General features: G+C 39.5%; 4 protein-coding genes across 4 annotated transcripts; 2 read left to right on the plus strand and 2 right to left on the minus strand.

Annotated features, from left to right (window-relative positions):
• Positions 1–93743: 93743 nt before the first annotated feature.
• On the plus strand, positions 93744–220323 carry LOC128373954 (retinoic acid receptor beta-like). Its single transcript, XM_053334157.1, has 8 exons — positions 93744–93933; positions 148950–149098; positions 170669–170810; positions 191964–192124; positions 206027–206203; positions 213619–213823; positions 218568–218726; positions 219980–220323. The coding sequence occupies exons 1-8, from the start codon at positions 93744–93746 to the stop codon at positions 220321–220323; spliced, it is 1527 nt and encodes a 508-aa protein (XP_053190132.1).
• Positions 220324–236306: 15983 nt separating this feature from the next.
• top2b (DNA topoisomerase II beta) lies at positions 236307–261108 on the minus strand. Its single transcript, XM_053333965.1, has 36 exons — positions 260609–261108; positions 258579–258734; positions 256370–256460; positions 254048–254111; positions 252131–252276; positions 251950–252047; positions 251344–251556; positions 250555–250728; positions 250372–250473; positions 250151–250288; positions 249903–250041; positions 248840–248997; positions 247830–247955; positions 247631–247741; positions 247369–247474; positions 246587–246696; positions 245747–245839; positions 245499–245613; positions 245192–245313; positions 244320–244468; positions 243967–244198; positions 243041–243175; positions 242701–242901; positions 242395–242590; positions 242205–242296; positions 241206–241361; positions 241010–241093; positions 240069–240263; positions 239850–239985; positions 239368–239526; positions 238331–238532; positions 238124–238206; positions 237712–237807; positions 237266–237397; positions 237094–237179; positions 236307–236793 (listed from the first exon to the last, which is right to left on the minus strand). The coding sequence occupies exons 1-36, from the start codon at positions 260648–260650 to the stop codon at positions 236626–236628; spliced, it is 4806 nt and encodes a 1601-aa protein (XP_053189940.1). The 5' UTR covers positions 260651–261108; the 3' UTR covers positions 236307–236625.
• Positions 261109–261327: 219 nt separating this feature from the next.
• ngly1 (N-glycanase 1) lies at positions 261328–271075 on the minus strand. Its single transcript, XM_053334273.1, has 12 exons — positions 270896–271075; positions 269728–269842; positions 269244–269480; positions 267998–268160; positions 267698–267917; positions 267444–267565; positions 266399–266544; positions 265135–265245; positions 264861–265040; positions 263491–263676; positions 262099–262276; positions 261328–262008 (listed from the first exon to the last, which is right to left on the minus strand). Exons 1-12 carry the CDS (start codon positions 270994–270996, stop codon positions 261833–261835), a joined length of 1935 nt encoding a protein of 644 aa, XP_053190248.1. The 5' UTR covers positions 270997–271075; the 3' UTR covers positions 261328–261832.
• Positions 271076–271333: 258 nt separating this feature from the next.
• On the plus strand, positions 271334–273574 carry oxsm (3-oxoacyl-ACP synthase, mitochondrial). The gene is made up of 2 exons (XM_053334494.1): positions 271334–272480; positions 273029–273574. The coding sequence occupies exons 1-2, from the start codon at positions 271486–271488 to the stop codon at positions 273429–273431; spliced, it is 1398 nt and encodes a 465-aa protein (XP_053190469.1). The 5' UTR covers positions 271334–271485; the 3' UTR covers positions 273432–273574.
• The last annotated feature ends 14784 nt before the right edge of the window (positions 273575–288358 follow it).

Below are 288358 nucleotides of genomic sequence, written 5' to 3' on the forward strand. Positions count from 1 at the left end.
ATAATGTTGTCCCGTGAAAAGATATAATAAAATATTAGCAAAAAAGTGAGGGGTGTACTCACTTTTGTGAGATACTGCATATACATATAGATTTATATATATTAGGCCTCTTCCACACATAGTTCTCATGTGTGGTAAATTACTGGGATAACCTTTCAGGCACTGCTAGTGATTTTCACTATTCACACATGGCAATGCTGGAATAGTTGGGGCAAGGGATAGTCCAGCAGATGGAGGAAATGCAACACTTGTGGATGCCAAAGGCCATAAAACTTAACAAATAGAAGAAGAAAATGTGGCAGGGCCAGATGTACATGTATGTGGCAAAAGAGCTGGCCTGGATCTACCATACGGGCAATCTGGGCAAGTGCCCAGGGGCCCTTGATCAGAAAGGGGCCCTCTGTGATGTGAGACTTTCTTTTCTTTCTTTTTTTTGGTCGGCTCCACAGAAATAGACACACTCTCTTGATGGAAATCAATTCACATGACTGACTGTTTCATTTCTCATTTTAAAGCCTAGGACAGTGACAAAGGTCAGCAGGTCACAATGTGCTGTGGTTAGTTTGTATCGAGTGTGCAGGAAAAATGATCACTTAGCAGAAAATGGACAGTGGCTGTAACCAAAAGCCAAGTGGGGAAACCAAAAGAAAAGGAAGAGAAAGAAGTGGCCTCAAAACTAAAAAAAACTAAAACAAAAAAGAAAAGTCCTGTGAAAAAAGTCATATTTGCAGTAAGGACGCTTTCGGTAGTCTCTTTGATGCCTCGAGTTTGAGTTTGTGAAGGAGCTGGACTTTTAGCACCTGATACCTAACTTTGCAAAGGAAAAGGTAAGAATGATGAACCTCTAATATTAAGAGCCATTATTCCGTGTGTACATCTATTTGTGTTATCTGTTGTGAATGATCAGATAATATTGTCTTAACGTGTTTTGTGTCACTGTGGTGTGATGCTGCTATAGGCCTGTGTGTGGTAGCTGATTTGACATGTGTATTACATGTTGGCTTTTGCAGTGTGTGAAATTACCTCACTCACTTAGTGACTCTTATTTTGAAACTAAACCAGTATTCAGCTGTGCTGTGTATATCACAGGATGGTATTGTTGTCACTCAGTCACATGTATCAGTAATAACTGTTGTGCTGTCTGCTTGGTTTTCAGAGAACACTGATATTACCATTTTCTTGAGCCATTCACTTCCTTGAGATGATTTAATCCTTTGTGTCCTTGTCTTGTGATTTGTGTAAAATTACTATTATTTCAGCAATTGGTTTATTGAAGTGTAGGCAGACCTGCTCCCAGCCCAGCTCAACTATGTATTCAGATTTTGAGCAACAGGTGTGTGAAGCTCAAAATAATTACATTTTAATGGCCAGGGTGGATAACATCAGGTGGATACGATTTGTGCGGCGAGGCGGTGTGGGGGGTCCATGAGTGTCAGTGCCCAGGGGCCCCTGGGGGTACTCATCCAGCCTTGGTGAAGAGATGTTTTTGTCTGGTGCTAAGGCAACTGTAAACCACCAATTCAATATGTCATCAGCAGAGCCTTATGATTGGTTTTTCTTGCTCCATATTGAAAGCATCTTTCGCCAGACGGATGTAAACCTTTACATCCTTTTTCCTGCAATGTTCTTGCTTCATTCACAACACAGCCACACTGGCATTTCCCTGCCCAACCCCTGTTCCCATTCACACATGACCCCACGCAGGAAATGTTCCTGAACATTGATATGAATGTGTGAAACTCAGGTTGGGCAGTTTGAAGAGTGAGAGAGGCGAGATTATGATGATCTGAATATGTGTGGAGGAGAGATGCTGATAGTACTGGGAGAGGGATGCTGAATATGGAGCTGCCAGCCAAGAGGAAAGCTAAAGATAGACTTATTTTGTTTTCTATTTTTATAAACAACTAGGAACATTCAAGCCAAAATACACATATATACTGACGACACTGTCGTCTTTATGCATGCTCGTGCCAGTGCAAGAGTTTCAGTCTGCATTTAATTCATTACAAATTGCTCTGCTGAGTTTAAAATTGGTTTTAAATGTCTAGAAAACAAAGTATAAAAGCTCTGTATTGTTAATATTTGTTGGTCAGATGTTTGTATTTAAAATGTTAATTACATTTGGCATTAAACATTACACTGTATGTGCAGAATCTTTAAGTTATAATGTTAACTGGTGATGTTATGGACAAGGAAAATGATGTGTGTTGCTTGCTAGGGTTAGGTAGGTAGCTGAAGAGGTTTGGTTGCTATAATAATGATAATAATGATAATGATAAATAAAGGGTGTCCATAGGAAACTTTTGGCACATATCATGTAAACTTGGTTTGCCAAAGACACCCAACAGCACCTCTCAGACTCTCAAACTGAGGTAAGACAGAATAAGAGTCAGGCTGATCATCATAGTTCTTGTCCTAGTATATTAATAACTTCATGAGGAGTTACTGTCATTTTGATGAATCTTGCCATGATTGACTGACTGACTTAAAAGATGTGTTGAAAGTTGAGATTTCAGAAAGTGAAATGACGTCTTGCATCATGCATGAATGTGAATGTTGGATCATTTATCAGTCCCAAACATCCAGACATCCAGCTGTACGTTAGCTGCTCTGACTGTATCTGTGAGAGTGTGCCTGTGTGTTTATGTTTAGTTCAGCCTGGGACTGAATGCAGAACTCACCAGAAACTCTGATTCTTTCTGTTATTTCTCTCTAGTCTCTCTCCTTTCCATATGTTTATGAAGTGGATTCATAAAACCGTGGATACACACATTTTTCACTCAAGCTGAAACATTTTCATTGCGCACGGACACGTCTTTATACACAGTTGCACTGCATCTAAAATTCACTTTGTGTTCTGTTTGAGCACACAGTAAGAAGATGAAGCAGCTGTGTGCAATATATATATATATTTATACATAACTTCAAAGTCCCCCTCCACTCAGAATGTTTTTCTTCTTGTTCCCACAGTTGGATGCTTGAGCTTCACTGTGCAGAATGATGTATGTGCAGAGTTTGACACTAGAGGCTGTTTTCAAATTCATCTGCTGAAAGTGGAAAGTTTCTGTGTTCACCTTAAATCTGAGTTGAAGGGGTGTACCTATGAGCATCATTCGTGACATCACAACCAATTTTGGAGCCAGTCATGGTCCAGTATACAACTTACACAAATGTGATGTAGAAACTTGAAGCACTGAGAATGTGATGTTGGAGATATCTGGTATCCAGCACTTCAACTTTTTAATATTTGTATAGTCAGTAGATGTAGTCACTTTAGTATATGTAATTTTAAGGATTTTTAAGGAAGTAACTGAGCTTTTCCTCGTTTATACAGTATACCTCCAAACATATCTGGAGGGGATTTTTAAATTAAGTTGCAACTGTGACTTTAAATTCCCTTCTGTGGCTGCAGTGATAATGTATGAGATCTAATGCATGTCTTTGGACACATAGATGATCATCATCCCTTCAGGTAAGTTTACAGCTGCTGATGATGAGTAACATTGTGAGTTTGTTGCCATGAGTGTACATTATGTATCGTTTTACGGTTTGTGTTGCATAAAAATGAATGAAAAATGATTAAATTGTGTATCCAGTTCTGTAATTAGTGACACTCTACTCACACAGAAATAAACTTGAAGTGGAAAAGTGTGATTTTCTCTAAATAAAACCATATTTCCAGCTAAGCTCATTGAACCACCAGAACATAAAACTCCTTTGGGTGTAAAAATTGCATCAAGCAGCTGAATCAGCAAATGATGCTATTAAAGTCTCTGATTCATTGCACATGGAACATCTCAACTTGTTGCATGTGACACATATATGAAATAACCATGGACATTGAATCAACTACCACAACAAGTGGTAACAGTGATTGACAATTAGAAAGCAAACTATGAGGTTAGAGTTCAATTCTCCTCTAACATTTTTTAAAATGTGCCATTTAAATGTATTTCTTCTCTTTGTTTGATCTTTAACCCCAACAATGAGTTTTATTTCCCGTAGCCATAGCAACATTCCTCCTCAAATGAAATGGCGTAGGTCAACCCACCCTCCAGTAGCTATGCTTGCTTCTGCTGGACACATGGGTCAGAGGTCAAACAGTCTCAGCTTGCCTCATCATCCTCCTGAGGCAAAGGCATACACTACCTTGATGATTAATGCTTTGAACATTTGTCTGTTACTATCAGAGATTCAGGTGCATCTATTTCATCTTTCAAGTGACATCGATTCAGAAATATTATACATTACTGTATTATAAATATGGAAAAATGATGAATAAATGATTTTATACAGTCACATATCACCACTGTAAACGGTCTTTTTAAGTAGTTTGGAATGTCTGTTTTTAGTTTGGAGTGGGAAAAGAAATGAATGCAAACTCCATTCTACGTTATGACAATTTAAAGTTTACTTGTACTTGTGTAACTAGACACCAAGCAGAACATATCACAAGAAGTTGCATAGATCAAACTATCCACTTTTCAATTCAGCATTCATCAAACATTTCATAAGCACTAAAATATAACCTTTTACCAGGGGCGCCTTAAGAGGGGGAAAGTTAGGATGATTCTAAGAGGTTCAAAAAACAATTCATCATCATTCATCATTAATAGACATTAAAAGAATGTTTTATTAACATTGCACTCATTGAACAAATGGTTTATTTTTCTTGTTTTTGGCAGGAATTAACCATCTAAAGCCTCTATTGCCCAAACACCCCCCTCTGTTTACATGAAATGGTTCAGTCATGCATTCAAACCAGGTGTGGTGCCTGCTAGCGGTGAATTGCGAGAGAACATTAACAAAAATGTTTCACGAGCAAGAAAAACACCACCAATGAGATACAAATTTATTAACGAGATTTGAATGAATCGTTTGTGCTCTTGATTTGGTGTGGGGAGGCCGTACGAAGGATCTGCTGCTGCACCCGGGCAGCGAGGACCCCCAAAAACCTCCATCAAGACTGAGCGGATCTTAAGAATGATGCGACAACGATACGTGGAGAAAGTGCTGGTGTGGCCGGGAATGAGGTGCTTGTCTGAATTCGGCGATGAAGAGAAGCTCTAACCGATGTCCCTGTCCAAGCGAAACACTGTGGTTGTAGAGAGGACACGGCAGGGGGTGTTTATGATGCAGATGATATAGAAGCAATTTCAGGTTAGTTGTATTTGTGATACGTTGTGTTAGTAGCTTGCGATCCAGTGCTTTTAACGCAGACGAAACGGAAAGATTTCTGTTAGTATTTGTGATAAGCTGTGTTAGTAACGTGTGACACGATGCGTGGCAGATGATGCCTAAAATTACGATTGACAAGATGTACTAGCAACGTGCAACCCAGTGTTTGTAATGTGCAAGTGTGTTTAACGGTGTGCAATAGCAAAGTGACGTTAGAGTAGCTGCACGAGAAGCTTGCAGCTGATGAATGGAAAAGACAATGTGGAAGTGACTTTAAATTACATATGAATTCTTTACTATAAAGTAGTGGAGATGGATAATGTATGATGCAGAACAAGTCTGAGTAGAATGAGTAGCACAATACTACCTAGCCCCCGCCAGAGGGGGCTGTGGCCGTGGAGCTACAGGGCTCTGTGACGTCATGCGTGCCAATCTGGATGGTGATTGGCTTTCGCGAAAACCCGGAAGCGCGGGAAACCCGGTGGCTGTTGCCGCTGAGTAAACAATGAAGTTTTAGTTTAATGTAACTGAGGTTGATTATAAGGAATGCATCCTATGCAGGAATCATTGGAGGCGGGCGGCAGTTCGGTCGCTGATGTCGGGTCCTTTTGTGGACCTGGACTGTTGAAGCAGCTGAGGAGGGGAGAGTTGAAGCTGCTGCTCCAGCGGCTATGCCCCTTGCTTCCCTGGTTTTTTGCTCACTGATGGAGGAGAGGAAGCCACAGATCTACCGGGAGTGTCCTATCAGGGGAACGTGAGTTGAAGAGCCCGTGAAGCCGGTATGTGCCCCGCTGAGCGCAGCGGTTTGGCTGCGGTCTGCTGCTGGGTGACGAGAGGAGAACCGGCTTCCCATGAAATCTTCAGTCAAGTTTATCTGCAGTTCGTGATCCGTGGTGAGTTAGCTCTTGGAGTAGTATTGTAGCGTTTGTTCATGTTATGTTAATGCAATTATGCGGGGGGTACGATCTGTTTCTGGGATGACCATGAAAGCTTGACTCAGACTGCCTGCACGTGAAACTCGAATAGAGCGAAAGAGGGGGAAGAAGGTTAGGTTTGTTTATATAGGAGCCGGAAGGGGTGTAATTGGGGTGTGTTCCCGCTCCTGAAACTGTGCTTCACAAGCTTCGATTCATTAGCTTCATAAAATATAAGCAGGGTTCCAAAAACAAAGAAAAGAAAGACAAGAAAGAGAACTGAGAGGACAATATGTCACACAATGTTTCATAATAAGATGAGTCTAATCCATTAGTGGTGGAAATCTTCGTCCACAGTGAAACAGGTTAAAGTAACTTTTCCCTTAACATTAGAGTATTTATTATCATACATTTATTTTTATTATTATTATTATGAAAAATAAAAGATGGTAGTACACTCAAACATGGGTTGCTGATTTTATTATTTTGTTTATCATCCTATAGCCTTGATGATAATGTTGCTTTATTTTAATGAAAGAAGTTACATTTATTTTATGCTTGTCATTAATGTTAAGAGAATTTCACATTTAAAATGTTACCATTAAGATTACATTTAGACTGTAAAACACACATTACTTCTAGAGAGGGCCAGCAGGGGCAGAGCTGTTGGCTCTTGGGCTACAGCCTTGAATGTTTTCTCAAAGCCCTGAATCTATTTTTATTTATTTTGTAATCTGATTAAAGTCACTTTTTATGAACAGTGACATCAACCAGCTGCTGACTGAATCTGAGTGAGTTTAACAGTTGTGACTAAGACTGAAACTTCTGAAGGCATTTTGGTTGAGACAGTGTTACAGAATGAAATGTAATTAAAAATGAATGTAATATATTATACTACAAATATTTGCAGTATTCAATGCAGTAAAATGAAATTCTGTGCATGTTAAGAGTTTCCAGCTTTGGCTGCTCTGGTCTAAATCTGCCTCTGAATGTCAGTCTGTGCATCAAATAGTGAATTCCACTGTATGCACAATGCTGTATGCATGTCTGTACAGTGTTCTCTTCACAGCTCAATGTAAATATGGTACAATTAGTTACAAAGAGAGTTGCAAGCCTGCTCAGGTAGAGTATTTTACAGCTTTGAATGGGTTGGTTGAGTTGTGGAGGTGTGGTGGTGCATGAATGGTGTGGCTACCTGATAATGTCATAATTTCCCGATAATAACTCCTACTAATGTAATAAAAACCCCTCATAACTCAATAAAAATGTAATACAACCTGATCATGTAACAACTTCCTGATCATGTAAAAAAGTGCATTTCCCTATAATGTAACAATCTCTGCAGCAATTATGTAATAAATGATTATATTAACAGGAGGTTATTACATTATTGGGTTAGAACCTAATAATGTAATAAGTCCCCAATATTGTAATAACATTATTACATTTTTTTATTGAATTATGAGGTTTTTTTTATTACATTATTAGGAGTTATTACATTATTGGGAATATATTACATTATCAGGTGGCTTGTGACAGGAGGTGGGGCCAAATGTGAGATCTTTTCATGGGGCCCAAAATCACCTGTCAACAATTGATATAGAGTAGGGAGGGGTAAAGTTAGAATATACTGAAGTAAAGTTTTGCTTGTTTAATGAACCCTTTAACAATTACATTTTTAGCAGCTCTCTCTTTATTCCCAGCCAGTATAAGGTTTCTATACATTTCCCAAATTCAGCTCCCAGCCCTCCATACAGGACTGTAGGGATTCTGTAGTGTTGTGTGGATGAGCGCCACCTAAAAAAAAAAAGCTGGTGTCATGTGGTTAACAGTGTCAGTTTAAAGGAGCGCTCCCATCACGCTGGGTTAGACCCCGTATTGCCATGTTGCGGTAGCGCGCCCGTTAGAAACCATAAAGCGCTCCGTCTGTGAGCAGCGGGTCTGGTACCCTGTGCCAAAAAAGGACTTCACCTCACCTCAAGAGGAAATACACCGGCTGCTCTCCACTCTGCTCGGCAAAAGGTTAAGCGTCTGAGGGCGAGGGCGAGGAGAAACACCCCCCTCCCCCCCCCAAAAAAAAACAACCAAAAGAGAGGATACACGTTAGAAATAAAGATGTCCAGAGCAGCTGCGGGATGCGGGTAAGTTCAAGTGTGAAGGAGCTGAATTCTGCGGTGAATGTGTGATGATGATGATGATGAGCTCGGGATCGGGAAAAGTTGTGTGAAACGAGCCGCTGTTGATCTGAGCTGAGCCGTGCTAGGTGAAGTGGGTCAGGGAGTGATGCGTGGGTGCTGCAGGTACTTGACGCAGGGTTTGTTTTGGCGCGTCTGGAAGAGGAACTGCTTTTGGACCATGGACCTAACAAACATGTTGTCAACTTGGAGTCCTGCAGCGTCATTGCCATCCTAGGTTTTTTTTTTTTTTTTGTGTGGCGGTGCTGATTCTGGCGCTGGATGATGCTTTTTGGCCGTTGTTGATTGAGCCAGTTTGGATGATGATGATGATGGTGATGATGAATGAATGTGTGGCACTTACCTGTTGCAGCCCATAGTGGACCACTGTAGTCCATCCAGCAAAGTGAAGGGATGCATTTGGGACATTAAAAAAAACCCCAAGCAAACATCATCAAACATTTAATATAAAATAATATTCTTTATATCATTCCTGTGTGCACATTCATACCTGTATTTATCATGAATGCTTTGCAAATGTAGGTTTTTATGTTGTGTTATTCAGATAAAAAGTGATTGATGTTTAAAAGAAGGAGCATTGGTTTTAATGTATGCAGTACAGTCAATGCATGTATTCATGCAGGAGCAAAGACACAGCTGACTTAATAGAAATACTTAATAGAAAAATGTGTCTTAGAATCAATAATGTAACTTGATCTATCAACAGACAGCATGAGTAAAAAGACAAGACATTATTGTTTGAGCTGCCCCCCTCTTCCTTCTCTTCCTCCTCCTCCTCCTGCAGCTGGTGGGGTATGAGCTTCTTCAGAATACCTGAGAGTCAGAGAGAGGCTCCTCTCCTCCTGCAGGCTTTGGCAGTGCTTCTCCTTTTTTTTTTTTTCCTTTTTTTTTTTTTTTTGAAAGCTCATTTCCCATGCCTTTCATGCCTGCAGTTTAAACCCTTTGATGTTTCCTCGCGCTGAACCCTGTGCATTGAAACCGCTTCTCGACTATGTTAATGTTCTCTGATTGACTTATGAATCTTTTAATTAACCCACTTGTATGCGCACCGCAGCATTGTCCTCCGTGAAATGCCATCAGGGGGAAACGGAGCCATGACAGAACGACATGCCGTCAATGGGAATTTCAAAGTCAATGGCAGTTTGTTCTTAAATGATAGCTGGTTTGATATTGTCTGCAACTTATTTCTGTGAGAAGCCCCCAGATGGGAAAAAAAGTAAAAAAAAAAAAAAAAAAAAAAGTAGTGCTTTATACACTGGTGGATCTGGTGATTAAGACTTCAGCTACACTATGCAATATTAATGACTTTGGAAGATATCAAAGGATGAACCTCAGAGATGCAATAGCCTGAAGTAAGCCTACATTAATAATATGCTTAATTCCATCAGCGATTCAAGTGTTTCTCCAGCGCTTTCATGTTGAGCCTTGTGCCCAAATCAAAGCTTTTTAATTATTCCATACATTTTCATTTTCTCATTACTCATTACTCAAATGTGGGCCTGCTTTTCTTCTGATTCCAAGTTTCACCTCCCCCCTCCCTCTCTCTCTTTTAAAGCTCACTATGCACTGGAGTTTTTTTTTTTTAACACAAAAACATATTGATTCCTTACATTTGTCACTGTGGATTTTTTTTAAGAATGTGACTTTAATCACGACTTACGCAATCACACACTGCACCCCGTGTGTTATGTGGATTGCTACATGTGGAATGTGATCCGTCATGTGATTACCACTAACAGTCAGTAGGTGGCAAAATGCTCTCAGGGATGAAAAGAGATCTATCACAGGCAGCTGGGTGACATTCTGAAGGGCAGCTCGCTTTAGCTTGGGATGCTCAGCTGAGTTTCAAAGACATCGCTGTTGCTTCTTTGTCTCATCCCATTTGAGTCTTCCCAGGTTGAAACTCAGGCCTCTTTTTTTTTTCTTTTTATAAAAAAACAGATTTCTTCAGCCTTATTACAGTGCTAGAAATGTCTCCACTGCACTGTCAAAGAGTATAGGCTTCAAATGACTCAACTGTGTTTGAGGGATAAGTGTTGAATTCTAATGTGAGCGCTGTGCTCTGTATGTTATCACAGTTTCAAGGCTGGATATCTAACTGGACAATAGCAAGCAGCTGCCCCAGGGTTCCGGACCCTCAAGGGCCCCCGAAAAACTTGAATTCAGCTGTGCATCAGCTGGTTTACAAATATGACAAAACAATCTCTGCTCAAGGTCCACTTACTGCTTAAAGAGAAGTTCTGACTTTTAAAAAATCCTAAAAACTGGCCTGTTTGATAAGATTGAGTGAACCTTGAGTGGAGAATGTTTTTTAGTTTCTGTTTCTTAGATGAAGAATTATACTTATTTAGGAATTTGCACCACTGAATTACAATGTTAACAAGCCCTGCATTGTTTCCTAATGTTGTCTCCCTTTCTTGTACGGAAGCCCTGCATGTCAAATCTAGCTCTATTTTCTCACATATTTCTACATAAAGATTGATTGATTCCCATGGGTGCAATTAAGACTTTAAAGCAGCACAAAAGCAAGCTGAGAGGATTACAAACACAAACTAAAAACTAACAGAGAATAAACAGAATACACTTTTTAAAAGTAATGAGAATGTAAATGTATGAATGTAAAGAAACGTACAGTATACATTATATACATGAAAATATCTTAGACTATATAAAACATTGTGTAAATGTATAATACAGTTTAGTAAATGGTGACTTTCTAGATTCTAGACAGATACAGTACAATACAGTATTTAATATGAAATATAATTAAGTAATATAAATAATGCAATATGATTTTACTGCTGCTTCTACTCCTAATAGTAGTAATAATAATACACTGTATAATCTAACACACCATGCTGTTGTTGTTGTTGTTGTTGTTAAGTGTTTCTATGGATGAAAATCAAGTTAACCAAATTACAAACACAAACCCCCGAGCCAGGTACAACTGCAGCATAGAGCACAGTGCATGATGGGAAGCTGGAGGAAACAACAAGGTACTAAACAAGGTGTTAATACAGACTCGTCAACAGTTTTTGCCCCAGGTCCGCCTAATTAAGTAGTGATATTTCAAATGATATGATCAAATAATGTAGTCCTATACATAATATTAATATAGTCATGAATCTGCTTTGATCAAATCAACTCACAAGTAGACTTTGAGTTTAACACTAGTGACTCAGTTTTTTTTACTTTGACTTTGGTTTTTTGGATCGTAATGAAAGTGTGTGTGTGTGTGTGTGTGTGTGTGTGTGTGTGTGTGTGTGTGTGTGTGTGTGTGTGTGTGTGTGTGTGTGTGTGTGTATAACACCAGTCAGTCATGTGGCAGGATGGCAGTGGTTACAAGCATACACATAACACATAATTACTTTTTTATTTTCTCAGCACATTCAGATGCAAAGACTCTGCTGTGGGCAATAAACAACTGACAGTAAAACTTGCAATAAAAAAAGACTGTATTGTGTCACACCTGACAATATTGTTTAATCTGTTTTTTATCACAACATTCTAAAAGAATCCATTATTTTTTGTAAATTCACTGTCTTACCTATTACTGTTTTAAATATATGATGGTGGGTGGAGCATAGTGATATGTGTAGGGCAGGAAACACACAGTTTAGCACTTAAAACTGGCTTAGGACTTTATATTATATATAATATAATTCTGGACTTTTATATTATATATATATTTACAGCCAAGACTTGAGATTTACTAGTCAGTTTGTGTAGCTTGCGTTCATTGTTTCCTTCAGGATCTTGCATACTTGTCATATAAAAGCCTCATTAAAACATGCATCTTTACATATACACACACACACACACACACACACACACACACACACACACACACACACACATATAGCAGCTCTATAGTATCTAGTATACATATGAACAGTCCATGTCATCTCTCTCACTATTCTCACAATTATTTCCTCCTCCTGTCACTTCTGTATTAGTATATTTGCTGAAGCAGCTCCCAGAATGTGCACTGAGGCTAACTGTCTGTGAGGGGTGGGGGTGGGGGTGGGGGTGTGTGTGACAGCTCCAGCCTGCCCCCACAGAGAAGCTCCACTCACTGCTTAATAAACACCACCGAGTACTTAACATGTTCCCCCCTCCACGCATCTGAAGATGAAGAGGAGGAGCAGAGGTGTCAGGAAGCCAAATATCATGTCAGAAGGAGATTGACTGCAATTGCTTCTAATGATGAATCCACGGTGCAGACTATTAACTGGGGTACAGAGGAATGATTTGGAGACAATCCCATTCTCCTGCATACCAGGATGGAAACCTTGGCGATGTTTGTGCCTTGCTTTGAGGAATGGAACCGCAAACTCTGGCAGTGAGAGCACACACATTTTAGTCACGGACAGCCTGTCCAACAGTAGTCTCACAAGTGTTTTTTCTTCTTAAGCAGACAGCTACACACAAGCACAAGAAAGAAACACAAGCTACAGTAAATGGCTAATTTGGCAAGTTGGATTTTGTTCAACATATGATGAGTTTAGTGCTCATAGTGCTAGATGCAAGGAAGAGGTCAGTGGTTTTGGATGGATGGATTGACACATAGGTAGGTAGGTAGCCTTTATTTAAGAAGTGGAAACCAATTGAGATCAAGGCTTTTATTTTTTAATGGTGGCCAGTGGTGCAAATACACAACCAAAACCACCAAATAATAAGTGTAAAATCAACAATCCAAGAAACACAAAGTTGGAACGTGTACCTCTGCATCCAAGTGTTGTTGTAACTGCTGGTTGTCATAGGCGCCAAAACGCTCAAGTAGAGCTGGTGAGGTTGTGGTTACGACATGGGAAGCCGTCTACATAATATGCTTAGCGTTCAAGCAGTTAAGTCATGAGGACACCGCTGCTAGGCAACATTGGCGCCAACAGATTCTATCAGGTAATATAATGCAGGAAATGTAAAGGCAGACACACACATATTATGAAATTACTAAGAAAAACGATGTACGACTAAAATCACAATATATGAAACTCACCATTCACCAGTAAATTAACTTCCATGGCCTTTACCTTTTGTGAAAAAGTCAACTTCTCCGAACTCAGAGCTTTCAGAAAATTCCCACTTTAGAAAGCCAACAGATGGACTCATTAAAACTATGTTCCATTCTGTATTCTCAATGCCACTAAACCTTTTATTTCTCCTCAATCTTTTACATTCACAAAGAACACTGTATATATTTAGGTAACTTTAGCAACCTTTAAATCTATTGCTTGCACGAAACATCAAAACTTGTTACCTGCTAACATATTTAGCAATAGTTGCTATGAAACAACAGATTGTGTCTTCTGTTGCTATTTATATGAACAAAGAAAGAACAACTTTAATGGTTGAAGATTTGACATCTTATTCTGATCATCCCATTTCCAGGCTTTAGCCACAGGTTGTGAATATAAATCACACTGCTACTGAAAACACAGCTAAGCTCCCTCTGTTTCTGCTGACAACAGAAGGTGATTACATCTTTTGAAGTACTATTTGAAGTACTAACACTACTCAAAGGAGACTTCATAGGATAATGTCGCTGGCAGTTTCAAATGCCTCAGAATTGCCACATTAATACAGAAATATAAAGAGAGACTCTTTAGCCAAGAACAAGGCTACACAGTATGCTAAAGTGCACTCTACCTTTTGTGAGGTCATGAAAAGATGAGCTAAACAGTACAATCCAACCATAGACAATCACTACCTTTTATATAGGAATGTAGCTCTTAATAAGGATATCACCAAACAGCAGTTGTTGCACTGTTCTTCCCACTATCGTATTATCTACTACAAGTGATAGCATAATTAAACACATATGGCGAGAGGGGGAAAAGCAGTAAATGAGTAAGATGGACCATGTAATGTGGAGAGTCAGGGAGTGGAGGGGTGAGAAAAAGAGAAGACAAGATTATAGAGAAGCCTTTGATGCTGAGTCTGGCTATGGGAATCCTAGTGTGCCTTCAGGGGAAAGCTCCTCTCACACAACATCAATAATGAATGAAAGATATCTTGTTCAGTGGAAGACTGAACTTAACTGGCATACTGATTTCTTACCGTGAACCTTATGTAAAAATTGCATCAGGATGTTTGCTATGCTTCATTAGCCAGATAAGGAGTCACGGAGGGAGAATTGGGTGGGGTCTCGAAACAATAACCCAGAGAAAGAAAAAAAAAAAAAAGAAAGAAGAGTTGTACATCTTCATTTATCAAATTCTATTGTTTTGGAATTGCTTCCTAACTGATGAGGTGTTCATTTAATTTGTCCTCCGTGTCAAAGATTACAGCAGTGTCTACAGAGTATCAGTGATCAGAAACAGTGATTTGAATGAAGTGAACCATATGCCTTCACAGCATGTGTGCACAGCGTTAGGAGGAATAAATGAAAGAGTAATTGATTTCAGGGTAAAATTACTTTTTCATAACAATAAATGCTTACAATAATTGATATGCACAAATGTTTATTGACTATTAAACAGTGTTGCCCTAGTATCTTGAGAAGGAAACATAACTGCTGCATTTACTGGTCATTTTTTGTTCTTTTTTTATTGTCTCAAGGCCACAGTATGAAACAAAGTCAAAATGACATTTAATTACTATATATCTTACTGGCTTTGTAATAAAAAATGTTCTTAAACACACAATAGATGACTGGTTCAAGTAGTTACTGAGCAAACATCTCTCCCTATTATTCATCATGCTTGTTTTTGTTACATTCAGTAAAATGATTGTGTGAGTCCTTTCTCTCTCATCATTATAAAAAGATGATTTCTATCCAGGCCTTTATAAATAACTACTAGTAACCATGTGGACTATAGAGATGGGAAGATTCACCAGTATGCATCAGTGCACCAGCATAAACATTCATGATGCAATTGCCTTGATTAAAAAAGTATTGGATACAATTTGGGAACATTTTGAATCTTTATATCTAATTACAGTATTAGTAGAGGCTCCACGCCTTTATTATTTAGAAATATGACTAATCACTTATGACCCATAAGTTGATATTTAGATTGATTCCTCCTCTCTAAACTGATTCTCAAGCACACTAGCAGGCAACAACTAACTCATGCACCTCAAAAACTTGAACTCTACAACTATTGTTGTGCATGTTGGAGCGTATGAATGGAAAGAACATGTGAAAGGGTTTTTAGAGGTAAAAAAAAAGAAAAGCAGAATAAATATGATGCTTACAGAGTTTTAGTGATGAAGTAGTATGTAAATCATTATTTTTCATTGCATCGAATCACATATTGTTGAATCCACTGGTGTGGAATAGCACTGTATCACACTAGGGGTGAAGTGTATGGTGTCACATTGGTAGCTGCTTCATATGTATCTTTAATGTATCGATCGTTGGCAGGGCTTTAAGATGCATATCACATGGACCTCAGTGATGGAGATGCGCATCACTAATGTAGAGTGATGCGTTCATGAACAACATAGAAGACATAGAGAGGTAATCACTACACATGACAGAGACTCAAGAGGAAACAAGCTTGCGTACCGTTTGTTGTTATGGTTTCAGCAACAAAAACTCTTTAGTTAACGTAAGGACAAAAATAATTCTAATTGTCCATTCTAATGTCCACACACTGTTAAATAACACATCAATGTGCCACACATGTTCACACCTTCATTACCAAGAACACATACTGTATTGTATTTTAACTCAACCAGTAAATACACACTAGACCACCGAATGTGGATTCATCTGCAGCTGAAAGTAGTCCCCAGTTTTTTTTTTGTAAACTAAACTTTATATTTATCAGCTGTTTTTAGATAGTTTCATCTTCCGTATGAACCAATGGGCTTGGAGTTCCACAGGCGTGATATAGGAGTCAGACCGTTATTTAAATGGTTGGTTTGGGTGTTTTCATGCAAGTTGTTGATACGATAATTAAAATATAGAACAACACTAATCTAATCCTTTAATATTTAACCAAGACCTTGATCTTTCCCAAACCCAAACCTGCTTTGAGATGCCTAAACATTACCATATTCACCACGAGTAGATAGTGCAGGCAAAGAAATTATAATGAATTAACGTTAAGCATGAACATTTTGCAACTTAGCAGATCTGTTCATTAAAAACATGTCCTTATTATGTTGGCAAAAACCATAATCTGGCATATTTGCATAGCAAGATGTTAGACTTCACTCATTTACATAACTTGAAGAAGATAGAAATTCAAGTTCACACTACAGCTGCACATTTTTGCCTCTTCTGGCCTACGCAGTGATTATTCCATGAGTGCATACACATATATTAGAAAGTGAGTGTACTGTGTGATAAGTGCTGTAACAGAAAAGTGAACACGCCAGTCCTTCGTATCAGAGATTGCTGACCCAATTCAAGCAGCACATGTGATCAAAGAGATGCAGAGATGTAAACTTTTTCTGACCCGCCTCTAATCATCCATCACATGTGAAAAGACGCATGTGTTATTTTAGTCGACAAGCACCTTTTTTTCCTTTTAATGCGATCTGTTTTTCTTTCTCCATCATCTTTGACAGAAACAATAGAAACCACTGTTACGACCGGCTCCAGGCCGCAACAAAAGAGGGAGATGTACACGGACTGAAAATCAAACAATTAACTTTTATTAAAGAAGGCTAACAAAAACTACTAAGATGAGGTGTGGAAGTCAGTATCAGTAGTGTCTGGAGGTGTAGGAAAGCAGTGAGAAATATGTGGTGCATGTTGTCAATGTTAAAACAAGATAAAGAAACACAACAAAAGCAGACTAAGGGTGGTGTTGGCTGAAGAGCCCAGCACACAGATCATCTGGGCAGGCGGCTTAAATAACTTGGGGAACACTGGCCAGGTGTTCCCAATGAGCTCGTCAGCTGGCACCCTGGCTCCGCCCAGCCAAGGACCTGCAACAGACAGACCATACACAGTACCAAGGCTCTGGGGCCGTCACACCCCCCCCCATAAAGTCAGGGTCCCATAGGGAACCCTGGCTCCTAAACAACCAACCCACTCTGTCAAATAAAGCTATATCTAAATCAGGTCAACCCAAAATTTTACATAAGCATAAACTACAAAATTAAATATGAATACATATATACACACATACACACATGCATATATATGCGAACATATATACACACATGAACATATAAAAAAAAAAAAACCTCACCGCTTCTGCTCCACAATAACCCTTAAACCCCCATCTATCCTCAGCAACTGGATCCTGGAAGCTGATTTTAAGAGAAGAGAGAGAGAGCCTACAGGAACATGGAACAGAACACAGCAAAAATACACAATAAATATCATCAGTCACATGGAGCACGAGACAATGCGTCTGCCACCACATTGTCTCGTCCCTTGATATGGCAAATGTTAAGACTATAGGACTGGAGCAGCAAAGCCCAGCGAATCAGCCTCTGGTTGGGACTCTGCAGAGAACTGAGGAAAGTCAGTGGGTTGTGATCAGTGAAGACGACCACAGGCCCAGAGCCTACATACACACTGAAATGTTGCAAAGCCAAGATTAAAGCAAGGGTTTCCTTTTCAATTACGGAATAATTCAACTGGTGTTTATTAAATTTCCTTGAAAAGAAACAAAGTGGCTTATCCACTCCTAGCTCATCAGGCTGTAACAACACTGCTCCTGCCCCCACATAGCTTGCATCTACCTCCAGTTTAAAAGGCTTCTCCCACTGTGGAGCAGCCAACACAGGAGCATCACAAATGAGTGATTTAACACTCTCAAAAGCCTTCTGGCACTCTGAGGACCAAACATACTTTTCATTCTTCTTCAACAGATGTGTAAGGGGCGCAACTACTGTGGAGAAGTTCCGACAAAAACACCGGTAATAGCCCACCAGGCCCAAAAAACGCATAAGTTCCTTCTTAGTCGTGGGCGGAGCATAACCATCAATAGCCCGCACTTTAGCACGCACCGGACATACGCTGCCTTGACCCACCACACGACCCAGATAGGAAACAGTGGCCTTCGCAAACTCGCATTTAGCGAGATTCACAGTTAAATGTGCGTGAGTCAAGCGGTCAAACAAACTCTCGATGCGGCCCAGATGAACATCCCAGTCATCGGAATAAATGACCACATCATCTAGATAAACCGCACAACCTTCCAGATCTCCAACAACCCTGTTCATCAAGCGCTGGAAAGTTGCTGGCGCATTACGCAGACCGAAGGGCATTACCTGATAGGAATATAAACCTGTGGGCGTAATAAAAGCAGAAATCTCTCTTGCTCTCTCTGACAAGGGGACCTGCCAGTAGCCTTTCAGCAAATCAAACTTACTGACAAATTTCGCAGACCCCACCTGGTCAATACAATCTTCCATGCGAGGAAGTGGAAAGGAATCTGACTTTGTAACATTATTGACCTTGCGGAAGTCTGAACAAAATCTGGGAGTGTTATCCGACTTTGGCACAAGCAGACACGGTGACGCCCAGCTGGAACAGGATGGCGCTGCAATACCATTCTCGAGCATGTACTTAACCTCTGCATCAAGAAACCTGCGCTTCTCAGGATGAACACGATAGAACCTCTGCTTAATAGGTTTACAATCCCCCACATCTATATCGTGCTCTATCAGATGTGTGCGAGTGGGCGTATCTCCAAACAGACATGGATAACTCCTAATCAAATCAGCTAACTGATTGCGCTTAACAACCTCCAAATGGCTAAGCAAGCCATCCAAATCCCGCAAAGACTCTGAATTTTTAAGCCGTCCATAAAGTACAGCTTCGTCGGGGCCTGACACGTCCTCCCCCCCTTGCTCTGCCACAGCAGGAGGGGACACTGACACTGACAAACAAGCAGGATGGACACACGACAACTGATCCTTCTGATTGGCTGGCTGATGCGCACGAGTGTAATATGGCTTCAACAAATTAACGTGACAGAGCTGTGTAGGAGACCTGCGATCTGGAGTAGCAATCACATAATTCTGATCTGACACTTTCCTCACAATCGAATGTGGACCAGAAAACTTCGCCTGAAAGGGAGAGGTCACAATAGGCAACAAAGCAAGCACCTGATCCCCTGGGAGAAAAACACGATTCTCAACCTGGCGATCATAAAGTTTTTTCATCTTGCCCTGTGCAGACGTCAACTTGCTCCTAGCCACCTCCTGGGCTTTATACAGCCTATACCGAAAGCCATTGACATACTCAACCAGATTTTGTGGTGGTTTTGCCTCATTCAATCCATCCTGCAATAGTGCTAAAGGACCCCGCACAGTATGGCCAAACACCAGGTCGTTGGGACTAAACCCCGTGCTCTCCTGGACAACCTCCCTTGCAGCCAGCAGCAGCCAGGGCAAACCCTCTTCCCAATCTCCATTCATTTGAACACAAAAAGCGCGCAACATTGACTTAAGCGTCTGATGGAAACGCTCTAAGGCGCCCTGGCTCTGCGCATGGTAAGCAGATGCCTGGTTGTGCTTAATGCGTAGCTGCTTCAAAATCTGCGCAAACAAATGGGATGAAAAGTTAGACCCCTGATCTGATTGAATGACCCTGGGAACACCAAAGATAGACACAAACTGGGACAAAGCACGCACCACAGACCTGGCCGTGATCGTGCGTAAAGGATACGCAGCTGGATACCTCGTGCTCTGGCACATCACTGTCAACAGGTAAGTAGCACCAGACTTAGACGGAGGCAACGGACCCACACAATCAATAATAAGATGCTCAAAAGGTTGACACAAAGCTGGTATTGGGCATAGTGGAGCGGATTTTAGGCTCTGGTTAGGTTTACTGGTCAGCTGGCATGTGTGGCATGACTTTATATAAGCCGAAACATCTCCTTTCAGCCTAGGCCAAAAAAAATACCTCAGGATCCGATCGTACGTTTTCCTGACGCCTAAATGGCCAGACTCATCGTGTGAAACCTGCAAAACCATGTCCCGGAACCTGGAAGGCACAACAACTTGGTAAACAGGATCACCAACAAAATGCTCCCACTGAGGCACCCACTTTCTCATCAACACATCATTGTCAACAAAATAACACTGAGCGTGATTTTTCACCTCACCAGCAGGATGAGCCACCTCCAGCAGACTCTTAAGGGAACAGTCAGCCCGCTGCGCTGCCACCAAATCACTGCGAGAAACAGACCAAGGAACATCAAGACATGTTACATTATGCTGCTGTGGAGAGTCATTACCTTCAGTGGAGTTCATTTCATCTGACTGTGCACGCTTCATTGCACGCGTCACGGCACACGCCGTAAACACATCAGGAAACTCTGCTTCACTTTTATCAGGCTTACTGCTAACCAGTGGCGCTGAAACCACAATAGCAGGAGGCGCAACATCAGCCCATACCCGACTTCCCGCTATATCATTACCCAAAATCATGGTAACACCATCCACAGGCAAAGCCGGTCGCACGCCGATGGCCACCTCACCCTGAAACAAATCACAAAACAGCATCATTTTATGCTGAGGTACACGCAGAACTTTCAATTCCATTCCAAGCACCGGAATGAAAGAACCCATGTAGGTGTCATCTGAAAATGGTAGGGCTGATGCTAAAATGAATGAATCAAAAGCACCTGTGTCACGCAAAATTTTCACGCGCACTTTCTCATCACTCCCTACCAGAGAGACAAAACCATCAGTGATGAAAGGCAAGTAAGACTCCAACTCTGGACTAGACACTTGTGGCTTCACCTCACAACTAGACAGCTCAGAAGCCTGCTCAACAACAGGTGCAACAAACATCGCTGGCTTGGGATTCCCACTAGCTCCAGCCTGCTTAGTCCTCGATTTCAAAGCATAACAGTCTCTTCTCCAGTGCCCTCGTTTATGACAATAATTACAAATTTTGTCAGAGTCATGCCTACCACGTTCACTTCTCTGCTCCAGCACAACAGGTCTTACTGGACGACCAGACCAAATACCCCCGGCCGAGGAATTTTCCCTGTGTCCGCTGCCACCCCGAACACCAGAACACTCCCCACCGTGTGTCAGACCATAGTCATCCGCCAAAGCAGCGGCTTTAGCTGCCGTCTTAACTGAGCGCTCATTAATGTAAGTAGCAATGCGCTCTGGTACAGAGTTTTTAAATTGCTCCAAAATAATCAAGTCACGCAGAGCCTCATAAGAATTAACCTCAGCTGCAGCACACCAACGATCAAAATGAGTGGACAAATCACGCGCAAACTCCAAATGAGACTTGTCACCTCTCCTCACACTCCTAAATCGCTGGCGATACGCTTCAGGAACCAGCTCATACGCTTTGAGAACAGCAGACTTCACCAAATCATACCGCACACAATCACTATTACTCAAAGCAGCATAAGCCTCCTGAGCCCTGCCGGTTAATACACATTGCAACATTAATGTACAAGTGGAATCAGGCCACCCCCGAGCCTCAGCTAGTCGCTCAAACATGGAAAAGAAAACATCCGGATCTCTCTCATTAAATTTGGGCACGAGCCTCAAATCACCCAAAACATCAGATTTTGCCAGAGTCCCACCTGAAACAGGGGGATTGTCAGCCAGCAAGACATCAGCCGCAACTTTCCCCTCACTAATCAAAGTGAGCCTCTGCCTTTGCAGTTCAAGTTCTGCAGTTCTGATTTCAGTTCTCATTTTCTCCAAAGACACCACCTTCTCCATCTCAATACCCTGCCGCATCTTTTCCACTGCAACTTCCTTCTCTCGCTCTAACTGCATGCGCAACACTAGCAACTCCTTCTGTTGTTCAAAAGTCAAACCAGCAGCACCAGGACCCACTATGACAGGCGGAGACAAGTCCTCCTTGCCCCCGGACGCAGCAACAGCCTCTACAGTGCCCAACACATTCATTTTCATCAAATTCACCTTCAAATTGGCCCTCACAGTCTCTTTAACTCTTTTGTCACCAACATCAACCTCGTAATACTCAGCTATCTTAACAAGCTGATCCCTCGTGCACTGATCCAAAAACTTCTCTGATGGCGACTCCACAAACGCCCGCACAATTTCCTCCATATCTACCAATATTCACCTGAGAACAAAAGAATGCAATGTGTTTGAAAACCACCAATGCGCACCAGAGGAATAGGCAGCCTCAAAACGGAGCTTCCCCGCTAGCTGACTACCTAACCAAAAATCTAACTATATAACTCCCCCCTAGTCTTCATGAGGCGTAGCGGCGGGTACTTACGCACTTAAAGCCCGCTGGACCGAGAGAGGCGACCAGAAAACCGGCAACCACCCCGGAGCCACGGAAGTGCTCCCGAGCAACTTTAGGGAAAAGGGGAAAGGAAGCTCTAACCGCCGTACCCCAACACTACAAACCCCCCCCGGCGAAACCCAAAGGGGAGACACCGCTTACTCCTACAAGGGGAACCACTCCTACGGAAAAGCACACACAGGTGGATCAACACTTACCTTCCTTTGTCTCAGCGAACAACAGTTGCAAGGCGAAAAAACACTTTACTTCAGCTACAAACACCAAAAAAAAATATACCTAAACTCAAGGCCTCAAAGTACATCTCCCAGAGCGCAAAACTTACCAAATAAGGCTACCTACGTCACAGCCAAAAAGGGAAATCCCTCTCACCTGACGTCATTTTCACATTAGGGCGCACAGGCTGTCTCCACACAGCCACTCAAACAAACTTACCATGTGCCCTCGTGCAAACAAAGCGCTCAAACAAACCAAATTACTTTAACCAAACTAACAGACTAAATCCATCAGCAAGACAGAAAAAATACAACAAAACCCGGCTTTCTAATCAAAATCGACGAGCCCCCATTATGTTACGACCGGCTCCAGGCCGCAACAAAAGAGGGAGATGTACACGGACTGAAAATCAAACAATTAACTTTTATTAAAGAAGGCTAACAAAAACTACTAAGATGAGGTGTGGAAGTCAGTATCAGTAGTGTCTGGAGGTGTAGGAAAGCAGTGAGAAATATGTGGTGCATGTTGTCAATGTTAAAACAAGATAAAGAAACACAACAAAAGCAGACTAAGGGTGGTGTTGGCTGAAGAGCCCAGCACACAGATCATCTGGGCAGGCGGCTTAAATAACTTGGGGAACACTGGCCAGGTGTTCCCAATGAGCTCGTCAGCTGGCACCCTGGCTCCGCCCAGCCAAGGACCTGCAACAGACAGACCATACACAGTACCAAGGCTCTGGGGCCGTCACACCACCAACGCACAAAACCCAACGCAGACAAACAGCAGCGTGTCACTGTGCCGTTCCTCTGTACACTCTCTGCTTGAGGATTTATTGATTCTTTAAGCTATTTAACCTGCGAGAGGAACACAGAGTGATTTTTAATGAATTAATCATGTGTTCAATTCCCATACAAAACTGTCCATGAAATGATGATGACACAGTCTGCTGTATCTAAGAGAGGAGGGCGAGCCAACGATAATTCAGTGTGATAGTGATGTTCAGCGTGGAAGTGCTGACTCTTTCATCCCGCCTTCTAACTATTTTAACAGGGAGGAGAAGTGGGATTTCTCTGCAGCAGAAGTTATTTGAAGGGCATGTTACTCTGCTTTAAATACTGTTTTAATTTGCAATGCAAATGACTGTGGTTCTCATCTGAATAATCCTCTTGGTTACCTAATACTCTGGCATCATCACAGCCTGTAATGTGTCTGTCGCATGCCTGCCGCTGTGGTAAACCCGCTCGCTCTCTTTGTCGGTTCCCCTCGCTCGCCCGGCGCAGCTCCAGCTAAAAGGTCAAACTGCATTTGTTCCTACACGTTGTTTGTTTTACGTCGTCTCACAGCTCAGTGTGACTTGGGATCCTTCGATTCAGAGAAGTTCTTATGATGTAAAACAAAGATGGGCTTCAGCTGATACTCACTGATTCAGGCTTTTTTATGTGATGAGTTGGTCTATAGTGGCTCTAATGATCATTTTTGCATTAATACTGTAATCAAGCAAACTATATCACATGTAATTGATGTTATAGGTGGTGGATTATAGTGCTGATAGTATGTGGAAGTACCTTAAAAAGAAGTAATGATGAGACTCAATTAATTAATTAAAAGTAAAAGTATGACCTAAGATCATTTATCTTTATTACAATGTGTGTCTTGTTTTTTTTCTTCTAGTTTTGAATCCTTGAGATTCGGCACTATATAAATAAAAATTAATTGATTGATTGACCATCACCTTTATCAAATGCTCAAATAGCTGAGATCAGGCAACATCTCACAGAGCAAGAAATAGCAGCAGCTTTGAAACCAGCAACATTTTCACCAGATAAACGACTTCATTAGGAGACCAAACTGAAACTGAAAGTATCCCCCAAATGTCACAAATAATTAATCTCTATTACACAAGACAGTGTGCAGAGCTACAGGAAGCACTGTAGATTAAAGATGCAATGAATAGTGATGACCAAGAATATGAAAATAAGATCCAAATTGTAATAATCCTGCAAAAGTACAGAAGATACTATATATTTATACACAGTGTATCTCATGTTACTGGTGATTTTAGCTAATGTTATCTAGCGCTATATGCTGAAGCTCTCAGATACATGTAGTAGATTGAAATGTATGGCAGCAGCAGTATCCTCCTCCTCCTCCTCCTCCTCCTAATGTAACAATATGGGTGAAGAAGTTGTGTGATGGTGAACAGTTCTCAGAATCTTCATCTGTGTATTAGACTGTATTCTCTAAATCCTGTGATCCAATCCCATCTGTAGGATTTGATTTAAATGACAGTTTACACTCAGAATATACTCACATGGCTGAAGATAAAGATGATTTAGTTTCAGTTTCAGCAAATACAAAATAGACACACACCTTTATATAGTGTGTGTGGTTTGAGACAGTATAATTGGCTCTTTTCATAGACATATATAGTTTGACTGTGTACTATAGAACAATCTCCTGCAAACTTGGTGTGTCTCTATAGTTTATCCACAACTCAGCAGTGAACTTTTTCCTGCTGTCGTTGCTTGTCTTCACATGGAGGAGGAGGAGGAGAGCAGGTGGAGGTTCTTCTACTGCGGTAAAGTCGCTGTCAGCCTCTCTGAGATGTGGATTTATATTTGACATAATGGTTGAGATGTGCATTGCAGTACTTCTAACGATGACTTTAACAAGTGCAGAAACAAAAGCCCGTCTTCTCCCTCCATTCCTCCTCACTCTCTCTTCTCTCTCCCCTCTCTACCATCCCTCACTTCTTAAATTAGTTCATTTTTTCTATTCTAGGGCTTTTCTCAAAGTAATTAAAGCAACCACATTGGAAAAATGGTGTTCAAATACACCCCCCACTAAGCAGAGAGACTTACTGTAGCTGCCTTTTCTGCACAAAGTAGGCGTCCTTAATGAACTAAACTTGAATAATTCTATAGTTAACAACAAATGAACTCACTTGTGCTGCTTACGCTGGCTTCTAATGTGCTTTTTTTTCTCCTCTGCTACGAGCTGACTCAAGTCACTAATTATGGTAAATCTAAATCAGAGCATCAGAGTTTGATCTTTTCTTTATTTCCAGCCTGCTTGGCAGTTACTTTCTGATGCTGAAGGAATGTATTCAACCCTGCGGCTCTCTGAATATCAAATCAAAGACACCTGACGAGCCAAGGATAAGGATAGGTTAGACTCTGAATAATATACGGTGAAAAAGTCTTCATTTCCCCCTAACAGATATATTGAGGAGCCAGGTTCTCTCTATAGATGTACAGTAGTGTAAATGCAGAGTACAGATATAGAAGCTTATCTGTGACATACAGTCTCACATATACACACTGTTTTGAAAGTACTGTGCTACGCAATGTACTGTATTGTGTGTGATGATGCATTCAAGGACACTCGAGCAATACAAATCAAATGTTTTAGACGAACAATAAGCAAACTATAGATATTGGGATTGAAAAACATGATGTGAATTTGGTATTTTATTGTGTTATCATGTTCTATTTGTGCCAATCTCTTCCTGAGGAACCACAAATGCGTTACTATGAAGTGGTTTCACCGCAATGAAAAGACTGGCTGCACACTGGCCTTGAACGATAAATGACTCTACAATGAAAAAGTAAGTATAGTAGAAGAAAAATAACACAGAGAATAAACAAAATTGCTGTTTTCCTGTGTACCTACATGTGATTGACACATAATTACACTCTCCTACACAGAGGTATATTGGTATTTCTGTGTGTTTTTACAGCAGATTCAAACACAATTACAGCTCACTGATGGTTGATGTGGCATACATCACACTTTCTTTGTCATTACTTTATATATGTGTTTCCTGAACAGTGTAGAATAGCACAGCTGGAAGAACAGCAACATTCCTTTAAAAGTTGTATTTATTATTTAGGGTTTAAATCTGGAAGACAAATTCTACCAGACTAAATATGTAATTGAATGTTAATTTCATGTTAATCATCAGTGAATATAGGCGTATATGTGCATTAGTAAAAAGGGAGGCTCTCTTTTCACTGGGTGTAAAAATCTCTATTTATATTTGCTTTACAACACATCTGTCATTTAATGTTTTAACCTGTTTTACTCGGACTATTATTATTTTTATTCTATTTTATTTCCTGATTGCTTTCCACCTTGTATGTCTGCTTTTACTTCATCACATTTCCTCTTTGTTGTTTTACTATTTTATTTTCTTCTTATCTTTGTTTTCCTTTTAATACCCCACCTCACATTTCTGTTTTTTTATTTGTTTTGATTGATATTTTATGACATTTTATTTTATTTTTGATACATTTTTACTCTATCTCTGATGTTTCCTCACTGCAGAGTCATGAGAGTTAGGATTGCGTTTCCTCACTTCCTGTTTTTATTGAGTCTTTGATCTGGCCGATATTAGGATTTGGGATGCACAGCATTGTACCTATTTAATTTGATTATTTGTGAAAGTTGGGGGCGGATGGGTGGGGGCAGACTGGTTTTAGGATGTGGGAATGACTGTGTCCATTGCTGCAACTTTGCACAAATGAGTGAATTACAGTGATTAGGTATATGGGATATGGGGATGATAATGTGTAAAATGTCATGACCTGTGTTTTGTACTCCAATTACATCAAAATGTGTCATTAATGTATTGTCTCACCTACCTGCTCAGGGACTAACAGCAGAAAAGAGCAATGTTGCTAAAACCTGATACAATGCATCTCCTTGTTTTAGACAAGCTTAATGTTTCATTGTGCAGTGTTCCTGCCTAAATAAAATAACATTACATGTGAAGCACTTTATGTTATATTACCATGTATGAAAAGTAATTGACTGATTTATTGATTGATTGAACTATATGATTTTGACAGTTTGTTGTCATTGAGATATAACATGAAAACTCCAGTGTATTATGAATATCTGACACTAATAGAATATACAACTGTCGTACAACTGCCGACATGAACTGAAAATGTCTCCCATTCACTTACTCGCTGCCACTCAGCTTCAGCAGCTTCACAAATACTACACAAATACTGTCATTAGTTAGTAGTACTGTGCTGTATAACCTCATTTCCAATATTTTGGTCTGTAATTTCCACATGATGATATTTGCAGCTGCAGCTTGCGGCAGTGTGTTTCTGTGTTTACTGCTGGTGAGTGATGATTCACCTCTCACTGAACCTTCCGAGTCGACAGTTGCCAGAGTGGCTGTTGGCAAATTCGTCGCCACCCTGTGCCAAGCGTTTGTACCCGTCCGCTGTGTCTGGCGAAGGATGGGGGGAAGGGGGGGAGGAGGGGAGGATGGGGGGTGTCCCTGGCATCTCGCCGCCCCTCCTCCTCCTCCCCGGGTCCTCAAAAGACGACAATGATAAGAGGAGGGTGGGTATATAGGGGGATGGGGATGGGTGGGGTTGTGGTGTGAAAATCCTCTTCAGATTCTCAGCTTTGCAGAGCCAGAGCCATTCAATATGTTCCTAAAAATCCTCCTCAATGAAGACCGAGCAGAGGGAAGCGATGCGCCGTATCAACAAGCGTCGTCTCCGGTATTTAACTGTCACTCAGGTTTATTTATGCCTCACATGCGCCGCATTCCAGACGTTATTTTTGGGGGGAAGTTTAACAGAAATGGGAGCCGGTTCAAAGCGAGGACATAAGTCTGTGCTCCACCCCTGTCCTCCTCCTCGAGCCTCTCCTTCCTGCTCGCCTTCCTGCTCTCTTCCTGTCGGGACGCAGCAGGCTGGGTCATGCCCCTGTCAGTTATTCAGACCTGTGTAGCCTCAGCATCCTCTGTGGCAGCTGACATCATGCAGTCGGTCTGCCTCAGAGCGAAAGAATGGATTCTCCTTGTTTGAATCGCAGCATGGTTGACACCAACTGTTTAACCCTGTTGTAACTTTTGAGATTAGCTTTGAAGGCATTTTATTAACAATTATTTTCAATTATGATTCATTACTCAATTCTTTTTCAGATAATAGACTGCGTGTAAAAGGTCAGAAAATAGAAAAATGTGCTGTAGTCCAAGTTGGTCACTTTCTTCTGTTCCACCAACCGTCCAAGACCCAAAGACTGCAAACTAAAAGAGAAACACATTTGAGAAGCTGGAACCATAAAATGTTTCGGTGGGATTTTTATCTGATGAAGAATTTATAGGAACAGTTCAACTTTCTTTTGGAAATACACTTTAGGGAGCAGTATACTCAGAGCTGCTTTCTGATAGCTTATCGGGAGAAGTTTGGCATCTATTTCTATAACTTTCTGAGGGTTTTGACTTCTCTCTCAATCCTGTTTTTTTTTTCATTCTTGACTTACGTATCTTCATGTGAGCTACCGAGAGCAACACTATGAATGTTTTCCAGGAGAGACTATCTGAAAATATGCTCTGTTATCCCAGTATTTAAAAATTCATCACATTTATGAGTTTCAACATGCTCAGACAACACATCATACAAACTATTCTGATCTACCTTAAGCTACCCCTTATTGGCTTTCTTTCCTAGACTGATATAGGAGGACCAATGAGAACTGTGTATGTAAGTTGTAAGTTTTCAGCCTAGCTTAGCATAAAGACTGGAAGCAGGGGGGAACAGCTAGCCTGGCTACGTTAAAAACATCCCTACCAGCAACCTCAAAGGACTAGTGTGTAATATTAAGTGCCATCTAGTGGCGAGGTTGCAGATTGCAGGAAACTAAATACTCCCCCCATATCTCCCCTTCCAAACATGTACAATGATTGCAAAATTCACAAAAGATGAGGAAGGTTAGCCAGTGTTCGATTTGTCTGTTCTGGGCTACTGTAGAAACATGGTGGGCTCTATGGAAGCCTGGATGGCTCATTCTAAGCTAACAAAAACACAATGATTCTTATGTTCAGGTGATTATACACTAATTAAAACATACTTATCAATATTACATTACAATTCTGCAAACTCTGATCTGCTAGATGCCACTAAATTCTACACACTGAACCTTTAAGTTGCATTTTGTTACTATCTATTGACAACAAGCAGCTTTTATGTACACAGTCTTGTATCCTTGACGTTTGTACAAAAAAACAGATAATTTCTATGTTCATCTTTTGTACTGATGAGAGTTCCAAGCTGATCCAAGCTATAAAAGTGCTCCAACTGCTGACATGCTGTTTCTATTTCCCCCAATCATTGAACATAGGATGAGTGCACATTCATTCATCAGTGGAGAATAGCTAAGGATTGGACAAAAAGTCACTAGATTTGATGCCAGGCTTTTAAAAAAAAGGAACAAACTCCAAAAAATGAATCGGTTCTTGGAAGTCATCAAATCCCTACGAGAAAAGTTGTCAATACTGACTCCATAGTTACAGACATACACACAGACACTAGATTATTGATCTGACTCAGAAAGAAATGAAATTAGCATGAACTTCCACTAAGTGATAGGGAGCAGTATGTTTGGGGATTTTTCAGCACTCACACACTGTAGGTGTTTGTGTTCTCTTCCACTTTGCATCTTCTGCTTATTACACCAGTTTAATAATGATCATGCACTTCACAATGTGATTACACCACCTATCCACATGAGCATCATTAGCCTTTTTCTTCAGTGCCAAAATCAAATTGAGTTAGATATATTAAGCTGAGGGAAAAGCGTGCTTACTAGCAGAGCTGGAACTGGAATGTTAAATATTCATTTCGCTCACTGTAAATACACATTTCTGTGCTGTGGGGAAGACATTCCTGACATTCCTGCTCATTTTTAGAATAAACCGGAAAAGGAGAGGATGTGTCTGTCTGTCTTTTGTCGTGTGTGAATGGATTGAACCGTCCCTGTAACTCTGTAAGATGTGTTATTCTTTTAGATCATGCAGACTTAGGCGCTGATGATGTGCATGTGACGTGTCTGAGAGAAAATAAGATTTCATTACAAGATTTGGATCTGATGCAATTACTGTAAAAACACAGAGATGACTGGTTTGATTATACAGGCTTGATTAGGAGACGTATACCAATGGTGTGTGGTTGGTATAGTTGTAGATTTATAGCATGGTGAACTTTTTTTTATATTCTATGTCATTTGTTTCATCCTTGTATGAAGTGTGAATGTATTCTAATATATGTATGACCATACAGTAGATGCATATAATGATCTAAAGGCGCTCAGTACACCACTGCCTTTTCAAAGGAAGTCACATATCCATGCTGTGCTGTCGTCTGTGTTCTGGTTCAGGTCTTATTCAGGTTAATCTGCCTACATGAACCTCTGACTGAGCCTCTCTCTGTTTTCATGAATAAACCAGTTAACACAATATTCCCTCTGCCCCCGACTGAGCAATTGTGTCTTCTCACTGATACAGCATGATGATGATGATGATGAGGGGTATGAAGCTGAAAATAGAAAGTGAAAGTAGCAAGATGTTCTGTGACCAGTACATGTAGTTGATGCCATGTTAGTACATCGTAGCTACATTATACAAACATAAGCCTGTTGTAGCAGCATGGTCATGTTATATATCACAGTCCTAGGTGGATAACAAATGGTAGCCAAACACTCAGACATTCATAAGCTTTGTTACACAAAGAATGAGAAAGAGAGCATCTTCAAGAACTTGCTCTTGTTCTCAGTACAGTTGTGCATTCACTTAGTGTTCTGTACTCATTAACTTATTTGTTTGTAACTCTTTTCCTCTATTGTTACAAGGCAGCTGTGGTTCAGGAGTTAGAGCAGGTCTTCCATTAATTGGGGGATCAGCTGTTCGATTCCTGGCTCCTCTAGTCCGCATGTTGATGGTTCCTTGGGCAAGATACTTAACCCAAAATTGCTACCGATCAGTGTACCAATGTGTGTGTGAATGGTAAATGTGACGCATACACATCAGAGAAGTATGGCTTGTATGGATCAACTAAGCCAGCCAACAGTCTGCAGCCAAGTAAAGCTAGCCATCATGTAATGACTGTTTCACCTGTAATCTTTATTCTTCAGTAAAATGCTTACTCTCCCAACCACGCTCACAGTCCTCATACCTCTGAACACTTCAGTAGTCAACACGCTTCCATTTCTCCACCTTTTATCTATCTCACCTCACCTTGCAACCGATGGAATCCTTCACTTCTTCGGAGCCCTGTGACCCAGTCTAGGCAGTCCAGTCACGTCTGCAGGGTCCTCAGAGCCCATCTTAAACACAGCACAGATCATCTGGCCTCAGCCTGCTTTGATCTCATGGAGACGGCGGAGGCAAAATCCATACAAAAGCTTTTGGACTTCACAATGCCGAACCAATCTAGCAAATGATGCCGGGATATGAGGAGCCTTTCAAATGGCGGTTTGATTTCCACCTCTTTAGTGAGATGGACTCTGCAGAATACAAATGGCTGCTTTCATATTTTGCCCTGGAGAAATCTGCTACTCATGTGCACCAAAGGCACAATGATCTGCTGTGTGCTGTAGAGGAGAGCTTTTGACAACAGAAACCAGCTTTCTATGTATTTTTCCCCCCCTGAAGCACTTAGTATGTGTCCTATAGTGAGGATGAGATATGATGTGATTAATGATTAGGTAAAAATGATATTGATTCCTGTGGGGAGCTTGTTGTAGTAGCAAATTGTGTTGTAATAGGATGCAACAAAGGGAAAACTGAAGATAAATAAGAAGACAAAAACACATATGTAACCACTTGTATCAAAGGAAAATGTGAGGATTACAGCATTATGATGTGTTGAAAATAACAATAATATAGAATAATAATGGTATAGCTATGTGAGGGAAACAGATGCATGTATTTACAAGATATCAAAAAGCCAATTCAGGCATGTAGAAATGCATTATGATATAATATATACTGTATATATTGATTCAGATAATGTCATAAATTGAATTTTAAACAGAGATGTAGAAATCATCTGCACAGCGGTGCAATTCATGAAAGAGTTTGTGTGAGACTGACGCATAGTTTCCTCTGTCAGTGCTTGCAAAATTTGGTGTGATGTAAGGAAAACAGTTTTTAATCGCACAAATTTTACATTACAAATACATTACAACATTAAAGATAGCAGCCTTGTTATTAACTTGGGCATGTCTTCTCTGAAAAGTCAGTATGCAGGCTAACATAACATGGTTTTGAGGTTTGATGTGCATTCCTAAAAGAAAAGACAGTTGTCAGAGCTATGAAACAAGTGGTTGGGTATTAGGCAACAAAGAAGCTTTTTGTTGTAATTTCTCCACATAGTTATCAATAGCAGCAGCGGATGGCAGCAGCACCACCCCTGTGTTTGAACCCATGAATACTGTGGTCTGATCCAAACCTTGCAGCATAATGTCGTCTGAAGGTTTTACTGTATCATGGACTGATGGTTCTGAAGGAGACTCACTCCTCAGAGAGCTTGAAGTTTTTGCAAGAGTTCACGTTTAAAGACGATGACGTCATGGCTTTCAAGTACCTGAAGGCAGGTAATATGGATGCAGGAGATCCTGTTGCTGGTTCTGAATAGAGGAGATCTAATAATGATCTAAAGCATCTCTAACTGGGACAGGGTGGCCTGGTTGGAGGAGAAAAGACTGTCAGGAGTTGTGGATTGGTTGGCATCTTCACGCGCAATGGTCATACATTTTCCCTACCCGCTCCTTCCACACTTTCAAAACCAAGGTGATCTATTACCCCTTTTCCACTGAGCTGGAGCCGGTGCTGGTTTGGAGCCAGAGCCTGACTAAGCACCAGTCCTTTGCTTTTCCACCGCCAAAGCTCCAGCCCCGAGCCTCAGAACGGGTACCAGAGCGAGCACCAAATCTTTGCTGGTCTAAAGCAAGAACCGATTACATGAGCGGGCTGGGGGCGGGGCTAACGTTTATTAGCCGGCTAGCGGGGTTAACGTTTATTAGCAGACTAGCGGGGTTAACGTTCATTAGCTGACTAGCATGGCTTACTGTCATTTACAGAGGGTTAAATATTTGTTGATTAAAAGTACTATTTTTTATCATATTTTGCCAGAGCTGTATTCTTCTTCTTCTTCTTCTTCATTTCCTGCCTCTCACTGGTGAATCATGGAAGTGCTTCAAAGGCGCGCGCTGGCTACGTTATACAGTGACGTAATCGCGTTGTTCCTTGCCGGTGGAAAAGCAACAGGTTCATAAGAGGTGCTCGGGTTAGCACCAACTGAGCACTAACTCTAGTACCAGCTCCAAACCAGTACCAGCTCCAGCTCGGTGGAAAAGGGGTATATGTGATGAGGAACTGGAAGGACATCATGTTGTCTTCATACTTCTTCCACAAATAAAGTTTATAAAGAAGTTCCCATAAAGTGACAATACTATTACTAACTAAAACACTAACTTCCAAACCATCCAACAAACCAAATGACTAAATAAAGGACCAAAACATTGAAACTCATTATGATATATTACGAACACATTCTACAATTATTGCGCTGAGCAGAACATGATTTGGGAGAGGTGCCTGACAAGTTGGAGTTGGTCTGTTCCAGTTGGGTCAGCAGATAAAAATATTGTGTCTGTGTTTTTAAAGATTGTAATGAGAAGTCTTTTGATCCAGTCACTGCGTGTCGTTCTCACGAAGATCAGCCACCTATGAGGACTGCAAGGTAGATGAACTGGTAAAATGCGGATTGTACTGTGTGAGAGGAATGAACAACTGAAATAGTGGAACACCTTATTGGGCTGTAAAGAGAATGAATGTATCTACAACATCAAACCAAAGAGCTGCACGGCTGACATTAACCTTGTTGTACAAAATTGACTCATCTCCACTTCCCTTTGTATGCTGTACAGTCTACATTACCCACACCTCTCCATCAAGGATATTATCCAATCTTGCTTTTTATTTTCTTTTTCACAGCAAATTGCCAAAGTCACAAAAGGATTGCGCTGCTTTTGCTTCTGCTTAACAGCTGCAAATGTGACAAAAAATAGTGTCTCATTAAAAAAGTACTCGCAAAGGATGAAATGCACTGCAAACTGTACTGCCAAACAAATAGTGTCATGGTGCCTGTTCCATATACATGTATGTAAATGAGGAAATATTCATGCATTTGGTGCAAATTTGGCCCCTTTCTATGCAAATAAGTCTTGTTGCAAAAAACAGCCTAATTCACAAAGATCAGTGCTAATTGCCATACTCCATTAGGGTGGAGTTATTAGCGTCTTCAGAGAGTTGGTGTTAACTGCTTGTACACTTGTTCCTCACTCACTATCTGTCTCTGTTTCTTCAAATCTTCAAGCTTGTGAGGCTTGAATGATATTGAATTGTTACAGAATGATATCAAGGGCGGAATCGTAAGTCCAACATTGGGGAGTGTCATATGGGTATGTGGGTTTAGGCCTAGCTCAGATTTACAGATATTTAAAAATAAAAATGTCCCAACAGTGCTGCTGGAGCTTAGGATATAAAATCCCACCATATAAACCTGAATCTGAGTGTAACAGCTGATCTGTAGATGTGTAGTAGAACACAGATAATGAAGCTACATAGTTGCGTAAATACGCACAGCCTCTTTCTTAGTTTGGAGACGCACTCATCATTTCAGCTGCTGTGATCTGGCTCATAGAATACAATCGGCTGGTTGCTGTCCGTGTCTCTTTCAGTACAAGAACACACAATAATTGTTGTGGGATTTGTGGGGTCATCAACCGTCAGAACAGCAGTCATTACTGACCAGTGGTTCAGTGTGTGTTCACTAGCAAAGGTTCATGCACCGTCCTGTCAAAGAATGAAACATTGGTGGCAGATGGTAGAAATAATGAACTGACTTTCAAATTGAGTGACTTGAACTAAATAATAGGGCTGGGCAATTAATCGAAAAATAATCGAAACCAACATTTTGAAACTCTAATCGACTTAATCTTGCTCATGTCAATTAATGGTGGTGTTCACTGTTGCCATGACAGTAAAGTTTGCATATCTTTAAGGAATTTGAAAACTTGTCTCCAGTGATCATTTGAACCCAAACCATGATCTTTACATAGTTCTAATCAAGTAAACTAGACATTAACCACAGCGTCACACCTTAAAACATCTTTATTTTCTTATATAATCCTTCATTAATCGTAATCAAGGTTAAAAGTTCAATTAATTGTGATTTAGATTTTTTCCATAATCCCCCAGCCCTACTAAATAACTGACAAACAGATTGACTAACAAACAAATGACTGACACTGACTGACTGAAAAAGTATCAGACAAACTGACTGTGTAGCTCATGGAATAACTAACTGGCTGACTGGCTATGTAATTAATTAACTGACTGATTGAGAAACTGACTGACTAATTATATGTAACTAACGGACTAATAAAGTCAGTATGAATGAATTGCATTCCTCATAGAACATTGTCTCCTAGTACAAAATGGTTAAGTGTCAGCACTATCAACAGCATTAGTAATAGTATTAGTGTTCACTTTGTAGTATTAGTACAGAAGACGTGTGTGTGTGTGTGTGTGTGTGTGTGTGTGTGTGTGTGTGTGTGTGTGTGTGTGTGTGTGTGTGTGTGTTTGGTATACAGTATACAGTCTTGTGTACTGTAGGCGAGTAAGCTCTTCTGACCTTGCTGCTGTTTCTTCGATTTTCACCACTCATACTGAGTCAGACATTTAATGTGATGCATTGATCAAGCGAGGATTGAAATAAAACTCCCTCTCCCACCCCCATCACTCCACAGCTTTCTCTCATACTCACACACACACACACACACACACACACACACACACACACACACACACACGTGCGTGCAAGCAAACAAAAATGCTGATTGATAGCATGTAGCAGGGGATGATAGATTGTGACCTCTGTTTCGCCTTTGCTCTTGTCATTGTCCTACAGCATGAAGGATGGACACCAGAACGCAAACCAATGATCTTTTTCCCATCCAGCCCAAAGCCTCTGAGTCTGAATAATTCAATTTGTATCCACCAAAGCTACATTTGTCATAGCTGGTATGTGCTCTCGGGCTCTTTTACCCAGAATGCCTTGCTCTATACACTTTGATTCACCACATTCAGTCCAGGTTTCAAGAGATCAGTCTGCACATGGGAGGAAGCCAAGGTGATGGTATTTCACAGTATTGGCTTAAAAATATAAAGTTGCTTCATTATGGATGAAGGCACTATTATATATATATATATATATATATATATATATATATATATATATATATATATATATATATATATATATATATTTGTACTAGTATACAGTGGGAAATGAATAATGATATGATTTGTAAAGCTCTGAGAAACTCCAAATAATTAGATCTCCATAATTGGCCATCATTTTCCATCAGTTCTAACAATACTGTAATAGATCTGGCAGTGGTGACATCACTACAACAAAGATAGACAAAGGTTAATAATGCTTCTGTAACAAATCTTGTTTTCATAGTTCCATCAGCCATCGGATGTGGAATGTATCATACTGTGAATGTAGAAGATTTACAGTGTTGAAAATGTGTATGTAGGCTCTGATAGTTAATAATGTGGATTAAAGCTGGAACCTATAAAGATTGAGTAAATAACACATATAGATAGTTACCACCAACTAGATCAGGCTGGAGCATAAACTTTATAACTGGACAAAGTACTGAATGCCTGATCAGTAGAAACTGGAGCTCTGCTGGTATATCCTACAAAAATACCAATTACGTGTTTTTCTTACCAAAATAGACATAGATGACAATCAGCTGTTAGACTGCTTTTATGCAATTTGCCCTAAAAAGGCAAAAAACAAAGAAAAGAGCAGAGAGTCTGTTTAAGATCCTGGATGGAAAGGTGTGGGACTACTGGTTATGGTCAGCTATACAGGTCCATCTTTTGTATGAGGGAACCCCAAATTGATATACATAAGGCTGCAGACCTGCATTTGATAAGATGTAGTTTCAGGGATCCTCACCTGATAAGATTGAATTATTCCATAACTGACAGATTAACAGTGAGGAGTATGAAACTGATGAACAGAATAGAATCATTGGGTTGACTTCTAGCCAATGAAATAACAGTGAAATTAAAATATTCCCAATTTTTCTGGGGATTTTTCTGCCCTTAGGAAACCCCAGGTTGAAAACAGCAGGTGTAGGTCTTCACTTTCAAGTTCTTTTCCTTCTCCAAAGCTCTCTTTTCTACCATTCAGTTCACTCTCCACTTCACTTTCACACCTAATGCCTTTTTTTGCTCCCAATTTCTCCCAGTCTCTTCTTAAATTACATGTATGTCTTCCTCAGGCGAAACCCATTTTCTTTAACGGCTGGCAGCGACTGGATGTGAAGACTTCAGATTAGAATCTTTACATATCACACACTATATGACTTCATCTGCTGAATATTAACTCCAACTGATCCAGACTACAAAAGATCCCCTCAAACTAAGTCTGATATCATATTCATATCATAGGCTCAACAATCATACCCTGTCCCCAAATTAAGAGACATACAGGAGGATAGCGAGGTGGGGCTTTTTTTTTTTTTGAACTCCAGCAGCAGTAGAAGTAAGTGACAGTATATGACAGCAGGGCTCTGATGTTTTAAGCACGTCGCCATAATCAAAGCGGTGTGTTGGATATGTGTTGCAGTGTGAGAGGTGTGCCATGTGGGCGTTGTATCACACTCAAATTGACTGCCTGATCTACAGTAGCTCAAAGGCTTTGCTTCATTTTTGGCATAGTTATTAGTTATAACTATGACCTGCTGATAATCTGGCTACAACTTGTCAAATGGTGTCACTGTCTGACTGTCAGATTGTTCTGTTGGTCTTGCAATAAACTGAACTGAACATTGGTGGTATTGTTATGTGCCAATAATGACTTATTGCTGTAAAACAATAAACAATGGTACATTTCTTTTTCTATTTGTAGAACATTGTAGTTGTTGGGGTTTTTTTTTCAGTTCTCCAGCTGCATACCCAGGCATCACATGGTCCCATTATTCCCCAGTGTCATGCTTTCCTCTCTGTTATTATTGAAGTTGGGGAAATGAAAGGATAGGTCTTAAACCTCTAAACATCAAGCTGGTGGTTCTGTCAAATAAAGAAGAATTGATGTGATGTGCCCTGAGCGTGACCCCGATGAGAAGGTCACAGCAGAGCACAGTGACAGTTGGCGTCCATTCACCAGATTCATTTAATAAGCATCAGTGTGTTTGTGTCAGTGGAAGGGAAACTAATGTTCAGGGAGGGGAGGAGAAGCCACATGGATAGAAAAATATGCAGATGGAGAGTCAAGAGTCTGAAACCAGAAGATCCCTACAGACCGGGCTGTGGTTATGACCACTTGAGTTGAGTCCACATCTGACAAGTGTAAAGTCTGAGTCAAAAGTCCTAAAGGGCCTGGCCTAAGTCAAGACTAACATTTAACTGTTACTGTGAAATATACATGGAGCTATTCAGCCTTTTTTCTTGTCTTATGCACATTATCATACCTTTACCTCTGCAGTTCCCTCACTCTCACCGTTTGCTTTTGGCACTACATTGATTTTGCACATACTGTACTGAAAAAAACAAACCTGGATGGGTATACAGTATATAAAAGTAATAATAATAAACTTTATTTATAGAGAACTTTCGAAATCCAAGTTACAAAGTGTTTCACAAGGCAGAAAAATACACAAAGCATAAAATAATTATGGTATGAATAAAATACGAACAATTTCAATGTTAAAAAAAAGAAGAGGCAAGAATAGACAAATCATATTTAAAGGAGATAAAAGCAATTCTAGAAAAAGGAAAACTCAAATAAAATCAGGAAATGCTCTCTGATAAAAGTATGTTTTATGAAGGGACATAAAAGAGATTACAGATTCAGCCGACCTAATTTCCTCATATAATGTAAATATAAATATTCTATATAAATGGACTGCATTTATATAGTGATTCTGATCACTCAAAGCACTTCATACTACGTGCCAACATCCACCCATTCACACGCTACCATGCAAGGTACCAACCTGTTCTTCAGGAGGAGTTTCTTATTATCCTCACATACGCACACACAGTGATGGCACAGCCTTCACTCACATAAGAAATACACTGCTGTGAAATAAAACCATAGCAGGCTCAGATTACAAAGAGAGCATCACACATAAGAAATGTAGCATATATGTGTGTGTACGTTTCTGGGTCGTAAAGCCAGAACAACTAGCACAAAGAGGATATAATGTCCTGTACTAGAGCTGTAGACAAGTAAAGAGTTGGGTGATCATTTTCCATGATATTGTCACTGGGTGGCCACGTTCACATTACACACAGTCATTTGACCCATTGTTAATATAAAAATATTTATTAGCTTTAGTGCTTTAAAAGCCTTTTATTAAGCTCTACTGCATGCATACTTTTTCCTTATGCACTTTTTTTGCCTGCAGGAAGTGAAAACCACACTCCCAACATGCCAAACCATGTAAATATTTTGTGGTTTTACAATCATCCAACTTTTCTTTATATATCCCGCCCTAGCACTTAGCTTCCAGGCTCCTCCTCGGGTCCCGGCCGCCTGCGGTTTTAAAATGAGATATTCATCCTGGCGTGTTTACACAGCTGCGTTTTTTACGATGAGAGCATGCCTAGGACAGGAGGCTGCCAGAGTGTTCAGGTCCCACCTGGCGGTCAAACCAATGAACCTGTCACTTGAAGACTTAAAGGAGGCTCGCCCCAGGACAGAGCCCACATCTGCTAACGTACCTTTTAGCATTCCCTTCACACAGATCATCAAAACTGTGAATAACAAGTGGAATGATTACCCCTCCACGCTTTCATAATGTCTGATGAAAGAGCAGTGCAATATCTAAAATCATCCAGAGCGTGCTGCATCAGATGAAAGCTCCATGTACAGTTAAAAGCAATGGCATAGGTTTGTGGTGATGTGTCCTAAGGGTAAGACTTTGTATGATGCTTGGTGCCTTCAAACCAATTTTAAGTCTTATCTAGTCTGAATTATTGACCCTCATGACATCTTAACTATGGATTATTTCTGTCACTCGTTCATTTTTATAGCGTTGACAATCAAAATGAAGCAGTCGTAAAGCGTGTTAAGAAGAACGGATCGTTCTGATCTGACTGGAGTAGTACATTCTACAGCTCTACAAGGAGTAGTTGTGTTTTATGGCCTCTAGAGTAGCTGTGTGTTAGCTCGGTTAATTGAGAAAACAGCTCAGTTGTGTAGCGTTGGAGTGATTTAGCACCTCAGTCAGAGCCTCTGCATTGCTTTGGCCTCAGTTTAAGATACAGCTGAATCATTTTTTAAGTTTTTAATATCAAGTTTATACAGTTTAAATTTTAAATATTTTCTGTGTGTTTAATTCAAAGCATCTATGAGAGGTCTACATAGTTTAAGGCATGATGTTTGAAGTTTGTTCCAAGCATATTCATAACTTTAACTTGTTTCTGTGAGAATTCAATATAATAACATAGTTCAAAGTCTGAGACTGTGAGACTCCCCTCAGACAAAGCTTGCTTAGTTTTCGCTCAATTCCTGCCTGCCTAGGGATCATGATTATGTTATTTGATCCCATAGACACTCAACAATTGAGCCAGGATAGTGTGATATTGCTGTTTGACATAACTTCAGACTACACTATATACATCAAAAAGTCTGTGTGAAGGCTTTTATTAGTTTCTGACTCTGGGAAAGTTAGAAAAACAGTCCAATTCCCCCAAAACTACTGTATCTGAACTATCTCTTTAACCAAATCACACATATTTAGGCTATTCTATGTGATCCTTCTTTCCATAATAACTAATGTCATGTTTTTTCATTTCCATTCATTGAGCTTCCCATGAAACTGTTTGGTGCCTCTTGGGAGACCCGCCTCCCACTTTGAAATCTGTGATCTAGTTCATCTCTGGTTTCAAGCCAGTCAGAGAAACATTAATACTGAGTTGGTCTATTTTGTTGAGCTTATATAATATATATATATGTGTGTGTGTGTACACAGTGTAAATATCACTGACATTTAGTTTTATATAAATGAATAAATCACCCAATCAAGCAAGTCGGAGCCTCTCTGCATATAGGTTTCCACACAGCTGCTTGATTTTTTAAATGCAAGTTTTCTGTGTGACGTCCCCGCTCCGGTTCCATGCTGCTGCAGACATTCTGGGGGTGCTGATGCTACACTATGTCTGAATAGGCCATTAGTCTTGGATGATGATTTGTGTCCCATTTAAATGAGCATTAAGGCGTGAGGTTTGCTCAGAGACTCAGGGTGGGAGATGGATGACACCCTGGAGGTGGCTGGAACACTGCTCCGCCTGCCTGGATTTGTCAATATGAACAAACCTGTCAAAGTGAATCAATAGAGGGAGGAGGGATTGCTCTCGCCAAGCAATTATAGCTCCGTAATTGATAAATTTCCTATTTTTCATTCCAAATGTCAGCCATAGATTTATTTTCACATCATGGTCAGTCTTTCATTTAGTATGTAAATGATTAACGAATTATAGCATCACATTATTATATAGAAAAATGGCCTCATTTGACTGAGTAAAAGTTTGCTTTTATTAGATTAGAAAGTGTTCTTAGTGAGATTTTTTGGCAGACAGAGTGCATAATGAGTAAAAATACTGTGTAGGAAAAAGACTCAAGTAGAGCAGTGAATTTTTAATTCAGTGTCTGCTTATGATGTTATAAGCAAATCTGTTCAACATTCAAAGTCCATTGTATCTGCTCTGTTTTATATAAGATGAAGAGATCCTAACATGAAGTGATTCTGGGAGGTTAGGCAGACATCTCACTAAAATATACCTCCAGTATAGAGCCAGTAGTTGTGCTAGCGTATCTATGCATGGTGTCATGGTCACCCAATGATTGACCCATTTTTCTTCAGTGTGGAAAATGCATTGGGTGAAAAACAAACTAGCATGTTAAAGTATGCATATGAACTGTTGACAAGCTGTGTCTTAAATGATATTGTGAAAATTGTATGCCAATATTTGTATGAGTTCATCTTTAACACACACATCATCAGACTGAGTACACAAAGTTATCACCGTCCATGACTGCATCAGTAGTTTTGTGTTAGAACTCCTCTGGCTTTGAATGTATATTAGTGGTATATTATTATTATTATTATTATTATTATTATTATTATTATTATTATTTTAAGTGTTTAAAAGCTTACTGTAAGACCACAAAAGCCACAAAAAAATCATTATATCCCGTTGCAGACAGGTGGCCACCGACTACTACCCTTATACACACTTTAACAATGAACTGAAAACTGAAAAAAATGTAGTTATTTCTATCTCCATTTTGTATATGATTATTTTAGACCAAAGCAGGGGACTTGATGAACGTTTATTAATGCCTAATGGAAGTAGAAAAGATGATGTTGGGCTACTACAGACCAACTGTTCACTAAACCCCTCCTTTACACAACAAGTGTCCAATCATAACATAGAAAGCACACAATGAGGCACGGTACTAATTAGCAAAAATCCACATGGTAACCTACTTCACTAAGATGTTGGTTTAAAGTATAGCCTCACATCAGAATGAAGCGTTAGCTGCTCTGTTCTGAGGCCACAGTGCTGTGTAAGGCTAGGACATTAAGGGTCAGGTTTAGATATGATATAGGATATGTAGTATTGATTTCACAATAATTGGTAATTCACAATGCAACTGGAATTACCCATAAATTCAATAGCCTACATTTACTGCTGTCAGGTGATCAGTAAACATTGTGGTTCCATAGTAATGGAATCAGAAGTGGAGTCGGTCTGATCAATGCAAAATGGTCATTATCCTGGTGACACTAATTTAAAGGTTAAATGCTTTGTAAGCCATGATGTCACTCGTGTGTTTCTGTTACAGGATTATGGGAATAATGTGATGTGTATCCTCTCCAAGATATCACTGACCCCTTCACAAGGTTCATAGAAGGTGCTTGAGGTAGACTTTGAATTTAGCACTCAGAAATAGAGTTGTTCCGATTCCGATACCAGTATTGGAAATGCCTCCGATACTGCCAAAAATCCTGGCATCGGTATCTGCGACTACTGGAGTCCAGGCACTGATCCGATATCACGTAATGTATTAGAAAAAGGATTCTATTTACTGGTTAGCTCCGCTAGCTCTGACACACTTCTTCTTCACCGCTCCTAAAACAGTCGTGCTGCCAATTGATCACCTGACGCCTGACACCTGTTACAAGGTGCTAACGTTAGCGCATCATGTTGGCCAGTGTTGACAGTGAGAGACTGTTCAGTGCAACGTCCAACATTGTTGATGCAAGAAGGAACAGGCTAGGAGGAGAGAGGGCATGAAGAGGAATCTGCCTTTGCTCTTGAAATTATGAGCAATACTAAATTGCTAAAATGCTACTGCAATGTGTAGCCTACTTGTTTTAAAGTATTTTTAGTTTACTGTGTAGCTGCTGCTCTTTTGATTTGTATTTTTTTTATATTTACTTTATAGGTTGGTGTTGCACTATTGTTAAATACTGCACTATTTAAAGATTTAAATGCCTTTATTTTTTAAAGGAATCATTAAAGTTGCTGTACTACTTTTTTATACTGTTCTATTTAAAAATAAATGGCTTCCATTTGCTGTATTCATTCATGTTTTACAAAGGCTTTAACCTGAGCCAGGCTTTACCCCAATGATAATCATATGACAGTCATGCAGGCGTAGTAGTTTTTTTTTTTTAATACACTGGTATCGGTATCGGCTGATACCCACAGCACAAGTGTCGGAATCGGTATCGGTATCGGGAGGGAAAAAATGGTATCGGAACATCTCTACTCAGAAATGTAATTACTGGAATACATCAGACATTTTTAACTTGGCCTTTGAAAAAGTACTTGAATAATTTTGAGAGGAAAATCTTGGTAAAATCTTCCTTTAACATGTTAAATCACACTGTAACCGGGGCTCTGCCAAAACTGTCAGTCGTGTCTGTCAGCTGAACCTTTCCACTGTGGAGCAGCTCCACCAAAACTGAACTTTTCCACTGCGGGGCAGAGCTGTGATCAGGTTCAGTGACAGCTCTGGTTACACCCCCATTTACATTTTAAAACAAGGTTTCACCAGCTGATCACTGCAGGAACAGGCAGCAGCAAAGTTAAAGACATACAAGGAGGATTTCTGTTGTCTTAGTGGCTGCCAGCTCATGACTTCTGGCTCGTTTGTAGTTACATTGTCTTACTCTTATTAATATTAATATATGTCACTGAGCAACTGCTGCCCCCCTCACACAGCCACACCAGACCCTAAAAAATGTAAACTGTGTGCAGTGCACGATATGTGTGGAAGACTTTGACACTGCCAGTATGAGCGAATCAGCCCTGAAGAGCCACATGAAGGCGGAGAAGCACAACTCTGCTGCTGCCTAGGCCGGCACCACTTTGAACTCAGTACATGCCTATGCTCCTCAACAACCCCCACTGCAGCAGCAACACAACCAGACTGACAGAGATGTCTCAATTCAAACACTAATTAGTTCTGTAGTATGTTTGAAAGACCAAAATAACTAGATAGCTAGCGTTGAGGTCTGTAAGCTTTCTTTTTCCACCCCAACTTCATGATTAATATCTTAATCCTAGGCTGTGGGTTTATGGTTGAAGATAACTCTAAGATATATTATATGAATATCAAATAAAGGGATAGATCATTACAAATACAACCTAACCCAGCTGCATTGTTTTTTTGTTTGCAGAAGGAATGAGACCAGTCTTATACTGACAAAAGTTGTTAATAGTTATTGTTTGTTTTCTTGCTTGCAGAATCCTCAGCATGAGTCCTCTACAAACGTCTCTTCATGGGTCCAAAATAACGATTTGCGGCATGCAGAGATTCTATGGACCATGAAGATTACTAACAGGTTCCTCAGTTTTTCCTAAAAAAGGTTTTGTGGCCATCACTGGGTTTATAGATGTAGTAAGCCTAAGAGGTTTTACAAAATATTATATATTTAAAACGTTTGGATAAGTTGAAAGTGACAAAACCAACTTGCATCACTAAAGACAAACTTCTGCCAGCAAAACTGCATTTTTTCATATTTATTTGCTGAACAGGAACAAGGGTTCCTACAGAAATACCAAACTGACCGCCCCGTGGTTCCATTCCTCACAGCTGATTGGCTAAACTTACTGACCGATGTCACTAGCACAGTCCTAAATAAAGAGGTGACAGACACTCACAGACTCAGTAAAACACTGTGGTCCCCTCTAAAGTCCACATTGGGGTTGCAACATGTAAGGTGCGTTGATGCTCAAATCCATAAGAGTTCCTGGTAAGACAGGCCTCATGTTTTGACTCACAAACAACAAAGAGTCCTGCAGCTTGTAAATGGAAATTCAGACACCTTCTCACTGGGGATGGGCATGAGTACTCGAGTATTCAAGTGCTCGATTTGGACATCAGTATGTGTTCAACATAACGAGTAATTGAGTAATTGCATTTTTTTCAGGACTCAGTGATGTAACTGCTACTGTATCAATGAATATCTGCACAGATCCATATAGCAGAAATGATACGACTTTTTAAGTAAAAAGAACATTCAACATTTTTCAAACAGATATCAACTCAATAAAGTTAGAGACAGAACAGTGACCAGGCAAGAGTACACATGGAAGTACAAAATAAACAAAATAACAAGCTTGCGCATCATAAAAAAACTAGTTCTATAATTAACCATTTTCACATTAAGCACAAGGAGAAAACAGCAGAGACAGATAACAACCTCATTTGCTAGTGTTAGCACACACTGTTTTGGTACCACCAGGGCAGAGAACATTAGCCAGCTCAGCATAACAATGGTGACTGTAGATATGCTCGTATTTAGCTTTGTGGAATGAAAAGGCTTCCGTGAGCTGATGTTTGAGTCGGAGTACAAGCTACCATCACAGTGAACAACAACGAGACTGAAGATGTGAGAGGAGAGTGCTGTGAAATTGAGGTCTGATCTGCAAAGTGCTAACAAGGTAGCTATTACTACAGATTCATGGACAGGTCTTACCATGGACTCATATGTAACTGTCACTCCTGCAATGATCCCCTTGTAAACCGGCAAGAGACAAATACCAAGACTACCTTGAAAAAACGAGGGCAGTGAAAAGAAAATGGGGACAATGAAGACCTGCAATTAAAAAAGAGACAACTAGAAAAAGACGTCAGTCTGTTGCAAAAAAAAGGAGAAGGCTGCTAAAGAGAATGTATAAGTGTGTTTTCAGACTGAACGTCTGGAAACATTCAGATTGTCTTCAGACCTTCAGTCTGAATGTTTTCAGAAAACCTTCAATTCAATGTAGCTCAATGAGCTCTAATTACATGGCCCTTAAAAAACCTAGATAAAACCTTTTCATCTCCATTCCAAAATACAAGGTTGTTTTTTTCCACTCAGTGCTATTATTGTCATTGAGATTTATCATCCAATCATTTAAAAAAAAAAAAATCCAGTTGTACATTTATTTCAGTTGAATAATATATTTTGCACTTTCCTGTCAGAGTTGTAAAAGTATATAAAAAGCATATAAAATGTCTTAAAACTAAAACACTTTTTGTTCATTCTATGGTATAAATAAATATACATATGAAATGAATATATGAAATTGCAAGCCAATGACATAATGAATTACTGAAATAAATATTACTTGATTAAAACTAAGTACATGTTGTGGAAGTTGTTGTATGATAAACCAAGCAGTGTGAACCGGGCATAAACCTTCTCATAACTCTCTAGATTTCACTGTTTAAATGTGGAGACACTTCACATCAGAGAGTTTCACTGGCTGCTTTTTTTTTAGGTTAGCTCAGTTTGGTTTGATACAATGAGAGAGAGGAATTCAGGTCATACATATCTAAAAAAAATATCAAGGATAGTGTGATAAAGCCAAGACTTATTTTCCATTGTGGTAAAGAAAGCATCTGATGAAAATGAGATCAAACACATCTGTGTGATCACTTATTTTATTAATATTGATGTAAGGCCACCACTTTAATATAATATACAATACATCCTGGCCTCTCCCTTGTCATGTTTATAATATACATCACATTGGTCTTTGTTACAGAGATCAGTGGGATCTCTACACTGGAGAAAAAAAATCCCTAGACAGAGTCACACTTTGAGTAATTTGATATAAAGCTCGGTTGCAACCAAAGGAACGCCGAGTTTAGTCTCTCGATTCATTTTGGGCAAGAAAGACCAAGTAGAAACTTTGATCTGCATTCAGCACACATGGTAACAATCTCCAACATTCCACCTAGACTAAAGCGTGTTTTTAGAAGTCGTTTTAAATAGCCTCATTTCTGGCCACGGTGAATAGATTTTCAAAGATGCCGTTGATTCAGTTACTGTTAATACGGGTCTTCCATAGGAGTGAAACACAGGTCAGTGGAGGAAGAGAATGAGGAAGAGATACACAAAGAGAGACAAGGAAGAGAGAGGAGAGTGGAGATTATTGGAAGCTGGGGGGGGGGGGGGGGGGGGGGATATTGTAGCGATGTTTGTGTGTGACAGAGATAAAGAGTTGTACTTTATATGGGTACATTAATGTCACCGTGGTAAAATGAAAAATACTGTAAATGCCTTACTTAACTGTAAAAACTGTAATTCCAGCCTTCCAGTTAGATGAATGGGCGCTTGTATTAGATATAAGATGCAGTGTAAAAAAAGTAAATAAATGCGATGAAGTTCAACACGAGGTAAACAGAAGTTCACAGAAATATCCCGCTGTTCCACAACTGGGATTTCTTTCCCCCCCAATCCCTCTGAGGTCTTTTTCAAAATGTATTCACTGTATTTATGAGCATCCTCGTCTGGGCACATATTGTCACTTGACACATCGAGGACACAATGGTTTAAAAAAAAGAAAAAAGGGGGGGGGGGGGGATTTGGAATAACAACAACACTGTAAACAAATGAGTTTATGAAAGAGTCTGACAAAGCTCTGTGTGAATATTCAGTCTAGACGTGCTGATGATCTCACAGACGTATTGCTTGAAATAAGAGTGACACATCAGCAAACATCCCAAAGCAGCATGACTGTAATGTCTTGATAATATGAACAATAGATTGATGCAGCCAGAAATATGAACACTCTTTTTGAGCCAACTCATTTTCAAACAAGTCATAAAAGTCAAAACTAAATTTATTTCTATCATTTTTTGGCAGAATCCTACATAACCAAAACTGACCAATCTGGTAAGACTGCTTATAAATGATATGCTTTAGAGCATAGAGCAGGGGAGTCAAACTCATTTTCATTCAAGGGCCACATACAGGGCCAATTTAATCTCATGTGGGCCGGATCAGTTAAAAGGAAAGAAGGAAGGAAAGATGGACAGGTGGAAGGAAAGAAGGAAGGAAGGGAAAGAAGACAGAAAAGAAGGAAGGAAGGAAGGAAGGACAGATGGAAGGAAAGAAGAAAGGAAGGACAGATGGAAGGAAGGAAGGAAGGACAGATGGAATGAAAGAAGGAAGGAAGGAAGGACAGATGGAAGGAAAGAAGGAAGGAAGGAAGAAAAAGAAGATATGAAAGAAGGAAGGAAGGAAGGAAGGACAGATGGAAGGAAAGAAGAAAGGAAGAAAAAGAAGACAGGAAAGAACCAAGGAAGGAAGGGAAAGAAGACAGGGAAGAAGGAACGGTGGAAGGAAAGAAGGAAGGAAGGAAGGACAGATGGAAGGAAAGAAGGAAGGAAGAAAAAGAAGACAGGAAAGAAGGAAGGAAGGACAGGTGGAAGGAAAGAAGGAAGGAAGGGAAAGAAGACAGGGAAGAAGGAACGGTGGAAGGAAAGAAGGAAGGAAGAAAAAGAAGACAGGAAAGAAGGAAGGAAGGAAGATGGAAGGAAGGGAGGAATAAGGAAAGTGGGCTGGATCGGACCCCTTAGCGGGCCGGATCTGGCCCACAGGCCACATGTTTGACATCCCTGCTTTAGAGTATAAAGGCAAATCCCGTTGACCAATACTGGCCCAAAGAGTTCCCTTCCTGGAAGTGATGCTCAGCTCAAACCAGCCCAAGACTGCAACCAAGAATCATCTAAATCTAAATCTAGACCTGGTTCTAAATCTGCCCTCCAGTCCTGACTCTCAGCTGACTTGGCTGGCATTTAGTATCCCACAATGTCTTAGGAAGTCATCACTAAGTCCTTCTGCTCTGAACTGTCTTGTTGCTTGTATTTCTTCCCCCCAGAGCTTTCAACAACATCTCATGATGACTAGAATTGCCAGAAAAAACTTGTCAGTAAAGCTAGATTAAAGATCATTTAGTCAGAGCAGCACAATAGTAAATGATCCCAATACTCTGTTCAAGTGGAGTCACTTGAACTGCAATTAAAGACAATTAAAGTCTGTGAAATTAGCACAACGGCAGCTGTGTTGAACTGGCATACACTGTACTTGCTCAACGGAAAACTATGGTTCATTACAACTTAAGTCATAATTTCGTAGCTAAGCAATTGCCGGAAAAAACAACAACTTAAAAAATAGCAAGATTAGCTATCAGGAACATTAGCATCTCTATAATATTACTTTTTTGCCTTTCAAAAGTAAATGGCATAGAGAGTGGCAGGAACAAGAGAGGGGGATGACCTGCAGTAAAGGCCAGAATCGAACCAGGGACGTTGCCTTTATGTGACATGCATGGTAACCACTTGACTACCAAGGTGTTCCATCTCCATTATATTACTAATAATCCTTCACTGCAGAGGAAAACCAACTGTGTATGACTCAGACAGTTTCATTTTACCAGTTTGAACTTGTCTGATTGTCCAAATGCTTCTGTTAGACCAATTTTTAGTTAGTTGCAGTTGAATGATGTTACTGGCTGCACTGCAAACAAAATTCCATTCACCTTCATTGTATTGGGTTAAAGACCAGATCTAACAACCTGGACAAATAAAGCCAAAGCTGTCTACATAGCTAGATACAACTAGAGTTGAAAATGTGTGTTTTTGTAATTTGGGTGGAAAGACTCTTTAAACTGCTGGTACTTATTTCTGAGTCCTCTACTTTTTGAACTAGCTGGAGCAGTGGATAGGTGTTTTGTATGAATAAATCGTATTAGCACGGTCATCAGAGAAGTGTAATTGAAGAATAAGACATCATTTAAATAGACTGGATAGCAGGTTGAGCGTCTTAACAGTAACTGAGGTGCACAACATGCAGCATTTCGGAGCTATTTCCCATTGTTGTTTTTTTTTTTTTATCATTAGCACCCACTCTCTCCCATGCTGCCACGCCCACTCACAACCCATCCCGTCCTATGAATGATCACATTCCTCCATCCACGCTCGCCCACATTACTCCACTAATGTGTTGACTCCATGACACCTTAAACCTGACACTAATGACTAACGCCGTCATCAGCGGCCCGGTTAATGACTCCAGTCATCAGAGCCATGGATTAGGCCGTGCTGTCATACCCCCAAATGAGTTGTACATTTTGTGTGTAAATATGCACTGTGAGGAATATTAGCCGTTCTCAGCGCTGTCGTTCTGATTTCATAAAAAGGTAATGAATTGTTAATGGCGTGATTATTCTGAAAATAGAATAACTGTTGGAAAATGGTCGTGGCATTATGGCTCCCGTTGCTTTGCCTCCCCTCGTGAAATGAAAGGTTATTCATTATGTGTCAATACTTCCACAGTTCATTTGTTTAGCTGTGATCGAGTGAAGAATCTCATTATAGAATATGAGACCCAATTATTCTGTCTTAGTGAGCCTCTCAGGTCAGTTATCATTGTTAACAAGTGTTTTTTCTTGCCTTTTGTCGCAGATGGTTCTTACTTTGAGCGTCTCAGCGCAATGTTTTTGCCCACAGGGTGAAACAGAATATTGACTTCAATTCACTGCTTTTTTTAATCAAGGCCCTACAGATGAAGGGTTGCTTGTTTGATGCGTCAGTACAAAGCTTTGCCTTGAAACAAAGCTGGCTAACTATGTCTGGCATTTACTGCTTTACTGGAGGCTGAGTGTATATTCTCTCTGAGGCTTCTCCATAACAACAGTAATATGAAGTAGGCACTAGAAAGGATGAGGCTGGCCATGATTCACCATTGTCCTATAGTACCCAAACCAGTGTGTCCATATCAGTACTTTCAGACTTGCTTACCTCTCCTAAGCATTCATTTATCCTGTCAGTCTTTAAAAATGGTTTCCAACTCAGTTATTTCCTGAGGCAGTTGTGCAATGTTGTATTCATCAACCGTTACTCAAGCAGGAGGAATTTGTTGATTTGTTGGGGACTATTTTCAGATTTGGATTAATACAACAATTGCTGGCCTACTGTGGTATGATGACAGCAGGGTGAGGTATGTGCAACTACAGTGTACTTCTTTATCATACTAAGGAAGCAAGGTTATGTTACATTCCTCAAACTCTAGTAAATGAGATTGGACAATTTCTGGAACCAAACAGATGTTTTCAGACAACAATGAACATCTGCTTCATCAGAGTTAGGATAAACAGACACTATATTTTAGTTGGTTTTGGTCTTTTTATGAGTTTTATTGACAAAAAAAAAGAAGTATTATAGACTATCGCCATATTCTAATGCTCATATGTTTAATATTTTACCTTTTTGGCATGAATATGGTCACATTTAATCATATCTCGGTGGCTACTCGTGCCAAAAATATCAGTATGGCTCTTTAAACCCTACACTGGTCAAACTCAGTCCAGTGCCCTCCAGCCTCTCCTCAACGCTAAGCCGTCTCAAGAGCTGTGATGGAAGTGAAGCTGAGAAGCTGACAGCAGAACGCTCACCTGAGCCTCCATTTGTCAGCGGCGTCTTAATATTTCAGAGGCTTCCTCAAACAGCCATCCCCAGCAGTTTCTGCGGGTTTCTCACTGCAGGCAGCTTCAGCATGGGCTTACTTGGCTTTAATTAGAGGAGGAGGGCCCTTATCACAGGAGCAGCCGTGGCAGCAGCAGCAGCAGTAGCAGCAGCAGCAGTGCTAGGTGCCAGAATCCTGCTCTGAATGTTTTATCAGACCCTGGGCTGCTGGGGAGCACTTGACTGGAGGTGTCAAACAATGTGGAAATGTCCCGCAAGCTTGTGTGTATCAGCATTGGAAGATGTTTGTATTGGGGGCTTTATATGTAAAGGGGGGTGGGGTGGTGGCAAGAAAGCCTGTTTTGGGTTGGCATGCTTCCAACTGCACAGATGCATTATGTGCAATGATACACATGTATATCCTCTTAGCATATGTGCACGTTTGGGTGTAAAGTGAAGTCTTTCTGAATTTGGAGCCCCATCCTTCTCAAAAAAAAAAATATATAAAATAAAATAAAATTGAAATTGAAACTTATTTAGCTGTGTGCTTTATCCAGTTCAAGATATGAGTGCTGCTTAAATATGACCAAAAAGTGGCCTTATGATGAAGAAATGTTTTTACAGAGAAATGAAATTGAGCTACATGTCTCATGAGTTTGCGATTGGATTGAGACAATAGCTATTACATATTTATCCATTTTAATTTATAATGGCCCAAGCTATGAGTATCACTGGCTGGTATTTTATGGGAAATATTAGAGGCAAAGGAGGGTTGAATCAATTATTTAGGCTAAAATGAAAAGTACAAAGGAGCCATATCGCTGCCTGCAGCAAGCTTGGGAAATTAGGTCAGTTTCATAATATTCTAGTGGGATCTAAGCTCTGCAGCTGCTGCACTGAAGGAGAGCTTGGAAACAGAGATGCCATGGTCGGAGCTGATGAAAATCCACCACTCGGCTTTGAAAACCATTTAGATTGATAAGATAAGCGCCCAGTCACAGGCATTTCATGTGGCTCGTTTGGTTTATTATTAGTTTTCTGCAGGCGTGGACAGTATCTTATGTAGGAATAGTAACGAGTAACAGAAACGTTCTCTGTAGCTGGTCATCCTAGCAGGGTTTAATTGTGATTGGACTCATTTTAATTTCAAGTGATCTTGCACATTTACAGCATAGTGAAGGAAACAGGAAGTTAAGTACTGTACAATCTACCAACTAATAGGACTGTCACTTTTTTAGTTTTAGAATTTTAACTATTGTTCAAATGTGGGAAAATTAAATTCATCTGTGTAGATGTGTGAATAAAATGTTAATCTGACCCATTACATGACCTGCTGCTCTCAGTAAACCAACCTATTGTTATTATCTTGTAATAAATACTCAATCCAAGATTAAGGAAACTAGCAAGCTGAGCAGAATGGATAATAACTGACACCAACACATTTAAAGGGGATATATCATACATGTTTCCAGGTCTATATGTTTAATCCATGGCTTTAATGGAATATCTTTGCATGATTTACACTTTAAAAAAACTCCTTATGTAACTCATACTGGTTCTTTATGCAGTCCCTCAGTTCAGCTTCTGCCTAAAACAGGCTGTTTTAGCTCCTGTCTCTTTAAGATGATGACCCTGCTCTGTTCTGATTGGCCAGCAGCAGTCTTTCTGCAGCTCAGGAACCTATGTCAACAAACTTTAGTAGCAGTATTTCACTACTTTTTCTCATTCTTTACATAAAATGTCAACTTCAGCTGAAATCCATCGTAAGCAACACCTGGGAAAACCTTGGTGACAAAAACCACAGAATATGGAGAAAATGTGACAAAGAAGCATTCAGAGCAGGTTGTGGCCTTAGCTGCATTTCTATATGCGTTAACATCATGTTTTGGAACATTTTGGATTCAACACCATAGGTGGATAAAATATGAAAAAGACAAGTCTGTATATTCTCTTTGAAAAATGGAGCTGCCTTGTCACTATGGAGGCACTACAAACCAAACTGTGAAGGTTCAAGGTGAACTATTTTGTCATTCTAAAAGCACAAACTTTAGAGGTGCACAGCAGAACAGAACAAAATGGCATTGCCTGGCTCACATTGTCACAATATCCATTCTCCAACATACACATGGATTTCACTGTGTGGGTTATAATTCAAACTAAATATATGTTAAGTTAAAAGCTTTTTTAAAAAAATCCTTATTTAACATGCAACTTTTAATTTTTAAAGCATCAAAAGAAATGCTGAGGGTTAATCATCACTAGAACACCAATCATCAAAGCACCACTAATGTCCACCACTAAGTTTTAAGGTCATTCAGCATCACAAAGCCGGGCTGAAAAGTCCTTATCTCTGCTAGTATCCCACAATGAGCCGCCTCTGTGTACTGTGGCAGGAATTTCAGAAGGACGTTGTGCTGGGGCCTGTCTGGACTCTCTGCTGGGGTTTTAATGAGTGCTCTCAGACTGGATCAAGGCCTCGGGGCTGCAGGGTTCTATCAAAGAGGAGAGGGATTGGAGGCTGATTATCCTGCCATCAAGAACTGGATCTTCTCTTGACTTCAGGTTACTACTTGGCAGTGTATACTAGCAAACGCTGCTGCTCACTATGTCTTAATATCTGATCACATTTGTGTATTTATTTGTAGTGTGTAAGCATTTATTTAATGGTTTAAACCAGGGAAATTTACAATGAGGATGTTGGTAGAAAAGGCTTTGATAGAAACCAAGAAAGGTAAACTATTCAACAAGCACAAACAACAGAGAGACTTTAAAATCACATAGGATACATACAAAAGCAATACAGCAATTGTTCCTTTGTGTCTCCACGTTGCATCAAACTCATGCTGAAAAAGAATACGTTCAGGTCAGGTATGTCAGCTGTTGAAAGATAGATAGAAGATGCAGCAACAACACTAGTCATCAGCTTTGGAATGTATTTTTCATCAAACACATGAATGGTTATGGGAGAAGCAGAATACAGCCTGTCAGCAAACAGCAGACATGTGGCTGACTGAATGAAAATGTGCAGAACCCTACACGTGTCTTTCATTTGAATTTAGAACCAGTGTTTTAGGATAGATATAGAATATAGAAATATCTCCCACTAGTTCACAATAGTTTTACTACAGCCTGAAGATAACTTAACAGAAATATGAAGCTGGCTTGATTTAGCTTACCTTCTCCACCACTTGGGCAGCCAAATCATAAAGTTGAATTATTGCAGCTTTAAGAGTGCAAAAGTTAGTGTCTTAATACAATATTGCACTGCTGTTGACCTCTGAAACAAAATCAAAAAGCATCATGTCATACACAAAGAATGATGTCACCTTATATCAGACACTTGGACACTGAATAGGAATAAGTGGTTACAAAACACAAGGGTGGGAAAAGTAGAATAAGAAAGGATTCACAAGGATGAGCCTTGCTGTCTGTTTTTATCTCCTCAGCACACTAACAGTATTAAACAGTATTAAAGTTTTTAGGGCCTGTCTGGACTTGACAATGCTGACCTGGAAACAGTGACTTAGTGTTCAAGGCCACAGGATCCCATGACTTAGTAGACTGCGGTTTTGGCGAAGGAAGTTCACATCTTTGTTTTGTGTTTTCCTTTCCATTTGGACTCCACAAATCAGTCATGTGCTCCCAACAGCGCTTTAAAAACATCAACGCTACATACACAATCGTCTCCCTCCCGCCCTGCAGGACAATGCCCGGCATTGTTTGGATGTTATTCCAGAAAGACCTTGGTAGACAAAGAAACATCCATTAACAGGAGGGGAAATCATTAACAGATTACTCTTGTTATTGCTTTTTAATGAAGGATTGCACAATAGAGCAGCATCAGTGTTTGTCCTTAGTTTTAAATAGCAAGCCTAAATTACACTGGGCAGCAAGAGCATGTCTGCTGCTGATTATGAATGGCACTGTTTGAATGGAGGCATCGACAATATTCCAATCCGCCCGTCCAGTATATTGTACAGTAGCTCTAACGTCTTATTTTTTTCTGGAGTTATGTTGGGCATTTTTCCTCTTCAACCAATTCATGTCTGTATTGATTTCTGCCTGAGCCTTGACACAGCACATAATGAGTATCAGTGCCCAGTCTGATCCACATTATGTTAAATGGTGCTGCTCTACTATACTATTGATGATGTCTCAACAAACTCGCTGGCCTCTCTGGAGTTGTCTTTCTTGGCATTTTATGGTTCAGTGAAAACAGTCAGCAGTTTTGAAATATAAGGAAGAAATGTGTCTTTGTAGCTGCATTGATATTCACTGCAGAGAGCCACCACCACATTTGTTTTTGAAGCTCTGTGTCTGCAGTCGCAATTTTAAAAATTAAATTTTTTCCCCAAATGCAGCCTTCATTTACTCAAAAGGGATCCCTTCCTGGCATGTTTTAAGCTGCATATATAAAAATACTCTACTTTATGGTCAGTTTCCAGCAAGCTTGGTTTCCAGCAAAAAAGTTCAATTATTGTATTAAAATCCTTAAAATTATATCTACTCCTAACAACTCATTAGCAAATATTTTTCATTTCTGAAGTTTAACGGTTGGATATAATGTCTCCTAATTCATTATTGTAGGTTCAGGTCTGCATTAGTACCCCAGCACAGTCCCACTTTTATTTTATTCTTATTGGATAAAGCTGCTGTTGAGTGTAAACCTTGTAACTTCATATTTTGTTTCTGATAGTGACTATAATTAGAGAATGGGTCAAGCTTTAACTGTATTCACATAGAGCCTCTTTCTGCTCAAGGGCCCTGGGTCTGTATGGTAGATCCAGCCATGAGTAGGTCTACTCTCAGTGTTTGTGCACTGGAGGCTTCAAGTTTCCACATCACACTTGTGTAAATTTCATATCCAACACTATTTGTTAGGTCACAAATCCTACTCGTAGGCCCGCCCCTTAAAATTGGATTTTCAGTAATCGCAGAGAAACTTTCCACTTTCAGCAGATAATACTGAAAACAGCTTCTAGTGTCAAACTCTGCACATGTATCATTCTGCACAGTGAAGCTCAAACATTCAGCTGTAGGAACAAAAAGAAAAACATACTTTTGAGTGGAAGGGGACTTTGATTATTGTTAAAAACAGTTTTATTTTGATCAAACATTGAAAGACAGACAACGATTTTGTCGCAGCAATAATTACAGTACAAAAATGCAATGTTTGGCGGTACATCAGTGTGTACTGCTGTTGCTAGGCAGCCAACTTTCCTTTACTTCTGCTGTCTTTATTTTAGTTCATTTTCTGTGTCTTTATAGCAGTGTTCTCTTATTACTTATTGTCAGAATGACTGAACAAAACAGGAAAATCATTTTGTGTAGAACAAAGTAGTTTTTTTTTAAACGGCTGAAAATGGTAACAAAACGCAGTTATTGACTTCTTGCTTCTTCACAAAATATTTAGTTTGTGTGCCCATTGGCATTTCGGAGAATACTGCAACATACAACATGTTGAGAATAAATGCCTCATTACATGCTCACAGCTCATGTGCCATCTGTGGAAGTATAAACAAAGCCTCCTGTAATACACTGTGGTTTCTGAAGTTGGTCACATCAGTGCAGATGAAATATTGATTTTTTTCCCACGGCCAAACAGTAGTTTGAATTTTGAAAAAAAGAAGTGTTATCCTAATCTGTGAATTTATCACACATAAAAGTCGACACACCAAATGTGCTTGAAAGTGAGACGATCTGCAGCAGTGGTCCATATGTGATATTAAAAATGTATATTTTAACATGTGGTGTGACGGCTTCACATGTAAAAATCATGTGTCTTTATCTTGTGAATTTATCATATGTCAAATTATGTTTCATGTGTTTTAACATGAATGTAAAGCCCAGTGCTCCTAGAATTATGTTCCCTGTTGTACAAAGCAGACCCAGTGCCACTGTCCAATGCCAGTATAGTAGTGGCTTTATTTGCCCTGATTTATATAAAATACAAGATGCTGAAGACTCATTTAATGAAATTTGCTTGCTGAGCACATAAGCTAAAAACGTTTTCTAGCTTCCCAGTTTGCTTCCACTGAACATGCCCATCCATGCCATATTATATTATATATATGTTATCATGATTATAGGTTTCTGACTTGTGACTACCACACCAACATCCACATTGTAACTCTAACAAGGATACTTGGAATTGTCTGAAAGCTCCAAAATATCTGACTTGCCTCAACATAATAGTGCCTGAAAGTCAAGCACATAGGGATACCTTATGTCAGCAAAAGTCTGTTGTTCAAGGTTTTACTTGATATGGTGTTGTATTGTCAAAGCACACAATTTTAACCCTCATTCAAACAGCTCTGTAATAATACAACCATTTTGAGTTGTTAGATGAACAAAAACCATTATAAACCTCATTGTGAATCAACACAGTCATGGTAAAAAAAACAAAACCCAGTCATTTAATATAATCCAGCGTTTTTATAGAATCATCCAATAATGATGTTAATGTCTGGAAGTGAATGTGCTTTTTATGTATGGCTGAATGTATAATATTGGGTCTAAAAACACAAGTCCACCAACAAAAAACCCTTCATATGACATAACCTCAGTATCTTCAATGGTAACTAGTACAATAGTAAACTAACAGGGTTAAATCTTTTTTATTGTTTGTTATATTTACCATCATTGAGTGCAGAACAGTAAATATTTTACCATTAGAATGTTCTGAAGCATTGTGTTGTCGGGGAGCTATCATCCTGCAGCTGTTCTGACATCCATCCTCCAGTAAATTTGCCATCCTTCCCCCTCTCACCTGACACAGCTGCGTTTTTTACATGTCAGGTTGATTTCTCATGTGTCTCCTTTACAGAACATAGCCACATCAAATCTACAGTGTGAAGTATGCCGCCTGCTAGAGGAAGAAAAAAAAAGAGGAGACAGAGCTTTCTTTATTTAATAATCCGTTTCTCATGTCCCTTCATTGCTTCCAACTTCCCGCTGCTTTCTGAGAAAATGGGCAAAATCAATTGTTTCCAGTCAAGTTGGTTAAACGGGGTGTGTCGTGGTAGAACAGAGTTTTGGCAGATGACACAAATTTAGCCTTGGCGCCCCTGCATCATTTCACCCCCCTACCCCCCCTTGTTCTGACACTGCAGCTGAATGACAATAGGACCGGAGGCGTCTCTGCGCTCATTTCTGCCATGCCTGAATAACGACAGAGAGGAAGATGGAACGCCTCTCCGGGCGTCTTGATGCATTTTCATCCCAGTGTCCCCCAAATACAATCAGCAAGGGCGCAGAGCAGCGAGGTGCCACGTGCCTCTTCTTCCCCTCTGGGTTTCAAATTTGCATGGAGATAATGTTGATCAAAGCCGGCATCCCCTCCCTTTTCTGAACGCATCAATCGCACAACAGTTGGAAAGACTAGCATGGATTTTAGCTGCAGAGGAATATTTGTGAAAGGCTAAGAGAGAGTGTGACAGACGATGGTGAGAGCTGGAAATGCTTCAGTGATAGCTGGCTGAGGTCACAAGATTAAAAATCACTGACGAAAGATTTCTCTGTGAGAAAGCATGAAGATGATGTCTCGCTGTAATAACTGCAAAACCGGATATTGTTACATTGTTAGCTTTCTTAGAAATACTGACCCATTATCTGACAATTGAAAGTGATACTATGTGACTTTTATAAGAAGACATAACATATTCCTCTTACAAATGAATGAAAAGTTAAATTCATAACTAATAAAACATGCCCTTGCTCGATTTAATATACTTCTACAACCTTACTTTGTCTGGTATGTCCATTGGTGGCTAATTTTAACTAACGTTCGCAAACTTAAGCTAAAGTAAATATTGCATTGCTTTGCAAGTGACATGACTGTTTTACTTTGCTTGTGCTACTGTCACACCGTGTCTTAGCATGACATAGTTAAATGTTTTAATGGTTTTATCACAGAAGTCAGCAAAGGAAAATATAACATAGTTCTTTGTTGTCAGACAATGGCTGACACACTCAGTGACTTAGCTTAGCTAGTTAGCTGGTGAGTGGAGCCAGATTTTATTTTTCTCAGAACTAAAAGAAGAGTTACTGGTCTTAAATTTTTTATGTGACCATAAACACAAGTCCAAATACTCTGCAATTCTTTCCACACACACCAACTTTACCATGGGATGATGTGCTAACGCTGTGTTTACAGCTTGTTCTGCTGTGGCAAAAAACAAAAAATTCAAAAGGTCTCCTTAAAGCACCTTACGGAAGATAATGAGGGGAATGAATAGACAGAACATGAACTGATATACTGTATTTATATACTTTTCTATATATACTTTGTTCTTTGTCATTGTTTTTTAAATTGTATTAAATGTTGTGTTTGTAACAAAGTGTCTTAGAAATATCTATATTCTAACAATTTTACCTTATAAAAACTGACATACTTAAGTAGATGGAACTTATGTTTATGTTCTGTCAAAACATGCCCTTTTCTTTGACACATCATTTAGGTGTCTGGAGCATGAAAGGCATAAACATCAATAAAAATATAAAAACTAGCAAGGCCAATATGACTCGGATCAATGCATATCATATTGAGTTAGCAGCAGCTATAGATCAGACACTGATTCATTAGTGGAAGTCAATACTGACTGCAAAGTGCCTTTAAACTTTATTACTGGTAATTACTTAAGCCTAGAGATTTACATAGTGATAGATCAGTGTTTATCACCGTTAACATGCTGCATCTGGCATGTAGATATGAGTTTTCTATTCATGCAGAAAGTTCAAATATGTTCAACAGCCTACCAGAATCTCTTTACAGCCTCTTAACACACTTTCACATTCTCCTTGGCATGAGATTATCAGCTGATAACTGCTTCCCCACCGCTGTCACTCTCCCTCTCTGTACTGTCCTAATAAATCAGTCATCCCTCGATGTGCATCTTTCCTCAGACCTCAGACCAGTCCAATCAGCTGACTGGAGCAAGCAGAAGAGAAGGGAAGAGCATTAGAGTCAGTCAGGTGGATACTGTGGAGCCTGTAGGGCTCGCAGGAATCTGTATGCCGCATGTCAGTATGAAATTTTAATGATGGCGGGTGGTTGGGCATGAGTGCTGAAACGTCTGTATTAGGAGCTGCAGCACTTGGCAGGCTGGGAGTCCTTGGAGAGACAGATGAGGAGCTCATCCAGGGGAGGAGAGCTTTGATCAGCTCCTCTTATTTCCATATCGCAATACGCCAACTGCTCTTCCCGCTAAATGAAAGACGACATGGATTATGAGTCACTGGGCTCAAGCGGCAGAGCTGCATGCGACCGTTTCTTGGACGAAAAATGAGAATGATGATCCATTATGCTGTTTAGTTCATCCTGTGCCAGTGCAGCATTATTTTCACCAACATTTGCACACTTCACCTGCAGTATCTTGTTAATCCATCGGACACTGTAGCGCCTGTTTCAGAATGTTGGCCTTGAGATAATCATTTTACAGTCTCTATGACTTTTTAGTTGATGAGTGCTAAAATAAGACAATAAGAATAAGATGGATAGACTGTATTGATCAAAAATGTGGAAATTCTTGTGTTACAGCAGCAGGATATCCAGGTACGGGAACAGTAAATACATAGTAAATATACAGTACATATCAACACTAGAAGAGGGAGAGAGAGACATATATATAGTATCCATAGAAAATTGCTCAATACAAGAATAGAAAAAAACATTATCTCACAGTATTTATTTACATAGGATAACATACTGTATAGACAAGTATGCAAAGTTGTTTAAGTTTTAAAAATGCAATGAGATAGAGTAGAAGTATAAAAAGTGCAAATTCACCAAAGTTACTGAAAGAGCAAAACAGATTGGAGTTTGGTTGAGACAGAAAGTGTAAAGCTGAGAGTTCTGAGTTAGATCGAGGTGAGGTGTTGTAGACAGTTATTGCTTTGGGCAGGACAGATTTCCTGTATCAGTACTTATGAAAGTCTGAACCAGTCTGTTGAAGAAAGCGCTTGGCTGTCTATCCAGTAGGTGGTGGAAAGGCTGGTTAGGATTATTCATAATGGATAACAGTTTGTTCAGTGTCCCCCTCTTTTACCACAACTTCAGTGGTGTCTGGTCTGCAGCTATTTATGGTGCCAGGGTTCTCAAGTTTTGTTGGTATTGTGGGCTTCCTCAGCAGACTACAGCGAACACCACAACACAACCACAAAAAACTGGTAGATGATTTCCAACATTGCAGCCTCCTCAGGACATAGAATCTACTCATCCCCTTCTCATATAAAGCCTCAATGTTGGTCTTTCAGTTCAGACAGTTATGTGGACGTCCAGATACTTGTAGTGTCAATCAATCAATCAATCAGTCAATCAATCTTTAATTATATAGTGCCAAGTCACAAAAATAACATTTTCTAAAGGCACTTACACAGAGGAGGAGACAGAGGAGACGTACAGTCATACAAGGAATACCATCCACAACCCCCAAATAACTCAAAATAGCTTAATAATCCACTTAGTCTCACGTGCAGAACAATAATTGTAGAGCACAAATTCCAGCCACAACATTCCAGCCACAACATCACACCACAAAGATGTAGCATGCTCATGGGTCTACACTGGCTGGTTTAGCCAAGATAGCCTGATTACCCTGGTTACCCTGTTGTACTAGTGCTAGCTAATTTCTACTACTTTACATTCAGTTGGACCATAAATCAGCATAAAACAGCTGTCATGGGTTGTCCTTACTCCTTGCAAGAGACAGAAAGGTTGTTTTCCTTCACTACTGCAGAACAACTAAACTCTGTCAGTAACAGTGTTGGCCAATGAGCCAATGTTGGATGTTCAGATTTTTCAAAATAAGAATATTCTTTTCTACACTTATTTCTGCTGTACTGAATTCGTACTGAACCATGACCCCAAATCTCAGGTACATTCCGAACCATGTGTACTGTTAGTCATCCTAACAGTACACTGTTAGTCATCCTCTTCCTTCTAAGTTGAACATTATCTCCGTGGTCTTGGCCACATTCAGAAGCAGATGATTTCTTCTGTCCTCCCACCCATCATTTATACGCCTAACCACTGCAGAGTTGTCAGAGAACTTCTGCAAGTGGTATGACCTGGAGCTGTACTGAAAGTCTGAGGTTTACAAGGTGAAAAAGGTAGGGAGACAGTCCCCTGTGGAGCTCCTATGCTACTCTCCATGTCAGACATAGCACTGCTTCGTCGGACAAACTTATGGTCTGCCTGTCAAGTAGTTGCTAATCCAGGAGATGGTAGATGTGTTGACCCTCATCGCTTGCGGTTTCTCTCTCAGAAGCAGTGGGTGAACGGTGTTGAATACACTGGAGAAATCAAACTGTGATTCTCACAGCGTAACTGGTTTCATCTAGATACAAGTGAGCTCACTTCAGCATTTAGGTGGTAGTATCGTCCACTCCCAGATGAAGTCGGTAGGCAAACTGCAGAGTAGAGGTGGGAGAAAAATAAATTGTACATCGATTCATAAATGTCAAAAATTTTCTAAATGAATTAACATGATGTTAATGGAACAAAACAGGCAGAACTCAGCTGTGAGGGCAGTACGACACCTAGACAGTCCACAGTCTGCAGACACTAGTTATCTTGGGGTTCATCTTCAAAAAGGCAGCCATTGCTATCGTTTTTTGATTTAATGACTAAATAATTACCTTTGTGAGACGAACGTGAAGTATATTGTGTACTTTATACACTGTCAGTCAAAGACCAATATATGAGCTCAAGCCGTAATAAACGAGACCTGCTGACTGCAGCATTAAACAACTTCAACTAAGTCTGAGGTGAAGAAAATAACTTGGTGCTCAGTCTCTTTCACCTCAAAAACCCTGCGCCTACTCAGCGTGTTAGACGGAAAATGTCTTTCCCCAGAGCTAACAGTGCTGCAGAGAGGCTGCTCTCTACTGCTGGAGACATGACGTTAATAACAACACAGCGGAGCATTCCGCCTCCCTCTCAGTTTGTTATTCTCAAACAGGCAGGAGACTGTAAGATGCTTTTAAATTAATTCATCCAAATGGAGTTTTCTTTTTTAAAATAAAAACGCTGTGGACCAGTTATCTTATCTGCCAGTTATTTTTCGTATTGTTTTTCAGTGGACTAAGGACACCAGTGAAAGGGCTGGCACACTGAATAGGCCACTTGAGCAAGAGACTGAAAATAGTGACCCATTTTCTATTCATTCAATTGAGAATCGATTCTGAAGTGAATCGGACACCAACAACCTGGAATTGAATTGAGCCAAGACCAGCCTCTCCAGCATCACGTGAAATGTGAGGGAAACTGGTCAGTAGTTGTTGAGGCAAGATGGTATTGTCTTCTTGGGAACAGGAAACAGATAGGACATCTTCCACAACACTGGTACTTTCTCTTGGTTTATGCTCAGGTTGAAGAGATGTCACAGAATAGTAGATAGCTGGTAGGCACAAGTCCTCAGAACCCTTGAGCTGATACCGTCAGGCAGCTTTGCCTTAGTGCAGTCTCTCCAGATGTCTCCTAACCTGGCCAGTAGAATTATCAGGTGGGGGAGGTTGCTCATTGTCTCAGTGGAAGAAAGGCACTTCAAAAGGTGTGGGTTTTGGGACCGAGGAGCTCAGCAGGGGGGACTGAGGAGGGGAAACATTGTGGATAGTCACGGTGTGTGGAGGTCTGTGTGTGTGGTGGAGGAGACAGCTGAGGGCTGTGAACTAAGCTTGATGAATAAGTAAACAGCAAGCCCTGTTCATTTTTTGCACTCTGGAAGACACAGTAACTGCTGATTTTGCTACAATATGTGCATTTATTTCAATAACAGATGCTTTCATGATTTCAAATGCTGAAAAATTGAAGCATGTTTGGATGTTGTTGCCTGTGGAAACATTCAATTGATATTTTGTTATAACAGTAGAAATGGTCTGTATTCACACTGCTGAAATGATTGATTAATCAGCTAATTAACTGCTATTTTGTTTGGTGGTTAAGCATTGTTGTTGTTGTTATGTTGTTTATGGAAATGAGAAACATTTGAAATTTAAGAAATGACAGCAGTAAATAAGAACCAACACAAGATGAAGCACTTTAAAGTAATTCTTCTGCATTTACAGAATTAAGCTGCTTCCTCCCTGCAGTATGCACAACTGTGTTCCCAGTGTATATAGGGTACTTTGGTGTTCATACTGTATGCAGCATGCACTCTTGCTTACAGTGTGCTTGTCTGCTTCTTTAGTACACCCCAAACAGAATATGTTTGATGAATGAAGCTCTTTTCTATCCGCTGTGTTATATGTTAATCTCCGTCCCGCTGCCTCGTTGTTGTTGTGTTTTTGTTTTTTTGCTTTGGCGCTGAGCTGATGCACTTTTCCTCAGGGCTCCAGCATGCATTGTGTGCTTCTGGCATAGGAGGATTGGGCGGGAAAAAATACATAAAAGAGGGGGAAGAGGCAGTGAGGAGAGAGAGCCATGACAGCTGTATGACCCTCAGCCTTTTGCAGGAGCCGCATTTAAGTGGGGACATTTCGACAAGCCCCATCTCCCCATCTTTGATCATGGTTATAACTCCTGTGTGTGTGTTAATCTGCATCACGTAACTCTGAGAGACTCACCATAGACCCACTATATCTTTGTCTTTTTTAGGTGGGGGCAGGGGATCTTTAGGGAGAGGTAGCAGGTGTATGCCTCATAGAAGTGGTATACATATTCTGAAAGCTAAGAACCTGCAGATTAATTTAAGATGCAGGACAGAACTGTATGACAAGTTTTTCTAGTTAATCTAAAAACTAATAAATCTATAATGCTTAAAACATTATGATGGAAGTATATGATGACGTTCCCATGCTTAATTACATCTCATAAGTTGTTGTAGCAACTTTTGGGTTGATACCATTTTTTACACAGATTTGCAAAATTTGAGAATTGATAAAAATGGTCAAAATCCCTCTAAATCACCACGTTAAGGCAACAAGACATTGAGGAACCCCTAAATCCATGCTGTGATTTGACATAAAAAACTTGGTGGCGAGCACTTCTTTTGTTGAAATTCGCTCGGAAACACCATTACTGTCAGTATACCTAGGAAAGCAAAACATCCTCTCAGTGCCCCAGGTTGGTGATTATCCTTGAAGTCACAATAGATAATTTTATACAGTGAGGTAAAGTTTTAAAAGATGTACTATGGGGACTATCATGACACATAAATACAATTGGGCTCATTGAACCCACAAGAATCTCAGCTTTCCAGCTGTACCCAATTCATTAAATTCCAAGACTGTTTAGGGACCCCAGTATGCAGAAAATATTCCAGATACACCATTTTTAGAATTTATGCAACATGCAAAAAATGTTTTGTAATGTCTGTAAAGTGGGGACTCATGGTTACCCACATGTAGAACACTGTAGAAAAAGAAAGAGAAAAAACTAAACTAAACTATGAGAACTGGACACTGGTAATACAATGTGCTTAAATGAGAAAATTAATATAAACCTCACAGTAAAGTATATGGTGTTTAAAATAATATGGCGTTTAACGTTACTGTTGCTTTGTTGAACAACCAATTGTTGATTTGATAAGGTTTCATATTAACCAATGAAATTGTTTATCCCGCCCTACTGTACCTCTGTGGTTACGTAGGTAAAGGTGAAAGGGCACAGTGCATAGTGAAGTTAATGACAGTGATACACACTGACTCAGTCATATGGACTCAGTCAGTGCTAAGCTTATTAACAATTTTATGAATTAAAAACTACTTCAAAGTACATTATTTTATGTTGGTAATTCATATGTAATGTAACAGAGTGGATAAAAAACTGGAAGCCGTCACTCCAGAAGAAGTTGAGAGACATGACGCAGTTTTCTCAGTTAACGCGGTGCTTTGCTCTGGTGAGTTAGCTTCAAGTGTATGACCTCGCTAGTCGCTATGCTACAGTTTATCACTGTTAACTCCTTATAACAGTTTTAGCATAAATGCTAAAACTTAGCATAAATGCTAAAACTGTTAGCGATCCAAAACGGTTAGCTTAAACGCTAATTAGGTCAATTTGAATCCCCATTCACTCGTGCTAAAACTGTTAGCTGTTTATAAAACGCTACTTGCTCTGAGTTTAAGAATACTAAATGATACACACCCGTGTTTTGTGTGCTGGTATTGTAATGTCAACTCTATGTGCTTTACATTTATGTTTTCTACATTAATATGAATCTTTATGCTGCTAGTTGGCAAATATCTCAGTCAAGTTTCTTGTTAGCACAGGTTGCTGTCAGATATTTTAAGGTGCACCATAGTAGAATTTGACTACCTTTTATATTTGTTAATTACTATGCACATTAACCATCATTGAGTTTACAGTATATAGCTCTCAGAAATGAATTTATTGGGTTTCCTAATGGTTATGGGTGATATTGTGTATAGTGAATTTATTAATTTAGATGGCAGTACAAACAGATTTTGAAATGTAACATGAAGCATTACATTTAAGCTTTAACCAGTGTTCAATCAACCTGTGTTTGATAATGATAACATCATCACATAATCACAAAGCGAAACTTAAAGCATAGGTGTAATTTAATTTTGACCTTATTCATAAATCAGGTTTTTGAGTTGGAGCCAGAAGGCCAGGGGATTATACTGCGTTCCATTTACCTCGGAAGTTGGAAGTCGGAGCTGGGAATGACGACAGATCAGAGTTTGAAGTGTTCCAGGTCAAGAAGTCAGAAGACCAATTACAGCCAGGTTAGCCACTGATAGCAATACTAGTTGATAAAAACACATTTTACTGTATTTTGCTCATACAAATATGTCCACAGATAGAAAGTGGACAGTGTTTTGTGTACACGTGATTTAATGAGACACAAATGAGACAGAAGGGCTCATGATCAGGATATTACTACCTCACCAGCTCTCACACTGTTAATGTGCGGAGCTGGTGAGGTTCTTCTGGCTTTCTGACGTCTTCAGTACAAATGGAATGCACCATTAGACATTGGAGTGTTCTTGAAGACCCTCTATAGACTCATATGAGACTCAAGAACTTTCCAAGTAGTGAATAGCGAGCCCCACTCTATTTGTAACTGAACCTTTACCTTACTTGGATGTGGTAGGATCAAACTTTACTCTACACACTGTTCATTGGACGCATTTCCCACATATTCCCACCTACTGTCACATCAAACAACTGGTTGGAACTTGAGAACGCTGATCTGATTTTTTAATGTTTTATTACAAAAGTGTGCATAGTTTATTTGTGTATTTGTTCATTGTTTTGGATTTGAACTGAATACATGATTGGGTCCCATTTGGTCATGCCAGTTTTTCCCTCACCAAAATTTTGGAGCATATTTAGCCCCCTTCCCAATTTACCAGGACAACATGGTTTGGTACCAATGGATGCCTTTGGTTGCTTAATTTCACATGCTCTACGAGTATCATCGCTGGCTTTAAAACTGAGCTCGCTACAGCCTCTGAAAGACACTAATTTTGGCCGAGATCGCTGCAGCCCCCACAGGTCTCTGAGGTTTAATGTTCATTTGCCTCCTAATGTGACACCTTCAAAAGATTTTTTTCCCCCCACCACAGTCATGCTACATCACATCATCTCAACCCCCCCCTCCCCCCACACACACACACACCGCCCTGCCTGAAGACAAACTCTACCCGTCCCACTTGGCCCAGTTTTCCTTGCATATCTAATCCATTACACTGTGGCGTTTGTTTGTTTGGCCTGTAATGATGGCCAAGATGATCATCACCAAATGAAGTGTGCTGTCGAGTCAGTGTGAGTCACTCGCCTGACAGAAAGAAGGGATTTACAGAGGCTTTGCTGTTTTTTGAAATCATAAATGAAGCATGAAAATGAGTCAACAAACTCCACTCGCACCATAAATAAACATACGGAGCGATCATAAAATGACAACAATATTTCAATGAGTTCTCCTGACACTGGATATCCTGCACACACTTCCTTTTAGAAATGCGTGAAATGGGTGTGAATTTGAGCGGGGCGTGTTCATGTTCTCATGCAGATGATTTGGAAGCTTTTCATTCGACTTGACTGTTGCGCTGAGCGGCACGTTTCTCTACATGATTAGTACGACGCAGCTAATGTCATTACTGTGTGACTTTGATAAGCAGTCATCTTAAAGTCTCTGACATAAATTCAACCGTTAACCTTTCACAAAACAGAAGCCTCTTTGGTTTTATTACATGAATAGTTTGATGGTAATTGAGTGTACAGTTGGTGTTGAAATTGAATTCTGAGGTATTTCAGCAGCTTCAGTTTTTTTTTTGGACAATTTCCACTGCTGATTGCACGTGTTACATCTATTGATTATTATACTTACCTTATAATAATCAAGCTTGCATTTTGTTTATCGTTCTGTAACCCAAATAGCAGCATTTTCTGCACTTTGTACTGGGGAATAAAAACATACACCCTGCTGTGACATCTATAAAAAAGCACATCTCTAATGCATGCCTATGTGCTGTTTTAGTCTCAGGATCAAGATCAGTCAACCAGCTCGAGGATGAATACATATTCTATCTTATTGAACTTTAAGTCACTGGTGTACAATTTAAAGTTTTTCGACTTGGACTGAAAGAAGCCAGTTTTCACCGTTTTGTCTCATTTTTCTGCAAACAAGAATGTATGCCTTTAGACTAATTTATAAGATCATTATCATTATTATTATTATTATTATTATAGCAATAAATTAACACGAGTAAAGAATAACATACTGGCTGATGAGTTGACCTGAATTGATACTGGTGAATAGAAGAGTGGTGTTTTTTGTGGGTGTGCACCCTACACAGGTTGATAAGCAGTATGATAAGCAGTATGTTGTGGAGTCAGTTTATGTTTCATTTTGTTCACAGGCTGGTTGTAAGTTGTCTGTTTATTAGTTAGCGCTTTCACTGCCATGCATTCATATTATTCTATGTGCTGTTTAAACTGCTGATATAAATTTGTTGCGTTGCTGCGTGTGGTCTGCACCGGCAAGTCACGTGACCATGCACTGCACTTTTGCTGCTTCACTGACTACACAGAGACTGAGAGCAATCTGAACAAACGTTTTCACACACACATTTAAATTGAATTAAACTTAAATGTCTCTTTTGCGGTTATATAATTGCACAGGCTGACATCGAGATTGGATTAATCGTGCAGTACTACGCAGCACTGTACATTTTACACATGGAGCAACTCATTTTACTGTTGTTGTGTGTGTTATTCATGGCAGAAATGGGACATCTGATGCAGTGCTTCTGGCCAGTCGTCCTGCATTCTGCACCGGTGCAAACGTTGGCTGAACACTGGCTGAACATTTCTATACATCACTGTAAATGTGTGCAGAAATGTCCCGCGTTATAGGTGCTAGATTTGCAGGAATTGATTAAACTATACACAGTACCCACAGTCCCACACTGAAATTCAGACCTTGATAACATAAATGTTGTACCAAGAGAGAACTTTGACCTGTGGGTGGCGCTATAGAAAACAGTCTGGTGATCACCAGTGTTATTAAGATTGATCCTCTTAAGGCCTTGAATTTTTCCAACAAATTTTTATGGCAATCCAATCAGTAGTTGATGAGATATTTCCCTCATTTCACCATAACATTGACCTCATGCTCAAGTTGAAAAGTCAGAAGATTATCAGAGTCATTAGGATTCATCTCTGGGAGACATTAGTGTGATCTGTAGAGCCTCTGCTGAAAATGACATATATTCCAGTCAGAATATTCTGAACTTTTTGTAGACAGCTCAATCAGCACTGTCTGTTGCATCAGCTGATCTTGAGTGCAACCATCACCATTCACACTGTCTATATTAGCTGTCTAACTAACTGCTCATTCTTTGCTGTGGCTGCCCTCCAGACACAAGACTTCCTTTTTACTTTGGAGTCCAAAAGAAGGCTGACATTCTCCCAGCAGCAAAAAGTGATGAGATGCAGTGCAACAGAAAAGGGCCGCTCATAATCCACTTCTGATAGGACTCTTTTCTCTGTGGATCTGTGAAACTACAGTATATGCTAGAAAATAAAAACTCCCAACAGGCATATTATAATGAAAAAGTAATCTTTTAAAGTCTGAGTGTGATTAAATGTGACCCTACATGCTCTGCTGGAGCAAAGAGAGCACTGTGAGGACTTCTTAAAGTATCATCACATGTACATAAAAACTTAACATCATTATTATTCCATAATGGATCATGTGTCTGCAGGTTTTTGTTCCAACCAATCAAGAGCATGCAATTCAACCAATCAACTGTCTGAAGAGTGAGATCAGTTGATGAAATGAGTCAAGCCTGGTGTGCTCCTGCTTGGTTGGAATGAAAACCTGCAGCAAAATGAACCTTTATGGAATAGTTTGGACATCTCAGATTTAGTGGAATAAAGATGTCCATATAATCTGAAGTAAAAACAGCCAGAATGTAACAGATTATTTTAAGACTTCCTAAAATGTATTCTTCTAAAACCGCAGTAGCTGATATCATTACCACTACAGGGCAAAAATGATGTAGCCAATTTCTATGATTTTGTAAGCATAAGGCTGATATCCTGCTGGCTTTGGATGATGTCAGTTGTGCTTCACTTTCAGCACTGGGCAGTAATGCATAACTTTGTAACATGTGACAGTAATGTTGCGTAAATAGTTTGAAATTCTGCAATAACATTACAGTTACTAATCCTAATGCTCCAGTATTTCAGCAGCTTGGGGGTCAGTTTGTTTGCCGTCTTACCAGCGGTTTGATGGCCAGTTTGGTCTCTGGTCCATTACATACCAGCTTGGTGTGGTGGCTGGAGGGGTCACCAAAAGAGAGGAGAGAGCGAGCTCTTCATGGTCAGTAAATGCATCCAGACTGTAGACTGGCTGCTTGTTAAACCAGCATCACCTTTCCTGTTTCTGCATGTGTTAAACACTGTAAATGGAACATATGGCTGTGGAGACTTTTAAGTAAGGTATCAAATCATGTAACTAATTACACTCACTGTTCATTAGTAAGTAATGCAATTGACTTTCTAATGAGTAACATGTAATGTGTATGTGGTTACATTTTTTAAGTAACAAGTTAGTTAAGATATATTTCAAGGAGATGTTATTGTTGGTATCAGTGGTCCTTTACATGTTGCTTGGTTGTATGGTGGCTGCTCCACTGTTACTGCACACATAATACAGTTGACACTTGACCCTGTGATTGATATGGTTTTAGAAGCCTGCAATTGCACTAGATCTTCCTTTTCACACATGATGAGGCCAGATTACAGTTCAAATACTCATGCCATAAATTGTTACTGTGAAAAGGAAATATCATTATGACGTGTTCCTCAATAATACATCATCAATATTACTCCATTTGAGAGTGCAGATGAGATGCTTATATAGAGCGTTTTTTACTGTGAGAGGTTGAGAAGTGAAGATTTTCGGTGGTCATCGTCCTGCTGTTATGAAGTCTAAATGGAGTTGGAGCCTCTGGGTTTTTCAGCTTCTTCCCCACTGAGCATCTTCTCTGCAGCTTCATGCCTCGTGCCTTGTGCCTGCCAGTAGCAGTGACTTTGGCTTTTTGGTCAAATTTGAACAAGCAAAAGAAGTTCCACTCACCGTTTTGAAAAAGAGAGCTTTTCCTTTTAAAAGTGCATACATCTTTCATTTGTAAAACATAAATATACTCATGTCAGTGATGAATTAGTATCTAACATAAATAGTATTTTTGTCCTTGTCAACAGCTAAGACCAAGCTCGGGTTAACTCCCCCCCCCCCCCCCCCCTTTACACACAAAATCACCCCTCCCACCTACTTCCCTTTTATCCAAATACTTATTGATGGAAGAAACTGTTCAGATGGAAAGAGCACTGCTCCCGAGCCAAAATATGACAGAGCACTATTATTATTCCATTAGACGTTTCCTCACAAGATGTTTTTGTTGGAACTCTGCTGCAACACAGCAACTCTTCTCCACTCCATCATCCTCCAAAGTGCTGTTGTCATGTTCAGGGTTTTCAGCTTGGGTCTGGATTCCTTTTTTTTTTTTGCTTTTTTTTGCTTTGGCTGAACATAAATGTAGGTTTATGTATTGTTTCTTAACCCGGTCATGCAGAAAGAGGAAAGATCAAATTCATTATTTTTTCTGAGAAAAAAAATACAAAAGAATAGGTTGCTCTTAAGAGAAAACTCTTAAAAAACATGAGTGTTATTAAATCATTCACCAGAGTTTTGAGAGGAACGGAGGGTAGAAAACAGGCTTTGCCAGAGGCTGCTAGCATGAGGGTGGTGTTCTGCTGATGCAGCCTGTATTAGTGGTGTTATAGTGTAGAGGTTAATGGAGTTCACAGATAACTTAATGCTAGTTATTTGAGGTTAATCCATGTTCTGACAGGCTTCTGCTGCACTTCCTGTGCTGTATGTGTCAGAGAAATGTCTCAGTGTAAGACATAGGTGTTGCAACATATAAGAGAGTAGATTCAGAAATGGGGTCCAGCTGGCATTATTGTGTCAGTCACATTAAAGTCACATTTGTTGAGAGGGTGCTGTAATGTGACTGTGGTCTATAACCATGCAGGGTTCAACCAGGCCTCGGCCTTTTAGGAGTCTGGTGAAGTAGGCCTGTCACAATCACTATGTTACAGACTGGAGACTGCAGAAGCAAGCAGTGCCGCTTATATGGAATTAAAGGTAAATAACTCTGTCCTGACCCATAATGGCACACTGTGTTTTTACACAAGTGTAGCACCCACTCTCCAATCCCACCCCCTGCCCCCATTGCATTATTATACTATTATATTATCATTATATCAGTGGTATAAAATGATCTTCTAATGACAATAGTATTGTTTATCAGCATTATTTCTGAGACAATATATCATCCAATAAAATGAGTTATTGTAACAGGCCTAATAGTGAGAGCCAACTCATAGCATTGGTGACCTAAACACCTTTAGGCTCTGTGGCCACCAACCAAGAGATTCAGAAGTGCATTGCTTTTTGTTTTTTTAATAAGTTAGTATTTAACCAAATGACCCTGTTTTAATATGTAGTTATCTTAAAAGTAAACACTGTTGGATCAGGAATGGCAATGTTGGATAGTTCCACTACTTTAGTCCAGAGGTAAACATCTGGACATGTATGGTGATCTCATGACATTTGTTTTGATTAGTTTAATATATTGGACAAATGAACTGCTAATTAATCAATGGGAGATAGTCAGCACTTGGATTGACTGTCCTTTTGTGATTTTAATTGAGTTGTTGTATTGTGTATGCTTCAGTAATACTTTAAATCATATAAGAGTCTAGTGACAGCAAAATACTGTGTTAAATGATAGCTTGCATGTTCAACTTAAAATAATTTGAGCTGTGATGAGGAGAAAGTCTCCCAATTAGTCTGCTGGTGGGACCCAAAAAGAGTTTGTTGTAGTACACATCACACGTGTAGCTGCAGGATCCAGCTGTGAAGACCCGTTTAGCCTGACTGCTGGATCATTTACACTTTAGTTCACTTAGTAAAGAACATATTTACAACAGTAGAAATCCCGGCTTCTAATCCTGGGTGAGGAAATGTATTACCAAACTGCATGCACAAATAGTTTAAAAACTAGAATCTAAAATATGTGCTTGCTTCACTGCCACTCTGTGACCATGAATTTGAGTGACTTTAAAGACAACATAGTTTAACTTGGCTTCTTTCCTTGTTTTCCTCCTGTCTGATGTCTGAGTGTCTATGCTCCGTAATGAGCATCATTATGTCACAATAAATGATGTGACTGAGTTGAAGAATCTAAAGTAGCTTCCTTACTGTCAAAAACACATTAATGTAAAGAACTGGTTTAGTGTTTTTACAGCCATTTACACACAGAAACAAAACAAAGACATTCACTTAAAATACAAACATTACAGGACGTTTCCTCAGCTGTGTCCAAAGCTGTCATAAACAGCACTTTAACTATTTGACAAATGCATCTCCATTACAATTTAACATTTAAAATGTTTTTAGCCTCAAGCAACTGTACAAAGTTAAGCCCTTTTTCAAAATAGTAATTTAAATATGCAGCGATTCTTAATCAATTCATAATAATTAGCATAAATATACTGATATAGAAACCTGGCCACTGTTAAGCACAGGGACCGAGTGTCTGAGTCAGGAGGAAACAATAGAGCCTCACACACAGATAGAAATCATTCACAAGAATAATCCATGAGGAAAGTCAACACATACATGCAATAAACAAGGATGTTTGTGTGTTTTATGTGGAGAATCTCATGTTTGGTTCATGTGTATGTGACAGGGATACATATAAAAAAATATTAAAGTACGGAACTGAACATACTCTCATACTTTAAAATAATCTGACAGATCTCACTGAATGACTAAATTCTATGTATACTCATTATGACCAAATATTGCTGTAATTTTTCCTCTGTCTATTTTTGCTGTCAGTTATTTACGACTACTTAAATAGATCGATAGTGTAGGTACATTAAAATACAGTATTTATAGTCAGATATGGGTTTTGGCCAGGGTTTTATTATGTGACTAACATTTCGTTTTTGTAACTTTGTTTTCATTGTTGTTTTTGCATTCATTTGTGCACTCTAACCCTTGTCATTGCTTTTTGTCAATGGCTGACTGGACATTTTCACATGAACAACCTGGGGGGAAAAAAGCAGACGGAGTTGACCTTTAAAGCCCGTCTTTGTTTGCTGTCATTCTATCGCTGTGTCTCAGTTTGCGTACTTCCATCCTGACATTTGCTATATTTTGAGAGCTTAAGTGCATTCACAAGTATGGCAAATTGCAGTGCACTATGAGTACCTGGATGGGGCACCGCTCCAAAACTGGACACTTCCTTCCTTTATTAAAAGTCATCTTGGCTATGCAGCAGAAAGGAAAGGACTGTCAGTATGTTACTTTAGGAAGTTTCAACCATTTACATTCCCAATATATGGTCAGTTTATCCAAATAACACTTTGACATTGTGCCTTTTTGGGAGATGGGAGCTCCTGCATCGTCATCCCAGGGAGAAAATGATCTGAATTGATCTGTGCAGCTCTTTGGTGATTTACCGCTGGCTCTAATGTCTCCACTGCATTTTGATATATGCTATCATTCCTTTTGGAAGATATATATTGGTCTCACAGATGAAACCTAACAGTTGTAGCTGCCACATTAGTTTGTTAAATGTGAAGTGAAGCTTCATGTTTTTACTGGACAGACCAAACAGCTCTGTGGCTCTGTATGTACAGATGTCGCCACATTTCAGTCATAGAAATGTTTTAAAATGAACAAGCTATTAATAACCTGTTGAGACTTTTATTATAGCTACATTACACACATCATTAATAGCATCTCTGTCAATGATGTTATTTTGTGTGTGGAAAAAAAGTTGTTTTTCAAAATCCATACTTTACTGTTTACTATTGGGAATATGATTGGAATAGTATTTAAATTTATGACTTCATTTTAATATTTTTAAATTGTGAATTTCATTTTGTTGCATAGTTTTTTCAATTTAAAGTGCAATTGACTGAAGACTGATGTTTTTAACCAGTCCTGTATGCTAGCATCACCTGCTGTGTCATCATCAAGGTCTCATCAATGCATGATTTTGGAATAGTTTAAAAATAACTCATGTCTTCGCTCACCTTGGTTTACAAAGTGAAAGTAGCATAAATAGAAACACTCAAGCAAAAGCAAAATGGTTCTCGGCTTCCCACAGTTGTTCCCTGAGACTGTGAAGACGTACCAAAAACTTAGTAACCTAGGTGACACAGCCTTGTCAATTGTGTATTATTGAAATTTACACACAGACATTGTGAGCATGTCAATAAGGAGCCAGAGAAAGGAAATGCATTTTTACTGACAGAGAACTTGCTGACCTTGTGAGTTTGCTGTCAGCAGGTGTATTAGCAGTTTACTAAAGTAAACTAGCTTAGAAGAATTATCCTACGTTCATGCCTCACGGGAAATAAGTTTTGTTAAAAGCAATTACTTGGCCTTCTTTACATACTGTATTCAAATTGAGCCTGTAAATGTGTGTTTTTGCTCTGTCAGTGAGTCACTGAGTCTTATTTAGTTTGGATAGCTATGAATCCTATAGGATGAATCCTAATGACTTTGATGATTTTGATGAGGTTTTTATAATGCTGCAGTATTCACAGGAAACTGTGAAATCTAATACATTGACTGCTAAAATGACAGAGTATGTTTATCCTTCCCAGAGAGTGAACCTTTTCTGTTTTGGACTTTCCACCTTGAACTCCTCTCATTTAAGTGTAACACTCCATTACATAATCTTTCATTCCATTATATGTTGTGTTTACCCATCAGACACATAAATGTAGCTCTTATCCAGTTTTAAGGCACATTTTTACAGTACACTTTTTAGATCTTAGTTGTCTTTAACTTTATCTATTGACGGTATAAAGGATGTCTGGATCAAGCAGTCAGAGAAACAAGCTGAACAGTCATTCTTACTGTGAATTTGAAACCCTTCTATTGTGGTTTATAAGCATATAAGGATGTCACCACTCACCTCTCCATCCAGCTGTGAGGACTGTGTAGGTTGTTGTCTTGAGATTACAGAGCTGCTGGATAGAATATCCTCTTAGTACAAGATCTGAGAGTAGAAGAAGCACTTGGACTCTATAGTGTCTGTTGGCCCAGCACCAGCTCCCTTAGTGGAGCGGTTTAATGCTACAGTCCTTCTTCTTTGTGTGGCACAAACACAGACTGACAGCCCTTGGTTTAGCCTAGGAGCCAGGCCTAAGGTCCTACTCAGCTCAACCCGACAACAGCTGGAGTCCTGGAGGATCGTTTGCATACCTGTTTGAGGCAACAGTGGAAGGAGTGCTCTGTGTCTACTGTCAACACGGCTCGTCAAGCTGTCAATAGGTTTAGCATTTGTGAGGAGGACCATGCTGTATGCCTAGATGAAGGATCAGATCTGAGGCTTGGCTTAACCAAGGCACAAAGTGCTTTACTGCCTTGCCTCACACTCTCCTAACAACCTCCATAGGGGGCCCCAATCCAGCAGTCCTTGGACTGATAATGTAAATGGGACACTGGAAAAATAACAGGATTACAGGACTTACAACCAGCCTGCACATAAGTAAGTGTCAACTTCCATTATTGCTTATTACAACCCAAATTTTGGGTTTGTAGATGGTCAGGGATGTTAGGAATCCTTCAGCAGTGATGTACTGTTACCCAAGTGCCTGAGTGTGAGATGGCACTGTTCAAATTCTGTTTATGGGCAAGTGCGACAAGCCAAGGTAGAAAGTCATCCCAAACGAAGCTTTGAGGTCAGGCTAAAGCCCTGGCTTTTGACTCGCAGGGCTCATTTCTGCATATGTTAACCTCAAGTTTTGGAACCATGTTAGGTATAGATATCCAACATATCCACCCATCATAATAGCATAAAATAACAGAATTCATATAAAGCATAATATGGCCCCTTTTAACCATGGAGGGAACCGTTTTGGAAGGCACAGCCACTTTCATCAAGGTGATGGAGGTCTTAGCGGTCGAGGCAATGACAGGCCACCTGTTTTGTTGTCTAGATTGGGGGACTTATTGGAAGAGTTACACAAAAAGTGAATGCAACATTTATATTCTTTAAGGGAATAACATCAAAAGAACATGCAGCAAAGCAGAAACCATAGAGAGCTCATAACGTCTTTCTTTTTTCTTTCATGAGCTCATTTGAGCTACCCCAAGTCATACTCACAAAGAATCATAAGCACTTTGAGCTATTTTGAGTACAGTATATTTTGCTATGTTTGAAGCTTATATTTTATCTGTGATTAAGCAGAATCTATAATCTACTTGTAAGGCATCACCATGCTCCTCAAATAAAGTGTAACCAAAACAGTTTCTCAGACTTGAGAAAGTTTCGCTGGAGCTCATGAGCAAGCAGAGCTAATTGGATGGATAGAGCTTAATCAGGACAACAGCGCTATTGAGGACAAGGCTATTCCTCGCAAAGCAGACAACAGGATGCTGAGGGGGGAACAGGAAACAAAAGACAGAGCCTGGCCACCGTTGCCAGCACTGCTCATACAAACAAGGTGATGAGCTGAGCTGGTCGACCGCCTCAGGGTTTGAACATGGCTCTCCTAACTTGAGCATATACTACATGTAGTCAGATCTGAAATAAGTTGTTTGCTTGCAAGTGCATGGAGCAGAGATAAAGAGCAGAGTTTGTACATCTGTGAGTGTGTGAGAGAGAGGGAGACAGGCAGGAGGAGAAAAAGGCCTCTTTTTCCTCCAGAGTCTTGGTGAGAAATGAAACAATATTATGCCTGGCTTGACTCCAGGCTCAGTGAGAGGATGGACGGATCGGGGTGGCTGTGAGTTTATGAAAACAGCAGAGGATGTAGCTGTGATGGCTTGTCTTTAAGTGTTTCTCTTGAAATCTAAAAGGGGGCTTATTTCCCTCAGTGCTGGTGTTAACATGCTGGGCCTCCACTCTTTATTGGCATCTTATCAGGCACTGAGCTTTGCTGAGCCTGTTTTTATACCAAACCCCACTAATTACACAATTATGTAATGACCCTGTCCTTTGGCCCTGATGAAATGAGAAATCTAATGCTCAGCATATTAGACGTCAGGGTCCTGATGGAAGCACTGTATGTCTGTCAGCTGCTTGTCGCTGTAGAAAAAAGAGCATGTTTTTCTAGCCATGTTGACGCTGATGATAAAATCAGACATTACGTTAAGCATGTTTTTCGTTTGAGCTAAAGCTGGAAAATATATGTCACGATTAGCAGTTAGTGCATCTTCTTGAATACCGCTTCCATTTTGTGTCGTAGCCAAGCAGTGATAAGGCTGACAGGCTGTATGGAAGGGGATTGCTAAAAGCTGTAATCCGTATTTGGAGCGCTGAGGCAGTTTGAGATTGGCCTGAGCTCTTATTTCTTCAGATTTCAACTTAATGTGGTGTATTTCATGTATGGCATGTCTGACAAAGTAGACCTGACTCATCTAACAGACCTAAATGATGTGTTACACTACCATAAGCAGTAACAGTAATGTTATTACTTTTTTCAATAATAATTAGTGTAAAGGATGATCATGTAAATTTCACTAATAAGGACATAAGGACATGAGGAAGCTCATTATCATTATAGTTCCACAACGAGTTTCTGTTTGGCACTCTCATAGCAGCAAGGCAGTAACACTCCATTACTTGTGCAGTTTAGGGTTTGACATGTTTGCTGTAGCTTGATGGAGGGTTGATCAGTTTGGTGATATCTGTGTGCTCAGTGAGCTGAGTTGTTGTGTTTGCATGTAGTGTTTTAGCTGGATTACTGATATTAACCTCTGGTAAGGCCACATTGAGGAATCAGGGTATGACATGTAAGTATTATAAGAGCATACTGGACCAAAAGTGGCGCCTGTTCGGTCCTATAAGAATTGCACGGCTGGCGCGGACACCAAAAGAAGTTTCTAACCCCGGGTTTCCACAAGTTCCTGCTCAGCACAGACTTTACATTGTGATGATGTCACTGATTTTTAAATAGCTTTTTCTTGGCTTGAAGAAAGTTTTACAAATATAAAATCTCCATGGATCAAATATTCACAATAGAAGAAGTCATAATAGAGCTTGTCTGCAGTTTGCGGTGTCCTGTCAACAGTTTAACAGACTATGGTGGTTTATGAGGAAAATGCTTTTTGGGCTGCAGGGCAATTTTTTGCTGCAATACTGCAAGTGACCAATGGTCAAATTCGGTTGCAAGAATGAGTTGCGAAGCTCCAACCAACTTTTATTCACATTAAGCTAGCTGTTGATCAGTAAATATCTCCAAATTGTAGGCTGACTGCTTGATAAAGCACAGCATCTTCTTTTGATGGAACATGTGGACGCTTTGAAATTGTTAAAGGCACCCTCAACTAGGGCTGAGTAACAAAAGTGGGAGAAAAGGATTAGTTTTGCTTTTGAGTAACTAGTAAAGTAAGGTAATTACTCTTAGTACTATTACATACTTTTAATATGTAATGTGTAAGTGATAGCTTTGTGGTGCAAAAGCATTTGCAAGGTTTTATGAGCACTTAAAAAGTATGTTAAATATTTCAGTTTGTAGTTACAACTTCAATACATCATTACTGCTTTGTGTTAGATGGTGCAAATTGAAGCAAAAATGTGACAGCATGAAAATGTTTCAACCTAAGTGAATACAGATTTTATTCAGATACAAGGAAAATAGGAGAAAAAAAAGATAGGATTCCTCATCAGTATATGTTGTTAGCTAGCTGCAGCTGATGTCTATGCAGTTGGTATATTGGCTGTTGGGGGCAAATAAACAGACACCAAAAAACATTTTAGCAGTTGAGTTTGCATGAACAATACAAGATTAAAATCTATCTTTGGCAGCATTTCTGTACAATGCTGCATTCAGAACACATCATCCAGAACAGCTGAAAGATACGACTCAGCAACAAACCTGAACTTGCCCACAAAGTGAATATTGTGCAAACAATGAAAGTAGTTACTAAGCTAACTGGCTATCTAGCAGTGAGTATTTCTTTTTTGCATGTATGTGTATACAATGTGGCAGCATTTCATGTGCCTCATGCACTGTAGGGCTTATGAACCACATGGCATCAATCTGTCTGAGCTTCTGTCATCAATGTAAAGGAGAGCGTTGTGGAGAAGACTGTCAGCTTCTAACAGCCACTACACAGCATTTTTCATCGTACACCACTGTAAAGGAATTAAATAGATTCCCAGCTGTTAGCAAACAAAATGTAACAGCTGCAGCTATTAGAGGTCAGCCAGCAGCAGTCAGCTCTGACTGTAATTGTAATTTATTCATTTAAAATAAGTATTTCATAGTGATAACTGGCATTATGTGTGATGGTGTTAACTGAAAATAAATGAAAAAAGGCTTTCAAGTAATTAAGAATACACAGGCTGATAAATCACTTATTAACAATAGTCTTGTTCATGTAGAGCAAAAGGTTGAATGAGACCATTCAGACACCACATACACTGAGCCATGGAGTTAAGATGTTTCTCTTTACTTATTCAATGATGCAAACATCCTAGTAAATGAAATATCCCAATGTATAAAACTTCTCATGTCTCCATCTGCTTGTAGTCCTTCACAATGTGGTTTACAAAATGAATAGAAGCCATGTTCTTTGCAGTGTTAGTGGTTTTCTGTAGCCCTTGTACTATACAACATACACATAGTGTGCCTGCTGGAGCAGATTGGTCCACACATCACAGCAGCGACAGAGGAGTAAATGGATGCTTGTAACAGTATATCCTTCAGAAGTTATCATCACAGCCATACGTCCGTACGTGTGTGTCCTGAGGAGACAGTGGTCAGGGTTGGTTAGTCACACTTAGCATGATTAGGGGCAGCTCTCAGACATTTCCCAGTGTGCCTCTGTGTGGAGATAATAACACCCAGAGGAACCGTCTCAGTTTGGACCTCTCTGAGCCTGCTAGACATGTGCAGGTATTTATATTCATGGATGGGCGTCACTGGAGAAAAACACCTCTATATATTATTTAAAGCTCTATGTCTGGGATGTTGCATGTTTTAGCCCACCGACTACAAATAGTGTATATTTTCCATTACTGCAAACTATTTCAATACCAAAGCATACCATAACTGTGTAGGTTGATTTCCTCTTCCAAGCCACAATTGGTTTTAATTTATTTCATTTAGAGATACATTTAGCAGATTTTCTTGGGATACAGCAGGTCACACATCACTGTGACATTTTTGTTGCTTTTGTTTCTTGGTAACAACGGTAGGTCCTTTGACTGGTGCTATAATGTAAAACATGACTTTATTGTGTTGAAAAGTAATAGACACAATAGGTTGTAATGGTCAACAAAAATGACTTATAGTTACTGTAAGTACTATAAATACCTGGATGTTCTTTTGTGGGTGGCTAGGGGAGGGACCACTTTTCAAACAGGAAATACAATTTCTGCAATTCTGCAATGTTCAACTACAGTGAACATCACAGCAGGAATACATATATTGCTGTTTATTTTTTTATATTTAGTAAATAAATCATGACATGGGCTTATTTGGAGCACACATGGGCTTAAATATCACAGTATCAATTAAACCCCTGACAGACTTTAGACTTTTTTCATCAAATATCTTTATTTTATATTCCAGAATCTACATGAACTAATGAATACATTTTACAATGAGAGAACAGAAGTATGTGATTTGAGGCACAGCAGATTTCAAGTGAGTGCATTTAAACAATGGTGCATTCAATTCACAGTCATTGTTATAATTGTAGCTATTGTAGCTATTGAGAGTGCATGACAAAATCACCTTTTTAAAGATTATTCCTCTTTTTTTTAAGGTCCTTTCTTGTACTGCAATGTATTAATTCACGTTCTTTTCTCTCTGTGTCTAATGTTATTTCTTGTACTAACCCAACAATGAAACATCTAACTTCCTGAACACACAAATATTTTCCCAAACAAAGACTTACAGTACGAGGTTATGAATACAGTATGTACATTGTTTCTGACATCTTCTGCAGGGCATGCGTGTGTGCGTGTGTGTGTGTGTGTGAGAACTGTTTCATGTGTGCATATCATTGTTCTAGTATGTGTGTGTGACCATGGGTGCATGTGAATTAATAAAGCCTGTTGTACTCTTCATCACACCTGATACTCACAATGGGTCCCAAGACTCCCAGCTAGAGCAGCTCCATGCTCCACATGAAACACACAGCACCCCCGCATGTCTACCACACTGAAAAGTTGCCTTCATGTAACATAATGAATAATGCACAGCGAAGAAGGGGGAAAAAAAAAACACCTCTATAGCTCCTGTATGAATAATGAAGGTAATGTGTTTGTGCGGTTTGTCTGATTAGGTGCGTGCCTGTCATATATCTTGTCCCTTAAGTGCAAAGCCTGCTCACTTTGATTTCTGTGCATCTGAAAGCGATGCAGAAATGATTCCAGAATTGATCCGGCAGTGACTGATGTACAATCAATTGTTGTCACGCCGTCGCCGAGCCCCCTCCAGCCTCTGACGGATGACACTGTCGATACCTGGATCGCCATTCGGGTCTATTGAACCTTCTCTGAGGCATGTTAGCACCACTTGGCCCGGTCATTACGGCTGTGATCCAGATGCCAGAGGTCGGCGTCAGGGGAGCCCGCCATCTATCAGAGGGAGTTGAAGAGCCACTATAAACCCGAGTAGGAAGACGGGAGACAAGTAGAAGAGGAGGAATCAGCAGCAGAGAAAGAGAGAACAGTACAGATACAGATGTACAGTATGTACTATAGATCGATGGCAAAAAGACAGATTTTATTGGGCTTTGACGTATAAGAGCTTTGGAAGACTGATACAGATTCAGAAGTATTCACAGTAAAGGACATTTTTCCTGGCTTAAAAATGGACACATGACTGAACCTTTTGGTGGAGTCCTTCCATTAAAAAGAAAGATAGACCCAGCAGTCTGTACCAAAGCCTAAACAAAGCCTGAAGAAATTGGACTGAAATGCTGTGGTGTTTGTTCATGAGCAGCCTCTGGTTTGTTTTAAGCCAGTGTAGGAGCTCGGTGTGTCTCTCATGTCTTATTCAGCTCAGGAAAAAAAATGAAAATGAAATGATAGACTGATTTGCTCCCAACTGGCACAGTGAATAACATCTATTGTACAATCCACTTTACCGTTACAGACTTTTATGTTGACTCTTCCTCTTTTTTTTTCAGAACCAATGCACATAAAGTATGAGCAGAAATGTAGAAAACAAGCTTATTGTTAGACATGAGAGTTGATATTGAACTGCTTTTGAAGTGATTGCTTTATTATTTATTGAAGTTGGAAAGAGACTGTGGTTATGACAAATACACTATAGTTAAGGTAAGGTTAGGGCTATGCAACAACAGTGTTTATGGATAATTTGAAAGAGGCACTAAAACTAAAAGGTTGGGGTCTTTGCTCTGTGATGGGGAGCAAATTCTGGTCTACTACATGAAACAAATGCTACCCCATCCTCCAAAGCTTCACTCTCCATCTTGTTACATAATGATACATAAAGGGTCCACCACTTCCTGCAGTGCATATTGATATTGAACCTAAATCCTACGAGTAATGAGCTGGTACATAATGAGGAAAAGCTTCAGCCCACATTGCTGCTTTCTGGCTTAAATCTAACATTCTGTATGTAAAGGGCCACAAAATAGATCTTGATGAAGACATAATATTCAAGGTAGTATTTAGTTGTGTTTTGATTGGCTTATCAAAGATGCTCATGTTATTAGACTTGTCCAACTAAAATTTGGAACTAAAATCTGTATTTTGTCCTAATATAAACAGTATTTAGTCTGATAATCACTGAATTACTGTTTCACTTCACATTCATCATTGAGTCTGCCTACAGCAACCTGTACAGCTGTGTCAATGTTTTTCTGTTGCTGTTTCTCATGGGTGTTGCTAGGTAGCTAGGTAGCTTTGTAGATATATTATGTCCCCATGCTTAATCCAATCTACTAATCTCTGTTTGGTTAAAAGTTTCTCCAGTTAAGGGAAATTCCAACTGTCACAAAACCAGACCTGTTTGAATTACTGTAGAAATCCAAGATGTGGGTGACATTACATGATAGTCTGTAGTAGTGCTGTGCGATATTACAATATATATCGTAGGGCGATATAAAAATGTCTTTGTAATTTTAACATGTTGGGTACTGGGTTAGCTCTGTTGCTACACTAACGTTAACCTTAGCGGCTAACATCGCTAACCAACGTTAACATTGCTACGTAAAGTACAACTCAACGTCGGAATGACCGTCAGATAATCCAATTGTATCATGTGAGTTCATGTTGTATGAACAATGAATGAAGGCTAATGTAACTGCAGCAATGCCACTACGCATAACATATATTGTTATTGAGATATAAAATGACTTATATCGGGATATACAATTTTGTCCTTACCGCACAGCACTAGTCTGTAGGATGACATAATACAACACACACATTGATTTTCATATCCTCTCTGAAAATAACAACTTGACATGTCATTTTTCTCTGCAACAGTATTTTCACATACGACATGCATGTGATTGCATGTTAAAGCTCCATGAAGCAATGGGTCTCAGTAGTGGGTCTAATATTTTTTTGTACATGTATCATACATACCTACAAATATTTACATCCACCAGTTAAAGTGTAGGGGTTGATACCTGTACATTTTTGTAGAGCTGTCTCACCAGGCCACAGGTTTGTCATGTTATGTGCCAGAAACACAAGCAGATGCAGTGAAGACTGCTAGCAGATAAACATGAATGTAAAGGATACAGGATTTCATATTTCACAAAAATTGGCTTTGCAAATATTTCATTCAACATGTTTGTTACATATCAGGGATACACACTGTGCACATTGGTGAGAAACAATGTAAATAAAAATGTTTAACTATAATCTGAAGGAAAACAAAGATCATAATATTATAATACAATTATGTATAGAAATCCAAGATTCAACAAATGACAAAAGAATGTGATGAAGGAATAAAATTGCTTACAGTAGTGTGTTCTCTGATTTGCAATCATGCAAAAGATGTAGATCCCTGATGAAGTGCCTAAAATCAAGTGTAGGGTATAATTCCACATAATAAGCTACAGGGTACAGTGATGAGTGAGTATTTAGTATGTTCAGATTGTTTACATATCAGTATCAGTTTCAATACTTTACACAGAGGACATTTCATCTATTAAGCTTCATCGTGTCATCACATTGATCATATTATAAAGCTCCATATAAGTATAACATTGTTTTTCTAAACTTAATTAATTAGTGAGTACATATGACTTGCTTCATCAAACTGTCATTTCTACATTCACTAACTTGTTGTTTTTAATATCTTCTATTTTTATTCAGTTGGTGCTGAATAGCTGCGCCGTTATCAGGTTTCTATCCGCTACAGGCAGCAGGAGCTACACTTCTAAATTAAGCCTCATGAATTATTCTGCCATTGCATTGCCTCTTGTTTCTCAGTACAGTAGAGGAAACAAGCTGTCTCTAAAGGAGATTGTTTAGAAATGGTAAGACCAAAGATGCATCTGCAGAAGACAGACTAACTACTGAATAGCGGCGGTGTGTAGAAGTTTCTCTTGCTGAAGCTGTGTCGCAGTATAAACAGCTCATATAGAATCCCCAGAGAAATCTTTCTCCCTCTTCTGTACCACTGTTCACCCTTTCACGTGTACACTTATTAAGTTTCAATGTCCTCTTATTAAGTCTAAATCTGTAGCCAGATAATGGGGATGTTACTTAAAGGCATTAGCAGGACTATGATGATTTCACTGACAGGCTGTCAATTGGATAATTTAGATAATTTGGGGTAAATCATTCATTCTACTGGAGCAGTAATACCAAAACAAGTCACGAACACATGATGTTTGGCTCATCTTTTTATATAATTTGATTACAGTGGAACTTTGTGTTCTAAAACTAGAATACTTGAGAGGCTGTTTTCTTATTGAGAGCTGCAAAACATTACCATGACTACAAGTACTTTTGAGGCACAATACAAACCTTCTTGTTCTGTTTACCTGCAGTGCAGAACTTTAATAAATTAATGAATGTCTGACATTACAAGCCCTCGCCATACAAGTTCACACAATGCTGATTAAGCATATCACTAGCAGATAAATCTCACAGTATATAGTGTTTTTAATCTGGTATTGGGTTTGACATTTCCACACTGGCCCGGATTAATGCAGCAGTGCTGATCTACGCTGGTTTTTTCAGCAGGGTATTCATTATCTGATATTTCTCCAGTCAGACAGTCTGAACTGAGTTGAGGTGGAAATCATAAATCATACTAGAAACTGAGATTAGTAGTATGATATATTGTGGCGGGATTGTTACTTTTAAAAGTAGCTAATTATATTGCAAAATTACAATGTCCTATTTACAGCTATTTATTGTACAGCCTTACATAAAAACTGTAAAAGTGGCCTCTTTAACATATGCCCACATACAAATTATAAACGCATATAGGCTTTTCAAACCTACATCATTTGCAACAGGCTCTTGTTACCTGGGCACTACTTGCATGTAATGTTCTTAACCATTATTTCATCCCACAAACTCAAAATAATGTATAGAAGCATTGTTCAAAGCCGTCTGTGTCAACGCCTATATGAAACTGGACAGAGTGCTACCAGTTTTTCCCAGTGGCCACTCATGGTATTGCAGTGAAAAATGTTCTGCTGCACAAAGATTATTTTTCACATAGGAAATTTTTACTCTTTGCATACTGAATGTTTAATACATTTAGGTTTTACACTTTCCATAAAGGAGATTTTGAAATCTGTGACATCATCCTAATGTAAAGCCTATGGGCTGAGAGGGGAACAGGCAGGTGGAGCTAGTCGTAGAAACACTACTGCACATATTTAGTGGGCCACACAACCCAGAAGCAGACCTTGAACTAGAAAACTTCTTTTGCTAATGCGCCAGACAAGCAGTTTTCACTCGATTGAATAGGCGCCATCTTCCATTCTGGTATCCAGTTCCTATAATACATCCATGGTCAAGTGTCATCAAGTTTACGAACTCACTCCTAAGTTCATTTTACCATAGTTGTGCAATGAGGGCGTATCATCAACACTTCACTCTTGTGGTTTAGATAGTCTGGATAGCTGCCTGATTGTCTGACCTGGCAGGTTTCTTGCACTGTCAGATTCCGTTGTAGTGAAGTCACTGTGTTCTCAGACTTTAGCTGTTACTGTGGTGACTGTAACATTATCAGCACTGAAAGAGACCATGGTCAAAACGAGTAGTCTTAACCCTTAATTATTAATACAGACTGAGCACAATCAGCAACATTTTAGGGATAGCCAGGGCTTTGAGGGGGCTTTGAGGTTTGAAGTTGAAGGATACTGTTCTCTAGTTCCTCCATGGCATCATCTTTCTGAGTACTGTGTTAATATGACTCCTAAATACTGAAAGGAAGGAAGGAAGGAAGGAAGGAAGGAAGGAAGGAAGGAAGGAAGGCAGGCAAATCATCTTCAATGCTTTAATCATAACCTTCTCTAAATCTTTAAATGGTTGATGATCATCTTCTCTGTTTGCTGGAAAGCAGAAGTTCCAAGACTGGGGTTTGAACAAGCCTAGAACTAGAACTTGATGTATAAGTGTTTGATGAATATGTGTGTGTGTGTGTGTGTGTGTGTGTGTGTGTGGTTTCCCCCATCACTGTTGATTAAACGGTTACAGTAATGTGTATATGACAGCGAGGAACCCCGGGGTAGATGAGACTTTGCTGGAGCCAAACAAGCAGCAGCTCTCCTCCCACTGGAAGCTGCATCTCTTATTTCCCACTGCTTGTGATGCGGGGGGTTTCAAACTATATGTGAGATACCAGCCAAAAAACCCCCAACCCTCTAAACCCTGGATGACTCCTTTTTTACACAGAAAGCAGTGAGAATAATCTTATTACCAACTAAAATGTAGACTTGTGAGGGCTTGTGATGTACTGCTAGAAGACAGAAACCCAACAGGTATGACTAGATACATGCCTACATTTACCATGATAAATGCTGTTTCCAATGTTCTACTTATGTTCTACCTTAGGCCTTGAACATCTGACAGTAAAATAGGTAGGGGGTTATGGTTTTCCCCTGTCTTATCTTGCATATTCCTTTTTAAAAGACAGGAATGACCACAGAGGACATGGCCATGGTTGTTGGTTCTCTAAAATGGTATGTGATGTCCCAACAGTCCGACATTAAACACTGCCTAACATTATGTACACTATATAAAGCAGTAGGCAAGTGGCCCATATTACTGAAATTAGATGTAATAAACATTCCAGAAAATGTAATCTTTTTACCACAACTTTAGTGTGTTGGACCGGAATAGATAGCACACAAGAGACGTGGAGTGTAAGTGCCATCTTATAATAAGGTAACAATACAGACAATCAAATATAAATGAATCAAGCCTCTGTTTGTCATGTGTGTATAACAAATGAAGTATCTCTCTAATAGGTGCAATGCAGAACATAAATATTCATAGTCACTCATATTCAAATGAGTATGAAAATAGGTTGTAACTCTGTTAGCTCTTACTTACTGATAGGAAAAAAACCCATCATGCCCTTGGATACAACCCTAAATTTATTTAAAAAGCAATTTTGTACTTAAATGAATTAAAATAAACAAAACATAAAGACCTGTGTTTCCACTGTGCTGTTAATGTCCCCCAAAATAACATCCTGAAAATGTGGCCCATGGTTGACCCTTATCACTGATATAAATGATATGAAATAACTACCATGTGAACAGCCCTATTTTATGTACTGTAGTAGGACATGAGATGAAAGGAAAGAATGTAGAAATAAAGGATGGTATTTTTCATGCACCATTTACAAAGCAGATAACTTTGTTTGTTTTTATACTATTTGCACATAATGTGTGTTGGATGGTGTTTGTAGCTTTTAAGTTCTCATTGGATAAAGAGGCTGAATTGCTAGTGTTTCTAATAACAAGGATGATTTACACACTGATTTAAGTGTGATACACTGAGCTGGTTTTGTGTGAGTTGTGTCCATTTAATAAATTGCAGTTGTTATATGTTTGTCTTTTGTCCAACACAGATTACATTTAAAACAGTCTGTGGGAAATAACTGTGGTGGTTATGTTTTGTGGTGATAATAGTTGTACACTTTTATATCACACTATAAATGTGGATATTGACAGAAAAAAAGGTCATATTTTTACATTTTTGTATATTTGTATCAGTGCGTCAAAACTACATGTAAACTGCATATGAAGACATGGTAAATAACTCTGCTTTGAATAATAATTAGTGTTGAATATGGTTTCTCCATTTCTCCATAATAATGAGAATTTATAAATATGCAATCGCTTTTCATTTCACAGTGTCTCCTGCTTCACTGTAAGGTCTATTCTCTTTGTGCACTGGTGGCTACATCACACTAAGTTATATACTGGACCATGATTGGCTCCAAACTAGTAGTGATGTCATAAATCATGCTTGTATATAGATAGATAGAGACTGAAGTAGCAATAAAACAAACATTTGAGTGGAGGGGACTTGTCATGGTGTCCTTAAGGTCAGAGAGTTGAAGTACTTGGTTCAGATGAGGAATAGATTATGTGGGACTTTGGAGTTTAGTTTTTGGAGAATAGAAATACTTCATTATCATGTCCTGCATGAAAATTGTCTTTGGTCTCACTGGTAAGAATAATATATAAAACACATACAGTACATAAAATAAGCACATTCATTCCATTACACATAGACATATGTCTGGGAGATGGACACAGCACATCACATGTACCCCCCCCCCCTCCCTTCCTCCCAGCCCCCACACATATGCATGCATATCAGGTATAAGGCAGAAAGCACCAATTCCAGCCCATTTATATTGTTATTAGCTACACCTCCCTTTCATCTAGCTTTCCATAGTTTGTTGACCATGGAAATTACATTTAGAATAAAAGAGTATTTGTAAATATTTTTCCTTGCCATATGTACTTTATAGCGCCGCCCTAGGGGAAGCAGCTTGAACTCAGAATGGAGGGGGTGGGTGTCATCATCTAATATTTTCATAGTTTATCTGTGTACTGTAGTGCTGTGTAGGTTTACCAATAATTTTCCCTGCCATTTTGACAATTGTGGACAGCTTGTTCTTGTTAAGTAAAGTCAGGTGACCATACCAGACACGAGATGTTGTAACTAAGGACTCTCTCTATCAGGTCAGCTTATCATCAATGTTTGTGATGCTTCATGTCATTATTATCCACACTGATGATGTTTTTTCTGTTTGCTGTGATGGTTGTACCCATGGTGACACACCTGACAAAACATTTCTACTAGTGGTGATGGTTTTGGAGAGATCCCAAAGCACTGAATGGACTCCATGATCATCTGTCTGACCCAAAGATCTGAATCCTACTGTAGCAGGTCCCATCCCAATCCAGTGCATGCTATTAGAACTACCACCTTGTTTTTCCATCCCCAGATAAAGATGACATTTTATTACCACACCCCCGTCCTTCTCTATACACTCAACTCTCCTCTGCTTTCCTCAGTGGCACAGCAGCACAGCAGCAAGACTCTATCTGGTGGTCAATAATTACAAAGTGTGGTTATGTGTCACTTTAATGGCCCCACCCTGACTGCAGGTTAGAGTGTTATGACCACCATTGTACTGTAGCGGTTTATAACTCTGTTAAACAATTCAGCAGAGGGGACTGATCACACCTCAGCTCCACCCTAATCGTCTCCCCTTGCCCCCCCTCTGAGCCAGACAGTGGCAACCTTCGCATGAGGCGAGTCCGAGGTGGACACCTGTGGCAAAAGGACACATTTTCTGTAAGAAATATCCTGGGTGATATCTGAAGCCTTGTGGATGAATCAGTTTTAGCTTCTGGACCAAGCTTGTAGTAATACTATACATATCCACTGCTAATAGTCTGTTCATCTTAACAGGGACACTAAAACATCAAAAAGCTCAATCTTCATGCATTCAGTAAGTGAAGATTTACACTAATGAATAAACTGCATGTTTCTTGAGTCAGTGATTAGCTCAAATGTTTTGAATACTTCCCTTATTCCATTTTTAAAGATCACATTTGTTCCAGCACAATGTCCTTACAAATTGAGGTTGATATTGGACGATCGTGCAGTGTTCTATTTGTGTCCAGCAGGAAGTAGCTTGTCTGTTGAATAAAGAGATGGAAATGAAGGATGCAGAGAATGAGTAGGTTGGTTGAATGTTTCTCTACTTGCTGCTGCAGCTTCCTGTGTGACTGTAACCACAACAGGACCCACACTGAGGAGAGTGATCATTTTACTACAATTATACAAACATCAAACACATCAGGTCAAAAACTCAAAATTGGAAAAGTTATAATTCACATTATTTGCAGTTGGAGGTGTCTTGTCAACAGTTTTTTTATAGACTTCTCTTTTATAATGGTGGTCTTTGTGGATAATGCTTTTTGGGCAGCAGGGTTTTTTTCAGCTGCAATACTGTAAATGACCACTGGGAAAAATTAGTAAGACCTAGCTATGGCCCCATGTCCAGGGCTTGTTATACAGCCATGGTCCTTATGCATAGTGTCAAGGACAGTAATTGGACAGCCTCATTTAAAATGAGCCAATGAGAGGTGGAATTGACAGGTTTTAGGGAACTAATTGTGTATGCATATGTAGTTACATTCATCATCTACTGTTGGAAGAGCTGAAGAGAAGATACTAACCCAGACTCATTGTGTGTGTGTGTGTTACAGTGTAAGTGGGTGAACCTCTGAGTGGACTTGGGTGACACCAACCTGCACCACCATGCATCTGTGTAGTGCTGAGGTGGTACCGAACCCACTCCAGTCACACTAACCGCAACCAGGGGGTCACCTGATGGCCTCCCAGCCTCGCCACACCTCAGCTCGCTCAGTGCTCCTGCCGGCACCCTCCACCCATCGCTGTGATGAAGACCGCCAGCCGCGCCCAGCCCCGCAGCAGTCCTCCGCTGGTCCAGATGAGGCACTACACACCTGGGGTTTATCCTTTCCTTTTCCCATCGGTCATCAGCTCCCTGCCACAGCTGCCGCCACCATCACCGCAGAGGCTGCAGATCCAGCAGCCATCCAGCAGCGGCAGTACACCGTCACCTGTGGGTGAGTACTGCTGCTGCACCATCTAACACTAACACTGACTATACGTGTGTGTACACAAAGCTCATTAAATGTAGCTGTTAAATATGTCTACGGGTAGCTTAGAGGTAAGAAACAACACTGTAGTCACTGAGGTTGCCTCTCACATGAAATTCCTTTTTGGAGCGTTAACTCAAGAGAGTCATTTGCTTTAAACTTTTACTGTTGTTAGTTTTGAGGAGAAAGTGCACTAATGCATTAGTATACTATGTTACCAAACACCACTGATCACCTTCTGACTCCTGCCTGCCCCTGCCCAAATCTTCTATAAGTCCATACGAACATGTTTCAACAACTCTGAGTCTTTGTTTTCTTTTGTGTAGTTTTTGTTAACCAGGATCTACATAATTTTATGAAAGCGTGTGTGTGTGTGTGTGTGTGTGTGTGTGTGTGTGTGTGTGTGTGTGTGTGTGTGTGTGTGTGTGTGTGTGTGTGTGTGTGTGTGTGTGTGTGTGTGTGTGTGTGTGTGTGTGTGTGTGTGTGCTGATACTTGGTGTTACACTTCTGACCTGCTCACCCCTAATTTATTAATGGAAACCACAATCTCTCCCTAATCTTTACTGGCCCATGGTTGACCCTTATCACTGATATAAATGATATGAAATAACTACCATGTGAACAGCCCTACTTTATGTACTGTAGTAGGACATGAGATGAAAGAAAAGAATGAAGCAAGAGAGGACGGTGTTTTTCATGCACCATTTGAAAAGCAGGAAACTCATTTTATTTATTTATTTATTTGCTATTTACGCTCTTGTGCTTTTGCTGTATTCACGTAATGTGGGTTTGATGGTGCTTGTGGCTTACAAGTTTTGATTTGATAATTCCTAATAACAAGGATAACTTACACACTGACCTAAGTGTGATACACTGAGCTAGTCTTGTATGAGTTGTGTCCTTTCAACAAACTACAGTAGTGATGTTTGTCTGAAAGTTCTACTCTTTATATCATACTGTTAATATTTCTATCTGTGGTCACAATGTTCCTGTGTACTCTACCTTACGTCTATTAATATACAATTATGCTTCACTGTAAAGTCCATTCTCAATGTTTCTACAAGTTTCTACATTACTATTGTGTAAGTTACATACTGGACCATGATTGGCTCCAAACTAGAAGTGATGTCATAAGGAGCAGTAATGTTTCATGTGATATTTATCCACTGATCTTTCCCTAGTCTGGCTCTGTCCTAACAATAGCTTAACAATACCTTCACCATACTTCATTTACCTTAGCTGCTATCTTTCCAAAACCTTTACCATGCAAAGATACTGTGAGAATTCCAATGAATTATGACATGAGATGTAAAAAAGAGTTTTGCTTTTGATAATCATCCAATATCAATAGTCTTACCTGGAAATAGGGTTGGAATGTACTGCTGTCTACATATGAGGATCTGATGCAAACAGGCTCTAGAGCAGGGGGGTCCAGACCTTTTTGCTTTTTTGACCAACTATAATTGATTCCCCAAACAAAAGAAGAAGGAGGGGCAAAAAAAGAAATCCTAAATTGCAAGGGGGCGAAATAACAAGTTTTAATCTGACACAATCTTAACATTCAGCTTAGTTACCAGAGCAGAATCGCAAATGAGTCATGTAAACCGTCTCTCCAAGTTATTTTTCATTCCCTTTATAGACATAAAAAAATGTGTATTTGCTGCAGGTATGTAATGTCTCTCTTTCTCTCCTTGACCGTCCCTTCTCTTCCCTTTGCTCACTACACTAGACTGTTTATTTCCAATACACTCATTTTGCATTCTGGGTTTGACAAACCGGTCGCTCATACATGTCAATCTTGTCACACGCGAATCAAGTGTATAGGGGGGGGGGGGGGGGGGGGCAACTTTTAAATTGTTTCTTTTTTTTTTTTTAATGGCACATAATCTACCAGCACAGACTTTGCGATCAACTGGTAGACCGCAATCCATGTATTGGACACCCCTGATCTAAAATGTTTCCATTGCATGAATATAAATCCAGTTCAGTTTATCTGAATCCATTCAGTCATGCTTGTTGCTCTGTGTATCAATAGCTTGTTGTCTCAGTGCGCCCCTCTCAGATGACACTCGGCCATGCATGTCAGTTGGGTAAAAGCTCACTGAGCAATCAGGAGAACCACACAAGCACAGGTAGCTGCTGAGCTACTAACCTTATAAACAGCAGTAGCACAGGCCATGTTTTCTACTGAGTTCATCTAAACAGTCAGTAACAGTCAGAAGTAGGGCTGGGTGATTATGGCAAAAATCTAAATCACGCTTAATTGAACCTTTAACCTGGATTAGGATTAATGAAGGATTATCTCCACCCTTGATGAACAGTGATGTATTTTCACAGTTTCTTTAGTTTAGTATTTTCCACTGCTGCCCTCACACATGAGGATCTTTAGGGAGTGAAAATAAAGATGTTTTAAGGTGTGACACTGTGGTTAATGTCTAGTTTACTTGATTAGAACTATGTAAAGATCATGGTTTGGGTTCAAATGATCACAGTTTTTCAAAGACAAGTTTTCAAATTCCTTAAAGATATGTAACCTTTACTGTCATGGCAACAGTGAACACCACCATTAATTGACATGAGCAATTAATTGCCCAGTCCTATTCAGAAATGAAGACTAAACTGGATTCTCTCGGCTCGAACTTGGATAAAACTTTTTGGACTTCAGTTTTGAACAGAACTGAACCGTGGAGTTTGACACATGGGTGTTTTCCAGCTTCATGAAGGCATGGTTGCATTTGGGGAAATGTAGGATCCAGTGTCTTGCCCCACACTAGGAACTAATAACTAATTTACACCTGGCACATGAGATGTGATGGGACCAGAATGCTATCAGACCTGGCAGACCACATCTAAAGGTAGTCAGGCTGGCACTGTGATGGCTTCTCAGTGAGGTATAAATGCAATCGGTGTAGCATGACCACATTTATAGAAGGAAAAAAAATCAGTTTGGCAAATTGAAAGGTCACCTAACTCCACCTCTTCTTCCTAGTTTAAGTAAACCAGGCAAAAGCAACAAATAGTAGCAGTAGCTTTACAATGTTCTGTCTCAAAAAGTGTTGTGGGTATGAATAACATCCCTTCATGGCATTGCCTCCATACACAATGTCTTCATGTCTACTGACAAGTCTGCCCAGCTCATTTGCATACTGAGATCAGATCACAATGTCAGCACGAGTCAGATAACATGAAGGCATTTTAATAGCAGGTATAAACACAGATGCTCATGGATCAGATGTCTTAATCTCTGTAATGTATCCAGATACAGATCACATGTTAATACAGGTGTAAATAAGGCCTATAGGTCAGGATAGCTCAGCCTCCACTCTGTCCATTTTTAACATTCTTTTTTATCATCCAAGTAAGTGCAATACTAAACTGCTGGAATACCCCCATTTATTTATGTATAATAGTATAATAGAGACATAATACCTACTTCCCTACAACTGCTACTATACACTCTTGAGGTGTAACATTTACATTAAGACATTACTTTCCTAGCTGTAGAATAACTAAGAAATGAAGTGCTTCATTGTTTGGAGATGACATGAAGCAGACAGAACATGATAACAGCTCAGATAACGCTGAGTAATCCAGACAGCAGCACCACTCCTGGATTATTCCCTCACTAAGTGGTCTGAGGTGCTCTCCACCTGCCGCAGCAATATTTTTTGACACAATCTGCTTCGTGTTGCCTAAGCCTCTGCTCCGCCTGTTTTCACCCCCCCTCCTCCCCACACACACCACGCCTCCCCCCCCCCCTTCTTCACCACCACCTAAAAATCTGCTCTGACATGAAAAGCAGCAGGCAGGTTCACCCAGGGGGGATTCTTTCCCCCCAGCGAGGTGCTCAGGTGTGCAGAGCGGCATGTTGCTGAACTCTGAAGTGTAAATAGACACAACACAGGGAGTCTGGGAATTTCAATATTATTTGTTGAGTTTTTTTCTTTTCTTTTCTCAAATGTCTGCTGATTTGTTGAATATCTAAATTAAAATGCAGATTCATCAGAGTAAGAGCACTTAGGTGGAAAAGTGTTAAAATAGACTCAGCTTAAATCAATTGGTGTTTGATTTTAGTTTATTTCAATTTATATATTTCACTTATATACTTCCACCGTGTTACCCATCATCCTAAAAAAACATACCCACCCCTGTGTTGCTCTGAGCTTCTCTTTTGAACAGACATACTGTTCTTACTCTCTTATTCATTTCAGTCACTTCTATTTTGCTATAAATTCATGTTGTGTGAAGCTATTTTCAGTGAAACTCAGCACTTACATTTGTATAAAAGTCTGACATTAAAGGCTCTTTTACATACATCAAAGCTGGCTACACATAAACAGCACTACGATTAAGTTACAGTAAGTCTATTTAGATTTACCACAATCCAAGAAAAAGACACTAAACTTCATTTTCTTTTCAATAAACTTTTGCATTATGAAAAGAGCAGACGACAGAAAGATGTTTTTAAAGAAGCTTTTTCTGAAAAGAGCCATTCTGGTATGAATGAGCCATGTCTATTCTGGCTGGTAGATGTGCTGTTGTACAGGACAGAGACGAGGCCTGACCTATTTTGAAGAGGCTGTTAGTCTGTTGTGGTGAATCCTTCAAAAAAAAGAAGGAGAGAGAGAAAGAGAGAGCGAGAGAGAGAATTGAACCAAACAAACCAAAACCAGAACACATTTACAGACTTAAAAGCATCTAAAAATGATTTTTCTGATTGGCATCTAGCTGTTGCCACATGTTACGTTGTGAATGGGTGAATCTTGAGGCTTGTTCCAGACAAAAATGGAACCAACAAAAAACCAACCTTGGAAATAAATGATAAGATTCAGTGGAGCAAAGATTCACCTTTTATGTGTATTCATTCAGTGTGTATTAATTATCCTACATATCTCACTTTACTTAAAAGAACCTCAATCCTTCCATTCTCTAGTTGTATTTGAATATGAAACATAGTTTTCTTAGTGTTTCTTTGACGTTAGTTTAACACCAATCAAGAAAATAGCAAAGTACAACTGAGAGAAAGTCATTAGTGAGAACAGCATTTCTGCTTACAGGAGAAACTCAGCACAACACATTGGTTAATATGACATGATGATGTTGGTGAACTGATGGAAGTAGTGCGATTATTTGACACTTGGCCTCAATACAGAGTTAGACCAAACACTTGTCTTCTAACACAGGTTGGAGCAATTCATAGACTAATGATGTCATACCCATCTCTCTCTCTCCCGTTTCCTGTCGGCCTCTCTGACATCACAACTGTCCAATGAAGGCTAAAAATGCAGAAACAAAATAAGAAGAAGAAAAGAAAAAAATATATACCTATAATAAGAAGTATCAGAATGTGTTTAAAAATACAATTTCATAGTCATTTTCTGCAGATGAAAGCAACATGAAGAGAATGTCAATACATTAAAATAATCTCGCTTGGCTGACTGGGGCAGGACAAGAGTTTAGACATGAAATACACAGCAACATCAGTAAAGATAATACCCATCCAAACAATAACAACAATAAAAAGCAGATAAAAAGACAACATATGCTGTCGTCCTCTTGATCATCCTTTGCTGTGTGAAATTGACTAAAACAGAGACTGTATTATTTACAACATTAGAGACAAAAGAATAAATCTGAGCCCGTCTGATACAGAAACGTCTGAACTTTTGGGCATCAAGGAAATCCAGATGAAACAAACAGTGAGGTAATGAGCACTGCCACGAGTGCGATTTATGAATTCACACCAATGATGGGGGCCGTCGCAGCGTTCCCTGGGGACACACTCAAACACTCGCTGTTGTTGGGTCAGAGGGCCGGTCTGCCCTGCCTGCCTGCCTGCCTGCTGCCTTCTACTTCCACTGGGGGATTCACAAAGGAAAGTGAACTCTACTGCAAACATCACACACCTCCTGGGAACTCCAGTGGCCCATTCAGCATCACTGAGAAGGCTGAGAGAGAGAGAGAGAGAGAGAGAGAGAGAGAGAGAGAGAGAGAGAGAGAGAGAGAGAGAGAGAGAGAGAGAGAGAGAGAGAGAGAGAGAGAGAGAGAGAGAGAGAGAGAGAGAGAGAGAGAGAGAGAGAGAGAGAGAGAGAGAGAGAGAGCATGTGTAAGTATGAAAGAGATAAAAAGGACACCAAAGACAAAGGAATTATTATAATCAAACACACACATTAATGCATGAATTCTGCATTTTTACATTCATATAGCAAAAATTTCCATTATGCATGATGGCATTTTAACATGTATAATTTTTTGGAGGCGGATGCTGCTGTTCTTTGGACTTGCTGCACAATCCACTTTCATTCAAGAAAAATATACAAGAAAAAATAATAACCTGTATTGACCCCTAAAAACTTAAAATGGGAAATTTGACCATATATATTTTTTAACAGTTTCCAGGGGTCTTTTGGTTATTCCATATGTAAACTATTTATATGCCAACAAAACTTGCTCAAGTTATGTAATCAACACAATTACAGAAACATCAAACCTTTATTAATAATTGCTTTTCAGTCTGTATTTAAACTGCACTATCAGAAAAATAATATTACTTTGGCAAAAAGAGAAAAAAACAAGACTCCCCAATGTTCACTATAATGAATTATATAAACTTCAAGAGTCTGCTCATACAGGAATGAATGGAAACCAAAGGCTGCTTGGAACAGTAGAAAAAACGATATGATTTATAGTTGAACTGCTCTGCTACTGAAAGTACTTAAGTTATTAAAAAAATATCCCATATATACTGCATCCATTTATTCTTCTAATTAAGGCTATTTTACAACAGTGAAAGGTTCAGAGTCATGACTGTACATCTAAAGGAAATACTAATGATGCATTCCATATTATTTAAGACACATTTCATTATCTTGGCCATTGGTTATGTTTGGAAATTTCCATGTCCACCATAATGTCCATCAGAACTTAAAATAACTTTCTGTGGTGTCCCTGGTGTATGAATGCAGTGTTAATCCATTCATTCAACTCTTGAATACTTTAATAGGTTCAATATGATTGCAACAAACTAGTTCGTACAATGTGTCTTAGGACCACGCCTGCCAGGAAAAGTTCATGTTCCTTCCAAATGGCAATACTTGAAGACAAGGCAAGAAGCCTGCGGTCACTGCATCTCCCTCCAACAATCCCTTTCCCTTTGCTTGTCTTTATAGTCTTGATGCAATTAATCTTACACTGTTAGACAGCATGTGCTTGACAGTATTCATGGTGTTGAACTCATTGTACAGGAAAAGTGATGGAAGTACTTTCACAAAGAAAGAGTAGCATCAAAAGTCCAGTTTAAGCAAAAATATGGGTCAGCTAAACCAAAACCAAACTCATCATCATTCTCAGATTATAATGTCTAAAAAGCATCACACTCATTTCAACGAGCCGGTTAATAGATCCTGTCACTCGCACACCTTCCAGCCTCTCCACATCTGTCGTATCCCCTCCCCACGCTCTCCTTCCGCCTGGCCTTGAGAGGGATGGGGGGTAGGAGGGAGGAGGAGGGGACACCTGTACTTCCAACCTGTCAGTGTCTTACCTGCTCACGACCCCAACAGATTATCAAAGCCTTCATCTGACAGGAGAATGTCAACACGCTCCTCGTCTTATAGGGAAAGATGCTTACGGAAACATTTGCTTCCCCGTCGCCCAGGAAACATTTGTGTCTCTCTCCTCCCCGAAACGCACACGGCAGCATCACGTCTGGAGCTGAGAGTTGTCCTGTCAGCTAGGATAAACAGGCTGCTACCCGGGGGTAATGTATACATGTTTTTGAAACAAATTTGCTGTATAGATACATCATAGTGAGATCCAGTGTGCTGATATAAGAGGTTAAAACTCCTTCATCCCATGCAAACTTCTTTTAAATGGAACTTTTTCATTGCAGCAAGCAACAACAACAAAGATCCATTCACCTTCAAAAGCATTGCTCACAGCAAGCATTTTGACTTGTCATAATAGTAAAATCACAGACGTTACTTATCCTATTAAAGACGGCTCTGTTCTATTCAAATGCTCCAGTCATGACAGAACCTTCATAAACTATGACAGGACCCTGAAATCCACAACCTGGTTGCCTACATTTCCCACAATGCAACTCGGCTGCTGACAGTTATCACAGACGACATCACTTGAGGCAATCCATCAGATTTCACACAGCTTCCTCTGGAGACACAAAAGGCTTTATACTACACCTGTAAACAGATTATTGATGTGTAGTTCCCCTTTAAGATGACCACAGACTAGAAGTCAGTTGAGTGACCTTTGTATCTGCCATTACGTCATTCATAACACTGTTAATTCTCAAATAACAGTTGGTATTCATATAATGGTAGTATAATAGTATAAATGTGCAGAAAACATCTTTGTAGCAACATCTGAAGGTTAATATGGTGGAGGTTTGGAGTTTAAAATAAAGGTATGTTTCATAGAAAGATAAAAATGTGGTTAAATACAGGCTCTGGCTACTAGAATTGAGAGTTTACAATATCTTAAAATTGACGCATTTTTTCCTTTAAAGTCTTTCACATGAGCTTAGAAACCAATATCAGACACACAACATAGTTCAATTAGAGAAAGATGTGTTCCTTCGATGTAAGAGATGACACACACACACACACACACACATACATACATTTACACAGCGATGTATACATGGACACAGGTTGTACACAGCATTGCTTTAATACTCTCTTTGTGCCACGACTGATACATGTCTGCACGGCACCTAATCTTAACAGGAGACTCAGCTGTCAGCTTTCTCTCAAACTTTGCAAACACACACACACACACACACACACCTACACATTCATCTTTCTTTTCCTCCAGATTGATCCCCTCCTCTTTCCCTACCCCTTCCTTTGTCTTCCTTGCTCATTTCATGTCACTGTCTGCCTGACTGTCTGTCAGTATTTCCCTGTTGTTATTTTAGAATCCATCGCAGGGTATTTAGGTCACACGCGGTTTCTAGCCCTGGCAAAGTATGAATAATGCAGACTTCTCTCATTACACCATGTGCTAACCCTCTGGATTGAAAATCAATGTGCACTCAAGTGGCTGGCAAAGGAATGGAGCTAACTCGCCAGCCGCTCCACTAAGAGAAGCGAAGAGAGCGAGGGCTACATCTGATAATGTACCCCAAAGGTTTAACAGCATTTCTATTTTAACAGGTTCCAAGCCTTTACACAATACAATATGCCTTTTCATCTGCTGACTGCAAAAGGCTCCGTGTCTTCATTCAACGTGGGCTGAATGTGATGAGTACAAGGGGGTAGTGGAAGACAAAAAAAAAGTGAGAGAGAGATTATTGGACATGGACAATGTAATGCAGAGGAATGTCTGAAAACCAGACCATTGTCGGAGACGTATGACTGATTGAAGAAGGGCTGGGAGAGTTTTTTTACCCCCACTGTTTCCAACCTTTCAGTGCACTCCCTCCAACAGTTCAACCATAGTTCACATTTGCGAGGGGTCTCCCCCCTTCCATCACCACCCGCCACCCACCTTCCCTATGTAGCGCTTGGAGAATCCTATGCATACATGCAACCGCACATTCCACACATACACTCAAACAGTGTTTACGACATGAGCCACAGTTTGCCTCTGGTTTGGAAAAGTGCCAGTGCTGCTGCAAGCAACGCTGGTTACCCACTGTGATCACATTGGCCATGGGTTTTTTTTATGGTGAGGGTTTTTTTTTATGGGAGAGACCCCCCTGACATCTGGCACACATCTGGAGCTGTTTAATGAGAGGCTGAGTCTACCCGAGTTTTTACTTCGAGCCCACCATCAATACGCTCCATTCTGGAGTTCTCAAGAGACTTCAGCCCTCATCTCCTCGCTTTGGCAAAAGCCAAATGATGTCGACACATGACTGATAACAGTCTGTAAAAACTTGCAAGGGGAAAATTTAAAAACTGAGCAAAACTAATTGCGGAGCCTTCAATTTGGAAATGCATCATCTTATGGTATTTACTTCCCAAAGCAATAAGCAACCTGTGATCGGAGCTGTGTTGATTACAGAGCTTACTGTAGTTTATTGGTATGACTTCTGTGCCGTGTACCTGTGGGTAGACTGGGGGGGGTCTGCACCGTGTTTATGTCTGCGAGCCATGAGAATCGGCACGAAAAAGATTGTTGCTGGAACTGAATCCAAAACTCATTTTAGATTTCTCTTCTCAGTCAACAGACAGACTGGTACAATTCTGTTCCTAAAGGCATGCTGGTGTAAATATCCAAATGTGCATCTTAACGTATGGCTTCCCCTGCCTGTGGTCACAGCGCATTCTCCATGGTAGCCGCCTATAAATCAAGAAAATGGCTCCTTTTGTATGTTCATTAATAGGCACAACATGCGTCCATACAAAACTCCAACTATTCTTTGAATGGACTTTGATTGAAAGCCAGCCTTTTTAACAGCAGCATTCTTATTCTCGCCCTGTAGCAGCTTGTCTAGCTGTCCGCGTTCTTATTTATTACCCCTTGAAGATGAGACAATGAAAAAGCAGTTCTCAGAGCTCTGTTTGCATTGAGAGGCCCGGAGCACAAAGCAGCCGGAGAGCATCTCATTGTTCGACCGGGCCAGCAGAGATGCGGCTCGCTTCAAAGAACGCTCCTTTTTTTTTTTGGGTGGTGGTGGTGGTGGGTGGTATGGGAGTGGAGGAGGGGCTCGGATCTAACCATGAGGAGTAGATTTCATCACAGGAAGGGATGTGGGGGCAGGGAGAGTCGGGTGGAGCTGAAGATCCAGGAGTCAAACGCAGGCCAACGTGAACTTTCCAGCGCTAAATTTGGTTCACATCTATAGGAAAGCTTTCCAGCACTCAGGTTTGTGCTCTGCAGAGGATGCAAACGCGCTGAAATGTGGCGGTGGCTTGAGATTTAGATAAATGATCATAGGAAGTGTATCCTGCTGTTGCAACTGAGGTTTTTTATATAAGAGTCTTAAGTGGCAATGCAAATAGAGCCTAGTAGTCACAGCAAAAATGAAGAGCAAAGTCCAGTTTTCACAATATGCTTCCCTTCATTTGATCTCGACTCAGAAATGGAAAAAAAAGGGGGGTTGGGAAATGAGTGGTAGTCTTAAGCTTCCCACAAAGAAGCTATTTAATGTGTGTCCGTGAGTTGTGTGTATGAACCTGCAATTATGAGGCAGAGAGCCCAAGTCTGCACTCAGAGATAAGTTGGACGGATGTTCGCTCTCATTCATAGAGAGCCAATGCGCTTTACTCTGCTAAATGGGCTACAGATACTCCACAACATGCAGCCTGACTCTGAAATACACACAGAGATGGGAAAACATGGGGATATCAATGAAAAGGCACAAACCAATATGAGTGTACATAAGCAATGTACACACACAGTTTTTAAAACATTTTGTGTAGCTCTATTTGATATTCTGGAGAGTGATTGTAGATGGATATTAACAGACATTTGTATAACTCATTGTAGTATAAATACACTTTATTATTACAACTTGGGTCACCAGGTTAATGGCTCCAATATGAGAACATGGTGACATCCCTTAAAGCGATGGTTCGGCGTAATTTCGACCTAGCGTCATATGCACCATGAGGTCTATCTAATCAGCGCAGCAGCCCTTTTTTTTCATTTGGTCGCAAATTGGTGGAGTTAGGGTTACAGTCATCAGCCGTATGGCTTAGTACAGGCTCTAACGGGACCACCCAGTGTATTGTTGAAATATCGCGTGGTCTCGCAAGACACCCGCACAGCACATCTAAAGATCTGTGCGTGATTGCGCGATATTTCGACAGTGTTTACAGCTTTAGCAGTAGCAGCAGAATAAAAGCCATCAGGTAAGTGTTTATTTTAATACATTCCTGGTGTACTTACAAACGTTCCAATGCATTGATTTATGAGTAAAGACTCTATTTGTACTACTGTAGAAGTTTGATAACAATCCAGGCATTATTAGTGGGGTAATTTACGAGATATACTGGTGGTCCCGTTAGCACCTGTACTAAGCCCTTCGGCTGATAGCTCTAACTCCACTATTTTGCGACCAAATGAAAAAAAAGGGCTATGGCGCTGACTAGATAGACCTCATGGTGCATATGACGCTAGGTCGAAATTACGCTGAACCATCGCTTTAAACAAAGTTAGATGCAGTTACATTTTTCCTTTGCAATGAGGAGATGTTGTAACCAACGTTATGGGTATGCTTATCTTCAGCTAAAATCAAAGTGGTTAAGATAATATGGCTAAAATGTTGGCTTGTTAACCATCTGTCACATCGTTTTGTGCCCTGTTAAACTTGACAGTCAGCGATACAAAAGTAAAACCTTAGGTTAGCTTTACTATTTCGTCGCTCTCAGCGCTCTCATGAAGCTCTAAACTCACTGTACACTACTTGCCCAGCGCTGAGCAACAGACAAAGTTATTGTGGAACTTCTCTTTATTGGCATTTTTAGGCAAATAACAGAGTAATACAAAAACATTTAATGGCAAGGTAATTTCGTCTGGAGTTGGAGACCAAAATGGAGCTAAAAGGTGGGAGAATATTGGACATTCATCAGGCGAACACACGATTAAAATTAAATGCTAATGTTGTTCAGTATCTGCTATGTACACCATGTTTTTTTTTTAAAGCTTGTTGTGCTGCCCCCAAGTGGTTAAAATCAAATGATTACAGGTTTATGGTTAGAGAAAGATTGTGGAACTACACTCACATGCTTACTTTCTGCTTCTCTACTTCTTCGAACACCAAAGCATTCACTGCAAATTCGTCCAAACTGGACTGGGCAAACCAAAAAATATCCTATCATTTTTATATATATGCACTATCCCTTACAAACAAATAAATAAATATAGAGGTAATATATTGAGGTCACTTTTGGAAGTGTGAAAATGGCCAGTTCCCACAGACGCTCTGAGCCTGGCTGTCTCTGCTGCGATCTGTCACGCTGTGGCATACACACCGAGCGTTTGTGTTTGCAGTGTGTCTGCCGCGGTCAAGCCCATTGTATAGCCACAGCGCTATATTTAGCCTCTGGTCACAACTTAGCTCCTAGCTCATCAATTATATTAGGCTGAGTACATTCTGTGAGCATGTGGCTGTTGGATAAATGCTTGTTGGTATAGCGGTAGACTGAAGAGATAGCATTATCAGGACTGGAGGGCCATCACATAGAAGTTGCTTTCTTCAATCTCTCCATTTACTGCTCGGCTGCAGGTTCCTGGCCAGCACCAGCACACACACAACCCATGAACAGATCCCTCTAATCGAGTGAGTTTGTCTTGGGGGAAGGCCAGCAGACTGTGGAGCCTCTTTTTTTTTTTCCCTGGTTGAGAACGCGAACAAAAGCTTGTTTATGTGTGGAGGCTGTTCTCTCAAAGAGGGAGCTGGGTTAGCTGTTTCTGTTTGTGGCGATGCAGGCAGGCAGGCTTTGAAAGGCGCTAAGCCACATACTCCTGGGCTCTGCAGAACAGCGGCAGCAGCACTGTAGAGCTCCAGCTACTGATTAACAACCGCTGGATGTATGGAGCCGAGGCAGAAAACAGCCGGGAGAGACAAAAGACAGACGGAGAACAAACAGCTCAGTGACAGATTGATGGTTTCACTTGCAACAATGTTACCTCAATGACTAATGACAGACAAGCAAATTGAATACCAGACAATGATGTATTGACTTGATATTGATTAAAGTTGATTTTTCATGGTGTAGAACATATGGAATTTTTATATGTCAGCTCAGTCTCTCAACAGAGGAAGCCTTTCTCAGCCAGTCAAGCTCTTTGCTGTGGGAGATAATAAGTCCCTTTCCTCCCTTGCGTACTTTCCCTCCATAGGACTCTGGATGCCCCGACAAAGGTCGGCTCGTGAATGAGAAACAACTAACATAGACTCTACAGGGTTGTCCCCTCAAAGCGCAATAGTTTAGGCACCATCTGGAACCACTAGAACTTTGTGGTGTCTCAAATTCAAGGGTGAATTGTAGAGACCTACATTAGGAGGTGACAGTTGTTCTACAGTTGAAACACCCCAAGTTCCAGATGTTAATAGATTTCATGCTGCACAATAATGACGTCTAAGTAGGCATTAAACAAAGTACTTGTCCGATCATCAAATACATTTTAAAACATTGAACTTGGGGCAGGGGATTCTGCGTCCTATGATATCGGTAACCTTCTGAAACCAATCCAACAGGCTCATCCTCTTCCCACACTGACTGGCCAGTTTTGTGGAGATGAAAATGTAAGCAGGATTTGAACTTTCTCTTTTTCATTCTTCACAAAGCCACAACTGGATGCAACATAATGAATGCCTCTGAGAAGGGCTTGTCCGAAAGTGTACAATTTTTGGTACACTTATTACAAATGGTCCATTTTCATACCATGTGTGTGATTCATCGCGTCTGGCTTGTCTTTATGACAGCAGGCATTTCACCATTTTTGAGTGTGAAACCAGTATAAACACTTTTAACTTTCGGTTGGATGAGAAACTAGTTTGCTTCAAGCATACGCCAGCCTTTAAGGTTCTCAAGGGCCCAGTTTAAAATTGGGTATCTTTTCATTTTGTTGAAATTCCAATTAGGAAAATATATGACTCATAGGTCATAATTGAGAAAAAAACTCAGACTTGCCTTCAAAGGACAAAATCATGTCATCCAACAGTCTAATTTCCAGTTCAGCATGTCTGTTTGGCTGCTTGTGACATTAACATTTTTGACAACCCCTAAACCCCAAATGTGGTGTTTGTAGAATCAGGAGGTTAAATAATGAGCCAAAAAATCATCAAGAGGAAAAGGGAGAACTGTAGGAAAGGATTTTGGATGACAGCGAGCCAGAGAGCAGGAGAATGAGTGCAGCAGAGGAAAAGGTTCAGTGTGGAGGTGGGGGTGAGGGGGATTTTATCCATCCTTTGGGCAAGCCTTTAGTCCAGGTCACCATTGGTCCTCAGGAAGGCCCTTCTGCATTCCTGTCCTCTGGGTGACCCCTCATGTAAGGCTGCGAGACTTATTGGAGTAATCAGCTGCTGTCACCACCTTGGTTATGCTGCATGGACTCAATCCAATAAATGTGAATGGAACGCGTAATAGCACCTGATGAAAAGTAAGTTTGTTTGTACTGAAAGGAGGCCCTCTGAGTTTTTCCCTTTGTCCACTTTTTGGTCCTCTTTTTTTTGCTTGTATGTTTTGCTCTCTCCTCATACATTTCTGTTTGTATCAGAAATAGAAAACTGCTGCATTAACAAGGGAGGTAATGGAAGAGAAATCCAACCATACTTCCTTCATTACCAAAACACCTATTTACAACGACATAAATCTTTACTATGTGATATTTAAATAACTGATCATGGTAAAAAGTAAAGGGGTGAAAGCAGAAAAAACATCCAGTAATAATACCATAGAGTTGTTTTTTGCTGGGTTTGCTGATAAAGGTGCCACCAGGCAAATATTTCCACTTGAAGAAATATACATTTAAATGAAACTCAAACACTTTAGATTAGCACCTTCATGCTCTTCACAGGATGAACTCTTTCTATTTTGTTCTCTCCCTGCACTTTTCTCCACCTTCAGGACAAAACATTGGCTTTGAACACAAGATATCTCAATCTAACTGGCAGGACGCCATGAAATTTGGAATTGGCAAGATTCAACAGGACAGACTAGAGTAACCTTTTTTTATTAACCGTTAATTATTCAGTTAAGTGTCAGTGAGAGGACGGCTCTCTCTCTCTCATTTGCAGGAACCACCCTGATCACATTCATACAGTTACATTAACACCTGAAAGCTGCTCAGGACAACCACAGTCTGATCTGTGGGCCGCTGAGCAGCTCCATTGGAGCAGATTAGATTAAGGGCCTTGCTCAAGGGCACCACAGTGGTAACGAGGGAGGTACAAATGCTGCTTTTTCACTTTCACTTTATATCTAACGACTTATAACCATAAAAATGATTGAATGACTTTAAAATTACATAATTTGCAAATCTATGAAAGGTAACATTTGTCAACACATTTAGATATTTAAAATAATGCATTAACCAAATATTTCTCTTTTTCTCCATCCAATAGCTGAAAGTCTAAGCCTGAATTTTGAAAGTGGACAGGACAGAATAACACTTCCCTTCACTTGGTATTAATTCCATACACAGTCACATAATCTACATGTAAGTGCTTAGAAAATAGACTTGAAACATACCAATTGTCTGACATGCAATCACATGTGTAAAGCATAAAGCATGAGCCGTTACATTACTGTAATGCTTATTTTAAGTAGCCAACCAAAAGAAGTTCTTCTTAAGCTCAATAATCTTAAATGTCTGATCAATATTTATGATGATCATAAACAGATAACCTGAGAAAGAGCTGGATTTATGATCTAGCATGTCTTTCCCTTGTGCCTCAGGACTGTACAGTCTGTGCTTGTTGTTGTGTTACTGTACTGTAATGTTTGGGAGTCCTTTTCTTCAGACTCACGGGGAGAAAACAGCAGAAAAGGAGAGCGGCTGAGAAGTATTGATTTTCTGGCACCACCCTGCTTAGATTAAGAAATGCCAATACGAGGATTCCACCCCGACTCTCTGGTTCATGTCGAGTTCACTTGTCATTTTCTATAATTCTGACAAAATCAAGATGCTTAACCGTGATGTAGTTAGCCATGCTGGGCCGCCCTAGGGCTTTCTGATTGAATTAGGCGTCTGTGTTCTGCCATTTGGTACCAGCCTGAAGTATTCCCAACACTTAATGGGGAAGAGGTTATTTACTGTTTTCAAGAAGGGGATTTGAAAAAATGAACAATGCTGCTGTTCATAAATTTAGCTATTAGGAGTGTTCCAGCTTTCCCACAGCTAATATAACTGTTTGCTTTTCCTAACATGGCATGCTGTGATTCTCCATGCACATAATACATCAGCACATTTCATATAGGATTTAGATTCTTAGGCAATATGCCTGTTGAACTGAGTAAATATAAGCTTACTTCACAGTTCCAACCAGCATTTGTACATTGTAATGAATGTGGAGTTTTTATACAATCAATGGCAATGCATCCAAAATATATTTTAAGTTGCTACGGTGACAAGAGAAGATGATCATAGCTAATAAATAAACATTCACATCAAGGTTACTTTCACACAAATAAAAAAAAAAAAAAAAAACTGTTCAAAAAACAATAATTGATCAGAGACATTTTGACTTGTCACAGCAGGAAAATCACAATTAACGATGTCTGTTCTATTCAAGTGTCTCTGTCAGCAGGTGCAATTATTTACACCTGTGCTTTTAATGTGACAGGTTAAAATGTGGTCTGTGAAAAAGGCCTCTGTGACCAGATGTTAAAGGATTCTTTTGATTTAAAGGAACAGCAGAAAGATAAAAAACAAACAAACAAACAAAACATATTCAGTTAGGTTTAGTTTTATGCACTTAAAGTGTGTTTACATACAGTCCATTTTAGAAGTGAATTCTTGAGGAAAATTATACAGAATTAGTGAAGCACTTTGGAAAAGACATTTACAGAGCTAGTTTCAGACAACGGTCTCAGTCAAGCATAAAGACGAGCAGGAAACAGCAAGCCTGTCCAAAGTTCAAATATCCACCTACCAGTTATGTTCTGGAAATCTAGACAAACAATTCTTAATCCATCCACTCTGCACATTTAGTAGTGTGGGGATCCAGGCAGTGATTCATTTGTAGCACTCCTCCACTCCCCCACCTTCTCATTTCATTCAAGGTGGGCACAGAACACAGTGCTGAAAACAACATATGCATGTACACAAATGTACACAAATGCCCACTTACTGATCTTTGTGGTTTACATGCATTCATTTCAAATAAGTTGCATGGAATAAATGCTATAGCAATAATTAAAATATACATATGGGACTGGAGTGAATTTGGCCAGGGTGGGTCCAACAAGATTAAGAAAGAGTAAATATGATATGGTGTGTGTATGCAGAGAGGCACAGTTCAGGGTGCAAATCAAGTTTATTTGAGGCCTGAATGACTGTGTGCAGACTGTCAGTGTTAATGTGCTGATACAGCCATTCAACTTCAGTCTCTCCCTAAGAGGTTGTGGTCATTTCAAGTATTTCTATGAGATGGGGTTAGGTACACCACACCTGCATACTCTAATACCTCTAATATGCGTAAAGCACCTTCAACTCCTTAACAAACTGTTTTTTATCCTGCATCTGCTCCCCCTTCACATAACATACGCTCCTCCAAGTTCTTAGTCCAACTTAGCAGCTTCTTGTGTCGTTGTCATCCTGACTCGTGTAGAACATAGACTGTATAAAAGGAATGGACGTAACATCCGTGACGTCACCCATTGGTTTGTGGACTGCTGCTCGGAAGCCAATAGTTTCGGATCTGGGCAGCGTCATCTTGAAATTTTCAGGTGCATGCTGGGAAAAAAAGAACACAGATTCTACTTATATGGGCATGAGGCGGGGCCATGGGCAGAAGTATGGGTGGAGCCAATGGCGGAGCAGGGAGGTTGCGATTGGTTGCGAGGGCTGGATCTCGAGGACATTGGTCGATCAACCTGTCAATCACAAGGTAGCCACGCCCTAATGCATACCCTGCTTTATCATCAAATATAAAATCAGGGAGGCCAAAATGTCCCAAATGAACATCATACTGCATTGAAGAAGGCTTTAAACTAGCGATTGAGACCATAAACACATTTTGAAAACGTTTACTGAGGTTAGAAATCAAGTGAGAAGTTGGTGAATTCTCCATTGACTTGTATATAGACGGAAGTCCTTTTGAACACAAAACAGTCGCCGCCTGGTGGCCTTTTGATAGAATGCAGCTCTAAGTTACTTCCGCGCTGGCCTCATTTCAGAGGACCGGAACTGGTGTAGAAACATCATGCTATTCTTCTTTTCTTTTGAAAAAGGATAGCCGATGTAACCATCGTTTTACACATTTTTTCTTTGCAGTTGCACACTTTTGTTCCTCTCTACTTCAGTGTTCTGACTGCAGCAGCTTTTGGCAATTAGTTTTTAATGACCTAGCAAGCTTTTTCACTCTCTCGCACCAACAGTTAGATCTCCCAACTTTTTTAGTATAAATCCTGTTGAATAAAGAATGCTTAATTATTCTGTTATTTTTATTTATTTTCCATACCACAAGAAGTATACCAGAGCTGCACAAATAGGTAACAGAACACAGACAGTCCCAGATTGTGTTCCAGCAGGATTCAGCACATATTAAGCCCTGAGAACAGGTACTGTATTGGCAATCTTACAGGAAAAACCCAGGTGATGATAAGGCTCTAGGAAGGTGCACTCAGTCATTGCAACTGGCTGAAGTTTGCCAAGAAATAGTTCCAACACAAAACTGCCCCCCTACTAGCACAGATTGTGTATAGATCAAATAAGACAAGACAAATAAGTTACAGTGTTTTATTAGCAAGCTTTTTTATTTTGGACTGAGCTAGGCTACCTGCCCCCCCCCTCCCCGCTTCCAGTCTTTATGCTAAGCTATGATATCCTGACTCCAGCTCTGCCCTTGACACACAGACATGAGATTGATATTCATCTTCTTATCTCACTGTTTAAAATGCTTCATGCAACTCGCTACAGAAAACTAATTTCATTTAGTTTCCTCAGAAAAATACTTATTAGTTGATTATATGTGTAGACAGTAATTTTATTGTCTTTTCTTCTGTTCCTATGTGTGAGTGTGAGAGTGCCAGTGTGTGTGTGTGCGTTCATGTTTGAGATGGCCATCAATAGAAAGAGAGTAGAGGGAGAGATTAGGTGACTTTGTGTGCTAATCCCTGTGAAATTACGGGCCCAGAGGGTGAGGTGGGCAGATAGACGAGTGCCTCTCTGATCAGATGGGCTGTGGCTCACCGTGTGGAGCCAGCTGAATGCCCGGTAATCCCTCCCCGAGCCACAGAGAAGCCCGTCTGACTGATGGACAGCTTCCCTCACTACAAACACCACACTTCTGCCTCTAAAGCAGAGAGGAGAAAGTTGAATCTGCTGTCAAATAACCAGTGTGATCGCAGGAGTTTTACTTTGCTGTGGTCTGACAGTACCACATCCTTCTAGAATAGATTTTAAAATAGTAAATCCATATTCAGCACTGTCTTCACATTAACAATGACAATGTTAGTCCTTTGTTGAAATGCCTAATATAGCCTGTACTTAAATGTAAAAGTTCCTTCTTGAGCTGACAAAAAAGTCTTGAATCAAGCTCCACTTACTGGCTTTTTCTAGAGCTTTTAAACACATCTGAGTCTGCTCACTTGTCATGGAAATGACTGCAGATTTCATTTTTGTTAGAACTTAATGACACATGATGAACAAATGAAAAGTGGTAAGTAGACCTTGACTTAATATTTAGTGTTTTTGCCAGACCTGTGTTGGCGTTCACCTGGCAAAGACCTCTATTGGCTATATGAATGATGACTTTTGTCCGTCAGACACATAATTAAGAGCAGCGGGGCATTGTAGAGGAGGTTGGGGGGAACTGATGAGTCAACAAACCCAATGACGTGGGAGGCCACAATTTGCTTTCTGTTTCCTGCGAACTGTCAATGTTAATTCCTTCAACCATCACCACAATCTTTTCTTAGCCTTAATTTACTAGATTTTCTTTTTAAGCCAAAACAACCCATTCTTTGACCATATTATTGGCAGGTCAAAAAACATCCACGATTCATTTCGTAAAGGAACATTTGAAACAGTTTTGAAAAGCACACATGAATCTATGAATAAATCATGTGTGTTGTCTTGGAAGGTAACGACAACACAGAGGTATTTTGTTGAGTTCTGGTTGGTCCCTCCGAAGAAAAAGAGAAGATGTTTAATGTTTCCAGAGTTTCCAGTTAGTTGAACATGAGCTGTGATAACTCTCCATATAAAACTGGCTGTGTAAACCAAAGAATAAAACAAGAGACATCACATAAAGGGTGATTCCAGAACACGTGTCCCGAAAAGCATGAATGACTCTATCACCAGAAGACCCAATTCTAAACTTTTCTTTTCCTCCGTTATATAATATTTTTTTCTGCATTTTCATGTATTAACTAAATGTCTGGTCTGTAGTAGAGAGATGATAGAAAATGAGGAGAGATGGGCATTGGCATGTAATAAAGGTCTCCTTGACACAAACCTGGGATCTTCATGTTTGGTGCCTTAGCTTCAAGGCCATCAGGGCTACTCCTCAGCCACATCCTCCAGCACCTCCTAGGGGATCCCAAATTGTTCCCAGGCTGGAATTTATAGTCCCTTCAGTATGCCTCAATATCTCCTCCATACAGATGCATCAACCAGTGGTTCAGGCATTCTAATCAGATACTTTAACCACCTTAATTGGTACCTATCTACATGAAGGAGCAGTTGTTTTACTCTAAACTCATCCCAGATATCTCAGCCAGTACTATTTAGTTTCTAATGTACCTGATAATATAGGTAGCGTTAGATGCTTGGTGTGACTGGTTTATGACTGGTTTATCTTTTATTTTAAAGATGATTGTTTCAGGTTTTTGCCTTTAGATAGTGTAGAGACAGAAAATGTAGGGAAAGAGAGAGGAGGTGTATGACATGCAACATGAGTCACCCAGGAGTCAGGAGTCGAACCGTGGACATTCTGGTTATGTGGTATGCACCTTCCCTGTTAGGCCACCACAACACCCAAAGAGCTGTCTTTTACCAGCTAATCTTAGTATACACATACAAATGACTGTATACTGGGTGGCTGGCCTCACACTTAATTCACTCTGCAAATAGAGATAGTATTAAGGCCTCACACATCCTAAAGGAATTTGGGGTAGACCTGCTGCTTCTTTGTGTCAGAAGGAGCTGGTTTAGGTGGCCTCCCTCTGGTGTCTTTTCATGGACAGTCCAACTGAAAAGTCTGAGGACAGACCCAAAGAACGCTGAAGGGATTACATATCCCATCTGAGAACATCATCACCCAGGAGGAGTTGAAGGATGTGGCTGGTTCAAACAAGGCTTCATGCTTTAGCCTTCTGCCTCTGCAACCCTGACCCTGATAAGTGGATAAAAAATGGATGGTGTGCTACAGCTAATATGATAGTTTCCTTGTTATTCAGACTGTCTGGTTCTTTCTGCTCAGTCAAAGGTCAGCGCTGTCAACATGTTTTACAACTGGTCAACAGTATGAATTTGCCTGTTAAAGTTTACCAAACCTGATATTTACCCCAAAACAAGTTTACGGAGCGTGTGAAATTACTTGATTTGGTCCGAAATGTTGCTGTTATACTTATAACTTGAGACTCTGGGCAAATACAGGTAGACCTTACTGAGAGTAAAGACACTCCAGAAAGGTTTTGTGTGATTAGATATGCCCCAAAGCCTTCATGTTAAACTGTTTACAGGCGATCACTGCAAAACTTGAGTGTAATGAGTAAAAATTTGATTTTATTTTATGAGTGCTTAGATTCACAGATGGAGACAAAATAAATATATAATTTAAAAACTAAAAACAGAAGACCGCATCAACAAATTTCCAAGAAGGCCTTTGCCAAATTGTGTTAGACTGATGATAACATTATATTGCATTACCTTTGGCACAATATGGAGGCAAATACACCCACACACTCATACATGTGTGTGGTGACATGCAGATACACACATACACTCACGGATTTGATTGGAAATGAAAATGATCCATCAGCCAGTGTTTTGCGGGAGACAGAAAAGTAAACAATGGAGGCAGTCACATTAAGACACTTAGACAGAAGTGTAATTACTGCTTCTCCATCGACCCAAATTTCCAGCTGGGACCCATTGCTGAAGGTACTTAGGCTGTTAGGAGTAAATGAGCTCACTTTATTGCCTTCTAGTTTGTAATGGGTCTCTCTTCCATACCTCTGGCCAGCGGTACATGTCTTTAACCAATCACAATCAGCCCGCACAGTCAATGTTTATTAGCTATTGTCTTATACAGAGCAGACAATAAAGTGCACTTGACTCCAAATGCCCTGACATGACCACAGGAGGCTTGTACTTATAACTTCAACTTAGCACAATTCAATCTGTAACTGTGCAGCTGAGGAGTAAGATGTGCTTTATTGTGTTTGTTGATTCATGCCTTTCTACACTGCAGCCAAATGAATATATTCATGTAAGTGGTTAAGCTTTTGTTTATAGGTTTGCTGGTGAAACTTCTACATCATAAATGCAGTCAGATTGCATATACTTCTACTGTGGACTTCATCAGGTCCTTAATGTAAAGTGTCAGTGACTATATCTTTAGCACATACAGTATATTATCAGCCAGTTTCAAGCAATAAAAACATGTATTAAAATACTTTATTATATTATTGTTTTTTCTTCCAAAGGAGGGAAATATCTGAACATGAGAAATCACCTAATAGTGAAAATGACAAGGTTAACTAAACGTTTAAAGCACACTAACATGGCCGTACACTTTTGGTCCTGTTGGATATAGTCCAGGACACACCTACACTTGAGTTCTACATGAACATTTAAGGCAATGGCTTTAAGGTATTATGGTATTCATAATAAAATAAAAAGCTACACAATTGTCTTTTGAATCCATCAAGAAACCAGGATCATTGGTTGACACCACAGCTAACATTTTCTTACTTGCTACACAATAGTCCATCTACCTCAGCAAAACTTACTTCATCATCAACACTTTTGATGTTCAATATTTTGTGAAGAATATTGACTTGCTTTCATGTCTGAAATGAAAAGATCATTATTGATATGTAATTCTCAAAATGTCAGTACTGGTTGATTTGGTTGATTGGTGACCATGTCTTGTTTTGTAGACACATTTTTAATGAACAATCACTGACTGCTTCACCATTAAAAGCCAGCCCATGTTTCACCATTTGGACACTTCCAAAGATCAACAGCTATAGAGAACGTTGGGTTTGTATTAGTAATAATTTAATACAACATAAAGACAGTAAAGAGTAAACTGTGAAGCTGTTGTCAGTGAGATAAAATGATGAACAGTAACACTACATTATATGCGTCATTTCCTGAGAATCCTGTGTATAGCACCACTAACAAGTATAGAGGCATGGTTAGCCTAGCTTAGCATACACACCAGAAACAGGGAGAAATAACTAGCTTGGCTCTGTCCAAATATTGTTAAAAAAAAAAAAAAAGAAGCCGAGCAACTTACACATTGTATCATGTTTGTTATGAGAAGGTAATGAGCTGCCTCCATTCCCTGTGCTAAGTTAGGCTTAACATGTCATGACTACATGCTCAGTACTTAAATATACACATACAGACATATGTGACTCAATGTTCTATGTTGAATTGATTCATAGTTTACACACAAGTTAATCTTGGTGCTTTGTATGGTCGTAAATGTAGTTTTGAATAGTGTGAAACTTTCAGACAGAGTAAACATTGTTTGTGTGTTTCTATAAAAAAGCATCATTTAATAATGCACAAACATCCTACTTCTGTCTATATGAGTACTTCAAACCTCAGACAGTCCTCGTCCTGGATCCAGCCTCATGAATTGCTCATGTTTGTTGTTGCCTCTTGTTTTTGCTCATTAAGGAGAACATTTGCATTTGAATTTTTAAGATTCACAGAGCTGGCAGTAGTTTGACCCGCTGGAAACGACTCGGGATAGAAATCATCAATCTTAATGTAATTCAAGAAAGCAACTCAAAAGACAGACCGTGATACTGACATAAATCATGAAATTCAAATAGCCATGTGATTAATAGGCAAACACAAGCATCGACCCAACTCTGTGATTCAACGGGGCTGGATGGTATTCTTGACCTGTAGCTCTTTTATGCTTATATTGTGTAGCTGCATTGTTTCTCACAAATAGCTTTCTATGCAGTAAATGGGTGTTCTGTTTATGACAGTTATCACTACATTGAATAATTGGTTCCTGTTGTTTCTTAACACTTTTATTACTCTACTCCTATACTTCTTACAACAGCTACTTTCTTTTTGAGTGCAAGCAATTTATTTAATGTCACTGTTGTCCAGTAGAAGCACGTTTGATCATTTAAAGGTATAAATAAAAGTGAAGAATTACACTGAAAGCTAAAATCCAACCAATAATTAGGTTTTCATCACAATTAAGCTACTTCTAATTTGACTATAAAGTTTCTCCTGGTGGTGGAGCTAGAGAGTAAGTCATGGAGTTATTCAAATCTAAAAGAGGTTTTCCTTGTGAACGTGAGTGTTTAGTTATCGCAGTGTAATCATTACGTTGTGCAGTAAATTTTAATGGATGGGCGTTAGATTTGTATTGATGGTTTCTTCCATTCAACCGGAAGTTTCTATGCTAGTGAAAAGGATTCCTGCCAACAGAAGTCTAGCAGCCCAGAGGCTCTAAGAATGTTGTTTCATATTGGACTGTTCTGCAATGCATGATTTATATCCAGTACTATTTCAATCAGCAGAGACAAGTGAATCAAGCAGATTGAGTTATCATACAGATGTTGTCAAAAGTCTTTGGTGCTTGGATTCTACAGGCAGATTTAGAATGGAGGGGCATCTGGAGTCCAGACACTGGTGGTGGTGGTGGCTGATGACTTCTGCTGAGACTGATCAGGCTGATGAGGTTGATGAAGTGATGAAGTGATGAATCTGTAAAGACAGGGTGGTGATGGGGAGGTGGTTGGTCACGCAAAACTGCACCAAGAAAGCACTAAAGCAGAGAGGGAGAAAACATATTTAAAAAGACAGCTGCAATGTAACGGGCTGATGATGAAGTTGTGTCCCCCTGCTATTGGTTAGATGTGACCAGAGGAAGGGGAATGACAGCAAAGATATAATGGGTGAGCATGTGTGAGAGATCAGAATGAAAGTGTGACAGACCTGAACATGCAAAGATTCCTGACTGAATGAAATCCAACACAGCATTGGTTATTCGTTCAAATGCCTAAAACAACCCATAGTCCCTTTTTATACAGAGATCCAATACAGCTGTAGAGACGACTCAACATTATGTCGGCTTTGCTTTCTAACACTGAACCAAACAAAGCCTGCATAATACGGCATAATGCCTGTGTGTGATTTTAGATAGCATGCTGGCGTGATGTGTAACACAATGGTGTCGGCATCGAGCGTGTGTACTCTCCCTTTCACACAGACGTTGATCCAGCAATGTGATGCCAGCTAAACGGCAGAACAACAACGCCCCCTGTCACTACAGGAAATGAGGAACCTGTAAAATTGGGTCATGCACTCACCAGCACATCCACCATTTTGGATCGCTAGGTATGGTAACAGGACATTCATGTTGTCTAATTTCACAGCACGAGTTATTGTATGAAAATGTTTGGCTTTGTGTTTTGTCCAAGTGGTGTTGCCGTACCTAGCTGTGTATGATGGTGGATCCATTCGCACATGTATGACTCAAATCCATGGTTAATTTAAATCATGTATTATCACACCCCCCCACCTAATTCTGTCTTCATACCTTTTACAGAACAACGAATCAGAATAATGGTGTTACATTGAACAAGCTGTGTAGTAAAGGCTTACAGTTTATATACTGTAGGGAAGGGGCTGCAATGGATGGTTAAAGGGTAAAGGCAGCAGTATACTACATCAGAACTGCTCATCAGAAGAGATTTCAGAACACCCCCCCCTTACCTACCTTTTGAACATGTGATTGGGGGGCTGTGTCTGAACATTTCTGTAAGTTTCCAAAATGTGCAATCTGACATTGACTTCTGTGTGGAGATAAGAAAAGAGCCAGAGTTTGAACTTCTTTCTCTAGCTCTCTCTTTTTTTTTTTTTTTTTTTACATCCTTTACACAACCATCATTTCCACTTTTCTCCTGTTAACAACCAAGTTCAACACCATGAACACCTTCTGGGACAGACTGTCTGAAAATATGCACTAAACACTCTTTTCACTTCGCCTTTGCAATGAGTGTAACTGTTTGGAACAACTATGAACAGTTTGGATTAGAGCCAAACCGATTTATCAGTCAGCCAATATTATCAGCCGGTATTGGACTATCACAGATATAACAGTACCAGTCTTTACACCGTCCGATATGTCCTGATTAAAACAATTTTCAAAAAGAGTTTATGTACATATTCTGGATATATAGAATCATCTGCTCATATATCGATGTCAGAATTTTTTCACTCCCTAATATCGGTATTGACATCAGCCCCAAATGTCCAGTATTGGTTGGGCTCTAGTTTTGATTCCCAACATGATCAGACATCACATTGTACAAAGTAGTTGTGATCACATATAAATCAAGTCCATGCTAGGCCTTATATGGAAAAGCGTTGCTGTGCTGATGTAAGTATTACATATTTGTGCGTTGAACCTCAGACCACACCCATGATCTCAGTTGGGTGTGGTCTTTCATACTTACGTACAGAGTATGAAACAGGCATCTTGACGCTACTAGTTGGCAGCACAAGCCAGGTTATTCACCAGGGTGCAGTTACTCTTTCAGTATGTGACTTTAACACTGGAGACTGCAGTTCACATCCTGTCACACTAGATTTCTGTTAACCTCAATAACCATCATCACACAAACACATACTGTATCCTGGTCATTGGAAGGCAGTTACAAACCATATTTGTTGTTATTTATTATGGAGCCATTCTACAAAAAAAGCTATGGCATTAACTAGATGAATATTTCTAATTTCATGGCAGAATTTGGAGTATGTTACTTTGGTCCAGTCAATATTACCTACCTTATCTTTCACCATTTGAGAGATAATATAATGCACAAAAGCCCAGACAAAAACATCTAAAATATACTTAAACCCCACCGTGGCTATCAAATCATGTCCTGAATATATCTATCTTGTACTCACTGTGTTCATAATGCCACTTTATGTGATAGTATTTAATGGCTGCAACTGTAAAAGAGGTGTGTACGGTTACCTTTGTGGTTCATGCTAAAGACCTCAAGTGCTTTGCTCAATCACAGCGTGCTCCATTCAACAATGATATAGCTGTTCAGAGAGGAAATAGCTGTCCATAAGAGATCAACTGAAAGCATTGAGTGTGTGTTTTTATTATGGTTGAAATGTATTATTGTTTCTGTGTCCTCTGCTGAGCGACAAGGAAGGGGACACAGAGAGTTCCCCTCGGGGGGTCAGGGGGTCACATGGAGCTGTTGAATAGCAGGATTGGAAGTGGCTGTCTGTGTCGTTATCAGACTGTGACCAAACCAAACACAGATCATAATGTGTGGAAAGAGTTCACAGTACAGTGTGCTAACAGTTAGTGAGGTGAGGACAGATGTGTCATGATGCAAACACAAAGCATGTTTCCTCACTATGAATAGTGTTGTGTCACTGGGTGGATTCAATATTTCTATTGTTGTTTTATTTATTTAATATTGAAAAGAAACATTTAGTTATTTTAAATGTAGTCTTTTCTTCAAAATGAAGAGGATAAATCTGTTTTTGGACATATTAATGGAAACACTGTCTAAGCCTCAAGCCTCTGAATGAGTCACGACTGATTCACTCAGAGAAGCTACAGAGTTTTTTCAACATATCCACACAGCGTTGGATATTGACCATTAGCAATTTTCACCGTCTGTGTCTTTACAAAGCTTCTCTTTTCAACAATTAGACCCATCATGCTATCAATTTGTCTTATATTTAGAAAATGGGAGCAAGTTAGCCTAGCTTGATTCCCACTCGACTCAACTTTTTTTCATATCAACAGCTGCTGACTCATCGGCACTATCAGTGCTGGCAGTGCTAGTGTTAGAGTGTTAGCTGTCTCTCTCTGGATCCAGATGTCAAAACCATGAATGCATTACAAGAATTTGATACCAGACTCCAAAACTGTGTCCATTGATTTGAATTGCTTATTAAGCCAAAAAAGTTTAGTAACTTCCTGGTTTGCTTTCAGAATGTGAGACCTTGATACACATTAGTGTTCCAGTAAAGTTAGACAGATATTAAACTTTTATAAAGACAAAGAGCAACAGTCCTTCTTTGTGGTTCGAGGTGTCCTGTCAATACTTTTACTGGTGTGTGTGCTCAGCTCTGTTAATAAATCCATGCTTTAAACTCTCACACACAGGAATGTCTGTGTGAATGTATCCCAGTTTCTCCAGAAAAAACATCTGTTTTTGTTAGTTTGTAAGTCTGGTTCACCTGTCACTAGTCAACTGTGTTTATTCCCTCATGGCTGCACCATGTTAGTTTACACTTAAATAAGACTCTCTTGCAACTAGCACAACTCTAAATATGCTTTTAGCAACAGTACATGACATGAGGACACAAATAGAGAAAAATTGCAAATGTGCTACTAATTATGCACCAGGGTTCCAAAAGTCAAAAATCAAAACAGAAATAAATGGTCAAACTACATTATTGTATTTAAAAAATTCTGTTGCATTTGTTATGGTTATGATTTTTATATTATTGGTTTTGTAAACACCAGCTTTCAGTCCTTTTTTTATTGTCATTTAAAATAAAAAGTGAATTATCCAACATCCTCTGTACTTGTCCCATGACATCAGTTCTTGTAGATGCTGGTGTTCTGATATTTCTATCCATGATGTCAGATGTTGAACACAGGTCAACGTTACAAAACTTGAGGTTGTACGTATGTCAAAATCCTTCCTGCCAGTTGAAAGCCTTATGTTTTTTCTACTTGCTGACACATGCCGATAAAAAGCTGTCTGTTGTTCTAGCCTTGGTTGCCATGGTTGTTGCTAAGGTTGTGTTATTTTACATCGTCCACTATACGATGAGTTACTGAGTAAAGAGAGAAACAGTGAAACCCTACTACTGTACTTTATTTCATGTTTTGTTGTGTTTTATGTGGTCAAACTAAGAGCGAACAGCTTCTAGTAGCTGACCAATAAAGAGACAGCAGGTAAAACGGCCTGTTTCAGACGGAGGCTGAACTGAGGCGCTGCGTTAAAGAGTCTTCTGAACTGTAAATCATGCACAGATATTTGAGTAGAGCAGCAGAATATATCAAATATATCCTCTTTAAAACATAAAGGACAGTGTGGCTTCAGTGTTTTTGGACGTTATCGTAGGTGGTCCTGTGATTACTGTCATATTTTCTCTTCAAACTATTTTGTTGAACATTTTGTTCTCCGTTTCATGATAGAAAAGTTTAACTGAAACTAAAAAACACACTGTGCTAAACAATTTCTTATTTCAGGATCTTGAGCCCAGTTATTCAGAGTTGAAGGTAAATCCTCCTCCACAGTCTCCACTCGTCCTCCACATTCTCACTTTCCTTTACCGTCTCAATGTCAAATCACTTCCTGTTTTTGTTTCCTGATGGGAAAATGGACTTTTTCCTCCCTTCTTTTTTTCTTCACGCAGGCAGCACACATGTAGGCTGCCTGTGCTCTTTCTGCTAACTTGTGGGAGATAGTTGTTTGTCAAAGTGAGGACATGTAGTCCTCCTGCAAGATATATACACGGCCTATTCTGTGAAGAAAAAAGAAACAAACGTATTGAAGGGATGATAAATAATTTTTCAGCCCTTTGGGTTTGCTTGCTGTGTGATTGTGTGTGTTTGCAGTGCCTCTCTTTTTTTCTTACTTCAGCTTTGTTCAGTGTGTCTACAGAGGACCAAGGAACCAGCTCAGAATAATGCAGCACTTTATTAAACACCTTTTCTTTCTGACTACTTTTCTTGACGTTTTTTCGGTGAATACATTCCATGAAAGAGCTCCGTTCATGATTATTGTTTATTTTAACAAGGTCAGTTCTAAAAAGCCTCATCAAATGATCCAATGATGGATTCTTCAGCTTTTACTGCATTGACAATAACAATCAACGCTTTAAATACAAAGTGAAAGGAAGAAGCTGTTGATCCACTGCCTACTCACGCCTCTGCACATGTGCAGATAAAGAGAATATTCACACACATTTCAATCTTATCACCACGCGTTTCATTTTTAATAAGATAAAAAAAAGAAGAAAAATCAGGAATGGGAAGGTATTAAAATCCACAAACAGTTTAAATATGAAGACATTATGCTAATGACGCGTACCCAAATTAATCCTAATCTCCAGTTTCACTCTGCGTATCATGTAGCTACACAAAAGCATAATTCCTGTGCACGCTTTGGCATGATACACAACCCGAATGGAAAAATATGTTTGCTCCTGCCACGCAGCTTCAATTAAATTACCAATAGGCTAAGTGCAAGTGTAACTAAATATAGCTGTGTGAACGGGGTTTGACCCGCACATGAATCACTAGCACCAAATTCAGCTGCGCTCATAAATATGCTATGAAATGAGCATTTCTTGTGGAGAGAAGGAAACTGGAATTAGACAGTGTACCTGAAGCAGCAGATAATGTGGTGAGGTTATCCACTTACTGCTTTGCGTTGAAGCTCAGCACGGAGTGAAAACAGCAGCCGCCTGCACGTGTGTGTCGCTCTCGGAGCTGTCAGGCTTTACCCGGCCTTATTAAATGATCAGCTACGCCGTGTATTGTCACAGCCCGGTGAGTTTTGGCAGTGGCGGCCATGAGCTGTGGAGCACTGATGCCAAAAAGCGGCTTATCTTGATGGATGGGTTCATTATCACCTTCTAATTACAGGTGGATTTTCAGGTGTATTCATTACCTGTGCTGACTGGGGTACTGTGTGTGTACGTGTGTGTGTGTCCGGGGGTTACTGTTACACTGGCTGAACTGCAGGGGGTCAGCTGGTGTGTGTTGGTGAGGGGGTGGGGGGGTTCAGGGGTTCCTGTTTCAGCTCTGCTGTAGGCTCCCTGTAATATTCATGAGCTGCGTGGGGATCAGTGTGCTGTGTAGCGCTCACATGGGCTCTCCCTCTCAAAGCGCCTCTTTACTCCATCACACACTATCACAAGTGTTACTGTGGCTTTCAGCATGCTGACAGCTGGGACTGCTGCTGTGTACCATATTCAATATATAATGCACATGTATGTAGAGCCTGACCCATATATTGCTCAGCCCATATTGACTTATCACAGATATATCGGTATTGGTGATGTTGTCCAATATGTGCCGAAATTGTTTTGTATTTTCTAAAGTTATATAAGCAGCATTTTATGTATATTTGACCTTTTTATTAATTCATGTTTCATACTATTTTTTGTTCGTTATGCATGTTTGTTTATTTGTTGTTGTTTTTTTAACTTATTCTAATAACATTGCTGTTTTGGTGCACTGATGTCATTTTATACAATAATGTCTATTATACTGTAAAATATATCTTCATTATATTTGAGGGATCATGTGTTTATCTATATATTCTGTACATATAGCATTATCAGCCAATATATTGGTATCAGAATTCTTTCACTCCCTAATATCAGTATTGGTATTGGCCCCCAAAACCCAGTATCAGTCAGGCTCTAATATGTACAGTAGCTCTAATTCTACTGTTAGGGGCCTCTTGAAAAGGAGATGACTCAACTCAAGAGCTTTATCCTGATTTATAATACATTTTCTAATCGATAGCAAATATTTTCTACTTGGCCTGAATGTAAAATGAGCCAGGTTATAAGACGACCACCTGTGCCAACTTTAGATGGGATTTATCATTTATAATCATAATGTCTTTATGTTTTTAACACTGTAGCACTAAGAGATTCACTGTGAATGAAAGCTGTAGTACAAGTTAAATGCAATATTGTTATCATTATTATTATTTGTGTTATTATTATTATTATTATTATAATTAAAGCAACAGTTAAAACTCCCCAAACTAATGAGGATATTTTAGATGAATCAGCAGCTCCATAAACATAAATCACGGAGTCGATCTGAAGTGTCGGATTTGAAAAGGATTTATTGTCACTTGACATTTGAATAACATTATTCCTGATTCGGTCTCTGCTTGTATTCAGGTGGGCTTGTACAGCGTTCATGTCATATTGGACTTCTCGCAATTAGTTTCAAACTTGTAAATCATGTCAACCTCCAATTTGTAATCACAATTTGGAAACCTTTTTGAACTTCGGAAGACTTTTGGTGCTTAATATTACAGATGTGCCTGAAAACTAGGACTGGGTATTGTTGAAACATGACAATACCAGTACCAAACCAAGTACCCTTAAAGTCATACCCATACCAATTGAGTACTTCATTCCATACTCATTACACGTGTTGTGCACTTGCTTTTATCTGGTGTCATCTTGGCTGCTGCTGAACTGCTAAGTGTGCTAACTCAAATTCACCATGACTTCACCACCACAGACGGATTGTAGCTACTGTGGCAGTGGGCCAATCGTGTCGCATTAATCGAAGAACGTTTGTGTTGATTGGTTGTGAGCAAGTCCATACAAATAGTCATATGTTCTAGCTCTGGGTGCATAAAGAATCCATTGCAGGTTACATTTACAGGAGGCGTTTCGATACTACTTGGTATCAATTTATTTTGGTTGATACCTTAAAGGTATGGAGTACTGATGACCCAGTCCTACTGAAAAAGCAAACAAATGTAGTTGCCAAAGACCAACATTCAATGTAATTAAACCAATAGTAATTAATACATATGATGCTATCACTGTTAATGCCCAGTATTTTAATATTCACACATATTAACTATATTCCTTTAAGCTTTTACAGAGCAACAATGAGCAACAGCAACTTCTGAGAAATTCAAATTCATTTTTTAATAAGGTCTGTGTCAACGTTGTGTCTTTCTAAATATACTCTGTACATACGACTCTTTTCTTCATTACAATAAGAACATAAAATAAGTGCTGAGCTCCCTGGTGGCCATTGTGTGTACATAAAAGAAAGGACGCACTAATAGGATCTTTTTTCATGTCATTTGAATATATATAACATTAAACAGTACATACAGTCTTTAATGGAATAGCTGCATGCGCTTCACCAATTATAGGAAACATATTCATTAATTAATTATTACTGAAGACATGCTTAAGTTAGTGAACACTGACAAGATGCGCCTCCCCACTCATACATTAATGCAGATTTAGCTAGAGGAAATACTCCCTCTAAGCAACTCAGCTAACCAACAAGTCTTCCTTCACTGTTGGTTCAAATCCACCAGCTGACAAACAGCATAGAAAGCAGATGGAGAGCCAACACAGGAAGCTGAAGACTGATGGTGTTAGATTGTTAGTTAACTAACATGGCTGTAAACAAATATAAAGACTTAATTAAATCATTGAACCACAATTAGGCTTTAGATGGCATCAGTGGACAGATATACAAGCTAATTATGTTGATGATAAATAGTTCCCTAACCCCATTTTAAAGAGTCTACAGACATGCCAGCAGTTCTGTGTACTTGGGCACAGTGGTGCTTAGAGCTAAAAATCATCATGCTGATGTCAGTAGGTACAATATAATGGTTGTGTCCAAAATCACTCCCTTATTCACTCAATCACTATTCCCTGTATAATAAACACTGCATAGTTCAGCACATCAAGATTTCAGACACTAGCTAATCATCATCATTTTGTATCGTCACCATCAGCTGTAGAGTCATGTGATGGTAGTTTTCACATCTTTATAAGAGCATTGCATTGTGGGATTATTAGCAAAGGTAGGGATGTACATCTCTCCAATATAAGACGATCTGATTCAGTTCGATTCAGTGGGATTTAATATGATTCAATTCGGTATGATTCAATGAGATATGATGCAATCTGATGCAGTTCTTTGTTTAAAGTAGCTATTTAATTTACATTATAAATTAACATACTGTAAGTCAATCATATAAATGTGGTATTGCTTACCTTCAAATAGATATATTTTATTTTTGTGTTACTTTTGACATGTATCAGTTCAGAACTATGTCGTTGCTTTTATTACTGTAATACATTGCACTCTGAGAACTGCAAAGCCCCTCTGACAATGAAAACCAACTTAATATTCAGTCTTCATTATTGGCACAGATAAGAGACAAAGAAACTAGTAAAGGAGGTGAAAGAAATAAAACATTTCCAGAGAGTTCTGTGTAGGCTCAGATCACAGAATGAGCTGCTGAGGTAGAAAATTGTAATAACAGAATTTAAAAAGAAAGTAGTGTACATGCCATGAAGATTAAAAATTCTGGGGTTCAACAATATTGTTACACCAAGTTTGTGCCAATCCATGCAACAAATGTTAAGAAATGTCACTAGCAGCATTTCACCATCAAAGGGGACTGGCATGGCTTTATGAATGGTAATCAATCTGATCCACCACTTTGGTTCAGACTGAAATGTCATGAGTCGATTGGTTGAGATGAAGTGTGGTCCAGACATTCATGCCATCCTCCTCTCAGGAAGAGTTGTAATATTCAGTGGCTGAAGATCTAGATGGATGATATGTGGAACAGAACTCTGTGGAAGAACCCATGGATGTTGGATATGATGAGTACTGGAGGTCTGTGGGGTGAAGGAGGGTTGCATCAATCTGACAGTGAAATGTACACAACAGTAGAGAAAGGAACCATTTTAAAAGTTTGATGGCAACATCATGATTAGCTCACAGAGGTCATGGCAAAATCTGAACTTCCTCAGTCATCTGATTGAGTTGAAACCAGAAGCAGAAAGAAAGAGAGACATGGAGCAGCATGAAGATGATCTTCTGATTGATATTTTGCTGAGCTTCATTACATCCAAAAATGTGGTATAGAGTCATAGATGCAGGAAATGTATCTTAATGACTTTGTTGATCCTCAGTTTTTAATCTAACACCATCATCAGGTCCAACTTTCAATATATATCTCAGATAGTAAGAGACTGGTCAGATATTTTATAACCACACACCTAAAAAACAAATGACTTCCATCAGCCTCAGCTCTACTTAGTGTTAACATGCTAACATAAACTTCAAGTTAAAAGCTTTTATTTGTCACATAATGGGTTCTACAGTGATTACAGTATAGTTTTGATATGCAATGACACTGGTAGCTCCATAGACTGCTAATATAGATAACATTATTATTAGTAATATAAGATCATATAAGAAGAGAAAATAAGGATTCAAAAGTGGAAAGAGGCGGGGTGCTTAGGGGATTATAAAGAAGTACAAAGAGGAAAGATTTAAAGACGTAAAAATATACATGTAAAGAATTAAAATGTAAAGAAACGATATGTAACGTACACTTAATGTAAGACTGTCACATCTGTTGAGCAGCTGCAACAGCGGCCTCTGCTGCCACAAGCAGTAATTACAGGGTGCTAACAGATGTTTATACTTTCAGACATTAGCCTGATCACTTTCAGACGTATCAGAGACGTGTTAGGTTACTGCTGATGAAAACATTTCTATGAGTACATGCAGATGGGTCTTCAGCTAATAAGAAGCCCTGCTGTTAATTGTAATCTGTTGCAATCTTGCCAGTGCATAACTATACCATTATGACCAGAACTAAGTACATCCTAGCAGAGACTAGACTGTATTGTTGGCGGTGTGTGAAGATGAAGGGGATTATAACCTGTTAGCGACTACATTTTAGCACACAGCTGCTGTGAGTTCAGATGTCAACGATCACAGAAATAAGATGAGCCAGAAACAGAGTGAAGGATGTCACAACAGTTAATGTTGAAGCCTGCTCCTCTTCAAACAGTGTTCCCTCACGTTATAAGGTCATAAGTTGTTTAGGCTACCTGTTGGAAGTGTGCTGTTTGCTTAAAATACACTAAGAGCCTGACATCTGCTCTTCATCACCCATCATCATCACTGTGACTGCTTGAACTCTTACTCCCTGCAGTGTTTCTAACTGATCCACTGAACAAACATCTCCACATTGGTGTTGTCAACTTGTTTTTATTGATGAGTAGCACCACTAACAAAGCGACAAACACGTTTCATTTCCTACGAGTTCTTCACAATAAAAGCATCCTAGAATGTCAGTGGAATGCCTTTTTTATGAAGCAACAGCAGCAAGAAATGAAGTTACATCCAGGCAGCGGCAGTTTCTTGCGGGTTATCGTACCTGCTCAACTCAAGTTACACAGTGCAAGAACCAACAGGTGTTTGAAGTGCGCAGCCATTCTCTCAGTGTAGCATCGACATGATTTTAAAGCTGTTTTAAGGTAAAACAGTTGCTTAATGTTGCTTTAACGTATAGTATAGTTAGCCATGGTGAGCAGGTGAATGTCCTATTTCTAGCTCAGACAGCGTGAGGATAAAAACTCCTCCTCAGCCGCTCTGTCCGAACTTGAAAATGCTGCTAAAGAGTCTGCCAGACTCCAGCAGTGTAAACAGGATGTTAGTGTTGTGAGAGAAGTCTTTGACAATTCTCTGAGCCCAATCAGTACCTTTCTAAACATTAGATTTAATAAACATCAGCATATGTTACCATTATCATTGTGAACAATTTCACATTTTACCAAAGACACCAATGGATCTCAGTAAGAACCACTCACAAGGCTGCTGTTGTATCAAAATCTGACTTCCCATAGTCTTGAAAGCAGGAAAAAAGCTTGTTCTACACCTCTCCATGGAGTGCTAGCATGCTATCACATCCAGCTCTCAGGTGTCTAATTCCATACATTCTATACCTTCATCTATTTCTTATTTTGGTAATCATTTAGCTAAGACTGGACATTTGCATGAGTGAGACAAAATAGTTTTGAAAGAGAAAGAAAGAGGTTTTGATTTAATTTTGATTGTTGGTGTCCCACCATGTAGAACGGCTACCACTTTAACACACTATCTTATCTGTTAGGAGCTTCCTTCTCATTTTTGGAAAGTATTTTGTAACCTTGCCGAAAGTCTCAAAATTGTAGCTGAGACAGATTTTTAGATAGCGGGGGGTCAGTTGGGGGCCCACAGCTTATATTTGCCCTCAGGCCCCTTAGAGGGTTACTCTGGCCTTGGATGCAGCCTTGATAGTGAGAATTTCCACCTACTCTGATCATTTCAACTAGTTTTATTGGAGACATATATTCTTGTCACAGTGTCAGAGTGATGTCTGAATGAAACTTAAACGTGTCCTTCCTACAGACTCAGATTAGAGTGAAATTTGGAGGCAGAACCTTTAAAAAAAGAGAAGGAACAAGGAACGTGAGGTGGTGGAAAAACTCTCATTAGCTATATGAACATGTTACACTGACATTTGATTACTAATTTATGACTAATAATAAATCTACTTATACAAATGTCAACCAATACATCAACTCAAAACTGAATTAAGAGTGCAGTAAGGCACTACATAAGCATATAGTGTATTGTAAGTGAATGATGATCAGTGTAATCAGAATATGATATCAGCTGCACACTTAATAACATGATGATGAATTGAATCAGGGTTTTCTGATGTGTAATATATTTAAAGAAACTAATGGACGTATCTGACTATAATTCATCATCATATGAGTCAGGTGTTATTATGTTCCAGCAGCCACTACTACACTACTGTATGTGTGCTTGACTTTCAGTTCATGGGGTTTACGCTCATAAATAATGAGTCATTGATAAGTTATGCTACTACACAGTGTGCAGTAGTCCAGTAGACAGGACGCTTTACAACATATGATCATTTCTACTCTGCGACCAGATGAAAATGATACACTCTGTTTGGCTTCAGTGATTCTAGCTGTGTGTAAATGTGTTTTAGGCCTAAATACAAAAATGATTGATTGCTTCAGAATGCTGCTGCACCACAATATAATCATCTGCAGTTATGAAAACGTGTGTCTGCATTATCAATGTAGAAGATAGATGCAAATAAGGCGGAATTACAGGTTAGTGTTTGAAGAATGGTTGGAATAATGTGGTTAATATACACTGTAAAAACTACAACATTTAAATTAAAAAAAAGACAGAAAATTTCAATTGGTCTTAATTTTAGTTAATCTAACCACTTTTACACTTCTGTTTTAATGACTTCAATTTGGAAAAACATCAAATTTTACACCCTAAAACACACATTTTACCTTTACTTTAATTTAATGTAAATTAACACACACACTGGGGATTTTACATTTCAGACCAGGATCATATACATATGAACACCATGACTTAAGTGTTGAATAGAAAGAATGCTGAATGGGTTAGTGAGTGGCTGAAGTGAATAATTATTATATATATTATAAGCTTTAACATGTTGTAATCATTTGGCCTAAGAAAGTAAGTTTTCTTACTGTAGAGTACTGCTTTAATAATCTGTCAGTCAATAGCTTTTAATGGACATCGGTTTCAAAATACTGAACTTGTGCAACATGAGCAAATCACAAACAGGTACACAGACAATAGATTTGGCCCTCATATCAGCAGCTGGCCACAGTTATGCACCTTATCGGTATCAGCTGTGTGTGTACTCTGGACTCAGCTTCCCTTGTGTCTGTCTTAAGTCCATTTACTGTCTGATTCACAAGACACACACTATCGACATCACTGTACCTGACAACAGCAACACAGCACATCATGTTAGAATAATAAGTCAATATAAAAACACTCTGTTATAGGTAAAAGTTCAGCTTTTTACTTCAATAGAAATGCAGTAAAAAAGTGTTTTTAGAAGTAATTAAGGTGGAATGTGTTCGGGACAGACTCAGAGTGCAGCTCACTTTCAGCCAAGGAATCAAACAATGTATAATTCATTTATGTAGTATTTATATTATTTATGACAATGATTAGTGATATCAGTTTGTGTGTAAAAGTGGAGGAATGATTAATGTTTCAAACACAACAGCTTAACAACAAAACTCTACTTCACACATCTCCAACCAACACTTGAACATTTAATTCTATAACTGAAAAGGGTGTAGTTTAAAAAAAGAAGAACTAACTTCAGTGTGTAAGTGTCTCTGACTCTGAAGTGACAGTGTGTGTATGTAACTTCACTACAGTCTTGACAAACAGGAAGTGCAGAAGGTCACATGGTCTCCACAAGCAAGTCCATCACTGTCATTTTCCAAGGACGAGTCTAACACTGCTCTGATTTATTTTATACAGTACCATGACTAAAGCTCCATCCAATTATACAATTAAAGAAGCTTTTTATAGCCTATAAACTTAACATTGTTTGCATTTACACAACACCGGCTAACACTGGCTAGTTTGAGCATGTGCACACAATTATATCCATTATAATAACTAAGACATAAATGTAGTGGAGTACATTCTTTTCCTGTGAAATACAGTGCAGTGGAAGTTTAATGTCACACTCAATTAAAATACTCACATAAAGTATCTCACAAATTATAATACATCAATGTATTTTCTTTGTTTTTCAAGGTTTCACCAAATAAAAAATATACTATTTTTTCCCTTTGAGCTGCAGCAGATAAAATGATACAATTATCAGCAGAGGAGTTTTCTTAAGCACTGTTTCAGTCTGTAATTCAGTCTGCTAATTTCATTCTTTAGTATTATGTTTAGTTGCCTAATGAGCATTATGTGCCTACAATACATTTACAATGCACTTATATTTCATAACTGCTGACTTCTAATAACTTATTGTTGGTCATTTAATGGCATGTAAAGCTGTGGAGAAAGACATCTATTACCAGTAAAAGGAAACAGACATACATTGTGATTAATCAATAAGTATGATAACTAATGTTTTATTATCTTTTTTTGCTTTAGCTCACCTATACATGACAAACTATGTGTGTGACATACACATGACATAATGCATGAAAGTCAGCACACTAAACTTTATTCAAATTTCAAATGCTCACTATTCTACACGGATCAGCTGTTTAATAAGCTCATTATGATCACATGCACAGTTTGAGTTACATACTGTACTGCATTAAAGCCTAATAGAGAAGTGTTTTAAAGCCCCATTTTACTCCCATATATGATTATGAAGTCATGCAAAAATCATAGCAATCAACAAAACTGCTCACAGCAAGCACGTGCAATTACCTCAGCAAATGCTTCTCTGCTTTTCCTCCCATAATACAATCTCATATCATTTTATTCTTTTTATTTAGCCTATAAATGTATGATTAAATCTTTATTAGTGAGTTTACAGCTCACTCACAGCACATGCTGGCTTTATCTGTTTATTTCATCATTTTACAGGCTAAACAGGAAGCTTGAGAAATGTTAGTTACCATCAGTGGAACATTTAGAAATAATGTTTGTTAGGATGCAGTTGATGGATGAAGTGAGCAGATAATAAAACGTCTTTTTTACTGCTACAGAAATGTGACGAATGACATGAAACACAGACTTTCTTTAGTTTAAGTAAAGTCTCCCCACTTTAAAAATACATAAATCAATACAATGGGTGCTGTTCATGGTCATATATCTGTGTGGGAATGGGGCATTTCCTTGTGTTGGGACCGACTGTGCGTAAAAAGCACCGCCCTTCAGAGCGCAGCCACGTACAGCTGTAGGAACACTTCTTCAGCTTAGAATTTTAAAAAAAAGCCCCATTTAATTTTTTTAGGTGGGTGTCGTATATTTTATTCTTTTCCAGGAGAAAGAAAAAAAGAGAACATGTTTGATTATTTTTCCTCCTGCGTTTCTTCTCTCCGCCTTGTTCCGCGCTGCGGAGCTGCAGTGATGTCAGCCTGCCTGGGTCATATGAAGGTCAGCAGCCTCGGAAGGGTTCATACAAAGTTCACTCGCATATATTAGGCAATTCAATCTTTCATTCTCTGTGGCAAAAACTAGTTGGAAATGAGCTGCACGGGGGGAAGGAGAAGCCATTCGTCATCTGAGAGAAGATCGCGTGCTTTTTAAACGCCGTGCGTGTTATTTTTTGATATTAGTAAAAGAATCATCCTCCAGTTCAGACGAGCTCTGCCACAGCTTTCTCCTCTGCTCTGCTACCGGGACGGGACGAAAACACACCGGGATCTAAATGTTTGTGATTGTTACTATGGAGGAGTGCGTGTCCGCGCGCTGACCGGACACGCTGCCACTAACATAGAAACATGACAAATGAGCGTTTAGAAGAAACCGTGGAGCATTTTTAATCCCAAATAATTCATGATTCCGGTGCGGGACGAAGGAGAAGAAGAGGAGCGAAATCAGCCGTGCCAAGAAGAGGAAGAAGAAGAAGAAGAGGAGGAGGAGGAGAAGGAGGAGGAGGAGGAGGAGGGGGGAAAAAGCAGCGGAGTTTGATGGAGTTGTTGTGCGCTTATGCCGGTGATTTTTTTACCCATAACGCACAAGAGTAGTTGAAGGAAGCGCCGTCATCATGTTTGACTGCATGGACGTGCTGGCTGTGAGTCCCGGGCAGATGCTGGATTTCTACACGTCCAGCCCGTCCTCATGCATGCTGCAGGAGAAGGCTCTGAAAGCCTGCATCAGCGGACTGGCGCACAGAGAGTGGCAGCACCGCCGGAGCGCTCACTGTAGGTTCAACTTCTCATCATGTGTTGTTGTTGTTGTTGTTGTTGTTGTTGTTGTTTATCGGCTCACTTAAAGCTGCTCTAAATGATGATGAGCTGCTGATCCACATGATTCACAACAAGTTGGTATAAAGGGCCTGCAGGTCTGATAATTACTGACAAACTGCTCCACTCATAAAGTTAATTGAGTTGTTTGAGGAAAAGCTTTTAAACCAGGGAGCATGAATGCATCAAATAATGCAAATGATTCATAGAGAGTTTATTGGAGCAGCTCAGTGTCTTCATTTATTTGCTTGTGTGTGTGTGTGTGTGTTTTTTTTTAAAGTAGATTTTTGCTGTTAGATTTGAGTAGAAACCTTCATCCACTCCTCAGCTCTCCAAACTCATCTTCCCAAAAAAAAAGAAAACCCACACAAAAAAAACACGTCATATTTCAAACCCAGCATGTGCCTCCATAAATTCAGTGAGCAGTGGAAGCAGCAGCCGGGACCTGCTTGATGTATGGCTTGTCTCAGATCAGTTCAGTTCAGAGAGCAGCAGCAGCAGCCTCCTCACTGCTGGCTGGAGGAATGCAGTGAGTAAACACAGACGGCGTTTCCACACCTCCTTTCCCCTCGGCCCGCACATGACAGGAGGGGCGGCCTGACGAGCCGCGACCTGCGCGCTCTGACACTGATTTAGATAAACGACCCCGTGGACTTTTCAACAAGATTAACGGGCTGCTATCTGAACATGTCAGCCTCTAGCGTTTTGAATTGGCCGGGCTGATGGATGGACCGCTGCTAGTTTTTTAGTCCAGGAGAAAGAAGGCATGCTGCATTCCTTATAGTATTAGAAATGATTCCTCAGTTGTGAATACTTTGTAGGAGAAGTGCACCTGTAATTATTCCTGCTAGACAAACCTAAGAGTGAACTCTTCTGAGATCAGGATGCTTTTCCAGAGCTCAGAGGACTCCGTCACTGTTTATTTTTGCGCTGTCCCCCCCGCTGCTGCCCCTGTGATTTATTCTCATCTGATAATGACCCAGCCTCCAGCTGTCATTCCTCAGGAAGTGTTTGCTCAAGGGCACTCAGTCCAAAGTGGCTGCTATCAGTCGGAGGGAAAGTGTAAAAGCTACAGCTGCCACCTTTAACCTGACCTGCCTCCACACAGCGCTCTGCTGCAAAACAGAACAACATTATTTTCCTCATAGACATTAATCCACTCATTAGGTTTTCTGTTCATCATTTTGTCTCAAACGGGTCAAAAAAACAGTGAAAAATGACCAGAGGTGATGTGTTCTGATCGCTCGTGCTGTCCAGCCATTTAAAAGACAAACATATTCCATTTTATTATCATATGTGACAAAGAAAAGCAGAAAATCATATTTAAAACAATGGAAACAACACATTTATTATTATTATTATTATTATTTATTAAAACGGTTAATCAAAACTAAAAAATATGAAATGTTTAAATAGACTAATGATAATAATACAGCAGGGAGCTGATGATTAATATGATGATGGTGACAGTAAAGCAGCTGTTAATGCTTGTAACTGAAATATACTGTTAAATGTTACGTTCTTCAAATTAAAAGTCTTTATTTCCAATATTTAACACATGTACAGATGGAGTTCGCTCAATGGGAAAAAAAAAAAAAAGTCAAAAAATTTGGACTGACAGTAGAAAAAAATGTTAGTTAAATATTTTGTGTATTATTATTATTATTGTGCATTACAAAGTGATGTGTTAGTTAAATGACTGGCTGTGTGACAGGGCCACAGCCTGGAGGGTAGAAATACTGACCTTCTCTAAAACAACCCCCCCCCCTTCCCTCAAGACATTTTCCACTAACACCCAAACAGAAAATCTTAGAATTTTTCTTATTTATTGTTCATTTCTCACTGAACCACAATATTTAAGTATTAATTCTTACACAAAGCTTTAAATGCACGCTGGCTCCACTTTTCGCAAAATTGTAGTTTTTTAAAATTTATTTTGAAATGCGCTTTTCTCAAAGTTTCTGCTGTTTTTCATCCTCTGACGTCACAGCTGCTAAAATCACATAATCTTCATATTTATTCACAATTATTTATCACTACAAATGTTTTCTTCTCTTCTTCTTCTTCCTTTTTTAAATACAATTACAAAAACCATCTACATGCTGCTTCCTTCAATTAAAACTCCATCTTTTACTCATTTACTGGCTTAAAAAGCGACAACGGAACTTTGAACAGTGACATCATCCTGTAAAATTACCTCGTAAATTTAATAACTTGCTCGCTAACAAAAAAAAAAAAAAGAAAACCTTCCAAATTCCCCTAAAACTTGGGGAGTGCGTGACCTCGTCAGAGTCAGCGTCCGGCCTGCTCTTTGTGTCATCTCTACTGCTCAAGACACTGTGGTGCCTGTTTGATTCAATTCTCCTCATTAACATCCATCAGTTGTCATAGATTCAAACAGATGTTTAAATCAAGTCTTTATTCTCTCCTCTGGACACAATGTTTCCTGTCCGTTCCTTAAAGATCATCTTCCAACGTTTGAATCGCTGCCCTTTAATACATCTGCACACATCTGCACACACTGGCCTTTTTAAACGTGGGACTCATGAAACTCTCAATGACTTTTTTTTTTTTTTTTTGTCTTTTCTTTCCCAACAAACTGGTAAAGCTGCTGGCCTTTCAGCGGCTGTCAGACAGGACACCCCTGCCCTTTTCCTGTTTGAATAAGGCGCTGTTTAAATTAGCCTTTTGATTTGAGAAAGCCTCTCCCGGGGTCAACGCTACGTTGCTTTATTAATTTATTTATTCAGGATAATGGAAACCTCCTGGGTGTTAATTAGCCGAGGAGACAACGAGCCGACCGTTAATGCACTTCCTCTTCCAGTTTAGATGTTAATTAAGAATGATCAAGGACCTCCTTTAACGCAGATAAATAAAACCGGGATTTTTTTTTGCGGCTGAGGAATCACTGCGCACGATGGCAGCGCTGTGTGAAGAGACAAATGAAACCCACACACACACACACACACACACACGACAGCAACTAGCAGACAAATCAGAGGATAAGGTGATGGCCTATAAACAGCGGCACTATTGTGACTTAAAAAGATAAAAAGTGCGAGCTTGCAGCGTGATATGCATTGTACAGCTGATGTGTGTTATGGGATAATTGGGGCCTTTTTGTCTTCAAGGCTTAAGCGCCTGTGATATGGACATGAAAGGCCATTAGCACAGCTTGCACACCAAGCTAATTTAGTGGGCGTGTGAAATGAAAGGCGGATGGGGGGAAATAAAAGCGATGTACAACAGTGAAATGAAAGGAGAGCTGTCTGATGCCAGGCATGTTTAATGGACATGATTAGGACAGCGCGAGGGTCCCGCCAGGGTTACAGCTGATACTGTGTGTGTGTATCAGGAGCCACGCCGGCCTTTTAATAAATATCAAATACCAAGTCTCCTCTTAGCCTCCTGCTCAAACACAGCTGCTGAAAAAAAACAGCTTTTTTTTTTATGATTCATTTCAACACTCTCATGTTTCCCAGAATTTCTGATGTTATAACCATTAAAATGCTCCAAAAAAAAAAAGAAAAAAGAAAGAATATTTTTTATGTCCGCTTCCAGTAAAGCCTTTTTTTCTCTCTCATAATGGTCTAATTGCTGTTTCAGAGGCTTTTTCACCCTCTTGAAACCACTTCACACTTAATTTGTTTGGCATGAAGTGAAGGCCAGTTTATCTGTGTAGCACCCTTTAACAACAAGGCCACGCAGAGATACACACTTATTAAAACAACACATGTTAAATATACACAAAGAGGTGGGAGATTTAAAAAAAAGGTGGTGGTGGTGTGTGTGTGTGTGTGTGTGTGTGTGGGGGGGGGGGGGTTAATCAACTAGAATACATATTTAGAGTGAGAAACATGAATACATAGTGTCAGATTTAATAAAAGGTTTGTAATCCTAAAAGAAGTGAGAAGACTTGAAGCTGTATAATAATAAAAAGACATAACATAGCAGCAGAAATGTATTTTGGACTATAAAGCCGTTTAATGGAGACCTGTAAAGACTGGTTGAAACACAACTCCTTTAATAGTTGAATGGTTCAAATGACAGTAATAATTAGTCTTAAGGTGGACTGTAAAATATAAGTCTTGACTATAAGATTATGGTGTTTAACATGAGGAGGTCAAGCTGAGGGCTGCCTGTTAATCCTTCACGTTTGGCACCAAAAGCAAATCATTTCTTTTTTATTGTTAAGATCAAATACTGCAGTACTGCGATATAATGATGCAAGCTTATGAGAAAAGTGGTAAAACATCACAAAAACCCACTACAGGCATATGTATAATCATTTCTTAATATTTATAATGGCTGTAAATGTAGAAGCAGACTGTGGAGAACACTACAACTTTTACAACTTTTAGTACTTTTACTGTTTTGTTTTTTCCTCCTTAAATCGACTCATTCATGTATATTTGCCTCAACATTAATACACTTTTTAAAGCTCTTTAACATTTGAAATGAGAGTTTTGTTTAAAGTTTGAATAGTTTAAAGTGAATGCCAAATAAGAAAAATGAGCTCAGATAAAATATTAAAATATATTCAAACATTTCTCATGCTACCAGCGTGGTTAATGATCAAATAGTCTTTTATTTTTTCGACACTTTCCCGCCCTCATAAAACAACACAAAAACACTGAATGCTGCAGCTTTTTTTTTTGGCATAAAAGTTTGACAGTTTAAGATTGTAAAAAAAGAAACAAGAAAAATATCAGCAAAAGAAGTGATTTCAGTCTACAAAAGCAATATCAAACACTTCCTGTTTCCTGTTGCCCTGATAGTTCCACAGTCTGAAATAACTCACAGGTGTGTTCCTGCTTTATCTTTTCTTTTCTCTCCTCCTCAGCTCAAACTGCCTTTTATATTTTTATATTTATATGTTTGCCACACCCATCTAGAGCAGCCACTTCTTTTGTATCCTTTAAAACATGAGACTCAGGTTCTGTTTAAAAGTGCTGGCAGAGGGAGAATAAAATCATAGCTGTGCTTTTAAAGCCACAAATTCCTGCGGATTCAAAAAAAAGAAACCGATCGCCTTTCCACAACTTTAATTTTTTTTTTTGTTATCCTTCCTTGCACTTTCTCCTCTCATAGTCTACTTCTTTTTGATTTAGATTTTTACTGCTTCTCAATTTTTATGGAGGCTTTCGAAGCGGTTTGCACCTGTTGTGTAGATTCGGTCGGCTGCTGTTTGACCTCAGCGCTGCGGTAAAACACAGGGTCAAAGGGGGGGGGGGGGTGAGAAGAGGGATTGGTCACATGATCGCCTGGGAATATTTCTAAACCTAAACCTCATTCAGCTCATCGTCAAGCTGGTAACTTCTCTGTCAAATACAGAACAGATTTTGATGGAAAGCAGATCCTCTCTCTACTCCTCTCTTTTCCTTCATGAAGTCAAATGACTGCTCCTCATTGTTATTTTCTTTTTCCTCGAGTGTTTAAAGCTCTTGTAAATATCCCTCTCCGTTTAAAAAAAAGAAAAGGCGCAGGCGAGCGACTCAAAGCTGCTTCTAATTTGCTGTACTTTGGGTGAACTTTGACCATTTCCTCTGACTGGAGGCCTGGTGTATGTGAGCTATGCACTCAGCGCTCCTGCAGAGAAAAACCTGGAGGAAAAACACTTCCAGACTGGACAGAGCGTCAGCTGAGCGGAGGGAGGAAGAAGTAGTGGAGGAAGAGGAGGAGGAGGGGGGTTGGATCCACAGACTGGGAGTAATATTCCTCTAATCCTTCCAGGCTATGCCCACCACTCCACACCCAAATCACCACAGCTTTTTTTTTTTCTTTAACACAAACCAAATACACAAACACCCGGAGGAGCTTCAGGAAATGTCACTCTCCTCCTCTCTCCTCCTCCTCCTCCCTCCTCCCTCCCCTCTCTCCCTTTCCTCTTCTTCTTCTTCTTCTTCTTCTTCTTCTTTCTAGTGATCTGTTACAGTTTGTCAGCTTTAACTCAATCAGTGTGATTTAGGGTTCAGCGTTCAATTGAAACTCAATAGATTTTTATTTAAATGAGAAGGAAGCGTCTGATTTTGAGCGCATTTTTCCTTTCATTATCCTCCACAGAAACACAGCTCTGTCCTCATTCTGGATCACCATCATTGTGTTAAATTGCCTGTGTGCAGCGACAGACTTTGCTTCAGGTTCTTTGCCATCTGTTGGTCTTGTGGACCATGTGGGCAGAGTTTTACATGTCACTGATTTTCAGACTGGAGGAAGTAGATAAAAGCACAGAGAGGGGCACATAACGGATAAGATGATGCTGCCGCTCTGCAGATTATTTCCACATTACCTGCAAGTAACCTCCTGTGCTGCCTCACACTGCTTGTTTGGGGCTGAACAGGTGTCAACGCTTTGTCAAGGTTGATTGTAGAAGCTGCTGCATAGTTTGTGAAGGATGCTGCCAACAGCTCACATACTGTACAATATGAGGATGCTTCTCAAGCCAAGAAGACAAGAATCAGGGCTGCAGTCAGTCAGTGACAGCAATTCAAAAATACATTTAAAACTAGTTTTAAAAGCAGCATCAGGTTTGTTCAAATGTACATTTAGTATTTTTGTTGGTTTTATATCATTTGAAATGACATTTGCACCATTTTTTACGAAAAGTAAGACTGAGTGCTCCTGAAAATGTCAAATGGTGTAACCACAAAGGAATGATAAATATTCAATATTTTATCACCTACAGTGTATTTAAGTGTACTTATTTTTAAAAATGTAAATGTTTCCTGATCTCCATGATTCTCCAGATGAAATGTAATATTTAGAACAATAGTATTCCATTAGCTTTATTTAATATAAAAGTTATAATGTAAGATCATGCCAAACTAGTTGATATGGTGTTTTATTGACTAGTTACTGTATTTAAGCAAGTTGAACACATAATCCTCTAATATATTCTCTCTAAATGGATTAAAAGCAGAAATTTGATGCTGGGTCCACAAAAAAAGAATGTGTGCAAGTTATTCATATGTTTATTTTCATATTTTAACCTTTTAAATTTGAATAAACCACATAGACACAAAAAACCTCATCGACCCTTCTAATAAGTCTAATGACTGCAGGAGAATAGTGAAAAGTCCTTAAAAGTTCTTAAAGCCAGAGTTCACAACTTCAATGTGTTGTTTTGTCCCAAACTAAAAGCATCAGATGTGCACACAGTAGAATCAGTTTAATAGTGATCAGTTACATAAACACTGCACAGCATGTCATCAATTAAAGTGCATCATATCAGACATGATGGATGTGATAATGAAGTAGATGTAATTCCCCAACAATGGAGATGAAAGCAGACTTTAAATGATGAAACAATGACCTGATCAACACTGTTTATTGCAGCAGGGTCACATGATGCACACTGGCCCTAACACTTATTGTACATACACAGTCATTAAATACCAAATGCTGCATGACCATTAAATAATGGTATAAGCCAGACAAAAAGTGTTTAAAGTCCCCTTTCATTCAAAACAGTTTTTTTTCATTGTTCAGTTTCAGTTGGATGTTTGAGCTTCACTTTGCAAAGTTTGTTCTCACCTTAAATCTGAGTTTAACCCTTTATCTTTCAAATAACTACATTTAGTAACTTCCCTAAACATCTAAAACAGCCTCCTCATGCCTCTCTGTGAGGTTGTAGAACCATGTGGACTTTAAATATAGAGACTTTTTAGTAAATGTTTTACTCTAGACCAGCGAGGAACTATGTATGGTAACTTCACTGACTTTGATTTGCAACATAAAAATGAAAAACAAAAGCAAAAAAAGACATGTGGTAAGTGTGATGCAGACTAACCCTAACCCCAAAACATATCAGACAGTATTTAAATATGTCTTTGAAGAGTCTGCATCCATGGTTCACCCCTATTAGTAATAATAACATTGAACTTGCCAAGTTAACTAATGAAAAAAGCACTTAAAATAAGCGCGACAGGGCAGGTCACATGATCAGACAGGTTGTAAACAAAGTTAATTGGAAGAGCAAATGAGGCTGAGACTCTGTTGTAAACATTCATTAAATGAAGTGCTTTAGATCATCTGTATAATACCCGCTTGTTTACAGCTAACTCAATTAAGAAAATAAGAAGTTTTTAAACCGTCATTTATATTTAATCAAAGTGTTGCAACTGGTGGATGTCATTATAGTTCATGATTGATCTGATATAATTAGATCAAGACATGATGAGGTTATTAGATCTTATCATATCTCCAATCAAAAAGTTTGTCACTTCAATTATGTTGTTTGCATCCCTGAGCTCATATCTCCATCTGACAGTCGGTATCAGTCCTGTATATGCGTGTGTATATGCGTGTGTAAGTGTGTGTGTACTGGTGTGTGTGTGTCAGTGAGCTCAGTCTCAGCAGACAAGCCGGTGAGGAGGAGCTGTTTTCTCCAGTCTTTCCCCTCATTCAGCCTGCAGCCTCCAGCAGGGAGTGTGTGCTTTCCTGTTTGACCCCACCGGCAGGTTCAGCCAGAGGCTAAGAGTTCAGCAGCCGCCGCTCAGCCGCACATTTCTCTCTGCCTGCTCTTAAGCCAGACTCTCCGTGCCGCATGTCTGTCACCAGCCTTTATTCCTCTAATGGCTCTTTTCTGTGTATGTTAACATGCGGGGAAGTCGACTCAAAGATTAATCACGCAGAAAATGGAAAAAGGCTCCCCTGCACCTGATAGGGGCCCCCTTACACTACCATACAGGTGCCCATTGACCACCCCCTCCTTCTACCTCCTCTCTCTCTCTCTCTCTCCCTCACACACACACATACACACACACATACACACACACATGCTGAGCAGTGTAATGCATCTACGTTTATGCGTCCCATCTGTCTGCAGGTGGTCATGCCGCCTCCCAGAAGCAGCCATAAGAGTCAAATAGGCTGTGGGGCCGAATTGTTGGCAGTGCCTCTCAGTGTGGGACTACCCAGCCGTCACAAATGCTCTGAAGGCACATCAGCAGCAAAAAGAATTTTTCCTCTAGATGTATGTTAAAGCGTGCCGCACCACCTGGGGAAGGCTAATACACACTGTTTTTGTGCTCCAGTAGACATACATCCTCATCATCATCATCGTATGTGCCTTGTTTCACTTATTACATGTTTTAGAGAGAGAGAGAGAGAGAGGGAGAGAGATTTCAGCTCAGGTTTGAAAGGATATACTCTTGTATGTGAGCAGCTACACACAGCATATGATGTGATCATAGTTTTATTACAGATTATTTCAAATACATGAAGAAGAGTAAATAGCTGTAGTGCTAAAAGAGCCACATCAACAAAATGTGTATGATGATGAGGATATTGTTCTTATTAACATTTGATGATAATAAGTTCATTTATTTATTTTTTTGTCAGTCTGCTGATTGTTAATTATTAATCTGAAATATCAACACATGCAAACACAAATCTTTTCCTGTTTTTGACTTTCTTCATTTTGATGAAACTGATATTTATGCTTTTTTCTGTGTTTTTGTGGCAGAGCACCAAAATGAATTGAATGCAGGAGAAATACACAGCATTTAGAGACTGAGAGCAGTTCTCTATTTAATGCTTTACATTGAATATAGTCTTAAATGATTAGTTGGTTTATCAGTTTAACACAGACATAGAATTCATTGATAAAGGTTCACTATATGTAATATGAAAGGCGTTGCCCTTAGTAACAAACCATACTGTGTTGACATGTAAATAATTGCTGATTAGTAAACAAAGGAAAAATACATTCTTTTGACCAGATGATGGTGCTAGATGAAAAGTGAGGAGATCAAAATGATTATATCTCATCCTCTGGAGAACATGAATGTCTAAACCTAATGTTGTACCTATCTATAAGTAGATGTAGATGATATATCACAGCTTAAGTGAAAGTTTGACCTGTTGATGGCACTAGAGGAAAAATCAGAAAATCACCAAAATGCTTAGAATGTTTCCTCTGGAGACGTTGAACATCTACTGTAGATTTCATGTTCATCCATTTAGTAGACATAGACAGATTTCACTCTGAACTATAAATGTCAATCTCATGGTGGTGCTAGAGGAAAAAGTCAGAGGGAAGTCAGTGGAATTCATCCTGTGAGGACCATGAATGTGTGTCCATCATACTCTTTTTGGACAACTGAGCGCCTGCCAGCATCCATCCTTAAATCCATCCTGCTAACAGCTACAAACCTGGACCAGTCACATTTAATCTTGGCCTGTACACCAGAGCTGCTGAAACATGATTATTATATTCAAACATTACTGAGCCTAATGTTTCAAGTATGAAGACGCCTGTGTGTTCCTGTTCTCAGCACTGAGAACAAGAGGCATCACTTTTGAGGATGGGGCACAACAATAGAGATAGCAAAATATGTTGCAACGGCATAAGTGAAGGCATGTTAAAGAGAATAGCAATCATTAAGCCTATGGTAAATAATACTACTTGAAACAGTGTATTAATCAGTATTAGTTGTATTCACACAAAGACACAAACAGTGTATTTTCCTGCTTCCTCTGTGATCAGATGGCTTTGTGTGTCGGCCCGCTGGCTCTCCTCCAGTATGATATCTCACCATACATCTGCTTTATGTGCAAGCTGCTTCTGACTGCTCTCTGCCAGCAACAGAGGGAAAGCATTTGGACCATTTGGAGCAAAGAGATGACTTCCATGAAAACAAACGCCTGTCTGTCTGTCCTCATCAGTGGAACCAGGTCGCATCGCAGTCGTTTTAAAGAATGGAGACTTTCCCCCCTTACTCAAGTTGTTTATAAATTCACACCAGCAAACTTTATTTCCGCCTAAATCCTAAAGCAGCACCATTATGTCAGCTTTATGCAAGTCTACTTAAAGATTCTACAGAAGTTTTTAAGCACTTGATGCTGTCACCGCTTCACAAGTGAGTCACCGAGACTTCTCCTTGCAGCCCCGAACCGCCTCTCCAACCCCAGATAAGAGCCAGAATCGATACACATGTGAATCATCTCCTTCTAATTAACCTTTCTGGTCATCTTCCTGTCTCAATCCCCTTATTACAGAGGTAACATTCCTCCTCACATCCTGTACTTGTATGTGCCACAAACTTGTTAAGTCTTCCCTGGAGCTCGCCGAAATGCAAAGCTGCCCGAATGCGACGTGCGCAAAAAGTCACACGGTGAATGTAGCGAGAGATTAGATTAAAAGCACCAGGGAATTCCATGCAAGGAAGGGTCCAGTAATTATAAGAGCTTGTCCCTTACCATCAGTAATTGAGTTTACTCTGATGAAATACGGAAGAATGTAATCTAATCAGCAGAGATGCTGGAAAGGCTGCTCTCCATTTTCTGTGCAGATAGGTTGTGTACACAGCGCTTGTGTGTCTGCATACTGTAGATTTTGAGTTGGGTACATTTTAACTTCAAGGTGCTAATTGTGCTATGATTGCTAGCCTCTGTCTTGAAGCATTGTTAGTGCTGTTAAGACCACGTGTCCCATAAACACTACTGTGTTATGTCTCTCCTGCCTTCTCTCTGGTGAGACTAGCTTTATTTTTTCCCGCCCATTAGCTTTTCACATCCTCTTGTTTGTCTTTTGCCAAGACAAAATGTCTACCTGGAAAATAGTTTGCTAGCTTTGCAAATGTTTTATGAAGAAGGAAATGCACTCCCACTCGTACGCTTTAATGGAATGTGAATGTGAATATAAGTTTGGTGTGTTTACGACAAAACTTAACAGCTAACATAGATAAAGCTACACTAGCTGTTCTGTTAGGCTGTACATGTAAACATGCTCAAAGGTAAAGCTAACACACTGACGTTTAGCAGGGCCTGTTTACCATGTTCACCTTCTTAGTGTAGCGTAGTAGCATTAGTAATTAGCAGAGGTGTAAAGAGTACTGAAATATCTTACTCAAGTATAAGTCCTGTTATTTATTTGAAATTGTACTCTCTAAAATAGTGTAAAAGTAAGTGTAAAAAAGTAGTGTAAGTGTAAAAAATGACTCAAGCTAACGTAGAAAGTAATCAAAATAAAAGTTAGGCTACTTAGTTATTCCCTAAGGTTACCTTCCAGCTGCATCCCATGCAATGAAATGAAAAAGGGTTAGTGGGTTGTGTTTAAAATAAAATGACTGACTTTGAAATATACTCAAAAAAAGTAAACAAAAAAGCTTCTCAATAACAGCAACGTGAGTATTGTAATTTGTTCATTCCACCTCTGCTTATTTGTGACAGAGGTGTGAGTGGTAGTCGTAGATCTGCAGGTACTGTTGGAGCGAAAGTTGAGCCTGATCATCAAATGAAAAGTGTGGCGATCATTAACGTTATTACAGTTGATCCTGAGGAGAGCATGAATCAGCAAATGTCACGACATCTGCTTAGAGATTTTCCTCAGACCAGGTGGAACGACCAACCATCACAAATCACCATTTCTTAAGTGAATAAAACAACATGGAATCAGTGATTTCACATCTTTTTTTTGTTCATTTGGGTCTGACCTTTTGCCAAGATCTTTAAGGTCACCTCTTTCCCCTCAAACAAGAAACATACACTGTGAAGTTTATCAGATGCTAATATCAGACTACATTTACATTAAGGAGTACTAGCAAGCAGATTGTAATGTGTAAAATCAGTGGAATTCCCCTTTGTGATTGAGACTGAGCTAACTAACAGCCATCCAGACATTTTTGTGCAACAGTATCCGGCCTATAAAGTTCTCAGTGAGGTACTTTTGAATAATGTCTAATTTCCTGATGTTTAGTTTGAATGTCCTTTCCTGTTTCCACATGTCTAACTCAATCATTTAGTCTTTTGAACAAGCTTCTTCATCTTCCTCCTCTTCTTGTTTTCTTTCCCTGCAGCCATTGAAACGCAGAGCACCAGCTCAGAGGAGCTCGTCCCCAGCCCTCCGTCCCCGCCGCCCCCTCCCAGAGTCTACAAGCCCTGCTTCGTCTGCCAGGACAAGTCCTCTGGATACCACTATGGTGTCAGTGCTTGTGAGGGCTGCAAGGTAAGACTGTTGTACCTCATCATCAGACTAAAAGACAGTTGTTATTGAATGCTGATTTATTGGTGGTTTATTTAGCCTCTGGAGAACGTAGCAGCTGGGTGAAACTGAGAGCTTTTTGTCTGAACTGCTGATCTGATCAACATGATTCAACACGGTCTGTATTATATGATACAGGTTTTACCCCCCAAAGCCTTTTCTGCAGTTAATTCCTGATCTTTAAGGGAAATTACTGCATTTTCCTTTTATTAATAACTTCATTAATAACTTAAATGAAGTAATAACACGACTAAGTATAAAAAGCATTAAAGTGACCTTCCTATTGGTCTTTTGTATGCAGGTCTTCTGAAATGTGGCATGGTGGTTCAGTAGTTAGCACTGTCACTCCACTGTGAGAAGGTCTTGAATGGTCTTTCTGTGTACAGTCTGCACCTGAAAGTGTTTCTGGTTGCTCAGGTTTCCTCCCACGATCCGAACAACAGCCAGCAGCAGTGTATATGTTGTCAGGTAGGTACAGTTTGTGGCCAAAGAAATTTGACAAAAGAAAAAACTCCACATTAGCAGCTAAGAAGCTATTCATGTCACATTGGCTAAACAAGTAGTGTCCTCCATTTCTCACTGTGTATATCCTGAGTGGAGACTGTAGAAGAATTAAAAGGTAAATAACTCTGAAGTGTAGCACTCACTCTCCAATCCCACCCCCCGCCCCCCTTACATTATTATGTTTTTATATTATCATTATATCAGTGATATAAAATGATCTTCCAATGACAATAATATTGTTTATCGCGATTATTTCTGAGACAATATATCGTCCAATAAAAGTAGTAATCGTGACAGGTCTACATTCACCTCCACTGTATCGTGATGGATGGAGGAAATCTCATAGCCACATACCTGCAAACCTGGGAAAACAAAGTATAAACCCTCCACATAGCTAGACAACTGACATGCAGCTCACAGCTATTCACAGCTCAAACTTTGTGATGGTTGAACTTTTTAAACTCTCTACAGTGACAATGTCTCCTCTCTGTCTCCTCTGCTGCTCTCAAACGTTTTAGAAATTCTTTCCAACATCTGCCTTGCCAGCACTTGTCTGTCCTCTCCTACTTACAGCAGCTGTTGCCAGGCAACCTCTCAAGCCCGCATCCACATAGACATGTGGATATATATATATATATATATATACAGTAGATTCAGTAATCAATAAATGTGGCTGCTAAATTTGTTTTTAAAGCATCTCTAGATCTTTTTTTTTTTCGTAACTTTTTGAAACAGTAAACTTTGTGAGTGGGAACAATGAAGTCTTCTTGAGAACTGCACACATGTTCCTTACAGACAACCTATAGGATTTCTTCTTCCCAGGCGGTGCACTTTTTTCCTCCCATGCAGGCAGACCCTCTCCTCCTCCCCGCCTCTCTGTAAATGAAGCGGTGGTATGCCAGGAATCCTTTGGAGTTTTTGGCCCAGAGGGAGGTGGTGATCAGCTCACTCACTGGGCTGTGGGTCAAACTAAGTTCTCTGTGGACTCCCATGCCGTTAATACACCAATATAAGCCTCATCGTAAAAAGCCTGTTGTGACCTCTGACCTCCCCTGCTATGGCCTCGCTTTAGAGGACCCCCCCCCCTTTTTTTTTTATAAAACCGAGAAATTCATCCACATTGCTTGTGAGAGAAACACAGCAGTGTGTACATAACAGCTCAGTTTAGACACGCATACGCTGACAGATAAAGTGAATCATCATCGCATCGTTTTCTGAGTGCTGAGAGTGCAGATTGCGCCTCCCTAATGACAGATGCAGGTGCTGAATGACGGGAAATCACATCGGAGTGCTTCTGAGAATATTTACAATGAGGCAGGATTTTCATTCCACCCGCACGCTCACTCTAACGCAGCGCTGATGTAAAAATAGTTCAATTCATGGCAGAATGGCCTTGATTTTTGTGACATCCTGACTCAAGAGGATTAAGCGGAGGATTATAGCGATTTTTTTTATCTTTTCCTGTGTTGTATTTCTGTCTCCATGGCGAAGGCATTGTTGTCTGTGGTGCGAGGGGCAAGCCCCCTTCTATTGGGTAGATGCAACCAAGCATGCTCTACAGCTGTAGGCTTTTAGCCAGCAAGAAGAGCCTTTTACTGCCCGCTCAATGTGCCAATTAGAGCTACAAATAGACTCAAAGATATACTCTGTGTGTGTGTGTGTGTGTGTGTGTGTGTGTGTGTGTGTGAAGCACTTGTTAAAGAAAACTCTCACACATGCACGCCCATGTTTAATGCTGCAGTAAATTCATATTTCATGAGTGAATGTTCGAACATTTGTTGGTTTAAAGTAAAATCATTAAGATGAGTGATGTGAGATGTGAGTTTTTACAGGTTAATACAAGCAACAATCATTTTATATCAGGTTTATTTTAAATGACATCACTGTGTTTAAATCACATTACTACAACTTAAAACTGATTTATTTTATCAGTGGATACTTTGAGATTTATTGCTCGCTCGGGTAAATATTTGGACTACATTTGATGAATGAGTGAAGAAGATAAGCTGCAGTATAAACTCACTTTCTACAGCGGAGTTTGTAGAGTAAGATTGTGTCATTCACTGTTATTTATATATCATACAGTGCGTAATTTACCCTGTTACTATGTTATGTAATGACAGCAGCTGTAGAGTCATTTTTGCATCTATAAAATAGAACACATTGAATTGTAGATCGTGTATATGCGTCAGTGTGACTTCTTGTAGTATTCTGACACTTAAATCAAATTCAACATGTACAGTAACCAGATGGTATATGCAAGTGTGAGTTTTATGATTTATATTTTATTACAGTTTTTACAATGCAGACAAAACCATGACAAACATAAAAAAGTAACTTAAATGTGTCTTAAATTTATTCTAAGGAATAAATAAATACAATATATTTAGATATATAAGGATAAATGTCTATTTTTTGATTATTAATGAACCAAAAACAATTGATAAATGAAAATGATTTACTGCCCTAATTATTCTTATTATTAATCCAATCAATAAGGTAATATGGTACCTGAGACATTTAGTGGAGTTAAGAATAATTATTAAATTAATTATCTATAAAATATCTGAAACAAGTTCTGGATATCAGAAGTGATGTCTTTAAACTAAAGATATTCTCTTTACAATGATGTCAAACAGAGAAATTTAAGAAACTGGAACCAGTGAACTTTGATAAAAGGCTTAAATGATTCATTTATCATCAAAATGCTTCATTATTTTCCCATTGATCAGATCATACATAGAGTGTGTACTCCAGCAGAGAATCAGCATCAGTTGTTGGGTGTTTGATTCTAACACTTAGTTAGTGAGTGTGCTGTCCAGCAGGAGCAGATCTGATTTGAATTGTTAAAACAGGGCTCTGGCATATGGGCCTCCAGAAGCACATGCATATGCAGCACATGACAGTTTGTATCTGTGTTGACCCAAAGTCAAAAAAACCCCTCCAAAGTCAAGGCAGCTTTCACATTCAGTCACCCCTACACTTCCTGTCCATTTGACATCTTTTAACTGTGTCCTCCTCTAAAACTCCACAGAGTGTCGCAGGTACCATCTGACTATGACGTCTGCGACTCATCCTGTGTGCTGTTCATACCAGTGAAGAACACATGAAGAAAAAGATAAATACAGAAGCATTAGTGCAGAATTCATACTCAGCTTTCCAAGCATGAGGTACTGCTGTTTACCTGTAAACAGTTAATGTCTCCTTTCTAATCAACCACAAGAAACCAGAATAGAATATAGATATACAGAATATATAGAATAATAGAATACCGTACAGAAACATGGCAACTCACACAAAACACAGTGGAAATACGTTTTTTTTAAACATCAATATCTGTATGTGGGTGCAGTTTTTTCTAAACGTTGTGTATGCATAGTTAAGCTATTTAAAGATATTTATATAGATATTTATGAAGTAAATGAATGCTTGTTTTTTTCAGTGAGTGCATTTGAGCATTCAGGGCCACCATAACAAGGAAAATAAAAAAACATGAAAAACTGGTTAAACACAAATGAATGAGCCCTACTGTTAAGGAGCATCTCATGTCAGAGGAGGTCAACCAAACTTGCACAACTACAATATTAATGAAAGCTGCAAGCAGCGATAAACGGGCCATCGCTCATCTCCAAGCTCTTAAGATAATACTAAGTGAATGTGAAGTCGGTCGGATGAAATATCTACGGGGAGTTTGTTAACGTACGAGGTGTGGAAATCAGGAAAATGGTGTCAAAATCAAATATTCGAATCAGAATGTCCGACTTCAAAATTTCGTTCATCTACGTCAATCTGGAGCAAGGGGCTCAATTTTTAAGAATTGCCTATGGGGGTGCTGTTGAGCCATTTTGTGACATCCATTTCTGAGTTTTTTAGCACATTTAAGCTGCCAAAAATGTGTTTTGGAAGAAGAAGAAGAATGAGAAGAAGAATTCCTACAGATTCAATAGGGCCTTCACTGTTAGTGCTTGGCCCCTAATAAAAGGAAAAACTCCCTCCCTAAATTTTACATTTTCATCCATCCACTACATGAAAGAAGAAAAAATAGTTCCCAACTGTCCTGTAATTCAGTGCTTGTACAGTTTCGGTCTTTATATCATCTGGAGCAGAATTCACATGCCTGAATGAAACCGTGAGGAACATTTACATAAAAGACACATCTGCTTTCATGACAAACCCCACTTTTAAAAAAGAGAGATGAAGCCAGCAGTGTCATGTATTGTCTGTGTGAAAGACCCCCCACAAGAATAACAATCCCATTCACCTCCTCTGCATTGAGTTTGAAGCAGAAACCAGAGAGAGAGAGAGAGAGAGAGAGAGAGAGTTATCTCCAAACCTGACAAACAAAACCACAGCTATCTGTATGACTCTGACACCATGAGAGAAAAGTGAGAACATATCTCCTCCTTCAGAACAGACACACAACAGTTTAGACAGTGACATCTTAACGTTGTTTTGCATAAGCTCTGAAATGTCCAGAAAGAGAGTCGGCTTGAATCTGTACGCGTGTCGACAGCGCTGACAGGCCTTTGGGAACCAAGACAAAACTTGAAGCAGCGAACACTCCTCCCCCACCTTCCCCCCTTTTCTCTCTCACTCTCTCCCTTTTACTTGTTGGGTCTTGAGGCGTTGACGCTGCAGGATTAGCTTGATGGAACTGGTTTGACAAGCAGGGGACCATAACCTCTTTGAATAAAACACAATACAGAACGCTCACATTGAAGAAAAAAAACCCCCTCTCTGTTTCTGCACCTCAAACCTGCACACAGGGATGGAATGTAGGAATAAACTCACTTATAAATCTGGTGAGGTTTCATTTCTTTATAATTGATCACAGGAAAGCGTTAGGTTCCTGACATATACAAGAATAGGCACATAAACACAAACTATCACTGTGACCTACAGCACTTTGGCAAAGAGAAAAGAAATGTCAAAGAGGGAATGTGTGTGACATAACAAGTCTCAACACGCTTCCACATGTTAACATTAATATGTGTGTTTGTGCGTTAGAGGAATACTGTAGGTCAACATTGTTTGGTGTTCTTTACAAGAGTTACATAAAAAGATAAATACCACTCATGTCTGTGCGTTAAGTATAGAGCTGGAGTGAGGACATCATGAGACAGCCTCTTAGCATAAAGACCGATGCTGTGTCTCATATCACATACTTCTGTTAGTACACTTGTCTTAGTACACTGTGTACACTGTGTACTTACTTGTGCATGGTGCAAATTTCGACAGGTTAGTGTCTCAAATCAAACACGGCCGTTGCACATTTACCTGAAATGATGATTAGCTAGCTAGCAAGCTAGTGTTAGCATTCGCAGTACCAAATCATTACCGACTGTTAAATTCTACTGAAGGTTTATATGTAACAACGGTATAGTGGTGCAACTAACACTTGTATAAATTAAATTATATTTCAGTGATGTTCGCTGTAGTTACAACGTCCTCGGCCGCCACTTCCTGTTTGAAAAGTGGTTCTTCCCCTTCTGCTACGTAGCCAAGATGGCAACCGTTGAGGGTGAGAAGTCCATAGTTACACACTTAACTTTTTGACCGTACTTACGGGGCACTGCATTTTTCCATACTTCTCAGTGTGAACGCACTCAAAATATTAAGTGTAGGTACAGAAGTACAAAGAAACAGCTTGCCTGGCTCTGTTTGGACCAAAAATAAAAAACTGAGACCCTGCAGAGGAAGTGGAACATAAACCGACCAGGATGTGACACAACTACAAGCTGCACTCTGCAAGTTTGAGTTAAACATTCATCGTTTGTGTAGTGTGGTGTGCTTTGCATGCTGGGATGAGGATAAACAAAATAGTTGCTAGCAGCTAGCCAGACAATGAATCAAGGTGCTCAAGACAAGCAGTTGAAATAGTGGATGGTGGTGAAATCTGCCGTGTACAAAGCTCCATTGCCAGGCTTTTATTCCATTTAGATGCGGTTTCTCATTTGAGTCACTAGTCCTGCTTTGATCACCACCTTCAAAACGCAGTAGGATTGGTATAGATTGTTCCACACATTTTTAATCTAAAACCCAGCTTGCTTGTATACACCTCTGCATACAGAGAGCAAATAGGGAAGCACTTTGCATAAAAGCTCTTTCTAACTGCAGTCTATTTATGCCATTTACTGGCACTGCATGCCATTTGAAAAGTGGTGTGCTTGAACAGTCAAAGTCTTTGATTCACTGTCACTTCAACGCATTGAAATTATTAAAACAACATACTGGTTCAAATCAAGCTTTAACAACAAAAATACAATTATACCATTCATGGCAAACTGTGGGAGTGAAATTGTTCACACACACACAGACACACACATTTGTATAACTGACATGCATAGTACACAATTAGAAAGCTGCTCAATACACTAAATGTATTATTTCATACTTATGTACTTAAGCAGACTTCTACTGAAGAAGCACTGCTTTTACTCAACAAAGTGTGTTTCCAGGTATTGAAGAACACTACTGCATATGTGGATAAAGCATGTTGTGGCTTCAGTGGGAGCTGCATTAAGTCTGATTAATTGACTCCAGTGATGTCACTTGAGTCAGCGTCAGTTGAGTTAAAGACTACAAGTTTGAAAATGAAAAAAGTCAATGAGGTTAGCAGACCTCTGTAGCCCGCTCCTCATCTCTGCCGGAGACTACCAGCTCCATTAGCCACTTGTAGAGTAACACCGCTGAATCTGTCAAGTTAACCATGTTGAGTTGCATTATGGGTAATGTAGGCACCAGGTTTTGACACAGGAGAAGAATGTGTGGAAGTCCCTGCCTCTGCTGTAGTGCAATGCTAAATCAGTGCAGTGCTCTATTCTATGCAGCAGCAGAGAAAACACCCAACATACATATATATATATATATATTTTACATCTTTCATTGTTTAAAGATCTTTTCACAAACTTTCTTGGTCCTCAGCCTGATTTTCCACCAAATTCCATTCAAATCTGTTAACAAAGTTTCGATGTATCCTGCTGACTAACAGACAAAAACACACAAATAAAACAGGCCAAAAATATAATCTCCTTTATGTAACAATGCATATTCAGGAGTTTATAATTCTGGTAACAAGATTGCATAAGCATATTGTTGCTTCTGTGGATACTCCTGAATCTGCTCAAGTCTTTGTCTTTGTGTCTGGCTTTAGTACAGAATATGAACCCTCTGATCAACATGCAGGTTTAATCAGAAAAAAAGCACATTCAGATAAATAGGATGTAGAAAATTCTCTGTTTTTCTTGTTGGTGGTCGCTCACACTTAACCTTCCTGTATATTTCCCTCTGCACCCCTGCCTACATACCCATAAGCCTCCTCCTCCTCCTCCTCTTCCTCCTCCTCCTCCTCCTCCTCTGTGCTTTTCATATCTTTATTTACTCCTTGCTGCAGTTGCAGGACGGCAATGATGAAGAGCCTGGTTGAGTTGACAGTTCACTGCAAAAGATAGAGAGGGAAAAGAGACATGGATCTGCAGGGGCCTTTCTCTGCCTGTCACTGTAATCTATACAGCTCCCCCGGTGCTAACACGCAGTCCATAATGTGATTTGTCAACGTTGTACGACATAAAAGAAGCCAGAGCGCTAATAGAGAGAGAAAAATCAAACAGAGTGGGTCAGAGCCCGCTTGCCGCTCGCAGAGGTGTGACGGGAAATAGATATGATTGTTATACGGTGGTATCATTCTCTTCTGTGGCTGCGGTGCAATCTGCTGCTCAACTGGTGATACTGCCTCGTGTCTCTTTCAGTGAGCAGTGGATGGCCAGTTAAAAGGCAGGACTTGATTTTAGTATGTGACTGTGTGTTTGGACGGACCTCAGGTTGTGAAGGGTGTGTGAAGGGAAGTAACAGCGTGTGAAGTGTCCTTTCACATACTGCTGTGGAAGCTGATTGGCTGTTTGATGAATGAGTTCTTTCTACTGTGTGTCAGGAGAATCAGGACTCGCCTTTTCAAAAAGATCTACCTGCTTTGAGTCCTCAAGTTTGATGTGGAAGTTTGTCATTAAAGGAACCCAGTGGAGTTTTTATTATCTTTTATAATGACGATTTATTTGTTGAATGTTTCTCAGCGCTGCATTCCATCATTCAAAAATAAATCAAGTTGAAATCGGCTTTTTAAATGACATTTACATGTCCATACTAAAGTCTACCTCAAGTATTAATACATCACCTTTTATAGATGTGGTTAAAGTGTTGCCAAATGTAAGTCTAGTATGAGTGGTTGAAAGTAGATTGACTCAAGTACAGTACTTAAAGGTAGAGTCAGTGATTCTAGTAAGATTGTTCAACACACTTTTTGTCAAATTCATTGTGTGTAAGATACAGTTCTTAATGTCTTGCCTAGTCAAATAAGGGTTAAAATTATAAAGTTAAAAAAAGTAAAAAATGTAAAAAAAGTATAATTTTACAATTTTGAGGTACTTCTACTTAAGTAGCCTATTTCTATTTGATGCTACTTCATACTTTTAGAGGGAAATGTTGTACTTTCTACTCCACTACATTTACCAAAACCGGTACAGACAGGTTTACTGGCATTATTTGGGTCCACTTGTCTCCTTTGAGGGAAGGCTCACTGCAAATCAATACAAAGTATTTCTGAGTGATGAAATATTTCTATCCTGATGGGAGTGCTCTCTTCCAGGATGACCGTGCCCCATCCATAGGGCACAAGGGGTCACTGAATAGTGTGATGTGAATCATATGCTATGACCCTCACAGTCACCACAACTCAACCCAGTTGAACATCTATTGGAGACTTTGGACTGAAGTTTCAGACAGAGCTCTCCATCACCATCATTACCATCAAAACACTAAATGAGGGAATATCTTTCAGAAGGATGGTGTTCATCCTCCAGTAAAGTTCACAGACTGTACAAACGTGCCATTAGAAGCTGTTCCACTGGCATGTGATTGTCCCCTACTTTGTTGTTTTTCCTTTCATTTGTCACCTGTCTTTATTTGACAGCTTTAGTTACTTTTCAGATGAAGATTTGACACAATGGATAATATAACAAGCTTTAAATACATTGTTAAAGATGAAACCAGTGGTTTCCAACCTTTTTGTCTTTTGACGTCTTACAAAAAGCAGTAAACAATATTACTGTTTTTATTTTATCTACAATAATCAACATAATGAAACTGAGCTACATTGTCCAACTCTTATCCATCACTGAAAATCTGTGTGAGTGGGTTAAATTGGCAAGAACACACCAGCTTTCACATTATAAAAACAGTACTCTACTCACAGTGAGTGTCAGGAATCACAAAAGGCAAAATTGGTAGTTATTGCCTAGTATTAAACTGCAGTTTCATAACTCTGATCTGTTATCAGATCTTGTCTCTAATCTGTTATCACAGCCAGCAGCGAGTGACACAAGCACAGTTTCTGAATGCATAATTTTACTGTACTTCAGCTGTTTACTCTGGTCAAATGGCTGTGATTGGTTGGGTGGCTCAGTTGTGTTTCATTATTGTCTACCTCAGGAAAAAGTGGGGAGAGATGGAATCATATTTCTGTGCAGGTGTCACAACACCTGTAACACCCACAGCTGTGATACATCTGACTGACAGTGAAGCAAACTGTAAAGTTTCAGGCAGACAGCTAAACAATTAGCTGAGTGTGGCCATAAGGCCCCCTTCACCCTATTTCACTATATTCCATATGACACCAAATGCTACTTTTTACTTTTTAAAAAGCATATTAAATTCAAAGAACTTAGCTGTATTGTTAATATCATTGTCATCATCGCCATTTTCATAATTTCTGCTTCCTAGATTTTTTTAGATGCAAAGTCAACAATGACATCATTGTAGGACAATCTCATGATTAACACTGATTGTGGCAAGACCACTGAGGAAGCTTGCTTATGTAAACTCTGCAATGCCTGATGACCACAGGGTAGTTTAATGAATATTGGACCAATTTCTAAGTTTGTAGGGAGGGTTGAATATGAGAAAAGGCCTCAATCAGGAGCCAGAGAGTAAGTCCAATAGTAGATTGTATTACAACTTTTCTTTTGTAAGAAAATAAAATGATACAGCCTAAGACGGCATTTTTTATAAAATAAGAAAAAAAGGTACAATGAAATAGTTTGACAGTAGGTCTATAGCCATGATTCAGCAGATAAACATACTATTAAAACCAATATCAGACTAAACCATTTCAACCTCTTAATATTTAACAATTCAAGTTGAAAGAAAACAACTATCTTATACATTTATTTTTTAAGACAGATTCTGACATTCAAGATTTAAAAAGAAAAACAATCTATAAACTAAAGTCTAGCCTGCTCACAGAAATCAGCCAGTGTTGCAGAATGATCCCAAACACTGTGTAAGACAACAGTCAGTATGAGATGACACAGCGCTGCTTGACTGACTAACACACTGACCTGAATTCAGCACGTTTGCACTTTGGCTGCTTCAGTTGTTCTCTCTTTGTATACAGATGTAGGCATATATAACTGGCTGATACTTCTGTTTAAGTATAGCCGGTTTTACCAGAAAGTGGCACAGCAAGATTCATTCCCATGTCCTCACAAAATAGGTGTGCTTGAAGCTTGGTGACGTATTGACTAGTTACACTCTTGATTGGTAGATGCAAATTCACTCAGGGCAGTGGGTGGTACCACTGTAATGGTGTGACTTAGCTAATATAATACCAGTTCTTTATGTTCAAATGTCAGTTCTGTGAAGTTGTTTTCTTGCTAGTTGTGGTACTTAGCATCTACATAAAATATTTACTATATACCAAAGGCAAATCCATAATGATGATTGTGGCAATTCCATTGAAATTAACTGACTTTAGTCAAAACCTTTGACTAAACCTTAAAGCTGACTAATCTATAGCCGTATATTAACAATTGGTCAATCCAAAAAGGTTTATTATATGTACACTGTATTTGCTATAAAGGCCATTTCAGCATCTTTCAGCTATTTTTTTGGTTTTACTACCCACAACTTTACTTTATTTGGTTTACTCAAGTCGCTCTCAAACTCAGCAAAAAAGATAAACTGATGCACACTACCTACCCAGCACTTTAGAAGCTAAATTGCCAGATATTTTTCTCGATAGTTACTTAGAGACCAAGCCAGAGCTAAAAGGACAGTGATTGTTGTATATACATTTATCAGGTGGCTTGAAACATGATTCCAAATAAATGCTAAAGTTGGTAAAGCTGGATGTGTAAATATGGCCAACACATTGCTGGAAAAAACACCTAACTAACCATCGAGTTCACTCACTATGAATTTGGAGGTATATAAAGTTGTGACTGACTCGAGGCTGAGTAAATACTGTCAGAATGATCAAAACGGTTCCTTAACCTTATTGCAAACCTAATCCTGTAACACAGTTTGGTTCCACACACATTGTTACTGTGAGCAGGCCTTGTTATAGCTACTAGGACAGGTCAGCAGCAGGTCTGCATGTGTGTGGTGTGTGTTAACGTGTAAGTGAGCAGAATGTCGGCCTCCCATTGCAGAGTGAGAGAGAGAGAGAAAGCTTTTAAACATGGCTTCTGATCGCTCCGGGGGCCCACGCCAGGTCCGGAGCCGAAAGATGAGCGTTGAATGGTGAGCGGCAACCCGAAGAATAGGGCCACAGTGGGGCGTCTGTGGAGGACTGGGTGATCTGAAACCCTCCTCATTCTCTCCACCGTTGTCTTTTCATGCCTCTCGCTCGGTCTCCGGTTCTCTGTCTCTGCAGCTATTCAGAGCAGGTTGGGTGAGTCACACAACTCCTCTGTTCAGGCCTCTCTCACTAGCTATCTCTCCTTTTTCTTCCTCCTCTTGTTCCCTTCCTCTTTTTTTTTTTTTTTTGCGCTCTCCCTTCTACTTTTCCCCTTATTCGCCTTTCAATCTCTACTGTATCTCTTGGTCCATCTGTGCACTTCAGGTGCTCGGATGTACAGATAAGCACTGACTAGGTTTCAGGTGGGTGGAGGGGGGGTTGGTAGTGTAGAGGGGGAACAGAATAGAAGAGTGGGGGTCTGAGAGAGCTGTGTCTTGTTTTCACTGCTGTAGCTGTTGACTCTGTTTGTGCCTTATCTGTCGAGGTTTCACATTTGCCACGGTCACAATGCAGGTCTTTGTTGAAGTCCAGCTCCTTTTTTTTTGATCCTGTTGTTCTGTATTTTCAGTTGATACAGCGGGTGAACCACAACATCACCGCTGTTCCCGTTTCGTGTTTTCCCAAATGTCAACTTTTAGCTTCTACAAAAAACCAGATGGCACAGATTCTCAGTTCTTGATGTGTTATGTGAGGCACACTGCATAAAACTGGGTCTTTTTAAAACATTGTATCTCAAAACTGTTGACTTTCAGGTCTGAGAAAAACTTGACAACTGCTGTTATGTAAAAGCTGTATTCATAAGCAATAAATCCTTTGCTCAAGGAGGTTTGACACTACAACCTGTCTAGGTCTGTTATGACCAAAAGCTTATGGTGGCTAATGTTTGCTGCCTTTTCTATTCTTTATCTCTACCATCATACCACATTAAGAAACACACATATTGTTTCCCGTTTGTGGTCCCATTACACATACTCTCAGTCAGGTTTTATGGGTATGAATGTGTACTGTATGTGGTCATGGGTTTGAGTGAGATGGGTGTGTGTTTTAAAGTTATGTGTATATACTTTATATCTTATTTTATTTTTTTAATGCTGCAATTGGACTGCTCAAACAAAGTTTCATTGTATACTTGCAATGACAATAAACATTGATTCTGTTTTATTCTAGGTTGAGGGTGTCTTTGAACCACCTGGCTAATGAAACTTTGGGGAAATTCATAGCACTTTAATGTGGCTAAAATGGCCACTGTTAGGTAAAAGTTACATTGCTATTTCTTTGATATTGTGCTGCATTCCATTTACCTCTGAAGTTGAAAGTGAGAGCTGGGAGTGACGTTACACCCGTGTTTGACTCTTTCCAGTTCAAGAAGTCGGAAAAACAGTTCTAGCCAGGTTAATTATTAATAGCAACACAAGTTAATAAAAACACATTTTTCTGTATTTTGCTCATAAAAAACAGCATAGTAACATGTCCACAGATAGAAGTTAGACAATGCTGTGTGTACCACTGGTTTAATGAGACACAAATAAGACAAAAGTGCTAATAAACATTATGTTACTACAACTTTCACACTGCTAATACATGGGGCTACCCTCTTGAATTTTGAGGTTGGGGCTGGTGACTTCAGGGGACATTCCAGTTTAAATTTCTGACTGGGAATTGTGAAATTCCAACTTTCGAGTACAAATGGAACGTACCAATAAAGGTCTTTCCCTTTGCAGTTTGACAACAGCTTTAGCTTCAAGTGGTAACCACACATTGCAAATGTGATAATAGCATCTTTGACATTTAGTAATTTTGGTGTTAGAAAAATGATACAAAAAAGAAAAGAATTCTTGCTGTCTAAATTGTCTAAAGTTACAAATAACTGCTGTCTGTTATAGATATGTTACCATCACTCAAAAAGTGATTTACAATGCTCAATAATACTGTATTAAGAGACAGAATAGAAGGCATTTAAACATATTTTGAAGAGGAACATTTTTTGTACACAAATACTGTTGTACACTGTACATATCTTTTTTTGTTATTTTAGAGTGATGTCAGTCTTTTATAGCATATATTTTACATTACAACAGTTTTCATTGACAGCAGTCAATAATATGTTCTGGCTTCATTTTTTACAATGGGAAGGTAACATTTTAGGAAACTTGGTTTACTGGTTGTTCTCCCTCTTGCTTGGCTTGCCCGGCCCCCTCCCTGAACTCCGCTGTGTCTTTCCAGTGAACTGCAGGTGTAAGTAATAGCTTGGACTGGATAAACTGGATAAATATCACCCCTCCACCACCCTTCCGACTCCCCACTCTACCTCTCTTCCTCATTTTTCTGGAACCCCCCAGGGTCTCCAGTGTCCTCTCCACTTTCCATGGCAGTGATAAGATGTCGACATGATTAAGAGCGAAAGCTAATCCGCCACTCTGCCTCTCTTCCCTCGGCTGTGCTGAATGCTCAGGCAACACAAAGCGCCGTGGCCGAGTCCAAAGAGCCGAGCGAGGCGAGCAAGCCGGACAGCCAGTCGATGGCAGGAACAGAGAGAGAGAGAGAGGGAGGGAAAGTAGAGGAGGCCAGGTGGACAAGGGGTTGGATTGTAGCTAAATAATTAATGGGCGGCACTTTCGTTTTTTAATCTGTAAATGAGAAGCCCTAAGATGGCGGGGCCGTTGCTCTGACATCCTATCCCTGGCCCATTAAGATAACAAGATGTTGGATAATGATCTCTGTTAAGGTGCAGTTTATCAGTCCAGGGAGAAGTGGCCTCATCTCCCAGGTGGCTGGGCTCGTGTCCCCTGATACCCTGACATTACATCTTAACATGGCCTTATCTACACAATAAGCACACAGAGACTTCTGGTATGAAGAGCTCTGTAGTTGTCAAACAACCACCACGATAAACAAAGACACAATCACCTTTTCAGAAAGAATTCTAAGAGAATCCAACATAAAGGCTAAAATAAAGTCTATCACCTCTTGTTGGCCGAGAAAGCAAAAACACAGGGTTTTTTTAGTGGTTGTTCACAACCAGAACATGATCTGAGCTGCATAATACATGAAATGTTCATTAAAAAGCATTTGACACAATCATTCTGTACCTCATCAATCTCAGAACCCATCAGCCATCTGTCTGATGACAATTTAGCCTCTGGGGGCAGCGGCCAGTAGTTCGGGGCTTCTGGTGTAGCCAGCAGATATCTAGGTAACAGGTATCCGGGACAAGACTTGCTTCTCTGTACGCTGGTCTTTGTTTACAGTCTGATTAGCAACTTGAGACGGTCCAGACAACGTTTGGACGAATCTCTATAAACACATATATGCATATGAATGCAGATGTTTCAAAAAAAAAGAAAGCTAATAAAAAGCTACATCGACAGCAGACAATAGCCCATTGGTTCCTAGATTGCATTTCGGTCAGTGTGTTCAACCAAAATGTGATTGCTCAATACTACTCGGAGTACTTACAGACTACAAACTGAAGCCAAAATCTTGTCTTGTTGCCGATAAATTCATATGCAGATATCTATTTATAGATATTAGTGCCTCAAGAGCTAATTACCCCAAACACTGATGGTCCTGATTCAGAACTATTACTACAGAACTGTAATCACATTCAAATCTTATTGTGACATGAATCAAAGTTTGATTGGGAGATTCTTGGAGTGACATAGTTAATAAGCTAGTTTAGTTCATTTAGTCCCCTTTGAACAACACCTACATTGACAGTCTTATGGTAGCATTACTATCCCTACCTTGATGTATATGATGTATATGATATGAGTTTTGGTCTGAAAGATTTATATTAGCTGCAGAACCATGACCATGGAAGACACTTTCTTGAAGAAAGAAAGTTTGAAAGTTATCTTCTCTTTGATATCACATTACTTTGATTCGTCCTTTGTTATAGAGAATTTTACTGTCCTGTGGTTAGTGGTTCGATTTTACATTGTTACCTAGACAAGGACAGATTGAAAGGCGAGTAATGTATACACATGACATTCTAAAGAAGTCTAGTGACACAAAGGCCATACAGGAGATTTAATAAGAAGAAAAATAGAAGAAAATATTAAGATTACCTTGATGAAACTGCCTCAAAACACTTGTATTCTGTACTGATGCTGATTCTGTAGGTGGGTAAATTGAGTTTAGCAGCTTGCTCCTCTGCATCCATGTGAGGTGATTCATCCTCCCACAGCTGAAACATTTATTTAGCCCAGCAGCAGCCCCCCCCCCCCCCGCTGCACTCTACCTAGGTAAACACCTTTGTACAACACTCAGCTCAAGGGTGTCCTTTGGTTGCACATTTATAGACCTCAAATGAGTAAAACCCACAGGACAAGCAGAGGCAAATATCACAACAGTCCGCAGTCTCAGGTCAACACTTGAGAAAAGAGAGGAGACAGACGAAAGGGGGGAAGAGAAAATGCTGCTGAGTGAAAAGGTGGGGAAAAAAGGGAGGGAAAGGGGGGAAAAAAAGGCAAAAGAGCAGATGTGATGATTGTGTGTGTCTCAGTGTCATCTCAGACACTGATGGTGTTTCCCTTGAGGCTTGTAGAGATGAAGTGCTCTGAGTCGTGGCATCTGTTCACTACTGCTGCTGGGAAACCACTGGAGGTACACAATACCACACAAACAGCCTCTTCACACACACACACACACACACACACACACACACACACACACACACACATAATAACCATACACCCAATTACAGCCATACAACTCTATGTAATATACCAAGGGGGCATGTCTTGTGACAAGAAAGTCACAGGTTAAAAACTCAGGACACACTGAGAGTAATGAGGGCCAAGATGGAATTGGCCGTTCAATAACCCTTCCCTCAAATAGCAATTGTCCAATCATAGCTAGCAACTGTTACTATAGTTTTGGGAGGCTTGTGATCACTTGAATTTCTCCACATCCTTGAACATGAAGCTCGAACATGAGAAATAGTAGAAAAGGTATGAGGGTGGTGCGTCTTAGTACCCCTCTTAAACCAAAAACACAACCGCAAAATTGTAAGAAAAGGACAAAGCAGTGTGTTTTGTTCCAATGTAAACCGCTATCCTTACCATGTCAGGCTAACTAGGTTACTACCAACAATATGTTACGTAAAAGCCAACAATGCATTAACTAAGTTACGTTAGCTTGTGGGTTATAGGTTATTTTATGAGAAAACGCTGTTCACAACTTCCACATAAAGTATTTCTACACTGTGTGGGAGCTAGTCCTTAATGCTAGCAGAGCGCAACCCTGCAATATTATTGCACAAGCTAGTACTACATTTGCTAGTTGTATAGCTAGTCCTCATTTCAAAAAGAGTTTCTCTTGTAACGTTGAAAGTTAAAACATAGTGTCTGGAAATATAGATAAATATGGGAGCTGAGCAACCAAACAAGGTTATCTTAGAACCAAATAACTATCTATAGGTCACTTTAGCATTGGTTATTAGCATGATATCATGTTAGCAGCTTGGACCATGTCTGTGTATAGCTATGTACAGTCATACTGTGCAGTATTTAACATAAGACCCTTTTTCTAGATTTTGAAAATGAGGCATTTTTCTCCCCCTTAGAATTAACTCAGTTAGTTTAGCTAGCTACAAGTAAATAAGCTAGTGACTATGCTATGCTAGTTTCAGCCAACAAAATAAACAGTTACTGGAGCTACTTTTGACCACTATTGCAAAGAATCTACATGAGTTCACTCATATCTACTTACACAAGCAAGTGGTAAGATGAATGCTTTAATGTTTGTATTTTCAAACAGTAATGCTTTACTTTTACCATAAAGAAAAACACTGTCTAATGCAAGTGTGGCTGGACTTTCCTTTAGAAACGTCCCTAAACCAATTTAAGAACAGGACAGCGCTGTTATACAGTACTTATCTCTGATTCTAGCATCATAGCCTCCACACATGTAAGGCTATGTTACTACTGTAGATAATAGGCTAGTTAAATGCTAACATTTAGAGCTTACTTTACAGCAGATTAACACTGTTTATTCCATGTATTATACTATTAGTATAGTTTTTCACTCTAAAATGTCATTTTTGATGGGCTCAAAGAGTTGCTTAATTAACGTTATTGCAGCGACAAGTGGATAGCAAAAAGTAGAACAAGCATCCATAGAAAGAATAAAGAACAATAAATTGCAGTAAGCAATGAAAGGACAGTAGTAGTAAAAAAACAAAAAAAATCACAGGGTCACATGACCCAAATTACAGAAGAAAGAACATATTTAGTCACCTACTTCTACTGGTGCAGATAGTTACGGACTTACATGTCTAGGTTTGGAGCTGTCCATATGAATTGTGTAGGGGTGCTCCCTGAATTGAAAATAGACTTTTAAAAAATTCAGAAACAGTAGAAACCCTGTTACTTTTTATTATCCAGAGGCCCAGCTGTCAGGAGTTCTCATTGGAACTTTTTCTTAGATCCAGTGAAAATGAGTCACCTTTTTTAAAAGGTGGCCTAATTAGGCCAGTTTTTAGTCGAATTCTGTTCAGTTATCAACCTTTCATGTCAAAGACAAGTTGAACTAATTTACTAGCTCACTGCTGCATAGGGCATAAAGGAAACCCTCTGGAAAATGTTTCCTTTACCCATCGGTATATTATATATATACTACATTAAATATATATGTATATATATATATATAGATATATATATATATATATATATATTCAATGTAATTTATCCATACCGGGGATGAGGAAAGTTTAAATAAGAGGTATCGCAGCTTAGGCCTTGAACTGACAACAAACCTTCCTCAAATAGCTGAAGTCCACAAAATGCAAATCTGTCTTGGGGAAAACAGTGTGCAATAACTGCACAACACACATACTGCAGCCCCTCCAGCTCCCACCATCACCTCCACTGCACTGTGCAGCACTTAATACACACACACACACACACACACACACACACACACACACACACAGATTTCCAAGGCTAAGTGACCTGCATGCTCTCAGCTTTGAATGACATAAGTACCTGAGTAGCCTTGGGTTCTGCACCCAACCTGAACACAGTCATATGGCAGCTGATGGTGAGGCAGGCCGCGTCCATGGTCATTCATCAGACCTCACAGGTAATGTCTAAGAACTCACTTGGTTTAAATCAGCCTGGATAAGGGCCTCTATTAAGACAGTGAATAATACCAATTGAGGAGAGGTGACCTCGGACCGGCCACGTGTCACCAAGGCTGAGACATGATTGGCCGCTTTTAGCTAGTATCTGCACTAGCGAGGGGGCAGTCCGTTGCTTGACGGATGCTCGAGGGTGAGGCAAGATGGGCTACACAGTCAGCCGTTTCAGTTCTGTGATCTAATCTGTTACCCATCATGCATCCTGCTTCACTAATGAAAAGGCAAGGTCCCATCAGTCACAGGAGGCTATGGTAAATGGAATTTTAACTCCCCTCCTTATACTCAACGCAGCTCCTCAGGCGCAAACGCCTACAAACATGTGCAAAAGGGCTGGGATGATGGACGATCATTGCAAAAGACCCCAGCAGCAGCAAATTAATATCAAGAGGGGAAAAACGGCTCCTCTGCTTTCTGTCACGCCACTCAGCGACAAACGTAGCCGAGCCGGGCTCAGTGTCTGTTTCTGTTTACTCTCACAGAGGATCCACATCGCCTTCATTACCGCTTTCTGTCAAGCGGGCAGCCCAGTGCACATGAGAGTGTCTAAATGTGGGTTTAGATGGAGAGGGCTCTAGTGGTTCAGAAGGGTCATTTGTGGCGTATCACAAGCGTAACAGCTACAGATAGGATTAAAAAAATGTGTGCATACTGTATTGGCCTTGTGCAGATTTTTGATGGTGTTTCTAAATGGAAGGCATCACACTGATTAAAAGGTATTATATATAAGCTGGAAATAACCTCCTGAGGTTAAGTTGGAGGACTCTTGTAAAGTCTCTTAGTGTTTTGATAGATAACAAGTTACTAGACTAGTCCTAGAAGTTTGTTCTCTGTTGTAAAAACATACTGTTGAATTCACAATATAATGAGCAAGGTCCTCTTGAGCTGATCACAATCCAGAATACGCTGTAGAAAGGAATTAAAAAAAAGTACTACATTGCTGGCGTATTGTATCACTGGTGGACTGTGTCTAATTCATGGCAATGTCAGACTTAAAAAAACACAAAAAAACATCACAAAGAGCAAGGAGAATGTGTATTTCCAAGGATATAGTACTAGTCTTTTCTTTCTGCACAGTCTTCCCAGTCATGAGTAACCCCCCTGTGCTTTGCATTGTGGAAAGAGCTTGTTGGAAAATCCACGGTCTCTGTTCATCGCAGAAATGCATTCCAAACCTCAGCTAAAGCTAATATGAGGCTTCAGCAGTTTGTGTCAGACTATTCAATGGCTTTGTGGCTATATGTTAACAGTGTTTCCTTGCCGATCTGTAGCTTTGGAAAAAACAATCTACTAATCCTCATATTTGGTTTGATGATCAGTAATGCTTTAAATGTATATTTACAGTTGGGCATGGAAGTACTGTTTTAAGACAGGCTTGACAAATTGAACTTATATTTTACTTTTTTACCAAACTAAGCTGCAAGTAATCTAATTTTGCAGCGGATGAGGGTCCTGAGAGACCGTGAAGGAATTGCTCAGTTGGTAGTCCATCAACACAGCATGTTAAGGAGGTGAGCATATTTAGTATGGGTGTATGCCTGTTAAGTAATGCTCTTATTTTTGTATTTCACATGTATTTTTTATCTTCTGTGAAATGTTTTGAGCTTGTGTTGAAAATCTTATCTACATTACATTTAGCATATTTTAGTTTTTATTGTCATTTAGGCTCAGTGTCCAAAACAGCATCTATTCCTCTGTCAGCAGAGCTCTCCCATTGTCGCAAGTTTTGATGGAGCTACATGCTTTTGCTACTTAGTTACTTATCTGTCTGTTAACACTGAACCACTGAATGAGCCCAATTAAGATCCGTGACTCCAGTAGTGAACCACAGAATTACAATCAAAGTATTCTTTTGACAGAAAAGTGGCTTTGGTCTTCCACAGAAGCTCAATGTCACCTTGTCAAGTTCAGACATGATGTTCCCCCGCCTGCAGCTGAACTAAAGTCCTCAGTTATTCTCCCATAATGCAGCAGCAGCTTCACTGTTTGATACCCTGAGGTTCTTCACTCACTGTTCCCACTTGTACTGTTTCTCTGTTTAAATCCAGCATTTGAAGCTCCACAGAGCTCCCAACAGGGATGCAGCGACTGGCTTTTTCTTTTCAGCCTTAATGGCAACGAAAAGACAAAAACATCTACAGCATTGTTACAGTGACTGTCGCAGCATTATATCCAGTGGTTGCAGAGTTTCACTGGAGCTATGTGGATGTTTTAGAAAACAGGCTGCTACACAAGATTAGAAGCCAAATGAGGTTAACGTGAGGGTCTTCCCCTCTCTCCCCCCCCCACCCCTTTGTCTGTGTCTTGTCTGTCTCCTCAGGGTTTTTTCCGCCGAAGCATCCAGAAGAACATGGTGTACACATGTCACCGGGACAAGAACTGCATTATCAACAAGGTGACGAGAAACCGCTGTCAGTACTGCCGGCTGCAGAGGTGCTTCTCAGTGGGAATGTCCAAAGAGTGTGAGTTTTACCCTTCAGTTTACACAGTGTGATGATCTGAAATGAACAAATATGTCATTTAAACATTTACATATGATCTACAGTTTCAAAGAAGAGGTCTGGTGTGTCTTTTTTCCATCCTGACAACTGTAGAACTTTTGGGGAATTTGTGATTTTTAAGAAAAAATCTTGATCAATTGTTTGGTCCTTATGTCAGAAAATATTACAAAAAAAAAAAGAAAAAAAAAAAGGTTGCTAAACCCTAAGATGCATCCTTAAATAGTTTACTGTCATAGAAGACAGAAGAAACCAGAACATTTTCACATTTGAGAAGCTTGAACCAGATAAAAAAAATACTCAAAACAATTAATCAATCATCGATATAGTTGTAGTAGTAGATTCATATTCTGTCAATTGACTAATTGATCAGTCAACCAATCATTGCAGCTCTACTGGGTGCTGTACAGGGTGGAGTACAAGGAATCAAAACTCCTACATTCAGCTCCGTCAGTGATGTCTCACATTTATTTCACTGCTTTAATTTACTGTTTGCATTTCACAGCTTTAGCTTTAGCCCAAACTCTGCTCTGCTCAGGTTGAAGTCAAGCTATACTGTAAGGCCACCACAATCATGCAATAATATAAAATAGTGTCCCACCCTAACATAAGGAACATAAGGAAAGGAACAGGACACTCAGGGAGATGTCAGTCAAGCGCAACCTGCATATAAATAATCCTGAGGAAAAGCCTAATCACACATATGTGGAAACACCTGTGCGGTGGGTCAGGGGAGCGTTGGACTTTCAGAAGAGCACATGTCAAGAAAGTAGGAAAAGCCCAGGTGCAAATAATAAAACGAACAATGGCTGAATTCCATTTATCTGCTTCAGTTTCAGGGTCCTGGCTTTGTGCATGCTGGCTCACTGTCACACTGTCACGGCTTACTGGGACACTTGAATTATTAGTAACGCCTGTGCTTTTCCTACTATAACAAGTGGAGAAAGCGTATTTTCACTCAGATTGTATGTCCCCAGGCATTCAGACAGTGTTATATTTCTTGCTGCTTGAAGACAGTATTCCACATTGTTTACAGTACAAATTGCAAAACAAAAGGTGTTTCCAGTGGTAGACTGTATTGGGTTTTAAATGCAAATGAACTGCAACTGCAAATGATGATAAAGCAGAGCTGTTCAAAGCAATAATAATACTGTAGAGTGTTTAAAGTGCATCAAGAGGTAAGTTTTTAATATGATTTTCAGTTGTTTTTAACACTAAAAATATACACCAATACATTCCACTAACTGTTTCTTAAAGGACTGAAAGGCTGTGATCTCCCAGTGAATATTCAGTGTTTGTGTATTGTAGAATAGGAGAAAACCACATGGCCTGAGGCACACAGTGCACCGAGGAGTTGAAGATGTGAAAAACTATCCATTAATATGATTGAACAGCATTGTGTCTGTCAGATAAGATCTCATGCGGTCAGCAGCTGCACTGAATGATGTAATGGCTTTATTGATATGAGTGTGATGCAGCAATGATCACTCATCTGTTGCAGTGGAGCGATGGTTACAGTAGCACTGCTCATCTTACTCATACAGTCATTCTGTCTTATGCATGTTCTCTGTTCTGAACAGTGTTACATCTAGCAAGGGGCAGTTGCATCATTTCTTTTTTTTTCCTGTCAAACATCCACCCAGTTGGACCTGAGATGATAATGAACAGATGAATTAATGACTGAGTAAACAAACAAGGATGCTTAATCTGAACCCACAATAAAGTATGTTACACCGTTCCCTCTGCTACCACAGTCTTTAGACACTCTGTATTTAGGAAAGGAGTGAATTGTTGATGTCGAGGCCTTCATGCCCCCCCCCCCCCCCGCGCTCTATTGTCATCCATAGGAACAGTTTGCATTTCACAGGTTATTGGCATCCTTTGATTGCATCAGCATTTATAGCTCAGGTCCACTTCATGCTCCATTAGCCTGAGGGAGGGGGAGGGGGGCGGGGGTGTACCATTCCTTTCTCTTATTCTGTTTCACACCCCAGCAGAGGAGTCATGGAAAAGATGATGTCTTGATATCCTCAGGCTAAACCCCCCTACAGGGCCGCTGATGAGAAAGAGGACTATTCTCTTTCCTATATTCATGGATGGAAGTGATGGGGTGGTGTTCTTCGCCCCTGATTCTCAACATAGATTCACAAATATTCTGAGAATACTCTCAGAGAGCTCCTAACTTGGCCTAACATTTCTAGCAAGAAATCCTAGCTCAATGGTAATTTAACCAAATGATATGAGCAAGGTAAGGACAGAAATGTTTACCTTGGTGAGGAGGTGTTGTTGACTCCATTGGTAGGTATGACTCACTTTTAAAACAATCTGTGGTTGATCAAAAAATAGAGGGAAAAAAGATGCACTCTTAGTGATAATAGTTATAGAATGGACAGTGAAACTGATAGGTCTAATCACAGAATTTAGTCTCTATTAAAGACCAGGCTCTTAAACCTCTTAAAAGTCCACCTTTCTACTCCTAACAGTTTATCACCTTAGGAGTTCTCAAGGGCTATGGTGCTTCATGAATAACTTATCTTTACCTGAAGCTAGTTTTAACTGTAAGATGACATTTTTGGACAATGTCATTATTCTAAGAATTTTCTTACAATTTCTTCACTAGGAGCAACTCTTTGTACTAAGTTTTTTAGTCCATGCTGACTGGGCATTGTTCCCTACAAGGGTTTGTCACAAATGGTTTAGCAACCATGGCCAATACTATGTTTGCAAGAGTTGTTAAAACTAATTGTCCAACCATGTTAGAAAGAGATGTGTATGATCCAGTAAATATGTGTCCAAATTTAGGTTATTTTGGCTATAATCCAAAAATGGCAATTTGGGAAATGCCACTTTACTTATCATGGTAATCTGGTCAGTAGATATTTGTCAAAAGGAGAGCAGAGCAGATGGACCACATTGCATGAAATGGCAGGACTAGATCTATTTATTGAAATTCCAAAAGAAACTGTGGCACAAGAACTAGTCAAACTGAGCCAATGACTAAACAAAGACTCAACTGAAAACTGGACTTAAATACTAACTGAACTATGGAGGAGATGGGCAAAAGGTCACTGGACAGGGGAGCAGGCAAGGAGCTGGTTGGCTGGGGAAGACACTGGGAGCAGGGCAAGGCTAACAAGGCTGATACTGGGCAGGTGTGGGGAAGACACAGAGCAGGCCAGGGCTAATGAGGCTAGATGCAGGGCAGGTGTAGAGGGAAGGGCAGGCTGGGGATACATGAGCAAAACAGAAAAGCAAAAAACCCCAAAAAACAATCCTTCCTAACCTAGACTGAGTAAGCAGTGTGAGCACAGACCGAAATAAAAACAGACAGACCAAAAACAGACAAAGGCAACCCATTATATCACAGCAGATAGTCTTCCACAGAAACAACTCAAATCAGCTTTCTCCAAAACATACACTTTTAACATAACTTAGAGAAAAGGCTGAGATCCCTGGTGGAATGGGGGAGAATAACAACTGAGAGACACAGAGCCAGACTGTGACAGAAAATTTAACAGGCTCAATAACCATAAAGAAGAACTGGAATCAAACAGACACACAGACTGAACACAGAGACCCAAAAGAACAAAAACACAAAGGGACCAAAAACCATGAGTCCATGACAGTCTCGTTCTGGATCAAAGTATTAGACTAACTGACATTTCCATCCTTTAGAGGTGCTGAAATCAAGCAGTAAGTGAGTTATTCAGGCAAACTTGACCAGTTTTAGTTTAATTAAGAGCTTTCAATGAACCAACTATACAGTACAGCAGTCTTGTGTGACAGCTCAGACTCTCAAAACTCACCTGCAACTCTGGTTCTTGAAGTTATTTTTCTTCTAATCTACTCATTCTTGTCTCTGTACATTCATGAATTGAATTCATCCAGGTTCAAGCCCAAAATTTACACTGAAGTAGAAACATTATTTACCCTGTGGGTTTTGAATGGGTCTCCACCTTAAATCAAGCTACCCAGAGCTAATTCACATTATCAACACTCACTAGTACAAGTATTTCTATTGGCTGGCTTTTTATGTATCAGTTTGAACACATCTTTATTAACCACTGTTGCAGGACTACCCCCCCCCCCCCCCCCCCACAAAAAATAAATAAACTGCACATATCGATATTTTTGAGTAAACAATGGACCAAATGTTTGTGAGTAATGTGAAAGGTGTCACTTCTGCTGAGTATTATCACCAGATTCCAAACATTCCACATTTTACTATCTTTCGGCTCCTTGCTTTGGTATAAAGACCCACAACTTAATGCTAGCATTCTGTGTCTGCTTTCTAAGGTGATAATATATTGATATTGTATAACTGGCCAACTGACCCAAGTGGCCAAATAAATAAATGAATGCTGCTTTAAATTTAGAACACTGGCAAACCAAATGGATTAAAGACTTTAACGCCTTCATGCTGCTTTAAAATGTACAGCTACTCTCTGACTGACTGCAGTCAATTCATTATCTAACCACATAATCAGGAAGTATTGATTATAATAGTTCCCATGAGTTCTAGCTGTATATATAGAAACACTACTAACTGTCATCAGATTTCACTATCCCAAAGCTTGGAGACATGCAGTATGGCCACCACAGGCAATATCACCTGAAAGCTTATCAGTGGTAATTATTTCATAATAAAAGCAGGGTGTTGAGAGCACAGTCTGAGGCCAGAGTCAGATGATGGAAGGGAACATCTGCTTTTGGACACTAGACTCGTGCTATCATGTGCCTCTGGAGATAGCTGAACTGCTGCTTAGGCTAGAACACAAAGGGAGGACTGTTTTGCGTATGTGTATGTGATTTGTGTCTATGAGTGTGTCTACACTGCACCAGAAGGTATGTGATTGAATGCGTCATTAGACAAGTTGCGTCTTTGTATTTTTCAGTGGTGAGCGATCATGAGTCTCATAACGTCATGAGTACTGTTGTGATCCATAATTAATCTGGTGAATCTGCAGACGAAGAGGAGGAGGACGAGGAGGAGGAAGAGGATATACTGTGTTCCTGTTATTAGTAGAGTGTTTGTGTGTGTGTTTCTGTTAAGTTACACAGGCCTCAAATATTAAGTGAAATCATGTGAATAACACAAAGGAAATCAGAGTTTTTGGAGGCAAAAGTTATTGTAGTTAAGCGTCTGATATCAATATCTATTTTCCTGTTAAAGAATTTACAAAAGCTTGATCAGGATTTTTATTTAAAGAAACAATCCAGCATGTTTTAGTTTTAACTTCAGGGTCAGATGATAAGTGTTAGTCCTGTCAGTAAAGTGGACAGGGCCTTGTCTTTAAGGTGTTCGTTGTGTGTCTTCAACCTCTGAAAACAATGAATATATAGTAGTTATAGGAGTTAGCAGGTAGTATAGGGGTTCAAAGGAGATGGACCAGTAGCTAACTCCATCATAAGACCTTTCTCTCCTTGACCAGACCCTGGAGCACCTGGCCTTACTGTACTAGCTGTTTGACCTAGGATACCTCCAAGATGACAAACACTCCCATCACCTTACAGACGATGATGGACAGCGTAGGACTCTATAAAGCTATCACAGACCTGTGCATAGTGGGAAAAGGAGTGAGATTGCCCCTTCCTTCTCCTGACCCCAGGGTAGACCCTCTTCCTAGCATACAGCTTACCAGTGTCCTCCTATGGTAGTGGCCCAGCATCATGAAGAATTATGTTCATACTGGACGAATCTGCATATTTTCGTTTCATTCCGATGTTCAGGGCTAATTGCAGGACGTATATGGAAAGAAAGAGTGTGGAGGCTGAGGTGTAGATTGCCTTTGTTGCACATCCAACTTCCTTGTAGGAGACCAGAGTTTTGTTCAATCACAATACCTAACCATAGCCATAACCATGATCTTTCAATGACCTAGATCGCACCAAGTTCCACGTGCAGATATTGCAGATTTTTTGAGGGTTTTTCCCCCTGGAAAACATTGGCCTTGGACAATAAAAAAGATGGTCGTTGAATATAATCCCTGGGTCAGCAGACTCATCCAATAAGAAATGATATTTCTGGTGATACTGTTGGACAGCCAGTTGAAAGCCATCCTGCACTGCCTGAGGTCCATGGCTTGCAGCTCAGTACTCTCTCAATGGAGAATGTCAGCCAATCCTTCCACTTGTCACAGCAGCTGCTGTACCAGGCTCTGAGCTGGCTCTGTGCTCATGAAACCACTGTGGATTATATTGTGGAGAACCAAAATTGGCGCAGAGCCTTCTGAAGAAAGCTGTCACCACAGTGGAAGATCATTTTGCCATTGGCACCAGCAGTGATATAAAGAGTTGTTCCTGAACACATGCATGCTTGTAGCTTGCAGGCATTGTTGGCCTGTCTGTTCACCACTTTGCTCTGAGGCGGAAATCTCTCCACAACTATTGGAGAGATTACCATAAAATGTTGTAAAGATATTCATGAACCTCAGAGAATGAGGCCATCTTACTTTGTTGATCCACTGGCCTTTCCTACAATGTCCCCATGACTTTTTTGGTTTTAATGAAATGTCTCAACAACTATAGGATGGATTACAGAAATACTTTTGGTACACATACCTATGGTCAATGAATGAATGAATGAATGAAATTCCCATCCACACTTATTGTGTTTAGGCTAATTAACAAATATTAGCATGCTAACACAAGTTAATTAAACGAAGATGGTTAATGCAGTAAGCGTTACCTGCCTAAGTAAAGCCTCATAGCTGCTAATTCCTGGTCTTGTTCAGTTTTAATGGCACTTGTTTATCCTATCATATCTTAAAGTGGTTGTTTATGTACTACCCTAATCCACCTCCCCCTCCAAGGTCATATTCTCCCAATGCTAGTTCTGACAACCCCTTCTCCCCACCCCCCACCACCCCTGCCCCATCAGGACCATTAGCTTAAACTCAGTTCCCTGACAGCAGCAAAGAAATATCATCATTCCTCGACACCCACCTGGTTACTGTTAGGGAGCTGCCATGTTAAGTGGTGTGGCAAGCGGCCCAGGCTGTACTATGTGGGTTGCAGATAGATTGTGTTTATTTACCGCTGCATCTGTTTGCTTGCCGAGACACTGTGCAGAGCTTGGCAGCCCACAGATGGCTGGCCGGCGGCTTTTCACAACGGCCACCGTCCACGCCTGCTGCCACCAAGCCTCACACCAACCCACTAAAGCAGCAGAGCAGAGAAAAAAAATACCAGGCTATACCGGGGGACTGGAGGCAGTAGTGAAAAAAGAAATAAAGAGGAGGACAAAAGAGAGAGGGAGGGATATTGCTCATTGACTAAAGGAGCAGGAGATGAGTGTCTTGCGAAACCAAGGGACGGAAGTGTGACAGTAGGCCTGGCTGTGAAGAGTGTATTTAACAGCGTGTCTGAACTCCACTCAATGACCCTTCATCCCTTGGTCTAACACTCTGGAGAGCACTTCAGAAACACTTTGTGTTTGCTCATTCACAGCGCTCGCTCAAAGCCTGACAGTCTGGCTCAGTGGAGGTTTTCATGCACTCAACACAGTCCTGCTAAATGCCTAACACACCATTTTTCAGATTCTATGTTTGGATTGAAATCAGATGGTTTGCTCAGAGGTGCTCAAATGTTTTCATGTTATAGAGCCCATTTCAAAGACCACCACTTCAATAAAGTTAGACCTCATGACATATTGTTTCCACCAGTGAAGCTGGAAAGAGGTTCTTTGCCTCTGTTAGTAATGTGTCTGTACTCAGATTGGACTAGGGACTTTTGAAAACAGATACAGTTGTAACCCATACACCAAGCATCATCATATTAATATCTATACATTCAAAATGGCACTGAAATGATTAGTAAATTAACCTATTAGTGTAAGGACAGAAATTCTAACTTGAATACCACATACCAACACCTTTCCTTGCCCTTTGTAGTCACAAGAACAGAGCAGTTCTAGTGATGTTAGTGTTGGTCTGTCAGTTCAGTACTTTGGATCAGACTTAAATATTTCAATAACAATCAGATGGATTGCCATGAAATTTGGTACATACATTAATGATCACCAGAGGATGAATCCTGCTGATATTGATAATCTCTCAACTCAATATTTTGCCTCTAGCTCCACCATGAGGCTTATGTTTGTGGTTTTGACTGAAATGATGGGTCAACTATTGGATTAATTGTCATTGATTTTAATTTTGGTACAGACATCCAAGTCTCCCACAGGATTAACCACAACTTTTAAGTGGTGCCTTAAGTTTTCATCTAGCACCATCATCAAGTCAACATTTTAATCTTTGGTTGGTCCAATTGTTATTCCTATCAGCCTTGGGTATACTTTTATACAGTTGTACTGCTAGGAAGATGCTAATTAACACCTATTAGCATGCTAAGATGGTAAACATGGTAAACATTATATCTGTTAAACATCAGCATGTTGGCATTGTCACTTTGGCGTTAGGTCAAAACATGGGTGTGTTTCACTGAACCGTTAGCATGGCTGTAGACTTTTATTCTCTTTTTAACACAGTGCTGTTGTTCCATAAAAATCATAGTATATTATATAGTAAATTATAGTGTTTAAAGACCGTGTAAAGTGAAAATATATTTGTGTTCTGAGTTAGTCACATCACAGACAGATGTGTTATTAACCATCCTTCCAAATTTGAATGCTAGAAAAATTGTCTAAGTATGTAAAATTATCTTTTAAAATCATGAAAAATCAAGCACTTCTCTGTGCTGTCAAACGCTGGGGGCGTGTCTGCTGAAGGCGCTGGAAACACACCCACGCGCGGAAGGGGGCCGCCTCCGTGTAACATAGCAACAGTAGCAATGGACGCTCGCGCTAACAGCATTGCAGTGACCCAGCCCTACATGTTTGAGCCATCAGAGCCAGACACTGACTCGGAGTCAGACAATGAACATGCACAATCTCGTGCCTCACAGTCTGCAACAGAATGGTAATGTATGTCTCCTATTTATGCAAGTTAGCAATATGTATTACTGACTATCTGCTATGGGATACTGACGCCGAGCTAGCAACCGAGTTAGCTGCCGAGGTACGCTCCCACTGACTAGCTAAAAACGTTAGGGTTTCATGTAATGAAGAATTGTGAGTTTTGTCTGTTCACAGATTAAACACTTGATTTTTATTACTGTTTCGTTAATTTAATTACTCCTTTTGTTTATACCTAATAAAGGTAGTACTAGTATTTCTTTCTAAGAGTGTAGTGGGTGGTAAACCCAAGTAAATTCAGTTTGTCCAGCTTTGAAAGGAGGCATTTTACTCGTTTTTTCAGATCACATTATTCAACAAATGTGGGGAAACGCATTAGGTAACTAATTAGACTACAAAAAAGTTAAATATAACACTAGCCAGTTTCACTTAGTCAGTTACTTACCTGTCTTCTGATTAATTCGTGGATTGCTGAATGTCATCATTATAACACACAGGCTGAATAAGACAATATGCTTCAACTGATTAGGTCATTTTGCTGAACCAGGCTTCATACTGAACTGACAACTGAAATGGTTAACATTCGTCACACTGTGATTAAAAATGTACTTGTGCAGGTGCACATGTGGAGAATGCAGAACAATGCCCACAGAGGTTGAACATGTCTGCTGCAAGGAGCTGAATGCTGTATGTAAATAAAAACTGTTTTTCACAATAATAATTCAAATAATGAATACATAAGCAGCAGCATACTAGATGTCTAGCACTAAAACACCTATTACACATATTCCTATAGGTTCAGAGTAGATGTGGAGAGCTGCCTGAAGAGCCACGCTGCATGACTCTTCGTCCAGGCTTGGAGCCAGTCTGCCTGAACCCCTGCTCCCTGCAGAATGCCCTAAACATTTATCAGGCAGACCATGGACCACTGGCGGAAAAGGAAAGATCTGGGTAACATAGACAATATAATAATTGTTTTACTGATTTCAGATATTTATAAATTACACTTGTGTTGATCAAATGACATGCCTTACAAAGAGAGGTAAGATTTAGTACCCGGGAATAAACTTACATCATTTATACAATCATATTATAGTTGACTAATGTATACAGTGTATTTCATTTACACTCAAAGCACATGAGTGATGCTTGACTGTATCCATTTTAATCCTTCATCTTCCTGAGCTATATATAAACTCTCATGTTGGACAGATTGCAAACAATAAATACTAGTTCATTCTTTAGCTGTTTTTGACTACATAGTAAATCAACCAACATGTACATCACCTTGATATATAGATGTATAAACTGAATGCACATGATTGGACATTTATACAAGCAATCACTAGATTATTATTATTATTATTATTATTTCTGAAAATGTAGCTGTGTGGTCGTGGAAATTCCTTGGAAACTGCTGTCCATTTTCTTGTCCATCCATTTAGCCAATATGATGAGGTAGACTGCAGGTTGATGAATCAAACTCATCTTCTGAGGTCCCAATCTGTAAGACATGACAAAAAATGTGGAGGGAAACAAATAAGTTCAGTTTGGTTTCAGATAGGTTCTTCTAAAAGACAACACATGTCAATGTTTTGTGAAAGACAGCTCCAGTGTCAAATTTGATTACACAGAGGACAACATACCAAAAGTAAACATACATAAAAATATAAATCAAAGTATTTTTCTACATTTTTTTATTACAGGCGTGCTCGCTACCTGGCCTACAGGAGTTTTGTGTCCTGGTGCTGGGGATACCTGGGAAAGGACAACCGGGTTGTCATCCCCTCCTGTGTTGTCCTCCGCATTCATCAGGAGTACCCTGATGAAGATGGGGAATACACAGGTTTTAAACCTCCCCTTTAGATTGTTTTATTATTTATAGTTTATTGCTTGCTTATATTGTTATTTGTTTATAAAATGTGTCCAATATAAAATAAATGTATTATTGAGTAATGATATATTTGTGTGTGTCACAACTTACTTCTTTTACAATGGAGGCTGGTGGAGCTCTGGTCCTGAGATTGGCTGAGGCAGGAGTAGGCTTGGGCGGTATAAAGGTGTTGCAGTATACCAAGGTGCTTTCTGAGTGCTTCATACTGTTATAGTGGTTTAATTTCAAATGTTTTAGTCACCACGGAAATTAGTCGCCAGAAATGTGTAATAAATACCATACACCAAGGTAAATGTCTGGAAGCTATGAAGGCTTGAAAAAAATATATACCGCCCAAGTCTAGGCACAAGGTAAGTCACAGGAACAGTGGCTGCCAGATATGCTGGAGGAAGACACTGAGACCTGTACATGGGAAAAGAAAACAGGAATAAGGAAAAGAGACATTAGGCTGTCATCATGACCACTGCATACATACACACAACATACCTCGTGGGTACCTCGGAAGCTACTTTGACGCTCATTTTAGGTGTCCCTCGGTCCATGTTTTACATTACACACAAACGTAAAACCTCAGTCTACATATAATTCCTTGTCATAGCTATATTGGTGCACATAAAATATTACCTGTCGATTATCATTGTGTTGTCAGATGGATGACGCTCAGGGAATAAGGCCAAATTATGTCACGATTACATGCATGCTAACATTACACGGGCATGACGGTGCATGATGTAAAATCACTTTCAGGATTTGCGCATTCAGCAAAATGCATTTAATTGCCTAAATGTACAGTATTATAACTTATAAGCACATAACGTTACTTACACTCTCTGACGGGCACATAATGCCGGTGGCGGTGATGATGGCACCTGCTGTCGGCGGGATGGGAGGATGTAAGCCGGTGAGGGAGACGGTCGGTGGCGGTGATATAGGCACCTGCTGTCGGCGGGATGGGAGGACGTAAACCGGGGAGGGAGACGGTCGGTGGCGGGCACGTAATGCCAGTAGCACCTGCTGCCGGCGGGACGAGAGGACGTAAGCCGGGGAGGGAGACGGTCGGTGGCGGGCACGAAGCCGGGGAGGGAGACGGTCGGTGGCGGGCACGTAATGCCAGCAGCACCGGCGGGACGAGAGGACGTAAGCCGGGGAGGGAGGCGGTCGGTACGGCACCTCTAAACAGACACAACGGACTGCTCAAAAATCCCGACTTCCAGTGAAGATGCACACACGAGGAGGAGTCATGACTAGTTAGCTAGCTGAGAGCGAGCTGGAAAACGACTGAGGCTAATGCGCTGAATGTATTTATACTGCAGCAGCAGCAGGGGCGGGTTTATGATAATTACCGCCGCGTTACGTAACGCGGCGGAGATTTCAGACCCGCCTACTAAATCCTGACACAGAAATCTGGAAACACAGTTTGTGAAGCCTAGCTCCACAATTCAAATCTAAATGGTTGAAATGCTTTTTACACCTTTTTTAGAAATACATTTATGACCTATTTAATGTGTTTAGAAGAAAATGTCTGATTTCACTTTACACGGTCTTTAAGGAGCCAAAAATACTCGTATAAAGCAGTAAAAGTATGGAAGTCAGAAGCACTGATCACAGGCATTATGGTGAGAGTCTCTGAGCTGGATCAGTTCCCTCTGCTCCTTTTGTGGTTATTAAAAAGCCATATATTTTCATGGCCTCTTGTCCGATGCATCATTTGGATGTATCTGCTCGTGCTCGCAGTAATTTGCTTGGAGTGCAGTGGTAATTGATTGCCCTGGGTGGGTAGGTGGGTGGGGTGGGGTGCACTTGCCACGTCGCTGTCTTCCTAAATCACATCTTGTGGCTCGCCAGCCTCTGTGTGGACAGCAACCCCCCCCCCTCTCCAGACACAGTTTGTCACCCCACTGTGACAAATGACAGACACACACATGAGAACAGATTGTGGACCATCCCCCTTTCTATACCATTCTTCAGTACCATCCCCCTCTTCCATTGTGCAGTGTGTTTTTGTGTGTGTTTTTGTGTTGTTTGATAGACAGAGGATCATGGATCGGCTGATTTCGCCCACCATCATGGCGGCGTGTCCTCTCTCAGTGAGAGCACTAACCACTGACACCAGCATTTTGTACAGAATTAGCCTCAGCATTGGACGATTGGGTCTTAGACTACACTTTACACATAGGGTTTTTTTCTAAACAGAAAGATACATTTTCACTGCACCATTTTGAACATAATAGTGAGAAAATCCTCCTTCATTCAACTGGGACAGATGTGTTAGTATGTTGTATGGTTGATAGTGGAAGAAAAGATAGATTGACAGAATTAGGGAGATGCATCAGTGGAATCAAATCTCAGAAGCATATTTTACACTATGCAATTACAGATGTGTCACACACTCTGTTTCTATTTACATTAATGTAAGATAAACTTAATTAAGGAGACTTACATGAGGAGAGTGTTGCCTCATTTGACTCATACGTTTGGCATTGTAAGTTATTCCCTAAAACAGATAGGAATAAAATAAATAATTCCAATTGAAATATTTCATTCTAATCATATTTTGTTGACACAATTTTTACTGCATTTTACTGTCATACTCTACTTAATCACAGGGCTGTGAAATATGATGATGATATATATAGCTTGTGACGATAGAAAAACATCAATCGTTTCATATGTTCACATTTCAATATTTTAATTCGTGAATTTTCATCTGTGAATTTTTACACTCTAAAATCGGTATTGGTATCGGTTTCAAAAATCCCATATCTGTCGTGCTCTAATTTCAAGCCAAAACATGCTGCCATCAAATGTTTTTTAGGTATAGGTAGGTAGAGTCCTCCCCTAAATGTTCTGTTGTTGGTGCAGCTGTGGTTCAGGAGGTAGAGCGGTCATCCACCAATTGGAAGGCTGGCAGTTTGATTCCCATCTCCTCCAGTCCATATGTCAGTGTGTCCTTGGGCAAGATATTTTTAAACATTAACATTATCAAATGTAGAGGAATGTCCTTCTCTTGTCCTATCAACATCTTTGTACTGCTACAACGCTACACGCTTCCAGTAACTGTATAGATATAGCGTTCTCGCTGATGTTCTCGTTTGCTTGTGTGGGTCATATAGAGGCATCATATAGAGACTGTTCATAACCACTCAAAAACTCCTTGTACCCGCTTTAAATGTCATCTGATTCAACCGCAGTTTTTCCTTCATTTCTTTCGTAATCTCTCTTGAACCCTTGTTCGAACTACATCAACATCTATCCACATCTGATTTTAACAAAAGACTGGCATTGGGCCTACATGTATTTAGTCTGTTTGCACTGGAGAGACGTTGTGAATCATAACTGTACTCTCTGCTTCATCTGCTGTTCTCTATGGAGCAGCAGAGGCCCAAGGCTTTCTCTCCTGTCAGTCAACCCCCCCTCCCCATCACTGCCCTCACACTGACACTGTAAACCCTGATGATAGACAAGGTTAGGATCAATTCTCCCATCACTGGTTTCCTTTTACATCTTTGAAGATTACCGTTGCCAGGTGTGTAGCAGGAAACAGCATTAAAAAATGATGTTAAGTCTTTCCTTTTGTTTCATATCTTCTGTTCTAGTGACGTAATTCATACTGTCATTGTCAGAGTTGGCTTTCCTCTCTGTATAATAATAGCTGATGTAGCGATAGATCTCCTTCATATACACACTGCCATGTAATTGTCATATAGGTCAAACATGTAGGTCAAAATGTATAGAGTGATTAATGTCAGCACTTTACAGCTGCCTCTCAGCAGTGACAGTAATCAGCACAAGGCAGAGCGGCTGACCAAAACATTCAGTCTGACTCTCTGAAACAGAAAATCAGATTGACTCCTCTTTCACTTTTATGTATTGAGACGGTCCAATGATGTGGAAGCAGAGCTAATATGTGACGCAATACGTCCCATAGGTCAAAATAAACAGCATCTGGACTTTTTTTTTTTTTTTTTTTTTACTGAATCATGTCAACATGGTTCAAGTGTACCTTTTTAATCAGGAGAGACCAGTTTAGAGATTTAAAGCGTTGTTGATAAAACAGATGAGATATTTGAGTCCTCCATCTGGGGGTTAATGCCTGATTATAGGGATAAGCCCTGCGATCGGTCAACATGCTAAACCCTCTGACCATCAACAGTCTGCTTCCATGGACTTTGATGCTGGCGAGTGTGACGTCCAAAACTGACACATAAAACACACTATATGGAGATGTGCAGGTTTAACCCTAATCACACAGGAAATCCCATAGAGAGAGAGAGAGAGAGAGAGAGAGAGAGAGAGAGAGAGAGAGTGAGAGAATATAGATTGCATAGAGCTACCAGTTATTAGACTGAGTATGAGTATGATAGAGACACAAGCAGCTTTATCCATCAGAGCTTCTTATTGTGGCATGATGATATTGAGAGGCTATAAACACAACACTGATATATTATCACCTTATAAAGTTCATCCCAGAAACCTCTGCATGACCTTTACCTGCTCCAATTCAAAATCCTCCTCATCACTTAAACAAAGGCCTCCATCCTACCTCACTGAGCTCCTCCATCCCTTCATCATCACACCCCTCCACCAAACTTCCACTCAGCTGATTCTAATATCCTTTCCCCTTTCCAAACTACAAACTCTCAGGGACTTCTACAACACTGCCAACACTCTCTGGAACTCTCTCCTCATGGATATTGAAAGCTCTGCGACCCTCCCCAATAGTAAAAAAAAAGCTCTCAAGCTTCCTTTTTAAAGCCTCTTTGAACTAACGCTCAGCTTTTACTCTGATACTTTTAAAAGAGACTATAGTCACATGTCCCAAGTCAACAGTTGGTGGCACTGATGCTCCTGTTAACCTCAAAAACAACACAGCTACATGATAATAATGTAATCAACAGTGAGCGTCAAAGCTGGAGAGCATGATGGACATTTGAAGTGGAGATAACAGCTGATGTCATAGATTCTTGCTTGTAGAAGTGTTGAATCAGTTATACCATAGACACATGTTGAATGCTGCGTCAGTGGGGCCAAAGCTTCAGAGACATTTCAGGCACATGCTTTCTTTCATTCATTCACATTGCACTTGGTCACATTTACCTTTTATTCATGTCATTTTTATATGATGTTTTTGCAGTATTTTGACATTTTTATAAATTTCCAGCCTTTCTATGTGAAAATTGAACAAGAGCATAAAAGGGCTGAATAGAAACCTGCATTTGGAGTACCGGGCTCCCTGATAAGAATTTAATTTATTTTTAAAAATGTTTTTAATACTAAAATAATTAAAAAAGCTCCTGCAAACTGTCTCACTTATTTATGTTTGCTTTAACAACATTTCTGTCTCTCAGATCTTCATCAGTCTTATCACAGGCAGCATCACCACACTTCAATATTTACATACAAGGCAAGCCTCCATCCAATGAGAGAACTGGAAAGATCAGTTTTTACTAATTGATGAGCACCTGGATTAATACAAATAGTATCACCTGTCAGACCATATTATATGAGAATTAGAAAGTATCGAAACATATCATAACGGTACAATTTAATAGATACACAGTACAATTAAAGACGTGATGTTACTTGATCAATAAATATGATCTGTTATACAGTATATAAAATGAGTGAAAAAAAACAACATAGGATGCAAACTAGATATAAGATATTGATCACAAAGCCACAATTTTTTAATACTTCAGGTACAAAGGCTGCTCGTGATGATATCATCTCAGGAAGAAATAGACCTACGTGATTGTAAAGACTAAAATCAACAGCAGAATCTTTCACTGATGAGGGAGACAGCCCAGTAGTTGTCTATTTAATATATTTGAAAATGATCCCCACTATGAAAGATGATAAAATGCACCTGATGTTCTGCATGAAAGCAGTCCACTCAAGCTTAGCTGTGTGCAGGGACGGATCTAGAACATTTTTGATGGGGGGGCACTGTCTCAGGAAGGTTCAAAAAATACAGATCTAGACTAGAAATAATAATAAATAAAAAATGCTACGGTATCACTGCTAAAACTGTTTCTTTCCATGTCACAGTCATTTCACAGTATGACATACAGTGTTCAAAAGTTGTGGAAAGAAAATATATTATATATATATATATATATATACATATATATATATACATATATATGTATATATATATATATATATATATATATATATGTATATATATATATATATATATATATATATATAAAATATAGTGACAATCTTCAATCCTGCCTGATATTATTACTAACAGTGTCTCTCAAGTTGTGAATGGGTGACGTAAATCATACATATTTATAAAGATTAAACAGTTATCAGACATTGTACAAAAGAAAGAAAACCCTTTGATCTTGTCTTACATCAACACCTAGAATGTCTCCTATTTTATTACAACTGGATTGTCATTAATGTTTGCTGAGGCTTTCCTTGTTAATCTTAAAATAATGGTTAGGTTAAATACCCTGTAGTTGGCACAGTGTGGAGCCTCTTCTGTGTCACTGCTACTGCATCTTCGTGATCTGACTGCTCACACAATGGAATATAACATTAATGCAACCGTTGTGTTTTCATACAACATATTACATGCATTCATTGCTTAAAACTAAACACTAACATGAACTATACACACAATACACAATAAATAATTAAATGAACTTTACTTGTTGAACTGCAGATGATGGGCCTTCATCCTCACCTCCATAGTCATCACCATGTAATGCTCCTGAGACAACACATTAAACATCTTAATGCAAGAAAAGTGACATTTAAAACCAAATACTTTCTACTTTATTTCCACATATATAATGCAAGTAAAACATTTTACGTTTGAAAGGGAAAGTATTTCAGCAGAGCTTAACTCAGATCTACTTACTATGAATCCAGAGACTGTACTGTAGCATACACTGGGATCATCAGATGTTGCGTTCAAGTGTACAGAAGAAAATCAGAAACCCCTGCAATAACTAATACATCACATTATAATTACAAAATTAGACAATAACTTAAACAAAAATGAAATTCAGTGCACCTTGACTAATGACAGTGATGCAGCAAATATTAAATCACAGTAAAAAGTTAGATTTGGATAAGAAAACAATTAAATAAAAACCAAGAGTACAGCATTTCTCCTTATATTCAAACCTGTCTTTATCACATAACCCTATTCTATATGAGAATAAACCTCAACATTTAGCTCCAGTGCCACAAACATAACATTCTATCTATATGTTGTGTTCCCTGCACTCTACATATATAAAATGTCACAGTTACTATATGAATGTACCTGTCTCTGTGTCCCTTTGCAAACACTGGTCCACAGCTCTGATACACACTACCTTTTGAGGGGTTTCACAATATGATAATAACAGTGCAACAAAAGCTGAGACAAGGTTTCATAAGCTTCAGCATGTTCTCTCTTCTTTAAGTAGGCCACTGTTTACAAATCCTTCATAAATAAATATATATATTTCTCTCTATTTGTAGATCTGCTTTAAAGGTTTCCAACCCTGGCTTTAGTGCCTGAATATAAAGGGGTTTTTTACTGTAAACTAGGGCAGAGGATGTGACTGCTATATAGTCAGCCAAGGAAGGTCCCTTGGGTGTCTCAGTACTGACAATGGGCCTGGCTCTTCCTCTCCAGCTCCTCTACTTATTATTTTAAAAGGCAGCACGCAGCTGATCAGAGAGGGTGATCACGCTGTGTGTTGAGTAATAAACCTGGTTGGTTTTTGTTGGAGCCTCCTGCTGTGACAGACTTCAAAGATGTGCACCTAATGAAGCAAAGGACTCGGTGGACTCGGGTCTCTCAGGGTGCGCTTTACACACAACAAGCACAACAAACTGGGCTTTGTTGTAGCACTTTTCTGCTTTGTTCAGTGGGACTGTCTCCTCAGGGGTTTCTACAGCTGTTTATCTTGGGTTTTTTAAAGCACTTCTACATTTACCTGGAGTGTAATAGTCAATACAAGGGTGTAATTACCACTGGGGGCATGTTCAGTGTCCTCTTACTCTCCATAATCAATACAAGAGAGGATCTAGGTCAATTAAGAAAAACTATGCTCGTCTAGGTTGCCTTCAATTAATACCATGTGCTTACACCAATATTAAAGATATGCTGTACAGTTTTTGTTTCCCACTGGGATACAGTGTGTGTATCCTTGAGGCTGTTTTCTTTCCTGTTCAGCATTTGCAGAGCTGATTTTTGGAAGAATTTGAAACCAATATTGTTTACATCAACTCACAGTCTCCTTCCTCCTGGGCTAAGTTGGTGCATTGCTCCGATCTTCTTTTTTTTTTTAGCATGTCCGCACCAGCAACTGTAAATGTGTGGGATAGTGTTAAACTCGTACAAGGATGTACATATTGAATATTTCCAGGACTATATTTTTAATATCAACATAACATTTACATTTCAAACTCCTTATTGAAGTCATACTGACTCTTTACACAGCTCCTCGGTTCAGCATCTGTCTGTAACAGGTTGTTTTAGCTCCTGTCCCCTGTCCCTCCAAGGAGCACACTCAGTTCTGATTGGACAGCTCTCACCACTGGCCTTGGAGGCTACTTTAACAAACCATGAATCAAACTATAGTAGCAGGATTTCACTACTTTTTGTCATTCTTTAAACAAGTTGAAATATTAACTTCTCAAACACATCCGTTCATGTTTGAACTAAAATCTGGAAGTAGACAATAGAACAGAATAGTTTATTGTCGTTGCACAGATATACAACAGAATTTTTGCTGCATTGTCCTAGTGGCGCTCAAATATGAAAGAGACTTACAAGAGTAGAAATTAAATTTAGGTTAAAGTCACACACACACACACACACACACACACACACACACACACACACACAGAATATTGCTAGGCATAGCACAGGATTGTCTATGATGCTTTAACAATGCAAACAACATTGAACACACATGGAAAAACCTAAGCAACATTAGCAAGGCTATGGCTGGCTATGATGATGTCATCTCGTCTGTAATGTAGAAAAAAATATTGCAAACAAAATGTTCAGAGCTGGTTGAAGTCCTGGCTTTTGATTTGCATTGAGCATTTTCACATATGTTAGCATCAAGTTTTGGAACTTTGACCATGTTCAGCATATATATCTAACAACATAACAGTATATAAATGACAGCAAACCAGAAACAAGCGTAATACGCCCCCTTTAAGTTAACAACGTTGCTACTAGAGATCAGAAACTCCAGAGGGTATGTTTAGGCTTTGTGAGCAGTAGTGTTTGTGTAGACTTTAATGCTCTCTAAGGCCATGTAGAGGCTTTCCTAACTCTGTGGTTGGTCCACTCTGTTTGGGCTATATTCAGCCTCACAGTGAGCTCTGCACACACTGCACAGAGCTCAAAAATGCTTCATGTATTTTATTATTTTCAGTTACAGTTCCCATTGCAATGAAACTTAACATTTTAGTGGTCAGTACATTAATTATTCAGAAATTCTGAATTTCTGAATATTTAGTTAGACTTATGAAAACTACGAAGTCCAGTGTCATTGTAATTTGGTAATATCAACGTATGTATCATTCACATCGTTCATCATCACAAGTTTCTGATTCAATAACTCTACATTTTTAGTTTTCATCTTGATATTTGACATTGGAGAGAAACGGGTAACATGTGGGATCGAGGTATTACATGCAATAAATGAATCCTATATAAATGGATTTCTGCCTGTGATTATATTGTCCTATGTAAACAGAGCACCCATGCAGATGTTGCATAGACCACCACAGCTGCTCTCATTGGACCACCCAATATAAACAAAGGTTAAATAAATGAATAAAGCTTCCTTAATGGTATAGAAGTGGGAATGCTGAGGTAATGTTGTATCAACACCCATATTAATGTTGCCCTTAACACCAGTCTAGCTCTTCAGGGGAAACTGATCTAGGAAATTAATTTAGAACGTCTGCCCACATCACACAATCCATTTGTGAAGCCTTGAGTTTCTGCAGTCACTGTTGTTTTCTCCTTTTATGAGACTTTGCTATCGGCACTAAGCTGACAGAGACTGGTTGAGCTGACAGAGCAAGACTGTAGCTCCAAACTTTTTGTCCTTATGTAAGGTCTCAAGTTACAGCTTGACAACTTGCTGCGTCTCCTGAAAAATAACCAGCAATAAAAACGCTTACTAGCAACAAAGTTCTGTTGTTCCTCCTTCAGGTCGTCCTTTATTTTTGCTTCAATCCACCCAAACAGACGCATTCGCTACGATGATCGAGCCATCCTTTTACAATCGCTATTCATAGTTGATGCTAATCCTAATCCTTTGTTCTCTTTCAGCTGTTCGAAATGACCGGAATAAAAAGAAGAAGGAGAGCCCAAAGCCGGAGCTGGCAGAGAGCTACGAGATGACAGCCGAGCTGGAGACCATCATAGAAAAGATTCGTAAGGCCCATCAAGAAACCTTCCCCTCCCTCTGCCAGCTTGGCAAATACACCACGGTGAGTCCTCTGTCTGCAAATATACATCTAAACAGTAGATCAATGAAAATGTTCAACTGTGGTTTGAACTTCTTTTGAATCATAAACATAACAGAGCTACGCTGTTTCTTTGACCCTGCTATGCCGATGGCATGGTGCGCTTCTTTGATCCGGTTTTGCAAACTAGCCGCGAGTGCAGTGCTCGTAATGATAATCAATCTCTCGTACTGTACTCTAAATCCCCCTCTAATGCAGCTCAGGAGTCTAGATGTACACCTCTGACTGTCCAGGCAAATCCTCACCAACACTTCTTCTTCTTCTTCTCTCAATAGCTATTGATTGGACATTAAGTGTGATAGAAAGGCTATACAGGCATGCATCATAACAGCACGACTTCCAGCTTCTCCAGTGAGACCGATCCAAGATGATAGCAGGGTTTGTTTTCCCCGTTTTTTCCTATAAGTTTCATGAGGAGGAATCAGATAGAGATGTCAGGAATGGAAGACGTTGCAGCTGTCGACACCAAACCCTTGATTGGAGAAAAATGCTTTTGAAGCAGACAGCTGCCTATCAGTCAGTTTGAGACGGCCTCCAGTTCTGACACGTCTAAAAAGTGGAATAAACGCAGTTAATCCAACGCGCGTCATTATCTGCTTCCGTAAGTCAAAACGCTGATGTGCGACGGAGCTAAGCTGGATGTATCGAGAACGCTTGTCAAGGTTTGTGAGAAGCTTTATTCCACCAGTCATCTCCCGCCAGACATCAAGGTTTAGAGTTCTTTATCGTCCCTCTTAAACCCCTCGAACGTCAGGCCCTTTGCTGAACCAACAACCAATGAAAGGCCAGATAGCGAGGGGATGCTAATCCAAGCGGGGCCTTTGAGAAGAACCTGTCAATCAGACACCCTTGTTTTCAGTTCTCAAAGCGGTCGACCCTGCATGGAAAGGTCTCTACATTCCCCTCAACTCGGTGACAACAAGCTCTGTTTCCCCTGAGAGACTGCCCTGCACTCGTCATGACTCTGTGCAAAAGTTGGAAGGTCGCTCAAATGTCAAAAGAACCTCCAAAAGCGAACACCGACCACATACTCGACGCTGCAAAACCCCCTCGTTCAGCTGAGCTTTGTGATGCTCTGACAGGTAAATGGCTCGAGCTGCAGGACGGCTCGATCCCGAGAAGAGATAACCGCGCTTTGATTGACAGGTAGGCATGGCAGCAATGTGTGGGGAGGTGACAGTTTCTAATGTGTTTGTTTTTAAGTTGACTTACGTGTAGATTACAGTCGGCGAGAGTGAAATGTGATTGACACTGGTGTGCCACTAACAGTCATCTGTAGGGAGCGTTTGAGAGCAGGAAGAGAGAGGTTTAATGACTTCGGTGGAACCAGTTTTGGAAAGTCTCCAGACACCTGTCAATCATGTAAAATACAGTTTATAGGAGGATAAACAAATCTACGCAGTGATGCCTCTCTTGTTGCAGTGATGAAAATCATTCAGTCACTGACAATAAACTTTGGAGCGGAGCTGGTAAGTGATGCTAAAATGCAAATTGGCATATAGTGCAGCTGTACACTGCTGCTGCTGTCATTTCAATGTACAGTAATCTCCCATCTCCATAACGCTGTCCTTCAATCCCAACACAAAGCACCTAATCGCTGTAACCCCTCTCTACTCCACCCTCATCCCATCCCCTCTCCCATGAGACACTTCCTGATTTTCCCAAATAAACAGTCACATTGAGGCAAAAAAAAAAATCCACAAGTGAAAATAGTGGCGCATAATAGCAAAAATATTGCTCCCCTGTCATGATATAAGCCAGTGTTTGCTGTTTGTTGGAGTGGCAGTCAGGCCTCAGATAAAGCCTTAATCTGGATCAGTGGTAATTATGCTTGCTCACAGACTGTGAGAAGTTCCTCATTATTACAAGCGATTGGATCCTGATGCGCCTTTTGAGTCCTCCTCGTCGGAAACAGAAGAGGAGCTCCCGCGCCCCTAGATTAGGTTAAAGCTCCAATTATGTGGTGAAATATTCAAATCCTAGTCTGCAGTGATTTAGGAGTTCATTGCCGGGTTAGCGGAGATAGCTCGCGCGAGTGAGAGGGCTTAGCTCCACAATGAATAACGCTTCATTGACAGTGATGGTGATGAAAAACGAGCCCGGCAGTTTCAAAGACAAAATAAAACATTAGCGGTTGGCGTGGCCGGCGGGCTCCGGGAGCCGCTGTGCAAGTACACGGGGCCCCCGTCTGTAGATATTAGCCACATTACAGCCATGATTCAACGTCGCTATTTGTCACAGGTGCTGGCTGCTTTTACTGCTTCTCTCCTTTTTCTGGATCTGTACACACGAGCCGGCGCTCTGATGTACTGCGCAGCACTCATTTCTACACTGCCGGCTTATTTTCTAATGTTGCAACTTGTCTAATTTGTTTGGATAAATGTTCTTAAATGAAATTAGAATTCCCCGGCAACTTCCTTGTTTCGCTCTATTGAATTATGGGACTCATGTAATTGACTGAGATTGTAGGGGGTGGGGGGGTGGGGGGGCAATGGGAGATGGGGATGGAGGGGTGCCTTAAAAAAAAAAACTCAACTGCGAATTATTTCACCCTCCCTCTTCTCCACCCCTTTCTTCCCTGCCCCTCTCCACCCAGAGGGAAGACAAGATGAGTTGCTTTAATATCAGCCACCGCCAGCCCCGCCCCCCCCCCCCCCCCCCCCCCCCCACCTCCAACATATGTGGATTGTGCAAACACACACACTCTCTCTTTCACACACACACACACACACTCTCCTGTGTGGACGCCTCCACCTCCTCCTTTCCCATCAAATCGGACGTCAATCAGTGGAATGTGAGTCCGTAGTGCTGTTGTGTCGACTGCAGCTCGTTGTCTGTGATTTAAGCACAGTCCTAATGTGCTTCTCACTTAACCCCGGATCATATTTAATGATCTCTCTCTCTCTCTCTCTCTCGCTCTCTCTCTCGCTCTCGCTCTCGCTCTCTCGCTCTCTCGGATGGCCACACAATAGATAGTCTCCTGATGACAGTGTCCAGCAGCCACTCTGCTAACTGCCTCACAGTAACAACCTCAGGGGGATTGATGTGCTGTGAGGCAGAGGGCTTCCACAGCTGTCTCCACACTCACTTCAGAGGGCTGCTGTGTTCAAGCCCTCTCACACTACAATAGCTCCTGGGGTTGGGCTTAGACTCATTTTGAAGTTGGCAAACATATTGAGCATATATTGGATTTTCAGTAAAGAATCCGTTCTTTTTCCACCTGCCCCCTTTTTTTTCTTTAACAGCTTCAAGCGTTTAGAAATGATGTCCTCTATGTCTATGTTATTTTTTAGAGAATTTAGGAGCTCTAAGTAAATGATTCAAATAAGCAAATGGGCCGTCTCTACATTCTACAATTTAAAAGGTTTTTTTAAAGGCTGAATTCAGTATTTCTGCTTCAGCACCGGAATCTTATTCCTGCCAATATGGAGAAGGAAGCATTTAACCTATATAATTTAACACTTGACTGAATTATTAAATCTATAAGAAAGTTAAATGATAATAAGTAATTTAAAGACCTTCTTTTTGCGGTCTGACTCAATACTCAAAGGAGATGTTGGGGGAATGGACTCATGGAATCAGCTTTTTTTTAAATCCTGGCTATGATGCTGCCATGTGATTATCTGCTCTTTTTACAAGAGGAAAACCAGTTAACACTTTAACAGAATAGACCATGCCAACTTGGAGCATGACATTTTTGGCCGAGTGCATTCAGAGTGCAGCCAGGACATAGAAAGATTAGCTAAAGCATAGTTGGTGGGTAGGTGTAACTAACCTGGCAGCTCTGATGCAAGTCATTTTCCTTTTTGTGGTAAAGTAAATTTCTACTCCAACTGCAGAGACAATAGGCCTCTTCCTGTTTTTGTTGTTCTCCCAGTTTAATTTGCTGTTAGTGCCAACTCTGCAAAATTCCTTCATGTTTACTTGTTTTCTTGATATGTTGGAATAAATTACCTTTGAACTAAGTTAACATTGTGTTATAAAGTAACAGGTAAATACAAGTAGCTGTAAAAAAAAAAAAAAAAAGGTCAAATTATGGCTAATGGAAAAAATCTATTGTGTAAGAGTAGACGTTATTATCCCTTAGCTGCACACTTGAATCCCATCTCTCAGAGTAACTTTGATGTTGACATGGCTATGAACCCTCTACAGGCTGCTTCAACCTGTTGGACCTTCAGCTTCTTGCACTCATAGGCCTCCTCCACTGCATCCTCCTGTGAGCTCAATGATGTAGATGAGCCGGAGTGAGGTCTGGTCCAAGGCAAGGCAAATTTAATGTGTATAGCACATTTCAGCATCAAGGCTATTCAAAGTGCTTTACATAAAATGCATCAGGATAGAATATAAAAGCAACACATGGCAACATTAAGAAAAACATTTAAACACAATTAAAAGTGTTAAAATGGACATTAGATTAAGCTATAATAGAATAAAACAGATAAAAACAGGAGAATAAAAAGTTACAGTGCAGATATTAAATCTAACATTTATATGTAATAAAAAAAGCAGCAGCAAACAGAAATGCCCTCAGCTGTGATTTAAAAGAACTGAGAGTCTTCTGGGAGATTGTTTGGATATGTGGAACATAAAAACTGAATGCTGCTTCTCCCTATTTAATTTTGACTCTTAGAACAGAAAGCAGATCTGATCCAGACCACCTGAGAGGTCTGGACAGTTTTAGATGTGATTTTATAGATGATGATATAAGTAGATAGTAATTCACCTGCACTCCTGCATCTTTGCTCTCTTTACATCAAGGACCACGATGGAAATAAGTCTTTATACTTGACGTTTTTGTGTGTGATTTGATGTTCTTATAAAGCAGTTTTTGGCTAAAGCACCAATATACAGCATTTCTATAATGAGTCATTAATTAAACTTTGCTGCTTTCTTTGATTGCTATTAACCTGTCAGCGAAACTCAACACTTCCTGCCCAGATGTTTGACATTAATGGGTTTCCAGCGGCATAACTTCACTCCTCTTCTGCATTTTATGTCAAACATCTGCAGGAAGTTTTGTATTTCATCGACTTTAGCTCAGCATTGATCATAAAAACAGCAAAGTTGAAGCAACTGGAATGAATTGCTGCAGTCACAGAATTACTGCTGTGGAAATGCTTTCCACTATTACACAAGTAAAATACAGAAAGGCAAATGATATTAAATTTGGTATAAATGGATTGATTGCATAACACCCCTGTGACCAGATTTTATTTCATCATATTTCTGTCTACTCCTCCAAAAAGCTGCACAGTAGACGTGTATATGCTCTCTTGGCTTCATTGCTAAAAGTTAAAACTCAAAAATTAGAATTTAGGATTGAGTATAAGTTTTTGTTCAACTTAATTTATTACCTTTGTTTGGGGTTTGACATAATGCTTTATTAATTCTTTCAATTAAATCTTCTGTAAATTGTATTTATACAATATGTGTTTTAAAATTGCAAAGAATGACGGCAAGGTTTGTCATTCTCCAAATAAAAGTAAAAAAGTCAAATCTAACAATATTATATTCCAGTACATCTTGAGCCACGCCGTATCAATATGTGCTACAAGTAGTAAACACAAAGATGAACATGTTTTCTCTGCCCATTCTGATCAGTCTCTACTGTTTGTCTGTAAACACATTTTAAATGGAGATACATGCTTTATGCCACTGAATTCTTCATTCTCCGTTTATGCTGAATAAACAGCCTAAGTTTATTTGCAGACACAAAGAACTCTTTCTCAGTGTCTCTTTGCAATTGTATTTATGATCTGAAAATACGAAAAGGCTATGCAACAGTCAATTACAGCTGCACAAAGGCTTTGTTTCCATCTCTCCTGAGGCCTGTGAATAATACTGTGTACACTCCTAACACATCAGAACCTTTCTGCGGGACTGGGCAGTGGCACAAACCTTTTTGTTGCTGTCAAGAACCCTTTTTATATAGTTGTTTATGGCTTATTTATATGCTCAAACTCTATCCAAGCCAAGCCAGTTAAACAATGGAAAAATCAGAGTGAAAACAGTGCCCAAACAAATACTAGTATAAAAACAACAGGTACTTTGTGAATTTCTTTTACAATGAAACGCTAGTGCCAATATTATCATTTGACGTTAGTTTATTGTAGCTGTTGCCCAATAAGTAACAAGAAGTTGCAGTACAGAAATGCCAAAGATACATTTGAGGTAGTTTAGAAACAGTGACGCTATTGCAGAGGTTGTCCATCTGTTCCGACTTAAGTTAATTTCTTATAGTGAGCAAATTAATTTGTTAATCTAACATAAGCTAGTAGCATGGCTCAGAGTAGTGCACTATGACGCAATCCACCGCAATCCTCTTGTTTGAGCCCTCAGAAGGTATGCCTGTAAGTAGATTTGACGTATTTTGGTGTATTCTTTATTAGTGACAGGTTAATACTTTCTGAGTATTAATCTTTGCGAAGTACTACTAGTTTAAGCCGATGGATGTTTGGCTAATCAGTCAAAGTCTTTTTGTTGTAAAGTCGCTATAATTGGTATGTTTAATAAGAATGTATAAAATGACGTTGTGCACATGACTGTGTAGCTCTCCTGGGTTTTAAAAAGCTTTATAGAAAAGTTTCAGCTCATAGTTTAGATGTCCAACTGCAATTTCACTGTTATTCACTGTAGTTCACTCTCAGCACTTACATAACCTCCTTTTTTCGGCCGCAGCAGGCAGCTGTCTTCTATTCTCAACTTGTTTCTGCTGCTCCCAAGTGGCCAAACATGATATTGCAAATTTATGAATACTTTCTTTTTGGGTTAGTTGACAGCCAGCCCCCTAATTAATTGAAACATGGAGGATTTCCTGACTTCTATGTGTTTTTTTCAGTGGAGTTACTCTGGCTGTGCTTTCTGTACACTTTAGACTCACAAGAATAATAGTATATCACCAGGCAGCAGTTTACAAGTGATTTTTCATTTCATTCATATATTAGTCACAATTCTTTAAAAAAAGCAAACTTAAGGAATCATTATCTAAATGTTTTTGTATATGTCTTTATGTTACAGAAAATGTGGATATTCACTATTATAACATAGTATTTGGATTGGTCTCAAGAATCTAGGTTCTTCGTTTTGCTGTAAATATCAGTCATACAGATTGTCAACAATCACATATAAAGAGCAAAACCAACAATGTTTCAGCGCATCAGCAGTAACCAAGCAGGGATTTCTGGTCCTCTGAAATGAGGCCAACGCGGAATTAACTTAGAACTGCATTCTAGCAAAAGGCCTCCAGGGGGTGACCGTTTGGGGGTCAAAAGGACTTCTGTCTCAATACAAGTCAATGGAGAATTCACCAACTTCTCACTTGATTTCTAACCTCAGTAAAAGTTTTCAAAATGTGTTTATGGTCTCAATCGCTAGTTTAAAGCCTTCTTCAATGCAGTATGATGTTCATTTGTGAAATTTTGGCCTCCCTGATTTTATATTTGACGATAAAGCAGGGTATGCATTAGGGCGTGGCTACGTCGTTGTCCTCGAGATCCAGCCCTCGCAACCTATCGCACCCTCCCCGCTCCGCTGTTGGCTCTGCCCATGGCCCCGCTTCATGCCCATATAAGTAGAATCCGTGTTTTTATTTTTCCCAGCATGCACCTGAAATTTTCAAGATGGCGCTGCCTAGATTCGAAACTATTGGCTTCCGAGCAGCAGTCCACAAACCAATGGGTGACGTCACGGATGTTACGTCCATTTCTTTTATACAGTCTATGGCAGTAACTCTCATATGGCTATCAGTAGCTAAGACGGCCTGTTAAGAGACAGAGGCTGAACTGGGGGGCTACATAAAGGGCAAGCATAAGATAAATGAGGAGTTGTTTGAACTGTGAGTCATGCAAAGCTACTCTTGTGGAGAAAAAAATATAAAATATGGAGCTTGAGCATAACAGGTTATTTTTGTTTTGTTTTTTAAAAGTTGCCTTACTGTGTGGTTCATTTCTCATAGTTAGTAACTTGTTTCAACTTGTTATGGCCCTGTACATTACAGATCTGCACACTGCATCTGGTCTGGGTTTTGGTTTAACTAGATAACCCCTAGTAGCTTGCCTGGTCTGATCTCTCACATAATTTATTTGTGAGTACAGAAAATTTGGTTGTTTACTATAACAGATATTCCCAAAGAAACCCATTAGATTGCATGCCAACCTCTGTTCTACTCTGAGCCATGCAAGACTGGCATGCATTCTCTCTGTACCCTGCCTCACATCTAACAGACAGGGCAATGCGAGCCTTGCAGCTTTATTCTGAGCTATTTGGAGCTTAGACTGATCTTTGTGGCAGCACCCAACCAGACTGCTGAGCAATAATCAAGGTGAGATAAAACTACAGCTTGTGCCACTGGCACTCTAGAGGCAAGGGTAAGAAAAGAGGAACATCTTGTGATGCATACTATTCCTCTACCCATTTTCTTAATATTCTCACTATGTTTCTCCTATGATGGCTGCTCATCAAGTGTGGTTCTAAGCAAAATTGTCTGTTGAACCTGTTCAGTATCTCCTTTGAGTGATAGGCACAGCTGATTATGTTTATTAGTGGCTTGTTTGTCCCTGAAAATCATAGTTTTGGTTTTTACTACATTCAAAACAAGTCTACTCTCACATATCCACTCAAGTAATAATTGCAGTTCAGATTGAAGTGTGTTCCTGAAATTATTATTTGATGCAAAATATGTGTCTGTATCATCTGCAAATACGATAGCACTCCACTTACCCAAAACCAAGGCATGTCTTTGGAAATATTGAAAAGAGTACCAGCTCAAGGCAACTCCACTGGGCCATGCTACACTGAAAGCATTTAGGGTAGGAAAAACTACTATTAAAAAACACAAACTGCATCCTATTGGATTAGTAACCATTCATCCAGTTTACTGCTGTTGGACTAAACCCACGTGTTATTAGTTTTGTTAAGAATAACTTATGGTCTACAATACAGTTCCAACCATAATTTTCATTGTCAGTAATAAGATACCCATTTGTCAGTCATCTCTACCAGTGCTGTGCGGGTGGAATGATCTCCCATAAGTGAAAAATAGTGTAGTATCTGTTCAAGAACAACTTTTTCCATCAGCTTGCTCAACACAGGATGAATACTCATGGGTCAGCTATTGGCAGCTGAGAAACGATGCACAACCTTGACAGATTTACAAACCTGAGAGAATAAACCCCTCCTTAAGACTTACATTGAAAATATGACATATCTGCAATGAATTATATTAGTAACCATCCAGATTATCCATACCAGCCAGGGTTTTACTGTAAATGTTCTTAATGGGACAATGGTCAGCTAAAGAGAGAAATAGTTCAGTAAATAACTTGTGGCCTTTTTGCACCTCATTTAATGCTAACACTTGGTTCCACTCAACATTCTCTATATCTTTAACAAAATCATTATCACAAAACGTTCTATATGACCCCTTGTATAACTTTAGGATTAGAATTATATTTTTTCTTAATAGTCTCAATAGTATGATCTTTTAATCCCACCGGACAGACTTAGAGCATAATTCACAGTTATTAGTAAATATGCAATCAAAACAGGTTGCAGATGTTTGTGCGGCATAATTGCAATATACTCTGGTTGATTCACCATCTGAGTTAAATTATAGATGTGTGCAATGCTGTTCAATTTTTTTTCTCAATGGGCATAAGTCCAAAAGCTACTGAAAAGTCTCAATACTGGGATCCATCAGGTCCAGTCCAGTCCAACCTTGGTGGTAATATGGTTTTGTATATACATTGCTACGCCTCCCCCAAAAAATGTTATAGTCTGGTATGACTACCCCCAAATCTGTTATTAATCGGTCTAAATGTGTTTCTGAGACAGCAAGTACCTTAATATTTTCATGGGCCTATCACATTTCAAACAGGGTGCCCACTTGACAACCCAGATGATGCCATCACTCATTTGACCATCCCACAGATTCCTGGCAGCATGCCTCAAGTGTGCAACTAAGGGTTAGGGTTAGGGTTTTTTCCCGAACATGTTAAAATAACGAAACAAAATAAATAGGCTGTGGTTTATAACAAAATAGAAATGACAGCAACATTTTTAGACATACAACAAAACAATAAATATCCAATGTTTGAATGGTTGTAGGATGAAGCTAGGAGCTTTTCTAGTAATACACAATAGATAGGTTAATTAAGCTAGATATTTCATCAACTTTATATTCTGCTGCCCCTTACTTCTAATTTTACCATCAACCAATGATCCATAACACTTTATATCATTGACTGGGGGTTTTCTCTCTGCTCAGTCAGGCAGTTGTAGATGATGAGACCATAATCTTTTCTTGATCTTGCCTCTTTCATTGCGCCTTCATCGTAATAGCTCAGCTCCTCTCTTCCTCACTCGTTCAGAAAAGTCCTCAATGATGTACTGAGGTGTTTATCTGGTTAGGTCTTGCCATGGCCACTGTCACTCCGAACCTTCCATTCCTGTGAGCTCTCTCAATTTTCACACAGACAGACAGTTTTGTGGTGAATAGTTCTTGTGCTTTGGACTCTGTTTTAGCCCAGGTTTCATTAGCTATATATGGTCCAAGTCCATTAATCACAAGAATATTTCTCTTGCATTGATTCTCTAGGTAATCCATCTGCTTATGGTATCCCTTCACAGATTGTCCTAATTTCAGTTCATTAACCTACTTGGATATGTACTTAGACTCACTTTATTGGGCCTTTTGGTGTTTCTTTAGATCATCAATCTCATTTTGAGAGTAATTCAGTCTCACCTTTGAGTTCTTGTAACTCATCCAACACTGAGTACACTCTTTTCTTGGCTGAGTCCAGGATCATTTGAGAAAATCCTCAGATCCTCATGAAAGCTCTTCTGCTGGTCCAGTAATCCTTAAGAGTGTCCCTTGTCACATACTCAGGATCGTCACTCAGACTTGCTGTGTTTGCATTTCTGTTGTAGCCCACCATGATTCTTGCAGTTCCAACTCTTTGTGAAAATTAATTCAGCAGATTTTTTAACCTAGATGTATTATGTCATTGTTGTTTTCAGGACTCGCCTAGCTACTGCTGTGGAATAGGCCGAAATCAATCCTTTAAATATAAACCATCCATAATGTTTGACTGTATGGTAGTAGGTCTATTCAAATGCACTACCAATGCCATGCAAGATGTTCATCAATTCCTTGCCAGAAATCTAAGAAATATTAATTTAATATATGTCAAACAGACAGTTTCAAAGCATCAGCTCTCTACACAGTCTGTGAAACGTCAATATGTGTTAGTCTCATACAGGTGAAACAGCAGGTAGTAAAAGGTTAAAACCCCCTTTTAGAAGCCACACTAGGGTCTTTATTCTGTTGTATCAGAGAAAATAAGAAGATAAGTAAAGATACTGTTTCCTTTTGTGATCATCACGAAAGCCCAGTAAAGTCAGAAAAGGTCAAAAGCTAAAACAGCATAAGGTGTTCCCTGTAGAAAGGTCAAAGCAGCCACACGTCTGGGCTTTTCTGGTGTCCAACTTGTATCCACAGTAGATTCTGCATAGGCCTGTCTTTCTTGCTGGTGTGTATCATCTCCTGCTCTGTGAGTGTGCGTGCTGTGTGTCCTTGCTACATGTGGAGACTCGCTCATGTAGAACAGATGGGCTATTCCACGTAAACCATCAGAAAACAAACAAATGATCATCAGATGCTCCATCCTCGCCATCAGCCAGCACACCACAGCTTTCTCCCCCCTGCTACACCCGACCAATTCCCCAACTGCTGCTCATTCTCCCTGCTCTCTGTCTGGATGTGTCCATCACACTATCTTCTGCCTCTTTGTTGTCTCCCTCTTCTTCTCCTGGCTGTTTCCTGTCATTCCAACATCAGAGGAGCAGTGTGTGTTTGCTTGTGTTTCTGCAGGAGCTAGACATGTCAACGATTTATCAATTACTTGAACCATTCCAACCACATATCCATGACTTATTTCACCTATTTATTTATTTATTTATTACTACTTTTAGCTATGTCTGCCATTCCCTGTTGAATGTTGTTGTAGCAAATTTGCAATGTTCCCCGATCTCAGTATTTACTATTGGAAGCCCATTGTTATCCATCCTGATAAAAGTGATGGCCCAACAGATAACAATAATAATAATAATACACTTTATTTATGTAGCACTTTTCTTAAAAATGTTATAAAGTGCTTTTCAAAGAAAATAAAGGCCAATAAAAATAAAGTACAGACAATAAAATGTACAGGATCAAATAAATAAAAACATATGTCAAACATTTCCAAAACCTTTTACAAAGAGAAAAGTATTAAGAAGAGATTTAATGGAAGCTAGCCAGAGTTCCATAGTGTGGGAGCTGTAATGGCAAATACCCCATCACCCTTAGTCACTCACCGTGACCAGGGAGTAACCAGCAGTGCTCCATCCGTGGATATTAATGGCTGAGAGGGCACATACCAGTTAATAGGCTATGTAAATAAGCCAAATAAAACCCAATTTGTAATCAACTGGAGTTATCCTTTAAAGGATTGGTGCAACATTTTTAAAGTTTGTCTTAAAACAACAGTCAGGAGCCCCAGTTTTTCTTGCTATAATGATTCCTCCTGTTCATACTGACCATTAGAAAATCCCTTCATAATGCAGTTACAATGTAAGTGATGGAGGACAAAATCCACAGTCCTCCTTCTGTGCAAAAATGTATTTAAAAGTTGATCTGAAGTTAATATATAGCTTCAGCCATCAGATCAAGTCAAAAATGTGTCAAACCCAGTCTTCCATGTTTTTAGTGTCAAAGTGCCTCTTTTTGTTACTGTACTTCCACCACAGCTCAACAGGGAAACACTAAGAGGGAATTTGATGCTAAGAAGACTGTAAATGTGTCAGATATCCACTTGACATGACTAACTCAGACTGCTGACGCCTCATATAAGCTTCACATCTACTTTTAAATGCAGTTTTGCACGGTAGACTGTAGACTGCCTTTAAATTTTCATCATTCCATTGAAAGCACACTTGAAGGATGTCTTTTAACAGTCAGTGAATAGAATATATGATTACAGCATGGAAACCTATGTCACTGTACATATAGACACCTGACTGCTGGTTTAAGACAGACTTGAAAAATTGTGAGTCTATCCTTTAACCTAACGCTGTTGAACATTGTACAAACCCCCAATGATTCCTCAACAACATTAATCAGAAAGAATACATCAGAGGTGGATGACACTGACTGTCATGTGAGCTTCAATCAGAGGCCATAAATCAACAAACTAATGCACCCAGTCTCACTCTACAGTAGCCTACACATAACCTCCAAATATACAAACTGCCAAGATTCATAGAACAGCCTATCCCCCCACTCCCACCCCCAATCTGTCATTTCCTCCCTCTTGGTGTCTACAGCACTTTCACTTCCACTTTTTCTCCTTTCTGCAGTTTGCCATCTTCTCTGTCTTCAGTGCTCCCTGGCTTCCACCCCTTCCCGCTCCCCCCCTCCAGTGTTTGTGTAGGTTCTGGACCGTCTAGCTATATTAATGGAACCTATGGCTTCAAACCGCTCTGTGCTACCTGTCATAGCTCTGTTTCTGCATCCCATCATTGCCGAAGTATACCACTGACACTGTTACGCTCATTATCGCAGGCCCGGCCACCAAGCTCAGCACAGCACATTCACAACAACAATCCTGCCAGTGTTTTTGAGAGCTCAGGTCTTATGGAGCCTATTTGCTGTATGTAAGTGTGACACATATAGAGCAGAGTGAAGAGGTTGCACTGAGGAGATCATTAGCAGCAGTCTCTGCAATGAAGAAAGTAGATGCCTCTTCGTCTGACGCCTTATTCTGTTTGTTTGTGTGTTCCTGTGTGTGTGTGTGTGTGTGTGTGTGTGTGTGTGTGTGTGTGTCGCAGAACTCGAGTGCAGATCACCGTGTGAGGCTGGACCTGGGCCTGTGGGACAAGTTCAGCGAGCTGGCCACTAAGTGCATTATCAAGATCGTGGAATTTGCCAAACGAGTGCCTGGCTTCACTGCGCTGACCATCGCGGACCAGATCACGCTCCTGAAAGCTGCCTGCCTGGACATTCTGGTGTGTGTCACAGCTTTAGTTTTAGAGCAGAAAACATGTTACTGACAATCTACATTTGTCCTCTTGTTTAATATGAACACAATTTTAAAGTTAAGGTATGCAATCTGAAGCAAGAATGGTAGACTCCACCACTGCCAGTAACATCCACTAATCAGTAGTTAGTAGTAGTTAATGAAGGTAAATATATTGAAGGGTTATTGCTGAAAATATAGTGGTCATATATAATATCAAAAATGGATTATAACTTGACGGTGTTAGTCAGGAATCAGTCTTTTTCGAAGTTGACAGTGACCCCAAACTCCTTGACCCAATCAATATGTGTCAGTAGTATTTCACCACCAATATTTTTATTTTTGTGTTGTGCATTCATGCTGCAATAATGACAAATGAAATATTAGATAACTTAAATATTCCACTACACAGACTCAATTAATTAGTGTGGTACATTGTTGCCCCACAATGCAATTTGTACCAAAAACTGAGGGGCTATTCTCTACATTTAGAGAACATTTTTGCAGATTTTTTAAGCAATTCAGTCCTTGATTTGTAACACAGGCTCAAGACCCCAGAAAGAATAGCTATTACCATTTGTATTGGCTGACAATGGTCCTCATAAACTAAACTACACTACAAACTCAAACGATGTCACTTGAAAACAATGTCTTCAGCTGTCTTTTCAATGTTCCTGGTTGACTCAGTATGTTCTATGTATTTGTTTATGTATAATTTTGCAGTAGCTAACTAGGCTACCATGTAATGATGGAAAACAGACTTAGGATAAAGCCAACACATACCATATAAAAAGTTAGCATCCATAGCAGTTGCTAATACAGAAGACATAGAAATAAGCTAGTTAGCTGTATCATCTCCTTTTAATAACAGTAAAATAGTAGTTAAAAGTAGTAATTACATGAATTTCTTTTTGCTAAACTGCCAAAATAGTGCACTGTCAACATTAGTACACTGTAGTATATTGTATGGAATTGGGAAACACTACAAAACTCATTTAGCTTAGTAGCAACTTAGCTAAGTGGCCCAACACACTAGTGACTAATGTGACGTAATAACTGTGAATAGCTGAAGAGCATGTTTTTATCAAAATTTAGCTGTGGTAACATAAAGACCTTACAAGTTTAAATTATACATTATAGATCAATTTTGGTCCATAACGTCTGAAATATTTGCAATGTATGCTAGACACAAAATGACTTCCTGAGCATGGAAACTCTTTGTTAACATTTGGGAACTTTCAGTAACAACATTATAACACTTGATTTTAAGGTACTAGCACATTGCATTTTCCACCAAAAAATTGGCATACATCATCTCTGGACTAACACATATTGGTGATTGGTCATTGCTAATATAATAGTAATGATAAGGACATGGCAATACAGCTGGCTTGGTTTTCAATGTTCACAAAGTACTTTCTGATAGAACGTTTCCAGCAGTATTGTGGCACTGGACAGCCATGTAGTAATGTTTGTTAGTGCTGCTGAGTTCATATTTATGCTTATTTGAATTTCACATTTCTGAAGCATGGTGTTGGCATATTTTCTTATATGTCTGCACAGTCACTTTCCTGCCTTTTCATGCACATTAGTCATTATATTGTATTGTGTGGTTTCCTTTTAACAAAAAGAGCAGTTTGGATGCTTCTTCAGAGCCTCAACTGTCTCCAAATCTTCAATAATGAGCTAAAAACCTTCTTGGAGCTTTCACAGCAGTGACATAACACAGTTACATAAGCATACATCTGCACTGCAATGGGGAGATGTCTGCTTCACTATATTCTAAAATTTATTTGCTAGTCTCCCTGTTGTTCTTCAGTGTGTAAGAATCCATGGATTCGTTTAGACTCTGTGGTGAATCGATAGCCTCAGATCTCCAGGGGATCTGTAGGTTTAACCTCAGGTCCGGCTCCCATTAGACCGATCCTCAACCCTCATTGGATGACCTACTCAGCTGGCCAATGTGAGTCAAGAAAGATCCGATTAATTGATCATGCCAGTCGATTCAATTCTTCATGTGGAGAAGCTGTCTGTAGCTGAGATTAAATTAAACACACAGGCACATTTTTTCAGACGCTAATCTCTTTTTGGGATGGTCATCTGTTTTGTTTTTTTTAATACTGAGCACTCCGTCGCTCTGGGTTTTTTTAATGACACTGTGTGTTCTTTATGGAGTACAGATGCGGAAATGTCTGCGCTGTCGGCTGAATGTTTGTTTGTTATTTAGAAGTTGTTAAGTGGAGCGATGTACTGTACTAATGTAGCTGTAGTAATGAGATGGAAAAAAGGCAAATGGTTGTCTCTCTTCCTCCTCTGTCTCTCTCTCATGCTTGCTCGGCTGTTGTGGGGTTTCAAGGGGGGTGTGGGGAGGTGATTTGATTAGCTTTTGTTTCTCAGGGGAGGGGAGGAAGAGAAGAGGAAGGAAGAAAAGGTGGGAAGAACGTGATGACAGTCTTGTTATATGTTTTTACTTTTTGACCTTAATTTTAATACAGGGTTAAACTTTCAGTACTAGCTGTAGTATAAAATATTAGTAGAAGCAGTATGAGTACTTTTATATTATCTACATGGAGACTGTTCCATGCTCTTAATGTGGTATTGTAGAATTGTAGAAAAAAAACACAGTACTTACTGTTGATATGAAAATGATAATCAGACACGTAATACAGTCTGTAGCACAAAATTGCTTTCAAGAGCTCTACAGAAAATTATCAGACATTAAGAAAAAAACATTTTTTTATACCTGATTACTTTCTCTTCATAATCACTGACATAGACCAAACATGCACCAAAATAATGCTATGGCTGCTTTTAGAATCTCCACAGAAAGCATGCATTATCTGTAAATAAAATATGTTTCATTTGAATTATGTTTTCTTCAGGGAAATAAAATTATTTCATTATTTACAGATCATAATTCAAAGAGATAAAATATCTCTCCGTTTTGCTTTTTGTCCATCTACTATCAATATTGATAGTATATGGAATAGCTGACAGAGGAGAGTTGAGGGAAAAAAGGATCTGCAGTGATGAAATGCAACATAGATCATGAACTAGGAGGTCTGGGTATCATTAAAAAGTGATGATACCAGTACAAATCCAAGTACCCTTAAAGTGATAGTGATACCATTGAGTATTTCATTTGATACCCATCATGTGAATAGAAGCATTAAATTGGATAAAATGCCAGCACTCCTCCACATCTAAATGATTAGATTTTTACACAAATGCATTTTGAAAGTCTTCAAATTATTAGTATTGTCTCATTAAATCAAAGAACGTTTGCGTTGATTGGCTGTGAGCAAGTCCATACAAATAGTCATATATTCTAGTTCTGAGTGCAAAAAGTATTGAATGCAGGAATCATTTGACGGAAAACGTTTCCATACTACTTATATCGATTTATTTCGGTTGATACCCAGCCCTACTGACTAGATGTGAACCAGGGTTTCCATCAGAATTAGTAAGTAGTATTTGAGTTAGTAAAAAGTTATTTTATGTTAAAGCATGGATGTTAGTAAAGTCAGATTGTGTCAGTTTTGCTCAAATATAATATGTACATTCAGTGTTTTGACTCTGTAAGGCAGAGCTGACTTAAAGTAGTGAAGTACACTGTCGTTCTTCTTTAGCACTTAAATTAAGGAGAGTTTCTGCTCTGTGCTACAGGATAAACATTCCCCTTGCATGCTGCAACATGAAACACATCAATAATTGGTTGAAAAACAGTTGTTTTTTATTACATTAAGAGTGTATCATTGTGTTCCAGTAGCATTAAAGTATTACAAGACTAATAAGTACAAGGATGACATGAGCTGTATGATGCCAACCTTTCAACCCCACACAGACACATCATGAAGCCTTTCTTTTCTAGACTATCAACTGAACTGTGAAACTGCCATGACACGCTCATCAATACAGACACCAGTCTACACAGTAACAACCTACTGACATTTACAAATTCAGACTTGATGTGTTATTGTAACAATAGTTTATTAATGACTTATTAATAATAAGATAATCATAGCACCGGTTAGATTTCTTACCTTGTTTAAAAGATGCCACAGAGACTCTTTTCACCTTCCATACAAGATAAAACTGTCATGGTGTTCGCACAGCTCTACTCAGAGTAATCTGACGCTATGTCAAAGGTCACGTGATATGTAACTTCTGGGCTGAGGTGGAAAGGCCTTGATTTTTAAAAACATTTTTTCAAATCAGATCAATAATTGAACAAACAGACTCTACTGTTTCTTTAAAGCACTTGAGTTAATTAACTTTTATTAATGAACATTTACAACTACTTGATGACTTATTAGAAAGAGTGAAAATTATTATTATTATTATTATTATAAAAGTGTTTATTAACAGATTATCAACATTTATTCTGCATTATGATCAAAATAAAGGAAAAACACCAACCAAGGACATTGCCACAACCTGGCAGTTATTATTATTATTTTAATAATGTGATTAATATTACATTATTTGGTTTAGTTAGATTTAGTTTAAGGTTATAAAATGTTGATAAATGATGGTTTATTAGAAAGTGGTTCATTCTCTGCAATCTTGTATATGTGCATGTAAATGATATAAAATAATAGAGAGGAGGTGACATGCTGGATAATCTACATTTTGTTGAGGGAATGCAAAAATCTATGATTAATGCATGAAGATGCATATTAATGGGAGTTGTAAATGCAAAGTGGTGATATCCTATCCAGGCACAACCTGGATAGATGAATGCTGATGAAATGAGGAATGGTTTGTTGTACATACTTTATTTGTTATTCAGGGTGTGTATAAACAGGTTCAGTGTGAGTGGCGTCTCCATATTAATAGATGGATTTGTTTGCATTGACTAAGTCGTACCTGTCAGATGTGACAAAGCAGCGGAGTGAACTCCCAGGGACATGGAGGTGAGAAGTTGAAGGCCGGCTGTGATGACTTTCTGGCTCTGGCTCAGCCATCAACGTCCGCTCACCGGCACACTTCTGTGGTGAAGGGCGTAGATATTGTGCATAAGGGCTGGGTGAGGGAGTGTCAGAGGAAAGATCAAACAGTGTGTGTGTGTGTGTGTGTGTGTGTGTGTGTGTGTGTGTGTGTGTGTGAGCGCGGGCCTGGCCAGCCGGTGCGAGTCACCGCCAGTAGCCATGTTTTATTCTGTTTCATGTTGCAGACACGCTTGCCACTCACTGTCAGAGCCAGCCCACTCAAATGGCTTCAAAGGCTACAGTAGGCTTCACATCCACCATCAGATGCTTCATTAGGTGTACACACACACATACACAAACACAGACGCAGTGCAGCAGGGAGACCCAAAGGTTATTCTCTTAGAGTGTATGGAAGGTCATTGTTTTGGTTGCACTTGTTGTTTCTTCTGCTGTTTATGGGAATCTTGTTAGACCTGGTTCACACTTCATTCTACAGTCTGCCTGCCCTGATCAGCAGGTTGTAATTGTTAGTGTGTGCAGGGTCAGACTAATGTATCAGGAAAATAATGGTGTGAAAGTAAAGAAAACACACATGAAGGGGTACTGAGTCTGTTAAAGCTGCAGTATAATTAGTTTTTCTTTGTGAGTAAAACATCTTTATTTGATCTTTGTTAGAGATTAGGTTCACCCAAATGCAAAAAAACTAGTTTGATCACTTTTATAGCTGCAGTATTTCATTTTTGTGGCCACTTGGGGGCAGTAGAGCGAGCTAGCCTAGTAGAATTGTTATTGCCATGTTAGCAAATAATTGGTTATTTACACAACTATTTGATTTGAACAGATTTGTCAACAGCCTCTATTCAACAATATCAACTTATAGAATATTTTACAGTTCTAATAGCACACTTCTGGAAAATATGAACTAAAAAATAAGCCATTGTGTCTCTTGAACATCCTAAATACACTTCTCCGGACTTGAAGAAGCCTGGATAGTGGAAACATTATCCAATAGGAATAAACAGTGTTTTGTTAACATGCACTGAATCCCTCAGCCTGACCTAAAGGACAGTTCCAACATGACTGTATTTGTGTATATATAACATCATGGCCACTAAGATCTCTTCATTTTGTTTGGCTGTCAAGTGTTTATTAATTTCTTGCAACTAGACAGTACAGTCTCTTGAAAGCCAATAGAGTCTGGCAGATGCTGTCCTCACTAAGATCTTGGGAGTATGGGTCAGTTGTATAATGAGTAAAAATAGATGAAACATTAGATATTTGGACGACAGAATCGACTAAAACAGTACAAGAAGAAAAGAGAGGACTTTTGAAATGATGGTAACTACATCTTCCATTACGGTTTTGAACATACAGGTTGATGGGTATCATTCCATACATAACCAATGTCTAAATTTAACAGGTATATACAGGATAGGTGACAAATTTTAGTATTATTGTATTATTTTCAGATGTGTTTATAGCTGTCCATTGGTTTGCGCAGGCTAAATGATAGAGTGCAGGTTGTTATGTCTTGTCTCAGTTATGCAGAAGTTCATGAATTTGCTCGATTACCAAAAAGAAGACCAATAACTTCCACAGTGTAATGCCTATGTCTTTTACTGTCCAAATGTGTATTTGAGTGCTTTGGAGCCTGAGGTAGACACTAAATCTGTATCAGTTTCTGTCTTTAAAATATTGAACTAAAAGATTTATAGGGCTCTCTTTAAGGGAATTTTCCAATATTTTTACGTGTAAGTGACCAACAGGGACAACAGTAATTTAGTAATTTAATCCTTTACACCCCATCAATGTACATCCACTAAAAGGTACAACATTTTGTAGAGAACCATACAGAGAAATTAAACATTTTTCTTAACTTTTTGTTCTATCCGGTCTGTTTGTTATTGTGTCTCACTCATGAAGTTTAGCTCTGAAATCTCACGAGAGTTGAGTTGTTACAGGAAGACAACAGTGGAAGTGACAGTGATGGAAGGAGTATGTTATGTTGGAGTACAGAAAGTGTAGTTTAGTATCTAAGATTGTCAAAGTGATGGTTGTATTTCTGCAACAACCCAACTTTCATGAGAACTAGACCTTTTCTTTCAGAATGAGACTTGGTTGGACACAATAACAAACAGACTCAATCAAGCAAAAGTCTAAGAAAAGCATTTATTTGTCAGTATGATCCTTTCCATAATGTCGGAGACACTTAAAATAATATCTGAGCCCTTGTAGTGGATGTACATTGACGGGGTTCTATTGCCCCATCGGATAACATTGAAGCCTGTTTCGCAGCTTCTGGTTGAAGCACTCTCGCTCAATACTGGACCAATTTCAATAACTGTTGTCCCCATTATTCACTTAGACATAAAATGATGGAAAGAAAAGGTCCAAGTTGAAAGTCTCCCTTTTAAAGTTTCCTGTACACTAATCCCTGCTGATGGACCTTGTCTCTTCTTTCTTTCCCCGTCAGATCCTGCGCATCTGTACGAGGTACACCCCCGACCAGGACACCATGACCTTTTCAGACGGGCTGACCCTCAACCGAACGCAGATGCACAATGCTGGCTTCGGCCCGCTCACTGACTTGGTGTTCACCTTTGCCAACCAGCTGCTGCCCATCGAGATGGACGACACGGAGACAGGCCTCCTCAGCGCCATCTGTCTCATCTCCGGAGGTGGGCAAGCCAGGGCAGAGCACTGGGCATTCAGTGAGGGGAGGAGAGGGGAGGAGAAGGGAGAGCAGGAGAGAAGGACAAGATAGGAATATAATTCACAGAGAAAGCCAAGGACACCAGAGTATCAAGTTCAACCAAACAGTGAAAACCCTTTCTTATATTGTTTGAGTCTAAACTCCAACTGAAATTCTGTAGGCAAAAAACATCTGAAAGTGATTCTAAAATGTATTATATGGATTTTTTGGAGATACTATAACTCTGAGACAACAGGGACATACAGAGACAAAGTAAACAAACCAACATAAGTAACGGTAGCTTACAAGCTAATGACAGACAGTGTTTTGCTGGCACTGATGTTGGAGAGTAATCACTGCACCATTTTGCATCTAAAATGACTCATGCTGACCTTCGCGGTGAAGTTTTTAACCGGTTTCATCCTACAGCTGATTAGCTAATCAGCTATTTAGCATGCAAACTGAGGAGCAACATACGTTTATGTCATTGCTAGATAGGAAAGAGACATTTGCTAGATAGATCATGTAAACTGAGGCTTATTGTGTTCTGTCATGGCTGTTAGCAAAGATGTAACAGTGATGGTTACTGATGCCATCCATCCACTTTCTGTCACTTATCTGGGACTGGGTTGCAGTGACATCAGACTGAGAAAGGAAACAGACATCCTTCACCCCAGAAATGCCCTCTAGCTCCTCCCAAGGCGTTCCCAGACCATAAGAGATATGTAGTCCCTCCAGTGTATTCTGGGTCTGCACTGGGGTCTCCTACCAATTTCCAAAGCAGCAATTCTTCCCTGAGCTCCCCCTGGCCTTTCACAATGTCATTCTTTCAGTCACTAACCAAAGCTGGTGACCATAGGTGAGGGCTGGAATGTAGATCACCTGGTAAATTGAGAGCTTTGCCTTCTGGCTCAGCTCTTTATTCACCACAACACCCACATTACTACCGATGCTGCACCATATTTCTGTCAACCTCATGTTCCAAGGAACAAGACCCTGAGATACTTGATACTTGAACTCCTCCACTTCAGCCAGCAACTCACTCCCAACCCAAAGGGAGCAGTCCACATCTTTCCGGTGTATTTTATTTGTTCAAATACATCAAAACATAAACAAAGTAATAACATTTTTTCTTACTAATGAAAAATGTAATTCACAATCGATTAAATCACACCCTTGCTTAATTCAGTATACTAAGGCTACAGCCTTACTTGACAATAGCTTGTTGTGGCTAATGTTAGCACATTTTAGGTGGAGGTTGCAGTGTATCTGATGGCATCATGCCTTTTTTCTATATTCACTTCCATTGCTCTAGGCTACATTTCAGCATGTCTCACATAAATTTGTCTCAGTTTTTATCATAAAACAAGAGAATCTTGGCAAATGATGAGATGTTGAAGTACTATTTTTTGTAACTACCACTTGTGGCCATTGTTTCTTCTTTAAGACATAGTCTGATTAGTAACTCACACTATTATGTCTTTCTCTGTCTGTGTAGACAGACACGGTCACTACTATTTGTACACAGGCCTCTTCATGAGACCCTAGCTTTTTAAAATTAAATTTTTTGGGCTTTTTTGCGTTATTGGACAGTTGGTGGCAGAGAGATTGGGTTAGGGTTAAGGGGAAAGAGAGAGATAGGTATGACATGCAACAAAGGTCCATTGCAGGACTCGAACCAGGGACATTGCAGGTATATGGCAATGGCATGTGCTGTAACCACTCAACTATAAGGGCGCTCCTTATTTTCTTCTTTTTTTTAAATCAAAATGCAAAGAACATGGAATTCAATTTCAGATTAACTTTTCATAGATCTGAAGAGGCAGATCTTTGATATGTTGCACAAAAAAGCTAAGATTTATATCAAGCTAAAAAATATATACTTTTGAGTATTCAATATCCTGATGATCCCTTCAGGGGTTCTGACCCTCAGGTTGGGCATCACAGGTGTAAAGTGTTATTTATTGACAGCTTCATCCAAAGAGTCAGTGTGAGTCAGTGTGTAAAATCTGTCATCACACCGTCACTCTGCAGGATGGATACATCAACTAAAAGACTTTTTGCAGCCCGATTACATCATACATTTAGCATACATTCTGATTTAAAGATATGAACAGAGTTGATAGTTAAATCATGGAGCACTTCAAGTGGAATGAATAAACAGATCCTCTCCCCATTCTAACCATCCTCGGCTGCTCTCCATTCAACGTAGTCAGAGTGTATTGATTCCTCCAGTTAAATATTGAGTGCAGCTGTAGCCCAGTTTGGGATGAAAGGAAGCCATCCTCCACAGGAGTCTGAAACCAGGTCAGCCACAGGTTGCTATGAGTGAGGCAGCACTATTCTGACTGCCAAACATGGGAAGGAGAGAGGGATGATGTACAGGTATGTCACTGCAGTGTCGGTTGGCTGAATGGAATGTTTGAACTTCCCTCCCAGAGGAAATGAACCTGCTCTGGTTTTTTTCCACCAAGATACCTTAAGCATGACTGAGTCTCTCAGTGTCAGGCTACACACACTTCCTCTCTTTCACACACACACACATTACATTTTACTGTACATCCACCAAACCAAAAGTTACATAGCTTCACTTCTCTTTATCACTTCCCTCTCTGCCCCACTCCTATCCTTGTTCTCATCAGCGCTCAGCCTCCATCACTGCTGGCTTTTCATCCAACAATAATATATGTTTCTATACTGAATCCCCAAAGCCTTGGCAAATATTACAGGCTCTTGCATAATCCATGAAAAGTGCGAGACACCTCTGATTGCATCAGTAATCACACACCTTGACGGAGCGGGCTGCAGGTCCAGCAGCTGAGCAGCTGATTTCAGAGCGCACACTGCCACCTTATGGTGCAGTTTGTGTGTGATCCAGAAGGGACCCCCACAATGAAATGTAGTCCTCAATATGTCAGACATGACATTTCATAGATACTTTTACTGTATCATGTGTAAAACCACAGACATGATCTTATTTATTTATTTAAAGTAGGACAATTCTTATCCTTTTCAATTAATTTAACTCTAAAGATATTAAATCTACAAAGATATAAAAACAGAAAAGCAGCAGATCTATCAGAGAATACCTGATGTCTGTGCTGCTGAGAGAAAACGCCCAAACCAACCAACATTCAACTGTCACCAACATTATGCATTTACTTTTGTCACGTTGGAGGATGTGTTTGATCTCTGCTGAACATCATGCAGGAAACTCACGATGGCGTTGACAGCCGTCACTTTGGTCTCACATCTTTGATTGTGAGCAGCTTTCACAAACTGAGGCAAACACCACACAGCTCCAGTCCAAACTGTGCAACAGCAGTGTGACAGCTCTGTAAGGTAGTGTTGTTCCAGGTTTAATCATATTTACAGTAGAAAGTAAAATAGATTCCATGTAGCAGAGGCCCATGGCTGTTTTTTCCAAAGTTAAAGTTTAATGCTAAAGCAGCTGATAGCAGCATAGACAAAGAAAAGAGAAAAAAAAGAAAACAAGGCTGAATTTCATAGAATTCATTTCATTTTTTGGATTTTAACCTTCATTCTCATAACAGCATAGAAAAGTCTGCACACTGCAGCTCCTAATGCAGGTATGCTGGTAAGGTAATGCTGGGAGCCGCAGTGTGCAGACTTTTTTATGCTGTTACAGATTTAGTTATTTGGTCCAGCATCTGCTGTCTTATTCCAGATGTGTACATCTGCTACACAGCTTGTTCAAACCTTCCTTCTAATGGTATATGATGACTATATTGTCAACATGTAACCTACTTTTACGAGATCACCTTCTCAGGTTTCTTAACAAAAGTGCCGAAACATTGTCTTCCTCACATTACAGTGTTATACATGGGTGCCACTGCCACCACAGTAATGGCAGCTAAGCAACTTGTCTTATTCTGCATACATCCCAGATTCATCTATCGGGCTCACATGCATGCATCTCCCTTGTTTAGTTTGGCACATGTATAGTATGAACTTGTTCCACATGCCTAAGCTAGTTTGTATATGAGATGGGGAGTCAGTGGGTGGGGACTGAAACCATTCATTTGCTATTGTTGTTTTTGCATTGCCACCTTCTTTCAATATAAGGCACTTGGCACCAGATGGTGATGTCACTACAGAAACATAATATTGTATTCGCCTTGAGGACTGCTCGAAGGTTATTTCTGCACATGTAATATTGCCTGCAGGTGTGTGATCATGCAAACGTCAGTAATAGTGTGCAAATGTTAGACCTAGTAGAATCAAGGTTGGATGAAATGTTAAAGGAGTCGAATACTCGAACAACTAAAAATAGTCCAGAGCATGTTTTGATGGGTGATTTGAGCCAACATGTCTATTCAGAAAGGAGATGCCCCGATGAGTTCTCTTAATGATCAGTGCGTGCAGAAGAGTGCTCTGTGAATAGATGTGTGGCTTTGAGTCTCAGATCTGCTGATCACTTTGACATGTTCAGTTGTTGCTCCCCTGCTGTCACTGTCTTTTAAAGCCTCGCAGTTGTAAGAGCTGAGCACTCCTAATCAAAAGACAAGATTCAGATTGGTTCCCTGCTCAGATTATTCACTTGTTGCCATCTCCGCACATAATGCGATAAATCTCCTTCTTAATCAAACCAGACTTCACACTGTGATACATTTATGAGCCTCCAGCTTGTCTACATCAGATAAAAGTAAAAAATGGATTAGTCACACTGGAGCTTAAAGTTTGACTTGTTTTGTTAATGTGTGTGTCAGACCGTCAGGATCTGGAGGAACCCTCCAAGGTGGACCAACTCCAAGAGCCGCTGCTGGAAGCTCTGAAGATCTACGTGAGGAAGCGTCGGCCCAGCAAACCGCACATGTTCCCCAAAACACTGATGAAGATCACAGACCTGCGCAGCATTAGTGCTAAAGGTAAGAAGATGCTTTTATTAGGGAATGTAAGTTTGCTTGTATGAACTTTGGGTTGCTAAGTAACCCATATGCATATTGTATCAGTCTCTGGTGATGGTGGAGAACATGAGCAAAACCCACAACTGTTAGTGTTTGTTCTGCAACTGAATTTTTAAGTTGATGAAGTAATCATGTGGATTCAAAATATGTGAAAGGCAAATGATGCCTTTCACAAAGATATGAGGAACTAATAGCAGATGAACACCAGGATCATCCTGAGGGAACAATCTTATCTCAGCAAGTTCTTTGGTAATTTACTGGTGGCTCTGATGTTCTAAACATATGATACCATTTCTTTTGCAATAACCAATTGTCCAATAGTGATACTTTTTTTTACTTTTTGACGAGCTGATGATATCTTCAAGTATGCTGATGTCTCAATTGCAAATTGAGCTTACTGTGCCATCCTTTACTCAGGAGTCTAACAGGAGAATTCAACGTTCCAAGCTCAAACTATTAAGAACTTTTTTTCTCCTTCATTATGATGATTTTCTGTTGGTCTCTTAACAGCAAACAACAAGTCAGTTGAACATCTACTGTTGACTAAAGCTGCAAATCCACAGGTTGCCACTAGATGCTGTCTTCAAGAAACTGATTGTACTGAAGTTAATTGGAAAATGATGCGATTTATTTCTTGAAATATCAAGTTAATAAGTTACTTTCACAAGAAGTTGGAGTCTGATAAGCTAATTTCATTTAACGGTGTTCCACATGTTTGTGTGGTTGTTTGAGTCAGTCCTGATGGCCTTCTCCAGTAACTGACAGCAATGTGTGACATCTGCAATTCTATGTCCACACATTTGGTTTTTGTTTCTTTGTTCGTTTTTTTGTTTTTTCTTTTGGCATTTCTGCATTTATTGGATAATGGGCAGTGAAGATGTGGACAGGAAAGGGGAGAGCACATTACCTCCACTTTATCTTCGCTACTCTCTCTATTCTTTCTTAACGTTGAACTTTTAATGCACATTCTGGACTGCTTATAGTGTTCAGCCTTAAACCTTGTAGCAGCCTGAGTGTAGTTTGAGATCATAAAAAGCCTTTCTGGAACTTTCCACAGACTGCAACCTCCTGACTTATTTTCTTATTCTTTCTGCAATGTTGTAGACATTTATCTGGTTAATCACCAGCTAATGCTCTTCTTGATGTTTAATGATTGCAGCTCCAATGTTAAGCTTTATTTTTTTGCCCTCATCATCATCATCATCGTCTTGCAGGAGCAGAGCGCGTCATCTCATTAAAGATGGAGATCCCGGGTTCCATGCCACCTCTCATCCAGGAGATGCTGGAGAACTCAGAGGGCCAAGATGGCCAGAGCAGCAGCAGCAGCAGCAGCAGCAGCAGCAGCAGCAGCAACAACAGCAACAGCAGCAGCAGCAGCAGCAACAACAACAACAGCAGCAGCAGCAGCAGCAGCAGCAGCAGCAGCGCTTTGGCCGAGGCGGGGTCCAGCAGCCCCAGCAGTAAGGACAGCCCCAAGGAGGACACCGCCACTCTGGAGTCGCCGGAGTCCTCGGACAACAAGAGAGCTACGGCCACGCCGCCCAGCGACGAGCCCTAGGAGGCGCCCACAGGTGCCTCCAGGACATACTATGACATTCTTTTGCACAAAAATAGAACAACTGGGCAAGGCGCCGACCCCCTATAAACCCCCAACCCTGACTCCTTCGCTTGGTATTACGTTATCTTTATATCCTTGTCCTATTTTTCTCTCCAATTTCCCTGAAATTCCCTCCTTAAAAGAAAACGTCAACACGGAGGCCTCAAAGGATCAGTGCTTTGTGTATAATTCAGAATTGAGCTCTTATTTGGCGTGGTGTCTCTGGGACAAGGACTGTGACAGGAAGGGCACGGCCCGCAGAAACCGCCAGAAATGATACTCCTCAGGTCTCCTGTGTAAATTCTTATCTGCATGACGGGAGTTTCATAAGTGGTTTTACTCCTCTCTCTCTCTCTCTCTCTCTCTCTATCCTCATCTCTTTTCATCTCTTGTATTGTTGGCATACATACATTGTACATACCATTGTATGGTTAGATCTCTGTTTCTATGATGAATTTTGTGGTGCTTTTTCATTGTCTTAATATTATCTTTGAGGCGATACATCAAGGTTTAAAGTGGGACTAATTGTAAGTCCTTCAAAAAGTTATCTAGAATGTCATTGCATATAGATATTACAGAAGTCTACTATTTTATATTTGTTCCTATATTTAAAACTGTTTTTGTCTTTTATAACACTTATTGGTTCATGTCTCTACATGAATGAGTGTACATCCACACCGCCAGAATGCAAAGCTTCTCTCCATATCGACAGCGGAGTCTGTTCAACTGTTTCCTCAGAGGAGGGAAGTACAACAGCAGAAGCCTTTGATACACACTCATCAGCTTGACCGCGTCTGTTTAACTTTTGGGTCTCGACATGAACCTGCCGAGGCCCGACGTACGGGATTAGATTTATAAAATAAGCCAGTCCATGAAATCAACTCATTTGGTGGCTGTATCTCGTCAGTAAATCAGTTTACCATGCTGTCAAAACAGATTGGGGAAATTAGGTTGCTGATAGATGCCAGAGATGTTTCTGCGGCAGGCTGTGATCACATAGGACGCTTTTTGTATAAGTGACCCTGTTCAACCTGACCACGATTCAACTTTAACCATGTCGCACTTTATCATCATCATCTGGTCAGTTAACAGGGTTTAATACGTTTGTTTTTTTGTTTTTTTTAAAGCCCATAATTTGTATCCATTGATTCCACCAGGAGTCAGCTCAGCATTTATTCATTTCATTTCAACCACTGTGATGTTCTCTATTTAGTGGAAAAACTATATGAACAGGACGCATTGCTAGGAAAACAAATAACTGATGAAAATAGATCCTTGAAATGGATCTAATATGTCTGCTTGTTTCCTGACAGACTTAACAACCCTCTGCTAGCTAGCAGAGATAGCATTCATCTCCTTTGACCTGGTTTAAGGGGAGTTTGTGTAACTTTTGCTGAACAAGGTGGCAAGTAATGCTAATGCTAAATGCTAAAACATAATGTAACAATTGTACAAATAATTGCACTGACTCAGTTACACAAAAAGCTTAAGTTTGTTAACATTAGCTAACATTAGCTACTGGTCGTAGCCTACTAGATCAAGTAAGGCTTTATCAGAAAGAAATCCTGTGTTGATCTTTGCTGGTGCAAACGAAATGTGCTAACTGTTTCCAACGTTGCATAGTCTGTTCTGGTTATTACTTCTGTCAGTTATATTATGTCTACTCTGCTGAAATCTGTGGACACTGACCTCACTACTACAAAAGCAGCCAACAGTTTAGCTTGATTAACCAAAAACAGGTGTGCCAAAAATGTTGCTTGTTTGTTAGAAAACTGCTGGCACACACAATTACAGTAAGTACTGTAGGTTAAATGTGAAGCAGGAAGTTGGTCTGTCAATGTGATGAATGTTGACAGAAAGGTTGGCTAATAATTTTACTGTTCACCTTTGAAATAAGTTTGGCTTAACAGTCTTACATTCCAGCAATTTAGTTGCTAAAAGAATTTATAACCAAAGTAAAGTTTAGACTGTCAGTGATAAAATTACAATTCAAGCAGTTTAAAACATCCATTTGAGTTACAGATATCCTGTTTAAACTTACTCTACTTGTCATAGTATTGTGTTACTATAATATATCATTCCAAATAATGGGTGTACTCACTTGTGGTTTTACCTCTAGATAAAGTGATAGATAGTCTTGCAAAACTGTTGGTTTGTTTACAACATGTTGTCTCACACTCACATTTGTAGCCCTGTAGGACCTATTTTAAACAATATCACCATTTTCAAAGATCGCAGAAATGAATTTGGTGAGTTCATGGTATCATAACTCATCAGAATCGTGGTCATTTTCTTTACTCCCTTTTTTGCGGTATATCAGCCATAAAGCTACTTAGAGCCATTGAATTCTTACTGTCTCTACTACTATCAGCACCAAGTTTTGTGTCTATGCATCCAATCTGATCACAGCCTGTAGCAGCTTTCACAATTGCCTGATGATCAACCTAATGAAGGTGTATCTACCGCTTACAGCATGTACTACCAACCGGGCTCTACAAACGCACATGGGCTCTGTTATGGCCTTATGAGCAGAGCTCCTCAACCCGCTTTTCTTTCCCTTTCAGAAGTGTCTTGTTTGAGTTTGTGAAACACAGGGGCAATGCAATCCTTAACACACACTGATGACTGAACCGCACAGGTCGGGACGATTGTATACTAATGTAGAAAGCACACGGTGGGGTGGGATCCATGAATCCACTCCAAATGCTCGCCTTACTCTTCAGACATGACAGTGTAAGCTACGTTTAATGATGCAAAAGGAGATTCCAGATGACCTTTTATCCCCCTGGGAAGTGCAGTGGAGTAAAGCTTCTCTTTGGATAGTAGATCCAACTGAGCTCTTAATCTCATTGGCAGCCAAGTAGGCGGTGTGTCTTACATCGGATGAGGTGGTCCAGCTGAAATTAAAAGATGTTCCTAAATAGCTGCTTTTCTCCACAGCTGGGGTCACACATAATACTGAACAGTAAGAAATGAACTCCATTATATCCTCTTATAGGACCCAGATCCCTCACTACCCTGTTCCCTTTGAAGAACCTCTCCACTCACACAAATATCAAGTGATTCACTTATAATACAGTGGACAAACTAACTGTAGCACTTAAACATGTTGAATCTTTGGAAATTTAGCTGTAGTACTAAAACTGAACAATGTGAAGGCTAAAACAACTGTATCTCCACCACCAGAGGCGGAGGCCAAAGTTCAACTTTAAACTAATTAAGCACAAAAATGATGCGTGACAAAGACGACTGATATGAAAACAGCTTTGGAAACAGTTTTGAACTCGTTTGTGAGGTTTTTGTTTTTTCAGTCCAGACATGATGCAGAATGTCTGGTCAACAACAGAGTAGATGTCTCAATTTTAGTTAAAAGGACAGGTTTTAACAGAGGCTTATAAGCAGATATTTGTGCCAACAGGTATGGAATTTGGTACTAGTCAACCAATGTAAAGACCCTTAAAGCTTATTTTCTCAATCAGCGTTTTACTGTCATACATGAAGTCAATATTCGACCAATGTTGGAATCGTTTTGGCTACATCACATGTGGGATTTCAGTTTTTTAGCAGGATTTAGCAACATTGGTTGAATCAGGTGGTTTTTGTAATCATCACCAATCAAATCTTTGAAAAAAACCTGCCTCACACAGTTTGGAAGAAGCATTAGCTGATTGTTGATCACTTAGTCATAAATATTTAATGACATAGAGAAATAAGTTCATTTATTTTAAACCAAGTTTTTAGAGGCTTTAAACTTTCAGCATAATCACATTTTGAATTGGTGATATGATACAACATGAATCATGACGTCTTGAGTTGACACTTGGGAGGCTGTTCTCCTTTGCTTTTAAAAATGAATTTTGCTAAACTGAACACTACAAACCAGAACTTATTTATTTAGATCAAATTCCATTCCTTAAATACAAGTGAAATTTCAAAACTTGATTGTAAATGCACCTGCTTGCATAAATATCTGATCCAAATGTTCTCCCAGACACCTTGAAGGTGTTTGTTGCGGGGACCAGACGGGTCGTTTAGCTTCTGGCATTCGATCCGAAACAGGAAAAGTAAGACAACTCATAAGGGCAGTGAAGGGTTCTGGGTCTCAGCAGCACGTAAAAAAAAACAAAACATCTACATTCCATTCCTGCTTGGAGATACATATCATAAGGGAAACCTGAGCTGTTTCAGTTTTTTATTTGTTTTTATTTTAACGTGTTTGAATGTGAATAATGTCATGGAGGCTGTCAGAAGAATGATATGCAGTGTTAAGGATAACTTACTTCTATCTCAATGTAACATAGGAAAACGCTTTCCCTCGGTTCTCTCTCTGTTTTGCTCTCCTGGTGAGAGCTGAAGGGAGGCATCTTGGTGTTCTTCTTTTCTTTCTTTTTTTCTTTTTTTTTTCGTAGCTGGAATACCTTCACAGCCGAAGAATGTCCACATCCACCCCTGAAGCGTCGGGGCAGCCCTCAGGCGCCTGGACGCAGCAGGGATTGTTATCAGTTCCTTTAGGAAACAACTTCACAATGCTGAATTACTCTTGTTCGTTTCTGTTGAATGTTGTACCGACGTAACTGTAATACTCTACTATCTAGCTCACTGCAGAGATGTTATATGAATGGTGTGTGCTTTGCATTCCAATTGGCAGCTCTGTGGAAAAGACACTCTGTTATTTGTCCTTGGGAACATCAACTCACATCAACTGTAAAAAAACAAAAAAAGAAAGAAAAGGATAAAAAAAAAAAAAATGGAGGAACTGGAACTTGGTGGGCTGATCTGGATACCCGGGTCACACTTCACACAACACAGTGACTGTGAAACAGAAGCCCAGGAATGGGAGAAATGGACGACCAAGTCACCTCAACACCAGATATCGCCGATACATTCTGTTCCTGTTCCATGTCAAACAACAGAGCTGTCCCCCCTCTCCTCTCCCCTCAGCCAGGAAGCCAATCAGCTGTCATCAATCAATCAAACTCAATCAATCGACAGCTAATTGGTGTAACAGATCCACTGCTGAACTAGGGTTGGGCCGATATGGGGTTTTTGAAAACAAATGCTGACATTTTTAGATTGATCTTTCTTGGTTGATGTTTGGTGCCAATAAGCAGTCAAAGGGGGAAAAATAATCTTCAGATAGTTTGATATCAGCATGTGGTGTTGGGTGCATAAGCTACTTTTTGAGTGTGTACACATCCCTAAGCCTGCCTTCTTTATTAGCTATCCCAGAATGCCTTTTGACAACACCCAAACAACCAATCTCCACAGGGAAAATTTTGACACTGCACTAATCGAAATTTTTATATTAACAGTGGAACAAATGGTTATATGTAATGTGAAAGGAGTCGCTCATAGTGACAAACCCACAGAGAATTATCACCAGGTCTCTATGCTAGACATCAAATTTGAGCTTCTTTTAGCTCATTGTTTCGGTTTACTGAAATCAACTGTATTGCTTTGGTTGAGTCTCACCAGTCTCATCAACTATAGCTGCCAGCGACAACAGCAGACAGCTATTATCATCAATTCTGATAAATTCCCATAACGCTAGCTGCCTAACAGTTTCAGTAGTTGGACTGTTGATGTATTAAGAACTGGATACAGCGCTGCTACACTGACTTGCTGCCAGTTATTACCAGCGACCCAAAAAGCATCTATGAAACTGTTGACAGGACACTTTGAACAGCAAAAAGATGAATTATAACTCCTTGAATTATGAATGTTTAATTGTTTATGTTTGTAAAACTTTCCCGGAGCCTAGAAAAGCTATTTTAACATCATCCAAATGTAAAGTCTCTGGGTTGAGCGGGAACTTGCTGGAAAAATGGCGGGAAAAACAATCTGTGCGTTTTTAGTGGGCTGCAAACCTGGAAGTTAGAAAACTTTTTTGGTTCATGTGCTAGGGAGGCAACTGTCATTCCAGTGAATGGTTGCCAACTTTTAGTCCGGTATTTGTCCCTAGAACACATCCTTGAGTTAGATATGTTGGCATCAAAGAGAGTGAAGCTACATGTATTTGTCAAGTGTCAAGAATGTTGACTTAAAATGAATGCTGAAGTTGCTGCCTGCTTGCTGGATGTGTAAATAGGCCTTGAAGTCATATCATATAAACAGCTTAAATTAGCAGTTTGTCAAGTCAACCAGACACAAATAAATGGTGTATAGCTCTTTTATATAACTTCTTTTCCGTTTACCAAGTGGGAGACATTGTAGCTGTCATAAATTCCTGTTATTTCTAACTGGGTAGAGGCTGCTCATATATATAACGTGAACCAGACATAAGCTTACTGGATTACAAGCTACTAAACTAACTAAAACCCAGAAAACATGACAACAGGTGTACAAAAACCCAATATCAGCCCAACATATCGGTCTAACCCTACAACACATTAACCAGGAGCCAGAAAACATGACTGTGAACCTCAATATGAATCATTAACAGCTCTGTTGTTGTCCGTCCTGAAGGTGTTCTTGGTAGACATCCCAAACTGTCCACGGTTGCTTTTTTTCCATCGGTATCAAGAGAACCTCACCACCACTCATACGCAGTGTTGTATAGTCGTGTTAATATGAGACATTAAGATCACATCTGACTGGACGTGAGAATTAAGAGGGGCGGGCACTGTTGTGGATTTCTCCCATCAGCCCCTGCTGCTGGCCCGTAAGCTGAAGCCGACCTCAGGAGCCATCTCTGAGGTTTAAACTTCGATCTGTATCCGCTCTCCATTTTAAATATTGTCTTTGTTTGTACATTAACATATGCTTTTTATGTTCATATACTGTTTAACTTTACCATGAACTGTCCTGGCAAAGTAATAAAATATATTTATTTTAAATTACTTGCATATGTGCATTTTTGATATAAAATGTAAACACAGGTAAGCACCTCATTAAAGAGCTAACGGGATGTAATAACAGCAGTGATAGCAGACTGCCAGCTTATCTGTAGCTACAGAAAAAACATTGATATGAGGAATTTATGGCTGATATAGATCTATATTGCTCCACTGGATGAACCTAAGGTGACACCACACTTGCAAATGATGTCATCAAATCCCATGGAAAACAACAGACTAACAGTAGCAGTGTATCCATTGTTCATTGTCCAAAAAGTATTAAAAACACATAACTGACATGTTCCTTCATTAATCATGTTAAAAATAGTCTTCAGCACCTATTTCCTCCTTTTTCACTATAAAACTATTTTTTCACCCATTCATTTTGGGTTTGTCCGAACAAATGGCCGTGACCTCAGGATTGAGAGGTAAATAAAGTGTTACTATAATAACAGTCCATTTTTGATGGATGTGTTAGATTGTTTTGTGTCATTTTAGCCTTTATGTGATAGTGCATGATATAGAAACCGACAGGAAACAGGAAGAGAGGAGAATGACATGTTTAACGGTCTCTTGCTGGAGTCCAACCAGGAACACTGTGATTGTGCGGTATGCACGGAAACCACTAGACTACTAAAACCGGTTCAAAGACATTTGATAGGTTTGAGTGACAGGTGAGGATGACTGGGAACGTCAGGGGTGTGACGGGTTTGGCTACAGCTGCTCTGTTTTCGGGAGACGCTGAAAGACATACAACAAAGAGGGACAGATTGCTGGAGACAAAAAGAGACAATCAGAGAATTTCATACACCACCAGGAGTTATTTCTATATACACCAGACCTTAAAGTGGACAAACCGAGAGCGGACTGGCTGCGGGGACCAATGAAAATCAACTGTTGAGGGAGACTGTCAGTTTGGAGCCGCTGGCCTCAGAGCAGACGAACAGCTGTAGGCCTACTGGGTTAGTACCATACAGTCTATGGTTAGTACCTACAACTCTTCCAAATAGGAAGCTATCACACTCATCCAGGTAAACTCAGTAAAACACAGTTTATTGAGACTTTTAAAAGAGTGCTTAAAACAATATCTTTTTAATAGATCTTTTGTCTTCTACTTATTTTCAGATGTTTTATGTTTTGTTTGCCTTGTAGCACTTGCTTTAACAAATGTAAAGTGCTTTATAAAGTATTATTATTATTATTATTATTATTATACTAGCTGAGCCTAGGGTAATCTTAGCAACCACAATGAGAGCATTGCATTGTGCTTGGAAGTTGTAGATGATGGTGATGTAGGCATGCTTTTAGCTGTTAGCTCAGTAAGGCTAGGCGGTGTGCATTTTTCTTGACGTTGCTCCTTTTAGCGGTTCATGTTCATAGTTTTGTTCTATAGCAAAGTCCTTCTAAGGCTCTTATTATAATGTCTCTGTCTATAGGTCTTACAGTGACGTGCTGTCACGTTGTGGTGTGTGTGTTTTTGCTGTGGCGCCATGTTTCTTTTATACAGTCTATGGTTGGAGCCCAGCCGGCTGTGTTTTGGAGCCAGCTCAGGTTACAGGTACTCATACTTTCTGATTAGCCCAGCTGATTCATCCCACAGTAACATTAACGATGATCATTTACATACACAGTCTTATTCATACATGGCCTTCGTTATGTGGATCTAATTTCAAACAACTATCTGACGTAACTACACTCATAGATTATCTTTAAACTATGAGCGTGTGTCTTTTAGCAGGTAAACATGCTGCATTGTTCTAGTATCTGTTAAGACTGGACACAGTAACATTGTGTGAGATTGTTATATGAATGTTGGGTAAGACTGTTCCTATTCATATTAATGTTTCATAGCACTGTTATTAAGAAAAGGTGGTGTTATACTGAATGCAGATTATTGGTATAGACATGAATGAGACATATTGCCCTCAAAAGAGTTTGAGATGGGGTGTAAATCTTTTATTTTGATGTATTGATGGTATCTTGTTATTTATTGTGAACAAGTGACATCATGAGTGTCTGTGTACAAGATACAAGCAGAGAACGCTTTGTAGTGACTGAACCTAAAACTATACTTTTTGCATGTTGCAGACATTCATTATGTGTAGCACCAGACTGAGCCTTCCTGGTGTCATTCTGGGCACCGCGACACTATCAGAGGCTAACCTGGCTACAGCTGCTTTCTCACTTAACTGGAACACACCATTAAATTATTGTGTAATCTTCTGCTCAGGTCATGTTCATTTAGCATTAGCATGTTTTCTAACTTTGGTTCACTTACAGCTGTTTGTGTTGTACAGTATCCAATCATTGGAGTTGTAAGTATTAACAGAGTTAAAATGACTAACAGCTTAATCAATGTAAGCCAGGGGTGTGCAGAGAAACTGTGACTGAGCAGGGTCAGACTAATAGACTGAACTCAATTCTGCCCAATATTAATTTGACCGCCTTTTATGAAAAAAAAGTAAATTGTATGGTTTTGATTAGCTGCTTTGAGTAAGAGTAAAGGTTATGATTATGCTATGAACATGTGGAGCAGGCATAGTAAAAACACCAACATTACATCAAAATAATCATTAGCATTAAATTAACTTTATACAAAAGAAGTGCTATTGCTATTTTGTTTGTTTTCTAGTAGTTACCTCATCTGCTGTTTTTCATTCCTTATTCTTGTTCAGTGAGAAATCTAGTCTGATGAGAGTGTACTGAAGTCAGGTAGAATGTCTGAGGTGGATATGTGAAGTACTACGTATGTGAACCAACAGACTTGAAGTGCTCTGCCAGTGTTTCAGACTGCAGGCCAGTGAGCTTGAGCTGAACATCACTGGGTACATCATCACACTACAAGTGAAGGGAGCAGAAACCATGTGTATTTCACTCAACTGTTTTGAAGTCTTCAAATGGCCATGAAAACTCACCATGCAGCGATGATCAGCTGATGGCTTCTTTCACTGTTGTTATGTGGGTGAGGATGTTGCCCTCCTGGCTAGAAAGACACTGTAACTTCCTCGCCTTCACTAGATGTACATTTTATGTGCAAACAGACCCTTCTCTTACAGTTAGGTATGGACTTCATTCATTAGTACAGTCACATCAATAGCAAATACAAGATCTGCCATCCGGTCTGCATGTGACAACTGTGGGATGTTTCTTTCTTCTCACTAAACATTTTCACATCAGCAGAAAGCAGCTTTTGACCTGTGGCTAAGAGCTGGTGAAGTGTCCGACTTCAAGAAGCTGCATAAGTTTATTTATTATGTGTTCTAAACAGTTTAAACAGAGCGTGTCAGAAGTCCTGCAGACCTACATGAATGATCTGGATACTTCAACTGTATTCAGTTGAAGTAGCTGAGTCAGCTGATAACTATACTGTCATTGTTAAACCCAGTGTTCAGGGTAAGATGACAGTAGATAGATAGATAGACAGATAGATAGATAGATAGATAGATAGATAGATAGATAGATAGATAGATAGATAGATAGATAGATAGATAGATAGATAGATAGATAGACCTTGACATAAAAGGAATTTATTTTTATTTTCTAACCTAATATGATTATTTTCTGCTTTTATTTAGAAACTATAGTTGCAAACAAAATAAATATAGGCATGAACATGGTCAAAAATATCAAACTACTTTTAAAAAATGCAGGCCTAAAATAAATATTGGTATTTAAAATATCAAATGTCAACATAAAGCCTTTTTTATAGTTATAGTTGCAAACAAAAAAAAGTGTGAACATGGTCAAATGTCAAAATCAAACATAATACTGTATAAAAGTAGCACAGTTTGAATTGCAGATGCAGACAAAGACACAGGCTCAACATAAATATTGGTATATAAAATACCAAATGTAAACATTTAAATTAAAGCAGCACAATAAGTTTCTGTATTTAAAATATAACATGTAAATAAAACACTAGCATACAGCATGAAAACAAGCAGAGTAGAAATTTAAAATGTCTTGTTGTACAGGTTAGAGTCAGGAGTAGTGAAGTGATGATCTCTGACATGGCACAGTGTTCCTGCTACTGAACGCCTGCTGCTTAAGTGCTCTTGTGCAGAGATGCATAATGTAAGTTGGGGTTTTTTTTGTGAGCTTGGCCTTCAGTGGAAACTGTGCCTCATGCTGCCTGCACAGTGTGGCGATAAAGGTTGACTTTTCACACCCAGACTACAACTTTTCAACAGCAGTAGCCCCTCTGTTTGGTACAAACTGCTCTTTGGTCAGTGTCCTGCCCACACTCCATGTTTGTGTCATCTTGCCTTCGCTGGCTGTGTCCATGTTGTAACTCTTCAGGAACCTGCATGACATATTCAACTAATAAAACTGACCTCAATCTTGACCTTTTTGTCCTTTTTTCTAGATACCACGAGTTTAGAAACTGACTTAAACCAAAGAAACTTGTCTCAGTGCAGGAGTTGTTGATGTAGTGCACGATCAGGCTGATATATGTCTCTGTGGTTCAACTCAACCACATGTCCATGGTTGAGTCTAGTGTAGCTGCAAGTTTATCGCTGCATGCTTCATACATCACAGGTAACCATGTCTTTGAAACATATTTTCTACCTGGAATGATGTATGATGGGTGGAGCTTTTTAACCAGTAGCTTAAAGTTCTCCTCTTCCACTCTGTGGACTGCACCAGTCATTTCCATCCACTGTTTGATCTTCTTGTCATAAGGAGTACAGCTAGTGAGTGCTCCAGTGATGCTCAGTTAGGTCATTTGTTAATTTTTTGGCCGCATCCAGCTGCTGGTATCTCCTCCTCTGTGCCGTCATGGCCTGGTTCTACTCACCTCTGTGTTTTTATACCAGTATTATCATGGACGGTATGATGGTACTTGACTTCTGGTAAACAGGTTGTGGTGACCCCCATGGCAGAGACCCAGCCTTTGGAGGAGGAACATCCAGAAGCTTTCCCAGTTAGTGTTGTCACCTGGTCCCAAACAGATCCCACTGCTCATGTAGTAGCCAAATGATCTATTGTAGAGGCACTTAGGGTGAGATACCCACTCCCAGCTGAAGATAGTGTGGTGTGAGGGAGCTGCCACACTACAGCAACAAAATAGGATCCCACTCTGAGTCCTGAGGGGTTTTACCTCCAAAGATGATGTGCTCATGAGGAGGTGAAGACCTGCTACTGAAGAACCTGCTGCAGGTGATCAGTCAGATATCTTCAGGTTTATGTCTTTATTGTCACCACATCCACATCCCATGTACAACGGCCTGAATCAGTGGTTTTGTATTAATGAACATAATATAATTAAACATGTCAAATATCTGTATGATAATATAACAACACATTCCCTCTGAAAAGTGGTGTAACATTGCCCTCTATTGGCCAGTAGTGTACATGCAGTGCAGTAATACCAGTGACTGAGCTAGCCTGCTAAGCTGTGCGTGATGTACGCACCTCGTTACTTAATGAGCACATCAACAAAGGGCTGACCTGTCTGGTATTTTGTCTGTAATACAGCATAACCCGCATAATATACTGTCAGTTTACAGCCAGTAGCTGCTAATATGCGGCCACACAGCACCTGTAACAGATACTTCATAACACATTTATTCACTAACATACTTCACAGCAGATGAGTTAGTACAGGAAGTTATGTGAAAGCTCAGTTTGATCAGAAGGCCGTATTGCACATGGAGAACAGGTCCTTGCTTCATTGGCACAGTGGTGGTCCATATACAGGTTTGAAAAGGTTTGGCAACAAAAACAATGTGATCAGCAGCACTCTAAAGCTGTACCATGGTGGCTCATGTGGGCGACTGTTGCCTGTGCAGTGGACACTGATAGGTTCTGTCTGAGGAACTCCACAAGACTTTGAGCTCACTTGATTCTTATATGGAGTATTTACCATCAGAGTGGCGGTCTCTGGATAAGGGAGTTCTCCTCCCTTATCCAGGATGTCCATGATGTGGGTGTAGCCAGATCTGCTTCAATTAAACTACACCTGTATAGACTAGTCTCCTCTAAAACTTTAGAGCCTGATGAAGGAGTTTTATATGCAGATTGGTGGAGTGAGTGGAGCTCCTGGCTTTGTTAGTGTGAACGCTACATTGGTGTGAACCTGTGTTGCTTGCATCAAGTGTTGAAACTTGCAATAGATGGATGTTGACAGGTGAAGCTGAACTAGAAGGTCCAATTGCTCATTACTCGAAAAAGCTAAATAAACACCAGAAGGCTTATTTGAATGCAAAGTATTGCCTTTTTATTTTAATATTGTTTTGAATGATGCACTTGTCTAGGCTGTCAAGCATTTGGAAGTTTAAGTGTATCATTCATGGTGAGGTTGACGTGAACGCAGACCAAAATCCACTGTCTCCCAGCTGAATTCATAACCTGGAACCATAGTGTGTCTGCAGACCTACTAGTCAAGGCATATTGCGAAAATCTGGGAATAAATTCCTTACCAAGAAACGTTTTCACCAATGTGTTTGTAAAGGTTTCTAGTAACACATATTAAAAGATTTTAACTCAACTCCTGTGGCAAAATCCGTGACGGCTGCTGAAAGTTGGGCGACCTGGAAAATTTGAAAAAAATGAAAATGTTAACCTCTGCCTTTAGTAGCTCGTGAGGGGTCAAACTAGGGGTTCAGGATCCTGAATTGATTGCAAACATTTGTTTTGCACTAAAACCACTCCTTAGTGGAAAAACGCCAACACCCACTTTCCCCACTCATCGCAAACTGTTTTTTTTTGTGTTTTTTGGCTTTTTTTTGTAAATATAATTATTGCCGGGTGCATATGAATTAAAGTAGCTTTATGGTTTTATTTGTTAATTTATTTGCCATGGTAACTACTTATTGTTTACTGGTGTAGTTGGTTGGCATTCACAGTCTGGAGTGGCAGGTGCCAGTCAAGCTACTGTGGCTCATGGACACATATCAAACAACCACATTCACCACTCAACAAGATACTACAAGACTATTTTACATCCAAAATTCAAGTATTATCTACATTTTATTTTTACAACTGTAAATATTTCATGTTGCTTCATTGATAATATGCATAAATCATATACAAGGAATGTACTATCATCAGATTAGCTTACTTGCTATAGACAGCTTACTATCACTAGGTAACCTGGTTAGTTAGCTAACTCCTACTTGTTTATTTACTTTCTTCAGTGCTAGCTAACTGCCTCACACTAATGTTATCTATCTATCTATCTATCTATCTATCTATCTATCTATCTATCTATCTATCTATCTATCTATCTATCTATTTATCTATCTATCTATCTATCTATCATCTTGGTTTCTCTAGGGCTTTTTGCAGTTAATGTAAATCTGACTCCCTACCTTTCTCCAAAATACAACACATTAGAGAGAAGATATGTCTACATGACTAAGGATGTCTTTAAAGCTATGACAGGCAGTTTTGGAAAATTAGAAATAGAAAGCTACATTTTGCAAGTAAGAAAAAAATCCAACCCCCTCCTTTGATTAACAGGACCAATGTCAGTCATCAACCAATCATTCAATGTGAACTGAATCAAATGATTGGTTGTCATTACTAAATATATCTAAAGCAAGGGATATTGGATTTTTTTCCTCTTTTTCTTTCAGAGCACATGACCTCTTAGTTTTTATGGGAATGTAAGACAATTTAAACAGATAACAAAACTGTTTCTCAACAACATGTCCTACCCTTACAGAAAAGCCATGCAAATTGAATGGTGAATGTGGTTGTTTGATATGTGTGGAATCTATAGTGTCCATGAGCCACAGTAGCTTGACTGGCACCTGCCACTCCAGACTCACTCACTGTGTATGTCAACCAGCTACACCAGTTACCATGGAAATAAATTAACAAATAAACACAATAAAGCTACTTTTTAATTCATGTGCACCTGGCAATAATCATATTTACAAAAAAAAACAGTTTGCGATGAGTGGGGAAAGTGGGTGTGGGCATTTTTCCACTAAGGAGTGGTTTTAGTGCAAAACAAATGTTTGCAATCAATTCAGGATCCTGAACCCCTAGTTTGACCCCTCACGAGCCACTAAAGGCAGAGCTAAAAAGAATTTTAAAAATGTTTCAGTTCTTTCAATTTTTCACCGATAAGGTTCCAGGTCGCCCAACTTTCAGCAGCCGTCATGGATTTTGCCACAGGAGTTGAGTTTAAATCTTTTAATATGTGTTACTAGAAACCTTTACAAACACATTGGAAACATTTCTTTATAATATTCCCTGACTATACAGCATGTGGCAGGATAACGTCTTAGCTGATGCAATACTGTATGCCTGCAGCTCATGCTACAAAATAGTGTAGAGAAGCTTTCATGTAAATAAGTGTATAAATAAGATTGATGTATGTGTTGTTGTCCTCAGGCCAGTTTTCGAAACAGGTGTTAGCGCAAAAATATAGTTTCATTTAAATTACGTTTACCCACCATCATTTCCAAAAAATGTGTGTAATGAGTAAGAATGAAGTTGGCTACAAACACAGAATTGGGTGATTATTTACACTTTCTGCTTTCTAAACAGTCAAATCAGAGAGGAGGCTGCCTGTAGAGACCAACCAAAATCAGCTGATGGACATCAAGGGAGACTGTCAGGTCAGAGCTGCACTGTGTGAGTTACAAACACACAACCCTTCAGGTAAACTCAGGTCTCATGGTCAGGCCAACATCTAGTTATTTGTTAGGCTAGTCTTAGTAGGGCTTGATAGCATTAGATGAGCCTTGGTCAAATTCCTGGAACTGTCAATCTGGATTCATGAATCAGCACTCTGGTCAGTAATTATCAACATATCATTCTCTGGCAAACATTTGTGTTCTTAGCTTTAATGATAAATCTCATCTGGAAGATGTAGTTTATTTTGTAAAGGTGCTGAATGTATTTCCTACTTCCATAAAGCAGCAGCTGACTTCTAGAATACTTTGGACTATGTGTGCAGCTGTGTAGATCATGTGATAGATTTAAGATACAATGATTATAAACAGAACTCCATAGCACCACTAGTGGTGAAAAGCGGCGAGTTGCCATGCAAACCCTATGTAAACCCACGATGGCAGCCCCCAGCATTAGAGTTGTAGTAAGTTCTGCTGTGTGTAATGTTGCTCAGTCATTAAAGAGTCCACAGCCAGCAAACCACATTTCATTGTTTACTTTTTTCAACTTCATGTTCAAAAAGTTACATAGTATTTTAACAATTAAAATGTGCTAAAGCACAGCATTCTAAACTTCTAAAAGCTGCTTCAGACAAATACAGAACATTTCAATGAGCATAAAAAAATGAAACCTGTATATGTATAATAAAAAGTGTAAAACAACTACACATTAAAAATTATTCAACATCACCATTAATGAAAATAAAATGAAACAGGAAATGTACAAAAGTCTGTGGGAACACAGAAGGAGGAGTAAACTTCCATACAAGCGGAGTGTTTGAATGTGATCGAAAGTTGCTTTAATCAAACATGTCGTCGTCATCGTCTTCTTCATTGTCTGACTCAACAAAGTATTTGACCTCTCTCTTGGCGCGGCCCGACCGGTCACGGGACAGAGCGTTCATCACACTCAGGCTGTTGCTGTCATCGTCCTCATCATCATCATCAGAGGGAGGTTTCTGAGGCTTCTGTACAGGAGGACAATAACACACTTTCATTTAATTACCACTCAAATGATGACTGCATTCAAACAGCATTATAGGATGTGGTCATGGATTGAATCTACAAGCCAGTAAGTAAGTCTACTTACTTACTAAGTAGCCTTACTCACTAATTTAGTAAGTAAGTAAGTCTACTTACTAAGTAGCCTTACTCACTAACTAACTAACTAGCCTTTGGTCCTCCATATCATCCCTTGCATGAAAGGTTAAAAAGTGTTGAGGATGAGTAGTGTTTACTCATAACTTAATAAACAGAAACAAACTCACTCTGCCAACAGGTTTTGGTGTTTTCTTCATTGGACTGTATTCATCTTCAGAGCCAGAGCCCTTCCTCTTCCTCCCTCTGCCTTTACCTGCAAGTTCACCAAAAACCAAACATGAATAACTACTCAATATTAACAATGTCATTAAAAAACAAAAAGGATAATCTGTACAGTACCTTTTAGAGCTGGTGTTTGCTTCTTGGACCCAGTGTCAGAGTCAGAGTCCCAGATGGATTTATCTGGTTTCTTTGCTTTTGGTGTTGGAGTCTTCTTAGGTTTAGGAGTTGCATCTGCGGGCTTCTTAGCTGCTACACATCACATATAAAAACATACGTTGTTTATCCTGTGATAATGAGTAACTCATCATGTCTTATAAACTGCATATTAGACTTGTAGCGTCAGTGATCTCTGTCTAACCCCCCCCCCCGCCCCATTACAGGATTAACAAAAATGTCCTGACTCATGGTTGGAAATCGACTTTGTGACCCATCTATGATCCACCCATCCAAGAGCTTGTTTTTGCCAGCCTGAATTTTAAACCTGTCATTATAGGCTGTATAATAATTGTTACATGATGCTGTCTGCATTAGAGCTCCCCCTGGTGGACATGGTAAGACATTACCTTTCTTTGCTGGTGATGCTTTGTCAAAAGCAGAGCTGCTGGAGTATGTGGAGAACACTGGGCCGTTGTCATCGTCGCTGTCAGATTTGGACCCATCTACAAGACAAACACAAGCTAATGTTAACGTGCTGCATCCAGCCAGCTTGCATCAGTCTTAACCTTTATACATAGTGATGTTTTTAAGGTCAGTGGAGGTGAACTGAAAGCGGCCCACAGCCAGTTAGCTATAAATGAAGGAAATGACTAAGGATAGAGTGTCTCCAACACTCAGTTTCAGTGCTGTGAGCTAAACTAGTTTTGAAGCAGACACTGGTACAACCTCCTCTAGCTTGTGGTTGATAACCATCAAACACCAAATGCAGAGAAAGTGAACCACTGCAGGATAGTTCATTAAACACTGAGCTGCACTCACCACTGTCATTGCTCTTTTCAGAGAAGGCTGACTTGGATGAGAAGATGCTGGTTGTCTCTTTCTTTTTTGCTACTGGTGTAGACCTTGAAGGGAGAATAAACAAAAGTATTCAAACTTAATCACGTGTTCTGGTCATTTATTAAATATGAGACAGTAGAGAGGAGACAGGAAATCAAAATGAGCCTCTGAAGTGCTTTTCAGTCTTACGTGGTCGTTTGTTTGGGGGGAGAGTAGGAGATCTCGTTGTCGTCTTCGTCGTCATCGCGGTCGCTGTAACGCTTGGTGTCAGATGTAGAGAAGTCATCTTTGAACAACCTAGCTGGAGAAGAAACCGCATCGTCGTCTCCGTTCTCCTCTTCATCAGCCTCCTCTTCCTCTGAGAAGTCAAACGTGTATTTTGGCTTCGACGCTGAAACACAAGAGCAGAGTGTGTGTCGAACCTCATTATTATTGCTGAGGATTCTGACGCATTGTACAGTAATGGCTCATGTTGCTGAGCGGTTGCATCAGGCCGCGCCTCAGACACTCGAGGCAGACAGAGACTCGTCAGTCTGAGGAAATGCTCAATGAATTTAGAAGTTATTTTTGGCTGCAAGTGGCTTGAAGTCAGGAAGCTCAAAGCTGCCAGTCAGTGTGTGAGCAGCTACCTGATGCTCAACGTGGCTCATATTAAATAATCCAGACATATAAAAGAGAAACACAGATAATACTGTTTTCTTTGCTTGTTAAACTTCCAGCATCCATAAAACAGATGATTACTTCTGTGAATGTTCTGTTCTTGAGCATGTAAGATATATTAGACCACACAATTATTGTTCCACATGTTGGAATAACTGGATTACAGAGAAAAATAGAAAACAAGGATTCTTCATACTAAAATATGAGAACCGAATTAGAATTAAAGGCCTCTCTCTAATATAAGGCTGTTTCCAATAAAGGCCTGGTACTCTCAAATAAGTGACTAACCAGTGAGTGTGTTTAAACCTGTCTCTCTCACTGGACAATAAAGTGGCTCATCCAGTCTGGACCAATAAACACTGCTGATTATATTAGTTTCTTTATTAGCTGCTTCAACCTACACCACCATTTAAAAACAGGAGACAGATTAATATAGGGATAATTAAAACTGAGGCAGCAGAGGTCAAGATATTCCTCCTACGCTTCCCATAATGAAACTACATAGTGTCTTTCAAAATATCCACTTCTTGGTGCTATAGCTAACAGAATATTGAGCCTGACAGTACCTGATGCCCTCTGGGACTTGGTCTCTCTTGGGATGACGGGCTTGGCTTCCTCCACGTCGCTGTCTGACTTGGACTCATCCTCAGACCAGGGGTTCCTCTTCTTCACCTTCTTAGCAGAGGTAGCTTTGGATGCTGGAGTTTTCCTCACTCTGGGAGTTGCTGCAACAGAACAAACAAGATTTAGCAGGCTGTTTGTTGACCGCTTGTCAATAATGGATTAGCAGCTTCATGCAGTCGGACACAGCAGACATGAGAAACACTGCACTGTACTGTTGTGTAGAAAGCTCAAGTTGAAAAGAAATCTGTCTGTGCTGATATATTTTATTTATCTGCTGATACAAGTGCAATCCTTACAACTACAACTTCATTCAATGCATTTCAGTATGAATGGACACTGAACGATGCTGCATCATTGAGAAGTGAAGTCATTTTAGATTGAATAGTTTATGATGTTAGATATAGAAGCTGAACATAGAACTGACCTGGTTCTTTCTTCTCCTTCTTAACACGAGGAGTCTTGGGTTTGGTCACAGAGTTTTCTCCTGTTCCTCCTGTTCCTGCTTCTCCTCCCAAACCTTCGTCATCAAACTCCGACTTCACCGCCGGGTCCAAGTCACTCTGAGATCAAAAACACAACCTGTAACAACCCTGTACTCCTGATATCTCTCCTTTCACTTCCACTTCACATGAGCAGGTGTTACCTTCTTCTTTTTGGTCATCTTCTTGGCGGCGTCAGATTTGATTGCCTGAGTTGGAGGATCCACCCTGCGGCCAAACGGCGAGGGCATGGTCTCCTCCAGGTTCAACTTCTTCACTTTAGGTTTGCCCACTTTACCCTTCACCATCTTGATGGCCTTTCCTATACTCTGGTCTTCTCGCTCATGAGCCTCCAGGGTCTGACACACAACACACACACATTCAGTTACATGCAGCAACATACTCTCAATGTCTCTTTTTAAACACACTCTTATTCACCAATTCATTCCAATTGTTTCCACTTTGCAGCTTTTTCGATCAATAATAAGACAGCTACTGTCAATAACACTAAACTAATTAAAGATGAATAGGACTGGAGGGATTATAGGGAGGCTTTCAGTGTATAAGCATCTGAAGGGGAAGTGCTGAGTTCAATTGACAGAAGCTTTAACAGCAAAATGTAAGAACGTGGAAATAATTGGTGAATAAAAACTGAATTTCTGCTAAAACTGAGAAAATGAGTACAGTAAACCTTTAGTCTTTCATTCTTGTCTCAGTGCACATTTGTTCAATGTGAACAGTTTGTGTATAAGAGGAAATAAATTAGAGGCCCTTCAATAAGCTGTCTCGAATAAAAACCTGGATTCATCTGTAGTTGAGATAAATAAAGGCTCCAACTACTATTTGAGAATGTATGTTATTTATGTACACGAGGGGAGAGTCATTGTCTCTAAAGAGGATCACATTTATTTTAGTATCAGACATGTTGGGGAACAGATGGTGTGACTAGAACCCTGTTAAGAACTAAAACTGGGTAGTTATATTTCTGTGATATGAAAAAGGCTTCATTTGTGTTTGATATTAGACCAAAGTGTGTTAACAGTTGAGCAAATGTGCACTGAGACAAGAATGAGAGACTAAATGATGAAGTGAGTTCTGTTCTTACATCCAGCTCTTCAATGAACACTGCCAAGTCCTCCTGCCACAGATCTTCTGAAGATTTCTTCTGCAGAGTATTCAGCTCTGCTCTCTGAACATCACAACACAGTTACTTTGTTAATGAACACACTTCACTCAGTACTGTTGGATTATGATTTCCATTTGATAAAATCACCACAAAGTAATGAACATGTGATTGATACCTTTTGGTCCCTCTGTTTGAGCAGCTCGTCCACCTTCTCTTTAGTGAGGCACCACAGAGGCATGTTGAGGATGTAGTTAAAGTTTGGTCCTGATGAGGAGCCGGAGTCTATCGAGCTGTCGCTGTCGTTTCCGTCGCGGTCTTCTTCTTCTAGAGCCTGTTAGAGAAATAACATCCAGTCATATAACAGGAAGTGGAGCTCACTCTGGATTTGTGTGTTATACAGAAATGCTGCCAGGACTAATCCACTGCCCACTGTGTTTGGTACTAAATATTTCACTAATAGCTCTTTATGATGTGAACCAAATAAATTAGTGAAATGTTAATACTTTGTCCTCTTTGACTGGGAAATGTGCAACCTTTTCATATTTTTCAGCTCTTTTCCACTGCAGGAACTTAACAAGCCAGAACCTGAAGCTTCATACAACATCAACTTTGGAGAGTGTTGCAAGGATAATATTCTTTCATGTGTTTCCACAGCTTTTTTTCTTTTTTATAAAGCTAGATGTTTTGAATAAGTCATTAAAAAGACTACAGCTGGAACAACTATACTTACTTGCTTCACTTCTGAAGAATTGTGAAGATTAAACCAATTATAATAATATAATAAATAAAAAACATTGACAGTGTTTGAAACAACTTGAGAAAACATGTTCTTGGTATTTATTTTTTTCAGATGTTTCACCTGATGTTATAAAAGAATTAAAAAAGATATGCAGAGGAGTATGCCTTATTATCAGAAAGTTCTTTGAAGAAGCAACTTTTTTACCATTTGAAACTACTGTACAGAGAATACATTTAGTGTCTGGTTTCTCAGATCAAAATGAAAGATTTTACAAGTTTTGGTTCCTGTAGTGGAAATGCTGTAATTGCTGTTCTTTATTAATATAATGCTCATCATGGTCGATACAAATGCCTACTGTAGTCATTTTAAATAACTTACTAGAGCTGCTTCTATGTTTATGTTAATGTATTCTTCATGGTGTGAGGATATCTGTACCTTCTCCTGAGCTCTGGACCAGGCAGCTACAGGATCAGACTCGTAGCCTTTTTGGACCAGCATGCGGATCAGGTCTCTCTTGGATTTGTTCTCTGTTAGGATACAAAGAAAAACAAGTCAACCTCTCTCTGTTCCAGGAGCAGCTGCTACCTGAGCTCAGTTTAAAAAAAAATATTTTCAACATACTTACCGATAGTTACTTTTCCTTCGATCTTCTCCAGCACAAAGCGAGCCTGGTTGGACAGTTTGGCTGCTTCAGCTCCCAGACTGCCCACTAACCAGTCCTTCCTCAGCTTGTAGTAGTGCAGGCGGAGATCAAAGAACTCTTTGAGGATGTCCTGGACTGAATCGTATCTCTTCATACATCCCATCTGATCAAACAGCACCTGTGGATCAAGTGGTATAAAGATTAAATGATATATCATGTGCATGTCAGGACAGACACTGATCACTGTCTATGATTCATGTCTGAGTTGAATATGAAGTCAGAGTTTACCATGGAGTTGCAGGTGAGACTGGACTGCAGCTTGAAGACTTTGTGGAGGCCGACTGCTTCAGCCTGGGCTAGTTTCTCCTCAGACATACGAACCACAAACTTGACTGTGCTGTCTGTGTGGTACTCCTTGTAGTCGTTGATGAGAGCTGGTGTTTTGTCGGTGCCCTGCAGCATGGGCTCCAGCACTGACTCCTTATAGGCCTGGAAACAAGATGTAAATACACACATGACCACATAGATTATTTTTCTTCTTTATCATCATCAAATGTTCCAGCTCTTCCTCTTTATACAGTGATGCGTTTTTAAGCAGGGAGGTGAGAGAAAGGGAGCTGAAGTGTACCTGTGTCCATGTCCGAACAGGCAGCTCTGTGATTTCGACGGTGTTCTTGTCTATGACTGAGATCTCTCCGCTGACCAGGTACTGGTTCTGACCCAGTTCATGGATCACCCCTTTGAAGTTCTTGTATTTGGGAAGCTGTTCAGGAACACAAAGTTACACAAGGAGACAAAGTGAGTGGAAGAATAAACTAAGTCAAACGCTGATGCAAAGATTTAGTCTCCTGGTTGAATTCATTCTACAAGGTTCAACACAGAGCTCATCTGTGTTCCATCAACATGTTGATTTAATCTCAGCTGCCAGTGTTTCCACAATGATGTCATTACATTTAATCTATCAAAATGTTTGGGCAAACTTTAATCAGGAGGTAACAATTTACAATCACTGCATCACTTGCTGAGCTCAAGCCTTAAATACTTCATAAATACTTAGAGCCTCTATCATTAGCTGGTTTGTTGACTAACTTGCAGCCTTTTGTGGGAACAGGGGATTTACAATTCATGTTAAAACATCACTTTAATTCATTTTTACACCTTTAACTGATCTATTTATCTACTGATGTTATGCTGCATTGAAACATGTAATCGTTTCTGTCTGTTGACCAGATTTCTCCAGTCAGGTTCACGTCAGACTCATACTAATATAATAATATATAGTAATATTCAGATTTTATTCATTAGATGGTTTGTGGTTAACATTTAAAAAGGTCTCAGACTAAACTGATAGCTGTTAACAGGCTTTTTGTTTCTCACTGGCTCACCTAGTTTAATAAATCATTTCATTTCACTACTGTGAATATGGATACATCTATCACAGCGTCATTCATTTTATATATCCTCATCGTCTTGATCAAAGGTGATGGCCAATCAGAAAAGAGGGAAGTGTAGTGTGAACAACAGACTGGCACAGACTGGTGTTTATTGGTTTACCATGGGCAGGGGGTCCTGGTGTTTGAGCATGCGGTGGATGTTGTTGACGATCTCTCGGGGGTCGTAGTTTGAGATCTTACACGCCCAGCCTGTCCCGATGCCCTCAGCGCCGTTCACCAGCACCATGGGAATGATGGGAATGTACCACTCGGGCTCCACCTTCTGGTTGTCGTCATACAGGAACTTCAGCAGGTTGGAGTCCACAGCTGGGAACAGCAGCTTGGCGAGAGGACTGTGGGAGACAGAAAACACTGTTATGAGACTTACTGATACAAAGTCTATCAAGTCTGTCAGGATATTCAGAAACTGGAATAAACAAATGACACAAACAGTCACTGCTGGTCGTTATTTACCTGAGCATGGTGAAGATATAACGAGGGCTGGCAGCATCTTTGCCTCCATTGATTCGAGTACCAAACTGACCGAGAGGCTGCAGGATGTTGATGTTGTTGCTGCCCACAAAGTTCTGAGCCAAGTTCACAATGGTCATCATGAGAGCTTGCTGCATGGACACATAGGAAATAACAGGGAAGAGAATGATGTCAATGAGTGCAATACAACACCTCTATATAAGACAGCATCTTACATACTGTTCATACTCTGACTCACAATAAGTCTCTACACCAATTCACATTCATACATTCCCCATCAGTCATTAATAAATGTTTGATTCATCCTTAATGAAGCTGTCGGGGAGTTAGCAGAGTGTATTCTGTTTATTTATGGACATAAAATTACATTCACAATCACCATTTTATGATCCAGGAGAGCATTTTATACAATATGAAGAATATGAATGGTGTTTTTTGAATTTTGTACAATTGCATATACAAAAATGTGTATCAGCTGCACAATAAAAAGAAAAAAATGCATGCATTTGGTAAAAGAAATGTGTATAGGGTGTATTTACAGCTCTCAAATGTAAACATTTGCAGTGTATGAGGGGTTAAGTAGAAAATCCTTTCCCTAGAATCTGATTGGCTAATTCAAGTTCAAGGATGTACAATGACTAACCGTAAACACACACGTGCACACACACACGCACGCGCACACACACGCACACACACAAAAACCAAAAACATGATAGAAAAAGAAAAAAAAAAACACAGAAGTGAACATTAGATAGAAATCTCAAGCTAAACAGCTAACTACTCATCTTCCCTTCTGCTATGATGACTCGGCACACTGTGTCACATGTCTGAGGACTGTAATGAGCTGACTGTACCTCTCCATGATGGTAAGCAGACATCTCTGCCACTGAACCGGCGAGCTGCGCCACCTTCACCTCCCTCTTGTCGTTTCTCTTCATGCAGGTGAACAGCACCTTCCTCTGACCCGGCTTTAAACCTGCAAACACACACACACACACACCCCACATCATTAGAGCAGGACTGTGTCAGGAGGACTGTGTGAGAACATTCTGTACAATACATGTCAGAACAATTTTCTAAAAAGATTCTTCACTGTAACTTCAGGAAGAGAACGAGAATCCAGCAGGAAACAGCTGACAGATATGAAGTGTGTGTACGAACCATCAACCAGTGATGGAATAGATCTCTCATTGTCAGAGTTGGAGAACAGAATCAGCTCCTTGTTGATGAAGTCATTGTATGACAGGTGCCTGGCCTGATTTCCATACAGGTATTGCTGCAAAGAAAAAAGAAAGTGATGTGAAGTCCAAAGAACTCAGACGGTGGAAGCAGCTCATGTCAAAATTCAAACATCTTCATCATTTCAGCTTCCTTCCTCTCATCATTAAACTTTGAACAAGGCTACAAACCTCTGGAAGGCCGTGCATCCTCCTCTGACGTCTGTCCTCCATGAAGTTTGTCAGCCACTCCTTCCTGTCATCTGTCTTCTTTTTACTGAAGGCCTGAAACACAACAAGCACAACACTGCAGATTAGCCTCCACTCACTCTTTTCAGCTCTTACATGATTAAAAATTCATACAAATATGTTAAAGATGTCATAGTTGCCTTCTTTTTTCAGATTAACTGCAGTTTTGTTGCAGTTTTAAAAGGTGCAGATTTGACGTATTCTGCCCCAAACATGAGATGTATTTATCACACACACTCAACAGGCTGGAGAACTCATTTGTGAAAGTGTGGGTTTGTGTGTGTGTGTGTGTGTGTGTGTGTGTGTGTGTGTGTGTGTGTGTTCACTGCCTCCTTTTGTACTGTAAGCTTAAAAAATAGAGTGTCTTAATATTTGGAGTAATAGTAACAGAATTCTGCTGCCAGTGTTCTGTAAAAGATAATACTATTATCACTATTATGAGTTTATTTGAGAGCAGTGACCTCAGATAAATCTCAGCACAGAGCTCCTGAGCTCTTCTTCACTCACAGAATGAGTGTAGAAGTGAGCTGATGAGCTGACAGTTTAATGAGTAGCTGTGGTCTGAACTTAATAAAAATCACAGTGCACAGATGCATGATTCTATTTTCTTAGTAAACCTCAGTGAGCAGAAACCTGATGATCCAGTAGATTACCTTCACCAGTATTTGTGGACTCCATCGTGTCAGACAGGTATTGATTGAGTTCTCATGTTTGATTAGACTGCATCATATTGAAAAGGAGTTTTTCAGAATATTACAGCCTCAGTGTGAGTATAGAACTGACCAAAGTGATTGCAGCGTCGTCCTCTGCTCCGCTGTATCTGAACATGATGCGGTGCTTCTCCATGTCAGCAAAGTATTCCTTTGCTTCTTTGCTTGTACTTGTACCCAAACCTGGAACACAAATATCACTTTTTTTTAAATATGCATTCATTATGTCTTATTCACATATAGACAGATTTTACATTCATCTACACCCCCTCCACCAACAAAAGCCCTCTGAACACTCCCCTCCTCTAAGACAGTCCCAACAAAGCTGTACATGTAACAGAGCACAGACTCTGGTTTAAAAAGTCCTGCCACAATAAACTAGACTTCATGTTGAACCTCACAATAAGCTTTATGAGACCATGACAGTTGACACCATGCCACAAGCTTGTCATGATTGGCCTTAATTGTGGTCCTTGGTCATCACTGGGTTTAGTGGTTAAGTACTCTGTTGTCTCTATGACAACATGTTGTGCTTCGTCATCACTGCTAGCCAAACGGTTCCTTTTCTCTGAGTCTTTTAGTAGTCTTAGAAGCCATTTTAACAAGAGCTTTGCCTCAGCAGTGAGCTAACAACATCACATAGACTTGTAACTGTGTTTAAGTCAGATGTGACAGTTGGGATATTTGGCAACAATAATGCAGAAGCTCACACTGAACACTGTTACTCCGTCCACATCAGCTTAAGATTTTTAATTAAACATATTTTCAAAAAGTGACAGAAGGAGCCTTTGTTTGAATTTATAAGGATTGTCTTTGACATGTGTAATGATATATTTAACCACTTAAAGAACAAACCTTTGTAGTACTTTACATGCCATGTTTTATAGTTTTCTGTCTGTTTCTTCCACTCGTCAAACTCTGGAATGCTGTAGAAGGTCACCTCTTGCTTGTTCTTGGTCGCCTGTGAAAAAATAAATAAATAAATCACACCAGTGAAGTTGCAGCTTTCTCTAAATTATGTTGAGTTTTCATTTGTACAATTATTAATAAGAGCTCTGTTAGTTATCAGGTGTATTGATTGATTGTATTGATGTGTGTGTGTGTGAGTGTGTCTTACTTTGACAATGGGTGTGATGAACTCTTCCAGGAATGTGTGTTTGAGCAGGGACGGCCAGTTGTGGTGGAAGAAGTTGATGAGCAGACCTTTGATGTGGGAGCCATCTTGATCCTGAGACCAGAGGAGAAATGTTAGAAATGTATGAGTGAGTGAACAGACAGAAATAACAGTAGCACACAGTGTGTTCATGAGGAGTCACCTGATCTGTCATGATCATAATCTTGCCGTAGCGCAGGCTCCTCAGAGACTCGGCGTCGTCATAGCTCTTCTTGTATTGGAGGCCAACGATTTTGATGATGTTGTTAATCTCAGCATTTTCCATGATCTGTTGACAAAACATGAGAATGTTACTTCTAAAGTGAAAATAATAAAGCTTTATTAGGATATATTTCATTCATATTTTGAAAACATTTTTCTATCAAATAACTCTAGTCATGTAAAAGTGAAGCTACAATCCCACTGAGAGTACCTGCACAAAGTTATACAAACAGCATTTAATGGATATTGGATTCTTTTTCTTAATTCGATTTAAATATATCTATGTACATGTGTTTTTGTTATGTCGGTTTTTTGCTATTTAGTTACTTATACACTACACTTATAGGTATTTGTAATTATTAAATTCTCAGTGTAGTTTACTGTTTCAGTGCATTTATGTCATTTTATACAAACAAGTTAATTATGGAACTGTAATCAGTACATTTAAAGGAACACTGCAGAAATGTATATTCTTGAGATATATATATATATATATATATATATATATATATATATATATATATAAAAATAATATTATAGGCTGACATATCGATATCAGGAATTTTTAACTACTTAATATCTGAATGGGCCCCAAAGATCCAGTATCAATCAGGCCATAGTTGTATGTACATCAAAGCCATTCACATTCAGGAAATGAGGTGAACCACTCAACACACCATATTGTTTTTCAGTTTTCAGACTCCACATTTTATTGTCGGTCCACTTTCTTTCATGTCGTGTGTTTTGATCTTACAGAGGCAGATGTTACAGTTTCAATCAGTGGGATGTTTTATGGCTCAGACACACTTAACATCCCATCACTCACACCTTTTATTATCATCAAGTCACTTTCTATGCTGTTTCTGTCATTTTCTCCATCATCTGCAGCTTAAATACTTACTACCACTATTTATAACACATTTCTCATGGGACAATTACTGTGCTGCGTACCTGTTTGTGTGTTGCTTCTCGCACGTTCAGGATCTTTCCTCTCAGCGGGAACACTCCGTAGCGATCTCGCCCGATGACTCCCAGACCAGAGACGGCCAGAGATTTGGCTGAGTCTCCTTCAGTGAGGATGAGTGTGCATTCAGATGAGTGCTTGCCACCTAGTACATGGATAGAGAGATTACTTACTTTGAAAGTTGATGATCTTCACTAACAAATAATCTTGAGTTAAAAGAAAAAACATGTCAGACTCAGACTCTTGGTTAACTCTGTCACATTCACAATTCACAATCATGTTGATTGATGTGTACTGTCCCTGCCAAATAAATAAATAAAATACTTTGCAGGTTATTCAATCTGTGTTAAGGTGTTATAAACACTCAAAACTTCCTGTGTTTCACATTAAAAGCCTATCAGAAAAGGAACGGCTGGTAAAACATTGGTACAGGTGTGTTCAATTTCACTGACGGCAGCTTAACAGAAAAAAAAAAACTGTGAAAGTGGAACCAATTAACTAATAATTGGTATTTCTGTGAAATGTAATTAGCACAATCAGTCTGTTAATGTTTAATTAAATTAGGGCTGTTTGATTTCCATCTGTATTTCTGTTAAAAAGAATTTAGAGCAGTGTTGAAAATGAAGTTATTCTGTTGTATTAATGGAATTAGAGCTTTTATCCAGGAAGCTTTGAGTCTGCAGTAGCAGCAAACAAATAGAACAGTTTTTCAACAGGACCATTTAAAACTTTAGAAAGGCTCCAGCCACTATGTAGAATGTGCAGTATGTTCTATATTCAACCCCTTACATTTGAATGTTTATGAGGTGGTTAGTGTTTATTATTCAGTTTAAAGTTAGACTTCTAAATGAGCAGATAAAGCCTTCATGAAGTATATAATTATATCTGATAATACTTTATGAGCACCACTTGATGTCCTGTGTAAACCTCCCTCTAAACTGCACATCAACTTTTATGTTTAGGTTTAAACGATGCTGCTGCAGTGCCATCTGTGGTTGGACATTCATGGGAACACATTCTACAGGATAAGTCATTGCTCTGTTGACACACCGGCATCGTTGGCGTCATCTAGCTTGGGGATGCCTTTGATCTTGCTGTGCTTCACAGATGAGCACTTTTTATTGAGCTGCGTCTGAGCTTTGAACTTCACCCAGTTGAGTATACTCTCCACGATCCCGCAATTGGTCGCCTGTGGGTGAAAAAAAAAAGAGACAAAAAAGAAAAAAGCCTTTGATGCACTGCTATTTCACATGAGAACAGATAAAAAGGAGTTGGAAGTAATTGAGGAGAGTTCTTACAGCCCGGACAAACTTCTCTGACAGAAGGCACTTGGACCCGAAGCTCTTGGTCTGGAGTGTCATGTTCTCCTTGGTCTGGGAGTCAAAGCTGGGATTCTCGATCAGTGCGTTCACAAACACCCAGATGTGGTTTTTCACCTGCGGATGAGAGGAGAGTAAGTCGGCTTGCAGCACGTTACCACAACAACTGAAAGATAAGTTTAAATAATTCGTTGCTTCACCTGGAAAGGTTTGACTGACACTCCTGCCTTGTTCTTCTTCTTCACCACTTCAATAAGTTTGGATACTATCTGATCCACCACATAGTCGATGTGTCTGCCGCCCTGAAACACAACACAAACTCACTGTTAGAAACTACACATTCTTAGTCCTCACACTTTTCCTCCCTGCTGAGATTCAGATACCTTGGTGGTGGCGATGCTGTTGACGAAGCTGATTTGTTGGAACCCTTTCTCGCTCATGGTGAGGCAGACCTCCCACCGATCATTCACCGTTTCATTCACCACCTTCAGAGCTACGCCCGTCTCGTCCAGTTTGTCCTTCACGTACAGATCCACGTAGCTGCGGAACCCGGTAATCTTTAATGACACGGAGGAAAGATAAAAGTGAGCGTCAATATCAGTATTCGTTTTATAAATGTAACTCTGCTCTCAGACCTGTCATCAGTCTGGAACACAGAAGAGTGGCTGTGATACAATCTGTTGTAAATTCACATTAATGACAACAACCAATTTAAGACAAATTTACCAATTTATTGGTAACTGCCATTATATTAAATATCATCTATGAAGTGTTCTTCATAAGAGCAGCTGGTGAATACATCATCATTATCATTATATAAATAGAAAGTGAAACACTGATGAAAGATCACAAGAAAAAGTTCATCTTTTGTTCAACTGTCATGAAACCTGACACTCTGAATTTACAACCACTTTAACTACAAGGATGTTCCACTAAGTTTTAATTTTAGTTTTTATGATTTATTCTTATTTTAACCCCCAAAACAGCTCAGTAGCATAAACCAATTTATATCTATTTTTATAATCTGCTTGTGTATTGTTTTGAATGTTCTTCATCCTGATGGGGACTCTTCAGTTCAGGCCTGTAAAGCAGCATCAAATGTAACACTTCTCACTGTATGAGTGATGTGAAACGCTCCACACAGTGTCCACAAAGAATAAAATGTGACTTACAGGTAACTTCTTGCCGTTCAGTGTGACTTTAATCCCTCTACAGGAGCCGGCTACATCATATGCTCTGCGGGTGAGCAGCGCTACGATGTCTCTGTCCAGTTTGTCCATCTTGAACTTGGACAGGTCCGGCTGGAACGTCACGCAGGTGAAATCCTCCCCGTCGAAGAACTTGATCTTGGGATCGGCTGTCTTGCTCATGTTGTTCTGCCACGTCTGAGGACAGGAAAAACACACAGTGACACACTGATCTGCTGCTGCCTGATAAATCTGGATACAAATGTATAGACTCTTTCATTTTGTCACTTCAGGTAAATAAATGATCTTTTATGCAGTTTGTCTGGGAGTATCTTAAACTCAAAACACCCTCAGGCTTAACAACTGTGATATTTAACACCCGCTGACTTAACCATTGTGCTCACACCACCCACAAATGGTGAGAATATACACAGCCTTACCTCAGATATGACCACATGTCAAAACCCTATAAAACAGCAATTATTTCACTCAAAGATAAACTGACACCCTTCAAATGTTTATATTAAAAACATGCTACAATCTGATCACATTAATGCCTGTAAACCAAAAAGACAGCAGACCCATCCTCACCTGTTTGAAGCTGTGTCTGTACTCCTTGCAGGCTGTTTCCACGGTGAACTTGGTACTGAAGATATTGCAGAGTTTAGCACCGTACCCGTTCCTTCCACCTGCAGGCCAACAAACAGTTAGCAGGGAACAATACTAACTGTGAACTGATTTCAATAAGCACCGATGAAGATGCTCCTCTCACCTGTGACCTTCTTCTCATCATCATCATAGTTGCTGGAGGTGAGCAGCTGGCCGAAAATGAGGGCTGGGACGTACATCTTCTCATCTTTGTGCTCCACCACAGGGATTCCTTTACCATTGTTCCAGATAGTGATGGTGTTGGACTCACTGGTGGAGGCAGAATAGAGACTAATTCATCAGTGAACAGCTTATATGAAGGGAACATGAACACAGACAGTGTGATAACATTTATCAAATACCACAAGCTGGTGTTACATGCCTGATGTTCTCTTCTTAATAGAGGATTATCACATAATAATTACACAAATGTTAAAATATCATCTGCTATTAAGACTAAATTAAACCCAACCTGATCTCACAGAAATATGATGAATGAAATGACCACGAGCTCATAATAATGTCCATAACATTTACTCATGGTTCTGTTGAGTTATCAGGGGCATTTTCATGTGTTTGTATTAGGCAATATTGAGGATATAAATAAAACGACATTGGGGAAAATACTTCAAGCAGCAGGTTATCCAGTGTGCCCAGCAGACTCATAAATAAAATATGCCCTTTTAATAAAAATCTCACAGTCAGAATATTGAGTAATGTAGTGATTATAGTATCCAAATGAAAACAAAAATAAAGCTTTTTGCACAGCTGTGCTCCCTGTCTGTTGCTGCGGTAACGACTGACTCTTCTCATTCATTAGCGTATTATTAATATCATTATTATTACAATTATTAGCATTATTAATGTTAGCCTACTATGAAAGAAAATACCTGGAAAAATATCAATCAGCCTAGCAACGATGTACAAGCAACCTCTAATACAGACATGTCCAAATATTCCATAAAGGATCATCATGTGCCTGCAGGTTTTTGTTGTTGTTTGTATATTAGACAGAGATGATATCAGCGCTCTAATATATTCACTTGATTTCTAATAATATCAAACTGTTATTATCATTATTCATGTGGGAAAACGATAAGAGGACTACAGTTGCCTTTTTTGATAACAGAAAACAAAAAAATCCACCCGTTATGTTAGACCACAAATAAAATTGTAAAATTGAAAAAATAAACTACAATTTCACACTTAACTAAATCTATGACTTTGTAATAGCACACAGTACGCTGTTATAATACCTGTTCACTGTCAAACCAGACAAAACAGTTTATTTATTTAAAGCACATGCTTTTATCAGGACTTGACTGCTTTATAGAACTAATGTTACTATGTTATAGTTGTGTTACTAATCTGTTAGTGACCTCCACCTCTGATATAACATGATGCAGTTTACTTTGTGGTGACTCAAAGTGATATAAAAATGCTCAATAAGCTCAACCACAAGCAGGCAGGGGGATCTGTGGAGAGGAGCATTAACATCTCTATAAAGCACATTAGCAGCAGAGACTTTATGTGGCAGGACTAATGCTCTCATTTATACAGCGGGGGGGACATTAGAGAGAGCGGAGCGGCTCGGCTGAAGGACATGCTGCTGTTTAAGTAGTCAGATGTGGATGCAGTCGGCAGGCTGGAGGTGAACGGCATATAAAATAAGAGCTCAGTGCGTTTCAATGCAGGCGAGTTACACTGAAGTGTCGTCTGGATGTGTGTCTCAAACATGCTTCATCTTTGACAGATTGTGAAAAAGAATTTCCCCATGGGACAATAAAAGGCCATCTATCTATCTATCTATCTATCTATCTATCTACATGCATTCACAAGCTCTGTTTATATCCACAGCATGAAGAAAACATCAGCTTCACTATTCAGACATAAATCAATGTCCTGCCTCAGAATGTCATGAGCTCAAAATAGTTATCAGTACATAAACTTTGTGAAAAGACTGCTCAAAACATGTGGAAGTGACTTATTCATTTAGTCATAGTACATGCCTTATTTAGCAAACAATAAACATTGTACTCACGGGTCAATGGTGATCTTAATGGCTGTCATGTTCTTGTCCCTTTGTTTGTTATCTGCTGCGTTCACTGAAGGAAAAAAATACAGAATGTTAGAAAATATCTGGAATCATTTAAATGACATTTTTAAATTGCACATTTTGTCCAAAGATAGTGACATAAAAATGAGCAGGTGGTCATGCTGAAGAAGCTGGAAGCTGCAAATATCTGTAATTTCTACTTCAGAGTTTACTGACTGGCATTTAAAAAATGCAGATTAATTTTCTGTCCATCTGCTAACCTGGGATCATTGTGTTGATGAGTTAAAATAAATAATAATTAGTCTATTTTACACATGATTAAAGAAATCAAACACCACTGCTGAGCCACACACACACACACACACACACACACACACACACACACACACACACAAGTCTCCACTGAGATTGGTGATGGGAGTTACATGATGTCACCTAACTTTACGTACCAATAAGAACGCCTGAATGGGTTCAACAAAACAAAGAGGAGTGTGAGGAAACTGTCAATCAACCGCTGTCTGCACCCGCCCACACAGTCCTGAGAGGAGCTCCTCTGTGGGTGAACTATGTGTGTGTGTGGGTGCTGTAAATGTCATACAGCTCTGTGTATGAAAACAAACTAGATTTAACTGTGTGATTAAAGTGACTAAACTCAAGGTCCTCAGGCAAATCTCTCAGGTAGATGAAGTGCTGATGAAGACTGTGAGAGCTGGTAAAAGCTCTGGGAAAAACTAGCAAGTGGGCTTCATATTAATTCCACCTCCCATGAAAATCAAAGTACTTCTGCTGGATAATGGATTAGTCATTGAAGTCAGTCAGTCATCAGGCTAAAACACATGCTGTCTATGCTGCTGTAATCAACAGATTCATTCATAATTACATAATAAGCATTAGCTGCAGCCTTGGTGTGTACATGACTCCTCATTATTCACACATTTTCTGCTCATGAAAAATGATTTTTTTTAAACTGTATTTTGAACCATGGAGGGTTTACATTATGATAGTTATATGACATTATTCATTAGTCTCATGATGGGGACAGCAGCAAAGTAAAGAGAAAAAATAGAAAGAGCATCAATCAAATGAATAAAGAACTCACTGTCTGGAGAGCTACGGCAGGCTAACTCAGTGTCATCTTTTAAACACTCACTTTTATCATATGGCTTTTTCTGAACTGTTGGTTTTTGTTATTTACTTATTGTATACTGTCTATATTTTTATTCTGGATCTACTTGCATCATCTGTTTTTATTGTCACACACTCTGCTAATCCCCATCATAGGACTAATAAAGAAATATCTTACCTTATCTTAACTTTATTTTGAAGGGTGCTATGTAAATAAAGTTATAATTAGTATGTTAAGAGGAATATTGGTGTTATAAATGAGATATTATCTTTATTATCATTCTAAAAAGGAGCAGTAATAAGAAGTGACTTGTATTATTATTATTAAGTAAAAATTAAACAGACTATTGTTGTGTATATTGTCTTAGAGGTTGACTTTTGGATGGAGATACTTCTCTGCTAACGAACAGAACACTATCATACCTCAATTTGGATAAAATACATATAATATTAAAACAATTGAATAAGTCATGTGCCCATTCAGTGACTCTCCATTCAATGAATCTCACACAAAAAAGTAACTTGTATTGTGTGTGAGTGATTGTGCAGTAAAGTATGTGCTCCGGCCTCTTGTGTAATCACATGGACACTGTGATAATATCCACACAGTGAAGTGTCATCAATCAGACGCCTCCATAAACACAGGCTAAGAGGGGCCGAGTGTGTGCCGAGATGAATGTGATCATTAATAACCATCCCATGTGGTGAGCAGCATCGTTACAAAGGAGCGCTTTACTAGCAGAAACCTCCGTGTACAACATTACTCCCACATTTTACTGAGTCATTAAATCTAATGTGGAACAGATAGAGCGTACAGCTTCTTTATTAAGCTTTATTTAGCAGAGGAAAAGCTGACTGAGCGTACTCACTTTGACCGCGAGCTGCTTTGCCTGCTGGAATTATTTCTCAGTTGACTTTTCATTTTTTTCACAAATGTCTCTATTCAGTGTGCACACAAAGACAAGCTCAGAGAGAGAGACTAATCTCCAAACATACAGTCCTCCTAGATCACTGCCGAGCAGCTCGCTGTGATTCACTCAATGATGCTGACGTTTTTATACTGTTGATAAGCGTTCGGCATCACAATTATGGAGTGGACGAGCTTATGTGACAAACGAGGCTTTATATCAGCTGTGTGCATTACAGTGTCACAGGCAGACTGAACAGTGTGGATTCACTCACCCAGTATTTCATCAAAGATCTTGTAGAGTCCGGGGACGTATGTGATTTCTCTCTGGTTCATTCCGATTTCTTCATCAAAAACCCACATTTGCTGGAGGAGAAAAAAGAAAATATATGTCATTTTATAAAAATGACATTTTGGTAAATGGACTGTACTTTTTGATCACTCAAAGTGCTTTTACACTACATGTCACATTCACACACATTCACACACTGATGACAGGAGCTACCATACCTGCTCATCAGGAGGAGACTAATATTCACATACATTCATACACTGTTGGTGCAGCCATCGGGTTCAGTATTTTGCCGGGTATCACACTGCCGATCTTCCAATTAGTGGACAACCGCTCTACCTCCTGAACCACAGCCACCACTGATTAGACTGACAAGTTTAAAGACAAGTCCTATTGGCTGATATTGACAACAATATATGTTTGAACTGGGGATGTGATTTAATTAATTAATAATTACATTGAATGTTTTAAATAATCTAAAGTCTCTTTGGATTTAAGAAGCTGAAACAAGCAAACATTTAATACTTATGAAAAAGAGTAGTGATGTGTTCAAGGACTGTTTTTAATCATATAAAACTCCAGAAAAACACTACATGCGTGTCATCACATGGAGGGAAAAACAAACTTCAGGGTTTTTATTGAAATGAGTCATGTTTTTGAATAAAGTCTGTTTAACCTGATTCTACGGTTTACTTGTTCCTGCTCCACACACACAAGTGCATGAAGTTTGTTTTTTTCCCCTCAAAGCAAATATTTTATATTTTCAATGATAAATTCCTTAAAATATTAATTATCAAAACTACCAGTGATGACATTTTTCTGTTGTATTTTGCTGAGTCAACACATAACTAATTATCGGATAAATGTATATGACAGCAACAGACTAATTAATATAAAAAAGATAAGCAAATAAATCAAACAAACACATTAACTAGGAAAAAGGAAAGTGAGTCAGGTGTGTGAACTGTCCTCATTGACTCATCAGTTTAGATAGACACTGTATGACTGTACAGGATGACACACAGATGTTTGGCTTTCTGTTTTGAAGGAGTTCCGTGTTGTTTTTGTTCACACACACACACACACACACACACACACACACACACACACACACACACACACACACACACACACACACACACACACACACACACACACACACACACACACGGCTTTGCAACGCTTGCACTATATTTAACATGTGAAACTGTGCAAAACAGGAAGTTACGCATTGATCAAGTTTGTTTAATAACATACTGCTCAACTGTGTTTTTGTCTCCTCCTTGTTTTGGAGGGGAAGCACTTCTCTAATTCAGTTGCAAGACCGACATCCAGATGTTTTCACTTGAGTTTGTGGCTTTTGCTCATCTTCAGCTTTGTATCCATTGACTACTAAACACAACCAGCTGGTGTGATAAGGTCAAAGTGATGCAACAGGCTTGGAGGACAGAGAGCAGTTTATTACAGAGATGAGCAGACAGAATTAGTTTCTTTCACTGAGCTGTCAAAATTATTGTTAAGATGAACAAAATGTGTTTAAAATGTATTTCATTCTGTTATAAACCAGGATGTGTCTTCAACTTTTCACACCATAATAGAGGAGTAAACTCTGCCTTCTAATGCAATTCATTTGACACATAAAAGTGTTGGGGCGTTATATGTATATGTGGTTTTGTGGCTGCAGTCAGCTGAGTGAAATGTAATAAACTCCATTAAATTGCATGTGGAATTTAAGAAGTTGACTTCTAAAAAAAAGTACATTGCAGGTGTGACAGTGAGTGAAATGCCAAGTCAAATGCTTTTGATATCAAATGACTGCACCATTTTCTTCTGTGGTGTTCCTCAAGGTTTCTGTGCCTAACGGAGGATCATTTTTATCAATTCTAGAGTGGTCAAAAATGGTTCAATTTTGGACTGAATGCGTGTAACAAATGGTATACACCCCAAAATTGCTGCAACCGCTAAGAGTGCCTCAGATGGCAGTTGCAAAACCAGCTGTAAAGTAATCCCATGGAGCAACAGAACCTTGTCAACATGCATCCACAAAAACTGTTTTTGATGCTCATTTTACGTGTTTTATGACAGAGTTGGAGAAGGGAGTGCTGGTGGTGGTGGTGCTGGGGGGGGGGGGGGTACAGAAAGTTTAGATGAGTTTTATTTGAACCTGTGGACTAACCCTGCTGTGGACTGACCTGGGTGAGGGGATCCACACTGCCGATGTAGGTGTCTGGACGGAGAAGGATGTGCTCTAGCTGGGTCTTCTTCTGGTACACTCTCTCCACAGACAACTTGGAGCCTTTCTTGGCTCCCTCCATCTTGCCACTATCACCTCTGCCATTTGTCGCCTCCTGTTTGACAAGATTGTTATTTTGTTATTAATACACACACAGGACTCAGTTCAAATCCCAGCTGAGAGGAAAACTGACAGCGCTGGGTGGGATGTTGACAGCAGATTATCAGTGCTCACCACCAGTCTCTCTGTGGCTTTGTCATTTTGGCGGCAGATAATCAATAGACTACAAACTACAGTCTTTACATCTAGAAAGCAGAATTGGCTCAACTTGTGTTTATAATGACATGAGCTTTAAACCTTTAAATCTCTCTATTCTAAGCTACAGTCATATCAGTTTCTCAGTGATGATGAACTCACAATAACATTGAACCATTTTAGAGATATTCCAATGAAACTTGGAGGTACTTATAAGTAATGAACACAGAAACTAACATATTCCCTTATGAACTGCACACATATGTAAACAACTTTTGTGATTTTCAAACACTTGTGACAAAAGGTATGTAATGAAGAATGTGATATTTTACAGTTTAACAAACTGTAAAAGTAACAAAACTGAATTTCAAAAAGGTAGAAAAAAAAAAAAAAAAAAAAAATATATATATATATATATATATATATACATATATTTATTTATTTATTTCTTGCCATGATCGCCCTAAAAAAACTAAGAAGAAACAAAGATATGTAATAAAGGCATGATATTTTAACATTTGAAAATAAACTTTATTGTATAAAATGTCGTCAGTGCACTGAAACAATAAACTTCACTGGTAATGTAATAATTACATAATAACTATAACTAACTAAATAACAAAAAACATTCAAAAGAACATGTACACATATGTTCAAGTTGAATTAACATAAAGGATCAAATATACATTACATGCTGCCTATAGAACTGCCTGCTGTATCACAGTCTCCTTGCATTACAGTATTTTTATATAGCTAATTACTGATGGTATGAGCCACCTTGTTCTAAATAAACAACAGCTTTAGCATTAATTCACATGCATGTGTCCCTGTTTCTAAAAAAAGTACTGATGAGAACATGCTGGTGTGTAAATTTGTAATTATTATCAAATACAGCTATAACACTAAATCTGACATTCAAAGCCAAATTAAAGTTGCAATGGACTGTAAATGCAACAAGAACAGAATCCTGAAGTGAACCGGCTCTGATCTGGGGATGCCTTTGTGTGTGTGTGTGTGTGAGTGAAAGGGGGGGGGGGGGTGGCGGCTGACAACTGTTTACTACTATTGTGCGAGGAGTCTGTCCTACGCCGTTAATCCATTCATCAACAACACACTTCAAAACGTGCACAAGTTAACAACGTTGGAGTACATCCGCTTTAAAGTGATTTACTAACTTATCATCAGCGCGTTTACACATTGGCACACTACTACACACTACTACACACTAATGTTGGTAGAGATAAACAGTGCATTTAGGGAATACTGACAACACAATGAAACCAAGAGGTTAACTGGAGATTACATTTGCATCATGTATATTGCTTGTATGGTGATAAACGACTACATAGTTTAGTTTTCTACGTTCAATCCGCCCTAAACTTCATACTGAAGACATAACACTCGTTCTACAGCTATATTAATGTTGCCGTATTGGTCCCGAGAGAACATGTTATTAAAAACTGTGTATCTATCAGTAGTTGTTATCTTTGTTACAAAGAAACACTCTTAAGTGTTCCTGTGTCCGGACACCGGCCTTTGTGACCGGGTCAGGCTTTAAATGGAGACTGTAGCTGGCTCTTTAACAAGCGTATGAATGGGAAGAACAGCCACTGTGGTGGGATTTAAACGCTCGCTAAGGTAAACAATACGCTTACTCTACGTGTTACAAAAGCACAATTGGGCTCCAAAAGTGTTAAGTTAAGACTGAGATAGTTACACGGCAAACCAACTTACCAACCAAGCCAGACCCCCGCTTCCTGCTGCGCCGTTGGACATCTTCCTTTGTGATCTCAATTTTTTTGTGATGTAGCTCGCAAAATGTCTTCAGTTCCAGCTATATTAAAATGTCCGTCCACATAACAAATGTCTCAGTAGCTGTAAGTGACCAAGACGTCCTTATCTCCCATGTTCCGTTCGCTTTAAAAAAGATAGTCCTTTGAAGGTATGAAAACAAGCACAGGAGAGGGGAGTGTATCGCGGCTTTTGTTAAAATCGACGAGCGGAGGCACAGTAGGCCTAAACTTCCAACAAAGATGCTAACAGAGCTACTTGCTGCACAATAAATACTGTACAAAACGCGCACGTTAAAGACGGTTATAATTCCATGTGAAAGCCGAGCGGAATACAAGAGTTGTTTCACTGAAATGCTCTAAAAAAACAAAAATACTTTTCATTTAGAAATAAAACGAATATTAGCTAACAGCAGCACCCACTGTCCGGCTCCGCCATCTACAAGATAGACGGCGAATCGTCTCGCAGATCAACCGACCAATCAGGTAGCTGCTTTTCAAAGGCACCGGTATCTCGGCCAATAGAGGATATCAGCAACCAGTGACGTTCTCTGTCTTCAACACCAGATGGCGCCAAAAAATTCACCCAGGATTCAACAGCAGACAGTAATGCACCCCCAACCACAGTTTCACACTCGACTACCAGACTGAAAAAATATTTTTATTACACCATACATTTACTAACATTCAGCCTTTTCCACACACCAATACTAACATGTATTCAAATGACACACTCACCGTTAATTTCTATTTATTTTTAGCAGGAAGATAGGAGCAAGCAGAACTGGCAGTTCTGGTTTGCTGTGTGGTAATGGAGGCAAATATTACAAAACTTTATGGCTTCTTGTTAAAACTCTTTACAGCCAATAGTAGACTGCATGTATTATTAATCATTTGGCTCTTAGTCAAATTCAAAGTCTAAAATGTGTTACAATATCTGTACTCTGTGTATAAAGTACAAATTTTATGTCTTAATTAATCTATCACTAGTCCATGCATATTTAACCCTTCTGGAGGACTGACACACATTTAAATATTGCACTGATTTGTCATCAAACGTTAATTTTTTAGAACAGAAACTATCACCCAAACAATTATCCCTGAACTTGTCAGAGCATTGAACAGTGAAAAAAAAGTAGGGGTCCCATCTTGATGAGTAAAACAACTGTTAAGCATCTTGTAGGTGGACGAGGATCTCGAACGAAGTTTCCTCCGTCTCATTCAAGCTCTGTCTGAAGAGCTGAGAGTGCTGCCATGATGAATCGCCTTCCCCACCGCTGAGTTCTGCTATAACGAGGAACTCTGAGGAGCCACCTAGAGTCTGGAATGACTGCATCCTCCCGTCTGAAAGTTCAAACAAAGGAGGAGGGGGGGGGGGGATCATTAGTAGATCATGTCACACAATCCTATTTTATCAGAGTATCTGTTACATACCTCCAGAGAACTCTGTAGTAATCTGGCCTGCCTGCAAGTGCCAGCAGACTTTCCCAGAGTGGAAGGTCTGGCTTTTGGCCATGATGGAGACAGACTTTATCATCATTCCCGCTGGAGCCAAGTCAAACCTCCAGCTGATTCTTCCCATAGAGGAGCCTTCTGTTCGAGAGATGTACACCTGCAAGAAAAAGAACAATTGGATAATCACACATGTACAGCTGCTTTTTGCTCCTGGGCCTTTTAAAAAGTTGAACGCTTTCTCACATTTCCTACATTCCCACACGATCTGACAACAGTGGTATTTCAAATCAGCCGCTAATCTTAATCGTGTTCAAAATCCAGTTTTCAGACTGGAGTATCGTGTTTTAGCGTTGCTGGATTGACTGGTCTGTAACAACAACAAGGTGCTTCCTCCTGATGCACACCCAACTCTTGTCCTGGTTTCCACAGATTAAATCAAACAATGAATACAGCTTCTGTCTAAATCTGAATGAGGTTTGTGAGCATTCGTATAGAAACTTACTCAGTGATTTTCTATTAAAAACAGGCACCAGTTTTACACATCAAACCCAGTCATAGGAACTACTATTCAACTACAACATCTCAACAAGATGAGCTGCCATATGAAATGTTGTACAGACATTCATGGAGCCCAGAGGATGAATCCTAATTCTTCTAATGATCCCCTGACTTTTCCTTTGGCACCACCATGAGGTTTGTTATATGTGGTAACTGCCATACAATTTGTTACACACATTCATGTCCCTCTCAGGATTCAATCCAACGTTTCATCTAGCGCCATCTTCTGGTCAACGTTTTAACCCGTCTAATGCACCTGTTTAAAAAAACTTGCAGGTCAGCAGCAGCAAGCAGCTTCTACTGTGCACCAAATTTAAACTAAGGTGTTGATCAGGCACAGGAAATTTAATAAAGCAACATTTCAATTTAACAGAGATTTTAGGACATAATGAAAAACATGGTGCGATCTTGTGTCTGATTGTTAGCTTCAGTTTGTTATTTGATGCAGCACCTGTAATGTTGTTTTTCTGGACCCCTACACTCTTTTTGCAGTTAATGTGAATATTGTCAATTTTAACACAAAATAGTTTGAAAGTGTAAAGAAACAAAGTCTCAATTTGTACTGGAATTGCTATTTAACTGCTCTAGGACAGTACTGAAGCATTTTCTCGCTTTGAGTTATAACAGCAGTTCATAAGGTTCTTTTAAAGTGCATGATGAACACGTTATACTTATGTTTCCTATCCTTAATTATAGTCTGCAAATAATGTTCAAACTTCAACAAGTCAAATTCTTCACAGTGAAGCTCAAACATCCAACTGCAGGAACAAAAAGAAAAACACATTTTTGAGTGGAGTTGGACTTTAAACCTACCATCTTCCAGTCATTCTCCATCTTCCTGAACACTGACTCCTTCTTCCACACACACTGATCCCAGCTCTCAGTGACCTCAGAGTTGCTGGACACTCGGCAGTATTGGTCTTTGGTGGCGTTGTAGCGCACGTGAAGTAATCTGTCACTCTTCTCTTTCTCAGTGGGAGTAAACACATAACCTGGAGCCTGAGTACACACACAGATACACATTCAATCCAACTATTAAAAGGGGCAGTGTGTAGAATTTAGTAGCATCTAGTTGAATAGACTTGGCAGAAATGGAATATTGTTTTAATTAGTGTATAAAGCTATTAGAATATTAATAATACATTACTGGTGGCTTCTTGATCGCAGTGGTGTTTGTCTTTTTCTGTCCCTATAAATGTTGGCTATATGTTTATTGTCTGTTTAAGTCTTTCCCAATTTCCACCCCATTTATATCAATTAAGGTAAAGGTAATACTAAAAACATCACTCAGTAAAACATAATGCATTGCTGTTGGATTACTTATTGTATTACAATCATCTTTAAGTGAAAGTTTTAGTGTCCAATGGCCTATATGAGTTGATGGAAAAATAATGCATGTAATTCATCATTTTCTTTTTTCTATCCAAAGGAAAACTACAGTGTAGTTTTGTTTTGTTTTTTTGCTGTAGACTTCACAACAACAGGCAATAGAAAACCCTAACAGTTCAGCCAGATATAATGTACTATAATTTATGTGGGTAAACTGAAAGTGGTTGCACCTGGATAACCAAAGGTGCATCTGTAAACTATGAATGTTTACCACAGACAGTTTGGATTATCATTTTACTGTTAGTCTTTGTTTTCTCTTCCTAATAATTTGCAAAGTGGGTATAATTATAACCATAAAACTGTTATCCAGACCTACAATAATAATAATGATAATGATAATGATAATAATGATAATGATAATAATAATAAATTATATTATAATAATAACAATAACAACAACAACAACAACAACAACAACAACAACAACAAATGTAATTTGTACTGCACTTTTCATCCACAGTGAATCTGAACAGCATTTAAAACAGGGTTAAGATTAAAAAGTGTTCCTGTTTTCAAGGCTGTTTTAAATAGTCTAGTGTCTGTGCTGCCCTCAGGTGGTGAAGAAGGCTGTTTCACATGTTTGGTGCAGCATGTTATGCTGTAATAAACTGCTGTTTTCCTATAAGGACCTTCAGTTTTGGGACAAAATAGAAGTATAGGCAAATTCAACCACCTGTAGAACAACTTTGATGAACTAGCTAACAGATTTTTTGTTTTCTGTCTGTTAAAACAGAAATAATGAAATGTATGAGTGCAATGAGCTCTTTATAACATCATATATATTATGTGGGTACCTGTGTCACTGTATCAGCCCCTTTGGTCTCCCCCCTCGCTAACCTCCAGGCCATAGACCCAGAGTTGCGTCCCCCAAGCTCGCCTGCTTTTGGCTTCTTCGGGGAAATGAACTCCACCAGCTCCACCAGCAGCTGCTCCGTCAGCTCCTTCTTCCTGTCTGGAGTCAGGGACTGCTGCCTCTTCATCAATCAGAGCACAAAGTGGTTAACATCACAATCACAAAGACACCTTAACAGTCTTACATTGAAAAGTGTTCAAAAGATAAAGACTTACAGATGCATTGAGCCCATTGATAGTGTGCAGTAGCCAGGCCTCCTGAACCTTGGTCCTTCTTGACAAAACCTCTGGATGTTTGCAGGAATATCTCCACGTCACATCAACTACCTGCAGCACACACAAACACACACACACACACACACTGATGATTACAGTTCTACACACTAGAACATTTTTCCAACTAACCCTGTTTACTTTCTATCAGCATGCATCTCTTTCTCTCTTAAAGCAGAGAAAAGGAACTAATGACAGTAAGAAACTAATGAAACACTATGTGCTAGAATTGGGTTGCACCAATATACACGTTCATGACTTTTTATTAAAGGAGAAGGCTGGTGTTTTATTATACTTTTCTTACTGTCAAAAGATCTCATGAAAAAGATCCCAAAAATGTTACAGTCTGTCTCTCCTTCTAAAATAAGTTGTTGTTTTTTTTAAAGGGAAAAGAATACAAATTTTAAAAAAAGAAAAAGAATGAGAGTGTACAGCTGTGCTGGCAGGTTCATGGCAACCCATTAACAGCTGTCAAGATATTTTATTGTGAATCACAGATATCAACCTCATGGTGGCGCTATCAGGGAAATGTCAGGAATGATAATAATGATAAACTTCTTAACATTGTTACAAAGTAACAGCATATAATAATAAAAGCAAACAAGGCCAATAAAAATAAGGCAAAATGGAGCACAGAGGTAAAGAGTAAAGTACATGATGTATAAAATAATAATTAAAAATAAAAATATTACTCAAATACAAATCAGTTGAATTGATCCAGTGGGGAATCCACATGATATTTGTGGAGATATTTCAGTCTGTAATTAAAGTGTACAGCAGGCCAACCATCCTACTGACAGATGCTGCCATCCGTTGATCCGTGCTGCTAATATGGCTAAAGAGGTTGAGTCATTTCCGAGAACAGCTGACCACTGCAGTTTTCATCAAATGTCACTCAAACAGGAGGAAATGGTGCAACTGTTGGCGACTCTTTTTAGCAGCACATTAATACAAATGTGGACTGTTAAAGTAAAAAACATTGAATTTTCCCGCCAAATCTCTCTTTTTTCTTTAAGGCCATTCATTATATGTTTGTTTCTACTTGGTTCATTTTCCTAGAAATAGAAGAGAAGATCACAGGCAGGAAAAACTCAGAAGCAGCTATATACTGGTAGTAGAACTAGTAGTGAAACAATATCAGTACAGATTTGAATAGTTGATAGCTGTAGTAAGAGAACGTTTAGTAGTATGTGTTCATTGTTCTGACCTGGTCCTTAGAGAAAGCCAGAATGTAGGCCAGTTTCTTCCCCCAGCCAGCCTCATACAGCAGAGGTTTATCACAGGCGTTCTCACACGAGTCACAGTGCAGCCAGCGACGCTGAGAGGTCGAGTAAATCTCTGTCCACACGTGATCTGAAGCAAAAGACAACAGAAGTGTAATGTAACATATGAAACTGGCTCTGTGAAAATTACTCTTGTTGTTCTGAATTTTCTGACTGCAACTATCAACACCAAGTATTCAGTATATTAAATGACTTTTACTGGAAAATGTTAATACACATTATGGCTGAGGGTGATATTGCTGAAAAATGGTTAATGATAGAATGTTTAATTTTAGTCAATATTTATTATTTGTTTTATTAATGTTATTATTAATAAACATAATTAAAATTATGTTCAAGAGCAGCAGTGAAAGGTTCTATTAAACCACGTTATATATCAAGGCACACACACACACACATACATCATCTCACTCCACACTGTTTTTCTTGTTGTGTCACATGTTGATGGTGTGACCCAACAACACACCTGTTCAACGATTGGCTGTTTGTGCATCGCTCGCATCATGGACCATTACCAAGTGATATGATAAGCTGTTATAGGCTGTGAGCCAGGGAGGGAGCATGATTCTTATAGCTACTGATGAAGTGTCTATCTCTGGTACATATCTCTACGGTTTAATCACCAGGCCTAATGCATACTGTAACTTTTTTTCTCAGAATTGAGTACTTCTCCAAGTAGGAAAGCAAGTGACACAGTGTTACCACCTTCACCGTAACACAGAAAGTCTCAACTGAAACTCATCCTGATGAATATTTGAGGTAAATGGCAGTTTCGTATGGCAAGTTGAGGCATGTTTGAATCTGAAGAGTTACTTCACACTGAAACTGAAACTCATCTCTCTGGAGAGGCATATACTGTAGATAATAATAACACTGACTAGTATTCACAGAGCACTCCATGTCAGCAACTTCTGTGATGTTGACAAATGTGATGGCATGCTAAGTTAAATCTGTTTTTCATGACCATACCTGTGCTGTCCCAGATGTACCTGGCCTCAAGGCCCATGGCTCTGCAGCAAAGGGTGAAACAGTTGGCCCACTCCCCACAGCGCCCCCTCCTGGTTTCTAGCAGCTTCTCAGGATTGTTGTACCTGGTATTGACAACACACAGAAAACAAACAGATTAAGACATAAACAAGTCACTTTTAACCTAAACCTCAAATACTGGTCCTGAACTCTCATCGCTGTAGTAAGAAAATGTCATCCCAAACACACAAGCAGACCTGGGGAATCTGGTGGAGAGCTGGCAGCTCTGACAGTAGTGGTTCTCCACTCGCTGGGCTCCCCAGCGGAGGTCGTCCGTGCTGGGACTGAGGGAGCCATTGTTCTGGGTCTTGCCTCCGCAGCGGCTACAGGGCAGACAGTCCACCCAGGAGAAGAAGTCCTGTTTAAACCATCGCAGCAACTCCAGCACCAAGAAGTCCTCCCTTCCAAGTTTACATTCTACAAACGGTAAAAACAGGTCAGCTGATTTATTTGCATACAGATACAGAAGTGACTCAAATGTGTAATGGGATTCACACCTGGGTCGACCTCTGTAACCTCCTTCAGCTTCAGTTCAGCAGCAGAGGACAGCTGCAGGTGGGGGATGTGGCTGCGGGCTTTCTGCTGCAGCTCAGGACTTTCATACATCATCACATGCTGGAAGTTGGACTGGAGAGTCACAAAGAAGCTCATGCTGTTCTCCTGTCAGACACAGAAACACAGAAAACATCCCCGTCAGTACCCAACTGAGAGGAATATAAAGTGACAGAGAGATGACTATTCACCAGCAGAGAAGACACATACACACATACATACATGTCCTATTAGCAACTAGTTTATTGAACTAAAGGAAAATAAAGCCAGAAACAAGATTGCTGCTCTATGCATATAGCAACACATCTATGACCTATAATATACACATATACACGGGTGATAGAAAAGTCAAAGATCCACTCGTAGATCAAAAAAAGTCACACTACTATTCATTCAGCAAAAAAAGAAAAAACACCCTCCGCTCCTAATACAATCATTTTTCTGTAGTCCCGAATGATAGGGGAGAAAGCAGACTCAATTTCATTTTACGCTGATTTTCAGTCAAATGTAGCTGCTCTTTATCACACATCAATATAATGTAATAATAGTAAATTAACCAGCTTATGGAATACACTGTATACTGTTTCAAATACAAAAGGCCACATTATAAATGTTGCATAAGGCTGGGCAATAAATATTATATCAATATCATGATATGAGACTAGATATTGTCTTATGCCATATCACAATGTTACCATATGTTTTCTTTTCCTTCTTTTAAAGGCTGTATTACAGTCAATGAACATAGACTATTCTAGCTGTTCTATTATTTGCCTTCATCCACTTATTCATTATATCCACAGTACTGATTATTATTTATCAAACATCTCATTGCATGAATATTTTGTGAAAGCACTGATAGTCATCCCTACAATATTTTTGGGATATCAAGGTATTTGGAAAAAAAACAATCATGATATTTGATTCTGTCCATATTGTCCAGCTCTATGTTTCATACCCACAAATCAGATCTTCAACATGCTCTATTGTCACCTTACTTAACTGACAAACTAGCATTAATTGGGGTTTAATTATTAATGCAATATGTCCATAATAGACTAGTAGTAGTTGTTCTCAATTTCATATGGAAAACATCTTGAGTTGAGATGTATTTTAGCCTCCAGTGACACTCTTACAAAGATATTACTCATGAATACGGAAGATTCGGAAGTGTCTTTCATGTATCGTTACCAAGGACGAAGGTTGTGCTGGAGGTGATGCAACCGGCTGGCTGGAGGCAGCAGAGCTTTGCGGAGCTGAAGCTGAAGCTGAGGTAGAGGTAGAGGCCGAGGCCGCAAGAGGCCGAGCAGCGGGTTGGACAGACTGACCTCCACGTAGTCTCTGATCCCTTTCTGCAGCTATAGATTCCCTGATGAGCCTCAGCTGATCCACTGATGCAGACTTGGGGAAGACCAGGTGGGTCTCAGCCTGAAATGAGGCACAATTGTGATTCTAACTTGGCCGGCAAAGGTGCATGTGGTGTTTTAGCATCACATTAACGGAACAAACCTATCAGCCTTTATAATGCATTTCATGTTTTAGGTCTTCAGTACAAAAGTAAAAAGGAAGCATGTGATCTGTGTACATATTGATGCACAGTTAGGTCACAGATACAAACACACAGCCTAGTAACAAACCTGGCTGTTACTTATTAAGTACAGGTTCAGCAAATTACCTCCTCAAATCCCATCTCGAAGAGGCATTCCACAGCACCTTTGATGGGCAGCAGCTTGGTGGAAAAAGTGGGATTGCCTATACGGATCGATCTGTACTTCTCCTCATTGGGATTCCTGTTGAGAAGGAAGTGAGACTGTTGAGAACTTTCAGAAAATACATGTTGTTCCTCTACAGTGGAGGAAACTCATTTCTTTATGCAAATCAATGAATGAGTTCATACATACACGTTTCTATGAGTTCAATGCAAATCTGATTTTATACGAGCAGGATCTATGACATCACAACTAGTATGAAGCCAATTCTAGGGCTGGGTACTCTATACCTTTAATCAATCCTTTTTGCACCCAGAACTAGAAAATATGACTATTTGTATGGACTTGCTCACAGCCAATCAACACTAGCGAATGAAAATATATTTTGTGTAAAAATCAAATCATCTAGATGTGGAGGAATGGTGGTATTTTATGTGATTTAATGCTTCTATTTGCAATATTCAACGGGCAGTATAATGTGGAAATTGAATTCTCCAGTGCGTGCGCACACACACACACACACACACACACACAGAATGGACTTTACAGTGAAGCAAGAGGTATCTTCTGTGAAGTGGTTAAACTTTTGAAATGGCACACATTTGCATATTCATAAACTCTGCACTTTTTAATGAAGGAGATGGAGCAGATGCAATTTTAAGGATTTTTACATTGGTAATTTGTGGAAAAACTATCAGACACACATTATTGTTCCAAGCAGAGTGTGTATAAGTCTTAATACATGACTGGACTTTAAATGGAGACATTTACTTAAGGCAGACAAGTGTGAGTTACAAGTGAATATTAAGATTGTATTCTGGTGAGTCAGTCTTGTGCCGAATTCACCACAGCACCCTGACTATTGGTTAACTACTAAAGTTACATCAATACTCAATAAATAAACACGACAAAATTAAAATAGGCAGATTTTTTAACAGAGTTTGGTGTGTCGCTCTGTATGAACAGCAGCTACAGAGTATATGGCAGCTAGCTCCACCGGTTTAGTGTGACAGTTGCTGAAATGACGTTACATACTACTGTTTTATACATATTAACTTCTATAAAATATGACTAATACACTGTCAGGTTAACACCTCTCACCTTACGTTGCGTTGTTCAGTTTCACAACCTTACCTTAATATATTGTCGGCGTACGTCAGTAACAACTTGGCGACGTCTAAGAAGACTTCGTTAGAATTCTCACACAGTGTCGTAACTGCCGATGAAGCAGCCATGTTGCTATTTCTAAAGCAAACCGAAATAACTTACACTATTATCATCAATGCTAATAATGCTTCTGTGGCTAAGGAGGTGTTGTGGAGAATTGTGTACATTAAAGAACGTTGAAAAAAGAGGGAGAGGGGTCCTGGATATAGCTGACCTGACACCGCCTGAGTAAGTGTTTGCAGCTGTAAAAAATTATATTGTATGTAATTGTATTGTTATTTCACCATAATACTGTTTCATGCCACGTTATGTTAATGTGTTATCGGTTTAATTGCATATTTAAGCAGTATATTTGTATGTTAAACGAATCTGGCGTTCAGAAAGACTACTCCAAGTCAGCTGCAGACAAATGAAGGATGCACTCTCGTGTGGATGTTTGTGAAAGTGACAGATAACTATTCAGCACTTCTCTAATCTAAGTAAGTTACACCTGTTTCTGGTTTGGTGTATTTATCTCTTTAACACCAGCATCAGTCAAATTTGACACAGATACCAGCATGTCTGTCACGTCACTCTCCTGTTGGACTAAACTGCAGCTGAGGCAACACAATATAATAAGAGCACTTCTTCAAAACAGTGCCTGTGTTTGTAGGAGTCAAGCCTCCAGATGCCACAGCTCTGCACCAGAGAGAAGAAGGGTTGTGATCACTGGTATTGGGTTGGTGTGTCCTCTGGGCACAGGGACTGCTCTGGTCTGGGAGCGTCTGATCGAGGGCCACAGTGGGCTTGTTGCACTTGGCTCTGAGCAGTACAAAACTGTTCCCTGTAAAGTGGCAGCGCTGGTACCGAGAGGGACTGAAGAGGGCCAGTTTAACCAGGAGAAGTTTGCCTCTCGTGGGGAGATCAGCAGCATGTCACCGGCCACTGTGATGGCCATGGCAGCTGCTCAGCTTGCTCTGGAAGATTCAGGGTGGTACCCCAAAACCCAAGAGGAGCAGCTCTCTACAGGGGTGGCTGTTGGCATGGGGATGGTGTCACTGGATGAAATTGCTCGCACCTCTGCCGCTTTCCAAGAAAAGGGCTACAACAAAGTCAGCCCCTTCTTTGTGCCTCGCATTCTTGTCAACATGGCTGCGGGACATATAAGTATCAAACACAAGCTGAAGGGTCCCAACCATGCTGTGTCTACAGCCTGCACCACAGGCGCACACGCCATAGGTGATGCAACCAGGTTCATTGCTCACGGTGATGCAGTTGCTATGGTTGCAGGGGGAACAGAATCCTGTGTGGGTCCTCTGTCAATAGCCGGCTTTGCCAGGGCACGAGCCCTTGCCACCAAATGGAATGACGACCCCAAGCTGGCGTCGAGACCCTTTCACCCAGAGAGAGAGGGCTTTGTGATGGGTGAAGGAGCTGCTGTGCTCCTGCTTGAGGAGAGAAGCCACGCAGTGAGGAGAGGAGCTACAATCTATGCAGAGGTCCTGGGCTATGGGCTCTCAGGGGACGCCAGCCACATCACCGCACCCACTGAAGATGGAGACGGAGCATTCAGGTGATTCATTTCAGGGTTTTTGGAAGCTTTGAAAGTCAACATGTTGTGCTTATGTCCAACATTGTAAAGTCACCTATCACTACTATGTTTTGTTTATTGTTCCTTCACTTGGATGTTGTTCTCTTCACTGTGCAGAATGATGTATGTGTAAATTTAGTTTTTACATTCATCTGCTGAAGGAGGGAAAGCTTCTCTGAGCTCACCTTAAATATGAATTAAAAGGCAAACATACAAGCAGGATTTGTGACATCACAATTAGTAGCCAATCGTGGTCCAGTATGAAACTTACATAAGTGTGAAGTGGAAACTTGAAGCCTCCACGGCACAGACACACAGAATAAACTTTAGAAGTATGAGACACTTTTGAAATGAAAAATATTTGGATATAGATTCTAGATTTTCAAGAGTAAGACATTTTAACAATAAGGAATGAGACACAGATAGCCAAAAATTTCTTAATTGAGTTAGTTCTCAGAAGCTTAAGTCTTCCCAATTGTATGACTGAAAAAGCAGCAGTATTCTTTACCTGTTGTCCACTGTCTCCATAGATGCATGTCAGCAGCCATCAGAGATGCCGGCATCTCACCTGCAGATGTGACGTACGTGAACGCCCACGCCACCTCCACGCCACTGGGTGACGCTGCTGAAAACTCTGCCATCAAAAGACTCTTTGAGCAAAACGTGGAAAGCCTGGCCGTCTCCTCCACCAAAGGAGCCACGGGACATCTGCTTGGGGCCGCGGGTGCTCTGGAGGCAGCGTTCACCACTTTGGCCTGCTACCACGGGGTCCTGCCCCCGACCCTCAACCTGGATCGCACAGAGCCAGAGTTCAACCTCAATTATGTTCCCTGCACAGCACAGCCGTGGCAGACTCAGGGCAGACGGGTCGCCCTCTCCAACTCGTTTGGATTTGGAGGCACCAACGCCTCACTGTGTCTCAGCAGTGTCTGATAACACTCTCAAAGTCATTCTGAACTTTTTATGAAACATCTGATCTGATTCAGTGTGTATTCTTTACCTATGGTGTCATAGAGTTTAACAGGCTGAATATTTTTAAGTAGAACTGATCAGATCCATCCCTGGTTGCTTGTGAGAAGTTCTTATGAACTTAATGTGTCTTCTTGAGAAGATTCCATTAATTTTTTTTTAAATCTGTAATTTAAACTGCAAATATTAAAACAATTGAAATGGATTTTTGTTGTTGTTTTTGCTCTTCTTTTGGCTATATGACAGCATAGTTCTGGCCTGTGAGAGCAACACACAGGGCTCATATAGGCTGAACAATAGTTAATGTTTGTGTGCTTTGCCACAAGGTCACCTGTTCGATGGATTGGATTGAAAAGATAAATCCAATTAAGGAATGTGAATAAGGACCACTTGACCCCCCATCCATTATTACCACGGCTTAGCTGTCCTCGAGCAATACCTTACACCCCTCACCTACACTGCAAAACATCATAGCGTTAGTTATATACATAGTGGAAACTTGCTATCTGCCTTCTGTTGATAAATGTTCAGTCATAATTGTTTTCTGAAGATAATGAAAACCTAGTGCTGAAAGTTAGTATATACTTCACTCTCCACACACTTAATTTAAGAGTGGCATTGCCGTACAGTTTTTTAAAAAAAAAGAAAAATCAATGCAGTAGAAACAGCAGTATTGCGTGTTTTATTCCATGCATTCTTAATTGTAAAAAACCTGGTGCCTACATTAACCACAATGTAGTTTGTCTTCACTCCACCTTACACACTCAGGTGTTATTCTAGTAGCGGAGGATTCCAATGCTGACTCAAATTACATCACATCAGTTTATCAGATTTCACACACCTTCCTCTGGAGACACAAAATACTTTATACTACTTTTACTTATAGTTTTATACTGATTGACTCTTTAACCTGTGACAATGAAACTAGAGAGAAAACACAAGGTTATGTCTGTTGGTATGACGAAACATTTTTTGATTGAACACACTATACATTTTGGGGCACACTGTAAAACATTGTTAAATAATTTAACTTACAGTTCTCATTAAGTTGGAGCTGCTCAGTAGCCAATGAGGACTTCATGACTGTTTTATTTTCTCTCATTTATTTTAACTCATTATAATAATTCAATGTACAGGGAGTATCATTTGTCACATAATGTATAGGGCTATATCTACCATTGATGGGTCACATAGGTCGTAACCTCAGTTTTTACTACTACACAGTACACACAAATTACACATACTGCAGTGGCTTTATACTTATTCTGCTATTTCAGACTCAATGTCTTTATAGGTAACAAATTTGACAAAATATGGTCTGTTCTTTCTAGGAAATGAAGACCACCAAGTGCTATCTTTGAACCAAGAAGAGTTGTGTGAAGGGGGCGTTTGAACAATTTTTAGGTAAGGCTTGTTGGGGGAGGGGACATGACACCAATGACTTGAGCATTTTTAAAAAATCTTGTTCACAACCCTGATAAGGACTGAATCCATCTTCCACATAATATCCAGTCCATATACATTTGTTGAATTGCTTTGGAAACGTGTTGACAATGGAAGACCAATGGAATAATGACTAACAATCACTGTGAAAAGTGTATGTCTATGTGCAGCACTTTGCACCAGCAGGTGGTGCTGGCTCCCAGCAAGTCCAGCATGTTGCTTTCTTGTATACCCACAGTGCAGTTTACATTTTTGGCAATCAGCAGACACTTAACACAACAGAAAAATAAGCACCGTCACAATTCACAAGCATCCAAAATGACGGTAAGAAGTCAGGTTGCTAATGATGGTTTTATGAGCTATCATAAGATATCAAATTGTCTGGATGATAAATAGCAAGAGACACAGACAGAAGGCTTTTAGAGCCATTAGAGTAAGTTGAGAGGAAATCATTGTATGGAAGAGGTTAATATGATAATTGCTTCCTCTTAGCTTCCTATAGCCAACCAATGATTTCTTTTAACAGGAGCCCAGACCCCAGAAAGCTTTTATAATATACTGTCATTAGGAAATAAGTGGTGCTACAGGTGTGTGCAGCCAAGTTTAATACAATCTTAATGAAGGTATGATCTCACTATAGTGCCTTTTGTGATAACTTATTTAGGGCACTTGTCAAGCTGAGACCTCTGACTTCATGTTGTTGTTCTTTTTGATTTAGCCTGGTGTTGCCTTTTACTATAGTGTTAAGAGAACAACACAGGATCAACAGAGCTTTGAGTAAAAGAGGTTAGTTGGGACAAAGTGGCTTTATGTCGGGGTTGAAATGAAAGTAAACAACACCCTAGGCCTAGGGGAAATGGACCGTTCTCTAAATTGTTCCCTTTCTTCAAAGATTGATTGACAATTCATCTGCTCCATTTTTTGGGAGATGAGACACACGGTTCTTGCCTGGCTTCCTAGGGGAGACATAGAATGACTGTGGGAGGTCCAAATATCCCTGCAGACATTATGACTTACATTATATGTGTGTTTAAGTGGTCCCATGGTGGTCCCAAGATTTTTGATATGAGTAAGACTGTCGTTTAATGAAAGACAAATCTCACATTATACCGTAAAATATATTATTCCACCGAGGAAAAGAAACGTTTTACAATATAATAAGTTGGGAAATACACTTATTTGCTTTCTTGAGAGATTTACATGAGAATATGGATATTACACTCTCATATCTGTACAGAAAATGTGGAGTGGGAGTTAGGGAGGTGAGATTAGCTTAGCATAAAGAATAAAATGAGAGGAAAACAGTTAGCTGTCCAACATTGTGTGTTATTGTTTAATCTGTACACATAGTGTTAAACCCAGACAATATGAGGTTTCATGGGGAGTAACATGCATAACTATTTCTCAGTAAAGAAGCAGTTACATTATCTAATTTTAACAAGGAGCCAGTTTATAGTTTGGACGTATTAACATCTCCAGCTAGCTTATTATGCATTCATGCAATGTTAGTAGAATGGTAAGAAAGTAAAACCTATAGCTATGTAGAAAACCTGTATAGCTCCTCTTAAATCAGCTACACAAATGGTATTCGTGCTAATAATGTATTTTATTTAGATGTTACTGAGAGCAATGTTAGTTTGCAGCCATTTTCCTAACAGTCTGTTGACAGTTCTGTAGTTCTTCAGAATTTCTAACTCAGACTTACAACTGTTGATGGTTGAACAGTTTTTCAGACTAAGTTGCTTGTAATTTTGGTCTAAATGATATGCCATGAACGTGACTCCACACAGAACTCCAAAAGTCCCATCCTGAAGATTGACACACTCTCCTATGCTGAACAAAGCCAGGTGATTCCTGAATGTAGGCTCACCAGAGGCCTGCTATCACCTAAGAGTATTTAACAGAGCAAGTCGTCTCTTCCCACCTCAACTCTTTACCCATACACCAAGCTAACCGGTCCAGGACAATCCTCCCATACCGTCCAACCTCTGGTAAAATAGCACATGAGGTGATCACCCAAAATGTTAAAGTAAGATAGTGTTAGGGAATTCCTGAATTTTAAATTGTAACATTACTTGTGACTCAAAGTAAGAAAGTAATCACGTTATAGCAGCTAATACTGAAAACATCTGATTTAAGTGTTAGGCAATTTTGTCGCAGGGAAGGTTAATGCTCCTTTGTTCCAACTGATGATCACTTAGCTTCCTGATTTATTTACCGCTGTACTCCCAGTGAAATGACATTGTCGTAATGTCGTGGGCCAAAAACAATCTATATGTGCCATCTAGCTGTTGTAGTGTAAGACCTGGAACAGTGTGGATGTTCTGATGATAACCTAACAGTGGACTTTGCCACAAGAAGTCATTGTTATCCTGTTTCCAACCACAAGTGTCACATTTCCTACTACGAGTCAGCTTTTTAAACAGTGTAACTATGATTGTCCCCTAACCACCTATGATTATTATTGTAGCCATAACAACTGAGTTTGCCTGATTTTAAGGACCTAGTTATTTTAACCCCCACCATATGTTTCTCCATTAACCCTAACCCTAACCCTAAGTGATCATTTTAACCCAAACCATCATCTTTCCCTTACCAACCAAGTGTTTTTTGTGCCTAAACTTAACCAGACCTTAACCACAGTGTTGTCACATCATAAAACATCAATATTTCTTTTAACAGTAGGAGTATTTGAAACAGACAAATGATGTACTGCCAATTACTGCTGATAGAAACAATGTGTCATTTTGGAGTCTCATGGTCAAATGATGTATTTGGTCATTTAATTTGGAGGGCCTGTTGGCATTTTATCTCAGTTTTGTAGATTATGATCATTAAATCATGCCCTCAAAATATTCCTACAATTTTCTTATGATACCTTTTTGCTTTGATGCCTTATGATCTGTGCATGAAGCCAAATCTCGCCAAACCCTGACAATGAAACCTATGCTTCATATTCTGTATTTGGCAGGCTTGTGCCGTATTTCAGTTGATGAATAGTTGTACCATCCTGGCTGAATTTAATACCATGATGTAAAGCCAGACCCAGATGATGAATTACTGTACTGGGGAATGTCTTTCCAGGCCCATTTTTAGAGATTACGTTTTATTAACTCTTCTGGATGTCACATCCAGCTAATGAATAAATCAATTATTCATCCATTTTTTAATTTGAAATAATCTGACACAGATAAATGAGTTGTGACAAGCTTTTTTTTTAATGGTTCAAAAGGAAAGCCCAGCATCTTCATGGGGAATATTTTGGCTCCAGGACTAATAAATCACTCACTGTCCAGCTCCATTTTAAACTCTGACTCACAGTTTGTGTGATAGTGTTTTTCAACAGTTTCTTAATCTTAATTTTGCATTATTGCAGCAAAAGCAAACATGCTCCATTGTAAATTAAAGCCACAGCACAATTTGATAGCCAGGATTCCCTACCTTTATGTAAAATTAGTGAATGGACAGGAATCCTAAAAATATGATGCAGCATCAAAATGTATAGACTCGATGATGAGGATTTTGCAGCAGCGTTGCATAGCGATTCTAGTCTGTCTCTAGTTCTCCTCTCCGTACTTAAAGCTAAGTGCATCCATTCCACCAATTCATATCAATAATGCCTTAGCTGGGCAGGAACTATTGATTCCCATTGCTGTAATGATGATGACTTTGTTTCGTGCTATTCCTTCTTTCTTGTCTTTTTTTTTTACATCCCTTCCTTATAATTAGGAGATATCCAAGCTGAATTATGATTGCCATGGCAACAGAGTCAGTATGCATTCCCTTTGATATCACCCTGTCCCACAGGGAGCACAGCTTATCACCAGGTTCTAAAATTAGACTTCCTCTCGGTCTGTGGCATCCACTGAATGGCCTTCATTCCTCTGCTATGACCACTATTCAGGTCCAGTGTCAACCTATTTTACAATTATGGAATTATGGGATTTTAACCTGTTGAGACTGGTTACATTGACCCAGTAGTTTACAATTATACTGTGCATTAAACATAGTAGGATGCCATTGAATTGTATATCCTATTCCTAAAAGCAATGACTGCCAACCTAGGGTTTTGGGAGCCCCCAAGGGGTTGAAAGGTAAATCTGAGGAGTCATGAGATGATCACTAACCAAAAGAAGCTAACAATTAAAATCTTACAATTATGTTTATTGGTAATTTATTAATCTTATTTATTTATTGGTGAAGCAGAAAATTGTTGACCTGTTCAGGGTTATAAGAATGATACAAATCACTCTTTGCTTAATGCTCACAGCCCAGCACATACAGAACCCCTGACGAGCAGTAATGAGTTGATTCCAGTTTGTTTTAAAGGGCCACAAGCCAAAAAAACAAAAAGGTTAGCCCATTAATTAAATGTATACTTTACAGTGCTGCTTACTTTCCCCCATAGAATCAAACATATCTTCACTCTCAAGTTGTCTATGATTTATCTATATGGACTTCACTTACTACCTTACTAGTGTTTAGCTCAATATGACTAACGGTGAGGGCCCACTAGAAGTGATGAGGTGCAACGCAACATGACGCAGCACGAACTTCCCCATTCATTTTTGTGTGGGACACATTTGAATTGCTTCACCGGACATGGGATTCCAGGCAATGCAGGTTTGATGCACCACAAAAGGTGTCAAAATTTTAAAATGTATCTTTATGAAAATGCATAAGCAGAAGTGATGCAGTGGCTTGATGGTAGACCTGGAGGCTTCTGGTGATCAACGGTGATAAAGAGTCTAAGATTACTGACATATCCGCTAAAACTGGGGTATCGGTAGTAAAATTCTGAAATGCACAGTGGTACCAAACCATGTACGGCTTTAAAAACAAATAAAAGAACCATGCATTTGACAGGAACTCAGAGCAGGGAAGCTGGGGTTGGTGTAATACTGTCTCTTTCTCTGGTACCAGTTTAGAGTCTTGCTGCAGCATTCTGCAACAGCTGCTGGTAAGACAAAGAGGAATGATCATTATGCAGGTACAGTAAATTGCAATAATCCAGCCTTGAGGAGAGTAATGCAGTGGTAACAGTCTTGATATCTCTGGGAGAGAGGAAGGACTTTAGTTTGACAATGTTCCTCAGCTGAAAATAGCAACCTTCCACCAAGTTTCAGTGCTGAGTCAAAGATGACACCAAGACTCCTGGCATGGGCATGAAGGTTTGATGTCAGTCGCCCCAAGTGGCTCCATGCTACAGCCATGCCAGCAACATTGTAGCTTAGTGTAGTCTAACATTTAGCCATAAACACATTATTTCATTCATTTGGCAGGTATAGGTCATTCAGAAAGGTATTGGACAAGTGGTCTGTTAAGATTCTCAGTCATCCAGGTCATGGTTATCTAAGGGGGGTTGAATCAAGGAAAACTGGCCCTCTTGATTACATATACTTGAAGGCATTTCACCTCTCATCCCTAACAAACAAAATTGTGTCATTGACCTACCTGGGACTCCCTGCCAGTCAGTTACAACTAAAAAAACCAATTAGGCAAAAGGGCTCGAAGGAGTCCAGTTGATTCAACCTTCCTTGGATATATTAGACAAATGAAACATTTGACTTGTCCTGAGGGGAACATTAATATCTGTACCAAAATTTATAGCAATCCATTCAGAAGTTTTTGAAACATTTCACTTGATACCATAAATGTCTAGAGGCTAGAGGAAAAGTCAGGGGATCACCAAAGTCATTAGGATATATCGTCTGGGATCCATGAATGTATACAAAATGTTATGTCTATATGCAGTATTTATAGATGTATCTATTTCAGTAAAAAAATCCATTAAGTTTGAGCCTCATAATGTGTAATATCCTGAGAGAACAGGGAAGTAAAATAGCTTTAGCAGCAAAACGTCAAGTCATCTATCCCTGTAAATGGCACACATTGATGTCATATGACTGTCATGTGACTTGTACAAAGAAAGGAGGCCACATCCTCTACATAGGTTCACCACTGCATTTGAAATGAAGCTTCAGTTATAAAGATATGTGAAGAATGGTCAGTGCTAGAGTCAAGTGTTGAGGGGTCAGTGCAGACAGAAGGGGTCAAGGATGGTGCAGACTGCCATACATGCCAGAGATGTTGCACTCCTTCCCAGTGTATATTTTCAGTTACATGCATGATTTCCACTCTTAAGTGCTTGCGTTGAATGAAATGTCAGTAGGAGTGGAAACATGGTCACTGATTGATGTATATATAATTAACCAGCTTCTGTAACAAAGAGCTGAGAATGTATATGATGTTTTCACAAAGCTGTGTAATGATGAGCTTTGTGATAATCACATTTTTGTTCATCCCCAAACTTCCCATCCAGTCAGTTGTTTTCTCTATATCTAAGAAGAGTCATCAGGCAGGAACTATGACTTCACCCAAGGTATTAATATTAAATATTAATATTTATATTCTGAATATGTTATTTAGCAATAAGCGAGGATACAGCACCTGGACTAGTTTGCGAACCTGACCTTTCGCAAAGGCCATGAGTATGTAGGAAGACTACTTGGATGAATACACAAATTTGATGCTTTTACTTTATAGTGAAAAAGAAACAATACTTACAAAGCTGTGTTTTTGGCACTTTATCTCTTCTTTTGCAAAAGAACAGGAGTGAAAACCACATTGTCCTCTAGAAACTTTAATATACTACTGTTAACAAGCTTAGAAAATGTCGATGATTAGTTACAAGGATTTGTGGTGGTGCATGCATACTGAGCTCTTAAGAATGTAATCAGGAGTGCATATAATTAGTTTGCGTGTGTGGTCTTTGTGCCAGCAAAGTGAATTTGCGGTATTGTACACATTGGTTCATGCCACTATTAATGAAAGATGACTATATACAACGGTACCATAACTCCTGGTCTGGTTCTCAAAGGAGCACCTGGTGATGTTGTTTTGTACTCAGTCTTTATGTTGCACAATTATCTTACCATCTTCCTCTCTTTCAACCATGGTAGATGATGATCTAAGCCTAAGTCTTTCTCTCTGGTTGAACCTGTGATTAGGTGTTTGCATTCATAAGCCAGCAGCTGTCTTGAGGTGAAAAGTCTCTGTTTGTCGTATTAGACAAGTGGATGAGGCTGGCAGGCAGGTCCTGTCCTTGCTTTTCATTATATTGAGATGTGAAAATCCCTTTCATATGCAGTACTGCTCAAGGGCAGTACAAGAGACAACAGCAGGATGTTCTGAATATTGGAGCAACTATCTCGATTGATTGTCTTCATTATGTTGACCAAGTCGTACACAGAGGAGACTGCCAAAAGTTTTCCCTGCTTGCCTTGAAGGCATCCATTCTCTTACAGTGGAGTCTCCGTCAACAGATAAGCTGCCCTTATATTGCTGAAGGATGTTACTAAGCATCATGTTGCTAAAGCTTTGGAAGTCTTGCATTTCTTAGCCAAGTTGAAGGACAGAAATGTTAAGAATTGATCACGACTTGAGGATTCATATCTGCTTTGAAAGGCATGAATTAGACCTCTCAATACATCAGCCTTGTCCCTGTGAGCAATAGCATTTGAAACAGTATCTCACTGTATTTGCTTTCACTGTCAAGCATAAGTGTTAAATTTCTAATAGCTACCATGAGCTCATCTGTACCTTCACCAAGTCAAATTACCTTGCTGGAACCTGAGGGAAATGAACTGTGAGTATGTTTCCAGTGTTACGCATGTTGGAAACATAGAAAAAAGCTCTGTGTTTTAGGTCACTGCCATTACTTGTAGCCACTTGAATTTGAATGGCTGGTAATAGTCTTGCCTTCATGGAGATCATCGAATATTGCGAAACTTTCATGGTTTCACAAAGGAAATGATGCAACAACATGATGCCGGTTTCAGCCCCAAGGATCCTCTTTGACACAAAGGTTTGTAAGACAAAAATCTGGACTGTTTGCTGGATGTCATGAAAGGTTGCCACTATTTTGTTTTTTATCTTTGTGTTTCACATTTTCAGAGCATACAATTCACATTGTAGAAAGGTAACATGAAACATTGTATCGTTATATAAAAGTAGGGAATTGTAAAGCATCATGTACTTGAAAACCCCACTTTTCCACTCCAACAGGAAAGAGTTATGAGTCTATAGAGAAACTCTTCAATTTATCGAAGTATTGTATAATTGGACCCCAAGTAGATTTGAATTTCTCAGGATATCACCAAATTGAAAACTTAATTTTCTCATGTTTTAAATAGAAAAATAGATCCCTCAACCAAATAGAAGAATTTTGGGGGGATGACGTGATTTATGATCCATTAGTATTCTCCTCAGTTCCCAAAGGGATTGAGAAAGCAATAATCATTTTGTGTACAATTGTGTGTAAAGTTTTATCTTTGTCACCCTGAACACCCAAGATTCACAAACAGTGCAGCAAGTTATTACAATCACAATTGTGCTATTAACAGACCCTAACCTAAAATATCACAAAAACCCAACACCAAACAGCTGAACATAAGGTGTCCATCCACAGCAACATGCACACTATGGGCAAAACATTTGAAAGGAAACAAGAAGATTTGTTCAGAACATGACTGTTTCATACTGATACAGCATTTCAGTGACTTGTAAGCCATGATTTGCTAAAATAAATCTTTTGTTCATGAACTTCAAACTGAGCAGGCCCACATTTGAACAACAAAATTAGAGAATCAATAGCTCAAATGCCTTCTCCGACCTTATTACCATGAGCTATTCTGTCCCTCTGAAAGCAAGGCTACGCTATTGAAATGTGCATAAAAGTTGTTTTGACAGATTCCGGAGTCTCCTAACAAAGCATATATCCTTCCAACACAGTCTCTTAACATCTGCAGCTGTTGTATATCATCACACAGCCATTACAATCATATTAGTATTCACACGAGCTGTTTACAGGCTGTAATCATATTTAGTGATTATCAGTCCTTATAAGGCCCCATATGTAATTAGTCAATTGGAACCTGTTTAAAATTGTACTGCATTCTTCTGCCGTCATTGTAATTATCTTCCTAAAGAGAATCTTCTGCTGTGCACACAATTATAGTCAAGGACTGCAGCAATCTTTCTGCATAATGTGATGAATCTCTCCAGCACAGTTAGAGGAAAATACCAAGTCATCAGAGAAGCATTAAGAGTTAGTGTCTGTATTTATTATCATCAGTACACACAGGGCATCGCAATGTTATTTAAAGACTTGTTGTGTTGTATTTGAGAAATGAAAGAAATGTCAGTGGATTTGTCAGTGAGTCCACTTACTCATGTACATGTTTTCATTATGATTTACTCTTATTCAGGTTCATCTCCACCATCTGCCACTTCCAGAAGCTCCGTGCAGCTCCGTTCTGTGACGTTAATCATTTCTTAATGATTGCGGTCATCATTTTGGCCATATTCCAAGGCAAAATATACGAATACAATAATACATTCAAACACACTTTTAGGCAACTTCTAGAGAACAATGGGCCTTATTTCTCTCCTATTTTTGTTATAATCATAAGTAATGATTGGATAAGTGTGTGTGTGTTTGTGTGTGTGTGTGTGTGTGTGTGTGTGGGGGGGGGGGTCTAATTTCTTTTCTCATTTAGGCTAGACCTAATCATCTCTAATAAGCGAAAACATTTAACATTATTTAATGAATAAATATATGTGGAATATTTCACAGCACAAAACACAAGTTGGCTTTTTTGCATATTGACTATGTGTGGGCCAGGGCTTACATTTGGATTTTAACCAAGAACAGACAGGAAGTACACAAGTTTTGAAAAATGCCATAAAAATTGTTTTTATGTGCAATGTTAGATCTAATCTTTACGTATGCATGATAAATGCATTTCCTATTAATGTATAAAAATGTGGCAGGCTGTCACAGATTCATTTGTCCTCCTACAGTTTCACAGTTTAGCTTAAGTTGCTAATGTTAGCTCAGTGTTCCCAGTAAGTGTATAGTGTAGGTAAGGCATGTTTCCACAGCGTAAAAGGCAAAAACCTGTACTTCTTATTTGGGAAGTCCTGTAAATGGAAACAATAAAGATATAGTATTATAGTATATATAATAGTTCCTTTGATATTTGTGGTTGACCTACATATCAGTCTGTTATTTAAGAAATAGTAAAGTCAAATTAAATCAAAACCTCAAAGAGACTTAAAAAAGTAAAATTTAAGTTAAAACCACACAAACACACACACACGCGCACACACACACCAATTCAAACATACACAGCGCCTAGTACCTACGTATACAGCCAGATGCTGCTTGCATTGCACTTGTTTAAAGACAGATGTACTGCACATAATAAATTAACATATTGAATGAGCACCACATATGTATTTTTAATGAAGATCAGAATGTTTTTTAAAAATGAATGATAATAATAGAGTGTCCTCACCAGATAAAAAAACACAGTTTGTCATTTGTTTACAATATCTCCAACTTATCTGTGCAGCCAAACCTGATACTCATGCTTCTCACCTCAGAAACACAGTTTAACTTTGAAACCACACAGAGATATAGCATCCTGTCAACTGTGTTTAGTTTGAACCATCAGCACAGTCCTTCCCTAACCTTAATCACATCATTTTAGTCACCAAATCTTAAGACCTCACCTCATGAATTGTTCAGTCCAATAGTTTGTTGTGGAATCCACCTATTTTGTCATTGACGTATTACAACTGATTATACATGTTTGATCATTATGAGTTGTTATGTAGCAGTATGATAATGATTTATGACTGATTGTAATATTGTAAGTGTAATTAATTTCTGTATATCAGGAGCAGATGGGAATCAGTGTATTTTGTGTCATTTGTGAGATTAATATTTGATCCATATCATTAAGATGAAGTACAGGTAAAGATGACCATCTGCTACTCTGAAAACATGGATGAGTAGAGGAGGTGTGTCATATACTCATCCTCCACGCAGGAAATAGAGGAACACTGTTTTTTTTCTTTGCCACAATGTTTTTATTGTAGATGACAATGTAGATCCACCAGTGTCACATATGTCCTCATTAACTATTTATACTGTATTAGCTTTAGTCGTGTGTTTAGGAACACTGTCCTGTCATTATAGAACTAAGATAAAACCCTAACCAAACCAAACAGTAAAGGGTCTGATTAAGCCAAATAAGGTCCACTTTTGCAGATAATGAGTTCCTATATCTGCTAATGGCTTGTTTGAGTTATATCTATTCAATTTAATTCAATGAGCTTTATTGGCATGGAATTTTCAAGAACAAAGTTGCCAAAGAATCAATTTGTCCAAGTATTTCAACAGTACAAAATACCAATAATATGAACATTAATACAAATAAATAAACGTAATAAATGTTTTACTAGGCTTTATGCCGATCTGATCAGCTATATCGGATCGGAAGATATTTTGCATTTTATGCAATTAGTGAGATCGGCTGTAATGTCTTAATTCACCAATCCGATCAATGTCGTCATGTTGAAACTTTTTACAGATGCTCCCGTTGCATAGATTGCAGATGGCTTGTGTTTTATCTGTCTCATTTACTCTGAAGAATTTCCACACCACCGACATGTTTGTTTGAGCCCTGTCACAATGTGACGGACAATAAAGTTTTGAATCTTGAATCATGAGCTGTCGGATTCAAACAAACGTGGGTGTTGTGGGCAGACAGATAAAACACAAGCTATTTGCAATCTGTGCAACACTAAAGAACCTCGTAGGGAAGCATCTGCAAAATGTTTCAACACCACAAATGTACCTGGATAGGGTTCACGGGGAGGAGCATGCCGAGTTTAAGAAACGGAGTGTGGGGAAAGAAGTCGTGATCGGATCGGTGATCGGATCGGTGATCGGTTTATTTAAACTCATTAATCGGTGATCTGCCCCAAAAATCCTGATCGTGTAAAACCTATTTTTACATTGTAGGTGGAGGAAGTGCATGTCTGATTTAGACTCACCTGTTGAACAGTGATCACATACTGTGTTTTCTTTTGGTTTGCAATGATTTTTTGTTTCATCCTTTTTCCAATTTTCCAGTTTGTCCATTGACATTTAGTGATCACTGAGCCTGTTCCTGGTTAGAATCTGTCTCGCTTTCTTTCTCTGACAGGAGAGAGATATTCTGCCAATTCATCATCTTTTTAAGAGCGGATAACATTCTAATCTATGTTGACATTTAGCTTCCTTTTTTTCTCCAATGTTCCAAATAGGTTTCTTTACATTGTGTTATAATTTGTTTTAGTGTGATTGGGCGGTTAGTCTCAGCACCATCTGACTTTGGGGACTCTTTTCTGGGCTCAGCTTTTGGGTTTGGAGGGCTTTAGAATGGAAGGAGTCTAGAGGGCTGGATTTAAGGTGATTAAAAAATGTGAGTGCTTTCTTTTCTTCCTCATCCCTTCTATGGAACAGATTGTAATGAGAAGGAAGGATGAGAAGCTTCCACCATCTGCTCTTCCACATATATAGAAGAACAAGGTCTAATAAGATGACGTAGAATTGTTAAACAGCTGCAGAGCCTCATTCATTCTATTCCTATTAAACATTATGTCTTCTCTGTCCTCTCAGCACATTTGAATCAAATTTGTTTCACAAAAGCAAGACCGGTCCCTTTTCTTTAAAATGTACTTGAGAGAATGACAATGGCTCTTTGACAGTGTATTCATATTCAAAAGACAGTACTGTGAAACTGTTGGAGCAGCACCATTGTAGTGTGAATGTTTATACAGCCTGTAGCAGCTGTCAGGAATTCAACAGATGCTTCTCACATGACACAGACAGAAATATTTCTCCAAAACACAGAGCACAAGCCCAATATCCTCAAAACACAAACCCTGTCTCCTGTCAATACACTGCAACACCTTTCACTTTTTCATCAACTTTTCACAGCACCACCAGGATACATATGTTATTGATAATTATACCCATTATTATTGATTATCCTGGACTACATCTATGCACAGCAAGGAGCAGACAATTTGACAAACCATTAAGTGTCATATTCAGTATCTTATAATTAGACAGTAGAAGGACAGCTGCACTGCTGCTGACATCTAAATATAAAAGATTCTTCAAACTTGAAAAGTGAATACATTAATAAATGGAAAACAGGATCAGAAATCTATAAGAATTTCAATAATAAAAACTATTTAACACAATACTATTGATGTAGATAGCGCTTTAGACCACAGCTCCAAACACACAGTCTATTATTCCCTGTTTACAGTGTTATTCTTTTGTACTATCATACATGTAGTTACATCAGACCATGATGTGAAGACAGGGAATAAAGTGTAACAATCTGGGAGTTTGTACTGTATACTTTTGATTAACAAGTACCTATTCTAATATGTCCAAATAACCTAAAGGAACCTAAAGAGAAAATATACTGTAAGTACTTTTAACTATTCATTCTATTATAATTTGGTAAAGTATGAACATTACTGAGCAACGAAGCTGGAAATTTATGGGAAGAGTCTCCTGTCTTCATATGGCCTACACT

The sequence above is a fragment of the Scomber japonicus genome, chromosome 15 (assembly GCF_027409825.1).
Source record: "Scomber japonicus isolate fScoJap1 chromosome 15, fScoJap1.pri, whole genome shotgun sequence".
Taxonomy (NCBI): Eukaryota; Metazoa; Chordata; class Actinopteri; order Scombriformes; family Scombridae; genus Scomber; species Scomber japonicus.

Excerpts from the sequence above, each read along its gene's own strand:
- LOC128373954 (XM_053334157.1), top strand. The coding sequence starts at position 93,744 with ATGAAGACCGCCAGCCGCGCCCAGCCCCGCAGCAGTCCTCCGCTGGTC. Across the intron at positions 213,824-218,567 it reads CATCTGTCTCATCTCCGGAG|ACCGTCAGGATCTGGAGGAA; the intron begins GTGGGCAAGCCA and ends TGTGTGTGTCAG. Across the intron at positions 218,727-219,979 it reads GCGCAGCATTAGTGCTAAAG|GAGCAGAGCGCGTCATCTCA; the intron begins GTAAGAAGATGC and ends ATCGTCTTGCAG.
- top2b (XM_053333965.1), bottom strand. The coding sequence starts at position 260,650 with ATGTCCAACGGCGCAGCAGGAAGCGGGGGTCTGGCTTGGTTG. Across the intron at positions 251,557-251,949 it reads ACAGACACAGCTTCAAACAG|ACGTGGCAGAACAACATGAG; the intron begins GTGAGGATGGGT and ends TCCTGTCCTCAG. Across the intron at positions 242,297-242,394 it reads CGAAGGAAAAGTAACTATCG|AGAACAAATCCAAGAGAGAC; the intron begins GTAAGTATGTTG and ends GTATCCTAACAG.
- ngly1 (XM_053334273.1), bottom strand. The coding sequence starts at position 270,996 with ATGGCTGCTTCATCGGCAGTTACGACACTGTGTGAGAATTCTAACGAA. Across the intron at positions 268,161-269,243 it reads CAGCACAACCTTCGTCCTTG|GAGAACAGCATGAGCTTCTT; the intron begins GTAACGATACAT and ends TGTGTCTGACAG. Across the intron at positions 262,277-263,490 it reads TGGAGAATGACTGGAAGATG|GTGTACATCTCTCGAACAGA; the intron begins GTAGGTTTAAAG and ends TTTTTCTTGCAG.
- oxsm (XM_053334494.1), top strand. The coding sequence starts at position 271,486 with ATGTCTGTCACGTCACTCTCCTGTTGGACTAAACTGCAGCTGAGGCAA. Across the intron at positions 272,481-273,028 it reads GATGGAGACGGAGCATTCAG|ATGCATGTCAGCAGCCATCA; the intron begins GTGATTCATTTC and ends CTGTCTCCATAG.